The sequence below is a fragment of the Myotis myotis genome, unplaced genomic scaffold (genome assembly GCF_014108235.1).
Source record: "Myotis myotis isolate mMyoMyo1 unplaced genomic scaffold, mMyoMyo1.p scaffold_m19_p_16, whole genome shotgun sequence".
Taxonomy (NCBI): Eukaryota; Metazoa; Chordata; class Mammalia; order Chiroptera; family Vespertilionidae; genus Myotis; species Myotis myotis.
In genome coordinates, this window is record NW_023416320.1 from 7,631,753 (window position 1) to 7,904,861 (window position 273,109).

Here is a 273,109-nt window from a genome sequence, read left to right on the forward strand (position 1 = left end):
TTTTCAAGCTGCTTCACTCAGCCGTTAGTAGTAAATAGCAGTAAATAGCTGACAGAAAGCGCCACAATGCATTTAATTTACATCAAGTCCTTTCTTTAATCCTCACAACCCTGTGAGGCAAGTCTTATCCTTATCATCCCTATTTTATAGATGGAGAAACTGAGGCACAACGAGGCTAAGTAATTTGCCCACTTAACCAAATGGGAAAACTTGGGACCTGAACTCAGTCTCACACCACAATTCACATTTTTAACCACTGCACACACAGCCTCTCGCCTGGGCAAAGGGACGACGGCAGCTATTCGTTTTAACCTCTTTTATCTGTTGGCTTCTACATATGTGTTTTTTATTATTATTTAAAAAGGGGATCTATGGGCTTTAAAGGTTTGAAAACCACTGAAATCAATCTACTTGAGTCACTTTAACACTCTAAAATCTAGTTTAGAAGAGCTTCTCGAAAGAAAAAAATTAACAAAATTGCACCCTGAATCCCCAAAAGATATCCTTGTAGGACTCACCCCCAACTACGGAAAGTGTAAAAGACTCACGACGCCTCAAAGAAAGAATAACTCAAAAATCAATTTTAACTTTTAGCCCATTGCACCTTCCAAAAAAAAATATAAGAAGAAAATTGATTCAAAGGGACCCAGAATCTAATTGGAACTTTTCATTGTTTCACTTGTTGCAAAAGCTTAGAGGATGGGATGGAAAAGTGCACAACGCATGCAGGATTTCAAAGACTGAATCTGACACCGGCGGGACCATGGCGTAGTGCGTAATTTCACTCCAGACTCCAGGGCTGCTGCTCTGGCCCTGAGCTTCTCTTATTTTTTCAGCACGAAGCACATATTTTCCAACACACAGACATCAATAAAGTCTGGCCAAGGATCATCTCTAGGCCATTCATTAAACTCTATGTACAGGCATGCACACGATATCATCATACGTAGCATACGGAGCCATAAACACTACATGGAACCAGCAACGATAAATTATAAGCCTAGAATTCCCTTGAGTTCCATAAACCATAAAAATGAAGCTCAAGTGGTTTGTGTAGTCATTTGAATCCCAGAAGGAAATACAGCACCACGAATTCAAAAGTTGCTTATTGTTTATTTTTATATAATGGATGGATCCTACTTCTCAATTCACACATGCCCTCCTCCCATAGGGGCCATCCATCCTCATGTTGACTCTCCCTGTCAGCCATCCCCTACCAGCCTGGCTCCCTCCCCAAGCTCTCCCCTCTTCACAGAAAAGCACCCCCTCCCCCCATGGCAGCAGCCTGATGGGAGTGTAGGGTTGTATCTCATCTCATTAACAAATTTTAATAATTCACGACAATAGCGTAACTCTGGTGAATAATCAATGGCTTCCCCCCCCCCCCATGGGATGCAGCATATGTAGCACCGCATTCCATGTATGATGACATAGCTATAGATTATGGAAATACACAAGAAAAACAATAGTTACTGAGCCCTAATTTCTTGGTGAAAGTATGGCTTTAGTAAATGATTTCTTCCCATGCCCCTGTCCTCAAACGTCTCAAGTCTCCACTCAAAACTATTGTCTTCTTTCCTTGAGTCCCATACATTCATCTGCATATTGACCTAACAAGATGAAATCAAATATTTATTGATCACTGACGCTGCATGCTTGGAAATAGCCAGTAATTAGAAGGATGCTTTCTTCTCTCCAGGATGTGCAACCTGGTTGCAGCGTGTGTTTAGCTGCACCCTTGTAGCGTTCAGAGTCCCTCTTTATTCGGAGGCTCCCGTGTTCAAGCTTTCTCTATCCCATGAGCTGGGTGCCGAGTGCTTAGTCCGTTATAATACCCAAGAGTGCGATGGCACAGTGTGGACAAACAGCTAGACTTAAACTCCAATTCTTCCAATAAATACCTGGGTTTTTATGCTCGAAGTTACTGAGTCTTGTTAATCCTCTGTTTCCTTGCAAATGCATGTAATGACCTTTGAAGAAGCATTTTTAAATGTTTAAATCGTCAGGGTCTGGGTTCAGACAGCCGTGGGTGTCAACACAGACGCCACCATTTCGTGGCAGTATGACAGTGAGTCAACTAATTGAACTCTATAGTCACCCATTCCCTCCCACCATAAATTGGGATGGTGACTGTAACCACTACATCCTCTTATACGGTTTTTAAAATAATTAAATAAAATACCACTTGAAAGAATTAGAAAGGGTCTCACAAAGATGTAGGTTCAATAAATATTATCTATTATAAATATTTTAAAAAAAGAATGTGCCATCTGGTTAAAAATAAATTAAATTAAAGATGAAATACAATACAATACCCCACAGTGGGAAGAGCATGGAACTTGGCGTCAGGAAAGCTAGGGTTGCGTTTGAACTCTGCTGCTTCGAAACTGGGCAGTATTCAGTGTGTCACTTCATTTATTAGAACAATATTGTTTCCATCGGAATAAAGAAAGATGATGATATCTGCCCTTCTGAGTTGCTGTGAGAGTTCATACATGCCTCTTACTTGCTACATGCCCTTGGGTAAGTTACACAACTGTTCAGTGCCTCTGCTGCCCCACCTATAAACTACATGTAAGTGTTCTTCTCCTGAGGTTATTCTGAGAATTAAATACATCCCTACATGTGAAGCATGCAGAAGAGGCTTGGGACAGTGCTCAGTAAATGCTCACGGCTATGGCTGTTGCTATACATGAAGCACGTACTCTATACCACTTTAGTGGGGACCCAAATTGTTACAAAATAATATCAGCAATAAATGAGACAATAAATTATTTCATATCAAATTGTGTAACATAGAGTAAAGTAATCTTAAAAGAAGCACCATAAAAAAAGTGAACACAGCCCTGGCTGGTTTGGCTCAGTGGATAGAGTGTCCGCCTGCGGACTGAAGGGTCCCAGGTTCTATTCTGGTCAGGGGCACATGCCTGGGTTGCGGACTCGGTCCCCAATCGGGGGCCTGCAGGAGGCAGCTGGTCAATGATTGTCTCTCATCATTGATGTTTCTCTCTCTCTCTCTCCCCTCTCCCTTCCTCTCTGAGGTCAATTAAAAAAAAATTTTTTTTTTAAAAAAGTGAACACAATGGACAGAGTATCAGCCTGCGGATTGAAGGGTCCTGGGTTCAATTCCAGTCAAGGGCACATGCCCAGGTTGCAGGCTTGATCTCCAGTAGGGGGCGTGCAGGAGGCAGCCAATCAATGATTCTCACCATTGATGTGTCTATCTCTCTCCCTCCCTCTCACTTCCTCTCTGAAATCAATGAAAATATATACATATATATATTTTTTTTTAAGTGAACACAAGGACTCAAACAGGTATCTGAATCCATGTTCATAGCAGCATTGTTCACAAGAGCCAAAAGGTGGAAACAACGCAAGTGTCCATTAGTGGATAGATGAGTAAAGAAAAGGTGGTACATACATATAAGGGGATATTGTTCAGCCTTAAAAAGAAATGAAATTCTGACATATGCTACAGCATGGATGAAACTTGAAGACATTACGCTAAGTGAAAAAAAGCCAGTTACAAGGACAAATATTGTATTTCTCCCCTTTTACGAGGTGCCCGGGGTAGTCAAATTCATAGAGAGAGAAAGTAGAATGGTGGCTCCCAGGAGCTGGAGGGGTAGAGGTTTAGTGTGAAGGGGTACAGAGGTTCAGTTGGGGAAGCTAAAGAAAGTTCTGGAGATGGGTGGTGGTGATGTTTGCACAAAAATGTGCAAGTATTTAATACCACAGAATCACACACTTAAAAGCGGCTTAAACCTCCACCCCTCCCGTTCCATCAGACATGGGCTTTTTCTTTTTCTTTTTTTTAAATATATTTTATTGATTTTTTACAGAGAGGAAGGGAGAGAGATAGAGAGCCAGAAACATCGATGAGAGAGAAACATCGATCAGCCGCCTCCTGCACATCTCCCACTGGGGATGTGCCCGCAACCCAGGTACATGCCCCTGACCGGAATCGAACCTGGGACCCTTCAGTCCGCAGGCCGATGCTCCATCCACTGAGCCAAACCAGTTTCAGCGGCTTTTTCTTTTTCTTACACCCACAGGCCTTAGCACCATGCCTGGCGTACTACGGATGCTCGGTAAATGCAAGCGGAGCAGATAAATCTGGAGAAGCTCGAACACTAGAGTTGAGACTGGTGCCCTGGGGACTGGTTAAGGCAGGGAAGAGGAGGTGAATGGGGTTGAGAAAAGGTAAGTGCTAAACCAAGTCCACTCAATGGACAGAAACAGCTAAGGGGCAGTTTGAGGAAGTCAGTTAGGAGGAATGTGTTGGATCCCAGGCAGGAAGTTACAGGGACCTGGTTGAAGTAATTATGATGAGAATGGGAAAGAATATTGGCGGGGGGGTGGGGGTGGGGGGAGGGCCTCCTTCACTTAGCAATAGATTAAATGTGAAAAATCAAAATCATAAGAAAATTAAATGGTGTAAAATGTTTACTGTGGAAGGTGGAAATTATATGGTTTCGTTGATTGAGACCAAGAGCATGGCAGGATGAAGATGTGTAAGGGGCCGAGTTCTGCTTTTGAGTGAAAATGAGCCTTGTGCAGGGAGGAGGAAGCATGATGAGAGTAAAGGCTGGAAGTCCTAACGCAGCGGTTCTCAACTGTGGGTCACGACCCTTTGGCGGTGGAACGACCCTTTCACAGGGGTCGCCTAAGACCATCCTGCATATCAGATATTTACATTACAATTCATAACAGTAGCAACATTACAGTTATGAAATAGCAACAAAAATAATTTTATGGTTGGGTCACAACATGAGGAACTGTATTTAAAGGGCCAGAAGGTTGAGAGCCACTGTCGGAACCAACTCACACACCTTCCAGGCTGCTACCTGTCAGTCTATACAGACCACTTCCCTTTGTTATTCTATCTTTTCTCTATTTTGTTAAATATTTTTACTCACTGGCTTCCACATAAAAATAAGATCATATATGTGTCTTTCTCTGACTGGCTTATTTCACTTAGCATAATAATCTCCAGGTCCATCCATGCTGTTGCAAAAGGTAAAAGATCCTTCTTTTCCTACTTTGTGTGCATATATGCATGGCCCATGGCCACAGACAATGGGGCGGTGAGGGTCTGGAGCGGGGGGCGGGGGCTGGCTGGAGGAGGTCAATGGGGGGGAAATGTAATATGTAATACTTCCAATAATAAAGAATTATTTTTTTTAAAAAAAGAGTTCCTTCTTTTCTTTGGCCGTGTAGTACTCCAGGGTGTAAATGTAACACAGCTATTTTATCCACTCATCTACCGATGAGCACTTGGGCTGTTTCCAGATCTTGGCTGTGGTAAATAACACTGTAATGAACATAGAGGTAGATATGTTCTTCCAAATTCGTGTTTTTAGTTTCTTCTGATACATTCCTAGAAGTGGAATCGGTGGGTCAAAAGGCAGTTCTATTCTTAATTTTTTGAGGAAACTCCAGCACAGTAGCTGCAGCAGTCTGCATTCCTACCAACAGTGCATGAGGGTTCCCTTTTCTCCACATCCTCGTGAACAAACTTGCTGTTTGTTGATTTTTTTATGCTAGCCATTCTGGCAGGCATTAGTTTTACTATTTTTTAAGGGGCCCTGTTTTCATAAAACAAAGAAACTATTTTTAAAGTTACTTCATTACCAGGAATTTTCTTTAAAAAAAAAGAAGAAGAAGAAGAAGATAGTAAGTTTAATTATATACAACATTCAGATGGAAGTGAGCAGAATGAACTCTCCACTCAATGAACTGAACAGCCCCCTTTGAGGGAAAGAGTAACTTGGTATAAACATTTGAGAAACGTCTTTTAAGGTCTCTGTGTGACTTTTAAGAACAGGAGACATATCCCTTAATCGCCCTCTCCCCACTGTGGTGTGCCTTGGGCCAAGACTAGCTTCAGCCCTTTCCCTACCAGAAAAGACTTAAAAGACTCGCATTTGCTAAGAGAAATAGTCCGAGGTGCTTTCTAGTGTCCTCTGAAGGGGTGTTGATGATTCTACCACTATACATACTGCAACTTTGCAACAAGAAATCATGACTTCAGGTTGAAGGAAGCTCACACTCTAAATATGCATTGGTAGTGAGCCCAGTTACATTAGGGAGTCGTGATAGGATAGAGGGATGCTCTTATCTCTGCCTCCAGACGATGACTTTCTGGTTGTTATCATCCTCGCAAACACAAAGAGGAAATTGAATCCCCCGAAAGCAGGCTTTCCCACTCAAGTGTGGATGCCACGGACAGCACTGCTGCACTGCGAGGGAGGGCCCCCAGAACCCAGAGCTCCGCATGGCCGAAAGGCTCAGGGAAAACAAGAATGGTTGAACAATTAAGGCCGTGCTATGTCAATGCTGGACTTCCTTGGGGGAAAATTATTTCTCAGGCAATCAACAAATAATTTGATATTGGTGGACTACCCACCAACTGATCATGGAGATTTTCACAAAATGCAAGTCATAAAACTTCAGGAAATGAAATTTAAAAAATAAAAAACAACAACAACAAAAAAAAAAAACACAAGGCAAATCACCATCAGCATATTTATGTTATTTATACCATTTTAACTGTGGGACTCGAGCTAAAGATGATCATCCCAACAGGGTTATGGCGGTTTCACCTCAGTGCTCCCCACTGTTCCTAAAGGCACATGTGCTCGCACAAGCATCCTCTCCAGACACACAGAGTGGCTCAGCTGCGGTCCCAAGGCGGAGACAAGCAGAGCTGTCCTGCCCCTCCGGTCCCTGCACGACTAGCACCCCTGAACGTTAGGCTCTTGGGATTTTAAACAAACCTAGGAGAGCACGCACCTGACAGTTCCGTCCCAGAAAATACAAACAGGAATTACAGAACAAATTCTGGAAAGGACTCACTGTCTTCTAAATGCCAGTCCTAGACTCACAGGCAGTGTAGACTGGGGAGCGGTGCTGGGGGGCTGGGTGAAAGAGGTGAAAGGATTAAGAATACCAATTCAAAGTTACAAAATGGTCGCGAGAACGTAAAGTATGGCACAGAGCGCAGAGTCAATAATATTGTAATATCGATGGAAGGTATCAGGTGGGTACTTAAAGTATGGGGAGGAACACTTGGTAAAGTATATGATTGTCTAACCACCATGCTATACACCCGAAACTAAAACAAAATAATATTAACAGTTTAAAAAGCACATTAAAATAAATTTAAAAATAAAGAGGTAAGGGCTACAGAAATAAACAAACAAATACCGGTCCTGAAACCTGTAACATACAAGATGACTATTTCACCAGTCCAAGGAAAAGTGAGACAAAATAAGGACAAGGCGACGAGTTTTTCAAAAGATAAATTTGTTCAATTTAAAGAACAATCTTTTTTTCTGATAATATAAGCTCCCTATAGTTCACATATTGGAATGTCATTTTATTTATAAAAATAAAGGTAAGATGCATCCTACCAGACTTCTTATGGTTTTACATTAATGATTTGTCAATTCCCGAACATGGTTTTTGAGATATTATTGCTTGATGCAATTAGATAGATTAGGAACGGCTCAGTTGGTCCAGTTTGGGGGGCCACGGGGGCAGAGCTGGGTTAAGAACACGCCTCAGTTCACGGGGCACTGCTGTCATCAGGGCATCTTCCGTATCATCTTTCTCCTCATTCCTGCTCCACATCCCTGCACTCCTCCACATGAGTACCCACGGCGTAGCGAGGAGTGGAAAAGATAAGCAACGGTCCATGTGCACTAAAAGCTCAGTTACACACAAGCAGCATCACATATTTTATAAGGATCCATACAAACCAAAAGTCCTGTCTCAGCTCTCTCTCTTCACAGCTGGAGTGACTGAGGACCAGAGAAGGGAAGTGACTTGCCCACAGTCGCAAGAAGATATGAGTCGGAGGTGAGCTATGAACCAAGCCATCCTGTAGTCTCTCTGTTTTTCAATAAGGTTTTTAACTATTTTCCGAAGTGAAAACACACATGTATGCACTGTAAAGCAATTGTGAAAGAAATGAGATCATCACACACATTCACAGAAATATTCATTAGATCTCAAAACAAAAACTCTCTATGAGTCTAGAAATTTCTATAAGGTTACTTTACCACTTGAAAGGTCTTGTAGACTTGATCCATCTAGGATGTAACAAATTGGAAGAAGATGTATTAGGGATTTTTCTTATTGTGATATAACTGACATATAACATTGTATTAGTTTTAACTATACAACATAATGACAGATAGATAGATAGATAGATAGGTAGAATCTCAAACAGGTATGTTATATATATGTATATATATATATAACAAAATAGTAGCTACACCAAAAAATGCAAGTTCTATGCTATATTCTCAAAGACTTGGCAACCACGTGGACTAGTTAAGAAGGTAAGATATATACGTAACCGGTAGTATATAGCAACATATAATAACTGTGTACCCATTGTGGGCTCCAGTGGTCAGGGAGGGCCTTCCCAAAGTAGACAGAGCTCAAGGTTAACTTTGAAGGAGGCGGGAAAAGGTGCTGACAGGTGCTTCACAATTGTCTCATTTAATCCTCACGGCAACATCGAGAGGATGGTAGGACGATGCACATTGTGCACGGGAGGGAACTGAGGGGCAGAGACGTACGGCAGCCTGCCTACCGGCCACGAACAAGGGCTGGAGCTGGGGTTCCAAGCTGAGGTTCGCCCCGGCCCACACCTAGGTCCTAGGTGGTCAGCACCTCGGCTGAAGGACACAGTGTCCGAGGCTGGGAATTACGGTTCCCACCTGGGCTCTATTCCCTTCCGAAACGTGTTCTTGTCCTTTGAAAAGTCAGACCGCCATGGGAGCAGTGACTGAAAGTATCAAACGAACACGTGAAGTAAATGTGATGAGACCACAGAGAAAACTTGATTGCCTTGTCCAAAAAATACTAGATAGCTGGGAAACGGTCTGTTAGGATGAATGCCCCCTTTACGTATTCTCCCTAGGACTAGCCACTTTTCTTCACGGAGTCCGAAGGTGGGCGAAATGCTTTCATGAGGGCTGCCCACTGCCCTCTCCAGCCTTTTTCTCTTCCCCCACACCCTGATTAACATCGGTAAGCTCGCCAGTGAAGGGAACCAGAGGCCCAGTGCCCATCCTGTCACCCAGGCCAGAGCAGGAACCTCTTTGCCGCTCTCCCCGCTCCCTCTCCTGCCCCCAGCACACAGTGGGCCCAGCACTCTTTTTCACACACACACTCGTCCATATTTCTCCCCTGCCGAAGCCCTTTGAATGGTTTTGCGTTTCCCTTCAAAGAAAACCCAAGCTCCTGGCCTCACCTTCAAAGATTCTGCAAAGCCTGGCTGGCGCCCACCCATCCTCCCCAGTGTGTGCCCCCCTCTCCCTGACTCACAGGCTCCAGCGGACCAGTATGAGGAGGCAGTGGCTTGCTTTCTCAGTTCCTGTCTTAAAAATAGGAAGCTCCTTCGCACCTCAGGGAACGCAAAGGTCAAGGGCTTTGCCTATGCGGTTCCCTCCGCTTGGAAAGTCCCCCCCCCCTTCTCTGCATGGCTGACTCCACCTTATCTTCACTGTGAGCCTCCACGCCCTCTGCTCAAAGACACTGTCCCTGACCATCATTATCTCAATATTTCTCTCCTCAGCGTTGCTCTCTCTCCTTGTGTCCTGTTCCTTCTTTCACAGCCACCACCACCACATTTATTTCTTCCACAACAGCCACCCCCCGTTCATTTCTTTCTAATCCAGTTATTTATTCAATTTACTGTGTCCCCAACTGGGCTGAATTCCCTGAGCAGCGGACGTTAACACCCACTTACAGGGCCATTGTGGCCTGCACTCCTGCCTTAGTTTACCATTGGCTCCTAGCAAAATTATCATGTGATTTACGTTCGATAGCTAAATGAAGAAAGGAAGGAAGACATGAGGAAATAACAAACAAATCTGCCCACTTGGAATAAATGACAAAAAGGAGAACATATGCAATCGGTAGGCTTAACCAATGCAGTCATAGCATAAGGGCCTGAAATTTAAATTCAAGTGAACTCTGCCTAATTTGAACTGTTTCCTTACATGCCCTTTCCTCCCAGGGCCGAGGCAAGGAGGAAGAGGAAAAGAATTAGAAGTTTTGAACCTGATCCTCCCCACCCAACTGGCCTTGCCTCCGGTAAGGCAAGCATCTGTGTGCTCCCCAGCCTCCTCTCACAGCAGCTTTCCTATTGGCCCATGGTCCTCTGTGTGTGCGGCTCAGGCTGCCAAGTCCACACGTCCTACCCAACTCTGAGAGGCATCCCGAGCACACGGAACATCTGGCAGCATCCCGAAATCACACGTCTGGATGCGGCAAGGTTATCTCCATACATTACCCCCTGCTCTGCGGGGAGAAACATTATCTTTGGTTGAGATCACTTTTTCATTTATCCCAAGTCAAAGGAAGTTCATTCTCCCCATTGCTCAATTTCCCTCTGAGGCAAATTTTGTCTCATTTTAAAATAAGCTCTTTTAGATAGATATAGAAAAAGCAAAGGCATGAGATTGAGTCTAATTTACAAGAATGAGTACAATAATGAAAATTAAGCCTTACTTTAAATTGTAATTCACCATGCAATGTCAATGATTTCTACCCAACCATTAATCACACAATTTATCGATACACCTGCCATTTTTTTCAATTTCAAAAAGACTGTTATTCAAATCTGCCTTCATACTGGGAAGAAGGTCACCTACCAGAAAATTTTAACTCAGTACCAAAAAGAAAGAAGAAATGGATTTACTGTAAAAACCCCAGAAGCCAGTGACTTAACAACTTTCACAAATGATGTTCATTTTAAAGCTAAATGTCTAAGTTCAGAGTTTTCAAACAACATTATAAAGCACTCTGTCACCTCTAATTACTAACAATATTATAAAGCAATGTTCATACCATTTAGAAGAAACCCATGTTTTTCCCATTTCTGTGAATGATGGGAAATTTTATAACAGATTAAAAGATGCATCAAAATCTGGTTAACAGCTTTCCCTCAACAACAGCCACACTATTGAATGAAGTTCTCATACACTTAATATTTTAAAATACTGGTGTGCTGAAGACCAACCAATAAAGACATGACTGAAAATGGATATGTTTCTTTTAGAGGTGATGAAAAACATCCTAAGGTTAGATTGTGGTGGAGGTTACACAACTCTGTAGATATACTACTAAAATCCACTGGTTTGTACACTTAAAACAGCACATGTGATGGTATGTAAATCATCTATATATATAAAAGACTAAGCAACCGTTACGAATGGATGACTGGATGACCGGCCAGTAGCTATGACGTGCACTGACCACCAGGGGGCAGATGCTCAATGCAGGAGCTGCCCCCTGGTGGTCAGTGCGCTTCCAAAGCCAACCTCCTGCAGTCCCTCCCCCTGGACTGGGCGAGCTGGCCCCAATTGGCCCTGATCGCCAGCCAGGCCAAGGGACCCCACCCGTGCACGAATTCATGCACCAAGCCATCTAGTACCTCAATAAAGCTGCTTTTAAAGCCATCGGTAGAGGCTGAGCTTCAAATCACACACCCATTCTCCCCCTTTCTCTCCAAAGAAGGGAGGGACCTACACATGAACAACAACCTTGCGTGAAGATGGCTCAGCGGTGCAGTCACTGGAACTCTGAGTGAGGCAGAAAATGCCGGCAACAATAATAAAACATGGTGGGTGATTTGAAGAAGATCATCAATACCCTCAACCTGGGGAGTTTGAGATACACTTGGCGATGTAGCCATGGTCACAGTACGAACGCGAGGAAAGTCACAGGGTGTACATTCCCCGTCCCAGCAAACACCTCCCAGCAGGGACAGGGCCATGCGGGCGCTCTCTGGAGAAACAAGCAGCATCTGGGAGTTGCTTCGTGACTTTGAATGAAGACGGTGTGGAATCTGAGTCGGTAAAACGAAGCCGGGCAGTGATGGCAGGAACAGAGGGAACGAAGGAGGTATTGTCCCAGAAAGGACGCTGTCACTGTGGGGAGAGTAGTAAGGATCACACCAGCTGGGTCAGATAGTTTAAAAATATAACAGCAGAACAGACCCTGGGGGGTGAGGGCATGTGCTGGGACGAAGGGGGAGGGGTGGCTGGGGGGAGGCCAATGGGGGAAAAAGGATACATATGTACTACTTACTATTTGTAATTCTTTAAACAATAAAAAAAATACTTGAAAGAATTAAATAGTGATATACAAGAAAAAAACAATCTAACAGCAGCCCTGGTTTGGCTCAGTGGCTAGAGAGTCAACCTGCAGACTGAAGGGCCCCAGGTTCGATTCTCGTCAAGGGTACATACCTCGGTTGCTGGCTCAATCCCCAGCCCTGGCCAGGGCACCTGCGGGCGGTGCAGGAGGCAGCCTATCAATCGATGTGTCTCTCTTGCATGGATGTTTCTCTCTCTCTCTCTCTCTCTCTCTCTCTCTCTCTCTCTCTCCCTCTCTCTCTCTGACTTTCTCCCTCCCTTTTATTCTCTCTTAAAAAAAAAAATCAATGGAATATATACTCAAGTGAGAATTAACAGCAACAAAAAATCTAACAGCAAATTCTATATTTGCTCTTACCAGCAACAGAGCTCGGGGTAAGACTGGGGGAAGGGGAGAGAGACATTAAAAAGCAATGTTGTAAAAAGACTCATTTAAACTTTAACCTATCAAGTAGGATGTGAAGGGGAGAGTAAAAACATGTATTTTAATAACCAAAAAAAAGGAATTATTTCAGAGGATGAATCAGTGACCACAAGGGTTTAGGGAAGGGACAAGAGAGAGAGGAGATTCTAAAAGCCACTAGTTTTTAACCTGAAGGAAGAAACATAAATTAGGGGATTCAAAATACTGCAGCTTGGAAGAGAGAAAGGTTGATTTATGCCTGGGATACTGAATTTGAAAACAGAACATCTGAGGGTACTGTTTTGTCAAATCATGCCCGGTCCTGGGAAACACGCAGGGGAAGGGAGGAGGAGGAAAGATTACCTCTTCCCCACCTTTTCTTCTCTCATTCTTACGTTTAAAAAAAAAATGCAGCTGCGTCCCAGTCTTCAGAACATCAGCTCTGAAAGACATTTGGTTTCCTCAAGTACATTTAGTTATGAAATAGCTAAAGTACGAATTAACAAGAATTCCGATGTCTTGAAAATATAATTCACCAACTATATACTATTGCCAGTTAAAGCAATTTTCCAAGGCACGTACTGTATTCGTTTTATAAGCACATCTGCTTCGTGTGTTTTCCTTCTAGAAAATTAATAATTGGGGCAATGGGTCTGTGATGTGCTTCCTCACGTGCATTGTAGAGGATAGTGTTGCAACTGCCGCTGTGTTGACTCTGGCTCTCGAAGATGCTTTCTCACCTCCTACGTTGGAATTTTAAACTGTGGGCCTGGCCGTGGCGGTTGCCAGACAGCAATATCGCAGAGTTAGGATAAAGTTAAGAAATTTTTCTTGTCATTTTGGATTTCTAGTTTTATTCAGAAAAAAAACATACACACACCTACATAATCTCAGAATTGCAGGCATGGGAGGTGTAGACTAATATTTTGTTTCAGGTGAACAGTTTTCGCTAGTTCTGAGAGATCGGTGGGGCATATGCCATTGAAACAGCTCATTCCCAAACCGAGCAATAAATCTAGAATTGACAGCGACACAAACCGGTCAAGGCACAGGGGTTCCGTGTGTAGGCATTCCGGTAACTGACAGTAAAATGACAGGACTCGATGTTGGGAGAGAAATCAGGTGTTTTTTAGATTATAATCTATTCAAAACCATCAGGTTTGAGAGTCTATGGAAGATCTTTAAGTTTTTTGGGTTTTTTAAAATATATTTTTATTGATTTCAGAGAGGAAGGGAGAGGGGGAGAGAGATAGAAACATCAATGATGAGAGAGAATCATTGATCGGCTGCCTCCTGCACGCCTTCCCCCCCAGGGATGGAGCCCAGGGCATGTGCCCTTGACTGGAATCAAACCTGGGACCTTTCAGTCCACAGGCCGATGCTCTATCCACTGAGCCAAACCAACTAGGGCGATCTTTAAGTTTTTTAATGATAAGCACACAGCTTATCAAAGATTTAACTTATCTCCTAAAATATGTTTAGATTACCCTCTCAAACCATGACACCAAGAATTGATTAATTTTTTAATTAAAAAGACGTTTTCCAGAAAACCTAATGTACTCAGGGTTTTGTGAAAAACTATGAGGTTTAGAAACTTTTTCAAGAAAGTTAAAGCCCTCTTATTTTAATTTATACATTTGGATTTTGGGTTTTATATAGCATTGAATTAAATAATAAGAGGGTGAAAAAGAAGAGAGAACTTTTAAAACACATTCAGTGAGATGATGGAATTGTATACGGGGAACATCGGCCACTGGAGATTATAAAATTATAAATTTATTAACGGTAAGAAAAATTCCTTCAGATTCTACATAATTTTGTTTTTCATGAAAATTCTTAACACACTTCCCATAAGCATCTTTGAAATTCTTACAAGGAGGGGAGGGAAGGGGGAGGATGGGAGATATCTGTAATACTAGCAACCGAAGGACTTGTATACATGTATATAAGCCAAACCAATGGACATGGACAACAGGGGGATGGGAGTATAAGTGTGTGTGTAGGGGGGGAGGTTGGGGGTTAATGGGGGGGGGATGAGGACACATTTGTAATACCTTAACTAATAATAAAAGAAAAAAAAGTATACACACACACACACAAAAAAAAATTTTTTTAAGAAATTCTTACAAAAGGTAGGCAGACCTTCCCGATGGCACTGTACTTCTCTCTTGTGGAGATGCATATCTCTTCCTGGATCAGCATTAGGGAGAAAATGGCAAACTGTTCCCAGAAAACTGATTCCCAGTGGCATTCTTTAAGACTAAAGAATTATCTTATGGCTTCAAGAGGGAGGGAGATATACACAGGCATCAAAATCAAATGGGTGACACAATTCGAAAGGTTTCTTCAAAAAATTAGAAATTCAAACATTTAGCTGGGCGATATTGTCGATATATACGAGTTGTTGTTTTTTTAAAAAAATCGTTACCAAAAGGCGCCATCTCCCTACCTCCCGGGTGTGACATGACGTGGTGACGTTCTCTGAGGCAGGGAGCCAGTTTTCCGCACCCGCTGGCATCACCGTGAGAAAATAACTCTCCTACAGAAATGTCTGCAACGGGGAAGCACTGTTTGCGTATTTTACAAAAATGCGTGAAATGACTGCCTACAAGATATGATTGCAAACAAATGAAAATCAGACATTTCTAACGCTAAGGTGGTTCAACACAGAACTTGCTGGGGGAGACCTGGGAACACAGATGACAACCACACACACCTTTTTTAATAGTTGGCCAGCGCCATCTACTGTCTGGAAATTGCAACTGCAGCCATTGCATTCACGCCGTGTGAAGGGCTCTGGGCAGGGGGAGACAAGGCTGTTACAGGTGCAGGAAACCAGGGAGAGTCCTGGCTGGTAAGGGATTGAGTATTCTGCAGAGGAGGAGGAGGAGGAGGAGGAGGAGGAGGGAGAGAGGAAAACAGTAAGAGGCAAATGCCTGGCAAATGTGGTGACCCTGTAGCAACATCTGGCCAGCATGAGCCTCTGTGGGAGGTAAGAAGGAAGGAGTACAGCATCCTGGGCAGTGTCACCAGCATGAATTCCAGTTTCCCTGAGCACTTGGCTCTTTTCGGAGAAACCTCTCCTGTGCTATTTACTTTCTATGCCTTTCTTTCTTTTTCCTTCTTTCCTTCCCTCCTCCCTAATGGCACCTTCTGCAGATCTTTTAGATCTGGAAACCTGTTGACGATCCAAGGTTTTTTTAAAGTGCTTCCTAAATTAAGGAATTTCTGGCTTTGAGACAATACAATAACCTTTTAAAACTAGACAGGTCCTTACAGACCATCTAGTCTGCACTGAATAGATCAGGAGACTGAAGCGAGGAAAATGTAGGTGACCTTGGGGTCACCCAGCCGGTGAGTGACAAAACTCAAACAAGGACACGCGTTTTCCTCGCAGACTGAGCCCGGGAAGAATAAATGTTCCTGCAGCCCTGGCTGGTTTGGCTCAGTGGATAGAGCGTCGGCCTGTGGACTGAAGGGTCCCAGGTTCAATTCCGTTCAAGGGCATGTACTTTGGTTGCGGGCACATCCCCAGTAGGGAGTGTGCAGGAGGCTGCTGATCAATGTTTCTAACTCTCTACCCTTCTCCCTTCCTCTCTGTAAAAAATTAATAACATGTACTTTTAAAAACATATAAAAATAAATAAATAAATGTTCCTGCAATGTGGCCACGCCTACAAAATGTTCCTCAAAAGTTTCACCACCTCCAGCCTGTTTTTATTTGTTTTGCATATCTTTGGAATTTCAGAGGCTAAATAAAAATTATACATTTCTCTCATATGTTTTCTGAGAGCTATTTTGAGGAAAATCAGAATTTAATGTAAATACATAGCTACAAGAGAAAATAAAACTGGCAGTTTTCTCGAAGTTGATGTATCCAATACATTTCTGAAAAGACTACACTGATTTAACTCTGAATTTTGTGATTTTATGGTCTTTTCTAACACAATACAACAAATGAAACACCTAGCTTTTTATCTTTAATTCCTTCTATCTTTATGCAGCTCTCTGCCATAACGATGCCATTTATTATGAAATGAAACTTCCTAGAGTGTCAGGATATAATCTTTATTTTTATTGTAAACCAAGTAGCTTCGGGTGACCTGGGTATTTGCCTTTATGGTGAAGTTTCTAAATATTAAATTTGACTAATCAATCTTTTAAAGATTTATTTTGTCCTATAATTAAATATGCAATGCCTCTGGCAGTCAGTTACCATATAAACCACAAAAGTCACATCTTTTAATATGCACTTTATCTGCCAGAATAAAGCACCAAAGATACCTTTCCTTTCATGAGATGCTTTATATATTCATCTTTTCTTTTTTTTTTTTTTTTTTTTTTTTTTTCAGGAACTCCCTGGAGAGGAAATTTCCAATGTTAAAAAAAAAAAAAAAAAGAATTAGCAACTATTAAGATTGTTTTCATTGTAATCCTTCTATAAAGATGAGTATTTCCCAAATTGATTCTAAGTATAGAAGCTGGCCATGTTGAATTTTACCTGAGAAAACAGTGAAGGTTAATGGAATTTTCTCACCCTTTTGTGTCTGGAAAATGTCTTACTACAAAGAACCACCCTTCTCCTATGACTTAGGTAAAACTCATCAATGCTTATCTTCTTACCTATGACAAAGCTAGCCTTTGCCTCACACAAATGATTAGCTGAACCCAGTGTCCCATTGATCAGAACAAAATGCTTGTTAACCAAACTTTGGTTAACCTATCTCTGTCCTTTAGGTCCCTGAACTTGAGCCTCTGATCTACTGTTCTGTAAGGCATCCTTTCTCTTTTTGTTGTTTTGTTTTGTTTTGTTAATCCTCACCTCAGGATATTTTCCCCCTTGATTTTTTAAGAGAATGGAAGAGAGAGGGAAAGTCGGAGAGAAACATCGAGAAACACTTCAATTAGTTGCCTCCTGCATGCGCCCCAAGCACATCTGGGGCCAGGGAGGAGCCTGCAACCAAGGTATGTGCCCTGGGCTGGAATCGAACTGGGGACCCTTTGGTTCACAGGCCAACACTCTATCCACTGATCCAAACCTCATAGGACTAAGCCATCCTTTCTTTCTTCCCACTTTCCAACACCCAGGTCTTGCTAGCCTTGTTCACTTCCCCTGTAAAAGAAATGCCCTTTCTGCCTAACTCCAGACATACGTGTACATCTCCCTGTCACAGTGTTCTCCCTAATGCAATAGCCCCTTGCAGCATTGCTGCAGTCCCTTCCCGCCTTGCAGTAATCCCTTCAAATAAAGTCTCTCCATACCCAGTCTGGATTTGCTTTTTGTTTGACAAAACCAAAATTCTGATTAAAGCTGAAGCAAATGGACTAAATAAAACATCAGGGTTACAAGATAAAGTCTTCTTGCTCTAGAAGCAAAATCATACAACGCCTGTATACTCTCCACCCAAGATAACATTTCAAAACTGTTCAAGGGCCATGCTTTCTAGAAAAAAACTTGCATTCAAATGAATAGTGATTTATTTATTTATTTATTTATTTATTTATTTACAATTTCTACTAAAAGTCCCAGTATTTTCCAAATGTCTTCCTGGAGTTTCAAGTTCCCCAAATTTGCCCAGATCCAAGCTTTCCTTCAATGAGTGAACAAAACTACTTAGTTACTGTTAGCTCACTAAATAATCTTCTTGCAGCTCACTCTCGTACAGTGGGGTGAGAAATCAAAATACCTTTATTCAAAATGCCCATCAATATGCTCAGTACTCACTTGTTTACCAAAATAGAAATGTTATCTAATTTTTCAATGACAAAACCACACATCATAAGGCCCAGTACTGCCACAAATCTTTAGCACGTTTCTATGGTCAGAACTGACCGGTACCATATGCCATTATCATGTAAACAAACATGTACCAATGGGCTCAACTGTATAAACCACAGGGGGAAACAAATACGATCAGCTGAACAGATGTCTTAGGAGCATAATCATTACTCTGACAATCCATAAGGCAAAGACCTCTGTTTCCCTTTGTCTGTGTAAATAGGTTGGGAATCTTTATATACCCACTCTTTATTAAAAGTATTTATATGTATAGCAAACATTAATGAAACAATTAGTTAGCTTTTCATAAACTTAACAGAACCAGGTAAAAGTGAATTAATGTAGCTGGTGCCCTTTTACACATGTTGGAAAGAACCATTCATTTCCCTTGAATTCGTTCTGGGCTCAGATCCAATGTCTATATACTCTGATTCATTTCTACTATAGTTATTTAATGCTGTTATCTATTTTTTTCCTTTATTTGTTAAATATTTAACTGGACAGCGACTATGTGCTAAGTACTTGAGCTACAGCTCTGAACAAAATAGATAAAAATATCAACTCCTCATGGAACTTGTAATTTAGACCCAAAATGAACCAGATAAATGAATAAAATATATAGAATGCTGTAGAATTTGTAACTCAGACAGAAAAGGAAACAGATAAATAAGTAAAATATGTAGAATGCTGTAGAATTTGTAAATCAGACAGAGAAGGAAACAGGTAAATAAGTAAAATATATAGAATGCTGTAGAATTTATAACTCAGACAAAAAAAAACAGATAAATAAGTAAAATATATAAATGCTGTAGAATTTGTAACTCAAACAGAAAAGGAAACAGATAAATAACTAAAATATATAGAATGCTGTAGAATTTGTAACTCAGACAGAAAATGAACCAGATAAATGAATAAAATATATAGAATGCTGTAGAATTTGTTTTTTTTTAATTTATTGCTTAAAGTATTACAAAGGGTATTACATATGTGTCCATTTTATCCCCCCGCCCTAGACAGTCCCCTAGCCTCCCCTATCCCCCAGTGTCTTATGTCCATTGGTTATGCTTATATGCATGCATACAAGTCCTTTAGTTGATCTCTTACCCCCCTACCTCCTGCCCCCCAACCCTCCCCGGCCTTCCCACTGCAGTTTGACAATCTGTTTGAGGCAGCTCTGCCTCTGTATCTATTATTGTTCAAAAGTTTATAATGGTCTCTATTATCCATGAATGAGTGAGATCATGTGGTATTTTTCCTTCATTGACTGGCTTATTTCACTTAGCATAATGCTCTCCAGTTCCATCCATGACGTTGCAAATGGTAAGAGTTCCTTCCTTTTTAGAGCAGCATAGTATTCCATCGTGTAGATGTACCACAGTTTTCTAATCCATTCATCTACTGATGGGCACTTAGGCTGTTTCCAGATCTTAGCTATGGTGAATTGTTAGAATGCTGTAGAATTGGTAACTCAAACAGAGAAGGAAGCAGGTAAATAAGTAAAATATACAGAACGCTAAGTGCGCTGAGAAGAAAAAGATAAAGCAGCAGAGGAAACTGCAACATGCTGTAGGACAGAAAGATTTCAGGAACCGACAAGTGATTTTTGTTTTAATATCGTTTTTGTCGATTTCACAGAGGAAGGGAGAGAGATATAGAAACATCAATGACGAGAGAGAATCATTGATTGGCTGCCTCCTGCAACCTGGGCATGTGCCCTTGACTGGAATCAAACCTGGGGCCTTTCAGTCCACAAGCCGACACTCTACCCACTGAGCCAAACCAGCTAGGGCCTGACAAGTGGTTTTTGAGTCAAGATCTTAAAGAAGCAAAGGAGGTAGTCATGCAGATATCTGGGGGAAGGACACTGTCAAAGGCAGGGGTCCTCAAACTTTTTAAACAGGGGGCCAGTTCACTGTCCCTCAGACCGTTGGAGGGCCGGACTTTAGTTCAAAAAAAAACTATGAACAAATTCCTATGCACACTGCACATATCTTATTTTGAAGTAAAAAAACAAAACGGGAACAAATACAATATTTGTATTTGCATGTGGCCCGCGGGCCGTAGTTTGAGGATTCCTGGTCAAAGGCAACAGCGCGTGCAAAGGTGCAAGGGAGGAACACTGCTTCGTCAGTGCTGAGCACTGCAGAGCATCCTATATAATAAAAGCCTAACAAGCAAACTGTCCCCTAGACCGGGAGTTCGACCAGGAGTACGACCAGGGGGCGGCGGTGGCGGGCAGCCAGGGGAAGGGAAGCCCCGGCCAGTAGCCACCAGGGACACGAATTTTGTGCACTGGGCCTCTAGTATAAAGATAAATAAGCTTAAAGAGCTTGAAATCTGGTAATAAAGCCTAGAACACAATGTACTAAAACTGATAACAACTAGACTCTTTTAAGAGTTGGATGAGAGATACAAACATGATTCCATAGCAGTTCAGATTCCATAGCAATAACATAGTTGAAAAATGTCAACAGGCAGGGCAAGGTGGGGCTGAATTGTGTGTGTGTGTGTGTGTGTGTGTGTGTGTGTGTGTGTGGCAGGGGATGGGGGATTGGGGGGGGGGGTCCAAGGAGGAGTTCAAATCTGAGAGGGGTCTGTACAAAGCATGTAGGCCCATAAAGCAGCACCCACGGTGCCAACTAGAGTTAGGACCAAAATATAAATATGAAATACCAAAATATAAATGTGAAATGTTATGTATATATATTATGTAAATTTATAAAAATAAGTATCTTACTAATAAAAGCCTAGGTGGTCCTCACACTGTCACGTCATGATGCCCTCATGCCATCACAATATGGCTGCTCACACAGTGGAGGCAGGTTCTGGCGGCCGCTCTGTGAAGCTTCCACCAGGGTCCCCATGGCCCCACGCCAGCCGCAGAGGTGGGACCCCCGGCTCCGTCCTACCTCTTTGGGGCAATCCATCGAGAAGCTCCAGATGGGTGGGTGGGGCCTACCTCTTTGGGGCGATCGATTGCGGGGCTTCTGCACTGTGAGAGGGCACAGGCCAGGCTGGGGGACCTCTCCGAGTGCACAAATTTCGTGCACCAGGCCTCTAGTTGTATAATATTTCCATTATATATACATTATGTTTGCACAGATACTAAATATATCACATTTCCCTGGGCATAGAACTTTCCTCAAATGTATCTATGAAAGGGGCCCTCCTTATATTTGTTATTTGAGAAAGGGAAGTGGAAAGTTCTTTGTCAAATATCAAGTCCTATCAATGGAGATGAGAGGAGGGGTAGGAAATGGCATCCAACTGTTAATTTAGAACCCAGAAGAGTCCAGATAATTACTTTCTCCCACCTTAGCAAAAGACAACCATTTAGCAAATATCATGAAATGTGTATTTTTTTCACGGTCCCCACCCTCCAAATGTAGGCCTTTGACATGACCATATTCACCCCTTCTTACCTCAGGAATTTATGTCTTGGCTCCCTCATCAGGGGTCCTTGCTGTGAACATCTCTCTTCCTCCTTAGCCCCAGCCCTACTTATCATTGGGTGAGGATTGAAAGTAACCCCAAATTGCCCTCGCCGGTTTGGCTCAGTGGATGGAGCATCAGCCCACTGCCTGAAGTGTCCCATGTGCAATTCAAGTCAAGGGCACATACCTCGGTTGCAGGCTCAATCCCAGCCCTGGTAGGGGTGCATGTGGGAGGAACCAATGGATATGTCTCTCTCACATGGATGTTTCTCTCTATGTGTCTCTCCCTCTTCCTTACACTCTCTCTAAAAATCAATGGAAAAATATCCTCAGTTGAGAATTAATTTTTTAAAAAGATGTAACCCCAAATCTTCATGTACAGTAGCTAGCAAATATACTCTTTCACAACTGAGAAAACCTAAATTAATATTTAAGTTGGAGTTGGTGGTCATTTTCCATACCACTTTCTTTCTTTTTAAAACTTTAAAAAATATTTTATATACATATATTTTAAATTTCATTTCTAATTAAGAGTACATAAGCATAAATACCCATTTTATTCCATTCTCTGCTTTTGAAAACAGCAAATAAAACATATGAAAAGAATAAACACATTCTGGCATCTTAAAATATAAAATCAAAGTGGAAAAATATTTGTGATGCTGATATTTCAATCAATTCAGATCAAAATGATGATACTCTTCCTGTAAATTTATGACTTCAAAGTAATATTTTAAATGTTACTTAGAGCATAACAGTAATTAATTTTACTCTAAAAGAATAAAGAAAAGCCCAGAAAAGACTTTCATTTTCTTATTTGAGGGCTTATTAACACAATTAAACAGTTTAAAAAGCAATAGTTTGCTGCCCCCTGGATGTACAGAGATTTCTTATCTTTCAATAAAACTACTGTTTTTAAAAGAATCACTGTATATTGAAAAAGTGGAGAAGTTAGGAAATGCATTACCTTCTATAGATATCAGAGTACTAATTAATACTGATTAGAAACATGAACTTTTAGCCCAGTTGGTGTGGCTCGGTGGTGGAGTGTTGACCTATATGAACCAAGAGGTCACTGGTTCGATTCCCAATCAGGGCACATGCCCAGGTTGCAGGCTTGATCCCCAGTAGGGGGCATGCAGGAGGCAGCCGATTGATGTTTCTATCTCTCCCTCTCTCTTCCTCTCTCTAAAAAAAAAATCAATAAAAATATATTTTTTAAAAAAACAAACAAACATGAACTTTTAGATCAGACTGCCTGGGTTCAAATTCCAGCTCTGCTGTGTACTAGCTGTGTAACCTTAGTCAAGTTCCTGAATCTCTGTTTTCACTTCCTAATTATATTAATAAAGATAACAGAATAATAATGCCTACCTTATGTGGGTAGGATGAGAATTAAATGAGTTCATAAAGTGCTGCAGCTGTTTAGCTCGAATGTTGGTTATCAGTAGATGCCATACTTAGAAACAACAGGGAGGAACTGGAAATTGTCCACCGTGGCACTAGCACAGCTAATCTTTCTGGCCTGCTCTACTTTTTGTCTTTTGTTGTAGCAGTCATTGCCTTCTAACATGCTACAGAATTGGATTATTTACGCCATCTAGTATTCTTTGCCTGCATCGCATCACTAAGTAAACGCAAGGGCAGCAGTTCTCACCTGTGGGTCGCGACCCCTTGGGGGGTCGAACGACCCTTTCACAAGGGTCGCCTAAGACCATCGGAAAACACATCTATAATTACATATTGTTTTTGTGATTCATCACGATGCTGTAATGATGTTCAATGTGTAACCATGAAAATACATCCTGCATATCAGATATTTACATGACGATTCATAACAGCAGCAACATTACAGTTATGAAGTAGCAACGCAAATAATGTTATGGTTGGGGGTCACCACAACACGAGGAACTGGATGAAAGGGTCTCGGCACTAGGAAGGTTGAGAACCACTGCTCAAGGGCACAGGGATCTGTGTTTGTTCTCTGATGCATGCCAAGCACCAGGGCAGAGGCTGGCACATAGTAGGCACACTTAAATAGTTGCTATTCCATGAATTTGCTGCCATTATTTTATCAACATTTATATAATCCTGGACTGTTAAAGTTGCAAAAAAATTTCAAGAGCAGCACATGCATTCTTCAACCTTTTGTGGGCTTACTCTGTGACAGAGGCTATTCAAGGGGCATGGTGTACAAAATGACGACGGCACCATTTGGGATCGAGGAACAAGCAATCACAAAAACAAAGCATGTCAGCACAGCGGTGGAATGAAGAACAAACGCTGAGGATTGGAAACAAGAGAGTGTAAACCTCTGCAGCAGAGGCGACTGAGCTTTAATGTGGGGGGGCGGGGGTGCCCTCTGGGCAGCACACATGTTCCAGTACAGGAACATTTTGAAATAGAACCACCAAAGAGGACACTGTGTCTGAGGGACTACAGGAGCATAGGGTGCTTATGGTGGGAAAAGGAAATGTATTCCTATAATTATTGGCTGTGAAGCTCTCAGGCATACAAGGGCCATATTGGTGATTATGGGTGTTACCAGTTTTAGGGTTGGGTTGGGTTGGGTTGGGTTGGGTTGGGTTGGGTTGGGTTTGAATGAGGCAAGACTACAAACTGAGAGGAAAGGTACCAATGAGAGGCAGGGAACAGGCGAGCAGATACACCAGGTTGTTACAGGTAGATAATCCCAGAACAGATCAAGGAAGAACCAGGAAATACAAAGGGATGAGGGTAAGAGGAAGTCATGGAGAACATGGAGAGGAAATAACTACGGCTCTACTCTGTGTGGAGGTCCGACGTATTATGAACGTGTTTTATTCGATTTTTTAAAATGTTTTATGGATCCGTGTATCAGAACAACCAGCAGGGAGCACCAACCAGAGGTGGACTGGCAAGAACTGGGACAGCAAATAAGAAAAGTCCTCAGCCTTGAGCCAAAATAGAACTAGCTAGTGGCCTCTCGCGAACAACCTGAATGAGGAGAGTTTAACATGAATCCATTATTGGCTGAGATGATCCTATTGTTACACATTTGTTTTATTTGATTTAAATATTTAAATTCCCTGGTTGCCTCAGCACAACCTACTCAAGAAAGCCTTTTGATGTCTCTGAAATCTCAAGTGGAGCCGTCTCTCCTGGTATGAAGGGGAACCTGAACTAAATGCCCCTTAACTACCATTGCAGCCACCACCCTGATGCCCAGCGAAGGCAAGCGAGCCACAGAATGCTGTCCAAACGGACTATCCCTGCCTGGCTGGGCCACCTCTTTGAAGGCCGGGCAACGCACCCAGCAGGCAAGCACGCTGGCATCATATACAAGAAGGCCCGAGCTTCCTGAATAATAGAATGTTAGTCCAGCACTGAGTGTGAACAATCATCATGCCCAGTCTTCCCGCTCTGAGACCTTGTGATGTTAGTCACACTGCCCGCTGGTAACTTACACTGCTCGGCCAAGTTGCCCCTAGGCGAGGAGGCAGTGTTATAGTGGGTTGAGGGAGAGAAAGAAAAAAAAAAACCTTCAAACCAGTTACTCTGTACACAAAATGATGAATTGGTTGATGCATGGATTTTTCCACCTTTTGTATTCTTTTTCTTGGCACAGTACAGAGGGCTACACTCTCATGATTTAAGTACTTCCCAATGGCCCACCTCCTAATACCATTCATTATCTTAGGGGTTAGGATTCTAACATGAATTTAGGGGAGACACAAACATTCAGATCAGTCAGCAGAGGCTTTGAAAGGTTGGCATGATCTGATCTACATTTTTTAAAAAATATATTTTATTGATTTTTTTTACAGAGCGGAAGTTGAGAGAGAGACAGTTAGAAACACCGATGAGAGAGAAACATCGATCAGCTGCCTCCTGCACATCTCCTACTGGGGATGTGCCCGCAACCCAGGTACATGCCCTTGACTGGAATCGAACCCGGGACCTTTCAGTCCACAGACCGATGCTCTATCCACTGAGCCAAACCAGTTACGGCTAATCTACATTTTTTACTTTGCATTGCTGTGTGTAACGTGGACACGGAGAGACCCGTAAGAAGGTTTGTAATAAAGGTGAATGATGGTAGTAGCCTGGATTACAGTGATGGAGAAGAAGAGAAGGAATGACTCAGAATATATGTTTCGGAAGAGCAACTCACAGGAATTGCCAGTGTGCCTGGGGAAAAGAAAAAAATGACTACTGGTTTTTTGGCTGGAACAATCAGCTGGAGGGTGGTACGATTTTCTGATAAGTGTAAATTAGGTAGAGCTAAGAATGGGGCTGGGGGAAGGGCAATTTTCCTACACTGTCCCACTCTTTGACCTGTTTTTCCCTCTTTCTTCAACTAGTTAGCCCCCTCCCAGTCTTGGGATCTCAGCTCAAATGTCACTTTCTCAATGAAGTCCTTTTCCCGACAACACAGTTCAAACCAAACTTTTGTAAAGGGTGTCCCAAAATTCACGCAAGAAGTAATTTTGATAGAAAACACAGATTTATAATTAAAAATTGTAAATTTTTTATTGATTCGTAAAGTATACAGTATAGGGTTATGTATGGAATAGCACATCGGGTAAATGGCCTCCACGGCTTTGCTGGCACATACGCAAAGCCGTGGTCTTCATTGGTCTTCATTGTCCCTGCTCCTGGGCCATAATTGGTACTTGGTAATGCTTATCAAATTGAAGGGATTGAAATCAAAGGGCAACAGATATTAGAATCTGATTCAATAAACCAAGTAAAATTAGGCTTTTATTTTTTGTTGTTGTTGTTAATGCTCACGGAAAATTCAAATCGTGCGTGAATTTTGGGACACCCTTTATTAAGTACATGCTGTCTTGGTGTTGTGTACTTTTTCCTAGTTACTTGTGCTATGTTGCTGCAAACGTGCCCATTAACATGTTGCCTCTGTTGCCTCCGTAAGGCCATCCGAGCTCATCCAGCCACCAGCAGACCTGCCAGCTGACTAAAACGGCCCAGCTGAGCAGACTGACAGAATCCTGAGTTAGCTAAGGGATTGTTGCATGCCACAGGCTTTGTGTTGGTCTGTTAAGCAGCAAAAGTTGATACAGTAACACATATCTCATTTGCAATCTATAATAATAAAAGCATAATATGCTAATTAGACCAGATGTCCTTCTGGGTGACCTTCCAGACGAAGCTGGGGCGGTGAGGGAAGCCCAGGTCCCGGGGCCAGAGGAAAGCCGGTGCCGGCAGCCAGGGGAAAGAAGGCCTGCTCTTGCACAAATTTCGTGCACCGGGCCTCTAGTATTATATATTTGTTTGATAACTGCCTATTCGTGCAGGAGATTGTGGGTTCTATAAAAGCAAAGACTCTTCTAATGTTGGATTACTAGCCATGCTCAGGGCCAGGCATAATATCTGGAATACACCAGGCATTCCATAGGTAACTGGATGAATGAGTAGAAGGGGAGAAAACAGGTATTTATTGTAACATGAGAGAATAAAAGTTCTAGAAGAGAGGTAACAAAGGACTCAGGACATACATTTGTCCAAAACAAACTTTTATCAGTGCATGGTTCTGAGGAATATAAAATTAAAATTGCAAGTTGTCAGGGGAGATTTCTTGAGAGAGATAAAGGTTGAAAAGGTGTTACTTGTAAGAGCAGCACAGATGAGGCCAAGAGAGCCCCAAAGACATGGGTGTTTAAAGGTAAGGAAAAGTCTCTGGTTTGTTATTTACCTCAAAGTACTGTCCCGGTTTAAATATCTGTCTCCTGGGGGGGGGGGGGGGGGAGGTCTTCTTATGATCTTTGAATTATTCTCAGTGTCCAACACATTTTTTTTCCACAAAATAGGAACTCAATAAATACTTACCTAATAAGTGAAAAGTTAAAGATGAGGTGGAAAGCACTGCTCCTTCCAACGGCAAAGGCTCCTTTTCAGAGGGAACGCGGAGCATCGGACAGGTTGAGCAAATGTGTGAAGAGTAAATGCCGCAGAAGCAGACGGGCCCCCACAGGCCTTGTTTCGCGTTTCTGGTGGGCTGGCCTGACATTTTCCTCCTTGGCTCACACTGGCCCAAGGCGCGCCGCCCTTCGGAACCTCAGAGCCCCGGGCTCCCGCCGACTCCAGCCTTGGCTTCCGGGACGCGCGCCGCGTTGCCGTGGAAACGCCGGCAGGACGCGGCGGCGCGCGGGGCGGGCTCTCGGGCTCCCGCTGCCGCAGCTCGCGCCCCGCGCATGCCCGGGCCCTTCGGATCCGGTCGTTGGGCCCCGGTCCAGGGTCTCGGTGGTGTGCGAGGCAAGATGCTGAGGCGCAACTTGGAACACCGGTAACCGCCCGAGCCCCCGCTGCCCAGGGGGGTCCGCCCGCGAAGGCTCGGTGCGGGAAACGGACCCTCTCTCCGTGGGGCCTCCCCGCCGAATTCGAGCCCCGGCCGGCGGCGGGGTCCTGCACGCGGCGCCGTGGGGCCTACCTCCCCCGATCGCGGGAGACCCGGTGGCAGCCGGGCGTCCGGGCTGAGCCGCCCATGCAGCCGCGGGAGCCCGGCCTGTTCGTGCGCCCACTCCGGCGGGGCTTTGAGGCCGGGCCCGAAGGGGGACGGGGGACCTAGAGGAGGGGGATCCGCCTCGGAGAAGCTGCAAAACAGCCCCGGGAATGTTTGCCTGTCAAATTAACGTGGAGATGAAGCCATCTTGTCCCTATTGAGAATGACTTGCTTTGTGTCACCTTTTCCTCTAGGGATGCTCAGACCAGACAACTGCAAAATGCCGTCACCAACGTGGAGAAGCATTTTGGAGAGCTGTGCCAAATATTTGCTGCTTACGTGCGCAAAACTGCCAGACTGCGAGACAAAGCAGACCTCCTGGTGAATGAAGTGAACGTGTACGCCGCCACAGAGACCCCGAATTTAAAGCAGGGCCTGAAAAACTTTGCTGACGAGTTTGCCAAACTTCAGGATTATCGACAAGCAGAGGTATGGAGCGCGGTCACAGCGTCATTGTCAGGAATGAGCCCCGAAGTAGGTGGATGAAGGAACCAGGAGCGCTCACTTGATGACAGACCTACCTTGTCCTGTCTGTGACACTGTGTGAGTCTATTAAAGGGAAGCTTCCTGTTATTTTACCAGTTTCAAACTCAACTTTAGGGTGTCTTGAAATCTAGACTTTCCCCATTTCATTTTCCAACTTTTGGCCAAGGAGGAGGGTCTTAAACATAGTGTCCCTGGGGAAGAAGAGGAGCAGGACATGTGTCTTGTGGTCAAGTAAGTGTAAAGTATGTCTGGAGATGGACGATGTGGGGATGGTCATGTGAGTAAGTAAACGGACCAGAGATCTCCGCTGTTTCTTTGCTCAGGGAAGTTGACCAATGTTCCACTGAGGGGGAGGGAGGGGCACTGCTTTATATCTTGAATGCAAACCAGTAGTGAGACTTTGTGGTAGTGAAATTGTTTTCCTCCCAAAAGCCCATTTTTCCCTTTAATACCTCACAAGCACTTTCACTTATATTTATTTAGGTTTCAAGACACAGGTTAACTTGTCAGAAGTTGTCCAATCAGAGCTGCATTGTTTCTTTGGCCCTTTTCTCCTTAGTGCTTTTGGTCTTTTTTTTCTAAAGCCTAAAACAGAAATTTCAATTATAAAACAAAACAAAAAATGCAAAAACAAAATGAGTATAATGATTTTTGAACCTATAATTGCTATTCATACAGAAATTTGAGTAGTTATGTTTGGGTGTACTTTTTTGGAGAGCTGTTGAGTTTTGTCATATACTTCTGTAGTAAACAAGCAACTCTCACAGTTACACATAACTAACTGGTGACTTACTATTTCAGAAATAATTTATACTGACAGATAACCCAAAAATCCCTTGTTAACCAGTCATTTCCATGTCCTTTTCTAGAAACCCTTTATGCTATTTGTCAAATAGCAAAGTGAATTGATTCACATTTGTTCTCCTTTTTATTTCCCTTGCTTACCAAATGGTGGAGGTGCTAATGAACGAAAGGTAGGCAACAAAAAGGAGAACAGAAAAAAGCCTTGGCTAACCCTTCCACTGAGTAATCAGTGTATGGATTATTCAAAATGGTATAAACCAGTGGTCGGCAAACTCATTAGTCAACAGAGCCAAATAACAACAGTACGATTGAAATTTCTTTTGAGCCAAATTTTTTAAACTTAAACTATATAGGTAGATACATTGTTAAAACTTAATTAGGGTACTCCTAAGGCTTAGGAAGAGCCACACTCAAGGGGCCAAAGAGCCGCATGTGGCTCGCGAGCCGCAGTTTGCCAACCACTGGTATAGAAATTATCCTGAATATTCTTGGTTTTGACTTTAGGATTCCTAACACTGAAATGCTCAATGAGAACTTGATTTCCTTTGTTTTTCCTAAAATCTTTTAAAATAAAACATTCTGATACATTTTATTTATAAAAGCTGAAGAAAAATCAATATGAAATGTACTCACTGATTATCTATCTAAACATGTATTATCAATAAAAGCCCTTTTCCTGCTACAAAAGTAATACTTGTTCTTAAACAGTTAAATACATGTCAGCTGGTATTACCTGTCCTGGAAAAGAAAATTTTAATGTCCAGAAGTTATTTTTCTTATGCTGTATACTTGCTTTTTAAAAAAATCCATTTCTTTAAAAATCTATTAGTAAAAGAATTGCCCAATATGTGATAAAAACTATAATGTTTCATAAGTGTTTACTTCTAAATAAAAGAGATCAACCGTACAGTTGACAGCTCAGGAACACCTGAGACCATTTATCTTATTCCCTAAGCTTTGATGATTGATGAATGGCTTCCCAGAAAAAATTGCAGCTAATACAGTGGTCTCTAAGCTTTCTTGATTTTGAGGTTTGTGTTGCTTTTAAAAGTTTCCAATATGCTGTATCTTTCAGCTTTGCTTTGCTTTTTCTGGAAGATTGGGCTATTACATTTTGGAGAATATATATTTAAAGTACCCAACACTGTGCTAAACACACTCAAACTGCTAACTGTATTAAATTTGAGATGTCTTGCCGTTGGTGTGGCTCAGTAGTTGAGCCTTGACCTATGAACCAGGAGGTCACAGTTCAATTCCGAGTGAGGGCACATGCTCAGTCCCCAGTCCGGGGGCAGATAGGAGGTAGCAATCAATGATTCTCTCTCATCATTGATTGATGTTTCTATCTTTCTCTGCCTCTCCCTTCCTCTCTGAAATCAATAAAAAAACATTTTTAAAAACATTTTTAGATGCCTTAAAACTTACCCAAAAGCTACTTACTGTAAGGTACGAAAGCAATACAGAGATGGTATGGCAAGGATGAGCTCCTTGGAAACCTGAGGGATTTTCTTGTCATATCGTGCACCAAGTGATTTTCGGCTTTAATTGTTACTGTACAGCTTACCAGTTTTTTAATGTGTTTAAGTTTAGATTCTGAGTCTTATCAATTCTGGTGATTACTGAAAATAAGTTAAACTGTGACATTTTAATTTGAAAATTTTTTTAAATTAGTCTGTATAGTAATTATTTTTAGGATAAACAGCACAGCTTTTATTTCAGAATTGAAATTTTGATCTATGTTTCTTTTCAGTTATATTTTATAATTTTAATAGGTTGAGAGACTTGAAGCCAAAGTAGTTGAACCATTGAAAGCTTATGGAACCATTGTAAAATTGAAACGAGTAAGTAAATTCATTCTTTTTCTACTATTATTAGGTATCCTAGCAAAAAGTATAAGATTCCCAATAATTGTTCTTTTAATAAAAAGTACAAAGTAGTGTTTAATCATTTTTTATACACTCTGAAGAGCTATTTCTTAGAACTTTGAGAATAAAAAGATGTTTTTAGTGAGCTTACTAAATATACCACTGTAGCAACATAAAGAAATATTTTGTTTATTGTGGATACTTTTAATAATTATAGTCATGAAGACTATATGAGCAGAGATTATTTTACTAAATACATATGAGTTTATACTTTTGTTTTAGAGCAGGTAATAAAATGTAGACTAAAAATGGGTATAGCAAAATTGTATTTTTTAATTGAGGTATAGTTGACATAACATTAGTTTCACGTACACAACGTAATGATTTGATAATTGTATATATTGTAAAATAATCACCACAGTAAGTGTAGTTAACATCTGTCACCATAATTACAATTTTTGTGTGTGTGTGACTAGGGTTTTAAGGTCTACTCTCTTAGCAATTTTCAAATATGCAATACAGTGCTATTAACTATAGTCACCATGCTGTACATTACATCCTCAGAGTTCTATTTTTTAAATAAACTTTATTGAGGTATAATTTACATGTAATAAAATTCTCCCGTTTTAAGTCTAAGTTGAATTTTGACTAATGTGTATATATAACCACTATCAAAATTATATATATATATGTAAATATATATGTGTATATATATGTATATGTATCTGTGTTTACATGGTTATAATTTTGCATTGAAATTATCTGGTCATTGTAATTTTGAGAGGATATTAAAGAAATACATATGTGTACATTGTCACATACAGAGGTACAAACTAATTCTGCAGCAGTAATTCCTGTGGTAATGATGCCTGGATCAAACAAGACCATTCTCCCATTCTTAAATCAGAGTGTGTGTATTTTATTTCTAAAATCACAGATTATTATTAACAAAAAAAAATGCTTATTTGCAGGATGACCTCAAAGCAACATTAACAGCAAGGAATCGAGAAGCCAAACAGTTAACTCAGTTAGAAAGAACACGCCAGCGAAACCCATCTGACCGACATGTTATTGTATCCTTTGAATTTTGATCTTAAAAAAACATTTTGTAAGGTATGCAGTACAAAAGTAAATGTATATGGAAATTATGCATTTCTACTTTTAAATGTGCAGAGAATCTAAAAAATAAAAGCATAATATGCAAATCAACCAAACGTCCAAACAGCAGAACGACCATCCGAACAAAGCCGCAGCTGCGGGGACCAAGGCTACGAAAGCCTACTCTTGCACGAATTTCGTGCACCAGGCCTCTAGTTTGAATATAATGGTCGAAAAGAAATACGCATTCATGAATTTCCACAATAAAAATTAGATTATTTTAAAGAAAATACACTACCTAATTCAGTCCCCTTATATTGTTTTTCACAATAGGTAGTCAAAAAATAAAACACTCATAAATGTAGATGTTTCTATAAAGAGTACAAGATTCTGAGATTTTTTCAAATGATAATGACTAAGTATTAATTATAAAATTAAAGATCTTTGATTAATTATAATTTAGCAATGCCATCTGCCCTGTTTTTAAAAAAGGAAAGGAAAAATCTTATTTTTTGCCAAATAATACCCTTTACCTTAAAAAACAAAACAAAAACACTGTATGAAACCGTAGTTATGACTGCCAGTCAAAATCCTGAGGAGATTTAAAGAGTATAATTGATGGCCACAGCTGGGCACAAAGTGATCTAGATGGGAGTGTCTACTGTAACAAAGTTCTTCTGTTAGAATGACTGTTTCTTAAACTGGATTGTGCCTTGTTCATGACTAAACAAAAGAATAGAAAATTGCCAGCAACTGGGATAGGTGCAATTGTATAGAAAGTACTAATTTATCCCACTGCCTCTTTTTCCCATTTCTTATGTCTCCTTCCTACTTCCTTAAGGTTTTTACTGCCCAGCTCAGCCAGAAACCACCTGAGGAGTGGCTCTTTGGGGTCACTTGAGGTTCCAGAACACCTCCATTCCTGAGGGGAATCCCTTGAGCAGTGATTTGGGGCTACGCCAATTGCCTGGTCCTCCTTCCTTTGGACCAAAGGTACATATGCCCAACATTGTAATAAACAAAAATGGGCAGCCACAGGACTGGGACTACCCATTGGCGGCTAGGACAGGAACATCTAGACCAGTGATGGCGAACCTTTTGAGCTCGGCGTGTCAGCATTTTGAAAAACCCTAACTTAACTCTGGTGCCGTGTCACATATAGAAATTTTTTGATATTTGCAACCATAGTAAAACAAAGACTTATATTTTTGATATTTACTTTTATATTATTTAAATGCCATTTAACAAAGAAAAATCAACCAAAAAAATGAGTTCGCGTGTCACCTCTGACACGCGTGTCATAGGTTCACCATCACTGATCTAGACAGTACTTGAGGCTTAAGATCAACGAACCAGAGATAATAGAGGCTGTGTTTTAAGTAAGTCAGACAAAGAATGCTAGAAAATTTATCACTGACAACTGTGGACGAAGGCAGAGGCCAGAGGATGTCACTAGTTTTTGAGAAGTCAGAGGTCAAAATTTTGTTGTTTGTAGAAGAGTACATAAAGGCAGAAAAAAATGTCACATCTGAAATCCTGAGTGGTTGGCAAGATTGAGTGAGGGACATTAATATTGACACTAAACACAGAAATGAATCTATTCCTAAAACACAGATGTTACTGATTTAGATGCTGTTCTTTAAACACTGCTGTGGAGGAAATAATCTTGTACCATAGATAAAGCAGGTCTGCAGATTCACATGAGGAGAAAAATGCAACAACTGAATAGCTTATTGCTATACGTGAATTGCTATGCTCACTGGGAAAGATCTGTGAATTCAATAGATTTTGACAACCCCAGACAAGAAAATAAAGGACAATCTACATATAAATGTATTTGATGTAAATATATATGTAAATATATTCAATCATAGCATCATAGAATATTAATCAGAATAGGCCCTTAAAATATATCAGACTATTCTAAAGAAGCACATTAAAGTTCAATATCTATATATATAGAAGCCTAAGCGACCGAACTACCGTTTGACCAGTCGCTATGACGTGCACTGACCACCAGGGGACAGATGCTCAAGGCAGTAGCGGCTCCTCCCTGTGCTCGTGCACTGGGCCTGTAGTGTAAAATAAAACAGCGTAGCTCTGGTACAAGAGGGTAAGGTAAAGAAGAATCCTAGGGCTCTGCCTCCTCACTCCCTAAGACCCAGGTGGCTTCTAAACAAGCTGCCTGGATCACAATTTGAAAAACACCAATCTGACTCACCCTTTTATACGCTGTTTTGCACTCATGAGATATACTGATATTCATAAAGTCATATAGTATTTTAATTAAAACCATTTCCTACTCAAATTAGTATAGGATTTTGAAGAATTTTCAACAAAAAGAAGAAACAGATCTATATCCTCTTTGTTAAAAATAGCTGTGTAACTTTGGGCAAGATGTTACGCTGGAATAAAAGGATTTGAGACTTTAAGAATTGAAAAGTAGTTGTTGGGGGATGGTAGATTAAGATACTGATTCCCAATAGCTTCTGCTTCCCCATTCATTCCTCCTTGTGCCAAATCTACCTACCCTTCCAAAATCTAAAATGAAACTATCAATAAGTGGGAAGGGGAAAGACGGGAGTACTTACAAGTAAAGAATTGCCTAATCACAAATAATACTAAGAAGTTAGTCTGCTTGAAACTCCCATTAGTAAAAGTTTAACATACATCAAATAACTGTAAGAAATTTTTTCATTCTAATGAATCTTCTGGGGAGCTCTATTTTACTTTTGAATTTCCTGTGATGAAGTTATATTTTTTAAAATCCCGAGCCCAGTAACATAGAGAATTGTTTTTGGTTACTAGTTATGATTAAAGTTAAAAGTTTGTGTATTTTTTAAAAATTTTACACTCAACCACATAGGTATAAATGAATATATTTTTAAATGCTTATTATCTTGAAATTGTTTTTAAATTAACCTAATTGTAAGAGTATATAATCAAGAGTTATAATTGTAAGAATATATAATTCTTTAAGAGTATATGATTTTAATTTATTGAAAAAAAACTGTTCTCTTTGAAATGTATTTTTTCCTTTATGACAAATTTCAGTCACAGGTGGGTAATAAAGTGGTGTGTCGAGATGGATCCTTAGAGTAAACCATTTTACTTATTTCAATTTATACATTTTCTGGAAAAAGAAAGCAAGGGCTAAATGTCAATATTATGTGTCAAAAATGGTGGCAGACGCAGATTTTCCCCGTGGATTAACTATTAAATGATTATATGTGACACTTTTGAGTAATTATATTACTAGCATAGGAAATAAAACTTTATTAAAAAGAACTGAATAAGGAAATTGGTCTGTCTTTTAAAATATCTATGTTACTGTTTAACAAAAAACTCAAATATTTTTGGTTAATTGTTGTCTTTGGAAGAGATGCTTTTTTAAAAGAAATACATAAGATTGGAAATGTTCTTCACTTTACAGAACTGCAGCCACAGCTATATATTGCTATTGAGCTCTTGAAATGTGACTAGAGTAACTGAGAAACCAGATTTTAAATTTTCATTTAATTTTAATCAATTTATGTGTAAAGAGCCGCTTGTGGCTAGTGCCACCATTGATTGTACAACACAGATCTAGATAGTATGAATACTTATTAGAAAGCATTAGACTTGTCATCTAATTTATTAGTTATTGGTATATATAGTATTTCATGTAATAAGCATTAACTAATAGTAACAGTGTAATATTGTCAGCTTATAAGAATATACAAATAGAAACTCAATATAGTATATATTTTACTCCACCTGATTAGAATATTACAGAATTAGAAATATAATAAATCATCCAAAGGTGATAAAGGAGGGAAAATGATTTAGTAGCAAGAAAGGGAGTTTTGTTTTCTTTTGTTTAAGATCATGAATCATGTAACTTCATAGATTTAACTTTATTCTGCATGTGCTTTTTATGTAGATCATTTTATTTTATATAGCAAAAAATATTATCATACATTTACACTGTTAGGCCAAAAAGCCAATACTGCAATGGTAGTATTTACAAATTAACTCAAATTAATGGATTCTGACTTGATTTTTTTTTTTTCATATCTTTTGTTCGGCAATATTTTTGTAGGCAGAAACCGAACTGCAGAGAGCTACAATGGATGCTACTCGAACAACTCGTCAGCTGGAGGAAACTATTGACAATTTTGAAAAGCAGAAAATAAAGGATATAAAGGTAATAAAGTAACTGTTAAGGTTCAAAACATGTTTTCTAACTGTTGTTTTATTGAAATTTATGAAAAACTTAAATTACTGATTTATTTTTGAATTACAGTTGCCATTCAGTGGTATTTTATATTAGTTTTGGGTATACAGCATAGTGATTAGACATTTATATAACTTACAAAGTGATTCCCCCCCATAAGTCTTGCAACCCGTCAGATACCATGTATAGTTATTACAGTATTATTGACTACATTCCCTAAGCTGTACTTTAAATCCCCATGACTATTTTGTAACTGCCAATTTGTACTTCTTAAAACCTCCACTTTTTTTACCCAGTCCTCACCTTGTGGGATTGCAAACTGGTGCGGCCACTATGGAAAACATTATAGTGGTTCCTTAAAAAATTAAAAATAAAACTACCTTATGACCCAGCAATTCTACTTTTGGGTATTTATCTGAAGAGATCCAAAACACTAATTCAAAAAGATATATGCACCCCTATGTTCATTGCAGCATTATTTACAATAGCCAAGTATAGAAGCAGCTTAAGTGTCCATTGATAGATGAATGGATAAAGAGGTGGAAAATATATACAGTGCAATAATACAATCCATAAAAAAGAATGAAGTCTTACCATTTGTGACAACTTGGATAGATCTAGAAGGTATTATGCTAAGTGAAATAAGACAGAAAAAAATCAAATATCATATGATTACACTTATATGTGGAATGTAAAGAACAAAATAAACAAAACAGTAACAGACTTATAGAGAATAACTTACTCTGATTTTTTTAGCCGAGTCTGTGTGAAAAAAGATACTTAAGAAATCTTATATCAGATGTTACTTTCTTATGGGGAAAAAAATGGTATAAAGGGGCTACACATCCAACCAGAGACCAGATATTCAATTTTTTATGTTTCAGGCACTGTTCCAGGCACTTTATATAAATTATCTTTTAATCCTTACAGCAACCCCATGAGAATGAGGTGGCATTATCCATATTATATAAAAAATTAGCCGAAGTATAAAGTAACTTATCCAGAGTATAGACAAAATTTGAACTATAAACCAATTACGTATTTTAAAAATCTGTGCTTCCCATTATAATAAAAATACACTATTATTAAAGTCTTCATAGCATAAAGCTTTCTAATAACGACACATTTTCAAATAAATAAATAGGGCAAGGATAACCAACCATGTAAACTTGCATCCATCATGATAAGGTGTCACAAGAATTGCCTTATTTTATTGTAACACATTAGTCAGTTTGAAACCTTGAGGATCATAGAGCCCAGGCATCTTGGAAAGATTTGAGGATTGCTTATGACCATATTATGTCCTTTAATACAAGTCATTTGATTTACTGCAGATTTTCCTGGAACAAGTATTTTTGTCATTTTACAACTATTAACAAAGAAACATCCTGCTCTCAAAAAGTTATGTTCTAATCAATAAGCATTTTTTGCCACTTAATTATATCATTCTTCTCTACAATCTGTGAAACAAAATCCATTTGCACCTTTAATTTCTTTAATTCCCTGCCAGTGTCAAAAGATTTCAGAATTTCAGTTTCACTGATAGCCAGGTTCTGAGGTCGACCGGTTTGGTCCTGAGGACCAAAAATCTTTATTAAGCCTCAATTCAGTCTTCGTTCTGCTGTGTAATGGTAGATTGCTACCCATGACAAACACCTCAGGAAGCTGCCCTGAGACAAATGTCTTTACTGAGATGGGAGAGCAGGAGCAGGATAGAATATTTTGGCTTTAACCTAAAAAGCGAGAACGGAGACTTGTGAGGTGTGCCTGATTCCGCTGCCACTTATGGGCTTCCTCAGTGATGGGAATCTAATTCCTTTCTCTCACCAGTGCTCCTCAGGCCTGCAGACTTTTCCTTCACACATGGCCATCTGTGTCTCTGATCTTTGGGCTCACTTGAGTGTTCCACCTGCATGCTGATGACCTCTGCAGGTGTTTTTAATTCCGTGAGCACCACCAATCATAAACAAGGCAAGAGTGAGTGCAGTATTCCAACTGCAATTTCTAATACCTGGGATTTCCTAAAGAAATAGGACATGAGCGAGGGACTGCACAGTGGAGGGTGCACAGGGAAGAAAAGGGTTTCCAAATTATTTTTTGCCTGTTGTATCATGCCCCTGGAAGAGGGAAGGCTGGTGGTCACACACTCAAAAAAGGACATGAAGAAACCCCTCTTTAAAAAATTCATACACCATGCAATTCACCCATTTATAGTGTTTTATGTTTTCAGATCTGTGCAACCATCACCACTCAATGTTAGACCATTTTCACATTTTCATCATCTTTGAAGTGAAACCTAGTACCCTTTAGCTTCTACCGCCCTGCTCCCCGCATAGTCCTATCTCAGTCCTAAACAACCACCTCTACTCTTATTAAGTCTCTGAATTTGGCGATTCTGGACATTTCATATGAGTGGAATCCTAAAATATATGATTTTTATAACTGGTTTCCTTCACTTAGTATAATGCTTTCAAGGTTCATCCATATTTGTAGCATGTGTCGGTACTTCATTCCTTTTTACAGCTGAATATTCCATTGTATGGATATTGCCACACTTTACTTATCCACTCCTCCGGTATGGACACTTGGGTTGTTCATACCTTTTGGCTATTACGGTTATGAGTCATCCTAGTGAGTGTGGAATAGTATTTCACTGTGGTTTCGATTTACATTTCCCTGCTGATGTTTATTAGCCATTTAGTTTATCTTCCTTGAAGAAATGTCTATTCAAATTCCTCACCCATATTTTAATTGGGTTGTCATTATCCTATATAATAAAAGGGTAATATGCAAATTGGTCGCTATGATGCACACTGACCACCAGGGGGCAGATGCTCAATGCAGAAGCTGCCCCCTGCCCGCAGGGGACCAACCTCTCAGTTCCTTCCCCCTGGCCGGCAGGTTCCGATTGCCCAATGGCGGGTGGGGAGTGGCAGGGGGGCAGGGCTGGCTGCCAGGGAAGATGGCCCTGATCGCAGGCTAGTCCTAGGGATCGTATCCATGAACGAATTTCATGCTCCAGGCCTCTAGTATTGAGTTATAAGAGTACTCTGTATAATCTGATACAAGTCCCTTATCAGATGTTTCAGATGTATGATTTGCATTATTTTCTCCCATTCTGTGGCTTCTTTTCACTATCTTAATGGTGTTCCTTAAAGCATAATTTATTTTTAATTAGTCTGTTTCATTGAAATAGGATTTATATGCTAGTGCTTTAACTTAATGTGAGTTGATAGTAGTATCTCTAAACAGAATTCTACAAGCAAAAGTTAACTCAGAACAGACTTCTCGGAGTGTTTTGAGTTTTACATACATTTGACAGTCCAATGTATGTTTTTCTTTTGTTGCTCATGCTTTTAGTGTCGTACCTAAGAATCCATTGCCAGATCTGAGATCATGAAGATTTATCCCTGTTTTCCTAACCGTTTTTAGTTTTTATTATTTCATATCTTTGATCCATTTGAGTAAATTTTTGTATATGGCATGAGCTAAGGGTTAAAACTTCATTTTCTTGTATGTAACTGTCCAGTTGTCCCGATACCATTTGTTGAAGAGACGATTCTTCCTCCAGTGAATAGTTTTGGCACCCTTGTTGATCTTTTAAATATTTAAATCAGTTGATACGGTTTTGTTTCTGGACTCTTGTTCTCTTTCTTTGATCTATAGGTCTATCCTTATGCCAATACCATACTATCTTGATTAATTAGCATTACTTTGTGTTAAGTTTTAAAATCAGGGTATGTGAATTCTTCCTCTTTGGTATTTTTTTAAATATATTTTATTGATTTTTTTTTTTTACAGAGAGGAAGGGAGAGGGATGGAGTTAGAAACATCAATGAGAAAGAAACATCGATCAGCTGCCTCCTGCACACCCCCTACTGGGGATGTGCCCACAACCAAGGTACATGCTCTTGACTGGAATAGAACCTGGGACCCTTCAGTCCATAGGCCAACGCTCTATCCACTGAGCCAAACCAGTAAGGGCCTGCTTTGGTATTTTTAAAGATAGTTTTGCCTACTCTGGACCTGTTGCAATTCAGTATGAATTTTAGAATCAGTTTGTCAGTTTCTATAGGAAGTCAGCTGGGATCTGATAGGGATTGCATCAAATCTGTAGATCAGTTGGGGGAATACTACCATTTTAATCCATGAACATGAGATGTTTTCCAACTATGTGAATCTTCCTTAATTTAACAATGTTTGTACTTTTCTCTGCCTATGGGTTATCTCACCTCTGTTTAGGTCAACATGTACATCTTCACTCTCTTTGCTTATAATATTCCTTGTCATAAGTTGTCAACATGTTCATAGAGATTACCTGCACAGTTTATTTGTAAAGGAAATATTGTTTCCAGCAAGAACAACATAGTACAATGAGCAAGAACTATATAACTTCTGAAGACTCAGATTCAAACCTCAACATTCCAATTGAGCAACACTGGGCAAGTCATATATTTCTAAGCTAAAAAGCTTTATGCAAATGTATAATGCTATTATCAGTAGTAGAAATATCATTATTACCACATAATTCCTTTGTTGTTAGAGAATGTAAATAACATATAGTAAAAAAATATGGTGGGATGTAATTCCTGTCCAAAAAACATTCTATTGTGTAAACATCAGTTGTAGTTGCTAAAATACCAGCTTCAGAACTGAGCTGCTTTACTTATAGGCATGTGGCAACAGTACATAATGGCATACATTTAACTCAGAATATTTTTTATTACAAATGTCAATTACAAGGCATAAGTAGAACTGACTAAAAAAATAAAAGGTAAGTAAATGGTAAGGTAGGAAATATTTTGCATAATTTGAAGGTTTTGCTGCAAAAGGTCTTGTAACTGTTTTTCTTTAACCTGTAGTAAAAAAAAAGATACCTCTGTATTCCATAAAATGGCAAGACTATCTAGAAAGGAATAACTTCAGAACATTCACAATGCAATTCGTATGATTGTTTAAATTCAAATCTTTGTGTTTTTTTAGACTATATTTTCAGAATTTATCACTATTGAAATGCTGTTTCATGGAAAAGCTTTGGAGGTCTACACTGCTGCCTACCAAAATATACAAAAGATTGACGAAGAAGAAGATTTAGAGGTAGGATTTTGTCTATTAAGCTTAGTACTTCTATTAGTATCGGCATTTTTAAAAGAGAGCATTAGTTTATTTGGGTAAAAACATCTTAAATCAGAATTCTACAATGGTTAATGTGTTAATTTTGTTATTGTACTGAATACATAGCAGTTCCAAATAGCTGAACTCGTATGATTTTTCTCTTTATTTTTAATTTTTCAAATTAACCACAGTAAAGTTCTAAGAGACAACTTATTAATACCAGTAAAATATAATCTAAATAAAGCCATTACATGAAATAATGCATCATTTTAATATGGTAATATAAGTCATTTAAATGTGCTAAAAGCATTCATTTTAACTAACATCTGAGTGTTTATACCATGCACAGTCCCCAAAGCTTTACGTGCATTTTCTCATTCACTCCTTAATCCTGTGAGGTAGGTGCTGTTATTCTCATTTTAGAGCTACAGAAACAGGTTTCAGAAGCTTTAAATAACTTGTCTATGGCCACTTAGCTAGTAAATAGCAGAATCAGGATGCTAACCAGTTTTCTAGGACTTCATCAGTAAGCCATGAAATAAACATAGGTATATATATAATAAATATAGCTTGCTTTGTACCAATAGTTAAATGCAAATAAATCTGATTGGCCAACTAACGTTAGAGCAATTAAATATCAAAGCTTGGCTACAATAAGCATATCTGAAGAATTTATGTATGTCCTAACTTCTTACCTTACAAGGGGGGTGGGAGGGGAGGCACAAAAGTATTTTTGCTAAAATAAAATATTTGAGACATACTTTGTACATATTATATCTACAGTAGAAGTAAAAAAGGCCATGCATTCTCAAGATATAACTAGAATTCTATATTAAGTGGTGAAATTTGGGTCTGCCATTTGACAATTTTGAAGATTCCCCCAATTTCTTTTTTACTAACTTAAACTTTTACAGGCTTTAGACTACTCCACTGGTTCCAGGAAATTTAATAAAGCCAGAGTATATGAAAAAATGTACATGGGGTTTAGTTCATGTAGTTTTCTAATGCCAAAATCTGTTTTGTTATACATGACCATATTTATATTTACTGTTTGTCAACAGATGGCTTCCTAAGTGTCCATTTCTTCCAAATACTAAAGCTGTTTCTTAATTTCACTTCTTTTCATGTCCTATGTTTTTAAAACTAGGTTATCAAGCTTTTACCTGTCATTTGTGGAATAAAACAGCAAGTGTTTACTCTGGACCAGCTACTGATCTGTGCACTTTATTTTAATCCTTACATCAACTTTGATAAACTTTGTCCTTTCTATGGATGAGAAAACCAAGGCACAGTGAGGTTAAGAAACTTCCCAGAGGTTCCCATAGCTAGGATCCAAATCCAGTACCCTCATAATAGACACTTCTTATCCTCTCTACATTATAATGCCAGAAGCATGGTTCTTCCTGAGTGACATGAACCATTTCCTGCAGGAACAATTAGAAAGTGGGAAATTAGAAAGTAGGAAAGTGATATTAAAATGCTGCATTGAGTAGCAGGTTCAGAATAGATCCCCCACTCTTCCTGTAAGACTGGAGCCCCCTTTACAAATATTTTCATTCTCCTTTTTCCAATACCTTTAACATGCCATTTAACTGGCACTGAAGTTCTTTAAAGACCTTTGGACCCCAGGATTTTCCTCATTCCAGAGGTCCTAAGATACATTTTTGTCCCACCACTTCCTTTGCAACTTCTCTTACCACTATTTTTAATCAACTAGATAGGTAGCTTGTGGGAGGAAGAGAATCATAAAAAAACTAAAGTTCTCAGGGCTGTGTGGTAGATGCATCATGGTAGGTGCATTTTTTAATGTCATTTTCCCACTTTCTAATGGGAAAATGTTGAGCAAGTTAATTTTTCCACACTTCAGCATCCTCATCTCTAAAACAGATTCTTATGGCACTTACCTCATAAAATGCTTATTCAACAGCTGTTTACTGAGCACCTATTATAAGCCAGGCTCCATTCTAATTGCTGAGGATTTAGCCTTGTAAGTTGGAAATGGTCTGACTAGAAACTTAAAAATCTACCATGGAGTTCAGACAATAAAAAAAAATATACTGTGTAACTAAATTTTATAATGTGGTCAGTCTCATAGAGAAAATATAGTGTGCTGTGAGTGAAATGTGATGGAGGATTCTAAACAGTCTGAAGCATCAAAAGAATGATTTAATTAGAAGCTTGAGGATGAGTAGAACGACTGGCAGCAACTTCTAGGCACAGGGAGGATATACAAAGGTTCTGAGGCATGAATTATAAACTATTACTATTATGCTATACAGAAATTGTGGAGAAGAGGGGACAGTAGCCTGGGAGAGTTATAGGACCAGAGGAAGTAAAATTATATCAAACGGATACTGAGAAGAGGAAGTATCCTTTAAATGCAAGGTTTCTTGGAAACAAGTAGAGAAAATATGCAGAGAGGAACAGAGAAATTACTTGATCTTCTTAGGTAGTCCATGCTTTATGAGAACCACCACAACTTATTCTGGCAGCACCTAATTTTTCGCAGTTAGGCATCTATCTATATCAAACCATCTTACCTTATTTGTACTTCACATAAAAAGTACTAACAGGCCCATTTTCTCTGTGCAGTCACTTCAGAGCATATTCAGATCTTGAGACTCATTCCAAGAAGAGTTCTTGGACCATATTGGAAAATGCATTATTGCCAGTAAATCTGTTGGTTTGCAGTAAGATTAATAGTTAACTGGCTTAAAATTTTATCCCAGGGGTGTATATTGTCTTCTAGTTTCTACATTTTACTTCATTTTGCTAGAAAAGTTTAAAAAATAATGTTCTAACAAAAATATATCCCTTCCAAATATTAGTTGGTAAGTCATCCAGTTTTTATATCACACCGGGATGCCAGTGTTCCATGTCTGGCACCAAAATACAATTGGGTCCTTGGTAACCTGCTAAATAACCTAATTAGCATGCCTGGATTTCCCTAAAACACAAGTCTTGCCTCTTAAGTTTCATTCCTTGATTCCTTTTGTGTTCTGTATTTCTGGTTAAAGAAATGAATATATATCCTCTAGTTGGGTTCTCCTTTTCCCAAAAAAGTTCAGAATTAAGTTTATGTTAACATCATTAATTTACCAGGTCGCTGTCTTCCGCTAGGAAAATTCGCAGATAAAACAGGGCTCCTTCAGGGGTGGGAACCCTTTTTTCTGCCAAGGACCATTTGGATATTGATAACATCATTCACAGGCCATTTAAAATTATCAACTTAAAAACTAGCCTGCTATATTTGGTCAGGCATTTCATTAACTCACCCCTAATGCCTTGGCAGGACCAGACCAAATGATCTCGGGGGCCTTATATAGCCCGTAGACCAGACGGTCCCCACCCCTGATTTAGAGGAACTTAAAACTAGTTGTGGAGACATACATAATTACAAAACGGTGTGATGAAAGCTGTACTGAGTATATGAACAGTGGGAGCTACTGGCTAGAGAATAGGGGAAAGCAGAGATGGAATTTGACTTGGCTTTTGAAAGATGAGTAAGTTTTCTGGAATTCCAGGATGAGAAACCAGACTTGGCTTTTGAAAGATGAGTAAGTTTTCTGGAATTCCAGGATGAGAAACCAGCATTGCAAAGTCAGAGTACAGCATGTTCTGCATGCAGGTATATAGGCTAGAGTGAAAAGTGATGGGTAGGTTTGGGTGATCTGAAGCCTTGGATGTCACCTAAGACATTTGGACTCTGGGTAGTCAGGAGCCACAAAATTTTTTATATAAGAATCATATTTTGGTCTTTAATAAGATAATTCTAAGTAAACCATAAAGAAAAATGTATAGTTAAAAATTAAAACAGAAATAGCTCAGGTGACAAATTTAGGTAGAATGATGCCCAGCTTCTAGCTCAGTCTACTAAATTTGTGGTACTGTCTTTCATTATAAAGATAAATCTAGAGATATACTGTCCAGTAGATTAGGCATGTGTGGCTATTTAAGCTTAAATTAAAATTAAAGGCTCAGAGCCACATGCAGCCTTTTTGGACATTCTGAAACAGTAAGTTATTTCCATCATTGCAGGAAGTTCTAGTCGACAGTGCTGGTCTAGGAGAACAGAAGGCATTGAGTGTACAGATACAACTGTCAGAAGAGAGTCCATAGAGAATGGTGGAAGGGGAGCCATTAAACACTGCAAATAAGATCTTTCAGAGAAAGGTGTCAAAAAAGGACAAGTCGCCCTGACTAGATTGGCTCAGTGGATAGAGCGTCAGCCTGCAGACTGAAGGGTCCTGGGTTCAATTCCGGTCAAGGGCACATGCCTGGGTTGCAGGCTCAATCCCCAGTTGGGGGCGTGCAGGAGGCAGCCAAGCAATGATTCTCTCTCATTGTTGATGTTTCTCTCTCTCCCTCTCCCCTCCTCTCTGAAGTCAATAAAAGTATATTTCAAAAAAAAGGAAAAATGGCCTAAGGGAAACTCTTTAAAAATATTTACAGTGTGAGATGTGAAGGAATAGGGTAGCTGGCACATGAGGAGTGTAGCAATGGTATGCATGGAAGGTAAGTTTCAGTACAAGGTCAAAAAGATAAGTAGTGATTTTGTTGGCAAGAGCAATTTCAGCGGAAGGTGAAAGCTTAATTGTAGTTTATTGACAAAAGAATGGAGAAGTAGAATATTTGAGAAGTTTCTTAAGCAGTAAAGTTATATCTTGAAGTGACTTAAAGCAGGAGAGGGGAGAAGATTGATCTTGAACTTGTTTGCTGGGGAGGGAATCTGTGGAGAAATAAAGCTTTTTGTTGGTTTGGTTTGAAATTTTGGACAAAGGAAAAATGTACCTTTGAAAGAATCAGAATATTTACTTTTAAAAAAAGATGGGGTGAAGTTAAGGAAGAAGGGAGGGAAGTTGAAAAAATACACATCTGCTAACCTTACCCATCAGTCTGCATGTTAGAGAAATGGGGGAAGAGAAAAGATGCCGGTAAGGAGGCTTAATGAAGTGGTAAGATTTGGAACCACAGAAGTTAAGGAAAAAGGACTGAAAGTAATGGCAATCCAGATCCTAGTGAGACTGGAATCCATAAATTATAGTGATTCCAGTTTACTCTGATGTGCTGTACTACAGTGAAGTTAAATTGATAAGAGTTGAGTTGAGGACCAGCAGAACAGAGAGAATCAAAGGGGGGACTAGCCTTCCTACTGGATTGCATATTCTTTGAGGGTAGGAACTTGCACATTTTCCCAGGAAAATCACTCGATTGTTTCAGGGCTCATCATCACATATGGTTCAAATAGATTTTTTTAGCCTTCATCTTTACAACTTAAAATATTTTTGGTATTTTCGTTTTAAATGTACAATAAGTAATAGAAATTTTGTACCAGGGAATTGGGGTGGGTGCTTTTAAAAAATAACATGTAAGAAGAATTTAACATGGCTTTCTAGATTTCTGTTGTTTCATATCTCCTTTCATTGCAACAGGTTTTCCGAAATTCTCTGTATCCACCAGATTATTCATCTCGTTTAGATATTGTAAGAGCAAATTCAAAGTCACCACTTCAGAGATCACTGTCAACTAAGTGTGTATCTGGAACAGGACAGGTAAGCTAGAAACCATAATTTAAAAAGAATTTGAGCCGCTGCCTTTGGGATTGTTCAGTACTAAAAATACTTCCCTTAAGTCATATGACCTCCTATAACTACCCTTTCTTGTCTCTTAGGTAAAATGATGTCAGATTGCACTAAGTGCAGCTCTGTTATTTCTTATATTATTGTGTATATTATAACACATAATATTCTCTAAAGCAGAACACTTCAGAGCAAAGGTGGAAAGGACAGGAGAATGCTAATCTAAATTTGTTCTCTGGTATAGTAAGAAGAGCAAATTCTGAAGTCAAACTGCTTAAGGTTTAAGCCCACTGTCACTATTAGTAATTATACTTAAAAAGGGCTTTTCCTGAACATTATCATAGATCCAGCACCGATCTTTAGAGAGCCAATTTTCCCATTTCTTCCATATCCAGAAAGTCTAAATTACCTGGTATATAGAACATGAAGAGGTCAACCACCTTTCTCTCTAAAGGACCACAGAAAATAATAACAGATTTTGTGGGCTACATGGTCTATGTTCCTCTATCCCAACTAAGAGCAGCCATAAAGAATACATTTTTAAAAATCAAGCCCTAACTGGTTTGGCTCAGTGGATAGAGCGTCGGCCTGCGGACTAAAGGGTCCCAGGTTCAATTCCGGTCAAGGGCATGTACCTTGGTTGCAGGCGCATCCCCAGTGGGGAGTGTGCAGGAGGCAGCTGATTGATGTTTCTAACTCTGTATCCCTCTCCCTTCCTCTCTGAAAAAAATCAATAAAATATATATTTTTTTAAAAAAATCAAAATGGTCCTGACCAGTTTTGCTCAGTGGGTAGAGCATTAGCCAGCAGACTGAAGGGTTCCAGGTTCAATTCCAGTCAAGGGCACATCATTGATGTTTCTCTCTCTCCCTTCCTCTGAAATCAATAAAGATATTTTTTAAAATAATTTGAAAAATAAAAATGGCTGTGCTGTAATAAAACTTTATTTTTTAAAGAACAGGCAAACTGGGCCATAGCTTGCCAATTCCTAATTGAGAGAGCTGTGTTTTCATATCTGCCTTCAGAATTTAAAATTGAGCAAAATATTTTCAAAATACAACTTTTAGGTAAATTCGACCCAGTACTTTTGTTTTCATCTGACTCTCCTCTAAGCATTTGCTTACTACTTTATATTCATGCATCTCTCCCCTTAAACAACTTACATTTTTATGATTCCAGCATTTAGTGCTATAAACAAACTAAATAAATTTAGTATTACAGTACATATAAAGTTTTGTGTGACGTACAGTTAATGATGCTACCCAAGTTAGCTAACATCTGTGTAGCACTTTAGATATCCCAGGGTTTCTCAACCTGAACACTATACAGAGTTGGAGCCAGACAACTTGGTGGTGGAGGGGGTAGTAGTGGCCTGTGCTTGTAAAGATGTTGAGCAGCATCACTAGTCATTACTAACAAGAGACTAGTAACACACACACACACCCAGTTCTGACAGTTAACAGTGTCACCAGACATTGCCGAATGTCCCCTAGGAGGTATAATCACTCTCAGAAAGGTTTGAAACAAGATGACCCAAGTGATAATAGTAAGGACTTGATGCTAAGTGATGAATTTTGTTTATCAACTCATTCCATTTAAAACACACTATTTTTAAAGTTTAATATTTCAGTTGCCTTGTTGAAATATCCTTGTTTTTGCTATCCCTTTGATCATTCTCATTCAAATACCTGTTTTGAAACCCAAGAATTGTTTAACCTAAACTTATTTTGACATTCATAATATACTGAGACTATACTTTTTACTGAAAGTATTTTATGTTATTGAAGTACTGGTATCCTACTGGAATGATTAATTTCACATTTTTATTCAAAAAAATAACAAGCAAAAAATCTTTTGACTGTTCTTTACCTTAAAATACAGTAATTCATAGGGAATTTTCATTACTAAAAATTATTACTTAGATTTTTCTGAAATACTTGTCCTATGTACCATTCTCTGTAAGGGCACATTTAAGATACCAAGCATGTAAAAATATTTTTAAGTTAGAATTCTTTAAAATGTGCTTTTTAACAGGTACCCACTTGTCGACTACGAAAGGATCAACAAGCAGACGATGATGAGGAAGAGGATGAAGACTTAGATGTAACAGAAGAAGAAAATTAATTTTCTTAAACTTCACATTTCCATTTTTATCGTAAATGCCTTGGAATCCAGAATTACTAAATTGTAAAACTTTATACTGGCTTGATACAATCAAACTTCAAAATGAAATCCTTCTAGTAATGTAAAATAAATTTATGTTGACAAAAAATGGAGGCTTTAAAAAACATTACACACCAGTCATTTCAACATCCTGTCAAGTGGTATGTGATCATTTTGTATAGGTTCCTTTTTTTTTTTAAGACTATGTATTTTAAAAGTATTTCATATTAATGCACTATATATTACCTAGTTGAGGTTGCAATAGTAAATAGGTGACAAAAAAGAAAAATATTTAACAATTCCACTGGCTTCTCTTAGGTTAAGACACAAATTCCATTCCATTAAGCCTTAATCAAAAAGACATCTTCTTTTTTTCACTTTTACTAAAACCTGAAATTCCTTCATTTAATACATAAATTTACTTTTCAACAAGAGTATAGTCACTCTTGATTAAAAGTAATGGAAGTCTAGGGTATCAGTGTTTTACAACTATACACACAGTATATATTTCAGCTTTTTTATAAAGTAAGCCACATTCAGCCTGATTCTGGTTTTACAGCAAAACTATCATACTAAAGTTGTGGTACTACAACTTCCAGGAACCTGTAATTTGGTGAAATGTTGCCTATGAAAGCATGGAAAACCATAAGTCATTAAACATTCTATGAAAAATGCTACCAAATTACCATCTAATAAAATTGTTTTAATATTTCACTTATTCCTGAAAAATTAAAACAGTTTAATCAGAGCCTTTCAGTAATGCTGCTGCTTTTGTTTCTTTGGATAGGACATTGTACTTTATTTCATGGGTCCCAGTCCAACATATAAAAACTATGAAATTTATAGTCATTTGGGAAAACTACAGAAAAATAAAGACTTTCTAGAAAGCTTTTTTGACTGTTATTCATGGTTCTGTTCTTAACAAAGCACTGCTTCCTGAGAATAGTCCTATGTGGTAAAGTTACTTAAGAACTGTAAAATATTCAACACATTTTAAAATCCTAAATTGATATTAAGAAATTGAGGATATTATTGCATTTTTATGTCCCAGTATTTAATCTTGGTGTTGCACTTGAGGAAAAAAACAGTGTTGTAGTATTTATCTTGCTGCTTACAATAGCAAGTCACTTTCTCTTGAGCATCAGTTGCCCTTTCTGTAAAGTCAAAACAGTGTCTGATATATAAAGCAATTAGCAAATGATTCTGATATAAAATGTATGCTTTGCTTACCTCAAAGAAATATTCTGAGGACAAAAGGATACTATAGATGATAATACCTTTCATCAATGTAAAATTAAGTTTCTTTTAGACCAAATAGAGATTGGCAAACTTTTTCTTTAAAGGCTAGATGGTAAATTTTTTATATTCATGGGCCAAGAGACAAAAATCAACCATTTAAAATGTAACAATCTTTAAAAATGTTAAAACCTCTTTTAGCCTTCTTGTAAAAAAGGAAACAACCACCTCAACAAGTTACATAGCCTACTTCTTATCTCCAAAACAGGTTTTAGGTTCTTAGGTTACTGGGATTAAATGATATAGTTAACACATATATAACTACAGATCATACATATATATTACCTAATGCAGCTCAATAAATGATAGCTAACATTTAATACAAACATGGAGGTGACAGAGTCACTCCTTAATAGATGATATACAGACTAAGAACCACTGCTCTTGACCATGTTCTCAGTAATTGATAAAAGTCGACTCCTAAAAAGATTACCCAACTACTGGTTATGGGATTGGTTACTTCCTATATGTAACTGGTATTTTTCACATTAAGAGAAAGTAAACAAAACTGGCTATGAGATGATAATTACTGAAGCTGGATGATGGGGATATGAGGATTTAGCATATTATTCTTTTATGTGTTTGAAATTTGGTGGTTTGCTGGTAAGCTGGCTCTCTAGAATAGAAAGCACCCCGATTTGTTTCATTTGCCAATTTCCATGTTGTAAAACTCCATGGCTAATTTCAATCATTAACATATCACTGGAGGCAGAGCTGGGAAAGATGGGAAAAAATGGCTCCCAACCAATAGAAGACAGCTTTGTATAATAAACTTTTTAAAAAATTTTTTAAATATATTAAACTGATAGATTATGGAATAAAATTATTCATATCAATTCATTAATCTTACATTTGTAATCTAAATACAAAGCTTATGTTTACATCTCGCCAGGTGACTCCGTTGTTTGGAGCATCCTGAACACCAAAATGGTTATGGGTTTGATCCCGGGTAGGCACACTTATGGGAGGCAACTGATCTCTCTCACACTGATGTTTCTCCCTCTCTCCCCCCACTAAAATTAATAAACATACCCTCCGGTAAGGATTTTTTTTTAAAGCTTATGTTTACTATTGTTGGCCTCAGCTACCACTATCACACCACCCCAGCCTACTTTCAGCAGTTCCACATTGTGATATTTCACTTTTTAAGCTTCATTTTAGCTTTTGGTATGTATTTAGTATGTTTTTGTCTCCCATACATTCCTTAGGAATGCTGGTCAAATGAACCATCTATATAATCTTTTAGCACTTAAAAATATCTATTTTGTTCATTGTGCTTGGTTTGGGTATTAGTTTATCATTTTCCTAGCTACTTAAAAGCTTACTAATTTAAGGAGTCATACTGATGTGCTTTTTTTTTTAAAACAAATTTACCAGTTTACTCATTCTAGCAGCAAGCAGGATATTCACTATTAAAAAAACAAAACACAAAGTTGGCTTCCTTTGACTTTAAATCACTGAAGATGAATCCAAAATACTTAGAGTACTAACTGACGAAATATATTCTACTTCTGCAATACCCTATTACTAAATAACTACAGTATATAAACTCAAATTTTATACTTATTTGCTCAATGTGGATAATCTCTGGATCACAGAATTAAAAAAATTAACTTCCTTTTATGTAACTATAAAAGCCCACAATCAAATTTAGTTTGGTAAAATGAACAATTTAAATAAGCCAATATGTAATGTTAGTATACAAGAGAAACCCTCGATATATAAAAACTTTTAAAGTTACTTTGTTTATTAACAATGTTTGAGAATACTAATTTTTATTTTTAACGCTATTTTTAAAACAATGGAAGTAAGAAAATAGGGCTCATGCTTGAAAATATTTTTAGCATCGTCTTACTAAAATTTAAAGTACCATTTAACAAAGTTAGCAGGCAAAAGTGTTAAGAACATGAACTGAAGTCAGCAGTGAGTCTGTTCTAACTGGCTCCATGATTTACTAGCTATGATTTAAAGTATTATTTAACCTCTCCAAACTTCATTATCTCATTTGTGAAGCAGGGGTAAATAATACTCATGATTCTTATCATACCGAGATCGTGCATGTAAAGCACTTATATTTCCTAGCACACAGTAAGTGCCCAGTATTTTTTAGCCATTATTATTATGGGTATAGAAAAATCAAATCCAGTATTTGCAAAAATGTCTACACTAAATATTGAATATCAAAGTCAAAATTCAATCTCATAAGTCTCATTATATTTAGTAAGTCTTTTGATACAAAGTTTTGAATTTTAAAAAATGAGAACCTAAGAGTAAATAGAAGTTATATGGATCATCAGAAAATTCTTCCTAGAAACACAAACTATATCCATTTATCCGTTGTTCCCAGCAGAAGCCTGAAAGTCTCCTTGAATCTACAATTACTTTTTGTCTTTTAAGTATTTTGAGTTAAATTATCAGTTTGTTTGATGAGATGTTGAAGAAATCATAGAACTATACATAACACTCTGAACTAACATAAATATTTAATGTAGCTGCTGAAAAACTTCACAAAAGAAGCTGTAATTCTTTTCACCTTTTATACAAATACAAGTTAATTAGTTGGTCTCTCCAGTTTTAATTTTTTTTATTTTTATAAAACTTTTCAAGTTATGAACATAGAAACTAAGAATCTCCTAACTTTTTTACATAAGTAAATTTCAAGTTCACAGTATGTTCATTTTGAAGTATTGATAATGGGAAGCTTAACAGTAATATCTCAGACAAGAAAGAGGGCATTAATTCTGCAGGCAGTCCCCATGAAAATGTTAAACCTGAACAACCAGTTACTGACCATTTCCTTATACATTTTTAGTAAAAGATGCAGACTACAGAATGCAAACAAAAGTGAATATAAAATGTATCTTATTCAAATACAGCTCTACTTCATACAGGTCTTGAGGTTTACCCAGGATAGCAACAAAAAAACTAATGCATTCAAGGAATTAGTCCTCTTCCCTACTGCCAATCAACAACCAAAAAAACAAAAGAAAACCATATAATTTTAATTAGAAAAAAAACGACAATTTGCAAGCAAAAGAAAACCAGACTTACATTCTACTACTTACATTTGTTCTAGTCACAGGTCAATTTTAAAAGGTTTCATTAGATAATTAAAATAAACACTTTTAAAAAACATGAAAGCATTTTACTGCATCAATACTGGGAAGAGGTAACTCCGACTTCGAAAGTGCTCGCTAGAGCAAAATTAACCGAACCTTGCGCGGGCCAACTGGCCTATCATTTAAATCTTTAATAGCAGCCATGGCTTCATTATAGTTTATCATAGCAACAATGGCTTCCCCTGTAGGTAATCCTTGCTCAGTATACTGTATCCTAACTGAATCAGGTATAATTCTGTAACCATGGAAAAAGTCTAGAATTTCATTAACATTAGCTTTAAATGGAAGATTCATTATCTTAATAGGTGTTATTCTACCTGAACTACAATTTAACTTTGGATCAGGCATAAATCTCCCCTCAGGAAAACTTCCCACGTTACGCTTTCCAAAATCAAATTTGCCACCTTCTGGGCGACCAAAATTCACAAAAGGGCGATGACTTCTAAAATCATCGGGTGGGCTCCGGAACTCATCCCCCGGCGGCCTGAAATGGTCCAGAAGTCTCAAGTCCTCCTCCGGAGCCTCCCCGCGCTCTTCCTCCGGGAGCCGCCTGAAGTCCTCATCAGCAGGGCGTCTGAAATCTTCCTCCTGGGGGCTCCGGAAGTGCTCCTCACGGGAGTGCCTAAGGTCTTCATCCGGAAGGCGCCGGAAGTCTTCATCCCGGGGGCGCCGGAAGTCTTCATCCCGGGGGCGCCGGAAGTCTTCATCCCGCGGGCGCCTGAAATCCTCCTCCATGGGGTGCCTGAAGTGATCCGGGGGCGGCCTCCGGAAAGGCTCCTGCCGTCGGAAGTGCTCCTGGGGCGGCCTCCGGAAGTGCTCCTGGGGCCGCCGGTGTTCCAGGGGCGGCAGCCGCCGCAAGTCCTCCTCAGGAGAACACCGGAAATCCTCCTCGGGAGTCCGCCTGAAGTCTTCCTCCCTGAGCCGCCTGAAATCCTCCTCCGGGGGCCGCCTGAGGTCCTCCCTGGGTCGGCGCCTCCACTCCCCCTGGGGAAGCCGCCTGAAGTCAGCCTCGGGGGGTCGTCTCCAATCCTCCTCCGGGGGGCCCCTCCAATCCTTCTCCAGTGGCCGCCTGAACTCGCCCTGGGGAGGTCGCCTCCGGTCTTCCTCCGAGGGCCACCTCCAGTCCTCGGGGGATCGTCTCAAGTCCCTCCTGGGAGGACTGAAATCGTCCTCTGGTGGCCGCCTCCAGTCCTCCTCCCTGGGGTGACGTAAGCCCTCTTCCCGATGGTACCTGAAATCCTCCCAGCGGCGTCTCAAGTCCTCCTCGGGAGGCCTCCGGAAATGTCCCTCTCGCCGGTGCCTGAGGTCCTCTGGGGAGCGCCTGAGGTCTTCTGGAGGGCACCGCTCAGGGCGCTGGAAATCCCCCTGGGCATGCTTGAAATTGTCCGGCTGCCTCACGTCTTCCTGCTGATGCCTAAAGTTTACAGAATGGCCCCTTGTGTATCCTGGTGGGTCATTTGAGTCAAATGAATGGGCAGGGTCTTCTCTATCACGTGACTGTGAATGGTCTTGCCTTCTCTTACTGGAAAAATTTACACCAAACTCCTGCATTTGTGCTTCAGATATGAGTCTTAACAATACCTCCGTCCCCAAGAATCTTCGACGATTTAGACGTTCGGCTTTCATGGCCTGTTCTTCTGATTTGAATTTCACCAATGCTTCTCCCAGACCAACTCCTTTGTCATCATAAAGCAAGTAAATGTCATCCTCAGCAAGAGAGAAGTCTGCAAAGAACTTCTGCACTTCAGCTTTTGTAACATCAAATGGAAAATTTCTTATATATATGCACAGTTTCTGGCCAGAGTAGCCTTCTTGAGAGTATTTTTGTGAAACACGTCCAAGCTTCTCTTTCTCTATTGATGCTGGTCTTTTCTTTTCATAACATTCAATGAACTTCAACATTTGTTTTCTAGAAATTGGATCAACAAGAACTGGACGATATTGTAAAACAGTCTTATGTAAACCCAGAGCACTGTTATAGTCTTTCAGAGTCTTGAACATCACAAAGGCATATCTTGTTCTTCTTTCATCTTTATATAAAAACCTAATCTGTTCATTAGTCAGATCAGTATCTCTAAAGAAATTCCTTAAATCTCTTTTGTTAATACTTAGGGACAGGTTTTTTAAGTGAACGTAAAACCCGAGAGGGGAACGAGAACGTGTTCTTCTGGGAGATTTTGAATGAGATCGTTTTCGAAAATGTCTATCAGTGATTTCTCTTGGTGGAGAATGTTCTTCAGTTCTCACAGGAATGTCACCCTCCTTAACTGAACTACCACCAAAATCAATCCACTGTTGTTCTGAGCCTTGCATTACTTCTATAAATCTGGAACCCATATAACTTCTATGACATTTAAGACCTCCTGAAGCATCAATACATGAAGCAAATTTTACCATGGCATGACCATTATTTCGGCCATCATCATGTTTTAAGAAAATTACTCCATCCACACACAAACCAGAAAAAAAGACACGTACATCATCTTCATTTACTACGTAAGGCAAACCTCGTAGAAACAAGTAAGGATTCACAGCCTTCAATGGCCGTGTCTTTCTTGGCCTTAAATCACCATGTCCTGTACCATTAGCATGAAACCCAGCATCTTGATTCATCGGAGAGCCATATCCAGAATTACTTGCTTCTTCTTTAACATCTTCAACAAAATTACTTAAGCAGCCAACCCTTGATGCCCCAGATCCTGGCCGCTCTCTTCCTGTGTGATCAGTTCTTTTCATTTCTAGAATCTTCTGCATTTCTGCCTTACTGCTAAGAAAGAGCTCTACAGATGAATCCTTGATAAACCCTCCAGAACGACTTACGGCACGTCTTGCATCTTCATCTGTTGCAAAAATAATAAAAGCCTCCCCCTTTTCCCCTCCAATTATATGCACTCCTCCATCAGGAATAGTCAATCCCGTGAAAAAGTGACGAACATCCACAGGCCCAGCAATAAAAGGAAGCCCCAGTAAACGGATGACTACAGCCATGCTGAGCTCAAATCACAGCAATAATGACCTGCAGACAAAAAGGTACACATAATAGCAAGTCTTATTTTTGAAGTACCTTATCCCACACTAAGCTTAATAATTACTTGGTTCCTACCTTCTTCAGCATATATAAATGAAAACAAAATACAAGTTAACAAAAATATTGACTGCATCCAATTTTTAAAAAAGGAATAAACTTCCTCCTATCTAAACATCTAAATAAACCAACTACTTCAAAGATACATTTTCATATCACCTATCCTATATAGTATGAACAATAAAAGTATCAAATCTTCTTGTAAGTCTGCCAAGTGCTGCTCCACACCAAGACCAAACTATTTTCAAACTCACTAAGAAACATATCTTCTATTGACACATAAGAAAGAACTTTGTGGTTTAAAGAATTTTACCACAAGGAATTTTACATATTTACAAAGCCATCTATGGTCAGTATATAATTTTTGCTCATAAGTTGCTTACCACTAGTGCATCACTGGCCAGACATAAAGTACAGAAGGCATGGATACCTAAGATGTATTATTTTACTTTTACTTTTTTTTGTCAAGCCTCTGTAAAAAGCCTTAAGCTCTGAATATCTTACCTTTTTATTATTTCTTGGAGACCTGTTAATTCTGTAAAAGCAACTTAACTGTGGAAAGAAAATGAAATATAATTAATCCCAGGACCCTGTAACTGATCTTAAACAACGCCAGATTAGGATAGTCACTTCAGAATGACCTACTTAAAAAGTGAAGGAACCACAACTATGGACATTACAAGATGACCTTTTTTATTCCAAGAGGAAATGAATCATCCTTTAGCAAAAAGGAGGTACACGTTCAGAATAGACATCTGCAAGTTACTTAAAAACAAAAGACTTTCATAAACTAAACTTGAGATGGTACAAGGAAAGGCATGATGAAAATGTTATATATTTTAATTGGAGTGTAGGTTACATGGGTGTATAAATTTATTAAGACTAAATGAATTCTATCATTAAAGTCTGTGCATTTCACTGTATATAAATTTTACATTCACTTAAAAAAAAAAAAACTGCTCCACAAGTAAAATGACAATTTAAAAACACCAGAAAATTCCCAAAAACTTTCAGTCTCTTCCAACCATGAAAAGACCCAACACCTAACTTATGTCTGACTCTCTTGCAATTCTCCTCCCTTTCAAAACATAAGACCAAATCAAATTTTTAAAAAACCATTCAAAATGACAAAATAAATTAATAAAACACTAACATTTCAAATTCAAACACTAATTTTTAAAGCAAAATCCAAACAATGGCTATCATTTGGATACAATGCTAAGTTCTACATACACAGCTCACACTTCCAAACATGGAACAAAATATAATTAAGGCAAATAGTAAAATATCCCTAAAATCAAAAATCTCAACTACTACCACTCCCTATCTTAAACTCAACTACTACTCCTTAAACTCCTAAAAGAATTACTATTAATTCACTTCAAGCCATAACCCAGCGGTTCTCAACTTGTGGGTCGAGACCCCTTTGGGGGTCGAACAACCCTTTCACAGGGGTCGCCTAAGACCATCGGAAAACACATATATAATTACAAATTGTTTTTGTGATTAATCATATGCTTTAATTATGTTCAATTTTTAACAATGAAATTGGGGGTCACCACAACATGAGGAACTGTATTAACATTGTTTGCGGGTAGTTTTTATCGCGCGCTAACAGGTGGCGCGGGCCATTTTTGCTAATTTTTTGCGCAAATGGCAACGTTCAGTAAAATTATGATAACTTTAGTTTACGTATTTATACGTTACCTGCATTCTACCACTAATCTATAAAAAACGTATCCCGCGTCTATAAAATACGTGTCCTGCGCTCTACTACCAGTCAACGTAAAACGTATGAATACGTTTCCCGCATACAATGTGTTAAAGGGTTGCGGCATTAGTAAGGTTGAGAACTACTGCCCTAACAGGTTTGGCTCAGTGGATAGAGCGTCAGCCTGCAGACTAAAGGGTTCTGAGTTTGATTCCAGTCAAGGGCTTGTACCTTGGTTGTGGGCACATCCCCAGTGGGGAGTGTGCAGGAGGCAGCTGATCAATGTTTCTCTCTCATCAATGTTTCTAACTCTCTATCCCTCTCCCTTCCTCTCTGTAAAAAATCAATAAAATATATTTAAAAAAATAAAATTCACCTCAAGCCAAACAGAAAAATGTTCAGATAATCTCCTTAAGCTATGTCCTGAGTACTAAGAAGAAACACAAATGACAATGTAGGAAAGTAAAAATATAATAAAAATACATTAATTTGGAATGTTTGGGAACTATCAGTATTAACTACTGAAAAATCCCAACTTAGTGTTTCTTTAAGGAAATTCACATCTAATACTTTGAGATACCCAAAGTAGTCTTTCCAAATAAGTTTTTATGACCTGCTAATAATTATAAATTTGTTCTTAATGGGCAAATAAATGTTGTTTTAATTCGGTACTTACAGTTAAGTACTACTCTTCCACAAAGTAGGATCTGAAGATGACTTTAAGGTCTACAAAGTTTATTTTCTTTTGAAAAGGGTCCATTGGTTAAAAAAACTATTAGCTAAACTAAAAAAGTTATCAAGAAATTATTTGGCACAGTCTACATCTTAATGATATTATCAATGTCAAATTGGTATTAAAAATATTGTGATTTACTATTAGAATATTTGCATGGTAGGTATATGGAAATCTCTGTACCTTCTATTCAATACTGCTGTGAACTTAAAAAAACACTGCTCTAAAAAAATATGTATTTAAAAGAAAAATCTGCACAGTATCAAAAAAAATCAAGTACAGCCTAATTTATTCAATATACCAACATCCACACCAGCAATTTAACAAAAACTATAAATGGCTTCTGGAATAGTTGTTTCCATTCAAGTTCTGAGACTCCTTCTTATGCAAACTGAGTTAGCTCCTTTTTTACTTTTAAAATATTTTAGAAAGCAGTGTAAGTACACATCATTTGTCCTTGCCAAATTTTTATTATTTTATTTTTTAAAAGATTTATCCTGAGAACATAAATAAATCTACAAGAAAAGTTGGGGATGTTTTAATGAGTAATTATATGTCAAATTCAAAAGATTTCTAGTAATATATCCCAATTTAAAAACAATTATTTTAACTAAGTAGTTAAAATGAGTGCAAATTTTATAAATTCAATTTAAGCAGACTATATAAAAATTGTTTCAATTTGTCACAATTAAATATAACAAATGCTTAAACTTTTTTGCCTTGAGATACTTGGGCAGTGGCCGGCAAACTCACTGGTCAACAGAGCCAAATACCAACAGTACAACGAGTGAAATTTCTTTTGAGAGCCAAATTTCTTAAACTTAAACTATATGGGTAGGTACATTGTTATTAACTTAATTAGGGTGCTCCTAAGCTGGCCTTTGCTAAAAACGTCCTCAATCCGATTGAGGTACATTCGCTGAGGTCGACCCCTTCCAACTCTCCCATCCACACTCGTCTTGTATGCTTGTTTCACCTGTCTCCTTTCGTTCATCCTCTCTATATGTCCGAACCATCTCAACATACCTTTCTCAATCCTCGACACTACATCTTCTTTCACTCCACAACGTTCCCTAAAATTAACTTCATAAACTTTACTTAAAGTTTTAAGTCTTAGTTAAACTATAGGTACGTTGAATAAAACTTGATATCATACTTAATAACTATATTATTTATTGATAAAATTAAATTCCTTACAATTTACCTTACCATATCCATAAAATTGCATCATGACAATGACTGGCCCAGGACGAAGCCCACTTCTGCGCATGGGCCACTAAGTTTCAATTGTACTCTACGTGCGGGCGCGCCGCACGTGGTGTTTTGTGGAAGAGCCACACTCAAGGGGCCACAGAGCAGCATGTGGCTCCGGAGCAGCGGTTTGCCGACCACTGTACTAGGGTAATGTACCATTTCTCTCTCTATAATAACGTAAGAGACCACCAACTACCTAGTCAAGAGATCAGTTCTCAAAATAAGCACTTTTCCTGTAGTTGCCATGTAATTTCCCTAAGTAAATTTTGCAGAACTTCTATTCTTAGAACATCACACAAAAAAACAGAACACAAATACTCTAAAGCACATAAAGTTTTACTACTTCTGAATGCAATACAAGTACTTTTTGTAACTGCTGATCTAAAGACGGAGATAGGTTAGAACTTCTAACCTATGAAAAGAAGGAAATGGGTCCTTAAGAGCTCATTTAAGGGCAAGTCAGTGAAATTAATAAACTTATTATGCTGCTATTTTTAGCCAAAATTCATCCCCCTAATACCATTATCACTAAACAACAAGAAATGAGTATATTCTAATCAAGCCGGGGGGGCGGGGGGGGGTGGAGGGAGGGCTGGAGGAGGGCTACATTTAAAAAGGCACGATTTCAGATCCATTTGATTTTAACTAGTGAATAACGAGTCATTTTCCAAACGTGGTCAAGGAGAGAAAAATGCGACAGCTTCTTAAAGCCCAGAGTTACGATAAAGCACCTTCAAACTCTAAAGGCGTGAGTTTCCCCTGCAGAAAAGAACCTACCCCTTGTCCCCAATTATTCGTTATGATGACCTGCCTTTTATCCTTTAATAATGTAGATGGTTAAAACGGAAACCAAAGGCATGAAGGTACAGAGCCGGGGTCCCCAACAGGCACTGAAAATGAAGACGACTCCACGTGGCACGGGTTTTTCCCAAACACATCCATCCATCCCCAACCGGGGAGCAGCCGGGGGCGCAGCTTCCAGGGCCCCACGGCCTTTGTCCGGCTCCCGGGGGTCGGGGCTTCCTGCTTTCGCGCCAGGCCGGCGTCGCTCTGCACGATCCGATGCCGTCGGCGGAACCTTCGGACAAAACCAGCTTTCACGTTAACCTGGACCGCCCCACCTCCGTGCCTTTCCGTTACCGGGAGCCAAGGGCACACATTCCACCGGAACGCGCCGCGGGGCGCACCGCTCGCTCCCACGTCTAACGCTCCGGCCCCTTCTCCTGCGCCTAACGAGCCGGGCCTTCTTTCCGGCCAACACTGACTACGATGACAGAGCAAAGGGAGGGAAAAAAAAAAAATACCTAGGAAATCCGACGAAATCTTCACTTTAAAAGAAACCTGGGAAGCGCACACACAACAGCACGTGGAGGCTGACGGGAGAGCCGGTGTGGAGCAAGGGAAGAGGGTGCCCTAAGGGCAGAGCGGTGCCCGGCGCGGGCGGGCGCGGCGGCCGGCCCCGCCTTTCGCGGTTCTTCCGTCTCCGTGGCCGACCCCTCCCCACCCCCGACGCGCCCCCACGGTAACTGCCTTCGCGCTGGCAACAAGCACACACCGCTGCCGCCGAGCCGGACACACGGGCGGGGGGGTTGGGGGGGGGACGGGGAGGAGGAGGAGGGGGGACACTCCTCGTCGCGGCAGCCTTCCCAGAAGGGCCCCTCAGTGAACCTAGAAGAAGATGGCGCCCACTCACCCCTCCACTCCGGACAAACGGACGTACAGTTTGCCCATGCGCTCTCCCGGCGTCACCCACCGGCCCGGCGCCCCGACCAGGTTTGCGCACGCGCCGGGACGCTCACCCACTTCCTGTTGTCAAGGGGTGGGGGCGGCGCCAGCCCGAGCCCGCGCTTCGCGGAGCTTCTGCGCATGCGCAGATTCCAGCCAATCACGGGAAGGAGAGATTCCGAGCCAAAACTGGGAGGTTAATTTGTGGCTCTTCAGAAGCTTCGATAAAGAACTGCCTGAGTACAGCGCCCAAACGTTCCCGATTTCGAGGAGTTAAGGGGTGTAAAGGCAGAGAAAAGTTGGCGGTTTCTTTTTTTTTTTTCTTTACAGCGCTGCACAGTTATTTGTGTGGTGTAAACAACTTCCAAAAGGATCGTTGTAAACTCTTCAAAGGCCACAAAATGTTAGTGTTACTGCCTTTACATATTTCCCCAAGTGCAGTGCCAACACCCAGGTAGGCTTAATAAATGCATACTACATTCAACTTTATAGCCATTAATAACTTTATGCCTGCATTTGTTGATCGTGTTTTATGGTGTTTTGAAACCTGAGAACAAAGGCCAACCATGAAAAATGGGAAGTAAAAAGCACAGTTACGGGCATGTTCTGCAATGCCTGTTCTGTGATAGCTGGTGAACCACCTCGCATGTGATATTATTTTGTTATTTAAAAATCACAAAGCAGCCCACCATGTTCATAACTATATATGCATTTATCTGTTGATTCAAAAGGCTCACTAAGAAAGCAAACATCATATGTTTAAAGTTTACAGATGAGAAAGAAAAATTGAGTTTTCAATCCCTAGCTCACTGCAAAATACCCATTCTTTAATTTAGTGATATGATTGTGAGAAAGAAGAGGCAGTTTAACAAATGGACAATAGGTGGTTCCTGGAGTGAGAGTCACCATTTACTGACTTGGGCAAATTACTTATAGAAGTAAATACGTATCTGAGACTACATAAGTATAAGTGACTTTTTTCAAATGTCAAGGTGATCCAGGGACAAGCCCTTGGGAAGCTAGGCTCATTGAGTAGGTGGCATTGACATTGATTATTCCCCACAGTCCAGGGTTGGGTCCTGGCCTGGCAAGCTCAGGAACCTGAACTTAAAAGCTAACATTGTTTGAGGGTTTATTGTATGCCAGGCCCTGTGCAGTATTATCTCATTCTGTTCTTTCTTCCTTTCTTTCTTCCTTCCTTTCTATCTTTCCGTTTTTTTTGTGTTTTTTTTTAGCATAGTTAGGACCAAAAAGATAAAGTGGACCCTGCCAGTGCTTATCTTCAGCCCTTGCCTTTAAACAGGCTAATGAACACATGTGAAACACAAGCAAGTCTTGCTGTTCTAAGAGACAGTAAAAGGGATTTCCTCAGTATTTAAACATATTAATATAACCAGTTATATAAAGCTAAATATGAAACCAATCTCTGCCGCAACCTTCGCGACGGGGTTCAGGATCTGAAGGAGGGGCCGATGCACAAATTAAAATGCTATACAAGAAATATGAATCTAGAAGGCATTGGGAGCCAGGTGGAGCCTCTTTCTCAAAGAGACATACCAACTTCTAGCCTGGTCCACTTTTTATTTACTTGAATACACATTTGCCCTTCAGCAATGCATACAGGCAGATCAAAGGTAAAGTTTGGTAAACAGTAAAAGGATTATCAGGTTAGGAAATTGCCTTGAGCCATTGAACCCACAGCAGGGCAGTATTATGCTAATTTTCAGCCCTGCTGAATATCAAACTCCATTGGTCTTCCAATCTTTTCTTTTTGCATTAATATGCTAACTGCTATTGGCTTTAGCCTCCAGCAAATCTCCTACAGGTTTTGAGATGACATACTGTCTCTGTGAAAAGTTGAACTTTACTAATCAAGTCCAATCATTTTTAGAAGGGGTAAACAATGATAGCACTTGTTGAACCAAAATTACCATCAGAGTTCAAAAAGCTGATCATATTCATTTAACCCCAAAACTAATCTTATTTAAATCAGGACTGCCCAAAAGAAATGTCCTATCAGCTAGTTGTGGTCTAAATTCTGGTGCATGAGGTCAATTTAAATTTGTACACAAAGAAGAAGTCATGAGACATTTCTGTTTTGTAATAAATAAGGCAGAGGCCAACTATTACTCACTAGTAACTTTTTTTTGAGGTGTGAAAGAAAGGGGCCACATGCTGACCTGACAAGCTCAGGAGAGGCCTGCATGGCAGTTTTGCAGACCTAAAGTAGCCACACAGGATGGTCTGAAATTAAACCTTAACTAAAAGCAGTTATGGTGGGCAGTTACGTCCTAAGCCGATATCTTCACTGATAAGGTCAACCTTTACCGTAACTGAGCCGATCTGTCTTTTTGCATCTATGATAACATGTCCCTGGGATGTCTGGGTAACTTGTGACTTCCCTTTTTATGGAGCCCCTGGGGCACAACCAGGTGTGCTGGGTCCCAGGACAGATACCACAGATTCCTTCATCATCATGTTAATTGTTCCTGCACCCACCTAAGTATGTGTCCATCATTTTACTTTTTATCCTATCACAGAGGTTTCCCCTGCTTCGCTTAATCCCACCTCCTTAAATCTGTCACCAATGAATTTCATGTATAAATACAGATGTAACCCTGCCATTCTCCGGAGCACTATCTCGATTCCTTGAGGTTCTGCTTCCTGGCATATGTCGACAGTTTGGCTCAAATAAACTCACAAAAATTCTTTACAGGTTTCAATGGTTTTTTACGTTAACAGAGGTAAGCTATCAAGTCTGCCCTTTCTGCACTATTCCTGATGCCAGCAAAGATCATTTTTATTCCAGGGATGCAAGTCTTGGAATTCTCCAAATACTCCATCAGTGTATCCCCTCCCCAGGTGATGCCTTTGTTCTTGTTGACATCCATGTAAGAAAATCCAGGAGCCTGACCTGTCTTTCACTCAAATAGACCTTGGAGATTTGGCCCAGTCTTGTGCTTGCCTCCTCTTTCCACAGCATGGCACTGGGCACACTGCTGAACAAAAAACTTCTGGCCCTTCTCAACATCACCCTTTTTTAAATCACACTTCCATCTTGAAATACAGTTCCTGTTCGCGAGTCGGATGTCCCATTCTCTCTTCATTCTTACAACTGCTTGTGGGGATAGATTTTCTATTTTACAAATAAGGGAAACTGAGGCATAAAGGAGTGTATAGCTTGCCCGAGGTTACATAAATAGTACCAGCCCAGAAATGAATCCTGGTGATTTGCTTCCAGAGGACACTCCACTCACACCTCGAAAATATTGTGAGTTCTGTTCCAGACTACTGCAATAAAGGTAACACCTCAATAAAAAAGTCCCATGAATCTTTTGGTTTCCCAATGTATACAAAAGTTATATATAGTTTATACTATAGTTTATTAGGTGTGCAATAGCATTATGTTTAAGAAATAGTACACACCTTTATTAAAAATATTGTATTGCTAAAAATACTAACCATTAGCTGAGCCTTCAGGGAGTCGTAATCTTTTTGCTAGTGGAAGGTATGGATGAATTTTAAAAAGGCCACCTGCTAACCTGACTAGCTCAGGGAAGGCCTGCATGGCAGTTTTGCAAACTCAAAGACCTAAAGTAACCACAAAGGATGGTCTGAAATTTAAAATTTAACTAAAAGCGGTTTATAGTAGGTAGTCGTTTCCTAGGCCAGTATTTTCCCGGACAAAGATCAACTTCCATCTTTACTGAGCCTATTGTCTTTCTGCATCTAAGATAATATACCTGTGAAATGTCTGGGTAACTTACAACTTTCCTTTTTCAGGACGCAACAAATGGCACCAGGACAGAGACCACAAATTCCCTCATTGTTATTGTTATCATGTTAATCGTTGACAGTCAACTATCTTGTATCTATCTATGTAAAAGAAACATGTGTCCATCATCGCACTTCCTATCCAATCCCAGAGGTTTCCCCACTTTGCTTCTCCCAGTCCCTAATCCAGTGGTTCTCAGCCTTCTGGCCCTTTAAATACAGTTCCTCATGTTGTGACCCAACCATAAAATTATTTTTGTTGCTACTTCATAACTGTAATGTTGCTACTGTTATGAATCGTAATGTAAATACCTGATATGCAGGATGGTCTTAGGCGACCCCTGTGAAAGGGTCCGACCGCCAAAGGGGTTGCGACCCACAGGTTGAGAACCACTGCCCTAATCTATCACCAATGGATTTCATGTAACCCCACTTACGGCCCCTCCTTTGATGGTAATTTATAAAAACAAGGTAAAAACCCGCCATTCTCCAGAGCACTCTCCGTGGTCGGCAAACTGCGGCTCCAGAGCCACATGGGGCTCTTTGACCCCTTGCGTGTGGCTCTTCCACAAAATACCACGTGCGGGCGCGCACATACAATGCGATTGAAACTTCGTGGCCCATGCACAGAAGTTGGTATTTTGTGGAAGAGCCACACTCAAGGGGCCAAAGAACCACATGTGGCTCGAGAGCCACGGTTTGCCGAGCCGCAGTTTGCTGACCACTGCTACCAATACGTTGAGATTTTTGCTTCCCAGCAATTGTCGACAGTTTGGCTCAAATAAACTCACAAAAATTCTTTACAGGTTTGAATGTGGATTTTTGTTTGTTTGTTTGTTTGTTTGTTTGAAATATGTTTTTATTGATTTCAGAGAGGAAGGGAGAGGGAGAGAGAGACAGAAACATCAATGATGAGAAAGAACCACCTCCTCCGGCACGCCCCCCACTGGGGACTGAGCCCGCAACCCTGGCATGTGCCCCCAATCGAAATCGAACTCAGGACCTTTCAATCCGCAGGCTGATGCTCTATTCCTGAGCCAAACGGGCTAGGGTGAATGTGTGTTTTTAGTTTGTTTTATGTTAACAAAGGTCTTGCCTCTATGTTGATAGCTGCTGATGGGTCAGGGTGGTGGTTGCTGAAGGATGGGGTGTCGGTGGCAATTTCTTAAAACAACAATGAAGTTGGCCACATCAATTGGCTCCTCCTTTCATGTGTGATTTGTCTGTAGCATGGGATGCTGTTTTATAACATTTTACGCACCCTCTTTCCAAATTGGAGTCAGTCCTCTCAAAACTTAATGCTGCTTTATGAAATAAGCGTATGTCATATTCTAAGTCCTTTGTTGTCATTTCAACAATCTTCGCAGCATCTTCACCAGGAGTAGATCCCATCACAGGAAACCCCTTTCTTTGCTCTTCCATAAGCAGCATCTCCTTATGCATTAAAGTTTTTTCATGAGATGCAGCAATTCAGTCACACCTTCAGGCTCCACTTCTAATTCCAGTTTTCTTCCTGTTTCCATCACATCTGCAGGTACTTCCTCCACTAAACTCTTGAACCCCTCAAAGTCATCCATGAGGGTTGGGATCAATCTCTCCCAAACTTCTTTTTTTTTTAAAATATATTTTATCGATTTTTTACAGAGAGGAAGGGAGAGAGATAGAGAGTTAGAAACATCAATCAGCTGCCTCCTGCACATCCCCCTCTGGGGAAGTGCCCACAACCCAGGCACACGCCCTTGACCAGAATCGAACCCGGGACCTTTCAGTCCGCAGGCCGACGCTCCATCCACTGAGCCAAACCGGTTTCAGCCTCTCCCAAACTTCTTATAATGTTGATATTTTGACCTCTTCCCATGAATCATAAATGTTCTTAATAGCATCTAGAATGGTAAATCTTTCCAGAAGGTTTTCAATTTACTTTGCCCGGATCCATTAGAGGAATCACTACCTATGGCAGCTATATATAGCCTTGCAAAATGTATTTCTTAAATAAATAATACCTGCTAAGCACAAAAAGCAAAGTGCAATAAAATGAGGTATGCCTGTCCTCTGTTACAAAGGGAGGGGATTCTGTCCTCTGAGGCAGACTCCCTTTAAAAAGTATACAAAGGAGCTCTCTTGGGTCCTCACTTCTAAGATAACCAAGAAAAGGAGGAACAATGGTTGTGCCAAAAAAGGCGGTGGCCATGTGCAGCTTATTCACTGCACCAGCTGCGCCCAGGGACGAGGTCATTAAGAAGTTTGTCATTTGAACCCTGGTGGGTGTGGCTCAGTTGGTTGGGCATCATCCTGTGCACAGAAAGGTTACCGGTTCCATTCCCAGTCAGGGCACATGCCCAGGTGTCAGGCTCGATTTCCACCAATGGGGAGCGTGCAGGAGACAGCCTATCAATGTTTTATCTCACATTGATATTTCTCTCTGTCTTTCCCTCTCCCACTCTTTCTAAAATGAATGGCCGAGACCGGTTTGGCTCAGTGGATAGAGCATCGGCCTGCGGACTGAAAGGTCCCAGGTTCGATTCCGGTCAAGGGCATGTACCTTGGTTGCGGGCACATCCCCAGTGGGGAGTGTGCAGGAGGCAGCTGGTCGATGTTTCTCTCTCATCGATGTTTCTAACTCTCTATCTCTCTCCTTTCCTCTCTGTAAAAACTCAATAAAATATATTTTAAAAAATAAAAATAAAATAAAATGAATGGAAAAATACCTTCGGGTGAGGATTAACAAGAAAAGACAGGGCATAAAAGTCCCCCCCCGCCCCCCTCAGCTGGCGGGGCCCTGATTGGGCCGGTTGGCTGCTGCAGTGCATGTCATAGTGACCAGTTGTTCTGGTTGCTTGGCTTTTATATATATACTAGAGGCCCAGTGCACAAAATTTGTGCACTGGGGGGGGGGGGTGTCACTCAGCCCAGCCTGCACCGCCTCCAATCTGGGACCCCTTGAGGAATGTCTGACTGCCTGTTTAGGCCCAATCCCATGCCCAATCCCTGTGGGATCGGGCCTAAACAGGCAGTCGGACATCCCTCTCACAATCCAGGACTGCTGGCTCCCAACTGCTTACTGCCTGCCTGATTACCCCTAACCACTTCTGCCGGCCATCCTGATCACCTCCTAACCACTCCCCTGCCAGCCTGAACAATGCCTAACTGTTCCCCTGCTGGCCCAATCGCCCCCAAGTGCCCTCCCCTGCTGGCCCGGTTGCCCCTAACTGCCCTCCTCTGCTGGCCCAGTCGCCTCTAACTGCCCTCCCCTGCTGGCCTGATCGCCCACAACTGCCCTCCCCCGCAGGCCATCTTGTGGCCACATGGGGGCAGCCATCTTGTGTGTTGGAGCAACAGTCAATTTGCATACTGGTCGTGACTAATTAGCATATCTGGTCGTGACCAATTTGCATATTACCCTTTATTAGTATAGATAGACTATTTGGCAATTCTGATACCAAAATACAATGGAAATAAGTGTTTGATAAGAATGAAGCTAATAGGGTGGGAGGGAATAGCAAAAAAAACTTTGCAAGCAGGAGGCAGATGAGAAGGTGATCATTTCTTTCATGAATCCCAAAAGGTTGAATCCGAAATTGACAGTAGGGAAACTAAAAGGCAACTTGATATGCACCAAATAAGTTGTTAAAGATGTGGGAGTCCTCAATAGCTTCTCCTGGGGAAAGAGATGAAAACAGAGTTCATTGAACATCAATTTATAAAGCACTAAAGACATGCATTTAAGACTTCCTTCCCACCAAGAAACCAGCTAGAGTAGAAAATTGAAAGCTTATTCTCCAGAGGAAGTATGACTAGGGGACAACTGATACAGATGAGATCAGTGGGTCTATATATAAAAGAAGGACATTATGTGAATGATAAAACTGAATGATGAAACTCACACCCTATTTCCCCACTAAACCTGGCAGCAGCCAGGCTTACATCCTCCAGGGAGAGGATTCTTTCTGGGGAATTTGATGAGCACAACAGTGGGGTGAGGAGGAGGAAAAAATACTGACATGGGAAATGCCCTGTGACCAGCCCAGGCAAATCACAGCACACACTGTAGTCCAGTCAAGAAACCCCCAACTATTCTTGTAGAGACCAACATAGTGGTTAAGAACATAAATGCCTGAGGCAACAGAAGCAAAAATAAACAAGTGGGACTACATCCAACTAAAAAGCTGCACAGCAAAGGAAACCATCAACAAAAATAAAAAGGCAACCTATGGAATGGGAGAAAATCTTTTCAAATCATGTATCTGACTGATCAGGGGTTAATATCCAAAATATCTACACAAGCCAGACAACTGAATAGCAAAAACACAATCTGATTTAAAAATGGGCAAACAATGTAAATAGTCATTTCTCAAGAACAAAAACATACACATGGCCAACAGGTACCTGAAAAGGTGCTCGATATCACTAATCATCAGGGAAATGCAAATCAAAACCAGAGTGAGATATTATGTCACACCCGATAGCATGGTTATTATAGAAAAGATGAGAAATGACAAGTGTTAGAGAAGATGTAAAGAAAAGGGAATCTTTGTGCACTGTTGGTGGCAATGTAAATTGGTGCAGCCACTATGGAATATATTACAGAGATTTCTCAGTGGACTAATGGACTGCAAGTAGCCTGATGGTATATCAGACCCAACTCCAACATGGAACAGAAACTCTGGACTCTATGTTTCTAGCCTTATTGAAGAGATGTAATTCCATGGGAATAATGCTTTCTACCATATCATATCTTCCCATGGAGGCCTCCAGAAATGCTTATTCCAGCAGCACTCCAAGAATCCCACTCCCACTAGCAATGGAGAAAGACCACCCACGCTTTTCTCCAATAACATAACTACCACATGGTCCAGCAATTCCAGTTCTGAGTATTTATCGAAGAAAATGAAACACTAACTTAAAAAGAAATACGCACTCCCATGTTTTCTGTAGCATTATTTACAATAGACAAGATATGGAAACAACTTAAGTGCCCATCAATGAATAGTGGACAAAGATGTAATATATATATATATAATTTAGCCATTAAAAAAATGAAATCTTGCCATTTGCAACAACCTGGATGGACCTTGAGGGCATAAACTAAGTGAAATAAATCAGCCAGAGAAACACCAATACCAGACAATCTCACTTATATGTAGAATCTTTAAAAAAAAAGAAAAAGAAATGAACCAACCAACCAAACAAACAAAAATCCAGGCTCATTGATAAAACAGATTAGTGGTTGCAAAAGGCAGGGGGTGGAAGGTAGGCAAAATGGGTGAAGGGTGTCAAAAGGTACAAACTTCCAGTCATAAAATAAATAAGTCATGGGGCTGTAATGTATAGCATAGTGACTATCCTAAATAATAAAAGGCTAATATGCCAATTGCCCAAACAGTGGAACAATCGGTTGCTATGACACGCACTGACCACCAGGGGGAAGATGCTGAACGCTGGAGCTGCCCCCTGGTGGTCAGTGCGCTCCCACAGTCAGAAGCTGGGCTCACAGCTGGCGAGCACAGCAGCGGTGGTGGGAGCCTCTCCCACCTCTGTGGCAGCACTAAGGATGTCCGACTGAGGACTTAGGCCCGCTCCCCCGAGGGCTCCCCTAAGGGCTCCTGGACTGTGAGAGGGCGCAGGCTGGGCTGAGGGACTCTCCCCTCCCCCAGTGCATGAATTTCATGCACCGGGCCTCTAGTAGTTAATAATACTGTCCTGAATATTTGAAGGCTGCTAAGACAATAGATTCTAAAAATGCTCTTCACAAGTGTTAATGTAAAAACATTCAAATCTGTAAAGAAATTTTTTATGGTTTATTTGAGCCAAACTGTTGACAATTGCCAGGAAGCAGAATCTCAACGGATTGGGATAATGCTCTGGAGAATGGCAGTTTTTTATCTTGTTTTATACATTACAATCTAAGGAGGAGATTGGTGATAGATTAGGGAGGTGGAGAAAGAAAGGGGGTGGGGGAGAACCTCTGGGATTGGATAAAAAGTAAAATGATGGACACATACTTCTATTTTTCTAACATACTTCTTTTACTAAGGTGGGTGCAGGATAGTTAACAGTCAACAATTAACATGATAACAATAACAATGAAGGAATTTATGGTCTCTGTCCTGGTGGGGAGACAATAAGCTCAATTAAGGTAAAGATTGACCTTTATCAGGGAAGATACTGGTCTAGGACATGACTATCCACTGTAAACTGCTTTTAGTTAAAGTTTTAATTTCAGACCATTGTTTGTGTTTACTTTAGGTCTTTGAGATTGCAAAACAGCCATGCAGGCTTCCCTGAACTAGTCAGGTTATCATGTGGCCTTCCCCTCCCTCCCCGCCCCGCGCCCTCCGCACCCCCCCCCTCCGCCCCATCCACATAAGAAAAAGAAATTTTGTAATTATGTATGGTTGTATGGTTATGGATATTAAACTTATTATGATAATTTCATAGAATATACAAATATCAATTCATTATATTGTACACTTGAAATTAATATAATGCTAAGTCAATTGTAACTCAATAAAAATAATTAAATAAAGTATTTTCCTAAAAAAAAATATATAGATTCTTGGATCCTAATACAAGTTTTTATTGATTTTCTGTGTGTATAAATTCCTCATTTATAAATTCGGGATAATAGTACCTGCTTTAAAGGGCTATGATGAGGACTACAGGTACTTAGAGGAGAACCTGGCATATACTAAATGTGTTAAACACATTGAAAGAAGAGTAACCGTTCTGAGGAAAAATTAGGAATTAATGATAGCACATGACAAGTAAAGAAGCAAAGATACCTACATTAGAGAAAGTAAAAAGTGTGGCATGGTACATGACTCAGTTGTAAATAGCACTTAAGTAGTCACAATAATGGAAAAGGACTTACTACTCTATCTCTAAATTTTAAAATAAATATGTTAGAAATATGAAGGGATTCAGAAAATGTGGTAGAAAGCAAATCTTCATCTTTCACAGTGTGCAGTCTGTTGTTAATGCTGAAAACTAAAACACTAAGTTTTAAAATAGGTCATTGCAGTAATGAATATGGGAAAAAATAGCATTTTTAGGGTGGTAGTGATGGTTAGAGGTTAAAAGAATTTAAGGGATTTTGTGCAGTAAATGCAAGAGATATTTAGAAGATAAAAGTCAAGAGGTCTTGGTAATGGACTGAAATGAGTAGATGAAGGGAAGGAAAGCGTCAAAAGTGACTTCTAGATTTTTGACCTATATTATAGATTGCACAATGTGACCATTCCCCCAGATATGACATGGGAAAAAGACAAAATTGGGGGTTGGATAAAAAATGGAGATCATGAGTTGTTCCGGACACCTTGAATTAAAAACCCTTCATGCCCTAGCTGGTTTGGCTCAGTGGATAGAGTGTCGGCCTGCAGACTAAAAGGTCCCGGGTTCGATTCTGGTCAAGGGCACATGCCAGGGTTGCAGGCTCAGTTCCCAGTGGGCAGCCGATCAATAAATCTCTTTCATCATTGATGTTTCTACCTCTCTCTCTCTCCCTCTCCCTTCCTCTCTGAAATCAGTAAACATATATTAAAAAAATATAAAGTAAAATAAAATATAAACACTTCATCCCACCCAATTGGAGTTTTAAAGCAAGCAGTGGAAATACTGGTTCGGGGCTCAGAAAAGATACTTGACCTAGAGATATATAATTACGTGAGTCATCTGCAAAAAGTGGTCATTGAAGTCATGGACATGACTGACATCACCTACGAGGGAAACTAACTGTATCTATTTTTAATCCTTCTCCTACAAATAAGCTCTCTAGCTCTTTGGGAGCAGTTTTGCTAGGTGCAGTGTCCAAAGGTCTTACACAATCATAGTTCCACTGTTAAGTAACAACAATAGGTTTGTACTATTGTAGAATATGCCAAAACATTCCACAAAAATGCTTAATAGATTGAAAAGATAACAGGTTTCAGAGATAACAAATGGAGGTAAATTCGAGTTTCACCACTTCTTAAATAATGTAACTTTTTTTTCTTTTTGGTTAATCCTCAAGGATACTCTTCTGTTGCTTTTAGATATAGTGGAAGGGTGGGAAGGAGGAAGGGAGAGGGAGAGAGAGGAGAAAAAGAGAGAGAAACATCCATGTGGGGGGGATCGGGATAGAAGCTGCAGCCCAGGTACGTGCCTTTGACTGAGAACTGAACCCTCGGCCCGTCAGTGTGCAAGCTGGTGCTCTAACCATTGAGCAACAATTGCCAGGGTGATAAACTTAAAAAAATATATGTGTATTTGTTGATTTCAGAGAGAGGGAGGGAGAGAGAGATAGAAACAATGATGGGAATCATACTAGTACATGGGCTGCTCTCTCACGCCCTCTACTGGGGATCCAGCCAGCAACGCAGGCACATGCTTGATGGGAAATCAAACCATAACTTCCTGGTCCATGGATCGATATTCAACCACTGAGCCACACCAGCCAGGCTAATGTAACTTTTTTTGATCCTCAGTTTCCTTTTTTGTAAAAGAATTCAAAGAAATAGTATTGCCTCAAAGAGTTCTTTTTTTTTTTTTTTAATATATTTTATTGATTTTTTACAGAGAGGAAGGGAGAGGGATAGAGAGTTAGAAACATTGATGAGAGAAACACACCGATCAGCTGCCTCCTGCACACTCCCCACTGGGGAGGTGCCCGCAACCAAGGTACATGCCCTTGACCGGAATCGAACCTGGGACCCTTGAGTCCGCAGGCCAACGCTCTATGCACTGAGCCAAACTGGTCAGGGCGCCTCAAAGAGTTCTTATGAAGAGTTAAGGTTCATGCTGTCAAGTGCCTAGCACAGTGCACTGTGGGGGGACACAAAGAAGACCATCATGACTGGGAGGTCTTTCAGTACTTTAATTATATAGTAGGCAAGGCATACATTTTATTATCCTGATCTTTTTTATAAAGCATATAACAACAGTATGCATTTCATTAAGGAAGACGACAGTTATTCACCCATAGGAAGCTTCTACATATGAATCTCAACTATTCTCACCAGACCCTTTCTGAGTCCCCATTAACATTTATACAGTCATATGGTTTTACCAAATTGTATTCTGTAAGTGATTTCCACTTCAAATTAGACACTTCACCAACACAGTAATTATTCAAACATTTTTTAGAATTCCTCTTTAAGGAAGGGTTTTCAGAACATACACCTCCTGTGTCATAGACATTAGTGACTGAGCGAATGCTGGTCTTTTGGGGATGATCACGTGCGAATTACTAGGCCTAACTGTGCCAATAAAGTTATCTAACATCCTTAGATGCATTTTTCATGGGCATTGAAAATATTATGTGTTATTTTCCTTATGAGTGACAAATAATCATTTTTATTACAAAATGAGTGGGTTTTTTGTTTGTTTTTGAGAAAGCCAAAAGTCGTTTTATGCGGTTGCTGCTGAATAAGGTGGTTTAAAATAATGCCAGGCCATTGGGGGTGGGGGACAAAAATACAAAATACAATAACAACAAGTGAGATTTAAATATTAAGAAATAAAATGTTCTTTTATGACCTATAAACGGGCTCTGAAGGTCATTTTTGAATTGGTTGGGGCTAATAGCCTCCAAGGGTGTCTACTTTGCCTTAAGAAACAATTTTTTAAAAGTTTTTTTTTAAAGGGTGTCTACTTTGAAAGACAACATTCATGTACATATAAATTTGATTTTAAAATACGAGTTTCCTTCTTTATTCACAGGTGGGATACATATGATTGCATTTTACATACATGATTTCCTATGCTCAAAACAAGGAAAGTAGAAACGCAAAGAAAGGTCTGGCAGCAAATACCTTTCTTTGGTTCTTAAGCCAGTCTTCCAGCATTAAATATCAGTATTTTGCCTACTTTTCTGACAAATGAATTTTGCCAAATACTTTTTTGGACTGTCTCCTTTAACATGAAATGACCTAGTCTGGATAAATTCTGATGTAAATATCATATAACAATTTAATGAAACAATACTTTTACACACATATATATTTCAGAGAGGAAGGGAGAGGGAGAGTGAGATAGAAACATCAATGATGAGAGAGAATCATTGATCAGCTGCCTCCTTTATGCCCCCTACTGAGGATCAAACCCGCAACCTGGGCATGTGCCCTTGACCAGAATCGGACCGGGACCCTTCAGTCCGCAGGCCAGTGCTCTATCCACTGAGCCAAACCGGCTAGGGCTGAAACAATACTTGTAATTTGTGCGATGCAATCTGCTGTTTTCTTTCCGGTGGTATTTTATTTCCCGACCTCCACATTGACTTCACGTCCCGCCTATGGGTCGCGCCCCAGAGTTTGAAACAAACCTGTTAAAGACAGCGTCTCCCTGCCTGGCTTCAGGGTTAGCGCACCGCCAACCCATCCATTTTTAGAAACAGCCAGCGACCCGCGTGCCGCTTTGGTAACCTAGCAACCAAGCAGCATTTGCAGACACTTCCGGAACCTCAGGCGGGAGTTGTCCAATCGGCTCTGCAGAGTCGCCGCAAAGGCTGACGGGGCGCTGGAGCTGGGCGCCGGCGGCGTCGGCTCCATGGTGACGGGCCGCAGCGGGCTGGGGTGGCGATGGCTCTCCGGTCCAGCTGGGCGGTCGCGGCCGTGACCGTGTTCCTCCAGTGGGTCCTCCCTGGCGTCTCACAGGCCCAGACCTTCTCCTTCCCTTTCCGGCAGCCGGAGACCTGCGGCCGCAGCCAGTACTTCGACATCTCCGCGCTCTCCTGCGCCCCGTGCGGAGCCCACCAGCGGCAGGACGCCCGAGGTGAGACGGCGGGCCTGGCCCCGCGGACACCCCGGCTGGCTGCCGTGCCCGTCCCCGACGTCGCTGGAACACCTTTCCGTCGGCGGGAAGAGCCTTTCTGGACAATTAACTGTCCAGATTTCCTTGGAGGGTTGCAGTCTGGGGGACCCCGAGTCCGCTACTCGGCGCCAGTGCCCCCCCCCCCCCCCCCCCGCGTTCCTCCGCCGAAGGGTCTTTAGGGAGCGCCCAGAAAGCTGCCTAGCGCAGGGAGAAAACATGGAGAAGCCATCTGAGGTACAGAGGAGCAGGCGACAGGACAGGTGGGGAGGGGATGCAAATGAGCCCTTGGGGCTGGGACCACCGTTTATCTTACTCTTCCAAAGCCAGAACCTTAGAGCTGGAGGGGACCTGACACTCCCGCAGGTCCCGTCTCCTCACTGTACAGATAAGGACATGGATCCCCAGGTGAGGTTGTAATGTCCCTCTTTGCCACCGAAATTGAGGACTGGAAGAGCGTGTGTCTCTCTGCCCTGAGCCTGGACCTAGACTAGAGCATGTGTCTATAATATTATAGGTTTCCTTAGGACTTATTCCTTTTATTATTGAATATTACTAATTGACCTTAAGGTCTCTTTCAATGAAGCCTAATTTTTATCTTTTTATTTTTTTTTGCTTGAAATATCCATCATTTGGTCCTTGTTCTCTTCATGGAAACTGCTTAGAATAAGACTTTTCCTATGTTCTAAAGTCTAAGATGTTTTTTGTTGTTTGTTTTTTAGTTTATCTTTATTGTTGAGAATATTACAGATATCTCCCCCTTTTATCACCCCCTCCACACCACACCTGCCCCTCCCAGTGTGTCCATGGCCTATGGATATATACATTATAAGTTCCCCTATTAATCTCTCCCCACCCACCCACCCCCACCTTCCCTCTGAAATTTGTCAGTCTGTTCCATGCTCCTGTTTATCTGGATTTATTTTGGGTGACCAAATCAAGATCGAAAAGTCTCAGATGTTTTCAATCTCGATTTCGTCACCCATGGTATTAAATTTCTGCCATCTTCAAAGTTGACATATCCCCGTTTAAGTCATTAAATAGGACAGGTCAGGCCCCTCCGGTGAGAGTATATGAATGAGAAAGAATTTCACAGACTCTAGAATGCCTGGTGTTAGTTTCATAATTATGAACCCGGATATATGCATTCTAGTACAAAGATTCCTATAGGTGCCGTTTCCACTTCAGGCTTCCTTAGAGAATGATGCCCTTACCAGCAAATTGAATAGTGATTATCCCATAATGTTTACTATCTGTGCAAACAGAAGAATATCGTAATTTATTGAAATGAGTGTAACTTTTCTAATAAGGTTTTGTTTTGACAAAGTAAATTTAAATTTATTGGATATGTGTGTATGTTTGGGTGAAATAGAAATGTGAAATTTCCATATCAGTCAATATTATTAGTTTAATAGTTCAATAATTTATTATGCTTGCACTAAAAATGGTAGCGAACACCATAGCTACTGTATGCCCCACACATTCTAAGACCTTTACATATAACAACTAATTTAATATTCATATTAACCCTATGAGGGAATTATTGTTCTTTTTCCACTTTATCAAAGTGGAAGCCAGAGCACAGAAAAGTTCAGTAACTTGCTCAAGATTAGAACCCCAGGAGTGTGTTTCTGGATTTGAACCTAGACAGTACTGGCGCCTGAGTTTTGCTCTAAACTACTATACTACTTCTCTAGATCTTAAGAATTACTAAAAGTTTCCCTGTCTTGGAGTTACATTTTTATTTACCAAGGTCACCATTGGTTCTCTTCTTTTTAGGAACTTCATGTGTGTGTCTACCAGGATTTCAGATGATCTCTAATAACGGAGGAGCTGATATTATTTGTAAAAAGTGCCCAGAAGACAAGGTATAGAGTATTTATCTTTAAATAATTTTACTGTGCAAGTAGTAAATTAAATGCATTTTTTAAACTACCATTTGATACTGTACACTACTATTTCCCCACAACCTTTAACATTATAAAGCTAACTTTTTTTTTTTTTTACTAGAGTAAATTTTGGGAGATTGGTAAAATTTTATGCAAATTTGGAGTACATGGGAATCTATTGCTTTACTTTTTTAAAATTTGAAATAAAAAACTCTCACAAAAATGGTGTGTTTTTACTTTTCCTCATAGAGTAATTCAGTTATAGAGAAAAATAAATGAATGATACATATATGCAGCAATTTGGAGTATGTGTATCCTTTGGTACAAATTGAGTTTGGTGTCTTAGATCTATATTTCAATGTTTTATGTAATAAGTTGTGTTTGTAATGATATTACATTGGTAAGTTCATGAAATGCCAATTTGCATCATTAAATAGGTTAAATAATATCTGTGCTATTCTCTTAGTCATTTCATTATATCATAACTAGAGGCTCAGTGCACGAAATTCGTGCACTGGTAGGGTCCCTAGCAGCTGGAGGTGGCTGGCTGAAGCCTCCCTTTCTTCCCCTGGCCACCTGCTGCTGGCTGGCCCCACCCCCTGGTCAAACTCCCGGTCAAGGGGACAATTTGCATACTATGCTTTTATTATGTAGGGTTTGGGGAAAATTAGGAAGCTAATAGTTATTATATATGATGATTCTTAACAGGAATATATTTTCAATCATTTAGGACAGGCGTCCTCAAACTTTTTAAACAGGGGGCCAGTTCACTGTCCTTCAGACATTCCACACATGTGCACTGTGGGCCTGGGACGAGTCGGCTGCTAAGCAGGACAGGCAGCGGCGGCAAAAACACCCGGCGGGCCAGATAAATGTTTTCGGCGGGCGGGCCGTAGTTTGAGGACCTCTGATTTAGGATAATTAAGAGTTTCTGTGTGCCAGTTCTGACTTTTCTAATAATATATCTTCTCATTATCTGTGATAAAAAAAAACAAAACCCTTGAATTTGGGAATATAATACAGTTACCAGCTGTCCTACTTTATGGCTAGTACTTATAGATTTGATGATCATTTTGATATTTATTTTTTACTTTTGGAAATATTGACCTTATGATAAATAGCCACTATTAGGAAATGATGCCAAAGGATATTTGTTTTTCAATGACATTACTAAGAAGTCATAATATTTAAGTAGTCTTATATAAATGTGCTGCCAAATATAGGAGCACTTATTGATATATCCAGTTTTTCAACCCAAATTTAAAATAATTTGTGGCATTGTTTTTTTATTGCCATTGTTCTCTATTAATTTCGGCTACATTCATGTTTGTAATGTAATTACTGTACTTTGGTCTCATATTTTTTTGTAAATCATGTAATAAGCCCAATTTTGAATGATGTCATATTTTACTGATACCAACTATTAATGGATGGAAGGAAATAGCCTCATAATTTAATTTTAACAACTTTGTTTACATATCACTTATATACCATAACATTAGCCTATTTTGAATCATAACTTAATTTTTAAAAGCTAATGTATTTGGATTATTAGAGATTAGAATAATTATTTTAGGACAAGTAAGACAACTTAATTGGCTACTTATTAAATTCTGTTGAATGTTGTTTTATCTTTGTAAATGAAAAAACTGAATGACAGTATTAATTATAAAAGCAAGGACTCATTTGAACTGAAAATCATGAAGAAGAAAGAACTATTGCCCAGAGTTAATAGTAGCCAATACATGGTTATAAATGTATATCTTAATTTTTTTAAAAATATATTTTATTGATTTTTTACAGAGAGGATGGGAGAGGGATAGAGAGTTAGAAACACCGATGAGAGAGAAACATCGGTCAGCTGCCTCCTGCCCACTCCCTACTGGGTATGTGCCCGCAACCAAGGCATATGCCCTTGACCGGAATCGAACCTGGGACCCTTGAGTCCGCATGCCGATGCTCTATCCACTGAGCCAAACCGGTTAGGGCTATCTTAATTTTGGAATATAAACACAAATTGGCTACACAGGAAAACTTTTAGGAGGCCTATATGTATATTATGTATGTGAATAAAAACTACAAATTATACAGTATTGTGGCTTTTGGACTTATATGTTCAAAGGGAGGAAGAAGTTAAGAAGGAGAAAAAAAATTTTTTTTTTTTTTAATTTAGAAAGGTGTTACCAAAGATGGCTGGAACTGCATTTCTTGCCCTGGTGGTTTGACTGCAGAAGGAAAATGCCACTGCCCTCCTGGCCATATTTTAGGTAAGAAGTAGACTTCTTATGAAATAGTAACACATCTTTATTTGTGTTTGATAAGGGCATTAATTGAAATAGCATGGTGGTTTCTTAACAATTTCTTTATTACTCTTTTTCAAAATTTAATGATGTTTGAAACAGCAGCAGGCATTAGGAAGAAGATAAAAAGCCCTATCTGATTTTTAATAATTCTTAATAATGTAGGATTAGATGGATACTTCCTTAATATAATATGATAAAATATAAGTTCCAACTCAAAAGCCAACATGATGCTTAATAAGGAAAAATAACAAGCATTCCTCTTAATGTCAGGACCCAGCAAATGGAAAAGAAAAAAAAAAAAAAGCTGGGGTAGCAATACTCATCTCTGACAAACTAGACTTCAAAATGACGGCCATCACAAGAGACAACAAAGATCACCACATAATACCAAAAGGATCAATGATACAAGAGGATATAACGCTGGTAAACATATATGTACCCAATATAGGAGCACCTAAATATATAAAAAAGACTTCTAGAGGATTTTAAGGGAGAGATCGACAACAATAATCATACTAGGGGACTTTAACACCCACTAATTTCACTGGATAGATCTTCCAGACAAAAAAATTAACAAGGAAACAGTGACTCTAAAGGACACACTGGATCAGATGGACTTAATTGACATTTATAGAACATTTCACCCCAAAGCTGCAGAATATACATTCTTCTCAAGTGTACATGGTTCTTTCATAAAGATAGACCACATGTTAGATTGTTTTCTAACAAATACAATGCTTCGATGAATACCCTTATATGCATGTATATACGTTTCAGTAGGTTAGGTCTCTAAAACTGAAATTGTAGTGTTGTAGGGTATGTGAATTTAAAATTTTAGTCGATACTATCAAGAGCCCTCTAAGTGGCAGAAACTTAGCAGCCGTCTGAAAAAATGCTTGTTTCCCCATTCTCAGTGTAGCAGGAACATACAGGTAAAGAGGTAAGGAAATTTTTCAAGAAAAAATATTAATTTATTGTTATGAGGATTTGGAGAATTCATTTTTGTATTTTTTTTTATCTGACTGGGGAGGATTTCACTTTTCTATATAATTGAGGTGCTTAACATGCCTTTAATGCAAATAATGTTTTGAGAATTATTAGAATTGCAAGTGAGATGTAGTAAGTACGTACAAGCTTAGATATTGGCTATGAGTTACATCTGAATTTTGCTCTTATATTTTAGTGGAAAGAGATGTAAATGGAGCGTTGTTGTCTCAAGCAACTTGTAAGCTCTGTGATGGAACGGAAAACTCTTTTACAGTAGCAAATGCCTTAGGAAACAGGTAAGCAGCGTGCTGCGTGCTGACTGCATTAACTGCGTCATTTTATATTTATGCAGATTCTGTACCTTTTTAAAGTACTTTCCCATATCATTTGCTCCTCACAATAACCCAAGGAAGGATAGCAGTAGACATTAACAGCTAAAGAAGCTGAGGCCTCGAGAATGAGACAGAATAGGGTTTATATGTTGTCTCTTGTCAGTTGTTTGACCCTGGAGAGCTCAATAGGTCAGTCTCCTTGCTTTAGAGTGGTACCTCCCCCCACTTCATAGGCTGTTATCACAGCTTAGAAATAAATATGTTAAGTTCTTTGCATGGTGCTCCAGAGTAAGTGCACATTAGCTACTTTTGTTTGTTATTATGTAATTTGTATGTATCTGTAATAAAGGGTGTCCCAAAATTCACGCACGATTTGAATTTTCCATGAGCATTAACAACAACAACAAAAAATAAAAGCCTAATTTTACTTGGTTTATTGAATCAGATTCTAATATCTGTTGCCCTTTGATTTCAATCCCTTCAATTTGATAAGCATTACCAAGTACCAATTATGGCCCAGGAGCAGAGACAATGAAGACTAATGAAGACCATGGCTTTGCGTATGTGCCAGCAAAGCCGTGGAGGCCATTTACCCGATGTGCTATTCCATACATAACCCTATACTGTATACTTTATGAATCAATAAAAAATTTACAATTTTTAATTATAAATCTGTGTTTTCTATCAAAATTACTTCTTGCGTGAATTTTGGGACACCCTTTACAATATATAATAGTAACTTATATTTACATCGTACTTACTATAAACCAGGTACTGTGCTTCATATATTATGTTACATAAGAAAACATGAATAAATGTAATGATAAATATAATTTAGTTACACTCTTGTAGCCCTCTTCTCTATCACTTCCTGTTCCCCATTTGTGCATGCATATGTACACACCAAACATGCATGCACACACACCACTCCCTCTCTCTAACTCAAACACATTATTCCTATTTCAGTTTCTTCAGTTTTAGAGGTTACTGCCCTTTAAGTACAGTTTTCAGTTCGATTGTCAAGTTCAAGATGGAAAATACTTGAGCAGCTTCTTCTGGGGATACTTAGTGTTGGATCATCTTTTCTTTCAGGCTGCCCTGCATTGTAGCTCCCAAATACGGACTACGGGGCGGGTCCTCAGACCCTCCCCTCCAAAACGTCTCTAAGCCTAGTCAGAGCTCTGTACCTCCCCCGAACCCCTCCTCCTACCTGCTCTATCTTGCAAGTAATAAATACCATCTAAAACCATCAGTGTCCCCACTAGTTTAATGTCCTCTGTCCCTTTATATTGTTCATTAATGAAAAATATACTTTCCTAAAATAAACAATGATGAATAGACTTTAAAATTGTTGGTTGTAAGTTTGATAAGTGGTAGATACAAGTTTCTTTTCAGCATGTTACTTTTTTGCTTTGTGGCAGATAAAATAGGGAAAGTATATTTGATATAAGTACTTATAAAAATGGATTGGGTTTCATTTATACGAGTTTTTGAGCTCATTTGTTAATTGAGTGATTTATCCATCTTTGCTATTCAGTATTATTTATTCCTTACATCCCATATGGTTTCAAAAGAAACCATACTGGTTAATTTTATTTATTTATACCTTGCCTTGCATTACTAAGAGTGGGATAAGCCGAAACCGGTTTGGCTCAGTGGATAGAGCCTCAGCCTGCGGACTGAAAGGTCCCAGGTTCGATTCCGGTCAAGGGCATGTACCTGGGTTGCGGGCACAACCCCAGTAGGAGATGTGCAGGAGGCAGCTGATCGATGTTTCTCTCTCATCGATGTTTCTAGCTCGCTCTCTCTCTCCCTTCCTCTCTGTAAAAAATCAATAAAATAGATTTAAAAAAAAAAAAAGAGTGGGATAAAACTATTCAAGTCAGTGTTAATATTTTTTTTTTTTTAAATATATTTTATTGATTTTCCACAGAGAGGAAGGGAAAGAGATAGAGAGTTAGAAACACCGATGAGAGAGAAACATCGATCAGCCGCCTCCTGCACATCCCCCACTGGGGATGTGCCCGCAACCCAGGTACATGCCCTTGACCGGAATCGAACCCGGGACCCTTCAGTCCGCAGGCCGACGCTCTATCCACTGAGCCAAACCGGTTTTGGCCAGTGTTAATATTTTTAATTTATTTTCTTATTACAAGTAATTGCTTAGCTGAATGAATCTAATCTAGTGTTTAGGAAGACAAGTTCTTGATTAAATTCAGGTTTAGCATAACTCATTGACATTTAAAATATTATTTTTGTTATATTGACAGGTGTGTCCGATGTGAGCCAACATTCATTAATACCAGCAGGTCCTGTGCGTGTTTAGAACCTAACACTTTAGTAAGGCTAATCAAATTGATAAAGTATATAATATTTTAAAATTAAATTGCTTATACTGTTCCAAAATCTGTTTTATTTATTTATTCATTTGTTCATTCATTTTTTAGACAGGGGGCTTGTGTTTCAGCAGCACAGGGAATTTTCTTCCACCTATGATTTCACCTGCACGTTATGGAGAGCTTGTGAGTATGTTTAAATTTTTTGTTTCATTAAGAATATTTCTGCATTTCTTTGGTAATTAATTTGGGATTAAAATAAGGAACATATATGTGTAAATCACTTTATTTTTTAAAAAATATCTTTTATTGATTTCAGAGAGGAAAGGAGAGGGTGAGAGAGATAGAAACATCAATGATGAGAGAGAATCATTGATCGGCTGCCTTTTGCACGCTCCCCACTGGGGATCGAGCCTGCAACCCGAGCATGTGCCCTTGACCAGAACTGAACCTGGGACCCTTCGGTCCGCAGGCCGACTCTCTATGCCCTGAGCTAAACCAGCGAGGACTGTAAATCACTTTAAAACAGAAACTATCAGTCTAAGAAACAGACTAACAACTCAGCATTATACTTTATAAGTTCAGTTCCTGTCTTCTCTACTTTGGCTCCTTCCTTTTTCAGTGAACCTCAGAATGTTTAGGCTGAAAGGTCCATTATAGGTCATGTAAAGAATGCAGTATAATTTAATTAGGAGCACCAGAGACTAGATTTCAACTCTGGATTTACCAGTCATCTGCTTTGTATCTTTGGATTTAGTTAACATTTCTAAACTTCAGTTTCATTGTCTGGAAATTGGGCATAATAATAACACCTACCTCACAGTGCCTGTACATGGTAGTCACTGGAGAAATGAGGATTATTCATATCCAGCCAGGTTCTTTATTTATAGATGAGGGCATGGTGGCATAGAGTTAGAGCTTTTGCAACAGATCCTAGTGATGCCAGCATCTGGGATGGAAAATGGGAAGTATGAATGAATTGGAACTGAAGAGATCACAAATCCAAGAGAACAGGAGTTGGATGACTGACTGGGAGTTAGTTATAAGCATGGAGGATACCCAGTATGCCAGCAGAAGCGGACAGCGCTAGGCCGGCCAAGGCGGGTGCCAGCAGGGGCTCCCGATCGTACCATCCCCCCCACACCCCCCGTCACCCCACAGATGGGCCCTGATTGCTGGCCAGGCCTAGGGACACTACCCATGCATGAATTTCACACATCAGGCCTCTAGTATTAAATAGGAGTTTAATTCCAAGGTGATACCTTGGAGTTCTTTTTAATCTCTCATTTTGAAGGTAGTGAAACCTTATTTAAAAAAAATACATTTTATTGATATATATACATATATGTGTGTGTGTGTGTGTGTATATATATATATATATATATATATAGAAAGAGAGAGAGAGAGAGAGAAAAACAGCCTTGAGAAACATCGATTGTCTGCCTCTGGTACACCCCCTGCTGGGGATGGAGTTGGCAACCTATGCATGTTCCCTGACCAGTGCATAGGACAACGCTCTAACCAACTGATCCACACCGACCAGGGCTAGAATTAATTCTTATATTCCCATTAGAATCTGTGTTTTTAATCACATTGAGGAAGTCATGTTAGTCTTTTTGCATTCAACAATATGCATATTAACATCTTCCTAACATTGTAGTATTAAGGAATTTTTATTTGAATTTAAAACTAAAATTCATGTTTTTGTTTGCAGGGCATGTCCATCACTTCAGAATGGTTTGCAAGGTATTTGCATTCATCAGCAGCTGCTTGTTGGGTAAGTTTGAATTTTTAAAACATAATCTATATAATAAAAGCCTAAGATGCCATTACAACAGAACGACCGGTCGCTATGATGCGCACTGACCACCAGGGGGAGCAGCCTCTCAGCCAGAAGCCAGGCTCATGGCTGGCAAGCACAACGGCAGTGGCAGGAGGCTCTCCCACCTCCGATGCAGGGCTAAGGAGCGGTGAGCTGAGTGGTAAGTAGCCTGCCACTAAGGAGCAGCAAGCTGAGCATAAGGAGTGAGAGATCCCAGATTGCGAGAGGGCGCAGGCCAGGCTGAGGGACCCCCCCCCCCCCACCCAAGTGCACGAATTTCGTGCACCGGGCCTCTAGTTGTATATTTGTATATAATTTTGAAGAATTACACTTTTTTCCCCCTCAGATCACAAAAGTTTTCTAAGTAGATTTATCTCTTTGACTATTAGAAGAATAAACCCTTTCTAGTGGATTGAATAAGAATATATAAAGAAAATGTTATTAATTTTGTATCTTGTTATATAAGATTGAATGAATGTCTCTAAGCTTATTCATCTGAAACTGATTCATACAGTCATTTAGTAAATGTTTATTGATGACCTACTCTGTTCCCAGCCCTGTTCTGAAATCAGGTTATGTATTTCAGAAAAAGACATTTTAAAATGTCAGGTGATGCTAAGTGCTATGAAGACAAATAAATCAGGATAAAGCATGTTGAGAATGGAAGAGGGTGCTATTTTATATAGGGTGACCAGGACAGGCATCTTTGAAAAGGTGATATTTGAGTGGAAATCTGAAGGAAGTGAGAGTGAATCACATAAAGTGAAGAATGTTCTAAGCAAAGATCACGCAGATACCGAGGTCCCAAAGCAGGAGTTACCTGGCTTGTTCATGCTTAAGATACAGGAAAGAGGCTGGGGTGGCAGGAGCAGAGAGAGCAGGGCAAGTGGAGATGTGGGTTCAGGGATGATAGGAGTGGCTGTGGCAAGGATCTGGGGTTTACTGTAAGGGAGGTAAGGATTTCCTGCAAAGGAAGACATGATTGAACGTCAGGTTTTAAAAGGACCACTGTAGCATGGAGAGCAGATTTTGTTGGGACAACGACAGAAGCTGGGAGACCAGTTAGGAGAGTATTAGGATAATCTGAGTGAGGGACAAGGATGGTACTGTGGAAATGATATACTTCTGCTTATATTTTGGAGATTGAGCTGGCATGATTTACTAATGAGTTGGATATGGGAAGGGAGAAAAGATCACTCTAGTGTTTTGACTTGAATAACTGTAAAAATGGGGTTTCCTTTTTCTGATGTGGAAAACTGAGTAAGGAGTTTGAGGGGCTCAACAAATGATCTTATTTTATTATTTATAAAACAAGTTACTTAACTCAATGGATATATATATATATATATATATATAGATAGATAGATAGATAGATAGATAGATACTAGAGGCCCGGTGCATGAAATTCGTGCACAGGTAGGGTCCCTAGGCCTGGCTGCCAGCCAGGGCCTCCCTTCCCCAGCTGCCGGCTGCTGGCTGGGGCCTTCCTTCATTCTGCACGCCCCCTCCCCTGTGGTCAGTGTTGGATGTAGCAAGCAATTGAACTCCCGGTCCCCTGGTTGAACTCCCGAGGGGACACTTTGCATATTAGCCTTTTATATATATAAATAAGATTTAATATGCAAACAAATTATTCTTTCAAATATAATTATTCTACTTAACAGTTTTTTTAAACGTCATGCTATAAGGTTTTAGTTCTTTCAATTGCTTGTCTTTAATTTCAGCCTAACTTTACAATTAAAATGTACCCATTATTCTTCTGCCATATATAAAATTCTTTTGTATGTAAACAGAGGAAAGGTATCAAAAAGTAAAAGAATACCCAAAAGAATAATTTGTAGAATAGGTAAAATTAAAACCGAGCATAATCTATTATACCAACTTTTTTTAGGATATTAAAATCCATGTTACAATTCTTTGTCATTGTTCTCTTGTAGGTATATGCCAATCTAACATCTTGCCAAGCTCTTGGAAATATGTGTGTGATGAACATGAATTCTTATAACTCTGCCACTTTTGATGCATGTCGACTATTTCAGTTTGTCTTTGAAAATACTGCTGGACTGCGCACTGTTCATTCTGTTTCGTTTTGGTGAGGATAATCTGATGGATGAACTGTCATTTTGCCACATTCAGTGCAGTTACTTTCACAAATATTAATATAAATATTGCTTCCCCATTATTAAAACAATTGTAATTGTTCATAGGAGACAGAATCTCCCATGGCTGTTCTATGGAGATCAGCTTGGATTAGCACCTCAAATCCTCACTACTACACCTCTTCCTTCAAATTTCAGTTTTAAAGGGCAAAACCAGGTACAAGCATAACAACATTTTTATTTTCAATTTGAAAAGGGAATAAGAATGTTACTAGTCATAAGTATTGCTTCTTTAGGTTGTTTTTCGATTTTAATTACTAAATCTAAGTATCAACTATTCATAGTAACTAAACAAAATAGAGTTTAGCTGTCTTATTTGAGTACATATATGTATATGTCTGGATTATGTGATTATGGCAGAAAGTAGTACTTGTGGGGTTGGGAAAGATAGTTCTCATCACCAAATGCAAAACAGTCTCTGTCCCTTTATATCTCTACATATTTACGAAGTACTTCCAAACACAGACCAGGGCTCTCTGCCACTTCCCCAGCACTTCACCAGTCCCAGTTCTCACCTCCAGCTTTTTGACTCTGTGGAATGAAGTAACAGATTATTCCCTCCCCTATCCCTACACTCTATTTAACAGGCTTGAAAGGAGGTTGTCACTAGCACTACCCCTCAATTCTGAAACAATAGTTTTTGTGCCAAAAAAACCACAAAATCTGGTCAATTTATTTTAGGTGTGTTCAGTCATAGAGACACTTGGATTAATTTTGCTTCAAAGTTAAGATAACTGAATTTAATATTTGATCTCTGGAAAAAGAAAAGATCAGTCAGTCATCAATAACAATTTATTTATAGAATACTAGTGGCCCAGTGCACGGATTTGTGCACATTGAAAGGAAACCAATTAGAAGAAATAACACCAAAAACATGACATAAAAACAGTGACTGATAAAGTGATTAAACTTATTCTAATATCTCCCTGTATACCACAGTAAGAGGAAAAACACTTTCAGAGTGCTTGACTAATTTCCCTTGTGATGAAGTATTTACAACTTTAACATAATGCCACATGCTCTTCAAACTCGAGAGAAAGCAACATGTAACTGACCATGTCCAAAAATGGGTTCAGGTAGGAATATTCCTACTCTGCCTAGCTTGGCGCAAGAGCTTTATATGTATCGCGCATGTGCGAGTCAGCGTTTATTTTTAAATTGCCAGTGTGCGTCATATGTACCGGCTGGCCGGTCAGATGGTTGGATGGACGTATGGCTGGTCACTTGGCCTTTTATATATAGAGAAGACTATTGCTTTTAGAGTATGTGACATTATTTTATTCTTGTTTTTCTTTAATCAGAATACACAAATGAAGTTTGTTGCTGCTTCCTATGATGTAAGAGGAAATTTTCTCAAGTGGCAAACTTTAGAAGGTGGTGTTTTACAGGTTAGCATGATTCTAGCTAAAGAATTACTTAAGTGCCTTATTTTTGCCTGAGGAAAAGATTAGTTTATTGCTTGAATAATGGAGTATCAGTTGCATGCTATAGTTGATTTTTTCTTGTGCTTTAAATTGGAATTTCTCAAAAGCACCTTGTTAGGACTTTCATTTAACTTTTTTCCTTCTTAACTTTCATACCTTTAATACATTGGGTAAGTATTATATAAAGTATAATACTTTATATGGAGATCAGCTTGGATTTGAGAATTCTTGACTACAATCCAAGAAAACATTTGTGAGAGATACTTATCAGTTGTATTCTTGTGCTGTAGCTTTGTCCAGACACAGAAACAAGATTAAATGCAGCGTATTCTTTTGGAACAACCTATCGACAAGACGTAAGTTTAAGTTTGAACTGCATTAAACAGTCTGTATTTTATTTTATTCATTTATTTACTTATTTTTTTAAACAGTCTGTATTTTAGTTTCATTTTCACATTAGCATAATTGGAATAATCTTTGAATGTTTGAAATTGGAAATGTTTTTAATAGTAATGAAGAACTTCACTGATTGACATTTTTTTATTACCTGAGTACAAAAAATCTTAATTAGCTTTAAGAGAGTACCTTGTCCTCCACAGAGTTTTATACATCATATAATGTTAGATTTTAATAATCAGTTGTTGATTTGCTTCTAGGCATATAGGTCTTCAAAACAAAATGTACTTCTGAGAGTTTGGGAATAAATATTGTTACTTTGTTTTTAGTGACTAATAAAAATGTTACTCACTCCTCCCTCTCACCCTCCTGCTTTTTTTAATCTTTTCCTTCTCCTTCCTTCCCTGATCTTTCTTCTTTTCATAATCCATTTTGAAATTACAGTATTGTACAAAGGAATATTATGAACCATTAAACATTTAGTAGTTTACAAAAATACTTCTTGATTAAATGCATATACACACACCATAGAATAAAACTGTGATTCCTGCCCTGGTTGGTTTGGCTCAGTGGATGGAGCGTCGGCCTGCGGACTCGGGGGTCCCAGGTTCGATTCCGGTCAAGGGCACATCCCCAGTGGGGGGTGTACAGGGGGCAGCTGATTGATGTTTCTCTCTCATTGATGTTTCTAGCTCTCTGTCCCTCTCCCTTCCTCTCTGTGAAAAATCAATAAAATATATTTTAAAAAAACTGATTCCAATTTTGGTAAAGCCATGATGAGAAATCTATCATAGAAAACACTGGAAGAAAATAAACATTTTTAATGTGGTTATGTCTGTATGATAGGATTACACGTGCCTTTTCTTTTTTATATTTTGCAAATTTTCTATCATGTATATGAATTCACTTTTATTATCAGAAATGTCATATATTATTTCCCCCCCAAAAGAAAAATAAATGTGTCTACCACGGCCAGAAGAATCAATACTTGTTAAATGCCTGCTGCTGTGTGTTCAGCATTTTATCATTGTTATCTGAGCCATGAAATACCTATGTGAGATAATTATCTGTGCTTCACAGAGAGGAAATGGTACTCTGTGAGGTTAGGTAATTTACTTAAGGTCTTGCATCAAGTAAATTGTGTAGCTAATGTTCTGTTAAGTTAAACAGTTGTGGTTTTTCCATTGAACTTGACTGCCTCTCAAGTACTTCACAGAGTAGTAGAGAAAACAGCTGTATAGACAGAAACTTGCAAAGAATATGGTAAGTGTTGATAGGTATGGACAAGGTACATCATTGGCAGTTCCTGAGGAAGTAGAGAAGGGCTTCCTACGTGGGTTCGTAGAATGAGTATGAGTTGTCTAGGAGAACATAGTGGGGGAGGGACTGTCAGGCAGCAGCAACATTTGCAACGATAGAGACATAGAGTAGCCTAGCATATTCAGGAACAGCAAGTTGATTAGTATGAATGGACTATAAACTGGTAGGGAGCAGTGAGAAATGAGCCTGGCTTTGTTAAGGGAGCCAAATCACAGACAGCATTGCACATCAGGAAAAAGAATCAGGACCCCATCCCTTTTCACTGCTGTACCTTTAATGTTGAGAATGAAGGCATATCCTCTATAGCCGGGTTGTAGGACAAGAGCCAGGCAGTTCTTTACTGTTAGTTTTGTGGGGTTTTTTGGCCCTTATTTTTAAAAAATCATATTTATATCTTCATATTTTGGAAGGCACAAGGAAATGCATATAGACAAGGTAATTTAAAGATACTTTATTTTATAAAATTTTTTTTAAAAACCAGTCTTTTAAAGATAATAAATATGCTTTGTAATATTCAGTCGGGATGCTTTTATTTTTATTTTCCAGTGTGTGATTCCTGTCTCTAAGATCTTAACTGACTTCCCCACTCCTATATTTTTTGATTTATACCTTGAATATACCGATGAAAATCAACACCAATATATTTGGGCTCTGCCTGTGTTAAACCTAAATCTTCAACACAATAAAATATTTGTGAACCAAGGTAAGACATCCATTTATACCATTCTTTCTCTGAGCTGAACTCAATAAATAGGTCAACCAACCTGATAACTTAATATACCATGGATTATAAGAGAGGTCATAGGTTCTCTCTCTCTCTCTCTTTTTTTTTTTTATTTCTTTTTTTTTAAAATTAAATCTTTATTGTTCAGATTATTACATTTGTTCCTCTTTTTTCCCCCCCCATAACTCCCCTCCTCCCAGTTCCTGCCCCACCCTCCGCCCTCACTCCCCACCCACTGTCCTCATCCATAGGTGCACGATTTTTGTCCAGTCATAGGTTCTCTCTTACTTTTTGGTTTTATATAGCATGCTAAAAAGTGAAACAATTAGATTGCTGGTATATTTAGAAATTTTTACAAAATGTGTCAGGCTTATTGTTAAGAAATTATATTATTGCTAAAAGTGTGTCCTGAGAAAAAGGTAATAGAACTGGGCTTCTTCGAGGTGTCCTGAAGCTGTTTTTGGGACAAATTCATTTCTTTCATTGTTTCCCATATTATAAAATTCTGCTTATTCAGGTAATTTGCAGGGACAGTTCTTCCAAACTGATGAAAAGTGCAAACCATCAGAAAACATTCAAATGAGGTAGAAAAATCTAGTAGGAATTTCTTACAATAGGTGTGTTTTGTGTGTGTGTTTGCAACAATTTTATCTAAAACAAAATGTACTAACTTTGTGTGTTAAATTTATTCAGTAAGCTTCTCCTTGAGAGCCATCTTGAACAATTTTTTAAAAACATTTTGTATTGATTTCAGAGAGAAGGGAGAGAGAGAGAGAAACATCAACGATGAGAGAGAATCATTGATCGGCTGCCTCCTGCACGCCCCCCAGTGGGGATTGAGCTCGCGTGTGCCCTGACCGGGAATCAAACCAGCAACCTCTTGGTTCCTGGGTCAAAGCTCAACCGTTGCGCTTCACCAGCGGGGCAGATCTGGAACCATTTGAAGGTACTTTTTTTTTTTTTTTTTATATATATATTTTATTGATTTTTTACAGAGAGGAAGGGTGAGGGATAGAGAGCTAGAAACATCGATGAGAGAGAAACCGATCAGCTGCTTCCTGCACACCCCCCACTGGGGATGTGCCCGCAACCCAGGTACATGCCCTTGACCGGAATCGAACCCGGGACCCTTCAGTCCGCAGGCCGACGCTCTATCCACTGAGCCAAACCGGTTTCGGCCGAAGGTACTTTTTTAATGCCATTTTTTCTCTCTTTATAATAAAAGACAGTAACTCTGGCAAGTGGCTTCTGACTCGGCGCATTTTCTTAGTGGATGCACTGAGTGGACGAGAAAATGACTTAGGAAATCAGCCAAGATTAATTCGAATTGCTACACGGATATCACTGAGGTAAACAAATGTCTAATGCACTAAATTAGGCTTGAAGTATAAAGCAAAATGTCCTAAAAGAACATGTTTACCAATAGTTATCAAATGAAAACAATAAGGACAACTGAACTGAAACAAGACCTAAGGTTATTTTAGATATCTGTGCCGTGGATTGGTCCGTGGTCGGCAAACTGCGGCTCGCGAGCCACATGCGGCTCTTTTGCCCCTTGAGTGTGGCTCTTCCTAAGCCTTAGGAGTACCCTAATTAAGTTAATAACAATGTGTCTACTTATATAGTTTAAGTTTAAAAAAGTTGGCTCTCAAAAGAAATTTCCATCGTTGCACTGTTGATACTTGGCTCTGTTGACTAATGAGTTTGCCGACCACTGGTTTAGGCCAACAGAGGTGAGGAGCCAAGAGGAGAATGACAACAGGAGCTTGTGGAGCTTTATCAGAATTCACGTTCTGTGAGGCCTCCCTCTAGACCTGCTGAATGAGAGTGGGTGGAGAGGTGGCGGGTAGGATGGGTATTAGTGCGCTGAAATGGGTATGTTAGAAAGAGCCTGCCAGGTGATGGCAGTAGGCATATCTTCATCCCCCTTTTTTGGCTACTTTAAGGATGACCCAATTACTTCACCATGCAGCCCTCATTTCTCTCTTTTCCAGTGTGAGATTACTGTCTCTAAGATCTTAAACACCTTTTCCATTCCAATATTTTATGATGCGTTCCTAAATACGCTGATGAAAATCAGCACTATCATCTTACATTAGTCTGCACTTCAGTATATATTATTTCTTTCACTGCTATTTTATTTTGATTTTCATAGCAATCTTATGAGGTAGGCAGTACAGAAACTTTGTCTTGTATTTCGCTGAAATCTAAATGTACTGTGTTTTTAGCATCCCCTCAACCTGCTAATGTATCCCTAGTAAAAATGAAGTCAAAGCTAGTCAGGCTTGACTTGATTTTAGTAAAACCATGCTGGCCCCTGGAGCTTGGCAGTTTCCTTTTTGGGTTTACAAGCTGTGTATTACTAATGCATTGAATTCAGCAAAATGTACCCTATTATGTGCCGTAAACAGTACTAGAGCTGATATGTTGTTTTATTAAGAATTCATTGACCATTAGGATTTATCCACCTTTCTCTAGGGCTTATGTACCACTTATTTGAATATTTCTCAAAAATGGTTCACAATATTTCAGTGATTTGTAAATTTCATAGGACCTATATCAAAAAGAGCTTCTAATTTGTCTCAGAGGGTTTATTTATTTTCTTAATTTTAGAGAGGGAACAAGAGAGGGAGTGAGAGAGAAACATCGATGTGAGAGAGATACATCAATCAGTTGCCTCCTGTAATGCTCTGACCGGGGATAGAACCTGCAGCCTAGGTATGTGCCCTGATCAGGAATCAAATGCGCGACCTTCTGGTATACCAGTCAAGGACAACGCTACAACCAACTTAGCCACACTGCCCAGGGACAGAGGTTTTATTTTCATATTGAAGTTTTAACTACTTAAGATAGCTTGTGTTATTACTACTAGTTTATGTTTAATTTTCCCTACTCTTTATTAACTGGTTGGTTCTGAGATTACCAAAATTGCCCATGTTAAGTTCAAAAGAAACAGTAAATGATAAGTTAAATATATGTTTAAGGGCCTAGATGTACTTATAACGAGAAATGTATTTTCTTTTAAACAGCATCCACCTTGTACCCAACACAAAAAAAGGAAACATCTACCCTCCCTTAATAACCATTGGCTACAGTGACATTGATGTCAAAGATCCCAACAGCCAGTTTGTGAAGGTGAATTCTTTACTAATCAGTGCCTCTATATGCGTTCATATGGGATACAGTTTACATTACGGTCAGAGGACAATTAGTCCTTTTTCAGGTTTTACATAAACACTGCTTTTTATATAGTCAAGCGTTAATTGGTTTTTACTAACGATGGGTAGAGGTGAGTTCTTATGGGTCCTGAGTATTAAAAAGGCAAGACTAAGGTTTTTGTAGACATTGTCGCCACCTATTCATGATGCTGAGATGCAGAGTCTGCTGCTCGTTCTCTTTGGCCGCCTTGCTGCTGTTAAGATTTTGTCTTCTCTTTGCCCGGCCTACAAAAACCAGCCAATGGAGGCATAAATAAGTGGAACAACAAATTGATGTTTCTCTCAAAATCAAAAAATTAATAAAATAAAAGATTTTGTCTTCTTTTCCAATTAAGCCAGGAGCTCAGACTTTACGGTGGGTGGTCTTGCCCACTTGAAGACACACTTCAACAGGCAGGAAGAGATGCCAGTGATCAACTTTATCCCTCGTGCTAAAATGAACTAGAGAATGCAGTTTGGACCTGCAGCCAAGTTGGCTTCCTACTACTTCCCCACTCAATTAATTAAATTTTGCCGCAGAACTAAGGGCCTCCCCTGCTTGGCAGGGTCTGTAGATGGGAGAGAGACCGTGTACACCCTGACAACAGGCTACACCAAAGAGCATGAGCCTGGAAAAGGCGGGGCCATACATGCGCAGTGCCTCCTCTCCAGTAGATAAGGCATTTCTGCCTTTTTTTTTTCTTTTTTTTTTAAATTAAATCTTTATTGTTCAGATTATTACATTTGTTCCTCTTTTTTCCCCCCCATAACTCCCCTCCTCCCAGTTCCCGCCCCACCCTCCGCCCTCACTCCCCACCCACTGTCCTCATCCATAGGTGCACGATTTTTGTCCAGTCTCTTCCCGCATCTCCCACACCCCTTTCCCCCCCAAGAATAGTCAGTCCATTCCCTTTCTATGTCCCTGATTCTATTATAATCACCAGTTCATTCTGCTCATCAGATTATTTATTCACTTGATTCTTAGATTCACTTGTTGATAGATGCATATTTGTTGTTCATAATTTGTATCTTTACCTTTTTCTTCCTCTTCCTCTTCTTAAAGGATACCTTTCAGCATTTCATATAATCCTGGTTTGGTGGTGATGAACTCCTTTAGCTTTTCCTTATCTGTGAAGCTCTTTATCTGACCTTCAATTCTGAATGATAGCTTTGCTGGATAAAGTAATCTTGGTTGTAGGTTCTTGGTATTCATCACTTTGAATATTTCTTGCCACTCCCTTCTGGCCTGCAAAGTTTCTGTTGAGAAATCAGCTGACAGTCGTATGGGTATTCCCTTGTAGGTAACTGAGTTTCTTTCTCTTGCTGCTTTGAAGATTCTCTCTTTGTCTTTTGCTCTTGGCATTTTAATGATGATGTGTCTTGGTGTGGTCCTCTTTGGATTCCTTTTGTTTGGGGTTCTCCGCGCTTCTTGGACCTGTAAGTCCATTTCTTTCACCAGGTGGGGGAAGTTTTCTGTCATTATTTCTTCAAATAGGTTTTCAATATCTTGCTCTCTCTCATCTTCTGGCACCCCCTATAATTCTGATGTTGGTACGCTTGAAGTTGTCCCAGAGGCTCCTTACACTATCCTCGCATTTTTGGATTCTTTTTTCATTTTGCTTTTCCGGTTGGGTGTTTTTTGCTTCCTCGCATTTCAAATCATTGACTTGATTCTTGCACTCCTCTGGTCTGCTGTCGGGAGTCTGTATAATATTCGTTATTTCAGTCCGTGTATGTTTAATTTCTAGTTGGTTCCCCAACATAACATCGAGGGTCTCATTAGTTTTCTTGTAGATCTCATTAAGTTTATCGGCGGCTTCTAAACAGTTCTTGAGAGACCTTAAAAGTGTGGTTCTGAACTCTATATCTTCCACTGACAATTTTGTCCTGTTTCTTTGTCTCCGCATTTTGTTATGCTTTCTTGGTGCACCCCCTAGTGGTCTTTGTGTGCAGTCTTGTAGTTAAGCCTTGATTGTTGTAGCTAATACCAGGGAGGGTTTGACCTCCAGGCCAAGTGGCTGTGAGAATCAGCTGTGTCTGCAGCGAGAGAACTTCTGTCCTCTAGGGAGGTGCTAATCTGGCGTTTGCCTGAGGCTATCCGGCAAATGCCTCTGTGCAGGGCTTGGGTGGGGCGGGTCACACAGGATCAACAGGGTGGGCCGGAGAGAGCAGTTATGGCGGCTCTCAGTCCTGTCCCCAGGGGCTCTGCCTCTCTGAGTCCCAGCGACTGCTGCAAACCTCGGAGAGAAAGCTGCCCTCGCTCTGACCGAAGCCAGACAGTCCCGCTTCTCCCGTTTGAGTCTGGGTCCCTAAAGACTCGCCCGGATCTGGAGGTCAGATTCTGCGACTCCCTCCTGATTGAAAACGCCAACCACGCCCTCCGCCGCCAGCCCGCTCCGCGAACTCCGCACCTCAGAATTTGACTTCAGCACTGCGCCTCCTCTGAGTGTCCGTATGCGTTTCTCTTTCCTCCGAGTTGTAGGACTTCCATTCAGCCAGCGTTCCTGTGGCTCTGGGTGATGTCCGTTCCGTCTTTTAGTTTCACTTTTGAAGTAGTTGTTCAAGGCAGCAAACTCCGGCGTTAACCTATGCCGCCATCTTGGTTCTCTCAAGGCATTTCTGCTTTGAAGAGGGGTAGATGCGAGAGGATGGAGACTCAAGCCAAAGGTGATCCCTCTCTGCTTTTTCCTCGGAGAGGTTAAGTGGTCATCCCCTTGCCTCTCTAAAAACATGAAAAATGGGGGGATAAGCATCTCTTACCTCCAAGACTCACGAGTAGCTTGTAATTTCCACTGTTTTACTTTTCTGAATTGTAATGTTCTAGTTTCTTCAGCCAGGGCTTTTGGCCTCCCTGTTGTGCTGGTACTTGTACTCAGGTACTATTGGATTTAGGCTTTCATTAAGCAAAAGGAAGGCACATAACATAGCTTTTCTCTAAAACATTTACTTCCTCATTTGTATTACCTAATCCAACGTTAAAATCCGTTCTCATTGTCTTGGCTTACATACACTGTAATAAGAGAAGAAGAAAATCCAGAACCATGCTTAGTAACAAAAGACTGCTCGGTTTAAAATTTCCTGGAGTGATAATTCTTGGGTAACCAAGAGTATGAGTATATTTATTCTAACATAAAACATTTCTGGATCTTTTCTTCACATACTTTTCTTGTCCAAAATATTCCAAACTAAGTCTTGACAAATTGGGAAATAAGAGAGTTGAGAGAATCATAAAACTGTACTGAAAAAGTCCACCTCAAATTCATTCTAATTGTAGAATATACAGTTCTTTCATCATTTCTTAATTTCTTATGACATTAGTTTTAAGCTGTTAAAAAATTCTACATTAGTTTTAAGCATTCAGCTACATCTCTGCTCTCACCAATAGCAAATAACCTTCCCTCATATTTTATGAGGATCGGGACTATTCAGTATGAATTTCCTCTGTAATACTCCTGTGTTTCATTGTCCTTCCTGTCTCTTCTTCCTATTTCTAAGGGAAAAAGAAAAGATCCTTCCTCCTTTCTTCAGCTGATGTACTTGCATTTGTTTTCAGACTTTCTCCAGTGTTCCGTTTCACCCCAACCCCTTATTCAGTCAGCTTCTGTTAGTCCCTTTCTTTTGCTTATAACACCTTTCAGGTTGCCCCATCTTAAAAGCGAACTAAAATACACAAAACAATAAAATGCTTCCTTAATTCTGTTAGCTTTTCAGCTTGCTATTGTATATCTTTCCTTGATTTTTCCAACCATTTACTCTTTCATCATTTGCAAGCCACTATAATAAAAACAACATAAGAACAGGCATGTAGATCAGAGAACCGAGAAATCAACCCAAACCTTTATGCTCAATTAATACTTGACAATAGAGGCAAGAGCATACAAGAGAGACAGTCTCTTCAATACACTGGACAGATACATGCAAAAAATGAAACTAGACCACCAACTTACACCATACACAAGAATAAACTCAAAATGGATTAAAGACTTTAATGTAAGTCCAGCAACCATAAAAATTCTAGAAGAAAATATAGGCAGAAAAATATCAGACATCTCACATAGCAGAATTTTCACCTGATACATTGCCTATGGCAAGAGAAACAAAGGAAAAAATAAACAAATGGGCCATTTTGATCCTTTGAAAAAACTCTTTCCATGAAGGTCTGCAATGAATTTCACATACAATGGCTTCATTTCTTTAACTTGACACTTACACATTTGACACTGAATTCTTGTTCCTGAAACTCCCTGACCATGGTAAGATTTATGTATCTTGCCTCTCCTATCTCTCACAATACTGTTTCTCTTATATTTTACCGGTTCTTCTTTCTCTTCCTGTCCCTTAATGTGGAGGTATCCCTAAGATTCTTGTTCAACCCTTTGTTTCATCTGCCTTCTTAGGATGTGATTGTTTAGCCAGTTGCTAAATTCTTGATACTATAAGTTCTGTCACATTCCTCAGTGACAGAAACCTATCAGAAAATGAAATATTAGTTTGGATTGACTGCTGTTAATGAACTAACCTAGCTTCTAATGAAACCCCCTTTCCTGAATGTGTGTCCAAAAGGAATATTTAAGCAGCATGAATAATTCCCCAAAGCATATCCATTTATGTATAAGTTAGGGTCAACTCTAGTAGTATTGATAGTTCAAAAATATGGCATTTATGGTAAAAATCCAGCTATAAATGTATTTTTATAGTAAAAGTAGATTTGTGTTACATAATTTCAGTATGGCTAATTTGCTTTATTTTAAATATCAGGTTTCTTTCTCTGTCGAATATGAAATGAATCAAGAAGAAGCACGTATCCAGACAGATGTGAGTTTATTTTAACCTGTTGAAATATTTACAGTATATTTTTTAAATAAAAAAATTTAGATGGATAGGAAAGTTGTCAAAATAGATTAGAATTATATCCTTCAGCCAGCCTCCCCTTAATATTAACATCTTACATAACTCTAGTATAGCGATCATAACCAGGAAATTAATATTGATATGAGCCTATTAACTAATCTTTGAATTTCACATGTTTTTTTACTATTCTTTTTTTGTTTAGGATGCAGGCCAGGGTTGCACATTGTTTTATCCGTCTTCTCCCTTGATCTGTGACAGTTCTTTAGTTGTTCTTTGTCTTTAATGCCTGACCCTACCATTTTTGAATTATTATGGCTCTTAATTGGGCTTATCTGATATCTTCCCATGATTAAATGTAGTTTTAGAACAGATATAACAGAAATGATGCAATGCCCTTCTCAGTGAATCATGTTAGAAAATATTTGATGTCCATATGTCTTATTGATATTGACTTTGATCGTATGACTAAGGTGATTATCTGCAGAGTTCTCTACTGTATTTTACCATTTGTAAATAATAAATATCTTAGGGAGAGATACTTTGAGATTATGCAGATATCACAGTTATTCTTTTGACCTCTAATTTTAGCATCTATTGACAATTCTTGCCTATAAAAAGTATTACTGTGATACTTGTGTGATGGTGATTTTCTGTTTCCGTCATTTCTTCTATATTTGTCAATTGAAATCCTATAAAGACGAGCTGTTTTTTGCCCACATTTATTTGTTTACTTACTTACTTAAACCAGTAAGGACTACTGGATACCTATTTATTCTTGTGACTATAGTCCATTACTATTTTCTTGCTCAAATTGTTCCAGATGTGGCCACGACCATTTTTTTAGTACTTTTAGACTTTATAGTGTTCTTTTTGAACACTGATGAGGGAAATTACATAAATCCCTAAACTGTCTTTTCTGTCCTTAGATTGCTTTGGGTGTGTTGGGTGGGCTCGCTGTTTTAACATCTCTTTTGAAGACGGCGGGGTGGAAGAGGCGCATTGGGAGTCCTATGATTGACCTACAGGTATGGTCTCAGGAGGTCTTAGGTACTTTTTTATCTTTGACCATTGCATGTTCTTCCGATAAGACACAGCTAGTGGGTGAGTAAAAAGTCTGCCTGGAGTTTCCCTGGGTAGAAACATACCTCCTTCCCCTCCCACGTTGCTGCCCTCCAGTCTGCCTCCCCCTCATTGCTGCTGTTGCCTCCTCACATCCTCGCCAGCACTTGGTATTTTTCCAGCCTTTCCATTCCTTGCCAACCTGGGGGTGTAAGGAGTATGTTATTGTTGATTCAATTTTTATTTGTCTGATTGCTCTTCACATGCTTCATGCATCATTTGGGTTTTCCCTTTTGTTTATATCTGTTGCCGGTTTATTGTTCTTATTTATTTAAAGGTGGTTGTTTGTTTTTTGTATTTTCTAAATATGAATCCCCCTTTTTTTTTAAGTTGAAATTTCTTCTCCAAGTGTGACCCATCTGTTATTTATCTGTGTGTTCCTGTGTTTAACAGAAACTCTTTTTTTTTTTTTTAATACATTTTATTGATTTTTTACAGAGAGGAAGGGAGAAGGATAGAGAGTCAGAAACATCGATGAGAGAGAAGCATCGATCAGCTGCCTCCTGCACACCCACCACTGGGGATGTGCCCGCAGCCAAGGTACATGCCCTTGACCGGAATCGAACCTGCGACCCTTGAGTCCACAGGCTGACGCTGTATGCACTGAGCCAAACCGGCCAGGGCTAACAGAAACTCTTAATTTTGATACTGTCACATCTGAATAGTTTTTCATATTACAATATATTTTGCTTTTAAGATCTTGCTTAAGAAAGCCTTTCCCATCTCAAGTTCAAAAATATTTTTCTCCCATGTTTTATTCTTTTAACTTTGCAGTTTTGCTTCTTTTTTAAAATAGATTTTGTTTTAATTTTTATCTATCATTTATTGAATATTTACCATGTGCCAGGCACTTTTTTAAACTTTACTTGTATAATTCATTTAATCCTCACAATAGCTGTATGAAGTTGGGTATGATTTTTTTTTTTTTAATATATATTTTATTGAGTTTTTACAGAGAGGAAGGGAGAGAGATAGAGAGTCAGAAACATCGATGAGAGAGAAACATCGATCAGCTGCCTCCTGCACATCTCCTACCGGGGATGTGCCTGCAACCCAGGTACATGCCCTTGACCGGAATCGAACCTGGGACCTTTCAGTCCACAGGCCGACGCTCTATCCACTGAGCCAAACCGGTTTAGGCAAGTTGGGTATGATTATTCCCATTTTCCACAGAGGAAACTTTGGCAGACATTAAATAAATTTTATACTCCTTTAATTTTATAGCAACTCAGTGATAGGTGGTACTTCCATCTAGCTGATTAAGAACATGAAAAAGCAACGCAGTAACTTGTTTGCGACTCCAAAGCGAACAGGCCAAGGGAGTCAGGGGAGGGGGCTTTGACTTACATTTGGGATGGACAGGAAAGGCTTCCCAGAGAGGGGGCGTGTAAGCTGGTGTATTTTCATCTGTGATTTCCACAAGCCGTCGCCGGGGCCACTGCTGGTGCCTGGCCCTCCACCAGGTGCGAGGGCAAGTGGCAGTGAGCAAAGATAGACGTGGCCTCCGCCCTCAGAGCTCACAGAGTTTACCAGAGAGAATAAGGGAAGAATTTGTGATGAAACAGTACCCATTTCATTCCACAAAATATTTGAGATGAAAGTGTGGGGTGGCCAATCATTAAACGGCCAGCACTGGCAGATGAAGCTAAAAAAAAGTTCGTTTTGGTCTAGGTTGTGAAGGACCTTGTAGGTTAGGAATTTATATTTCAGTGAAGAGTCACTGGTGAAGAGTGACAATCCGTCCAATTTACACTTGAGGAAGCTGACTCTGGCGGTCGTGTGGAGGATAGACGAGGAGAAGGGCTCCAAACTGGGAGAAAATTAGGAAGCGTTTCTGCCTCAGGTGGTGAAAGAGGAGGAGGGTGGAATAAAACAGGCTGTCGGGAATGGGACCAACGGTAAGGACCCGAGGGTGTCTAGGAGTGGCCGCAGCTGGTCTTGCTAACTGATCCGTGCATACATGCAGCAAGGCTGCAAGCTTGAGAAACTGGTACAGAATATGTTGCTCAAAGTGGTAGTATAACTGCACTGAGTCTATAACAGCTGCCATTCTTTTTAAATTGCAGACAGTTATGAAGTTCATGGTGTACTATGCTGGTGATCTGACCAATGTATTTGTTATCATCACCGTGGCAACGGGTCTTTATTGGCTTATTTTCTTCAAAGTAAGTGAGTTGCTGAATTTAACCTGAATGCCAATGACTATCTGGAAAGTGCTCGTTCTAAAGGAGCTATTTTTATTTGGGAGGGTTTCTGATGACAAGCACTGAGTATGCTGTGTTTATTGCGAGCATTACCGCCTTCCTCCTTACGCTTTCTCTGGAAGTGTGCTGAGTAAAAGCCGTCCGTGCTTATATTTACTGGTGTAATTTTTGTCACAGGCGCAGAAGTCTGTCTCTGTGTTTCTGCCAACGCCGACGCAGGAAGAACGGTTTGTTACTTTTGTGGGATGTGCTTTTGCTCTGAAGGTATGTTTCAAAGGACAGGGTGAAAAAAGGTAAAAGGCCTGCCAGTACACTTGTAAGTCTTTAAAATTAAAGTAAGTGGAGCTGTGGTTCTCAAGCTTAATTCTTTTCAGAAGGCTGTTCAAGGAGCGATTTGATTGAAAACGGGATCATTTTTTTCCCATTAGAAAGAATGTAGATTAAATTAATCCGTTCCAGTTTCCCAAATAATTCCACGTTTTAACCTTTTTCAATTGCCTGTGATCTTTGTTTTGTGAGCACTTTCACACCCTTAGAGACATCAGCATTCTTAATGGCCTCTTTATGTTTTAAAATTGTGCTAATCATCAATTTCACCATGCCAGTCGGCAGCCAGATCAGACATGCAAACAGTTCTATCATACTTTGCAATTATTTCCTTTTTAAGCTCTATCATTATTCTCACAGCTTTTCTTTTCACTTTGCTGCTGTCACTAACCTTCTTAGGACCCATGATGACTTACTGTATGTATTTAATAATAATAAGCAGCAACAAAAGCAAAAAAAAAAAACACCCAGAAACACCCCACTGAAATATTCACAGCACAATTTCCTGAGATGTTAACAAGGAAAGGTTTAGTGGTAAACGGACTCATATCGCACATTCTCGCCTTTGTCACCTGGGAGACATGTGACTGATCATACAGGTATCAACATGCAAGGATTGTCGGGTAGAGAACAGAAGTTTTGTTCAACAACTGAGACTTTTTTTGTGAAACAACTTGGTCGAGAACCAATTGTTCAAGATGAATATTTACTCCGAGAACCGAGGTTTGACTGTACTTTCAAAATCTTTGGAATTTAGTTTGATTTTGAAAGAAAGTATGAGTTACTGTTTTACACAGGAAGTCTACTTTTTTAAAAAAAAATGTATTTTTATTGATTTCAGAGAGGAAGGGAGAGGGAGAGAGATAGGAACATCAATGATGAGAGAGAATCATTGATTGGCTGCCTCCTGCACGCCCTCTGCTGGGGAATGAGCTCGCAACCCAGGCATGTGCCCTTGACCAGAATAGAGCCTGGGACCCTTTAGTCTGTAGGCCGACACTCTATCCACTCAGCCAAACTGGCTAGGGCTATACTACTTTTATGGATAATAGCTCATTTTGAAAATCTGGTTTAAATAACTTTCTAGGGAGCCATAAATATGTTTGAATTAAATGCTAATTTGATAAAAATAATATTTCATTTTATGACTTTCTTCTTTAAAGTCTGATGATGCACTCACAACAGGGACAAAATGCCTTCAGGCATGAATTTTGTTTCTGTAAATTGAAAGTAAAAGGTACTGAAATCTTAGAATTTGTTTTCTGTCTCCATAGTCCTTTCCTCCTCTTCCCATAGCATCCCTTCTCCTCAGGTCATTGTTTGTCAATGTATGTGAAGCTCTTTGCATGCCTCTGTGGTAGATCTCATCTCTTTGTTTGGTAATTACTAACTGCTTTTCCCACTTACTGTGACCTCCCTGAGGAGAGGAATCATCCCGTACTTAGATTTTTATCCTTTAATTAATAATGCATCAACTAGGAAGAATGCCTCACTTTAAACATACTACTTTCTATAAATTAAAAATATGTGTCTCAGCCACACTTTTTTTTAAATCAGAAATCTCAATACCAGAAATAGAAAAAAAAGGACTATGAAAATATCTTAACACTTTAATTAGAACAAGCAAATTACAGTGGAAAAATATCTTCACTTATAAAGAAGTCAGATTATCTAGAAAACAAAGTCTATTTCTGGAAACCTTGGAAAAGAGCCAATTATGCAAGGCCCATGTATAGGAGAGGCAGTATATCTCCTTTTTTCATATTCTTATTGCAAACAAAGATGGAAGAAGGGAAGGCGAAATAATATGTGTATAAAATTTCTGTGAATTAGGTGGTTCCATATTACTTTATGAACTTCTAGTGACTTCTGATGGTATTACAACTTTGTCACTTGTGAAAATTATATGTTCTTATGATTGCAGTATATTTGCTTCTAATGAATTAGTATTGGTGCCCTGACTGGTGTTGTTAAGTGGTTAGAGTGTCAACCCGTGTACGGAAGGGTCGTGGGTTTGATTCCTGGACAAGGGCACGTACCTGGGTTGCAGGTTGGATCCCCGGCCCGGTTGCGTGTATGGGAAGCAAATGATTGATGTGTCTCTCTTACATTCATCTCTCTATCTCCCTCTCCCTCTAAAAAAAATCAATGGAAAAAATATCCTCGGGTGAGGATTAACAAAAAAACAAACACACAGAAAATAATTAGTATTACTGGTTTTATAAGTATGTTTAATGTGGATGCTTTTAGGTGTTTTGTTTGTCATTCTCAGGCTCTGCAATTTTTGCATAAGCTCGTATCCCAGGTTACCATTGATATATTCTTTATCGATTGGGAGCGACCTAAAGGGAAGGTTCTTAAAGCTGTCGAAGGTAACAAGTAACCATTTGTGCCAAAATTCTCTTGCTATCCTTGCAGAACAAAGATGAAGTAACCCTTTCACTCATTTTATCTCCCTGACCAGGTGAGGGTGGTGTGAGGAGTGCTGCCGTTCCCGTAAGCATATGGAGAACATATTTTGTAGCAAATGAATGGAATGAAATTCAGACTGTGAGAAAAATTAATCCACTTTTTCAAGTACTTACTGTCCTCTTCTTTTTGGAGGTATAAACTATTTGACATAATTGTATGCAACTTGTGGGTACCACATAAATGTTCATTTAATTTAATTCCAGCTAAGTTTTCATGTGAGCAGAAGAGTTTTCTAAAGATTGAAATATTGCCCTGACTGGTCTGGCTCAGTGGATAGAGCATCGGCCTGCGGACTGAAGGGTCCCAGGTTCGATTCCGGTCAAGGGCATGCACCTTGGTTGTGGGCACATCCCCAGTAGAGGGTGTGCAGGAGGCAGCCGATCGATGTTTCTAGCTCTCTATCCCTCTCCCTTCCTCTCTGTAAAAAATCAATAAAATATATTTTTTTAAAAAAGATTGAAATATTGTTCAAACGATTAAAAAAAGGAGTGGCTTTGCCCTGGCCGGTTTGGCTCAGTGTTTAGAGTGTCGGCCCTGGACAGAGGGGTTGTGGTGCAGGGCACATGCCTCGGCTGCAGGTTTAAACCCCATCTCCAGTCGGGCCACGAGTGGAGTCGGGCCACGAGTGGGAGGCAACCAGTTGATGTATCTTCCTCACCTCAGTGTTTTTCTGTCTGTCCCCTTTCCCCTTCCTTCCACTCCCTAAAAATAGATGGAAAAAGTATCCTCACTCTTTGGGTGAGAATTAAATTAAAAAACAAACAAAACAAAAAAAGCAAAACATACAGGAGTGGCTTTTTACAAATCATGGTAAAATATACATAATGTGAAATTTATCATCAACCATTTTTAAGTATACAGTTCAATAATAAGTACATTCACATTGCTGAGCAAACAATTTCTAGAACTCTTTTCATATTGCAGAACTGAAACTGTGCCCATTTAACTAGTAACTCCCCATTCGCCCTCTCCAGCCCCTGAAAACCACCACTCTGTTTTCTGTCTCTCTGAATTTTTTTAAAAATATATTTCATTGATTTTTTACAGAGAGGAAGGGAGAGAGAGAGTTAGAAACATCAATCAGCTGCCTCCTGCACACCTCCTACTGGGGATGTGCCTGCAACCAAGGTAAATGCCCTTGACCGGAATCGAACCTGGGACTCTTCAGTCCGCAGGCCGACACTCTATCCACTGAGCCAAACCGGTTACGGCTGTCTCTCTGAATTTGATTGCTCTGGGTAAGGAGTGGCTTTTAAACCATTGGCTTAGAGCAGAATCCCCTGGGAAAGCTTTTACTAACCAAATACCTACGCCTTGCCTCGTCCCCTAGAGACTATATTTGATTCAATAGCTCTGAGGTAGGCCCAGGTATCTGTACTTTGAAAAAGTCCCTTCGCTCCATGATTCATACTCTTACTCCTGTATTAGAACCACTATTATAAGATTGAAATTTTCCAACAAGTTATTGAACTCCTGCTATGAAGTGTGTTCTGTGTTAAGAGCTGAATAAGGACACAATGAATGGGTCAGTGTCCTTTATAGCTATTTCATGGGTCTGGTTGGAATTATTAAAGGAAGTATTCAATACTGAATATGGGACTGAAATATGGAAACTACTTATACAGGTAACAGATTTCCTCAGGAATCATTAATCGTATGTCTGTCTGCCTTCCTTCCCTTTACCTTCTTTCCCTCCTCTCTTCTTTCTTTCCTTTTCTAAAGCTGGGAGAATATGTGTGTCCCCAGGACATATGAACACTATCTCAATTACTTATAGTAGTGTTTTTCAAAGCTTTAAAGGGCATTACATGAGAAAGAAGTTTCTATCCAAGTAAGTTGAGAAAACACTGGATTCAATAGTCATGTAGATTTCTTTACCATGAAAAGAATTTTGCATGGTGTCTGGCATATGTTAAAATCTCATGAAATGTTGGTTTTTCATTGGTAGTTTACTGAAGAAAGTTTTATTCTTCTGACAAATTTTTGAGCTTTTTCAGTGTAAATGATAATAGAGTTATATTTGGCCTTTATTTGTATTGAAGAAAATACCAGATGAACTATTTTATGTTAAGTGTTTTGTAATTAAAAATACCAGGTAATTGTTTTTATCTAGATTTTCTACTGTTTGTATGAACTTGAATATTTTCATTTTTTAAGGTAAGTAGGGAGGATTATTTAATTTTTAAACTAGAGAAGTTTCCTTCATTCTTGTCTGTTTAAATTACTATTTTTCCTTTTCACTACAGGTTGTGGGATTTAAGAACTTAGCATTAATGGATTCATCCTCTAGTCTTTCCAGAGACCCATCCAGCTACATAGCTCCTTATAGTCGCATTTTGAGATATGCAGTGTCTTCCGCTCTCTGGCTAGTGATTGGAATGATACAGGTAACAAGAGATTATACTTTTTTTATTATTATTTTTACAGAGAGGAAGGGAGAGGGATAGACAGTTAGAAACATCGATGAGAGAGAAACATGGATCAGCTGCCCTCTGCACACCCCCAACTGGGGATGTGCCCGCAACCAAGGTCCATGCCCTTGACCGTAATCGAACCTGGGACCCTTCAGTCCGCAGGCCGACGCTCTATCCACTGAGCCAAACCGGTCAGGACAAGAGATTATACTTTTAAGCAACACTGCCTCTCTATATTTATAACTGTTTACATACTGATTATCCTTCAATATTGACCACATTCTGATAACTGACAATAAGACCAATAATAGCTAATAACTAATTCTTTTTTTTTTTTTTTTTTAAATATATATTTTATTGATTTTTTACAGAGAGGAAGGGAGAGGGATAGAGAGTCAGAAACATCGATGAGAGAGAAACATCGATCAGCTGCCTCCTGCATACCTCCCACTGGGGGTGTGCCCGCAACCAAGGTACATGCCCTTGACCAGAACCGAACCTGGGACCTTTCAGTCCGCAGGCCGATGCTCTATCCACTGAGCCAAACCGGTTAGGGCAACTAATTCTTATATAAGGTTATAATCCAGGCACTGTGTTAATTGCATTGTGCATGTTAACTTTTTAATTTTTTTTTTTTAAATATATTTTATTGATTTTTTACAGAGAGTAAGGGAGAGAGACAGAGGGTCAGAAACATTGATGAGAGAGAAACATCGATCAGCTGCCTTCTGCACATCTCCTACTGAGGATGTGCCCGCAACCGAGGTACATGCCCTTGACCGGAATCGAACCCGGGACCCTTCAGTCCGCAGGCCGATGCTCTATCTACTGAGCCAAACCGGTTTTGGCAACTTTTTAAATTTTTATAGCAGCCCTCAGAGACAGGTCTATGAGTAACCTCATTTTACAGATGAGGCCCCTGAAGCCCAGAAAGGAAGAGTTGCCTGAAGCGATCCAGTCAGAGCTTGGCAGAGCTGCAGCTGGAGCCCAGGCATTCCGAGTGCAGAGACACATTCTTATCAATAGGGGGCTCTGAAGTCTTCCGAAGTCGGCAGCTTTCTAGTCAGATGATGGACTCCTTGTTTAGCTTATGCATAACGACAGGATGGCTCATTTACCTTTAATATTCTTTTTTCCTCTGAAATATAACTTCTTATTAACAATTACTTAAATATTAAAACTCACTCAAATTGCCAATACTCCTGGTGAATTTTCCTTTAAAATATTTATTGAAATACCTGAAGCTAAAAATAAATCATCTCAGCCTCAGGTCCCATCTGACAGAAGAAATCAGAAATGAGGAGGATTTTATCCCCTAAGAACCATTAGGGCCACTGTGTTCTTGGTTGGAACTTCTTTTGTCTTAAGATACTACACTGTGACTATAAAAGAAAATTAAATCCTGAAAGCTAATAAGCCTGAACTTGGCTTAATGTTTCAGATCGTGTTCTCTGCCGTCTTTTATGAGAGATTTATGGAAGATAAAATCCGGCAGTTTGTGGACTTATGCTCGATGAGCAATGTAAGTACTCTCCGACTTTATCTTGCAACTGTTATTTTCCCCTTTTAAAGGTCATGAATACATTAAGAGAGGCTTTAAAAGTGATTTGGTATAATTGGATTTTTAGTCTAATTTCCACTGGTTGTTAATTCCAGAGATAGTTGTAATGAGCTACAAGTTAATATTTTCTGTCTTCATTTTTTCATTTTTATTTGCAGTTTCTTAATTATGAATTCCTTATGCCACCAAATAGTTCACCCAGCTGAGAAGAGTTTTCCTGTATCAACCCTCTTCCTTCCGTTCTTAGAAACTATCTTCACTCTCTTCTCCATCTACTTTTTTAAAGTAACCTCACTATCCTTTATTACCTTCTTACCTTCTTTACATATTTTCCAAGAATTCCGCCCTCATTATTTTGAAAGGAAGCAATTTTAAGAAAAGTTACTTTCACTGCTTTGCAGATGAGTTGCTAATTGCTCCTTATTCTTTTCTTTTTATAGATATCAGTGTTTCTGTTATCCCACAAATGTTTTGGATATTACATTCATGGTAGATCAGTACACGGGCATGCAGATACTAACATGGAAGAAATGAATCTGAATCTGAAAAGAGAAGCGGTAGGAATGTACTTTACATCTTTTTAAGTTGAAGGACAGGTTCACTTTTCTTAATCTAGGATTTGTAATAATATACTTTTTTAATCCTCATTGGTTACTTTGAAAGTTGCTAGGATACAAACTCATTACCCTGAACATTGACAAAAGTAGCAACGAAAATAATTTTATGGTTGGGTCACCACATGAGTTTTGTAATATGTGATACCAACTAAAAGAAAAAAGTTGTGTGTTTTTTTAAAACAGGAGAAATTTTCATAATCTTGATCTTGATTTAAATCCTTTAACTTTTCAGGAAAACTTGTGTAGCCAGAGAGGTTTGGTGCCCAACACAGAGGGTCAGACCTTCCAGATTGCAATTTCTAGCCAGATGAGACAGCACTATGACAGAATTCATGAGACGCTAACAAGGGTTTGTATACAATATATTTAAGATACATTTTGCCAGTATTTTATGTTTAAATACCAAGAATGTAAGACATTTGCATTTATTCTTGTCTCTTTCCACATTAGAAAAATGGCCCTGCTAGACTACTGAGCTCATCAGCAAGTGCTTTCGAGCAGAGTATCCAGGCCTATAACACCATGAACAGATTCCTTGGCTCTTTCATCGATCATGTATGTGTGTCAGCATTTATAGTTAAGCTAAATCAAAATGCAGTTTAAAAAGTTAACCAGGAATACCAGGTGGTGGATTTAAGCAAGGTGGTGGATTTAGGACAGTCCCCTCCCCCGCCCGTTTTTTTGCTATTAAAATTAATAATGTGGCTTAAGGATATAGATTTAGATTATGTAAAAGTAAAATGAAATTTTACATGTCTGTTAGCATATTGTCTATATGTCAGTACTGGAATTTTGTTAGCCAGCTACCAAAATCTTCTATATTATTCATTATAGAAATATGTTATGCTATGGTTGTATTCCTGAAAAACTTCTTAAAAATTGTCAGTATATCTAGCCCTAATTACTACTAAGGGCATTTAAAAATTATTCCTAAAAGGAATTTTGTTATAAAGCCTAATGGAGTAAATTAAGTCTTTTTGAAGAACAGATTTTCTGTATGTACTATTCATTGTTTTCTTTTGATAAAAAAAATTGGGAAACATTTATTTCAATGCTATTTTTTTAAATGACTGTGGCTTTTTTGTATTAGGTTCATAAGGACATGGACTACTTTATAAAAGATAAATTGCTTCTTGAAAAAATTCTTGGAATAGAATTCATGGAACCAATGGAAAAAAGCATCTTTTATAATGGTATTGTTCAACTGCCTTTGCAGAACTTGATTACTATTTTCAAAGTTTGAAAGAAAAAGTTGTCGTAGTTATTAATTTTTCTTTTGATTTTATAAATTTATATAAAGAAGAAACGGTTTCAGTTAACTTCATGGAATTATAGTAGTTTCTCATTTCTATTTTATCATGTCATGTAGCTAGAAACAAATACATAAAACATAATTATTCTATAAGAAAGTAAAAAAGCTGAATTTCAAAAGCAGTGGTGCACATAGAAGAGATAGTAAAACAAATAAAATTCAGATTTTATTGGAATGTTCATTCAGTAGCAAACTTATGAAAGACTTGAAGAATAACATTTGTGACTGGTTTTAAACATTTAATTTTCATTTTATCCAAATTCTTAAAGATTGCAGATAATCTGTGATGGGAATAGTGACTAAACATATTTCTTAACATTAAAAAAATTACTGTCTGTGCCCCTTATGTGACTGGTGAACTCCTGTCTGGCTTGGTAAGAAGGGCTGTGAATAAGCAGTGTCTTGGCCCAGCTACACTCACCCGTGCCTCACTGAGTGTCACATGTCCCAGTCCCGGACCACGCAGAACAGTGGTCTCTCCCTGGAGCAGCCTCTTAGTAGACTAGGAAAGGTCAGCCTGTGAATGGGGAAGTGGAGAGATGCTGGAATAGACGTCCGCAGGCACAGCTTACACTGGATACAGCAGGGAAAGCAGAAAATCCAACTGGACACAGGGTGAAGCCAGGGAAGTTGGAGCTGGGTCTTAAAAATAAGTTGCTATTGTCAAGCAGGAGGGTCAAGGGAAGAGAGGCAAAGACATTTGTGCAGAGGGAGAAGGGCATTATGCACTGAAGAGCTTTATGAGTGAAGCTTCGTATGAAGTGGACACAGTGAGAGAGTTCTTGAGGGAGAGAGAGGCAGAGACCCAACCCCAAGGCTTTGTCTGAAACCCTTACTCTAGCCTGCAGTTTCCAAAATAGTTTTTTTAAAATTTTTGTCCCATAGGAGGTGTGCAGATTGCTCCTTGGAGGTTTGAGAAGAAAATAATAAAATGTCTATTTGTATATTTGCAATTCCATTTTTAATTTATATATTTTAAAATGTATAATATATAATAGTGATTAATAAAATATGCCTACGGTGGGCTGCATGCTCAGCACTGTATTCTGATAGAGATATATTTTGAGAACAATTTGGAAACTACTGTGAAGAAAATGAACATGGATGTCATCAAAAAGTCCTAAGCAGATCTGATTTGTAAATTGTGTACACACACACACACACACACACACACACACACACACACACACTTTGTAGGGATATAACATAAAGGCCAGGGAACTTTCACAAACTGAATAGAGCCCTGTAACTAGCACCTGAACAAAGAACATTGCCTGCACGCCAGGTGTCCCTGGTGTAAGAGCTCCTAACTGGGTGCCACGTGCAGTTCAGTGGTCTCTGAACCTCCCTGATGTTGTGTGCGGGATTCGCATGTGTGTACTTAACGGTTTCTCCTTTTGGTGAAAGGTCTGTAGCTTCCATCAGAATCTTAAAAGGGCGTTTACATCTCCAAAGGGAAAAACGTTTCCTTGTGAAGTGAGAAGAGGTTTCAGAGCACAGCCTGAGAGGACTATTTGAGACACAAATTATAGTCCTTGTTGGTTTTGTTTTGCTTTTTTAACTCTACGATTCTTTAGCCTTTGTTAGAAAGGGATATTCATTACTTGGTCTTTGAAAGGTATTGATGATAAACTTACACTGCTTGCAATTACCAACCCTTGATGAAGATGTTAAAACTGAATTTTTTTTTAAAATATATTTTATTGATTTTTTACAGAGAGGAAGGGAGAGGGATAGAGAGTTAGAAACATCGATCAGCTGCCCCCTGCACACTCCCCACTGGGGATGTGCCCGCAACCAAGGTACATGCCCTTGACCGGAATCGAACCTGGGACCCTTGAGTCTGCAGGCCGATGCTCTATCCACTGAGCCAAACCGGCCAGGGCTGAATTTTTTTTTTAAAATATATTTTATTGATTTTTTACAGAGAGGAAGGGAGAGAGATAGAGAGTTAGAAACATCGATGAGAGAGAAACATCGATCAGCTGCCTCCTGCACATCTCCTACTGAAGATGTGTTCGCAACCAAGGTACATGCCCTTGACCGGAATTGAACCTGGGACCTTTCAGTCCGCAGGCCGACACTCTATCCACTGAGCCAAACCGGTTTCGGCTAAAACTGAATTTTATGAGCAGAGTTCCTTGACTGATCTTTTTTGATTTCTAATTTATATCTTACAAATTGTTTTTTTTAAACAGATGATGGTTATTCATTCAGCAGTGTTCTGTATTATGGAAATGAAGCCACTCTTCTTATTTATGATCTGCTGTTCTTCTGTGTTGTGGACTTGGCTTGCCAAAACTTTATTTTAGCAGCCTTCCTTACATATCTACAACAAGAGGTAAAGTTTTATGTTTTTTCTGGGTTTCTTTTTAAAAAGAAAGTGTTGGAAGTAGATGTGTTTATTTTCATAGCAGAAAATGATTTCAATCGGAATTTATAAAGGTTTAGAATATGATTAACCCTACCCCAAAATGAATAACATTTCAACCACTGTCATTCTATACTCTGTCGAGTCAATGAAATACTGGGGTCTTATGGAGGGCATAAGTTACTTGAGCAGACGTGAAAGGAATCCAATAGGAAGACACATTTTCCATATCCTAGGTGCCAGATGTGAGCAGTAATTAGAGTCCCATACACCCTCTGTACCAGATGCTAACATAATAAAAAGGCAAACACTAAAGATCTAGCCCAGGGCCAGTTTAATTTAGATATTATAATTGATTTGCATATTTAGTTTTCTTTATATATACATTTTTATAATTCTGAATTGTTTTATTTTTCCCCCCAGGTTTTTAAATTTATTCGTAATATAGTAGGACAGAAGAATTTGGCATCCAAAACATTGGTGGATCAAAGGTTTTTGATTTAATTTATTGAATAGATAACTTAAAAACTCAATATAATCATAGCCAAAAAAAGGTCATGATTATCAGGTTAGTTTGCCATATTTTTTAATACAAATTGTTATATTTTTATTTGTTTTTAAACTACAGAAAGATTTATTTTTATAATTTGTGGATACATAATTTGCTCTGAAAGTATATAATATGATATAATGGAAAATACTGTGTTACCATTATATGTAGTATTTAATCCACCAACTCATAGATTAGACAGCATTGTCATTGGGGCCAAAAAAATCCAAATGTTGCTTTCAGCGTCACACTTTTAATGATTTCAAAACAGTGCCCATCATTTGTCTCTGGATTATTTTTAAGCTTGGATTTGCCTGCATTTTCTCACATTGAAAAAATTATTTGATTTCAAGTTCAAGCCTAGTTTTTAGTTTAGTATTTTCTTGTTTTACATATTTTATGATTAAATAAATGTTGAGAAACATTTTTAAGTTTACTTGGAAATTTAAATTGTATATTGCTGACTCAGTTTGCCTCATCTTAATTGCTCACCCTGCTTGGCAGTGGACTAATTGACTATTTGACTGATAGGCATCTCAAGACATGGTACATTACATATTCATTCCATTGTGTACCTGTATTATTAGGTCAATATACTCTTTTCATGAAATGTCATTTATCTTAATTAAGATAGAATGTGTGATATTCCCCAATATAGTTTTTTAATACGTTTTAAATTACTTAACATTTTAAAAGCACTACCAAAGTTTTGCTTTTCTAATATGTTTAACGATTGTAAATAATAAATAAACTGTATATTTATCATGTTATGTTGACAAGGTGGTTTATTGAAAGCAAACTTAGTCTTCACAAGACAGTAGGCTTGTGGGGTTATATTTTTAAATATGGAAACACTATTAGGATCCAAAATATACTTAATGTAAACTCTGAGTTATGTAGCTAATAATTTTTTATTATGTGATTTTTTTCATTAAACTTTTTAACAGTCTTTTTCATTGATACTATGTACTTGAAAGGTACCTTATATTTCAGGGATAATGATCATTAATCGCCAGACCAACATTTCTTACTGCCTTCTATGTTAATGCTATGTAAATACTTACATGTAATGCTATGCAAATATTTTTTATATTTTTGAATTAAAAGTATAGAATAAAACATTTGGTGTTTCTATTTCCTGTTTAATTAATGTGTCTTTCATGAAATAGCATTTAGGGACAAAAACAGCATATAGGGGCAGAGATCCCCAGCCGTTGCCAAAGTTGAATCTTACACATTTCCCTGAATCTTGAGAATTGTTGAAGAGAAAGAGGGGGGGTTAGTAAGTCAAGTATCTGAAACTCCAGTATCTGAAGGGAGACATTACCAGAATCCCTTTATAAAAGCTGCAGAGATAGACAAATATACGAGCACAGAATTTTAAAAACCACCTACACAGAAGCATATGAAAGAAATTTAACTCTTATTCCACATATACAAAGTTAATATTAGTGTGAATGTTTTTAAATGGAAATTTCAAAAAAATAGGGTTCGTTGATAAATTAAAAGAGAAAAGACACTTAAAAAAATGATTCTGCACTAGTTTTGAACAGAATTAACTTTTCACTTTGGTTAGAATCAGAAAATGTGTCCAGATTTTCATACACTGGTGACTCCTTTGTTCACATTGCCATAATTTAAATTTTATAGTCACATGACCACTTTCCACTAGATTTGTAATCTTTTGCCTACCTATTTCTGTAGCACCAACTCACTGTACTTTGCATCTGTATCTCTAATTTTACTGATTACTAGAACCATTGATAAGTCTCTCTATCCTAATTAATAAAGAGCTAATATGCTAGTTAGACCGAACAGCAGAATGACCGTCCAGGTGACCATCCAGATGAAGCCACGGCTGCAGGGGCTGTGAGGGGCGGCTGAGGCAGCCAGGGCTGCAAGGGCCAAGCCCCCTGCACAAATTCCAGGCATCGGGCCTCGAGTCATCCCATGATAAAACAAACTCTAGATTCACCTAGAGCAGTGGTCAGCAAACTGCGGCTCGCGAGCCACATGCGGCTCTTTGGCCCCTTGAGTGTGGCTCTTCCACAAAATACCACGTGCGGACGCGCACATACAGTGCGATTGAAACTTCGTGGCCCATGCACAGAAGTCGGTTTTCGGCCTGGGCGAGTCTATTTTGAAGAAGTGGCGTTAGAAGAAGTGGGGGGTGTCGCAGGCGGGCTGCGGGATACGGGATACGCAGCATGGGGGGAGGCGTGTGATTCAGGCACGAGTTGAGTGAGCCAGTCAGTCAGCAGTCTCGTGCAGTGGTTAGTGCTAGTCGCGTCCGCAAATCTCGCGCGGGTGACAAAAGAGACGAAACAAGTATACAAGACGAGTGTGGATGGAAGAGTTGGAAGGGGTCGACCTCAGCGAATGTACCTCAATCAGATTAAGGACGTTTTTAGCAAAGGCCAGCTTAGGAGTACCCTAATTAAGTTAATAATAATGTACCTACCTATATAGTTTAAGTTTAAAAAATTTGGCTCTCAAAAGAAATTTCAATTGTACTGTTGATATTTGGCTCTGTTGACTAATGAGTTTGCCGACCACTGACCTAGAGCAGTGGTTCTCAACCTTCCTGATGCCGTGACCCTTTAATACAGTTCCTCATGTTGTGGTGACCCCCAATTTCATTGTTACAAATTGACCATAATTAAAGCATAGTGATTAATCACAAAAATATGTAATTATATATGTGTTTTCCAATGGTCTTAGGCAGGGGTGGGCAAACTTTTTGACTCGAGGGCCACAATGGGTTCTTAAACTGGACCGGAGGGCCGGAACAAAAGCATGGATGGAGTGTTTGTGTGAACTAATATAAATTCAAAGTAAACATCATTACATAAAAGGGTACGGTCTTTTTTTTTTTAGTTTTATTCATTTCAAACGGGCTGGATCCGGCCCGCGGGCCGTAGTTTGCCCACGGCTGTCTTAGGCGACCCCTGTGAAAGGGTCATTTGACCTCCAAAGGGGTTGCGACCCACAGGTTGAGAACCGCTGACCTAGAGGTTCTTTACAAGCTGCTGTGCACTTTGTATCACCCCTAGAAATGCATAGGCCCCTAGAATAATTCTGCAGCTCAAGGATAAACAGATGACACTGGAATTGAGTCAAAATGATCCACAGGTACATAGTCTGACAAGGGTGACATGCAGTACAGTGAGGAAAGGATGGTTTTTCAATGGACATTTGAATATCACAATGGAAAAATCTCTACCCCACTGTCACACACAAAAGTCAACTTCAGGTATATCGTAGATATAAAATGTGAAAGGTTAAATAAATGTTAAAGAAGATAACATAGAATATATTTATGATGTTGTATAGGACAAGATTTCTTAAGACCCCCAAAAGACCAGCTTTTTAAAAATATATCTTCATTGATTTCAGAGAGGAAGGGAGAGGGAGAGAGAGAAAGAAATATCAATGATGAGAATCATTGATCGGCTGCCTCCTGCACGCCCCCTACTGGGGATCGAGCCTACAACCCGGGCATGTGCCCTTGACTGGAATCAAACCTGGGACCCGTCAGTCCGCAGGCTGACACTCTATCCACTGAGCCAAACCAGGTAGGGCCAAAAGACCAATCTTAATGGAAAACATTAGTAAGTTGAAGTTTACATCCTAAATTAAATTTACACTTATGTGTATTTCACATTAAATATAACTTTTCTATTTACATTGAATTTAGGAACTTTGATCATCAAAATATACCATTATTAGAATAAAAAGATTAACCTTAATATAAGAAATATTTAAAAACATAGCTGACAAAGCTCTTCCATTCAGAATAAATAATTCATAAATCAGGAAAAGATGACAAACTAAGAGAAAAATAGGCAAGAGACTGAAGATACATCTCTCAATACAGGGTTCCAAGTGACAAACAAGTACATATAAGTACTCAGTATGAGAACACAGCTTTTATATGAAAATACAAAATAAAATAGATACCACTCTCTACAAAACTACCAAAACAGATGCAATTTTAAAACGTAGAATACCAAGTATTGATAGGATGTAGATGGAGCAAATGAACTTTCCTGGTACATTTGTTATGTAAAGTGAGGTGTTCAGTCTTAGTCTGTAAACTTTCAACAGGGCTAGTTTGTAAATTCAAGACATGAAGCTCGTGCTGTGATGGAAGCCACGGTGACAGCAGAGGGCAGTAGAGGGCGCCCTAAGCTCTTCGGCAGGTTTTCCTGAGGGCGGCGAGCTCGCAGGACCACAAAGCCCAGAGAACACCCTGCTCCCTCTCTCACTCCACTGCCTGTCACCGTCCTCACACTGTCCCTCCCCCGCTCACCAGAGCATGGGGCCGCTCAGATGATGAACCGGACTGCTCCATATGTACAGGTACGGTGGAGATTTGGGAACTGAATGCTAAAAGTAAAGATGTACTTTCACCTATCTCCCAGGGACAGGGTCACAGAATAAGTCACGTCTCAGGGAAAAACAAAAAGAGCTGATTAATGATTATGGAATGCCCTTCCCTCATTTGAATGCAATATACATTTACATGAAAACTTTTAAAAAGCGAACCATTACCCAGAGTACGTGATGCCTCTTTTGCAAATACAATCTCCCCAAATGGAACTCTTTGTGACAGTTTTCTTATATCAGGTGATACACATTACATCATATATGACCTATTATGTTATATATTTATTTATTTTTAAATATATTCTATTTTTTACAGAGAGGAAGGGAGAGGGACAGAGAGTTAGAAACATCGATGAGAGAGAAACATCGATCAGCTGCCTCCTGCACATCTCCTACTGGGGATGTGCCCACAACCAAGGTACCTGCCCTTGACCGGAATTGAACCTGGGACCTCTTGGTCCGCAGGCCGACGCTCTATCCACTGAGCCAAACCGGTTAGGGCTGGTATATATTTATTTTAATGTGGCCACGTTAACCTCGCCAAAGGCAGCATGGTTTCAAAGACCAGGAAGCGCACTTTCTTCTCTTCGGTTCTCTGTTTGTTTTGTTCTAAATGAGGCTACCATATTAAGCAAGGCTACCAGATGTTTTCCACATGTATAAGTTTGTATTAATATGTGTTTTTTTACTCCTATTTTTGTTTATATAATATTCGTATACTTCTAAATGCTATTATGCTATTACTTTCCTAATCTACATCTCTTACATTTATTTTTTTACTTGATGGAAGCAGAAAACGAGAAAAACAATCATACAAAGTCTTGACCTGAGAGAGCTCTGGACAAGCCTGTTACTGGGTCTGGTCTCTGTCAGTTACCCTTACCTTGTACCTGTTTCTTTTCCTTCGGGAGAGAATGGTGGGGGGCACATCTAGCGGGCCAAGTTGTTTGGCATCGAAGCTTACACAGACAACTTTCTAGTAGCCATTTGAGCTTACAGTCAACTTTTCTAATACACACCTTCCCATTATAAATCTACTGTTTTGTTTTGACCAATGACAGCAAAGATAAACACGGTTTTTCACCAAAGAATTACTTCATCCCCTTCATCCCCGTCGGATTACTTTGGACACTTAGGCACAACCATGTCACAGAAAAGAAAGCCCCTGGTAGCTGGTGGCGCCGCTTATAAATTCTCATCATTAAGGGGGAAACCAGGTGTGTTTCGCGCACTCTTCTATCCCAGTTACAACAGGAACATAACAGTAAATGAAGGAATTAATGAACCGGCGTTCTGGCTGGGCTTATTGACTATTATAACGAGGCGGCCCTGGGTGAGATCTCATAATGCCATTACCGCTTGCTTCGATGGAGCAGAATCAATTTACAAATATTTACCCGGTGCTTACAAATGCTGGGCACTAGATGCCAGGGATACAGAAGCCCCTAATTGGATGGAGCTTATGGTTGGACAGAACACATACCGTAAGTACTGTACTAGTTTCTTACGGCTTCTGTGAAAAATTACCACAACTTAGTGGCTTAAAACAACACAAATGCATCCGCTTACAGTTCCGGAGATCAGAAGTCTGGGTCTCACTGGGCTGAAACAACGCTGTCAGCAGGGCTGTGTCCATCCAGCGGCTCCAAGGGAGACCTTTCTGGCCTTCTCTGGCTTCTAGAAGCCAACCGCTTTCCTGGGCGCGGGGCCTCTGCCTGCTTTTCAAGGCCAGCAGCACAGCACCTTCAGATTTCTTTCTGCCTCTGCCTCTCCTGTCTCCCTCTTTCGCTTATAAAGACGCCTGTGCTTGCACTGGGCCCACCAGGCAATCTTCATCTCAAGATCCTTAACTTGATCACACCTGCAAAGTCTCTTTTAACAGGTAATATATTCACAGGTTCTGGGGATTCGGATATAGATATGACTGGGGTGGGGGTGGGGGTTAGGGGTGGAGGGAGGGCATTATTCTAACCACCACAAGCACCAATAAGCAAATCTGCATGCAGGGCACAGAGCATAACACCTAAAACAGTTTGGTAGCCTGGAATGGTCTACGGAAGAGGAATTTTAGCCAGCTGGGAGGGACAGGTGGGAATGAGGGTGAAAATGCTCTGATGGCAGGAACAGGTGTGCCAAGTTGTCAGGGCCAGCCTGACAGGGTTGAGCCGGGCTGAGGCAGGGAGGTGGGAATTGAGAAAAGAAAGAAAGACAGGAAAGCGGGGTCGGGAGGACCCCAGTTCTCTTGATGAACTGAAGCGAGTTTATTAGCTATACAATCCTATTTATACACAACACACTGAATAGGAAGTCTGTCAAGAGGAATGTATTCTTTGTTCTTCTTAATCTCTAAGGGAGAGACACAGCAGAAGGACAAGTTGTCAGTACAGCATATCTCAGTAAATAGTTACAGACTTCTTGGTAAGCTATGAAAGGCTGTTCTCATTCTACAAAGGTTGCTCTCATTCTACTGATAATCGCCATCCAAACAAGTCTGGGAAAACTGTGTGGGTAAGGGTCCCAGCCTTGCTAGCCCCTTCAGGTGCAAGGACCTTGCCAGCTTACATCTGGCCCCCAACACCAAGTCCCTGAGGTGGGAGCAATTTTGTTTACAGAGGCTCTACATTGGCCATGGGACAGAACTGACCAACAGGAGAGAAAGGCTTTCCTTAAAGTAAAGGATATCGTGTCAAAGCAAGAAAAAACTAAGTGCTTGATTCCATTGACTTCGTCTTTTTTATCTTCCCCATTGCAGCAACCAAAGAAGATTGTGTTTTGCTTTAGCTAAATGTGCTTCTTCCACTGAACGTTTCTCATTTCCCGGAGCCTTTCTCAACGCCGTCGTCACACAGAGTTTCAAAGGGTCATTACCCAGAAAGGGAGAGACCAAGCTCAGGACACAACGCCGGAGCCAGTGCCCTCGTCCCGCTGGGAGAAGCCTGCTGCCTGCTGGGGGTCAGCTGCTATTCTGATCAGGGTTTCCTGTTGGCGGTTTCTTTTGCATCCACTCTAGTTGCGAGGAGCTGAGGGACAGAACCGACGCAGCAGGAAAAAGCAGTTGTTAGCAGACCGGGGTATTTTAAGAAATAGTTTTAAAACAACTGAAATTTTCGCAAGCCAGCTCTGATTGGAAATAATCATCGCCAGAGTTTATGTGGCACTTTGATTCCCAATATTTTAATTATTATTTGAGTGTCGCTACAATGGATGCTTTTCAGCTGCCTTGTTTTCGAAGAGCACAGCGATGCCAGCTGCCAGGGAGACGTTTTCAATGATACTTACTAGGCCACTGAAGCTCTAAACCCAGAGGGTAAAGAGTTGTAAGATAGATTTTAGGCACCAGAGTATCTAACCTGCCAAACCAGACGCCGAGCCCATTTCATTTATTCTGTCCACTTTCCTTGGTTCTTCTAAAGCTGCAAGAAGAGCCCCCATTTAGTCCTTTTTGCTTGTTTGCTTTTTGTTTGTTTTCTGTATGCGTAGGATACAGAGGCAGAGTAGAATTGTAGCTAAGAGCAAAAGCTTTGAATTCTGAGAGACTTGGATCTGAACTCCCCACTTGTCTGTCCTTTGTGTGTGATCATAAGCAGACTCTTCCACCTCGATAGGCCTGTTCTTCGTCTGTAAAACTGAATAAACATCTGCCTCAAGAGGGTCATTGTAAGAATTGAAGGAGAGAATAGAGTTGTGAGCATGGTGCCTAAAATAGGAAGTGCACAATAAATATAGTACATCATTGTAACTGAATTATTATTTTGACAACCACAAAGCCAGTTAACGGGACATGCTTGCATGTGAAGGCTTCAGTGGTACCCGAGGTAAGTGTAGATATGGCAAACCAGAGGAGATCTGGCCCAACAGCAATGCTCCAGGAAAGAGTAAAAGCTTCAGCTGACAAACAAGCTCAATATGGAACAACACAGGATGAGGCTGTTAATGAAATGTAAGGCCCATTCATTGAGTGTCCAAAATAAAGGAGAAAATGGCTCTACTATGTGTTGTTCACATCTTATGCATCTTTTATAATAAAAGCATAATATGCTAATTAGACTGGACAGCCAAACAACCTTCCAGACGTCATTCTAGACGTCCTTCCTGAGGAAGCCATGGCAGCAGGGGCCGAGGCAGAGGCGGTTAAGGGCGATCAGGCAGGCAGGCAGTGCTGGGCTCCAACCCCAGCAGGTCCAGGGGTCCCCAAAGGTATGGACGGAGTCAGCGAAGAAGGAATGACACAGAGACAATGTTCAGTTGATCAGCAGCCTAGCCAGGATCTCTAGCCAAGTTCTGGTCAGGATCTCCAGAAAAGTTCTGGTTAGGATCTCCAGCCAGGTTCTGTGTCCATGTTCTCTTGTTAGGTTCTCCAGCCAGGTTCTGTCCAGGTTCTCCAGCCAGGTTCAGTCACCAGGTTCTAGTCAGGTTCTCTTGCCAATTTCTGTAGTCAGGTTCAGTCCAGGATCTTTTACCATGTTCTCTCGCTAGGTTCTGTCTCTAGGTTCTGTCTCTAGGTTCTGAGTCCTGTTGTCTTGTTACATCTGTATTTATACCAGTTGATTCCAATCCTATCAATCTGTATTCCAAAGGTTAGGGCGTTTCTTATCTCCATTCCAGGGAGTAAAGATTATGTAGCTTAAGCATGATTGTTTGTAGTGATTAACTACCCGCCTGGCACTTAGTTAAGGAGTTTCATCCCCTCCCTGACTTCAGGGAAAAATTCCTACCTGGGGAAACAACCTTTCTAGGAGAGGCATCCCCTCCCTGACTTCAGGGAAAAATTCCTACCTGGGGAAACAACCTTTCTTGGAGAGGTGACCTTGGTTAAAACACACAGCGCTAAGGGGAGCAAACATATTAAGAACAGTATGCTATATACGCCAGGTCCCTTGAAACATATGCTGTGCAGATGTTTCTTTCCTGCAGCGACTGTGTCAAGCAGCAAGGATGGACCGGCTTCCGGCAAGGCAGAGTGGTTAGGGGCGATCAGGTAGGCAGGCAAGTGGTTAGGGGTGATCAGACAGGCAGGCAAGCAATTGGGGGTGATTAGGCAGGCAGGGGGGTTAGGGCAGGGGTGGGCAAACTTTTTGACTCGAGGGCCACAATGGGTTCTTAAACTGGACCGGAGGGCCGGAACAAAAGCATGGATGGAGTGTTTGTGTGAACTAATACATGTTAACACTGCTGCTGGTGAAGGAGCAGAGGGGAGAGCAAGAGAACCCTCCGCTCTTTCGGCTCCGCGGGCCGGATAGAACAGCCGAACGGGCCGGATCCGGCCCTCGGGCCGTAGTTTGCCCACGGCTGGGTTAGGGGCAATTGGGCAGGCAGGCAGGTGAGCGGTTAGGATCCAGCAGTCCCGAATTGCGAGAGGGTGCAAGCCGGGCCGAGGGACATCCTCCCCTCTCCCCACCCTTGCACAAATTTCATGCACTGGGCCTCTAGTGGTATAATGTCTAGTTCTGAATGTACTGATTCTACGGGGCCTTCCTAAATCGGGTTTTATTTGGAGAGTAGTGATTAGGGTGGGAAGGATCTAGAGAAGCCCCGGGAGGAATAATAGAAGGAACTGAAAAAAAAAAAGAAAAGATTAACCAGAACCATGATGGCTTCCTTCACATACTTGTCCCATGAAAGATGGGAGTTAACATTCATATAGCTCATGGGGCGAGGGTTGGAGGGTCAGCTTTTCTGGTCAGATCTGGAATGAGTTGCCTGGAGCCCTCCTCTTGAGACAGCCCCTGAATGGGAGTCGCCGAGCCCAGCTGGAGCGCCGCCAACTTGGAGCACGAAGAGAAGGGGGAGGGCTCATTGCCACACTCCGTCGACAAGAGAGCAGCTTCCACACAATCAGACGGGCATTTTCACGGGGGACTTTTTTAAAGCCGTTTTGAAACTCTAATCCTTTTGGAAGCCTCACCCAGTCCTATGCAGCACCAATATCTTTCCCGGCCTGCTCTGACCTCTGCCTGACACTTACAGTGTCTGCGCTTGCACACTGGCAGCCACGGTGCCATTCGCGTGAAGATCGCTGGCCGGGAGCTGAGGCTGATCTCCCTTTCCCAGCCCATGCACATTGGTTCGCATCCCCTGAGGGTGGGTGCGTGCACATCTGCTGGACCCCTAGCACTGAGGTAACTGCATTTACCACAATTACCATGAGACTCTCATGTGATCTTTAAACTACAGCTGTTTAATAAAAATTGCCCTAGATATGTAACACGTATGCTTTTAAAAAAAAAATTGAATCAATTGAACTTTTTCTCCTAATTAAATCCATTGAGTCTGCTTATTTATATCAACACTGTCCAGGCCTTAATCCCAAATCCAATAAAAGCAGTTTGGTCTGGTTATTATATTAGAAAGACCTGCCCGGTCCACGTGGTTCAGTGGCTGAGCGTTGACCTATGAACCAGGAGGTCCAAGGTTTGATTCCTGGTCAAGGTACATGCTGGGGTTGTGGGCTCGATCCCCGCTGCGGGGGGAAGGGGGGTAGTGGAGGGCATGCAGGAAGCAGCCAGTCAATGATTCTCTCTCATCATTGATGTTTCTATCTCTCTCTCCCTCCCTCTCTGAAATCAATAAAATTTTTTAAAAAGAAAAATAAAAGAGAAGGAAAGACCTACTCACATGATAAAGAAAGACAATAGGATCAAGGAAATGAGAGCAGGAGAAAGGACAATCGGTGACATACTAGTGGCTACTGTTAAAAACAAAAATAAAAATCTCAGTGGTTTAACACAATATAAGTTTATTTCTCACTCCAAGTTCAATGCTGTGGATGTTTATGACTGGTGTGTGGGCATTCCTCTCATGACTTGGCCTCAGGGTCCTCTTGATTCTTAAGCAGAAGTGAATTACCATGTTTTCAAGTGCACCAAAAAAAATGTTTATCACTTTAATCATAAGGCTCGATTCAAAACATTATTTTTAAAACACTGTATTGCAAATAATGAAATAAAAGGTACTTGAGGCAGCTCAGCATCTATAATAATAAAAGTGTAATATGCAAATTAGACCAGATAGCCAAATGACTTTCCGAACATCATTCCAGACGAAGCTGTGGTGGTGGGGCTGAGGCAGAGGCGGTTAGGGGTGATCAGGCAGGCAGGTGAGCAGTTGGGGCAATCAGGCAGGCAGAGTGGTTAGGGGCAATCAGGGACTGCCCCCACCCCTGCACAAATTTCATGCACCGGGCCTCTAGTTATTATATAAATGTTTCCATTACAGGCTTTTCAAAAAAAATCTTTTTCACATTCTTACCCCAAAAAAGAATTTTAAACCAGCTAGACACATTCCCACTGAACCACAGAATAATTGGAATTCTGACAGGAAGATAACCATAAAGCAAATCTTTAAAAAAAGAGCACCATTCTGCTTTATTTAAACTCCACAAAGCAGGTGAGCATTTTATGGGTCAAGAGCTTCTATAGAGAGTTATGCAATGGCTCAGCTTAGAATAGGCCTCTCCTTTGTTCTGCTTGCACACCATGCACATGGCATTTGGTGACATCTGCAAAGGAAAGGTTATTCTACATCATGTATCAGAGAAAGCTTTGATGATTCATAAAGTTAAGGCCTTGGGTTCCTCGCAGGAGAGACTTTGCAGCGGTCGTGTTGAAAGGCGAGTGGCTGTGTTATAACTTGCTCCTGGTAGAACCTTCCACCCCAGCTGGCTTTTTGCAGGAAGGACCAAGCACCAAGCCAACTTTGATTAGAGAGCTTTTAAACAGCACAAAGAAGACAAAGACATGTTCAACCCACAGAAAAGAGTATGGCCTTACTGACGAGTGCCAGTAAGTTCACATGCTCTAGGAAGTATGAGGATTGTTCCAGCAAACGTTTCCTGGTGAGGAAATCTACCTCAGGCTTGTGTCCCTCATGAGCTGTCGTATACCAATGAGTGGTCCATGCCACTGAGGTATGTCTGCTAAGATAAATTTTGCCTCAGGAAATAAAAATTGCCTGGCTGGCGTAACTCAGTGGTTGAGCAGCGACCTATGAACCGGGGGCCACGATTCGATTCCCGGTCAGGGTACATGCCCGGGTTGTGGGCTTGACCCCCGGTGTGGGTTGTGTAGGAGGCAGCCAATCAATGGTTCTCTTTCATCACTGATGTTTCTATCTCTCCCTCTCTCTTCCTCTCTGAAATCAATAAAAATATATTTTAAAAAAAGAAAAAATATTTGCATTAGAAAATGTGGTGTATACCTGACTTCAAATTGTACTACAGAGCCATGATAATCACAATGCTCTGACAAGATCCATGAAAAGATCCTCCATGATCTTTTCAGTCGGTTCCTGAAGGTGTATACGTTTGTCCCAGGCCTGGCAAATAGTAAGTTGCTGTCATCACCATCATGATTGTCCTCATCAGTGCATTCAACAAGAGGGGAGCACGGGGGTGTCTAGACACAGGAGGGGCTGAGCAGAGGTGCTCTTTTAGGAAGATCTGTCCAGGTACAGAATGCAGTCTGGGATGCTGAGGGCAATACTGCCAAACAGGGGCATAAAAAAGGATGCTTTGGAATGGATGGGTGCTCTTTTTGTTTGTTCGATAATTTCTTTCTTTTATTCCTTCCTTATTCAACTTATTGGGGTGACAACAGAGGAGGAGGTAGGCAAAGTCAGGAAAGGCTTTCTGAAACATGGCCTAAAGTATGGCCTAAAATGAGTCTTGACGATGAATTAGGAGTTAGCCAGGGCAGTGGGAAGGGAAAGGAATGCAAGGCTAAAAGTATCCCGGGGAAGGCGAGTGCAGACTCCGGAAGGAAGCTGGGTAGTGTGGCGGGGCTGTAGGGTGAGGGAGAGATGGGCCTGTGGAGACTGGCCAGGAGGCCCCTCCCCAGCAAGGGCCTGCCCCTGCTGGAAAGCTCACCTCGTACCATGCAGGTGGCAGGAGACGCCAAGCAGGCCGGTGGCAGACCCAGTCTGGCTTGAGGGGAAGATCACTCTGGAAACTGACAGGGGGCAAGGCTGTGGAGAGACCCGAAAATCAGTGACTAGGGGTGTTGGTGGTTAACTTAATGTGCCAACCTGTCTGCCCAGATATGCGGTTAAACATTATCTTGGGTGTGTGTCTGTGAGGGTGTTTCTGAATGAGATGAGCATTGGAGTCAGTAGGCTGAGTAAAGCAGCCTTCAATCCACGGAAGGCCTGGCTGGAATAAAAGGCTGGAAGACTTCCCTCTCTGCCCATCTTTGAGCTGGAACATGGGTCTTCTCTTGCCTTTGGACTGGGACTTGGACAGGAACTTACCTCATTGACTCTCCTGGTGCTTACGCCTTTGGACTTGAACTGAACCTAAACCCCCAACTCTCCTGGGTCTTGACTTCTCAGTCTATACAAGCACGTGAGCCAATTCCTCGTAATAAATATGTTCATACATATGCACACACCCTCTTGGTTCTGATTTCCTGGAGAACCCTGACTAATAAACTGGGATAACCTATAACCCTGTAGTCCTCACTGGTCTGCTTCCAGGCTTCCCTCCTTTCCACTTACCCTTGATATTTCTAGCCAAGTTCTCTTTCTAATATACACTGAGTTGCCAGATTATTATGACCGGCCATATTATTATGACCACCCCATCAGTACTTCATTGACACTTCCAAAAATACTGAATATTGAAAACTTCCTAAGCAAATATTCTCAAGGTTTTATTATTATTACTATTTGCATAACTAATTCACTTCATTGTACTGATGGGGTGGTCATAATAATCTGGCCACTCAGTGTATATCTAGCAGGCCAGGTCCTCCCTTGATACTCTCCTCCAGTTCCCAGTTACCTATAATTCCTAATTCGTGGCCTGGAATAAGACAACTCTTCCCCCTCCCCATGCCCCTCTCCTGGGAGGTGAGTGGGATTGAGACAGAGGCCAGCAGATGTGCTGAGAATAGGACCGAGCCGAATGGCCAGAGGTTTTGCTCTGGTTGACGGCCTGGCTGGCTGCTGGGTGATGTGGAGACCATCCTTCAGAATCTGCCCCCAGAATCTGCCTACTGGTTCAGCCTCCCTGCCTCTTCCCCACCACCACCCTAAACTCACCGTGGTTTTTCATGCATCGGTGGCATCATTGGGAGTGTCCCTCCCCCTTTCTCTCCCTGGCTGGCTAACCGCTAGTTAGCATTTGAGCTTCAGCTCAAGTGTCACCTCCTTGGTAAATCCATTCCTGATTCCCCAAAGGTTCGCAACCTGAGCCTCATTCCATTTCGTACCTGTCTCCATTGTGGCAGGTATTACAGCTCGTCATAGTGACTCATGTGGTGTCTATTTTCACCAATTCACAGTGTTTCTCAAGGGTACAGACCATGGAAGTTTCAGTTTTGGATTCCATGAGCTTAGAGTTTAGTAGGGACTCAAGTCCCTAAGTGTTGAAATGCTAGGCATGGACAAATATGTGAACACATGATACATGAATGGAAGAGACAGAGTGGGCAGGACCGAGGATGTTGACCCCACTTATGACAGCTCATTCTGCTCTTTAAAAAAATGTTTTGTTGTTGTTGATTTAAAGAGGATAGAAGTGGGAGAGAAAGAGAGAAACATCAGTGATGAGAGAGAATCATTGATCAACTGCCTCCTGCACACCTGCCACTGGAGATCAAGCCTGCAACCGCACCGTGACCTCCTGGTTCATAGGTCGATGCTCAACCACTGAGCCACACACCGGCCTTTAAATGTCCTGTTAAATGACCTTCATGATTTTCTTTCCCAGGAACATTATATACTGCATTCCAAAAACAGTCAATAATCAACCATGAGATTGTTTCTATATTTTTAAATTCTTGTCAAATTTTACCCAGTGTCTATTTGGGCTTGAGGAACCTGGGCTGATTTCTGGGATGGCTCTTCTCCCTCCCTTATTATGCTTTTATTTTGCACTGGAGAAATTTCAGGAATTTATTCTGATGCTTTTCAGACTTTCATTCATAGTATTGGTTAATGTAAAGCTAGCATTTTAGAAAGGACAGAATTTCTGGAAAAATGAGTTATCATTAAATCCTTTTCAGAGTTTTAAAACTCAAGCTCTCTAACTTGTGCCAGAGTGTGGAGAGGCTTTGGAGAGGAATTATACTTGTTAAGAAAAGTTGGAAACTGATGAGGTCAAGGAGGGGGCAAACTTATTGTGGCAACTGACTACTGTAGGCCTGGCGAGCCTCAGGTCATCGGCCCCATAAGACGAGAGGAGAAAAAGCCCAAGGATAGGATCTTCAGAATGAAAGCCCAGCAGGCGCAGCAGAGGTTGGTTTAACTGTTCTGAAAGCAACATTGAGACTGAGAAATGCTTTCAACCTTCCTAGCGCATAAAGTAGTTGCCTCACTGTCTTGCTGCTGAGCAATTAGGGAAATGAGTCTATTCACTGTGGCCAAAGGCCTGCCATTTACATTCTGACTCACCTTGCGTCTGAGCCCTAGAAGCTTGGCATGCGGAAGGACATGGGAACTCCACTCCCTCGCTTCTAGGTAAGCCCTGTCCGTACAAAGTCGGGCTGCTTCGGGGTGAGTTTTGTGTGACGGTTCAATTCCAAGTATATTTTCTAGGGCCCTTGATATTTGGGGTAAGGAATGATTTTTCATCTTTAACGTTTTGTGGGTTTTTTAAAAAAATTTTTACTTTCTGTTAATCCTCACCTGAGGATATTTTTCCATTGACTTTAAGGACGAGTGAGAGAGAGAGGGAAGACAGGAAACATCGATTGGTTGTCTCCTGCACGAGCCCAGACCAGGGCCTGGGCCGAGGAGGAGCCTGCAACTGAGGTACTTGCCCTTGACCGGAATCAAACCTGGGACCCTTTGGTCTGCAGGCCGATGCTCTATCCACTGAGCCAAACTGGCTGGGGCTCATTTTTAACTTTTTAAGAGATGTAGACACAATGTTATACATTAACAACAGCAACAACCACGGACATATTCCCCTTCTTTCTCTGCACTGTGAGCCAATGTACATACATAGCAGCACCGAGACGCTGGACAAGTAATTAATATTTCTGAGCTTCATTGTCCTCATCTGTAAAATAGGAGCAATATCGGCCACACTGGGTTCTGCAGGAGACAAATGAGTGAATATATGAATAAATTTATAGTTTAGTGCAACGTCTAATACATACTCATTGTTCAGTAAACAGTAGCTGTTGTGGTGGTGGTCGAAGTTGACCATATTATTAATGATGTGATGGGAAGATCATTGGCCTGGAAATCAGAAAATTGAATTTTTAAAAAAGTAACAACTTAACCTGCCAGCATACCTATGTTACTTCCTTAATACATTTTGAGCTATCTTAAAATGAGGAGTCTGGTGCAGATCACTTTCCAACTTTAGGATTTACGGCTCTGACTAAACTGAGCAGTAGAGGGAAGTGCTCCCAGCCCCAAACCTGAAGTCCTCAAACACGAGCGAGTCTCTCTTCCCCTCCCCTCCCCTCCCCTCCCCTCCCCTCCCCTCCCCTCCCCTCCCCTCCCCTCCCCTCCCCTCCCCTCCCCTCCCCTCCCCTCCCCTCCCTCCCCTCCCCTCCCCTCCCCTCCCCTCCCCTCCCCTCCCCTCCCCTCCCCTCCCCTCCTCCTCTCCTCTCCTCTCCTCTCCTCTTCTCTCTCTCTCTCTCTCTCTCTCTCTCTCTCTCTCTCTCTCTCTCTCGTGGCCGGCTCTGTGTGGGCCCAGAACAGCTCTGCAGAACTGAAGAGGAAAAGACTTTTGTGGGTAATGATTTTCAAATCCAGGGACATAATGTCTCCAAACCTATTTTTAGTGCTAGAGGGTACAAAGGTAACATTTAGACTGATCTCCGAGAGATAGTGTTCCATTGTGAGTGAGAACGGGGAGATCAATGCCCAGTCCCATCTGGAGGGGAAGTTAACCATTTTAACTTGGAAACAAAGACGTTTTTACCTGGGGAAATAAAATTTTCCAGACTAATGCCAGTTAATCACAGGCCGCCGTAACAGCACAATAATTATCCCTTGCATGTGTATGGCTTGCTGCCTCTACAACGCCCTTTGTTGTACCTTGTGCCATGTCACCCCTACCACCATGTATAGGCATGCAGGGCAGCCGTGAACATTCCTATTGCCGAAATAAGGAAGCTGATATCCACGGAGGTGGTGTGACTTGCCTCAGACGACACGGCTCATGAGGGCATGTGCCAGGCCAGAGAGCACTGCGCCTGACTGGCATGGTGGGGCACCTAGAAACCTCCTTACATCTGAGCAGGTAACTCTGTCTTTCCCTACTGCTTTCTTTGGAAAACATTTCAGGATCTCCATCAGATAATTAAATGGAGAGAAGTTCTCAAAGAAGGATGTACCAGGTCAGCTTCTAAGCATGCCTGCCAGGTAAGGGTAAGGGTAAGGGTAAGGGGAGGAGAGGCTCTACGCTCATTCTCTATCAGGAGATCCTATTCATTGATCATTCTTGTCAATAAACACGTCGAAAAGGGCTGTAACACTATATAAATTCCAATATGCATAAAAATTGCCCAGGAGGGTCACACTTAACTCAAAAGTACAGTCATTTGGGACACTTTTATAGGGAAATTTCTCTACTTGGTATAAAGGAAAACCAAAGCATTTTATTAGCTGAATCAATTAAACACAGCAAGAACGAAATCGGGTTCATAAATCAGGAGGAAGCTCATTCTTGGCCTGTTCATAGTTTTGCTTAGTCAGTTCTTCTGATGGCAGATAACGGCAAAGGACGTGCCTTTCTCAGATTTTCCTTGTTTGGGCTTGAATGAGAAAGGAGCTCCTGGTGGCTTCTCGCTTGCACATTCCTGCACATGTCCTCTTCATCCAGGACCGTGAGGCGGAGAATGTGAGCTAAGAGGTCCTGGGGGTGTTGGGTGGGCTTGCCCATCACACACAGATTTGTCAACCGGTGGTCTTTGGTCCCAGTTCAATGTCAGCAGGAGTGCCCAGTTTGGGGTGCGGTGAAGAGGGAACCTTTATTCAGTGCAAACAGTTTCAACTGTGATCCAGTGTGGCTGTGGAACAGCTCAGGGATGACAGCTCCATTATGAAGCTGCACAGCTTGGCTGTGAGGCAGCCCTGGGGCCAGGTGGCCAGCGGCCAGGTCACTCTGGTTTGACAGCTCTGCTCTGGTATCTGGTGTGGAGGCTCCAGCAAAGGGGGGGGGGGGGGGGTGGAGGGGGGACACTCAGTCTCTGAGCCAGAAGGGAAGTGACATACTGACAGAAGTCCCCGCCCCTCGTCTCTGATTGGTTCATCCTCATGCAAATGAGGACTCCAGATCCTTGACGTTTGATTGGTCCAAAAAGCATTGTCCTGGTTGGTCAGTGAAGATGCTGATGGACGGGATATAGCTATGCAGCTCCAACTGAGCGGAAAGCCTTAGTCCTACTGATTGAAATACTGTTCCAGGAACTCCTTTGTAAGGTTTGGTTCAGACGGAAGGAACACGGGGGAGGCAGGCAGTTCAGTGCAGGCTTCTCCCTGAAGTGCAGTTTGCAGGAGACGCCCCTGTTTAGACATGGCCGCTAGGCTCTGCTTTTAAATTTGGGCCCAGTTGGCCCAGCTGGCCTGGCTCAATGGTTGAGCATGGTCAACCATGGTTGACAATGGTTGAGGAGGTCATGGTCAGGGCACATATCCGGGCTATGGCTCAAATCCCAGTGGGGGACGTGCAGGAGGCAGCCTATCAGTGACTCTCATCATTGATGTTTCTTTCTCTCTCTCTCTCTCTCTCTCTCTCTCTCTCTCTCTCTCTCTCTCTCTCCCCTCTCCGCTCTGAAATCAATACAAATATTTACAAAAATGAAAATAAAATTTGAGCCCAGTTAGCCACTAGGAGCCCTTTTCTGTAGGTATCTTCTTTCTCAAGGTCCAGAGATTGCAGAGAAGTAAAGCTGGATGTCGAGCCTTTGCGAGGCTGGACTAGATGACTCTAAAGGGCCTTCTAGCTGGAAGGTTGGAGACCACCCCTTCCCCTGTTGGAATCAGCCATCTGAGAGTGTCCGTCCTGCCCTTGGGCTTTCAGCAGGCACTGTACTAGTCCCCCAGATAGAGGAATAGAAGAAGGAACCCTCAGGGACCACACCCTACTTCCTCCTCACTTGCCATGAGCAGGTCCACAGCCTTGGTCGCCTGCTGGGAGAGAGAGCTATGTCAGTTTGAGTACCACTTCCAAGCTGTAGGAGGCATCGCAGGCAGCAAGGTTTGGGGATGGCAGAATCCCGCCAAGCCTGGCCTGCCAAGGTGGCCACATGTGAGGACCCCTTGCCGGGCCAGGTGCAGAAGTGTCCCAGAGGTGCCCAGAGATAAGGCTCTATCAACCCATTTCACCAGCTTCCCGAAGGTTGGGGTCATTTTATTAAAGCCCTGGCACTAGCTTTTTTTTTTCCAATCTGTCAATTTTTTGCAAAGCCTGGCTCATCAAAATCCAAAAGCAACCAAATAAAAAGCCTCCAGACAAGTTGTGAATGCACCACCATTGACCCCTGGCAGCTTTAGAGAGAATAATGATGTCCACTTAGCCACGGAACAGCTTCACACAGAAGCAGCCCTTGTCTGTTTAACGCTCTCCTCAGCCTCGCGAGGTAGGTGCTATTACTATTCCCCCCTCACAGTGGAGGAAACAGATTCAGTATCACGGGGTAATTAATTTCACTAAAAGGTTGTGACAAATGTAAACCCAGGCTCCTACCTTTACCCACTAAGTGACATTTCTTCTGGATGGACTAACACGGGTGATTTTTCAACCCTTTTCACCTCGTGGCATGCATGCACTAATTACTAACATTCTTGCAGCATGCCAGTTGAACATCGCTGGACTAGAAGGCCCAGAGCTTCTAGCTAAAGAACTGGCTCATCAGGGGGACTACTTTATTCAATTCCTCTCTGATCTGACCTGCACCCCACTGTCTAGAAACACAGCTGCTCTCAGAGGCCTTAGGAAATACAGAGACAAAACTTGGAGAAGAAAGTTAGATGGGGCTCAGTATCAAAGTGTGTGTGTGTGTGTGCGCGCGCACACACAGGCACGCATGTAAGCGGCCCTGTGTCATGGACTCGCCTCTGTGAACACGAAGGAGAGAGAGGGACCTCTGTGTGCTCCAGGGAGTGCTGCCCAGCATAGCCTGGGCCTGGCAGCGCCTCGTCACCTTACACACAGCATCTCCGGTTAGTCCGGCGGCCCACGCCCTGCTCTCTGCCTCCCAGCTCGCCTTCCTCCCTCCTGCCCTCTGCCCTCACTGAGGGTCGGTGCCCGGTGGCCAGCTGGGCTTGTACTTCCGCAAGCCGAATCGCACTTCCCCTCTCCTCCTCTGGTCTTTGTAGCACCTGCTGTGCCTGCTCTCTGCCAGCTTCTTCAGGGCAAGTGTGACCCGAGGACAGCCAGGACCAGGGCTGCTGCCTGACGCCGCTGTGGAGCCTGCGGCCAGCTGGCCCCTGAGATGGTACCCAAATAGCAGTGCTTAGCCTCTAAGGCACGCTGTGAACCCCAGCTCTGCCAGTTGGCTGGTACATCACTTCCTCGGACTCAGCTGTGTTACCTGTATGATGGGTACAACAATCCCTTCCTCAAAGAGTTGGGAGTGTTTAATGATATAATGGTCTGAAACACTTAGTATGTGACAGCAATTGAAAAATTGTAGCTTTTACTAATATTATCATTATTGTGGGTCTTGTTCCTCATGTAACATGGGTCTCCCCTCATATTCACTCCCCAACCCAGCATTTACATGAAAAGGAACATTATCTTACTGAGCTTTACAAACAGGTGTTACTAACCCAATTTACAAGGAAGCAAAGTTATAGACGGGTTATATAACTTTCCCAAGGTCACACCGTTTGGATAAAGAACAAATGGGATTAATTAGTTCCGTCTCTGACTCCTTCAGGAAACATTTACTGGGTGCTTCAAATGCCATGAACTTAGCTAAGGGCTGAAAAGACCACGGTGATCCGACGCAGGATTGGGGGTGGGGGGGTTTACAGTCAAATGTGGAAAGAGGCAGGTGAATGGGTAATTATGGAATACTGTGATAAAGGAATTCAAATAGACAGCCAGGTGGCAGGACTCCTGTGTTGTGTGGCGACTCCTGTGTTGTGTGGCGACTCCTTCACCACAGAGCTAAACCCAATGGGGCTAGAGACTGTGTCCTGCTGTCCGGCACTATCGGGGCCCCTGGAGGAGAGAGGGGCCAGTATAGGAGACCAGCAGCCAGCTGTCAGAGACAGCTTTCAGGGGAAGGGACGTAGGGAGAGAAGGGAGGAGAGGTCTCTAGGTGGTAGGACAAATGTCTGCAGGAGGCTGAAGGCCAGAGGATTCTGGTGGGAGGGATGCTGATGATGAGGGTGGGGCCAGGTCAGGAAGAGCCTGCAGTGCCAGGCTGAGGAGCTCGTTTTTTTTGTTTTTTAATATATCTTGATTGATTTCTGAGAAGAAGGGGAAGGGAGAGAGAGATAGAAACAAAAATGATGAGAGAGAATCATTGATCGACTGCCTCCTGCACGCCCCACACTGGGGATCGAGCCTGCAACCCGGGCATGTGCCCTGACCGGGAAGTGAACCATGACCTCTTGGTTCATAGGTTACTATGACCGAGCCGGTGCTGGTGGCATAAGACCCCCAGGACTTAGATAAGACCCAAGAAGGGCAGGGAAGGGAGGACAGAGTGTGGTCGATCAGAGTGCTGCTGCTTTGACTAGTCAAACATTTCTAAGAAGAAGAAAACACCAACACAGAGAGGCAGAAGTTGGCAGTATCCAGAAGGGGTTCCATGACTCCCTAAATTCAACAGCTTTGTCACAGCAGTGGGTATATTTTTGCAGTACTGTGTGTCTTGATGCCATTAGCCTTTCCGTATATGTCACCGTCTCTCATGCTCTGACTTTATCTCCTAACAGAGCAAGTCTCTCCTTGCTCTTTATAAGTTATCTCCTAGTGATAATTCTGCTTTGCATGTAGCTCCTTCTGAAGAGGAACAGAAACCACTGAGTCACCAACACAAACATGCAGTACATTTGGCAAGAGGCAATGGAGAGCAGTGGTTAAGAGCATGGTTACCGAGTTTGAAACTTTCTAGCTGTGGGTGGCGGGAGGTAGAGGAGGCTGTAAGGGGGATAAATGGTGATGGATGGAGACTTGAATTGTGTGCTGTTTGTAAATGTTTACTTCACATGATTCACACTGTAATCCTGAGTAAGAGTTGAGACTTAGGTATGAATTACTGTTTTTAAACAAAAAGAGAATGAAATCACTTGCAAAGTCACAGACAGCCGTGAAAGAATGCAGCTGCTATAACACTAAAGGAAATTACCTCTAGGCTTCCATCCAGTACAATGCAATTTTCAGCAACTAAGGTGGAGGCCTTGAAAATAAGATGGATTAATGGAAATGTTGACAAACCCATCATTCCCAATGCTGGGTGACTGGCAGAGAAAGACCAGCATAATAATGACATCGTGTGAATTTCCAGTGTTTTTATCTAGCGTGGGCAGCAAGTGACTGAGCAGGCTTTCCTAATGACAACATAATTAAATGACCAAGTGGCTATCTAAATAGTTTCTGAAAGCCAGGGAAAACACAGCATTATTTAACTTTGGAGGGGATTTCATTTCGGGGAGGTTTTTACTTTCTGCCCGTAAGTCCGAGATTTCCCAGATAGGCCACCACCTGTCCTGGTTTACAGGCCCGGTGTCCACCTCGGGTCGCACGGAGGGAGACGCGGAAGAAGGCAGATGCATCTCTGTGTACCTGTCCCGCTGAGACCTGTGGGCCCGGGGGCCTGGGAACAAGTCCTCTTTCAACTCGCTGATCAGTGCTTTTCCCTTCCGGGGCTTTGACACGGTTTTCTCTTTGAAGCACAGGGACATCAGGAAAGAATGTGGACGGTTCTCATCTCCATTGATGCTGCCCCCTGCTTGCAAAGCCCCCCCCCCCCCCCCCGCCCCACTGCACCGCCCAGGCCTCAAAGGGTCTCCTCCTCCAGATGGCCAGAGCTGGCCCAGCAGGAGGGGCCGGCTGGTTTGAAGGTGCGGCTGCCCTCATTCATTACAGAACATCCTCTCTTCTTATCTTGCCTTTTTTTTTTTTTTAATAAGCCTGAAGGACAGAGAGTTTTTGCTTTTCCTCATTAATCTGCTCCAGTTGGTGGCCTATCCAAATTATGAAATCATCCGTCATATGACAATTGTTTTTTTTTAATGCATCTTATTTTATGTAAATTACATAAAATTAAAAACTTTTGACCATCAATTATTCAGACAAATAAAAACGAGGACAAAGAGGATAACTGTGACAAGCAAACAAAACAGCCCGTTATGCCAAGAATGGACACATGAGTCATGATCCAAGATGAAGTCTGAGGAACCCTATTTTCCAAAGGCCGAATTTCTCGGTCTGTCATGACCTGGGACTTCCTCCTCGCCAAGTCTCTCTTGAGTTCCTCAGCCGTCCAACGCTGACTCATGTCTGGACTGAAAATGGTGGACACACAGAGCCTCAGACTCTCGGGGCAGAAGGGACCTCAGACTTCACCTTGCACATCAGCTCCCCAATCTTGTTTGGGGGTTGGAGAAATAGGATGGAGCATGTTATAGGTTAAATTGACCCCTGAAAAGATATGTCAGAGCCTTAACCCCTACCACTTATAAGGGCAACCTTATTTTAATAGGGTCTTTGCTGATGTACTAGTAAGCAAGCTTGAAATGAGGTGGTTGGGTAAGTCCTGACCCAACATAACGGCTGACTTCCCTAGAGGAGAAGAGATAAGGGGGCAGACAAGGCAGAGCGAACACTGTGACCACAGAGGACATTGAGCTGCTGCAGCTGCGAACCGGGATTGCCAAGGATCTGGCAAACCACCAGAAACAAGGAAGAAGCGAGGAAGATTCTTTCCCCCTATAGCAGTGGTTCTCAACCTTCCTAGTGCCGCGACCCTTTCATACAGTTCCTCATGGTGTGGTGACCCCCAACCATAAAATTATTTTCGTTGCTACTTCATCACTGTAATGTTGCTGCTATTATGAATCGTCATGTAAATATCTGATATGCAGGATGTATTTTCATTGTTACACACTGAACATAATTAAAGCATAGTGATTAATCACAAAAACAATATGTAATTATATGTGTTTTCCGATGGTCTTAGGCGACCCCTGTGAAAGGGTTGTTCGACCCCCAGGTTGGCGACCCACAGGTTGAGAACCGCTGCTCTATAGGTTTCAGGAGGAGCATGGCCAGCCCATGACACCCCGATTTCGACTTCTGGCATCCAGAACTGTGAGACGATACATGTCTGTTTTCTAAGCCACATCGTTTGTTACGGGAGCCCTCGGAAATGCATACAGAGAGTTTAGGCAGATTGCCCACAATCACAGGGCTGTGATGACAGAGGACACACCACAATGAAACACTTGTGAGTCCCACTGCAAAGTGTCATCCGTAGTCCCGGATTTACTCATAATCAATGGAGCCACTTAACAATGGAAATGCCAGAGGAAATGCCTTTCACATCGGATGCCTCAAAGCCTTGGAATGTCTGAAACAGGGCAAGAGAACCCAGGCAACACTGTGTCCCAAAGAGGTTTGCAAAAATAGCAAGAAAGCAGATATGATGATTACCATACTGATGCCTACCAGACTGAACATGCTTTAGAACGAGCATCGCCATGCTATCTATGCCTTCCTTCTGATAGAATTGTCCCCCTTCCCTTTCTCATAAACACCCATCGCCTTTGCCTCCTAACCGGAACATTTTTTGGGTTTCTGCCTGAATCACTGCATTTTGAACAGCTATTCTTGGATCTCAGATAGATGTTCGCTGCTTCTCAGTTTGAAAGGCCTTTTATCTTTAGGTTCACATTTTCATTGTAGATTTCCGTAATAATTACCTTGAAATAGACTTTCCCTGTCTCCGCCCTTTTTATTTTTACAAAGTTGAAACCTACAGGTAAGTTGAAAGAACAATACAATCGACACACACATTCCCTTCACCTAGATTCAACAATTAAGATTCTGCCATGTTTGTTTCTCTCTCTTCATATGTTTACTTTTGTTTGGAACCATTTGAAAGTTGCAGACCTCAGGACATTTCGCACCTAAAAATGTCAGCATGTGTCTCCTATAAATAAAGACATTCTCCTTCATAATCACCAGATTCAAGGAGCTTAATACCAGCACAAAAAGATTATCTAATAAAAAGATTATATTCCAATTTCCACCCAAATATCCTTTATAGAGACTTTCTTCCTTGCTCCTCTCCTATTCTTCATTTTTGGATGGTCATTCAGCTGCCCATCTCCATAATTCACACGGGTTTTTTTTGTTTGATTTTTGTCATTCACAGCATGAATATTTTTGAAGAGTCAAAGCCAACTGCCTGACAGAATGTCCCACCGTCTGGGTTCCTCTGCTGTTTTCTTTTTTTTTTTTTTTTAATATATTTTATTGATTTTTTACAGAGAGGAAGGGAGAGGGATAGAGAGTTAGAAACATCGATCGGCTGCCTCCTGCACGCCCCCTACTGGGGATGTGCCTGCAACCAAGGTACATGCCCTTGGCTGGAATCGAACCTGGGACCATTCAGTCTGCAGGCCGACGCTCTATCCACTGAGCCAAACCGGTTAGGGCTCCTCTGCTGTTTTCCGAAGGACTCGATTCTGGTGAGACATTCTTTGGTAAGAATATGACTGAGGTGATGCTGTGTACTTCCCATTGCATCTCATCAGATAGGACATGTCAGTCACTAATCAATATCATTGATAATGTCATGAAATCAACATAATTGGAAGTTACCACTTTAACGAGTATAAGAACATGAAATCACCATCATTGGTGATGGTGCTATCTGCAGATATCTCCATTGTAAAGATATTACTTTTCTGGTTGTAATGAATGAATACTCTTTGTGGGATATTTGCGAGAAAATGTGTTCTTAACTGCTTAATACAGCGCATCCAGAGTTAAACACAAATGTTGACTTGGTATTAGATATCGCTCCGTAGCTGAAATGCAACACCTCATGTGCCCTGCTTAACGTACTGCCTGTTTTTTCAAGGGTGCGGGGGAGGGTGTGTGTGTTAAGCTTCAAGCTAATCCTCCTCCTTTACAAGCCACCAGCCTACAGAAGAAATCTGAAGGTCATTCTCATGACTTTCCCAGCACATAAATGTTACCCAGGTTTTGGCCCAGCCACGATTTTCTGGCCCATTAAAATTTACATCGAAACATAAGAAGCCATACCCAAACAAGCTAAATATACCAAAGAGTAAAACCCTAGGGAGGTAAGGCCAACGCTTAAAGCACATCATTACATTAGCTAAATCAAAGGTTTGCTTCTCAGCATGTCAGTATCACAGAGAGCTCAAGTATCGTGGATAACAGAGCTTGTACTATAGCACCGTGACAGGGTGCCATATTCCTTGTTGGCTACCACAAAGGACATAAAATTGAGAAAGCAAGACAAAAATAGATCTCTAAAGCCATGTCAATCGTCTTTCAGAAGTCAAAAACACGCAGAGCTTTAACTGGAAGTTACTGCTTCTAATTAGCATAACAACATGAAAACACAGCCCTAAGTCTCTGAATATCAAGCACGGCATAAAGGGGCATAAGCCGCTAAGCCCACCCTGAGGATGTTCCTATGGCTCAACTATGAATGCCTGTGGGTGTCTTCTGTACTGTTTTCCCCACTAGTTTATACATTCCATGAGAACAGGGACTTGGTCCTGTTTGATCTTCAGTATTCAGAACAGCGTCTGACACCCAGAGTGTCAAAAAATTATTGGTTGACTGAATTAATGACTCAAGATAGTGTTCTTCAAGGTTAGGTCATTTCAACATTTCTAAAGAAGAGATACAACCTTGTGACCTCTCGACCCCCTTTTAATTTAATTACAAAATGTGTTGCTCTAGACTGTGTGAATAAAGGGGCCTTCACAGCTTCTCAATCTCAATCTCCAACAATTTAGCAAGTCATTTCAGGACAGACAGGTGTCAAGGCACACCTCTGTGTGCCAGATCATGTCATGATCCTACCCCTCGAGGTCACGTGTCGAGGTCTTGTATCTGTTTTTGTTTTGTTTTTTTGCAAAGCAGGAAGCAGAAAGGATGTGTAGTATTCCACTGTCCCATCAATACTAGTGTTATCTCCTTCCAGTAGTTCCATTGCTGAGTTGCTAAAGGTCACGGGGAGAAGAAAGTATGTGGATTATAAATAGAATATATAATTTGCTTAAATACTTAACATTTTTCTCTACATGATTTTTGTCCAGAGATATTTTTATTAACTTGCTTAAATATGTGAGTTAACCAAAGTAAGTGATCTGCCCATAAATGCTAAAGTATTTCTTTTGTTGATGTACAGTTGCTTTAGTGTCACGGGAGCTGAAAGAATCAACTCGTACACATTTTCTCTTTGAATCAGTACCCTCCAGACTCAAAGATGGTAGACAGCGCACAGGACAGAAGGAGAGAAGGGGCCGGAGAGAGGCTCTCCTCCCAGAAGGAAACAGCAATAATAAAAATTAAGATATAAGAATAGTAGTGGGTTGTGCTTATTGCATATGTATTGCTTTGTTTACAACAGCCCTACAGAATAAGGACTATTATTCCCATTGCCAAGAGGAGAAAACTGGGGATGAGCAAAGATAGACTCAACAGCAAGGTGTCAAGCAAGGATTTGAAGGGAGCACAGCTGACCTCAGAGCCCTCTTGCTTTCCTAGACGTAGGGAGAGCTTCCACATGCACAGTAGATTGAGAACCTGTTGTTTACAAGTGTTGTCTGGCAAGTTTTCAAGGAAATCTTTGATCATTTCTTAAAATACTTATGCTAGGAAACACTCAGGACAGATACACTGTAAGGTCACTGCCCCAGGGGTCAGACAGAGGAATCCCTATGCTCCCATTAAACACCTGCTGGTTTTATCCAGTTCCTTTATCACCTGTCATTCTCCTTGATTCTCTCTTCAAGGGTGACACATCCCTCAATTTTTGGAAATAACTCAATTCTTGAGGGACATCCCTTTGCAAATAGATAAAAAGCTTTGCTAACGTCAGTGAAATGAAGCCCAGACGCTGGGCCCAGCCAGCTTTTAGCCTGGCCACCTTCAAGATTTTCTTCTCGCTGCCCTGCTCAGGCTCACAGACATGAAGGCTCAGTGCTCCTTCCATCCCCTTGCAAAAAATTAGGGGGAAAAGGAACCATACATACAAAGGTTCTTATGTTTTAACCTAACTCTTAGAAAGAAGTAGAAGGTTTATATTCATCAAGCCTAATTACATCTAAACTTTGTAAGATTTTATGGGGGAATTCCTTCTAAAACCAGTATTCATGTTGTTAGCAGCAGCAGCTTCCCGAAGCTCCAGTTCAAATCCTGTACCACTGAGGGCACCCGTTTTCTCTCTAAAATCCACCTTCCCAAGTCCATACTACCCCAAACACATACAAGGAAGATATTCCAAACAGGTTGCAATTTCCTTTAAAGTCAATGTGGTTAAACTGCGGGCAGGCAAACAGCAGGAACTCCTTTACACAGGAGTATTTCTCTCCCAACCCCAGCTCAAATGTAACTATAACAGCGATGTCCAACCTTTGTCATCTCACGGCACACATAAATTACTAAAATTCTGCAGCATACCAGAGATTGTATTTTTTGCAGACCTGACCCCCCCCCCCCCGAAATAGGCATAATTTTGATTCATTCACACTGGACGGCTATTGTTGTGTTGGCTATTGCCATTTTTTATTTGAAAATCTAAGAGGAAACAGGTCAGTGCCCCTGACTAAATAGTCAGGTACTACATGTTTTAAAAATGCTTGTAGCACTCCGGTTGAAAAATGCTGATCTAGAACAAGGGCTCCTAACCTTTTAGATTTTAAGGATCCATAAATGAATGAATACAAGAAAATGCAGACCACTCTGAGGTTGACAAGTTTTTTATTTTGCAAATAAAGAAAACAAATACTAATACATATTGTCATGATGACTATAAAGTAAAGGACAGTGTAACAGAAAAAGACACATCTATATATATAAAAGGCTAATATGTGAAGTGTCCGACTGTCTGACAGGTTGCTATGATGCACATTGACCACCAGGGGGCAGACACTCAATGCAGGAGCTGCCAGGCTGCAGTGACTTGGCAGCGGCAGTTCTCTGGTGACATACCCTGAAACCAGAGAGGAAGCCCGATTCCTCGCAGGCCACATGATTCCACCTTTGGCCATGGGTTATGTTGTTGCTGGGGCACTGTGGGCCCGAATCTGGTTTACTGCACACGTGTTTTGTGTAACACACCCTGTACGACAGCAACTTTGCAGAGTGCCATCTCGCACTCCAGGACCCCTCGGGGGATGTTGGACAGCCAGCTTCAGCCCCATCCCCACAGGCTAGACTGAGGAACCCCACCTGCCGGAGGGACCGCACTCACTCCTCAGATGCTGGGGAGGGACCTTGGGAGGTTGGCTCCAGGGCGTGTCTGGCCCATCTCGCCCAGTCCTGCCCCACCGGCCACCTTCTAATTAATTTCCTTTTAATGTGCACAAATCCGTGCACTGGCTCACTATTAAGTACTTAATTTCAGGCCAGAGAATTGTTTAAAATTATAAAGGTAGCTTATGGAATTCAGTTTATTCACAGAAAAAGAAAAAACACCATGAGAATCTCTCTCCACTGTCCACCACCAGGAAAAACTAAATCCCTTCTCCTTTCTCTTCAAGTATTTTGTGAATATTTCTGTTATATCACATGGCTTCATTATGATTCCTGTTAATGTTTACCTAGCAGCTAGACCACAGTTCTTAAAGGCACAAAAATGGTCTTACCCTTTTACCCACTGACAGAATGTAGCATAAAGCCTAGAACACAGTAAGCATTTTGAGAGTATTCATTCAGCCCTAACTGGTTTGGCTCAGTGGATAGAGCATCGGCCTGTGGACTGAAGGGTCCCAGGTTTGATTCTGGTCAAGGGCATGTACCTTGGTTGTGGGCACATCCCCAGTAGGGGGTGTGCAGGAGGCAGCTGATGGATGTTTCTCTCTCATCGATGTTTCTAACTCTCTATCCCTCTCCCTTCCTCTCTGTAAAAAAAAATCTATCTATCTATCTATCTATCTATCTATCTATCTATCTATGTATTTATTCATTTGTACATAAGGAAGTCAAATGGAAAGAGAAAGTTCTTTCTCTAGACAAAATTGATTATCTTATTTGCAAACTGGCATAACACATTAAACCCTGAAGAGAGATCCCAGAGATGTAAATAAAGTTATAAAAACATTCTAATACCACTGGCACACAGCAATGACTTGCAAATTTAAACTTAAGTTGGAAGAATTAGTCAACACCATTGTTCTGGAAAATAATCTCAGCTAAGAAGTTATTTTTTAGCCGGGCTGTGTTTAAATATTGATAGTGACATTGATTTATGCATACTTTAAATGAAAATGAGAATCATCAAAAGGTAGGGTAATAGCCAGTGGCAAATGAGATCTTCTGTGTTCATTTATCCAGGTTGTTTATTGGTGAGTCATGGATCTGTGATTTGAAGTTTGAAAACTGAGCCAGCAGCTCCCTGAATCCAGGAAAACAACATGTCCCAATTTATTTCCCTGACAAAATTTGGCTACAGTTCGGCAATGCAGTAAAAATATGTCCCATAGAAATATCTTTATGGGTTTTTCTCATTACATTGACAAATGATGAATGAAATCATTATGAGGGGCAGAATTACAAAAAACTTTTATCCTTTCTAAACATACATCTCCCATAAAGCAAAGGACATAAAAAGTGAAAGGAATTAAAATTATAATCGTTTCTTGCACTGCATTACCAAATTCAGGGAATATAAGCATATATAGTGTTATGTTAGCTATTATTTTAACTCCTTGGTGGTATCCAAAAGTTATCCGAAAGTTAAATTTATTAAATAATCCAACGATAATTTTTTATCTTAAGGATAAAATTTTATTTACCTTTAGTAGTGATTAGTGTTATGAAGCTAGACAAAGCTTTGCGGATGAAATTGTGACAGCATTGGCAATTATAAAGCAGGATCAGCCTGGCCAGTATGGCTCAGTGGATTGAGCATCGTCCCATGCATCATGAGGTCACTGGTTCGATTCCTGGCCAGGGCACATGCCCAAGTTTCAGGCTTGATCCCCAGTACCTGGGGCCTGCAGGAGGCAGCCAATCGATGTTTCTCTCTCATCAATGTTTCTATCTCTCTCCCTTCCTCTATCTCTAAAAATCAATACAAACATATTTTTTATTTTTTAAAAAAAGGCAGAATCGAGGAAGAAACTGGAAGCCCAGAGTGACACTGCTTGCTGGTGTTCATTTTCCTAGTCTTCAAGATGAAAGAAATAGAAACAGTCTGGGGTCCAAATTTGAGCATGTTTTATAACTGCATCATCATTCAGGCCCATCTACATTATTTTTTAAAATTATTATTATTATTTTTGTTAATCCTCACTCGAGGATATTTTTCCTTGATTTTGAGAGAGAGGGTGAAAGCGAGGGGGAGACACACACAGAGAGAAACATCAATATGAGAAGAGACACATCGATTGGTTGCTTCCTGCACGCGCCCCAACCAGGGCAGGGGATCAAACCTGCAACCGAGGTAAGTACCCTCGACAGGAATTGAACCAGGGACCCTTCAGTCCACTGCCTGACACTCTGGCTCATCTACATTATTTACTCGCCGTGGTTGGCAGCCTCCAAGATGCCCCTCAACGACCCCTACCCCTGGAATTCATACCCTGGTGGAATTCCCTCCCAAATTTCAGGGTTGGTTTGTGTGACCAACAGAATAATCCAGAAGTGATTGTTGTCACTTCTGAGAAAAAGGTATAAAAGGCATTGCAGCTCCTGCCTCAGTGTCTGTCTGTCACCTGGCTTTGAGGAAACCAGCTCCTGTGCTGTGAGAAGCCCTACAGAGAGGCTCGCCGGACAAGGAACTGAAGGGTCTGCCAGCTGCTCCCAGGTTCCTGAGCCTCAGAACCTGAGTGAGAATGTAAATGTTTGCTGTTTTACGTGCTAATTTGGGGGACGATTTGTTACCCAGCAATAGGCAACTAACACACCCACTGCGCTCCTGGCTAAGTTGAGAAACTGAGCCTCTGCCTCCGCTATAAAGGAGGGACTAATGTATTTACGCTATTCTCCTTTGTTCCAGAAGGAGTTTATGACTACTTTCAGGGATGGATTAAACACAGGCTGCATACATTAAAAGAGGATAGAAAAGCAAGGGTGGGGAGTATAAAAAAGAAATGGGAAAAAGGCTAAAAAATAATATATATTACACAATCTTATAACTGGGTCACAATTCTGGCTCTAAAACTTTTAGTAAATACTCCAATCTCGTCCCTCCTGGCCTCCACACAGACAGGGTCAGGTATTTATTCAGTTGAGAGTCCAAAATTTAAAAAAAGAAAATCCAACTACTTAAAAGACACAGCATTATCCTGAGGACTGACATGGGTGAGCATTCCCTTGGGCACTGCCCTAACACACACACACACACACACACACACACACACACACGAGGAGTACACGGTGAGGCCTTCACATAGAGATACACAGACAGTGTCTCCCATCACGCAGGCCTGTAACAGGCTCTCACAACAGGGCCTGCTGTTTCTACGCCCATTCAGGGCAAGTTTTACTAGTGCTACAGCTCGCCTCTGAAAACTTGCCCTTCACAGGCTACTCTTGACTTTTCATCATCACAAGTATTAAAAGCAGCCAATTTTCAGCCACAAATGGAATGGAAACAGTTTGGAAAATCCTGGATATTCCAATTATTTTCCTATATTCCTTCCATCTCAATAAGAACCAACATTGGTGGACATTCTCATGGTCACCCATACACAAAGCTTTGAGCCTCTTTTGTTGTTGTTGTTTTTAATCCTCACTGGAAGATATTTTTTCCCATTGATTTTTAGAGAGAGTGGAAGGGAGGGAGGGAGGAGAGAAACAGGGGAAAACATCAATGTAAGAGAGACACATCGATTGGTTGCCTCGCGCATGCATCCTAATGGGAGGATCAAACCTCTGCCAACAGCCAGAACCCTGCCCACTGAGACCATGCCAGACTGCTGACCTCTGGAATGATAAGGTATGCATGCTGTTTGAAGACACTAAATTTGTGTTATTGTTACAGCAGCCATAGGAGACTCATTTAAGTGCTAACGCTTGGTACTATTTGCCAGCCATCAGTTGGCATTTTCACTTAATTATCATTAATCCTTACAACTGTTAAAAAGTTGAAGCTATTGGGTAATTCAGGAAAGATTGCCTGAACTCAGGTCTCTCTGACTCCAATTTATACTCATTTCACAAAACCATGCCTTAAGAAGGGATAAAATCACAACCCAGAAATTGTGCCTGAGTAATACTCTAAATATTCTGATTAGACTTCCAGTTCCCACTGTTCCTAGCAGTAACTGGATACATAATAGCTATTAAAGTCCTTTTATCTCCCTGTCTTCTCTCTCCTTGAACTTTTCTCTCTCCTACTGATACTGCTTAAAAATAAGACATTTTAAACTGAATATAACTCTTAGCTTTAAGCCGATTAAATTGTTTCACATATAATCAACTAGAGTTTATTACTAGATATAAACTGACTACATTAGGTATTCATCTACGGACACTCATAATATCTGGCTTTTAAGGAAAATAACCTGTTATAGCCACAATTGGTTTTCCTGAAAAAACATAACCAACCAAACCATGCAGCACTCTAATAAGAGTAGTCATTCAATGGCGATACACTGAGATGTGCAAAATTTATTGCTGGTCACAGACACAATAAACATCGGTAGAAATTCTGTATTTATAAGGGTATAGTTTCAAATCCATGATGAAAACGTGAAACTTTCTTTCTTTAGTTCTTTATTCAAAGCATTCACTTGTTGCAACCTGCCCGTTTTCATTTGAAGTAAGTTTGTTCATTCATGCTTGGGCACCTAATGCATGACAGGTGGAATGTTACAGGTAGAGATAGCAGTCACTATAACAGTACCTTAGGGTGCTGGGATAACTGGTTCTTCTACTTCCTACTTATGTGACCGAGGCAAATTACCCTAATGGAGACTCAGTTTTCTCTCCTGTGAAATGGATAGAAGAGTAACACCTACCTCAGGAGTATTATGAGGATACTAGAGGTCCAGCGCCCGGAATCGTGCACTGGTGGGGGTGTGGCCTGCAGGGATCGGCTTGGTGTGGGAGAATTGCTCATCCTGGTCAGCTGAGCGGCTGTGGACCCACCCTCTGAGCAGCTGCTCCCTGGTCCAGCATCTTATGTGGAGCTGGAGCACTTGCCTCTCCAGGGACCCAGTCAGGGCCAGGCCCGGGGACAATAGCACTGAGAGGCGGCGGAGTAGGCCTCAGTCCAGTGGCAGCCACAAACTCGCCTCCCAGCCTCTGGGGTCAGCTCTATGAACCCAGCGGCAGCAGCCTGCGGGCGTCTGGAAGAGGCAGCAGGGAGTGAGGAAGAGGAGCCCAGTATGAGGAGGCGACGATTGCAGCCCGGGTTCCTGCGCGTTGGCCCGGGTTCGCAGTGGGAGCAGCCGCTCATCCCAGTCAGCAGCCTATGCTCATCCCAGTCAGCCTATCGGTGCTCCCACTGTGGTAGTGCACCGACCACCAAAGGGCAGCTCCTGTGTTGAACGTCCGCCCCCTGGTGGTCAGTGCACGTCATAGCAACTGGTGGACAGGTCGTTCTGCCGTTTGGTTGCTGGGCTTTTATGATATAGGATACTATGGCAATGCATTTAGAACAGGGGTGGTATAGAGTAAGCTCTCACTGTTAGTTTTCATTATATGCCAGGTGTTGGGGGAAAGCCCCAAAAATCTAACTTCAGGATCGATTCTGAAGGACAGACACAGAGCCTTATTCAAATTCATAAGAGCTTTCATAGGAGAAACTTACATACCAGACAAAAGCAGCTCTCGCAGTGGTGGCCGGCCAGGAAGAGCCAACACCCCTCCCAGGAAAGGACCCCTTTTTACAGGGGGTTAATAGTACCACCGTATGGAGGGGAGCCACGTAGACCACCGGAAAGAGCAATACATTCCTAAGTTAACAGATAACGCCAGGCTTTCATCACCCTCTACACATTCACTAACCTCCTTCCTGGGAGCATGACGCTGATTTTTGGGTGGCATTCTGGTTTTCTGGGTAGTCAACTAAGCCTGAGGCTACACAGAACTACACAGAGTCCAACATTTCCCTGAGGCCTTTGCTGCGGGAGCCATATTGCATCTGAAGTGAGTTCCCCTACACCAGTTGTCCGCAAACCGCAGCTCGCGAACCACATGCGGCTCTTTGGCCCCTTGAGTGTGGCTCTTCCACAAAATACCACATGTGGGCGTGCACGTACAGTGTGATTGAAACTTCATGACCCATGCGCAGAAGTCGGTTTTCGGCCCGAGCGAGTCTATTTTGAAGAAGTGGCGTTAGAAGAAGTGGAGGGGTGTCGGTTGGTCGGGCGACGGGAGATGCAGCGCAGGGGAGGTACATTGTTTTGAGGTACATTTACTGAGGTCGACCCCTTCCAACTCTCCCATCCACACTGGTCTATCTGAAACAAGTATACAAGACGAGGGTGGATGGGAGAGTTGGAAGGGGTCGATCTCAGGGAACGTACCTCAATCAGATTGAGGACGTTTTTAGCAAAGGCCAGTTTAGGAGTACCCTAATTAAGGTAATAACAATGTACCTACCTAGATAGCTTAAGTTTAAAAAATTTGGCTCTCAAAAGAAATTTCAATCGTACTGTTGACATTTGGCTCTGTTGACTAATGAGTTTGCCGACCGCTGCCCTACACCAGTCCATGGGTTTCTATCAGTGCATAAGAAGCAAGGTCCCTGCTCTTGAGAAACCTATGCTCTAGCAGTTAAAGTGTGCAGGGGAGCAAAGCATTTCGTTTTTTTTTTTTTTTTTTTTAATATATTTTATTGATTTTTTACAGAGAGGAAAGGAGAGAGATAGAGAGTTAGAAACATCGATGAGAGAGAAACATCGACCAGCTGCCTCCTGCACATCTCCTACTGGGGATGTGCCCGCAACCCTGGTACATGCCCTTGACCGGAATCGAACCTGGGACCTTTCAGTCCGCAGGCCGACGCTCTATCCACTGAGCCAAACCGGTTTCGGCAGCATTTCGGTTTTTAAGGCTTGTTCAAAGCAGCAGCTATTTTTGAATCAGAGCATCGGGGTTCTTGCTGAAGACTGCAGAATGGCATAACCTGATTTAGAGGCGCCTGTGACCTGGCACTTACGCGCATGGGCCACGAAGTTTCAATCGCACTGTACGTGCGCGCCCACACGTGGTATTTTGTGGAAGAGCCACACTCAAGGGGCCAAAGAGCCGCATGTGGCTCGCGAGCCGCAGTTTGCTGACCACTGGTCTAGTAAATAGCAGAATCCTATCTTCCCTAACCAGGGACACTTCAGAGTAAATGGTTTGCACTTCTTCCCAATCAGAGGGTAAACAGTTTAAATCTCCCTACTCTGGGAGACAGATACAGAAATCCAACTAGTGCCATTTGCCAACCACACCCAAGGACAGAGGAAGTTAAGAGAATAAACCTCATTTTGGTCCATCAGCATAAAGGTGATGAATATTCTACTGAGATCCTCCCTTAAGACCTCTCTGTCCAGCCTTTAAAATCCCTCAAAACAAACATCCCAGCCAGTGCTCTCCCTACCAGGAGTACACCTGTGCAAGGCTTGCAGCCAGGACAGCAATGGGCAATGGCAGGTCATCCCAGGCAACCCGCCCTGAGCCTGGCCCCAAGGCCCCCTTTTCTCCGACTTCTTCGTGAGCCAAGGCAGCCCAGCCCAGGCTCATTTCCCCAGCCCTTGTTTGTTTCACTGTTCCCAGCTTTAACAAACGTCCTCTAAAACAGCGGTCGCCAACCTTTCGGACCTCGCGGACCACCGGCTGGCGACCGCTGGTCTAAAATTCTCCTGGACTCGTGTTGTGAAATTTTTCCTGCACAAAGTCAAGGACCCACACACTACCCTAGGCAGACCCGGTCAGGTCCAGGTCCCCTTTCCAGTAACAAGGTCCAGAGACCTGGCGCAGTCCTTAACATACTGTTGTTGTCTTACGAGTTCTGATGAGAACAGATTACTTTTAAAATATGAAATAAGATAAACGTGAAAGCACTTATAGCAGCCTCTGGCCCACAAGAGGTGAGCCAGAATACCTGCTGTTTCTTTCTTACAGATGATTTGCCATTCTCGGTGCATAGCTCTACATAACTTAGTTTCAAATAAGCAACTCGCAACCCTGGGACGGTAATCAAACAGGTACCTATTGCTTATGTGCTTCATAATTACGTGCTGATTTCCTATCCCAAGACCTGGCGGGCAGGAGCGCTAAAGAGGAGTGTGCAGGCCAGCCTCTCTTCCCTTGCTGATTTCGGCAAAGGCCACAGTAAGTCACTAACCAGCAGACCGACAGCACCTCAAACCCTCATGCCGGTCTCTTTAAGCCTCCTGGCTGGTGCCACTGAGATTCTGCTGGGCCACTCCAGGCTGTGGCAGCTAGCCTCCAACACCCCCAAGGGTGTCGTCACTCCCCCACAAGAACACGGGGCCTAACTGGTTGAGCACTTGCTCATTTCCAGGTTTACTCTAGGGCAGGACAATGACTGTTAAGGTCATTCTGGAACTGTCTTTGCATCTTTGTCACCACAGAAAGCATGTGTGCAGACAAAACAGGCACTTTTCCTAGTGCACAGAGCTTTCTTTGGACCGTGCTATTTTTAAAGCCCCTTCCCCTCCCCTTGCCTGCCCTTCTCTACAGAACTCCTGGGTTGTTTCAGGGCTACTTTCCTGCACCTTCCAATGCTGAAGTGTCAACAGGTGTTCTAGTGGCTAAAACAGTCTGGGGTCAGAGCACCAAACCCAAGGACCTGCCACAGCCCTGGCCAGATGGCCATGTGATGATGACAAACAGCACTTTTAAAGCAAGCCTATTGGGTGGCCAAACAGAGCTCCATCTAGAGACAGGAAGAAAGCCAGGCCAGAGAGGAGAGACCAGGTCGAGACGCCTAAGAATCACATCCCCACACCCCAGTGGTACAAGCAGTTACCGCCTCTGCAGAAGGACTGGGACTTTTTTTTTATAATATACAGATTACAAAATCATACCACTCTGCAGCTAAAGAACAAAACTTACACCTCTCAATGAGTATTTCAAAGCTATTACTTTGGTGAACCTTTCTTCTGATTCCAGAAATATCTTGGCCTTGCCTTCAATACACATGACAAGTTCCTTTGACTATATTTAGCGGTGGCAAATACCAATTATTTGCAAGTGGGTGTCATTTTTAAGAAACAGCTAGGTCATTCGGAACTAAGACTCATAAGATGAGGGAATCAATACTATTTTGGTGTAAAAACCAAGGTGCTGGTTAGAGTAAAACAAGTTGGCGTTTCCTGGGCAGATCCAAAAAACAATTTGAAAGGTAATTTTAAAAGTGCTTGGAATAAAGGCAATGTTGGTGTCAAATAAGGTATATGCTACCAAGGTGACAACTCTGAAAGGATCACTGATGTGGATACACAGTAGGCCCTGCATATCCACGCGTTTCATATTCGCGGTCAACCACTGATTGAAAACAGTATTTTCTGCCTGTGGTTGGGAATCTGTGGGTGCAGGGGGCCGACTGTATACATCATTCTATGCCATTTTACATAAGGGACCTGAGCATCCGTGGGTCTTGGTATCAGTGGGGAGAGGGTTTCTGGAACCAATCTGACAATACCGAGGGATGACATTCTGGAGTCTCATTACTCTATTTTCACAATCGTTAGGAAAAAGGTTATAGAAAACAGACACACCTACTATAAAACTCATTTGAGTCCCAGGCAGAAACTTTTAAAATAAAAATGAATTCTTAACTTCAGTTAACTGGTCTCCATGTCTTCAGAGTAGGGGCTAAGAAGCAGTGACACTCCTTACATAAGACCCTCTAACCCAGGAATCCTCAAACTACAGCCCGCAGGCCACTTGCAAATACAAATATTGTATTTGTTCCTGTTTTGTTTTTTTACTTCAAAATAAGATATGTGCAGTGTGCATAGGAATTTCTTCATAGTTTTTTTTTAAAAAAAACTATAGTCCGGCCCTCCAACCATCTGAGGGACAGTGAACTGGCCCCCTGTTTAAAAAGTTTGAGGACCCCTGCTCTAATCTATTAATAATGTCTACTAATACATAATCTAACTGTATTATTATTGTCTACTAATACGTAATATAACTTTTAAAGCAAGCCTATTGGGTGGCCATATTGCCCTTGGGAGTCTGGGTCTCCGAACCTCTAATAATAGCCCTACTTACATAGCCCTTACTATTACCTGCTTTGAACTTTCTTAGCATGATACACTAAGCTTTATATTAACTCAATATTTTGACTATTTTTACTTTACTTATATTACTTTTTTATTCCTATCTTCCATATGAAAGAACTGAACTAGAAAGATGTTGCCTAAGACCAAAGCTGGGATTGGAACCGGGGCAGTCTGGCTTCATCTATGCTCTGACAATATGCTACACCACCTAACGTGTCTCTATGAGACAAGGGAAAACCTGGTACAAATCAAATAAATAGGATAAAAGACAACGGGGAGCTCATTTAAGAAGCAGAAAGATGGGAGGAAGTGAGGTAGGCAGATGGACCCGTGTAAACCAGGATGAAAGCCACGTAGAGCAGCCACAGAGTTCCGTGGCACCCTGGGGACTGGCAAAATGGCTTTGCCCTTATTTATTTAGAGAAAAGAGGAGGCAGCTGGAAAGACCTGGGGGTTATGAAGAACCAGTTTCTGGCACTGTTCTCTGTATATAAAGTTCTTCCTTTATTACATAAAAATCAGATAATGCAAGATTCACAAAAATAAAACTCCAGCCTGGCGGCTGTGGCTCGGTGGCTGCGCCCGGATCCATGTACCATGAGGTCACCGGTTGGATTCCCACTCCGGGCACCGCGTGTTAGATCGCCCGGCAGGGGGCGGGCAGGAGGCAGCCGATGGATGTTGAAGTTTCATGTTTCGCTCTCACCTATGTTTCTCTCTCCTTCTCCCTTCTCTCTCTCTGAAAACACACACACACAATAACAATTAAAATAAATAAAACTCCATGACTGTTAATATGGCAGCTTCTATCCAGCGTACATCACTTTGCGAGCTTTACTGGCTACCAAACAGAGGAAGGCTCAGTGGTTCTCAACCTTCTGGCCCTTTAAATACAGTTCCTCATGTTGTGACCCAACCATAACATTATTTTCGTTGTTACTTCATAACTGTAATGTTGCTACTGTTATGAGTCATAAGGTAAATATCTGATGTGCAGGATGGTCGCCAGTGGTCGGCAAACTGCGGCTCTCTAGCCACATGCGGCTCTTTGGCCCCTTGAGTGTGGCTCTTCCTAAGCCTTAGGAGTACCCTAATGAAGTTAATAACAATGTGCCTACCTATATAGTTTAAGTTCAAAAAATCTGGCTTTCAAAAGAAATGTCAATGTTGTCCTGTTGATAGTTGGCTCTGTTGACTAATGAGTTTGCCGACCACTAGTCTAGGCGACCCCTGTGAAAGGGTCGTTCGGCCGCCAAAGGGGTCGCGACCCACAGGTTGAGAACCGCTGGTCAGTCGCCGTTTATGCGCTAACACGAGGCAGGGTGAGTGCGATGATCTCCCCGCCGCCCCCAAGGGGCTTTCAGAACCCACCGCCACGGCCCCGGTCCCCGGAGGAGCGGGTGCGTGTGGACGGAGGCAAGTGCAGGAGCCCTGGAGGTCTCTTCCCCTGAATCCCCGGACGCCAATGCCGCCCCAGGCCTCACCTCGCCTCCCACGGCGGGAATGACCTGGATGAAGTCCTCGGACTCCACGTCGGGGGCGGGAGGGGGGGTCTCCCCCCTGCAGCGCCGGACCCGCCCTCCCCCTGGTAACCGTGCAGGACCAGCCACACGACACTCATTCCAAAGCCCTGGGCCTTCAGGAAACGCGAGCACACGACGGCCCGCAACTTCCTCCCCCTTCATTTACACGCGCGGCTCTCCCTGGGACCCGACACGTGTCCATAAGGCATCACCAGTGTTAACGCTCCTCAAATCTGCAAAGTAACAAATGAGCGCGGCGACCGAGAGGATGCGGGACGGGAGCTGTTTCCGGTTAGGCAGGGAGCCGCCCCCAGCCGTCAATTCATCCATCTCTCCAGGCCTCAGCCCACCCGGGAGGCGAGGCGAGGCGGCCACACCCCCGGCCGGTCCCCCGCCGAGGTGCCAGCGATTCGCGGAAGCGCGCCCGGCGGGGAGCAGCAGCGCCCGGGCTCCACGCGCATCGGGGTGCTGGGGCCGCGCCAAGTCCTCCCTCCTTCCCGGTCCCACCGCCCACCTGGTCGCCGCCAACCGCCGGGTCCCCGTCGCCCAGCCCTGCAGGTCGCCGGTGCCCCCGGCGGCGCCGCCCTGGGCGCGGTCACGTGAGGCGGCCCGCGGAGCCAATGGGCAACGGTGCCAAATGGAAGAGATTGTCTGACCCCCGTGACGTCACCAAGCCGGCGGGCGCGCGCCGTTCCCCCGCCCCCCCGCCCCGCCCCCCTCGGCCGCGCTCCTCCTCCCGCCGCGGCGCAGCCAATCACGAGGCGGGAGGAGCCCCCGAGCGCGCGGGCTGGGCGGGGCGGGGCGCGGCGGGTGGCGGCCGGCAGGGCGGGGGCGCGGAGTGGGCGAGGACCCGCGCGCCCGGAGCTGCTCGGGGCTTTGTGGAGGGAGCGTCGGACGGTCCGCGCGGCCGCCGCCTCCTCATCGGGAAGGAGCGGCTCCTGCCTGCCGTGCCCGGTTCGTATTCCCCGCTCCAGCCCCGCACCGCCTCGATGGAGTCCTCCACCCGCGCGGAGCGGTGAAGGGGGAGCCGGCGCGTGGGGCGCGGCGATCGAGAGCATGGGAGGACGGGCGGCGGGAGCGGGGGCGGGGGTGGGGGACGGGCCCCGAGCGCCAGGTGTGCGCGGCCGTGGGGGCGGCGCGGGGGGCGCGCGAGCTCGGGGTGCGGGCGGCCCGCGGAAGGGCGAACTGCTGGGAGGTGCGGCGCCTGCGCCTGCGGGCCCCCCCCCTTACACACCCAGGGGTCCGGGTGGCTCCACGAGAAGCCCGCCGCTGGCCGCCCCGGGTCTGAGCTGAAGCCGTGGCCGGGTGGGCCCGGGCGGGCCGCGGGCGGAGGCCACTGCGTGCCGCGCCCGTGGGCTCCGCGCCCGGGCTGGATGGAGGGGCCGGTCCTAGGGCGCGCCCCGGCTGGCGTCTTGGCCCCCAGCGGCTGGGGCCGTGGCTCTGCCTTTCCCGCGGGCTAGGTTGGTTGGTCTGGTTCCCTCCTCCCCACCCCTTTCTCCTTCCGTCCTCTTCCCCCCTTTCCGAGCCCGGCCCCATTCACCCGGCCCGATCGAGACCTCGCCCCTCCCCCTACCACCCCCCCCCCCCCCCCGCGCTCCCGCCTCCCCGCCGCCGCCTCCTCTAATGAGCATCTCTGCCTTGCTTCCAATGGGCCGCCGCTGCTGCCGCTGCTGCTCTCCGCGCGGGTTGTGGATGTTGTCGGCTCCGTGTTGTGATGACAGGAGAATGTGTGTGTGCCCCGGGCCCAGGCGGATTGGTAGGTATTCGCGGGGAGACCTGCGCTGGGTGGCCTGGCAGGATGGTGCCCGGTTCTGTGTGTGGACGGACGGCTGCAGGAGGGCCCGCTTGGAGCTAAGGGGGTGAGAGAGCAAAGGGGACACAGGCTCCTGGGACCGGGGTTGCTCTGATGCCCGGGGGAGTGCAGGTCTCAGGCAGGGACAAAGGGAACTCATCAAACAAGTGCTGGCTCGGAGCTTGGCGTCTTGAAGACGAAAGGTTACTTCTTCATTCGTGTCATGATAACAGGAGCTGCGAAATGGCCAGGCATTTTGAGAAAATGCTGGAAAGTCGCTTCGTCGTTATGCAGGGTGTCCAGTGCCGTGGGATTACGTAAACTGAGGTCCCGACACATTGAATAACGAGTCTAGCATCTTTCCCTCCTTTGACAACAAAGCTTTGCCAAGCCGAGGAGCTCCGGAGTCGGTGCAGTGACGGCATTTTCTAATTAATTTGTTCTGTGGGTTTCTTGATGAAGCGGAATCATTTCTTTGGCACAGACTCCTCCGAGCACATCAGTAAGATGGGTCTCTTTCCAGTTTCGGGTTGCAGCGCATCTTTCCTTATTAGTCATTGGCAGAATCCACGTAGGACGAAGATGCTGCATATAACACAACAGGGCTCGGTCTGGATCGAGGATAGGAACTTTCAGTACAGACATGGTCAAGAATCATTTGAAAATTTGACATGGCTCCAGTTTCCCTACTATTGGAGCGTGTGTTGCTGTTCTTTGCCTATCGAGAGCTTTCTACTTCATTTATTTAGCTAGTTCTTCAACGAACGTTGTTTTCATGGGCTTTTTGTTGTTGGGTCAACTAATACAGTATTTAGAAAGATGCTCAGTGTTTGCTCACTTAAGGTTTCTGAAAACATTTGAAAGTAGTACTTTGACTTCTAAGGGACTCTCATCTGCTGGGGAGACTATATCACTTGTACTGGTGATGGCAGGACACTAATTAATCGCAGAGCAGGTTTGCATGAATTTACTAAGAATGTGTCTTTTGAAGGCATCCTGGGAGTTGAGGGATTGAGATACAATTTCAGTTAATATGCTAAACTGGATAAGTGAAAAATGCAGTTGATAAAATTCGCTCTGCTTTTTTGTTTTCAATCTCAAGAACCTTTGATTTGAAGGAAAAATGTAGTATATTATTTGGACATTTCAGTGCTTGCTGTTTGAATGTACTGTATTAGTCCAAGCATTTCCTGCATGACTCATTAGTTCTTGTGCCACAATATTTCATTCATTTTGCAATCAACTACAGAAGCATAAAATTTTTCAAAACAAAGACAGTGCAGGTTTCCTGGACTTATTTTCTTGATTAGACATACAGGGTGGGAGTAAAAGTAGGTTTACAGTTGTGAATATGTGAAAGAGTTTATTCTTGTATTATTATTTACTAATTATTGTATTTCCCATACAAACTATTATAGACCTACTTTTGTCCCACCCTGTATAATAAAAATCCTGTTATGTATCTATCAAACCCCTTTTTCCAAACACACACACACTACTTTGATTCAATCTACATTTCATCAGAAACATACTAGTATTTTCTTCTCTGTAGGATTAAGTTTTAAAGTAAGCACAAATACAAACATATAAAGTTATGGAGAAACTTTCTTTTCATTAAAATTGCCATCTGTTTACACTTTTATATATAAAAGTGTGTATATATATATGTATGTATGTATATATATATATATATATATATATATATATATATTTCAGAAAGGGAGGGAGAGAGAGAGCAATATTAATATCAATAGTGAGAGATAATTATTGATGGGCTGCCTCCTGCATGTCCCACACTGGGAAGCCCATAACCCGGGCTTGTGCCCTGACTGGGAATTGAACCGTGACCTTCTGGTTCATAGGCCGACGCTTAACCGCTGAGCCATGTTTACATTTTTAATACTAGAAAATCTTTATACAGAGCATGAAATTAATTTATGTGCTTTCTGAGTGCAAATAACAAGAGATTTGGTTTATGTTTGGAAACCAGTGTCATGTGGCCTTCAGATGTTCAGTTTGAAGTACTATTATTTAAGTCAGGGGTCCTCAAACTTTTTAAACAGGGGGCCAGTTCACTGTCCCTCAGACCGTTGGAGGGCCGGACTATAGTTTAAAAAAAACTATGAACAAATTCCTATGCACACTGCACATATCTTATTTTGAGGTAAAAAAACAAAACGGGAACAAATACAATATTTGTATTTGCATGTGGCCCGCGGGCTGTAGTTTGAGGACCCCTGATTTAAGTGGTTAGTCTTGATAGATTGCTCCTCTTCTGGAATTTCTATTTTTTATTACTGCATTTCAGAATGTTTTTTAGTTATTGATCTTATTTTAAAAATTCTAATCATTACCTTTTATTGCTTAATCTTGCCTTCAGTTTTGTAAACAAATCCCTTCTTACATAAGTGCAGTTAAAATAATGGTACTTCCTATCACTTGCAAAGGGGGTTCTGTACGCCTGGCTGATGCCATGTTTATTACAGAAGCAAACAAAGATCAGCTATTCAATGTTTGGTTTTCTCTGCTCCCCAACTTATCACTTTTTCTCTAATTACTCTTCAAAAGAAGGTACTCAAAAATAATGTAATATATAGCTAACACTCTGATATCTGTAAATTTTTTGTTCCTTAATCGGTTTAACTTTCAGAAGAAGTAGTTGATAAAAAATTCAGTTGATTTTATTTTCCTTATTTCTTTTTGTTTACTGTATTTATTTCCTTATATAAAGTATTTGTAAAGCCTATTTCTTTATAGGCCAAATGAATACTTTGAGGCAATACCTTAAGAATCTAGGGGAAATATTATCGAAGAAGAATAAAGATTTTTTTCTTGCATAAGTTATCTGGGTTACTGGTGAACATTCATTAAATTTTCTAGATAAATGCCCAACAAAATCTTTCCAGTGTCATATACTGAGTGATATAATTTTGATTATAATTCTGTACCTTTTTTTTAATCTAAACCTTAGACTATTTGGGTATTATTCTACTATTCTTTATTGCTTCCCAAAGACAAATACATACGTTTATCTTTTAACATAAGAGAAAATATTTTTCTAGTGGTGAATTCTACTTGGGATCTGTAATTGATGAAAATAAAATTTCTATAGCTTTCCCTTATGGCTGATAAACAGAAGAAAGTGCTACCAAGTATATTAAATTCCAGAACTGAGACTGTTTATGTTACTAACAGTTTTGGAGCTACTAAAATACTTGAACTTTTTTTTATGAAGGACAGAGTAAAATTAATGAATGAATGAAACCTGCATTTGCTTTCAAAGCCTCACTTCAGCGAACAGTTATAAAGACATAGATTCCTAGAAGAGGCCTTAGGTAATCTCTGTTCCGATGTGTTCAATTACATCTTAGGAAAGTGAGGCCCAAAGAGGTGAGGTAGCTTTTACAAGATTAATTTTGCAAGTTGGTGGAAGTCCTGTATCCCTAAACTCACCAAATTGGTGCAGTGGTCTAGAAAGCATCGTTTGCAAGACCACTCACGGGTGTAGGAAGGGAATATTGGCATTTCTCTTTATTCGTTATGTAAATGTTTTTGTATATGTTATAACGAACATTATATTAATACAGTAGTATATATGTGTAACTTAAAAGTAGTGTATGAATACACTTATTTTGGTGATGCATCCTAATACTTTTTTGGTGATAGCCACGTGTAATCAAATGCTGACAACCACAGCTCTAGAAATAGGATGTTCATAAATGGGATAAGTCCCTAGCAATATGGAAGATCCAAAGCCTTTTTTAGAGGTAGAGAGGGAGAAGGGTGATTGGCCAGATAGACGTCCACTGCATAATGTTATATAACACTCATCTCCTCAGCTCTGCCCAGCTAAAGCTATTATACATTGTGTACAGTTTGTGCTACACAAAGAAATACGATGAAAAGAGAAAAGTAAAGCTGGACGTTCAATCCTGGCTCCATAAATGATTGGGAATTATGCTCAGCAGAATATGCCCTGTAGAAATAGTACATGATGTGGGTATAGAATACAGTGTCTCCTAGCAAAGATAGACTAAGTAATCTGAAGTATAACTTTTTCTTTGTGTGTACCTGTGTAATTTGTGTTGTAGGAATCCCAGTCAGAAGTTCCAGCCTGCCACTGTTCTCTGATGCCATGCCAGCACCAACTCAACTGTTTTTCCCTCTGATTCGTAACTGTGAACTGAGCAGACTCTATGGGACTGCATGTTACTGCCACCACAGACATCTCTGCTGCTCATCTTCTTACATTCCTCAGAGTCACCTGAGGTATACACCCCACCCGGCGTATGCTACCTTTTGCAGGTCAAAGGAGAACTGGTGGCAGTACACCCAAGGAAGGAGATACGCTTCCACACCACAGAAATTTTACCTCACACCTCCACAAGTCAACAGCATCCTGAAGGCTAATGAATACAGTTTCAAAGTGCCAGAATTTGATGGCAAAAATGTCAGTTCTGTCCTTGGATTTGACAGCAATCAGCTACCTGCCAATGCACCCATTGAGGACCGGAGAAGTGCAGCAACCTGCTTGCAGACCAGAGGGATGCTTTTGGGGGTTTTTGATGGCCATGCAGGCTGTGCTTGTTCCCAAGCAGTCAGTGAAAGACTCTTTTATTACATTGCTGTCTCTTTGTTACCCCACGAGACTTTGCTAGAGATTGAAAATGCAGTGGAGAGTGGCCGGGCACTGCTACCCATTCTCCAGTGGCACAAGCATCCCAACGATTACTTCAGTAAGGAGGCATCCAAATTGTACTTCAACAGCTTGAGGACTTACTGGCAAGAACTTATAGACCTCAACACTGGGGAGTCAGATGATATTGATGTTAAGGAGGCTTTAATTAATGCTTTCAAGAGACTTGATAATGACATCTCCTTGGAGGCCCAAGTTGGGGACCCCAATTCCTTCCTCAACTACCTGGTGCTTCGAGTGGCATTTTCTGGGGCTACTGCTTGTGTGGCCCATGTAGATGGTGTCAACCTTCATGTGGCCAATACTGGTGATAGCAGAGCCATGCTGGGCGTGCAGGAAGAGGACGGCTCTTGGTCAGCAGTCACTCTCTCTAATGACCACAATGCTCAGAATGAAAGTGAACTGGAGAGGCTAAAATTGGAACATCCAAAGAATGAGGCCAAGAGTGTGGTGAAACAGGATCGGCTCCTTGGCTTGCTGATGCCCTTCAGGGCTTTTGGAGATGTAAAGTTCAAATGGAGCATTGACCTTCAGAAGAGAGTGATAGAATCTGGCCCAGACCAGTTGAATGACAACGAATATACCAAGTTCATCCCTCCTAATTATTACACACCTCCTTATCTCACTGCTGAGCCAGAGGTAATCTACCACCGATTAAGGCCACAGGATAAGTTTCTGATACTGGCTACTGACGGGTTGTGGGAGACCATGCATAGGCAGGATGTGGTTAGGATTGTGGGCGAGTACCTAACTGGCATGCACCACCAACAGCCCATAGCTGTTGGTGGCTACAAGGTGACTCTGGGACAGATGCATGGCCTGTTAACAGAAAGGAGAGCCAAGATGTCCTCGGTATTTGAGGATCAGAATGCAGCAACCCACCTTATTCGCCATGCGGTGGGCAACAACGAGTTCGGGACGGTGGATCATGAGCGGCTCTCCAAAATGCTGAGTCTTCCTGAAGAGCTCGCTCGGATGTACAGAGATGACATTACAATCATTGTAGTTCAGTTCAATTCTCATGTGGTGGGGGCATATCAAAACCAGGAATAGTGAGACCTCACCCTGGCAATTTTCAAATAAAATAGATGTAAAGGACAAATAGATTTTAAAAAGATACTAAAGTAATAAACATTTCTAGAGGGTTATTCTAAGCATTTACCCATTTGATCCTCTAGCTAGTCAAGAACTCCAATGGCCTTGGCAGTAGGGTGGCAGGATAATATGAGTGTCGTTCTGCCTGGCTCAGACCTCACAGTTCCTGCGCTTGAGGCAAGTCAGTTTCTTATTGCAGATTTCTTGTGACATTGGCTTCTTGTATCAGTCAGAAAATTAGGATGACCTAGCAAGTAGGATCTTGAATAGGTCAAAAGCCAGGATCTTGCTGGGCGTATTTTCTTGGTAAAAGAAACCGCACTGTTCACATCTGCAGGCTCCTTTTGTCACATATTACGGTGTACATGAGAACATGTATTTATTGCATGATTTCCTAGATATACAATCTATGCATTATTCGTATAAACTTACTTTATCCTGAGGTGGTTTCCAAATGCAGTATTTTAAGCCATAAATGACCGAGAACCGAGCAATCTGAAATTGTGTTTGTGATTATTTGGAATGCTTTTGAAATGGGAAAACAAACTAGTCACTTCCCTACCTAATTACCTAATCTTATTGAAACATTCTATTTTGCCACGCACTTGAAGACAATAAAGGTTTTTAGTTTTATCTACTCTTATATTGATGGTAAATAAAGAAAAAATAATTGTTTTAGTTTGTATGAATGAAAAGCTTTACTTAGTTGGAAATAAAAGATCCAGGAAAAAAAGAAGAGACTAATATGTATGTCACTTATACGTGTAATTCCCAAGGCTTGGCGTGCTGTGAGTGTCTGGGTGATAGAGTGCCGCTGGCAAATCACACTTCTAATTTCATAGTGGTAAGGCTTTTCATCACTTGGAATTTTAAGGATGACATAAAATAAGTTTAAATACCAATTTGGGGAGTAAGTTGAGACAGGAGGAAAGTTTTTGTCTTTCCCCACTTAGGCATAGGTCATTAAATACTTGGTTTAAAAATTACTAAATGCTTTAAACATATTGTAGCTTACAAGTAGGAGCGTTGCGATATATAAATGAGAAATTTTAAAAGGTAATTATTTTGCATGCCTGATGCTTAATAGAACACTTAGCATCAAGTGTTACTTGCAGCAGTCCTTGTACTTATATGCAGTCCCCTCTAATGCTGTATCAAAGTAAATGAAAATAAACATTGCAAATTAGCTTCTGGGGAGCTTATTTGATACACAGCAAATGGCATTTTGTTCCTGTGTTTCCTGGTGATCTGTGTACAGCTGTACATATATTTTCTTATTCTAGCAGCACTGTTCAGAGTGGCTGTGACTGTGTTTGGTATTCATATAGACTTTAATACAAAACATGATCAGCTTTCCCTTGTGTCGTTAGCTGAGGGGTGTTTAGGAGTCCCTTCAGCTTTCTGTAAACTGTGAACTAGATGTTCAAGGACTCCGCATGGACTGTGGACACTCAAGCAACGTAGAACTGACTGCAAAACTTGTTCCAGTCGAAAATAGATTCAGGAAGATCGCAGCCCAGACATCATATAGTGTTTGTTTTCTGAAGTCTTTTTCCCCTTGTTTTTTGTTTGTAGTTTTTTTTTTTTTCCTTCCTCAGCTTGGAACTTTTCTCCAGGCAGCATTTTTGAAGAGGAAAAGGCTGTACTATATATTTATTTCTAAATGTTTTGACAGAGACTTATTCTTTTAACGAAATACATGTAGACTGCAGTAGCAATTAAAACCCATTCTCAGTCTACTATTTGAATTTCTCTTGAAGAGTTCCATATTATTATATACTTTAAATAAAGTCACATTTCTATATAGTATAGTATATATAAATTTAGTTTACTGTGGTCATGATCAACATAGTAATTTTTTTTAAAATCCTTACCCAAGGATATGTTTATTGATTTTAGAGAACGAGGAAGGGAGAGAGAAACATCGACATCGATCAGTTGCCTCCTGTACGTGCCCCAACCAGGGATCCAATCCGCAACCCTAGGTATATGCCCTGACTGGGAATCCAGCCCACAACCTTTCGGTGCTTGGGACAACGCTCCAACCAACTGAGCCACCTGGCCAGGCAACATAATAAATATTATTACATACGAATCTTGTCTGCAGTCCAAAAGCCAGTCTACTCCAGCATAAAAGTGCGGTGTGGAATTCAGATGGTTGAAGTGAAAATCATTGGATGTCAGAAATCTGAATGTACTATCATCTGAAAGCAGTTGTGATTTATTGTAATTGGTTGTCATGTGCTGTTATATGTAGAGTATAGAAGATGTAACCTTTCCTTGTATTTAGCCTTTCCTAAGCTTTTTTTTTTTATTATTTAAACTTTCTAACATGTATCGACTTCTGTATTTATATTTAATCAATGGCTCATAATATTTATAATACACTCTTAACTAGTTAAATGGAATAGTGATGGTACACAGTATTTGGTAGAAAAACTGTCTTATAAAAGATGTATCTTGTGAAGACATAAGAAAAATATATAATATAGAGAATGGCTAAAGAAATGCCCACAGTGAATTAAAGTTTCATATCTGCTTTCTGAATTGCCTCTGTTGGTTTTTTGTTTTTAATTTATTGGGATAACCTTGGTTAATAACATTATATAATTTCCAGGTGTACAAGAGTATAATTTGGCATCTGTGTACTATTGCGTGCTCACCATCGGAAGTCTAATTTCCTTCTGTTACCATATATTTGACCTCCTTTAACCACTTTGCCCTCATCCCACCTCCATTCCCCTCTGGCAACCATTTTTTTGTCTGTGTTGGTTTTTAATAATAGTAAGATTCATTAGATTCTTTCTAAGGTAGTACATTATACTTAACTTCAGGATCTAGTTAGATAAATAGTACTTTTTAAAAACTGAGTTATAATTTTCATTCAATAGAATGCACAGATTTTAGATGTATCATTTGAGGTTTGGTGACCACAATCCCAATAAAGATACAAAACTCCCAGTACTCCAGAAAATTATCTCATGCCCTCTCTAGTTAATCCCTCCCCACATAACTATTGTTCTGATTTGTATCACTACAGATAGTGTTGCTTGTTCTATAAGTTCACATAAATAAAATCATGTATGTACTCTTTTGTGACTGACTTATTCAATTTTTTGATACTTGTTGAGTATATGCATAGCCTCTTATTAAGGAGCCTTTCATAGTATGAATATAGGATTTATCCACTGCTGATAGGCATTATTACTCCTTTCCTCCCCCTTTAAAGTTATCTTTTAGATTAGCAATTCTCAGGAACATTATTTGGTTGAACTATAGCTTTAACTTTGCAAATGCAATTACAGTTGAGTTTTTATCTTCTGTACCTTAAAAGGAGGACTTTTTTTTTTTAATGCCCTTCAAACAAGTGATGAAAATTTTTCATGGTGAGATGTTAGGTCCTGCACTAGAGATTGAGAAATGTAGAGGATCTACCTAATAGATACTTACACACCCAAACAGGAAGCCAAAATGAGGAGACAGACAACGCCCAAATGAAAGAAGAATTGAAGAATTCTGGAAATGAAGAATTCTCCAGAAGAACAGATAAATGAAGCAGAGACAAGAAATTTATCTGATGAGAACCAACATGGCAGCATAAGGTACAGACCTGTGCGTGCAGCCTCCCACAACAACATTGAGACTACCAACTATAAAACAAACAGTTATCATTCAGAACCATGGGAAAGCTGGCCCAGTGGAAGCTCTACAACTGGAAGGAAAGAAAGAAGAGCATTGAGACTGAGTAGGTTGTGCAGAGGCTCCAAGAATGGAGGTACAGCGTCGCGCGCCAGGTGGGCTGCAACTGGATGCGTGGTTTTATTCAATCAGAAAGGGATACGGACTATCAAATCCACGGAGCGTGGTTGGGGCGGGATATTGAGGTCCCAGACCCCTACGGGGAGAGGCAGGATGGCCTTGCAACTGGCCGGAGAGCGAGAGTGGCTGTCTCGCGGAGCTGCTTGCCAGCACTAGGGGACGCGAGACGCTGAGTCGCAGAGAGGCAAGGAGTCGCAGAGACGCCATTGCCCTTGGCCCTGCCCTGGTGATTCGCCAAGAACAGAGGTGCGGAGTTGCGCGCCAGGCTGGCTGCAACTGGATGCGCGGTTTTTCTCAATCAGAAGGGGATGCAGACTCTCAAATCCACTGAGCATGGTTGGGGCGGGATACTGAGGTCCCAGACCCCTGCGGGGAGAGGCGGGACAACTTTGCAACGGGCCAGAGAGTGAGAGTGCCTGTCACACAGAGCTACTCGCCAGCACTCGGGGACGTGAGACACAGAGTAGGGGAGAGGCGAGGAGTCGCAGAGACGCCATTGCCCCTTGCTCCACCATGGTGATTCCCAGGGGCCCCGCCCTACTCAATTTATATCCCCACCCAAGCTGTGTTAGTGGCACAAAGAGAACCACCGGCGCTTTTGTAGCCCATCCCAGCAGAATGAGATTTCAACTCCTTGCATACATAAGGGGCACGCTCAAGAAGCAAAATCACGTTCGGAGGAAGCCGGAGCCAGAGCCGGCTGGGCCGGTGATGTGGAACCGCTGTACCAGCAAATGCACAGGCAGGTCCACCAGATCCAGTCTCACATGGGACACTGGGAGACAGCAGACAGGCAGTCTGTGCACTTGGTAGAAAACGAAATCCAAGCAAGCATACCAGATATTCAGCCACCAGGAACGCCTGGAGATTTTGTCCAGCAAGGAGCCGCCCAACAAAGGACAGAATGCCAAACTTCATGTTGCTTAGACAGGCCCCGTGAGGCCGAGGCGGTCCCCAAAGGGCTGAGACGGCCCCTGGGGGCTAGGATGGCCCCTGTGGGGCTGGGATGGCCCCCATGAGGCTGAGACGGCCCTGGTGAGGCTGGGGGGCCCCGGTGAGGCTGAAACGGGCCCGGTGAGGCTGAGACAGCCCCAGTGAGGTTGAGACGGCCCCGGTTAGGTTGAGACGGCACCGGTGAAGTCGAGATGGCACCGGTGAGGTCAAGACGGCCCCGGTGAGGTTGAGACAGCCCCGGTGACAGTGCGACAGCCCCGGAGATGTTGAAACAGCTCCTGTGAGGTTGAGACGGCCCCTGTGAGGCTGGGATGGCCCCGGTGAGGCTGAGAAGGCCCCGGTGAGGTTGAATCGGCCCCGGTGTGGTTGAATCGGCCCCGGTGAAGTTGAGACGGCACCGGTGAGGTTGAGGCGGCCCCTGTGAGACTGAGACAGCCCCTGTGAGGCTGAGACGGCCCCTGTACGGCTGGGACAGCCCCTGTGAGGCTGAGATGGACCCTGTGAGACTGAGACGGCCCCTGGGAAGCTGAGAAAAATAGCACATGAACTCACTCATTTATGCATAAGGACCATTATAGACTGTTGAACAAAAATGGATACAGAGGCAGAGCAGCATTGAGCAGACTGTCAAACTACAGTGGGAACCCTGGGGATGGTTGGGGGGGGGGGGTAGGAGATCAACTGAAGGACTTATATGCACGCATATGAGAATAACTAATTGACACAAGACACTGGGGGGTGGGGGAAGCCGGGGGAATGTCAAGGGGGGGGGAGGAGACATGTGTAATACTCTGTAATACTTTAAGAAATAAAAATAAATAAAAAATAAAAAATAAATTAAAAAAAATTTATCTGAAAATAAAAAAAAAAGAAGTTAGAGAGTGGAAGGGTTACAGAGTGGTCCTTTGATATGGACCTCTACTTTTCCCACTGAGAATTTTGTTGAGTTAATTAAATTCATCAAATGATTGCGCTAATGACTTCCTATAAGAACAAGGCAAATTACACCTTGTTTTTTTGATGGTCTTGGTTTAGTACTCCATTAGCCATAGCTCTGATTAGGGATGAGGAAGGAAGTGGCTTGATGCTGACTGTTAAATGAGAACTGGAATGGCATGACTTGACTCGAGTAATTCTGCTTTAATTAAATAAGATTCACACTACCAAGAATGAGCTTCCGTTTTCTAGCCAAACATGCCTAAATATAGGTTATTGTTAGCTTTGTTCTTCGTATAGTAAGAGGGTTTAGGTAACTGTACCCTTCGTCTGTAGGTTAACATACCTTAATTCTGACCATTTTCATAAATAATAAGACAATTGCTGTTTCTTACAGAATGTTTCAGATCTTTAAAAGCTTAGTCCTGGACAAGCTGGGTAAATGAAGATATCTTGATGGTATATGAATTGACTCGTTACAGTATGAAGGTCATTACCTTTGTTCTTTTCCAAATTTTGAAAGTCAAGCTTGATTCTGTTAAGCCCCGTCTGCCCAATCCTCATGAAAAAAATACATACCTTGGATCAAATCCTAACAGTTGTTTTCTAAATAGCTCTCAAATTGTAAGCCTTCAAGGTGAATATCGTACAAAGGAGGCAAGAGAATAAAAGGGAGTAAAGATAGTCTCTTCAACAAATGGTGTTGGGAAAATTGGACAGGTACATAAAAAAAATGAAGCTAGGTCGCCAACTTACACGATGCGCAAAAATAAACTCCAAATGGATAAAAGAATTAAATGTAAGTTGCAAGCCATAAAAATCCTAGAAGAAAACTTAGGCAGTGAAATCTCAGACATTTCACGTAGCAGAATTTTCAGCTGTACGTCTCCGAGGGCGAGAGAAACGAAAACTAAACAAACAGTTACATCAAACTGACACGCTTCGGCACAGCAAACGAAACTATCAAAATGCAGAGAGAACCCACCACAGTATGGGAGAGCATATATGCCAATGACATTTGAAAAGGGGTTAATATCCAAAATAGATAAAGAATTCATACAGTTCAACAAAAGGGAGATATATAACCCAATTAAAAAACACACACAGGACCTAAATTGGTATGTCTCCAAAGAGGACATACAGTTGGCCAATAGACATGAAAAAAATGTTCAACATCACTAATCATCAATGAGGTGCAAATTAAAACTGCACAGCTGCCAGAATGGCTACCATCAATAAGTCAACAAGTGCTGGTGAGGATGTGGAGAAAAGGGAACATTAGTACACTGCTGATGGGAATGCACATTGGTACAGCCATTATGGAAAACAGTATGGAATATACTCAATGAAAAACGAAACTACTGTTTCACCCAGCGATCTCACTTCTAGGAATATATCCTAAGAATCCCGAAACACCAATCAGAAATAATTTATGCACCCCTACGTTCATGGCAGCAGTATTTACAATAGCTATGATCTGGAAACAGCCCAAGTGCCCATCAGTAGATGAGTGGATAAAAAAGTGGTACATTACACAATGGAATACTATGCAGCTATAAAAAAAGAAGGATGTTTTACTCTTTGCAACAGCATGGATGGACCTGGAGAATACCATGCTGAGTGAAATAAGCCAGCCAGAGAAAGACAAATATCAGATGATCTCACTTAGAGGTGGAATCTAATGAACATAATAAACTGATGAACAAAATAGATCCAGAGGTATGGAGGCATGGAATAGCCTGACATAGCTCAGAGGGGAGAAGGGTGGGATGGGAAGAGATTAACCAAAGTATTTATATGCATACTAGAGGCCCAATGCACGAAATCTGTGCAAGGGACTCAGCCCTGGCAGCCACAGTGACTGCCTAGGCCCGTGGTTGGCAAACTGCGGCTTGCGAGCCACATGCGGCTCTTTGGCCCCTTGAGTGCGGCTCTTCCTAAGCCTTAGGAGTACCCTAATTAAGTTAATAACAATGTACCTACCTATATAGTTTAAGTTTAAAAAATTTGGCTCTCAAAAGAAATTTCAATTGTTGTACTGTTGATATTTGGCTCTGTTGACCACTGGCCTAGGCCCTCGCAGCCCCCGCTTCGTCCAGAAGGTCATCCAGACTATCGTTCTGCTGTTCAGCCATCCTGTCTAATTAGCGTATTACGCTTTTATTATTATAGATATGCATAGCCTATGTACACAGAATTTACATACATATATGCATAACCAATGGTGCAGGCCTGGGGTATGGCAGGACCTGGAGGAGGAGGGTAAAAGGTGGGGGGGGGGTAGGTTAGGAGACATCTGTAATACTGTCAATAATAAAGAAAAATTTTAAATTGATTTTTAGAGAGAAAGCAAGGGAGAAAGAGAGAAAGAGGAACATCTACCAGGGATGGAGCCTGCAACCGAGGCATGTGTCTTGACCAGGAAGCTTTTGGTGCACAGGACCACACCCAACCACACAGGCCATGGCTACCAAGAAATTTTTAAAGCCAGCATTAGGTTTTAAGCATTACTAAATGCCATTTTCATGTATATTGAACTGCTCTTTTTTTTTTCCTTTTTGAAAAGTATTATAGTATAGGTTTATAAAAAAATAGCTTTTTAAAATATGTGGTTGAGTTTGATTAGTTAGTATTTTATTTGGAATTTTTGTACATTTATTCGTGTATAAATTGGCATAAATATATAAATAATTATTTTTGGTTGTTCTCTTGGTCACACCTTGATATTAGGGTAATGCTGACTTTACAAAATGGCTTGGGAAGTGTTTACCCTTTTATGTTTTTTGATATAATTCACATAGCATGGAATTGGTAATATCTGATTATGAACCCTTCCTTTTTTGAAGATAATTCTTTGAAAAGTATCCAATTTTTAAAGCGACAGTGTGTTCAACTTTCAACATCTTGGATAAATATTGATAATTTACATTTTCCAAGAAAACATTCTATCAAAGTTTTTACATTTATCTGTTCTTATATTCCTTCCTTTTAATGCTTTGTTTATTTTCCTTTCCTTTCTCTCAACAATTATATTTATTAGAGGTTTTTGTTGTAACTGTTGTCTTTGCTATTTGTCTCCAGCAAAAAAACAGGCCTTGAACCATTTACAGTTTTTCTGACTAGAAATTAATTAACCTTTGTTTGGATTTGTTTAGGTCAAATAACTAATTTCTTAAATTGAATAACTTAATTTGAGTTTATTATGTTGTTTAATAATAAAAGTATTTAAGGCTATTTACTTGCCTCTGAGCATAGCTTTGGTGATATTTTATTTATTTACTATTTTTTGTGAATCGTTACCAGAGGATATTTTTTTTCCATTGCTTTTCAGAGAGAGTGGAAGTGGGGAGAGGGGCTGAAGAGGAGGGTAGAAAGAGAGAGAGAGAAACATCAATGTGAGAGAGACACACCAACTTGTTGCCTTAGTTTGGGGAGATAAGGTCTTGCAATTCACTAGCTGGCTACAAGTTGTTCAAATTGTTTGGCCTTTAATTTTCTTGTTTCAGTTTCCCCATTCCACTGCCTAGGAATTTTCCTAGCTTCTTACTGTCCTGCCATACTTACACCTTGTATTCTCTGTAAATTTTTGTAAATGATTTTATTTTTTTAAAATTTATTTTATTTATCTTTTACAGAGAGGAAGGGAGAGGGATAGAGAGCTAGAAACATCGATGAGAGAGAAACATCCATCAGCTGCCTCCTGAACACCCGCCACTGGTGATGTGCGCGCAACCCAGGTCCATGCCCTTGACCGGAACCGAACCTGGGACCCTTCAGTCCACAGGCCGATGCTCCACCCACTGAGCCAAACCGGTCAGGGCTGTAAATGTTTTTATAAATTCTAAACATGTTTCATTGTTTATGTTTACAAAGCAATCCATCTTAATTATAGAAATATTTAAAAGGTCAAAGGATAAAGGAGAAATTACTCTTTTACAGCGCCTACAAATATGTATGTGTGTATATTTGATTGATCTCAATGTTGGACATTTTGGTTTTTAACATGTTCCTCTTGTAATTAATATTGAGATGAACTGCACATTTATTTAGGATAAATCCTTGAAGTGGAATTACTGAGTCAAAGTTTATATTCATTTTTAAACCCCCGTTACATATTCCCCAATTACTTTCCAAAAAATTGCATCAATTAACTATCTCAAAAGCAGCATTAGAGAATACTTGTTTCCTGTACCATTATCAACATTAGGTTTTGTGATTTCTTTAAAAAAAAAATGTTTGTATTGATTCTAGAGAGAGAGTAACAGGGAGGCAGAGAGAGATAGGAACATCGATGAAAGAGAAGCATTGATTGCCTCGGCACACCCCCTACCGGGGATTGAGTCCACAACCTGGGTATGTGCCCTGACCAGGAACTGAGTCAGCCACCTCTTGGTGCATGGGGCACCACTCAACCAACTGAGCCTGGTGGTATTATGATTTCTTAAATGCCATGAAAAGAAATAGCAAGTCATCCTTACCTAAGCAGGTCACCTTTCGCTCTGTCCTCAACTATCACTATCCCCATTCCAATCAATTCTCTGTATTTTACCCAGTGTTTCTTCTAACATGTAAATCTAAGCATATCACTTCCCTGCTTAAAAACACACAAACCCCTTCATAGTCCAGAGAATAAGCCCTCAACATTCTATGACTCATAAGGTTCTTCATGCACCGGTTTCACCCATCCCTTCTCTATCATCTCGTCATCCGCCACTATGCCCCAGACGTATTGAACTCATTTCTGGTTTCAGGAGTTATTCTCATTCTCTCTCACTCTCATTCTCTGTCTCTTCCCCTGTCTCTGCCTTCTAGTCTCTACAAATGCAGCTTCCTCAGGTTGGAACACTTTTCCTCTTAGTCTAGCTAACTGCCTCCTCTTAGATCACGTGTGCTTTTTCAGATCTGAGATGTTCAGACTGGTGTTTGGCATTAGGCAACACCGCCCCCTAGAGGACCAACTAGGCCAACCAGGTGGTTAATTCCAGGAGTGCTTTGGGAACTTGGCTCTGATAGAGTATTCAGGGATCCTGATTCCTGCCATATATCCCACCTCATCTCTAGTTTTGCCCCCTTCATTTTCTCTGTTTCAGCCATAGTTTAGCTTATTAAAATTAAAAGTCATAATGACCTAAAACGTATCTTATTCTCTTTGGACGTAATGGTCTCTGCCTGGAAAACTACTCCTGCCTCCCAAACCCCCACCCATTGACCCACATGCCAGACTCCTCTTTGCCTGACTAATTCCATCTTATTATGCAGATTTCAGCTCAGGTACTTGCCCTTTAGGAAGACTGCCCTAACTGCTGGGTGCTATGATCCCAAGAGAGCCTGGTACCTCTGTGATAGGCTCCTTATCATACTGTATTGCAAATGTTTCTTAACTTTTTTGCCAGCCACGTTAGACTAAGACATTGCCCAGGTGCCTGGCACTTAAAAGAAATTCTGTCAATATTTATAGAATGAATGGTTGAATAAATGTCTGAAGTAGGTTTGGCTAACCCCATTTGCAGAGCATTTCTGTGACTTGTCCAAAGTCAGCCACAAAACAGGGAACAGAATTGAGATTCAAATCCAGGCTTGCCAAGTCCTAGTCCAATGCTTTTTCCAGTATCTTCTTTTTTTTAATTTAAAACTTACAATACCTTGTCCGGCTGGCGTGGCTCAGTGGTTGAGCTCGACCTATGAACCAGGAGGTCATGGTTCGATTCCCAGCCAGGGCACATGCCCCGGTTGTGGGCTCGGTCCCCAGTGTGGGGTGTGCAGGAGACAGCTGATCAATGATTCTCATCATTAATGTTTCCATCTCTTACTCCCTCTCCCTTCCTCTCTGAAATCAACAAAAATATATATTTTTAAAAGCCTTATAATATCTTTTTTCCCAAAATTAAATTTATTGGGATGACAGTGGCTAATAAATCTTCCTAGTATTTCATAAGCCTTGACTTAAGCCTGGCTTTTCAGAAAGGTGTAAGGGAAACATGCCCATCAGATGGAGTATCATCACCTGCATAAATAATTAGAGAAAAGTCTGGAAGAAAACACATGAATAGGAAAACATAATTATCTCTGGGCAGGTGGAAGGTAGTGAGTGGGGTCTTGAACCATCCTTGTAATTTCTTTATCTTTTTTTTTAAACTGGGTTAAAAATTAAATTTATAAAAGGAGTACTACCAAATGATTTTCTGGACCATGGTCTCTGGTTGATTAATTTTTCCACTCAAAGATTTGGAATTTGCATTGATGCTTCCTTTGCTTATCCAAAAAAGAAGAAAAAGGAAAAGAAAACAATAGAAAGACGGACGTTGGCTAACATAAATTTAAGTTTTTTAAAATGTTCCCCATTACACTCAGTACTAAAACTAATTGAATGGAGAAGACGGACGGTGGCCCGTGAAGTGCGACAGTGACTAGACGACTTAATTTGTTTGTTTCTTTCCATTTATGACTCTCCTTTCGTCACAGGCAATTTGTCTTGAATGCTTTTTTCTTTTTTGTGTGTTTATTTCTAGTCATAAAGCATCTGGTCTGTATAATTAAGGGATGCTGAGAAGATATTAGCTGGACATGCAGGAAGTCAGTGGCAGGTCTTTATGACAGAAATGTAGCCCCAGACCATATTGGATGGAGACCTCAGTCATGGACTCACATGGGATTGCTAATGCGGAGAATCTCTCCATTCCCAGAAGGCATATCCCATAGAGCGCCTCCTGGCGGTTGATCTGTTTAAAACCCGCCGCACAAGCTGCTTCTTTGCCCCTTCAACCCCATTCCTGGTTCTGGGTGCATGTATAAAACTCTACACTTGGCTTAGGAGTGCCCACAGGGAATGCATATAAACATGGGTTAAGGTCTAGTTCAAAAGTAAATGCCATTTGGACCGAAAAGAAGAATGCCAGAGGAAGACATCAAAGCAACAAAAGCAGCAACTTCTGGATAACCACAGAATCCCAACAGGTGTACACCATACCATCTTTTGATTGGAGCATTAAGCCATCTACATTTAAAGCGATTATTGATAGCTATGTATTTATTGCCAGTTTATGCTTTTAACTGAGTTCCTCTGTTTTTGTTGTTCTTCTTAAAGAAGGCCCTTTAACATTTCAAGACTATCGTTTAATCTACTGAAAAAGAAAAGTTTTATACAAGCACACTTATGTGCGCACACACACACACTATATATATGTATATATATATATGCACATGAACGTGTATGCATTTAATAAAAATTTGAAACAACTTGAGTTTTTATTCACTAAGCTGTTTTGTAAAAATCACCATGAATAATTATTTTCAACAGGCATTCATTTACTCTTTTTAAAAAAATATATTTTATTGATTTTTTACAGAGAGGAAGGGAGAGGGATGGAGAGCTAGAAACGTCGATGAGAAAGAAACATCGATCAGCTGCCTCCTGCACACCCCCTACCGGGGATGTGCCCGCAACCAAGGTACATGCCCTTGACCAGAATCGAACCTGGGACCCTTTAGTCTGCAGGCCGACGCTCTATCCACTGAGCCAAACCGGTTAGGGCCATTCATTTACTCTTAGAAATGCTTGCAAATACTCTTGGCACCTAAGCATAATTAATAGGGGGAAGAGCATGGGAGACACAATGAGGGGTGGCTGACAATCCAATGTCTGCTTGTCATCACCTGGCCCAGCCCAGCTGCTCATGCCGATGAAGGCCAAGGACACGGCAGTGACCAGCGAGGCTTCAGATTTGGCATCTGTGCATCAAATGACTCATCGGTCGAAACCAGATTTTCCAAGCCCTACTCTGCTGAAAGTCCCCATTTCCCTGTGCGTCACATCGTGTTCTGTTTGTGTGGAAAAGAACATCCAAAGAGATGCACGTTGATTGATTTCCTTGTCTGACTCGTTTTTTCTTTCTGGTTCTAAGGAGTTTCTCTTTCACTCTCATAAATCTGCAGTTAATTTAGCATTTGAAATAGGAGTTTCTAAAACAAACTCTCATGAATTCTGCATAGCCATGTTTGGTTTTGCTGTTCTCTTAAAAATCTCCTCCTGGTTTTTGTTAATATTCAGAACCAAAAATGAGAAGTGGGGGTAGAGGGAAGGGATTTTTCCAATGTGTTTCCAAAACAGCCACTTTTAGACAGACATCAGAAAGGCAAGATATTATTATTATTATTATTATTATTATTATTTTATTACTAGAGGCCTGGTGCATGGATTCGTGCACCGGTGGGGCCCCTCAGCCTGGCCTGTGCCCTCTCACAATCCAGGACCCCTCGGGGGGATGTAGTAGTGCTGGAAGCAGCAGGTGGCCGGGGAGGAGCCTGAGCCCCGGCTTGGTGTCTGCCGCCACCGCTAGGTAACGCTGCCGCGGAGAGGCTCATGCTGCCACAGCAGTGCTTGCTAGCTGTGAGCCCAGCGTCTGGCACTCAACCGTCAGCTGAGCGAGCGGTACTCCCACTGTGGACACGCACTGACCACCAGGGAGCAGCTCCTGCGTTGAGCATCTGCCCCCTGGTGGTCAGTGCGCATCATAGCAAGCGGTCAATCAGCTGTTCAGTCATTCGGTTGCTTAGGCTTTTATGTATAGAGATTTTTGTTAATCCTTATCTGAGGATATTTTTCCATTGATTTTTAAAGAGAGTGGAAGGGAAGGGAGAGAGACAGAGAGAGGAACATCAGTTGGATGCCTCCTGCACATGCCCCAACCAGGGCTGGGGCTTGAGCCTGAAACCGAGGTATGTGCCCTTAACTGGAATCAAATCCAGGACCCATCAGTCCACAGGCTGACGTTCTGAGCCAAACCAGCTAGGACATGGCAAGATGTTCTAATGCTGAAGCTTTCTAGGCACCAAAAATCAAGTAATGTTAGAGTAACTTCAACAAAAGTTGCTAACAACTTGATCATTGCCTTTTTCTCCTGGAGAAGTCACAACTGTCAGGCACTCTTAAAGACTAAACTTTTCTGTGCTCTTAGAGATTGCCAAATTCCAATCTTCATGAGATGCATGTCAATATTTCCAGAGCAGACAAAATGCCATGCTTCTGATCATCAAGAAAGGAAAACTATACTTATTACAGGTGTGATAACTGCTTTGTACTGAATGCCTGGACTAGTATGCTCACCTATTCATTCATTCATTCATTCACTCCATATTTATAACTAGAGGCCTGGTGCATGAAATTCGTGCATGGGGGAGGGGGTGTCCCTCAGCCCAGGCTGCACCCTCTCACAGTCCAGGACTGCTGGCTCCTAACCGCTTGCCTGCCTGCCTGATCGCCCTTAACCGCCTTTGCCTACCTGCCTAATGCCCCTAACTCTCCCCTGCCTGCCTGATCGTCCCTAACCCCTCTGCCTGCCTGCCTGATCACCTCTAACTGCTCTTCCCTGCTGGCCTGATTGCCCCTAACTTCTCTCCCCTGCTGGCCTGATTGCTCCTAACTTCTCTCCCTTGCCAGCCTGATTGCCCCTAAATGCCTCTGCCTTGGCCCCTGCCACTGTGGCTTTGTCAGAAGGATGTCTGGAAGACGTCTGGTCTAATTAGCATATTACCCTTTTATTAGTATAGATTAGCAATGAACATGACAAACAGGTTCCTGTTCTAATAGATATTACAGGCTGCTGTGGGAGGTGATTGGAGAATGTAGACAGACATTGAATAAGTACTTCCAAGTGCACTTCATTTTATAGAGAAGGTGGGCGATGCTTTATATAATAGAATTAACCTACTCTGAAGAGTGTGGAAGATTGATGCAATGAAGGCCACTGGCTTTTCCTTTCAACTCCCTAAGCACTTGCCACTCTAAGAGACAGAGTCTGTTTTCCCTTTTAGTCTGGGCTGGCCTCGTGATTTGCTTGGATGAGTAGGAGGCAGCAGAAGGGACTTCCCAGTACAGTGCTTACGGCGCCTTGCAGCTTCCGCTTTCACCCTCTTGGGAGCCAACCACCTTGTAAGGAAGTCCAGTGGAGAAACCTCATGGAGGGAGAACGGGACCCTTTCTCGATCCAGGTCGGGGCGCAGGCCGCTCAGGGAAAGTGGATTATTTCTTGGGAGAAGTTGCACAATGGGTCAGTATAGTCAGCTTCCTGGAGACTGTGCTAAGAAAAGCCCAGTTAGAGTCTTACAGCGATGACCATCATCTTGTCTATTTTTAAATTTACTGATCTATTTAAAGCCTCTCAAATTGCCTCTCCCTTCCTCTCTAAAATCAATAAAAACAAAACAAAAAATCACCTATGAGTCAATAGAGATTATCGCTAAGGGCCATTTTAACTCCACGTTCTGTTATCACAGAGATTCTGCCAGATGGGATTTCTTTGGAAAGGTAGAAATGTCTTTGAGCAGAGCTCTGATTTCTCCAATCCTGGGTCCAGACTCACAGGTATCTAAGAATGGAGACTCTCTAAGATGGTCCAGGCTGAATGACTTCTTTCAAGGAAGGAAGGGAAAAAATGTATTAAATTTTGTTTTGTGCCAGGAAATCGGCTAGAAAATTTCCCTTATGTTATCAAGCCTAAATCTGGCAACCCAATCCATCAAGGCTCAATTTGGCCTGAAAGCAGTTAAATACATATATCCTTTTTATCACTGGCACCTGTTTGTTGTGGAATAGCAGAGGTGTGTCAATTGTGTCTTAATTTTTAAATAAATAAAATTTTAAATGATCATTAAAAAATGCTTGGATAGTAGGAGTTCAGTAAATCCATTCATCCATGCACCAAAATACTTGATTAACTTGAGATATAATATGCACATCAAAAACTGGGAGAATTAAAGAAAAGAGCTTGGTAAGCAAGTAGAACATTCCAGGGCTGTGGTAGGACACCCCAGACAAATTCTAGACAAACAAGGAATATCCAGCCAACCCTGGGGGTTGAGGGTGGTATGACTGGGCTTCGTTGGGAACCCAGAAAAGTGGATAAAGTCTGAAGAAAGGACAACAACAACAGACACTACAAGAAGCATCCAGAAGAGATGACAAAAGCCAATAGGCAAGATAATGACTGCCGTTTTCCTACCAGGAGCCTGACCACACAAACATCTGGCTACCTCTTTGCTATGAATAGGAAATGATGGCACCAGCAGTTTCCTTCCTGCCTCCTAAGGACAAATATGAAATTACCCTGTCTCAATGCAAGAGTTAGTCACACGTAATTTAATCCTAAAATTAATCCTGGAGTCAAAAGGCGAAAGGAAAGTGGGATACAGAGAAGCAGAGCCTCTGGGGCACTACAGAACGCTCTTGGAGAGGAGATGACAGCTGTCTGACGTAGTAAACAGATGGAGCTGGGGGGCTGGTCACCCCTTTGATGTCAGCAGGGAGCAGGACTTTTGAGCAGAGAACTCGGCTTCCTGCCAGCAGCAGGAATCGGTGCCGTCAGTGGCACGCTAATCCAATTGACACACGCACATGCTACACACAATCCTGGTAACTTGGTCAGAAAAATATACTTGCAGCCTGAGTAACGTGTGGGCCGCTGATGGCACCGTGACGCGTGTGGATCCTGCAGAGGCTCTGACGTAGCCCAGGACGGAGCCAGCCCTTTTTCCTCCTTTAGTCCTTGAGGAAGATCTGTGTCATGGGGGACCAGAGGCTTTGGGAAGCACAGGAAATCTGTCCCTTTAATTGAATTGACTTACTTCTATTAGTCTCCTTATAAATCATCTCATCTATCCAGAATTGACATCTTCTCTAACGGAGAAAATATTTTTGCCCATAAATGAAAAGAAAAATCAGCTAGAAATGTCCCCGTGGTAGGGCCTTGGAGAGCCAGCCTAGGGCATCGCTCTTGGGGGAGCTATATTCTTAGTACCTGAAAAGTAATAGGTGCGCAATAAGTATTTTTGTATAAATGAGACTGTATGCCTCAGTTTACTTATCTGCAAAGGAGTTACCATTATATCTACCTAGTAGGTTTAACTGTTACGAAGATTACTAGTAAACGAGATGATGTAAAGTTCCTGGAACACAAGAATTGTTGAATAAATAAATATATGCTAACTATTATTATTATTTTTAGAGAGAGTGGAAGAGAGAGGGAAAGACAGAGAGAAACATCAATGTGAGAGGAACACATCGATTGGTTACCGCCTGCATGAGCCAGGGCCTGGGCCAAAGAGGAGCCTGCAACCAAGGTACACGCCTTTGACTGGAATGAACCGGGGATCCTTAGGTCCACAGGCCAACGCTCTATCCACTGAGCCAAACTGGCTAGGGCTGGTAACTATTATTTTTGTTGGCGAACATTGCCACTGTCCTCTGTCACTGTACTCCTCCTATGTGAACCCGGGACCTAACTCTATGGACTTCTCCAAGGATGTCACAGTGGCTGTTTGTGGTCTGCCTGCCTTCTCTACTCACCATCAAAGTGTCTCTATTTGCACTCAGAGCCCTTCAAGGGGTGTCCTGATTGGGGAAGCCCCCATCAGAGATCATTATCACATCAGCGTCAGGTTGGAGACCTGGCTTCTAGCAGCAGGAGAGACAGCAGCCTCAGTGTTCAGCCAGTAAAAAGGCAACTGGCTGCCCGGCTGGTGTGGCTCAGTGGTTGAGACTCAACCTATGAACCAGGAGATCACAGTTCGATTCCCAGTCAGGGCACATGCCCGTGTTGTGGGCTTGATTCCCAGTGTGGGGCGTGCAGGAGGCAGCCAATCAATGATTGTCTCTCATCGCTGATGTTGCTCACTCCCTCTCCCTTCCTCTCTGAAATCAATAAAAATATATTTTTTTAAAAAGGCAACTGGGCCCTAACCGGTTTGGCTCAGTGGATAGAGCATCGGCCTGCGGACTGAAAGGTCCCAGGTTCGATTCCGGTCAAGGGCATGTACCTGGGTTGCGGGCACATCCCCAGTAGGGGGTGTGCAGGAGGCAGCTGATGGATGTTTCTCTCTCATCGATGTTTCTAACTCTCTATCCCTCTCCCTTCCTCTCTGTAAAAAATCAATAAAATATATTTTTTTTAAAAAAGGCAACTGGCTTGCTGGGAGCTAGACCTATTTCCAGCCATCTCCTTCACCCCCTTCACCCAGGGTGGGGCACAGTGGGAAACCACGTCTAAGCTCAACCCTCTGAAAGGAGCCATCAACCAAACTCCAGATTTCAGAAGACTTCCGGTTGGAAAGATACTCCCAAAACGAATCCTGGCACTGGTTTCCTTGAATTTTATTTTAGGAAACATACCAATGGAGGTTTCCAGCTCAGGACTGAGGAAATCTACACGAAAATCTACACGTAAATCTACAGGAGATAACCGATTCTAGACGCTTAATGGGGGTTCAAAGCCTCAGGAACTTCTAGAAGCTCCCGGGAGGCAGACGCCTGAAACTTTAGAGCTCTGTAAGATGAGTGGAGACAATTTTCCCTCCAGGATGCTTAAGGACAGCCTTGCCTGGGAAATTCTTCAAGAGCCACTCAGCTCTGTGTTTCCGTAAGATGATGGCACAGAGAAAACCCAACAGCAACATGACTACCTGAAGACGGTTCTTCTGTTTGGATGGGGATGGATTAGAAGCATCTTTTAGGAAAGAGACAATGATGAGGACACTGCTTGCGAAGTGCTTTGACATTTCCTATCAATTTTATATCTACATTCCCTGCTTTTATCTTTAAACAACTATGTAAATTAGGGACACCAGCCGCCTTTAATCCCATTTTACAGACGGAAAAACTGATCTTTAGATGGTCTAATTGATTATCCAGGTTTGCATTTAATTAGAGGTAGACCTGAAATCTTTTCCCATCTACAATGCTTCCTAATGCTCCGTCCGGCCTCCCAGCTGAGTCTGGACGAAGGGAAAGGACTTGGAAGTTCGTATGATGCTGGCTCCGGTGACAGAAACAAACACATGGCTGTGGCTCAAGCCTTCCTTCTGAGGGAGTACCTTTTCCAGATGTTTTCACTAAAAGGAGCCAAAATTCCTATCCCATGGAAGTTGAATTGGAGTCTCTTTCCTTTCAAATTCTATTAGTTAATGTCAATTAGGTGACCACTATTTCCTGAACGTGACTTCTGAAATACATATGAAGGAATGTCACCTTAGGAAAAGAATTTTCTCTAAAAATTATATAAAAAGTTGTTTCATATAATTTGAACCAGTTTGGCCCCTAATTGATTCTTGGGATTCTTCCTAAAATAAATAAAATATATATATATATATATATATATATATATATATATATATATATATATATTGTTATTGATTTTAGAGAGGAAGGGAGAAGGATAAAGAGATAGAAACATCAATGATGAGAGAGAATCATAGACTGGCTGCCTCCTGCATGCCCCCCACTGGGGATCGAGCCCAAAACCTGGGCATGTGCCCTGACCAGGGACTCTAATCATGACCTCTTGGTTCATAGGTCGACGCTCAACCACTGAGCAACACTGGCCAGGCTGAAATATGTTTCTTCAATTTCATACATACTACTATTTACTTGCTTGTTCGTTTTGACAAACACGTAATCTAGAAAGCAAAACTTCCTTAAGATGAATTTAGCTGTGATTGACTTGATTGTTTGATTGAACAGCCTGGTAATTTGCAACGTGAAGTTATAATCACATACTTTTAGTCAGAAATAACATGTCACAAACAAAGTTTATTTCTTCACTCTTGTATCCGAAGAGATTTTTGAAAAAATTAGCAATAGGACAATCCCTTCTATTAGAATAAATGTGAGTCAGCAGTGTATTATCTGGAAGGCTTATGGGCCTCGGAATTCATTTGAATGCCAAACTTCATTTGTTCATTCACTTATTTATCAAAAAAAAAAAAATCATCATATAGCCCAAGCATTGCCATGTAGGCATAGATGATGGCGAATAAAACTCATGAATCCTGCCCTGTGGCTTCCCTCACTGTGTCCTTAGGACAAGTTACAGTACTTCCCTGAGGGTTTTTTAAAATATATTTTATTGATTTTTTACAGAGTGGAAGGGAGAGAGATAGTTAGAAACATCGATGAGAGAGAAACATCAATTCAGCTGCCTCCTGCACACCCCCTACTGGGGATGTGCCCGCAACCAAGGTACATGCCCTTGACCGGAATCTAACCTGGGACCTTTCAGTCCGCAGGCCGATGCTCTATCCACTGAGCCAAACCGGTTAGGGCGAGTTTTGTTTTTAATTGTAAATGATATAATGATGGACACTAAAATACCAAAATGAGGGAAGATACCTTCTTCCCCAGACTGCAGTGAAATGATGAAAACAGCACACAGCATCCAATTCCTGGCAGGTGGTCAGTAACTATTGCCAGTTAGCCCAAGTTAATTAAACGAAGTTCAGCAGCAGAGGGCAGTAGAAGCCCTGATGACCTCTGCAGTCTGAATAAAATTCCCACAGCTTGGCTTTTACTCTCAAAACGCTGCTCACTGAACCGGCTCTCTCCGACCTCTGGTAACTGGAGGTGGAGGTTTCATTTGGCGTTTCCCTGGCCTCACCCTCTTCTGGGCAGGGCGCTTCTTGCATCGCTGATCTCAGCCTCCCACTTGTACTCTCCCCTCCTTGGCTTCCCTAATTCCACGCTCTCTCTCCGGAAGCTCTTTCACTTTCCAGCTCCTTTTCCTCCTCCCCCTCCTCCCCTCCCCTTATATGTGAGTGTCTCAGGGCACACAGTACCCGTACTTCTTCGCCGGCCATGACGTTTCTCCTGCACTCCAGTCCTATATGTTCAACCCCGAGTGAGACCTCCAGCTGAACAATTCCAGAACTGACTCCATCATCTTATCCTCAAGGGGACCGCCTCCTCATACCTTCTTATTTCTATTCATTTAGCCACTTAAACTCTGACACCCTCCTTGGAAAACCTGGAATCTTTCTGGACTCGCCCTGTCCCTCGGTTCCCACATCCAAACAAAGATCACATGTGGATTTGGCCAAGTCTCCTGACTCCGTCTTCTCCTTCCCATTACTCTTGTGCAACCTCTCATACTTCCTTCTTAAACTCCAGCAACAGCCTCCTGCAGGGCCCTGTCTGCCTTTCTCCAGCCCACCTTGCTGATTGCTACTAGACTCAACCCCTAAAGTACACCTCTGATCCCCTTGCTTTGTTGCCCAAAAGCCATTAATGACTCCCCAGAGCATACAAAACCATTCCAACGTCCTCAGCCTGGCGCCTCAGCAGCTCTTCACAATCTGACTTCAGCTGACATTTCTCTGTCTTATCTCTTTGGGGACCTGTAGCCCCTTCCCCACACTCCTGCAATTTTTAGTTCAGTGGGGGAGAAAAACACGAATCAATCGTCACATGCCTAAGAATTATGACAAGCGTTCTGGATGGTAAAAGAGGATGGTTTCAGATTACAAAACTGAGAGCCTGGCTTGGCACATGCAAGGAGCAGACAGAAGGTTGGAGAGACGTGAACAGAGGGGATAGTGTATTGATTTCAGAGAGAGGAAGGGAGAGGGAGAGAGAGAGAGAAACATCAATGATGGGAGCTAATCATTGATCAGCTGCCTCCTACACACCCCCTATTGGGGATCGAATCTGAATCCTGGGCTTGCGCCCTTGGCCAGGAATCAAACCGTGACCTCCTGATTCATGGTTGACATCCACTGAGCCACATTGGCAGGGTGAGGCCAGACCCTCTACGCCAGCAGTAGCCAACCGGTGGTCCGTGAGGTCCGAAAGGTTGGCCACCGCTGCTCTATACCTCTCTCTCTCTTCTACAGGACAACGTTAAAGGCTATTTTGACTAATGAGATCAGCAAAGACTCAAAGCGTCCAGAGCAATGATGGCGAACCTATGACACGCGTGTCAGAGGTGACACGCGAACTCATTTTTTTGGTTGATTTTTCTTTGTGAAATGGCATTTAAATATATAAAATAAATATCAAAAATATACATCTTTACTATGGTTGCAAATATCAAAAAATTTCTGTATGTGACATGGCACCAGAGTTAAGTTAGGTTTTTCAAAATGCTGACACGCTGAGCTCAAAAGGTTCGCCATCACTGCTCCAGAGACTGCCTCTGCGGACTGATAGATTCCAACTTGATTGCCCCCCAGGCAATCGTCCTCAGGTGTGGCAAGAGTTTTTTTCAACAGGTTGGGGCAGTTGCTTCTGCCTGGAGCCTAATTGTTATTTTTAATCTCTTAAATGGCTTCAAGGCAAAGCGTTTTCCAATAGGGTGTGTCAACTGTCTTCCCCCCCAGGCAAGGCCAATGACTATGTGGGAAAGATGTCTATGAGGAAATGACTCAGCCCAGGAAACTTGGGGTGTCTGCCTTCTGAGCTCTATCCCCTGAGTCCCCAGATCTGGCTTCTGCTCTCAGAGCTCCAGTCCACTTCACCCTCCCTCTGTCCAGAGCACAGGGAATTTTGTGCGTTGGCCCTTTAAGAGGGTGCCTGAATTTTCAGCTGTCCCTCCCTGGCAGACAGCACCCAGTTTTTTACAGCCAGATGTTATGTGGGTACCCTTCTCAGTTTTGGTGCTCTCTGCTGGGGAGCCCAGCTTGGGGATTAGATCTCAGAGTTCTCAGTGGCAACACCCCACAGCTGAGATCTCTCGGAGATTTCAGTTGCTGTCTGTGGGCCCCGGCCAAACTTTTCACGCTCCGCCCCTCCTACCAGTCTCTGTGGTCTCCACTTTCGGTCCTCTCCTCCGGTATCAGGGTTCTCTCCTGCGAGTTTTCCGTTGATTTTTCAAGAAGTTTTTCTGTATTTTAGCTGTAATTCCAGCTTGTTCGGGGGAGCATGTCTGTGCGGCATCATCCGGGTCCCAGACCTTAATGCCAGTTCCCAGAAGGCCATTCTGGGGCCCAGACCTCGAACCAAGAATGCAGGCCAGTATTGGGGGACAGACCTATATCCTTAGTTCAGACTACCATTCCATGACCGAGAGGTCCAGCCCCTGGCCCAGACCTACGCCCGGGCCCAGACTGTCCTCCAGTGCCCAGACCTCCGTTCACGACCCATACCTCCATCTGGGCTTCAGAGCAACATCCGGTTCCCAGATATGCAAACCAGGGCCAGGAAGGCCATCCCAGGGCCCAGACTTCTAACAAAGCATCCAGTGCAGTACTGGGGGCCCACACCTCCATCCGTAATTCAGACCTCCATTCCTTGATCCAGAGGTCCAAGCACAAGCCAGGCCTCCCCCCAAGACCCGTATCTCCATCCCTGGCTCAGACCTACATCCGGGTCCCAGACTTTCATGCCAGGGCCCAGAGGCCATCCTGGGGCTCAGACTTCAAACACAGTGTCCAGTCCTATATCAGGGTCCAGACATGCACAGTAGTCCAGAACACCTTTTCATGACCCAGAGGTCCAGTCCCAGACCCAAACCTCCGCCCGGGGCCTAGAGAGCCCTTCCCGGGCTTCCCTCTGGCCACTGGCAGACACCCAGGACCCAGGCTTCCCTTGCAGCCCTGGCTTCGTCCGGAAGGTCGTCAGGTCTAATTAGCATATTACACTTTTATTATTATAGATTTTATTATATAGGATGCCTTTTGTCACCATTGAGCTACCACTTTCTGAGAGCTTATTATGTGCCCGATCTTTTGCAGATACCATTCTGTAAGGCCTCTCTACTCTATCCACTAGGCAAATATCAGTGGACTCTCCCCTTAGTAATACTTGAAGGACATGTTTTACTTGAGGTCATTATAAGCTTAACAAAAGGATTTGCTGAAAATAACTGAACTTGCATTTTAGAATTAATATATGCAGCATAATCGTCTTGATACGCCGAAGTTGTGGGTTTGATCCCCGGTCAGAGCACATAAAAGAAGCAACTAGTGAATGCATGAACGGATGGAGCAAGAGGCTGATGTTTCTCTTTCACGCTCCCTCTCTAAAATCAATAAATAAAATGTAAAAAATATATATGCAGCATAATAGCATACTTATTTACAAATAGTACATATTGTGATTCTAACAGTAACATCCACTCATTTCACGGTGGAATGTAAGGGAAACCCATATTCCAGTGTCACTGGAACCATTTGCCATAATATTTGAATTCAGATCATTTTTTTTTTTTTTTGTCTTAGTCTACCTCTGGTCCTATTTCCCTGATCCATGCTGCTCCACTAGATCTATTTCAGGATGATAATTTTAACATCAGAATGTATCTGATTTGCAGAAGGCATTTCGTTTTTCTCATTGCAATTGCTCAAAATTTAGGTACTAGAGTATGTTAAATGACGTGTCAATTTTCACACTTAAGATTCCTCTCCGTGGATGTGGAGAAAAAGGAACACTTGTGCACTGCTGGTGGGAATGCAGACTGGTGCAGCCACTATGGAAGACAGTATGGAGTTTCCTTAAAAAACTGAAAATGGAACTCCCATTTGACCCTGTGATCCCACTTCTAGGAATATATCCCAAGAAACCAGAAACACTAATCAGAAAGGATATATGCACCCCTATGTTCATAGCAGCACAATTCACCATAGCTAAGATCTGGAAACAGCCTAAGTGCCCATCAGTAGATGAATGGATCAGAAAACTGTGGTACATCTACACGATGGAATACTATGCTGCTCTAAAAAAGAAGGAACTCTTACCATTTGCAACGTCATGGATGGAACTGGAGAGCATTATGCTAAGTGAAATAAGCCAGTCAATGAAGGAAAAATACCACATGATCTCACTCATTCATGGATAATAGAGACCATTATAAACTTTTGAACAATAATAGATACAGAGGCAGAGCTGCCTCAAACAGATTGTCAAACTGCAGCAGGAAGGCCGGGGAGGGTTGCGGGGCAGGAGGTAGGGGGGTAAGAGATCAACTAAAGGACTTGTATGCATGCATATAAGCATAACCAGTGGACATAAGACATTGGGGGATAGGGGAGGCTAGGGGACTGTCTAGGGCGGGGGGATAAAATGGACACATATGTAATACCCTTTGTAATACTTTAAGCAATAAAAAAAAAAAAAGAAGAGGAAGAGGAAGAAAAAGGTAAAGATACAAATTATGAACAACAAATATGCATCTATCAACAAGTGAATCTAAGAATCAAGTGAATAAATAATCTGATGAACAGAATGAACTGGTGACTATAATAGATTCAGGGACATAGAAAGGGAATGGACTGACTATTCTTGGGGGGGAAAGGGGTGTGGGAGATGCGGGAAGAGACTGGACAAAAATCGTGCACCTATGGATGAGGACAGTGGGTGGGGAGTGAGGGCGGAGGGTGGGGCGGGAACTGGGAGGAGGGGAGTTATGGGGGGGGGGGAAGAGGAACAAATGTAATAATCTGAACAATAAAGATTTAATTTAAAAAAATAAATAAATAAATAAATAAAATAAAAAAAAAAAAGATTCCTCTCCGTGATCCTTGCCTTTGTATGTGGAACTCCTCTGTCTGAAATCCCACCTTAACTTTGCTGTTCGACACACTCCTGTATGCCTTTCCAGACCCCCTTCAAATGCGATGCCCACCCTTCGCTTCCCAGCTAATCCACGCTTCCCTGAGCTCCCAACGTCCCTTCTGCATAGTAGTGACTGGATCGCAATGATTTGCACGTGTTTATTTCTCCCATGAAGTGTGAGCCTTCTTGAAGAAGGGAGTGTGTTTATCATTTCTATACCGTTAGCCAGCGAGAGTTTCTGGCATATAACAGGTGATCGAGAAATGACTGGGGAGTTCCTGGGGCAGCTTTTTACCTAATCACCTGCATTTCTGTTCTCTAGTTACTTCCACCCTCTTTGCTGTTAACCACGCATGTGTAATGCAGGAAATGCTAAGGATGTGTTTATGGAACCATGCCAATGCTGACGACTTTTACCACATGTCCCCGAATGCCTTCTACAAAGCTATCTTCTGAAACTATAGTGGAGAGAGTTTTACAGGGTTTATCAATCTGGATGAAAAGCCCAATTTGGCTGCTTAACAGTCGCATGTTCATGACTCACGGGAAGGCTCATAAAAACCCATGTGATCCCAGACGAAGGCAGGAGCAGCAGAAATCCACAACACGCCTTATTCAGAGCCTCGGGGCTATTCCTGGAAGCATGCACAGTCGGCTGGTCAATACCTCATCACTTTGAAAATGTTTACGGCTCCATGACCAACTGTCAAAATAGCAGAATGAGGGCCTGGAACTCTGCCACCCAGCGGTCTGGATCATGCAGACAGACTCACAGAAGTAGAAGCGTGGAAGAAAGGCTTGCTTTTGACTTTTGCTTTATAAGCTCAGGAAATGGGGCAAAGCCGCCGAAGTCAGGTTCTCTCTGGTTCACTCTCGGCACACCGGGGTTTTGTGGTTCTGCGCGGCCTCACATGATTCCATTGCTTCTCCAAGCTGATGTCATCCTGGAGACGGCTCTCACCCTGACTTGGCAGCACACTTCTTGCCTGTAAGAAGATCACTCGGGGCTCTACCCTCTTCTCACATTTATCTTTGTTTTGGATTATTGAATGCTGAATCCCCATGCCTTGGCCACTTTATCCCCCCACTGTTCTATCTTTTCTTGATAAGGAAAGTAGATGGGTCCTCGTCTGGAGGAGGTCTGCAAATGGAAATAATATAAATCTAGAACTATAATTATACGTACAGATCTATAAATGTTTATAGACAAGGGACAGTAGTGGCACAAAGGAGGAATCGCTCCTCTTAGGCAGACTGCCCTTCTATACTAATAACGATAATAGCAATGTTCATGTCTCTCCAACCTTCTGTCTGCTCCTTACATGTGCCAAGCCAGGCTCTCAGTTTTGTAATCTGAAACCATCCTCTTTTACCATCCAGAAGGTAAATACTAATTGCAGATTAGTCAAAGCTTATAATAACCTCAAGCATTATCTAATGAAAAGTAGATGGGTTATGAGTTATGTTGTTAATAATATAGACCTCTCTCTCACTCTCTCTCTCTCTTTCTCTCTCTCTCTCATTCCCTTCCTCCCTCCCCAGTTTGATCATATATTCCCAGTCATTAGGCAGAATTATAAACTGGTAGTTTCAAGAGGCTTACCCACCTTTCCTCTCAGACTGTCCTCTCACCTCTGATGGAATGCTTCCTGGACAGGGGACTAACTGTTGGAAAGGCAGCACCGCCAATGAGATGCTGCTGGTTTTGGAGGCAGAAGGTCTGGATTTGAGTCTTCGTGCTGTGATTTGCTGTGACATGTTTCTGGCCTCTCTCAACTGATCTCATCTGTGAAATGGGCTAATAAAGCATTCAGTATCTGGAGGGCTCAGGGGAGGATCTCAGTAGAATATTCACCAGTTTTCCAGGGGTGTCCTTTCGGGGTCACAGTCGCTACTGATTGGTCGGCATAGGATAGGGGGTCATCAGTCATTACATCCGGTCCTGAGGCAGCCATGGCACGGCTTTGTTTGATTTTGCTGCTTTTCTGGGCCTGGAACGGAAACACGGCTGGGGCCTAGATGTCATCTCTATTTGACCAAAAGTTTGTCTCTGTGGTCAACAGATCGAGTCGTTGTTCCTAAGATTATTGAATGTGGGTCAGAACCTCACTGTCCAGAGGATTTTAATGCTAAGGAGTGGTCATGCAAGGGCTTTTATGGGAGTCCTATGAGGCTACCCCCCACCCTTGTTCCTTCTCTAAGGGGTCTACCACATGACTACCAACATGCCACGGGAGGGAAGGTCATGGGAGGGTCCAGACCACACCACCAATGATATGAGAGGGGAAGAAAGGTCACTCTGGGGATGCGTTCTCACGCTATAATAATTGTCCTCCCGTTTTGCCAATTGTTGGGCCTATTGTTCCTGCTCTGCTCATGTCTGCCTAACTGCCTACTATGTCATATATTAATTATATTTTCTATAATAATAAATATGTAATATGCTAAGTAGACCAGACAGCCAAACGACCTTCCAGACAACCTTCCGGACAAAGCCGGGGCTGCCAGGGCCAAGCCCCTTGCACAAATTTTGTGCATCAGGCCTCTAGTGTGTATATATATATGTATATATATATATATATATATATATATATATATATATATATATATATATATATATATATACATTGGGACATTTGGGTTGTTTCCACCTTTCGGCTATAGTGAATAGGGCTGCTATGATCACTTGTGTACAAGTATGTGTTTGAGTCCCTGTGTTCAAATCTTTGGGTATGTCCCTAGGAGTGGAATTGCTGCTACCCGCCCATTGTTATGTGTGCACCTTTTACCAATGCTGCAATTTGAGCCTCAGTGACTCTATCTGCCAATGTGGCTTCCAGAGAAAAATCAATAACCGCTTTAAATTAAAGATCTGTGAAAGGATTTGAGATGATCACCTAAATACATCTCAGCCAAAGCTAAAGAAGTTGGCTCCTGGGAAGAGTAAGGAAACTGGCCTGCGTCTTCCCTTGCCTCCCTTTTCTTCACAGTAAGGATCTCGGCCAGGTTGTGAACTTCCTCAGATGGGCTGGGTGAACTTGGCTGTGGTGAGCCCATGGATGTGGATAAATATGATCACAAGTGCTGGATTTAGGGACATCTATGAAACCGTTTCCAAAGGGCAAGCCCGCAGGGTGTCTCTGTACCCTTGTGTTTGTATTCTCTTGTTGGAAGTCGTTCAGCTGGCTGACTTGTTGTTTATATTGGCTGCCATATAAGCATTATCTAGAACAAATTTTGAAAATTAGAACAGCAGAGGGGAAAATAGAAAGGATTTGATACTAGCCAAGGTTAAGGTCAGTTCTCTGAATGACAACATGCTACCTGTACTGTGACGATCTGGGTTGCAGTAGAAGGTTTTCTGTCTTCCACCATGTGAATGCCCTGTCTACTAAATTTGGAAACACTTCACTGTGGCAGTTTTAAGGCCTTAAGTCACCCTTGGCTTTGATTAGGACTAATTCTAAGAAATGGGTGCTGTTTTAAACAACACATGTCCCAGAGTTCTCCTTTGGCAAGCTGTTCAATCTTGAAAAGTTAAGCATGTGCTTTATGTTAGTCAAAGGGATGAGCACAGGGACATACAAGGTATTAAAAATAGTTGTGGGCAGTCAGGAGTCCTTCCCTTACACCTTGGCCTTTTAGTTCAAGAGCGGTTACTTCTGATGCGTGCAAAAGGTGGCCAACTGCCTCTGCAAGAGTGAGGTTTCTCACTCTCTGGGCTGTGGTGCCCCAGGTGCTGTGAACCCTCAGAGCTCCCCCCACCCCTGAGACTCAGATTTTCTGCTGTGACAATGGAGCGATTAAACAGAGATGAGGTCGCTAAGGTAGTTAAGTTTCTGTCCATAAATCTTGGTGAGAAACTTGCACAGGCCCTGCTTAAATTCTTTTTTTTTTTTTCAGAATCCCAAGGTCAACAGGAAAAACCCTTTGGTAGCCAGCTTGCTATTTTGATTCTTAACTATCCTCTTCATCAACCTGACAAAGTGTTTTAACTGGTGATGATTTTCATAAGAAAGCTGAATTCGCACCTGGGGATTTCATGCAGATTTTAGTAAAGTATGCAGACGGAAAACTGCAAGGAGGCATCTAGAAGTACAGCATTTAGATCTAGAAAAATAACTAGCAAACAATCCAAGGAAAACTTCAAGTTTTAAATTCTGTGGTTCCAAAGGAAGCTTCCCTTGCCATCTCTCCACAAAAAAAGCACGAATTTCGTGCGTCAGGCCTCTAGTCTCAAGGTATGAGGGGGGAAGAGCAGATTTTTGTGTGGATGACCTGCGGCTCTCCCATGTTGCTGGCAATATTGGAAAATACAGCACTCATATATACGATTCAACCCTGTCTTTGCTTAATTGACTCAAGTAGTGGCAGGTAGCCTGGACCCATTCGTTGTCCAGTTTCACCTTTAATCAATATACTATTTACTGTCTATTATTATTTTTACTATCACTTAACCTTTAAAATCTATACTAATTTCCTTACCATTCTACATTTCTCAAGGAAGGGAAAAAAACGATCTGTCCTTATTTTGCATAAGAAAAATTTACAAGAATAATTATTCTTAAACCATATCCATTTATTTTCTATTTTCAGACTTGACCATTGACTTAATTGCGCCACGTGCACTGCAATTCATGTACGAGAGGACCACGCATTCTGGAACGACATCTCCAATGCAGCACTACTTACGGTGTGGCCTGGGCAAGTCACTTGGCCTTTTTGTGCCTCGGTTTCTTCAGCTGTTAAACAAGAGGATCAAACTAACGTGTCTTTTAGCACTAAGATAACATGTTGAAAATCTTGCCACGTGTGTAGATACAGATGAGTATTATCTCAGTGGTTCTCAGCCTTGGCTGCACATTAGAATCACCTGGGAATCTTTTTAAAATCCTGATTTCTGGGCCTCATCCTCCGGAAATTCTGTTTCTTTGTTACTAATGTTGTGGCCCCACCCCAGAACAAAGAAACAGAATTGCCGGAGGATGAGGCCCAGAAATCAGGATTTTACAAGATTCCCAGGTGATTCCAATGTGCAGCCAAGGCTGAGAACCACTGTTCTAGACAAAGGAGCCACTCTCTCTTGGCTTCAGGGTGCCTGGCTCTTGGGACTCCAGATTTAGAACCAGATTTCCTTACAAAGCTGTGACGTTCCCTCAACACATTGGGAACCCTCTTTTTTTTTTTCTTTTTTTTTTTAAATATATATTTTATTGATTTTTTACAGAGAGGAAGGGAGAGAGATAGAGAGTTAGAAATATCGATGAGAGAGAAACATTGATCAGCTGCCTCCTGCACACCCCCTATTGGGGATGTTCCCGAAACCCAGGTACATGTCCTTGACCGGAATCGAACCTGGGACCCTTCAGTCCGCAGGCTGACGCTCCATCCACTGAGCCAAACCGGTTTCGGCTGGGAACCCTCTTAATTACACCTTTTCCTTGGAGATTTCCCCCGTTCTTTTAAATATATCTTATTGATTTTTTTTTTTTTTACAGAGAGAAAGGGAGAGGGATAGAGAGCTAGAAACATTGATCAGCTGCCTCCTGCACACCCCCCACTGGGGATGTGCCCACAACCAAGGTACATGCCCTTGACCGGAATCGAACCTGGGACCCTTCAGTCCGCAGGCCAACGCTCTATCCACTGAGCCAAACCGGTTAGGGCTTCCCCTGTTCTTTTGCTCCATCTCCTCTGGTTTCTTTCTAGGCCTCTGGGTAATTCTTGGAACTTACTTCCAACATCGTCCTGGTTATTCTCTTAGTTGCTTTTTTGTTCCCTACTCCTTGGATTCTATGACTTGGGTGTTTTCAAGTCTGGTGATTCTTGGCTGCCTGTTCACAGTTGAGTGTGGAAGCTGTGTGTTTACAAAAACATTGACAGTCAACAGACTGATCACGTGTTATATTCCAGGCACTACTGAGTCCTTGGGACTTGAAAGAGAACGTGCAAATGGAAATAATATAAATCTAGAACTATAATTATACGTACAGATCTATAAATGTTTATAGACAAGGGACAGCAGTGGCACAAAGGAGGAATCCGCTCCTCTTAGGCAGACTGCCCTTCTATACTAATAACGATAATAGCGTCAACAGCAGTATCTGTGTTTGGTAAGCTCCTACTCTGTGCAAGTACCATTAAATCTCTGTTTAAGCCCAGCCGGCGTGGCTCAGTGGCTGAGCATCGACCTATGAAACAGGCGGTCACAGTGATCACAAGCTGAGCTAGGAGGTTTGAGGAGAAGAAATGCAACTTGTGCCCGGCCGGTGTGGCTCAGTAGGTTGAGTGTCATCCCATGCATCAAGAGGTCGCCAATCATAATTCCTGGTCAGGGCACGTGCCTGGGTTGTGGCCTTGATCCCCAGTAGGGGCGGGGGGCGGGGGGGACAGGCTGCAGGAGGCAGCTGATCCATGTTTCTATCTCTCTCTTCCTCTCCCTTCCTCTCTCTCTCAAATCAATAAAACATTTTTTAAAAACGAAATGCAACTTATAACTAGGACACTTGACATACAGTGCAGGCTTAGGTCAGGTTTTCCCATTAAAGGAAAACTTGAACTGAGACCTCGATATTGAGCTAATTAGATGAAAGGCTAAAGAGAGGGGAGTCAGGAGCAGAGAGCTCCCAATAAAGGAAACAGCATGTGCAAAGGTCCTGTGGGGAAGAGATGAAAGAATGCTGAGTTTGAGGAAAGCCAACAGCAAATGCTGACAGGTCTTGGGGCAGCATGAGGCAGTGCCAGAGCCTCTGGGAGGGTGTGGAGATGGATTACGATTTGCCAGTGGCCTTCACACTTAGGTCTCGTGGTAGAGAAATGCTCTGGCATGAAGGACTCCGGCTTCCTGCGGGAATTTAATGTGCTCATGTGTTTCAGCATCTCGTGCTATGCTTGCCCAGGCACCGGTATCTGCTAGTTTGGGTCTTCATCTCCCGGGCCCCCATCCTTCCCTTCTGCTACACCCTGGCTCTGTGGCTTAGACAGAAGGGAGCAAGAACGCCCCGTTTGCACTAAGAACTGGGAGGTGGTGGCCCCAGTTTCTCTGCACTGCCCCCCCTCCCCCCCGCCTCCCCATAGAATGACTCATCATAATGGAGAGGCAGACAGCTGAAGTACATTTGGCCAAAGCCAGTAGCACATTGTGGTGCAGAGTTGGTTGGCTTCCCTACGCCGGGCTTTCAAAAGCAATTCAAATAAGAGATGGACCAGGTGCCAGGGCCCATCGATCTGCGTCTGCTAGGATTGAGGTGGATGTCAGCCATGTCCCCATTTGGCACTTCCCTCCCCGGCCTTGCCAGGAAAGCACTGCAGATCGCCTGCTGATGGAAAACGGGCTGCCTGGCTTGCATTCACTTCGTTTATCTGGGTCTCTGCACAGTGGCATGGCCTCCCTCCACCACAGAAGTGCCATGTTCGGATCGTTTGACTTTGGCATTTTAACTGGTTTTTATTTCTATAAGTAAACGTGATGGATAATAATCAGAGGCCTATTGGTTATTTGAGAACATCCTACAAGAATGACGGGGATCAGTCAGCCCTTGACCCGTGGAAAGAAAGGAAACACATTCAGAGAATGAGAAGATCCAGCTGAGGAGCTGCAGTGAAAGGGGGCGAATGTTAGCAGGATTTTGGGGTCCTTCCAAACCTTCCTCCCAACTGGACTGGCTCTCTCTCTCTCTCTCTCCTGGCCCACTCCTCATTTGGAATGTACCTTCAATAAATCCCATTTTGCTCTACTTAAAAAACAACGCTGGACTGGCTTTGTAGAGCTCAGGGCTCTTACAGCAGGGCTATTTCTTTACCCGTGTGGGGTCCTAAACGCTGAACAATATATAAAACAACACACTCATCACCTAACACGAGCCCAGCCCTTTCGGGGTCCTGGATCCCAGAAGGAGGGCTCCCAATGGAGTGGGACAAGCATTGATCATCGGCCTCGGCGGGACCTCCAACTACCCTAACACAGGTTTGAACAAGACATGACTTCAGAGCGAAAGCCAGCCACGTTTGCATGGGGAGCTCCGAGGAAGCCTCAGAAGGCTCTCTGGTCCTTACACCCTTTTGGAGAAGGGGCCTGGGTACGCCTCTCACTTCACAAAGAACTTGTTGACAATGCATTACGGCTCAGGGTCCCCTAACTCTGCTTCTCTGGCTGTCATCACTGCCGTGGGTCCTCACCAGAGAAAGGCTGCTGATGGGACTCCTGGCTTAGTGGTAATAATGAACATTTAGTGAGTTCTTCTCAGGAGCCAGCCACTGCCCTAAGCAAACCCTGTCTCATTCCATCTTAGAACAATCCCATGCGGCAGCCTGGCGTAAAGATAAGACATCTAAGAATTGGAGGGATTCAGTTGATTGTCCAAAGTCCCCAGTTCAAGGCAGAGGCTGTAAGATGGGCAGTCTGATGGCCGGGACTTTGCTCTAAACGGGAGCTAGCACACTCTGCCTGGTGGGCCATGTCTGACCCACTGCTTGTTTTTGTAAATAAAGTTTTATTGGAACCGAAGACATTGGTTTAGTATTGTCTCTGGCTGTTGTCATGCTGCAAAGGCAGAGCTGAGTAGCCGTGACAGAGAGCCTGTGGCCCACAGAGCCTAAAATATCTGACTCTTTTCAGAAAACGTTTGCCAACCCCTGCTCTTGAGCACGACGCTAAAAAACCTCCCTGCGGATTAAATCCAAGTCCCAGACTGCGCACTCATCCCCGCCAGCCCCTCAGTCTCCAACCTGGGAGATTCCATGATTGACCTTACACTTCCGCGGACCTTAAAATGCTTGCTCAGCTACCTGGATTTAATCCGCATTTAAACAACCCCAAACTTCCTTCTAAAACTGTAAACATTTAGGCAAGAAATTATATTTGCGGCAGCCTTCAGTGGGTGAGACATATCCTGGAGGTCAAGACTAATGGCTCTGACTGTGCGACAAGGACAGCGTTAAAGAGCAGCGTACATCTGTAGCAATTTCTTGTAAAATGTGTTATTCTGTGCGTAGCTCTGCCATAAGCTGACCAGAAAGAAAAAAAAAAGACAATTTATCACTCAGCACTTGGGAAAACAGAATATGTAAGCAAAACCTCAAGGAGACAAGAATAAATAACAGCCTACACTAGTCCCTGCCATCTTGCAGGCATCTCAGGAAGGACAGGCAAAGAATGAGGGAGGAAGTGGGTGTCTTTTCCCAGCGGTGGGGAGGGGATGTGCGCAGTGGGCACTCAGGCAGGCCTGAAAAGGGTTGTCCATTTTGGGGTGGTGCCTCGGAACCAGATGAGACCATATACCCCAACCCCATTCAGTCTTTCCCATGGGGTTTGCCCACATTCAGGGTCACCAGTGCTGCCGCGGTGTGGGAGGAAGATTGGGATGGGAGGCCTGGGGTCAAGTCCCAGCTGTGATCGCCGTGTCACCTGAGGAAGTCAATGAAGGTGTGTCTGACAGAGTGAGATGAATACACGTACTGGAGCCTAATAGTTCTGTGTGTAAATCTCAGCTCTACCTTTACTTCCAATGTCTTATGCAAGTGGCCCCTCTGAAGGCAAGGACTACTGTATGCCTTATTCATCCCCGTGTTCCCAGCACCCAGGAAACAACAGGTACTCAATGTTGAATGAATGAATCTCTTTAAATCTCAACTGTGAAAATTATATGAGTAAGTAAGTGTCAAGCCTAAGCATTTAGCAAGTGCTCAATAAGTATTACAAAGAGGACAATGGGCCCTGACCGGTTTGGTTCAGTGGATAGAGCATCAGCCTGAGGACTGAAGGGTCCCAGGTTTGATTCCGGTCAAGGGCATGTACCTTGGTTGCGGGCACATTGCTAGTAGGGGGTGTGCAGGAAGCGGCTGATCGATGTTTCTCTCTCATCAATGTTTCTAACTCTCTATCCCTCTCCCTTCCTCTCTGTAAAAAATCAATAAAATATATTTTAAAAAAAACAAAAACAAACAAAAAAACAACAAAGAGGACAATGGGCCCGGCTGGCGTGGGTGAAGAAGAGGACCCTCCCCAAGGAGCTATTATGTGATGCCGTTTTCCTTACCCCCCAACTGAGAGGCATGACGAATGTGTCTTCTGAAGAGCAGGCGTTGGAGCCAGATGGCCTTGTGAAAAATGAGCCAATCTATGCTTTGGAATGTTCTAATGTGGAAACCCATAGCCAAGCATGGGCTACGAAAAATATTATCTTTGCTATGTTTAGAAGCAACCACCATCTTTCTCTGAGTAATAAGCCTAATGTTCAGACTTATGACTCAAGCACTGTAAGCGAATGAAATCTTTATCAGATTAATATTTTCAAAATATTATCCCTATTGCACTTGCAGTCTCGCTCAGGATAACTCTGCCAAGAAGGAGTCATTTGCTGGAGAGAGTTGCACATGAAGAGGGGAGAGGGCCTTGGGGGTGGCGGTGAAGGCAGAGAGCTTGCCGGCCACTGGGCCAAGCTCTTACAGCTATAGAACAACCTCTGAGGACTTAAAGCACCCCAGATGGCCAGACTCTTTGATCCCCAAACACAGCAACCTAGTGAGAGGCCCACAGGGATGCTTTAAGACCACCTGTGACTGGCCGCATGGCTCAGTGGTTGAATGTTGACCTATGAACCAGGAGATCATGGTTTGATTCCCGGCCAGGGCACATTTCAGACTTGATCCCCAGTGAGGGGGTGTGCAGGAGGCAGCTGATCAGTGATTCTCTCTCATCATTGATGTTTCTATCTCTCTCTCTCTCACTCTCTGAAATCAATAAAATATATATATATATACAAAAAGCCTGTGACCAATGTTGTCCAAAGAAGAATTCTGTATAGTTGTGATTTAAAGGATTTTTTTTGGTGTGTGTGGGGGGAGGTCCCCTCTGCTTAAAAGTCTTGTCCTCATGGTTCTGTTTAATACCAGAAACATCTACATTTTGGAATGCCCTATGATCACACATCTGGGTCTTAAGGCAGCTAGATCCAGGCCTTGATGTGAGAAGGAAAAAACAAAAGAGAGAACAATAATGCTATTGAATATCATTTATCATACACTCCCTATCTGTGATACTGCGGTCAAAGAAATATATATTTGGTCTTTGTCCCATTCTGGGCACATCTAGCAGTTCTTCTTTATCCACAGGGGATATGCTCCAAGACCCCAGCGGATGCCTGCAAACACAGGTAGTACCCCTAAATATACTACCCTGCACAGACACACTACCTTTTCACTTTAAAGATGCACTTTGTAGCTTCTCTTTGGCATATGCAAATGGCCAGCATCACTTTTCTTGTACTTTGGGGCTTTATTATTTTTCCATCTTGCTTTTGGAACATGTGATGTAGTTTAAAAAGCTGCTCATGTCGGCCCCAAAGTTGCTCATCTGAAAGTAATTCCAGTTGAGTAATGTAATGATTGAAACATTTCAGAGCTTTTTCCAGGGCGTCCAAACTCTTCACGTGGCTTAGAAATTCTGCATCGCTCTCTGACTGTCCCCAGCTCTTGGGAAGCCTTGACCAAGTCTCTCCGTAGCTCCAAAGGGGTTTTCATACCTTTAACGTCTTTAAAATATTTTTCAGTTGATCTTATAATCAGGCTCTGATGGCAGCACAATACCAGAGACAAGAACAGTCCAAGGAGGGTAAATATTATTGCAAACATTCATGGAATCATCTGGTGGGAGAATTTTTGAACCTGGAGTCTGGGAACATCTAAAATTCTTTCTGAAGACCTGACAGGATTCTGCTGAGAAGATTAATGGGAAGAAAACTGCATGGGAAAAGGCTGTAGTGGTTGTTACCATGACTTCCTGTCTGCTTATTAGGAATAAAAAAAAAAGTAATTAATAGTAATTGTGAATTAAATACATAATTCATGAATCCAGAAAAGTTGGTCCTTAGCTAAATTGACAGTGTCCTAATTCAGGGAGCAAATACCCTGTCACCCACCAAGATGACTCCATGGCTAAGCTTCTCATAGCAGAGCAGGCTCCACCGTGTACCATCAGGGCGAAGGCGTGCTCACCCTCAACAAATGCTTTTTTCCTTAATTTTCTCTCCTTTCCCTCCCTCTCAGAATTTGTCTATGCTTCTTCTATGTTCTAAACATGATTTTATAAAAGGGCCATGGGCATTACTGATGTTAAGCTCTATTAAAGAGCTGGACATAAGAAGAAAACTATTCAGGGCAGAATTCCAGAAAACACAGACCCAAATGACTTCATTCCTAGCCAAATTCTCATATGGCTCCTCAGCCCAGGAATTAGGGTGTTTGGGGGAAACCATTATGGATGCTGACCTCGCTTTTACTGTGCATCACTAAGCAACTCCCAGTGTTCAGAAAGCACCTCAGACGGCCGTATTTTAGAATCCCTTCAAGGATTTTAGAAGTAGAGATAGATCTCACCAATTATAGTCTCTTCAGTCAACTGTTCTTCCCCCCCACACCCCGCCACCACCGCCCCCAGGTATAATAAAGCACATGATTTGATTCACTTACTTTTTTAAGTACTTGCACAACTTAGAATTTCATGGATTTCCAGACCATATATTTTGAAGGTCAAGACTTGTTACTGTTTTACACATGTTCTGCCTGCTGTTCAATAGGCATTTATTTATCTTACTTGTCTGGAAGAATGTTTATTATTCTGGTATCTCCATAGAGTATCAAGTCTTGCTTCATTATTTGTACATGTGTCCACTGGTTTTGGTTTATATGGTTAACAGGCAAAATGTTCAACTCAATTGAATTGAGGCAACTTGTTCTGCCAAAAAGAGCAAATAACTGAACTTCTAGAGCAGTGGTTCTCAACCTTCCTAATACAGTTCCTCATGTTGTGGTGACCCCCAATTTCATTGTTACAGGTTGAACATAATTAAAGCATAGTGATTAATCACAAAAACAAAATGTAATTACATATGTGTTTTCCGATGGTCTTAGGCAACCCCTGTGAAAGGATCGTTTGACACCAAAAGGGGTCGCGACCCACAGGTTGAGAACCACTGTTCTAGAAGGTTTTAGAACTCTTCAATTTAATTCTGCATTTACCAAGAAGCTGTTTTATTGAAGGTTCTTTGTTGGCAACAAAGTTACAATGATAATAAGACTTGGTCTCCTGCCCTCAAGGAGTTCAAAGTGTGTACTTCATGAGGGTCAGTGGGAAATGGAAGTGCTCCTACCACAAGAGGGAATGAATCCTAGCCTGACACTTTTCCTCACCACAGTGTGAAAGTTCAGATGAGGCAGCAGCCTGGTCTCCTGTAGGAAATCGGAGAAGCCTTCCTAAAGGGACCGTATTTAAAGTGGTCTTTACGACATTAAAAACGGGTGGGACCTGGTCATGAAGGAAGAGAAGGTTGGGAGGAAGGACCCACCCACGAAAGAAACAGCACAAGAAGTTGAATATTAATCAAAGATTTTAGATAAAAAGGTTCTATGTGTTCAGCCTATTATTAGGTGATACAAATTGGTCCAGAGAAGATAACATTAAATTGAGGCAGGAGAGATCTCCTGAGCCCATCTTAGCAGACTTAGACCCAAAACCAAAACCAAAGGCCTTGGGAATGCTTTGGTTTTTCAGTAATCCTATATAATAAAAGCCTAATATGCAAATCAACCAATGACGGAACAACTGGTGGAACAACTGGTTGCTATGACACGTACTGACCACCAGAAGGCAGACACTCAGTGCAGGAGCTGCCTCCAGCCCACAGACCCCAGGCCACTTAAGGCAGGGGCCAGCAGGGGGCCCCCCCAATCACCCCATTGATAGTCCCAAAGATCGGCCCTGATCGCCAGCCAGGCCTAGGGACCTTACCCATGCACGAATTTCGTGCATTGGGCCTCTAGTGACAATATTTCTTGAAAATAAGCAGGACAAGCAATAATGCAGTTTTTGTAAGTGACCTAAATGTCAGGTCACAGTCACTCTTGGCCAATAACACACAAGCAAAAATATCCATAGAAGCTGCTGAGGATGTTAGACTATCCCTTAGGTGGGGGAATCACTTGTGAAGTAAATATGCTTTTGGTGTTTCTGGATTTTGTTCTCTTTGGTTTGTCTTTTAATGTGTGGTGATACAGGAGAGAACCTCACCCATCATGAGCCTCCCAATGGCCTCATGTGGAAAACAACAATGAAATGAAACACAGGTAAAGAGTTTGAAGCACAGGATACAAGAAAGCAATACTGAAGTCTTAGAAACAGTTTGGATATTTTCTTTGGTTTTCACTTTTTTTACTTTAAGAATAGAAACCCACAAACAGGATTATTTATGAAAACTATAACTCTATGGTCTGCTTCAGCCATGATGTAAGAGCACCTTTCTTAGATCTGAGTTCTTTTCAGAAAATTCTGAGAGGTTGTGTAACGTTGAATGCTTTCAAGGCTCAAATCAAGAGTCAGAAAACAAATAGCTCTGGGACTAGAAATGCTTCCAAATCTCTAAGGTTCTCATTTAAATTTAAAAATTCTAGCATATTTGCCTTAAACCCATTCCATGGTCATGAGAGCAGTGAAATTTTATTTCACCGTAGACTCCTCCTCTTGGTCTAACTCTACGTGGAAGGCAATTTTGATGAACAATAGGTAACCGTTGTTACCCAGCCCTTTCCTCAACAAATGCAAAGAACGAGGAAGCAGAACCAAAGAGATTCGGGCAACAAAACCAACCACAGCCAACATTTATTCTTGATTTTTGTCACGACTTCTTTCATGCTTCCTTATTTTCCTCCACACATTAAATATACAATAACCAAAAACTTTATTAATATACACATAAAGAAAACATGGGCAGCATGCAAGTGTAGTAGGTAGTATGTGAACCCAGCCAGTGGTTGTTTCTGCCGTGGGCCTCTCTGTGGTCTGTGGAGGGCTTGTGGCGCTCCCAAGTAGAAGAACCGCAAATGAAGAGCAACACAAGCCACAGTGAACTAAAGAAGACTAACAACACCCAAGAGTTTCTGTTCAAACTAAGGAAAAAAGTTCATCTTTTAATTTTAAATAAAACTTCACTTTGTTTTTTTTCTCCAACAAATGTTTTTAAATTAGTGAAATACTAAAGGAGAAAGGAAGGAGACAAATGATGGATAAGAAGCGTAAACTGAATCCAGGAAGTTCTGTGGTGGATGACTGATAAATCTCCTTGATGAAGAGAAAAAAAAAAACCCCAGACTATTTCATCATCCCATCTTTCCCTAAAGGGGAAAAACACATATATTTTGTTTTGGGATAAATAGCTAAGGCTTTTGCAGAGGGGAAAGTGTCATGAGAAAATAGAAAATATCTCTGATGTCTATAGCACACAAAATACCTAAAAGTAATAAAATATTAAAGGGCAAGAAGGCATATCTGTAAAAAATTATAGTGCATATGTTGGATGAAAAGCAAAAATTATGGGATTAAATGGTGGTGTTATCCAAATGGCACTTGGTACAAATATTTCTTTTCAAATTCAATTTCTCAGAGGTGTGGCTTCAGATCCCTGAGCACTTTCAACATTATCTTTGCCTTTGTTCTTCTTCAGTCGTATAAACACAACTGTTAAAATTACACCTGAAAGAGAAAACTCAGGGTCAAATAGATGGAATCTTAAAATGTACTGTCCCATTTATTTATAAAGCAGTAAGTTCCCTGGTAGGAAAAAGTGACTCATACAACTTCATTTATGCCTGTGGTTCAACAAAATTGTTTTGTCCTGGTGAAAAGGGGATTGTAGGCCTTGACCTTCTTGGATAAGTAAGCTTATCACTTTTGTTATTGTCAGTAAGTATGCACCAAGTCCTAAATCATATCTAAACTGGTAGCTATTGCTTGGTCTCTATCAAAGAATATAGAGTCTAATGCCTGCACTACTCTGAAAATTACGTGTGTAAGCATCAGACAGAGTTCCTGAACTTTCTATATAGTCAATAAATGTTGATTCCAGTCTTTCATCCCTTTCCACAGGAGAAATAGTCCAATCAGAACAACCAGAAAGTTGTTCTCAGACGTGTTCACCTGCCTAAAGCCTACTTTCACTGTGTCCACATCAAATAGCACATTTTCGTTGTCACCTTCCTCATGGCTCCAGATTGAGACTATCTAACCTCTGAGATTTTTCCCATTTCTGAACTCCTTTAAAATTACATTGTGCCTTTGAGCACTAAATGTGTACTATAAATCAGAGACTGATACAGAAAAGGGAGTAGTTGTTTCTTAATTAATGTGGCAGCTAAGTTCACAGGAGGAATCCTGGCAGAAAAGACTGGATGCTCAGAGACCCATTTAGAAACTTAAACAAGGACCCTGGCAGGTGGCTTCTGGTAGCTCTGGAGCTCCTCCAAAGAAGTGCCCCAATCTGGGGGGGGGGGGGCTACCCCCACACACCTCTGCCACCCACACCAGAGGCCTACATGCTACATCAGTGCATCAGCAGCAGTCGCAACTGAACACCACATCCAGCTGAGCCAGGGGTCTGTCCCACATACCAGTGTAATCATGACAATTGTGCCACTGGGCCCCATAGAACACCTCTACATAAGGGCACTCTCAATGCTGTAAGACATGGCTGATCTACCTGATATGTACAGTAAACACAGAGACTTAGGCAAAAGAGGAGACCGAGGAATATGTTCCATACAAAAGTACAAGATAAAACCCCAGAAAAAGGACCCAATTGGAGCTCATGTTATCTCCAATGAATGGAGATAAGCAATCTACCAGATAGAGTTCCAAGTAATGACCATAGGATGCTCACTGAGCTCAGAAGTATGGATATACACAGAAATAACAAAAAGACGGAAAATGTAAAAGAGAACCAATAAGAACTGAAGAATACAAGAAACTGAGATGAAAAAATGCACAGAGGGAATCAATAGCAGATTAGCTGATGAAAAACAAACAGATAAGTGATATGGAAGACAAAGTAATGGAAATCACCCAACTAAAACATCAAAAAGAATAAAATAAATTACCAGGAGAGTATAAGAGACCTCTAGGACATCAAGTTTACTAACATTTGTATTAAAGAGGCTCCGTAAGTAAAAGAAAAAGGACAGAAAACCTATGTGAAGAAATATCGGCTGGAAAACCTCCCTAGCCTGGCAATGGAAACAGATATCCAAGCAGGGGTGGGGAACCTTTTTTCTCCCAACGGCCATTTGGATATTTATAACATCAGTTGTGGGCCATTTAAAATGATCAACTTATAAATTAGCCTGCTATAGTTTGTCAAACATTTAATTAACTCACTCCTAATGCCTTAGCAGGGCCAGACCAAATGATTTCGAGGGCCTTATATGACCTGTGGGCCAGACATTCCCCACCCCTGAACAGGAAGCACAGACAGTCCCAAACATGATGAACCCAAAGAGACCCACATGAATAATTTAAATGTCAAAAGTTAAAAACAAAGAGAAAAATCTTAAAAGTAGCAAGAGAAAAAAAATTACATACAAAGAAATCCCCATAAAACAATCAGCTGATTTTTCATCAGAAACTTTGCAGACCGGAAGGGGGTGGCACAATATATTTAAAGTGAGGAAAGGAAAAACCTATAACCAAGAAATACTCCACCAGATAATCTTACTCTTCAGAACTGTAGGAGAGAAAATGAGTTTCTCAAACAAGCAAAAGCTAAAAGAGTTAATCACCACTGCACTGGCATTGCAAGAAATATTAAAGAAACTTCTGAGAGCTGAAAAGAAAAGGCCAAAACTAGATATAAGAAAATATATAAAAGGAAAAAATCTCACTAGCAGAGGCAAACATGTAGCAAAACTAGTGGATCAACCACTTATAAAGCAAATATAAACGTTAAAAAAACAAAAGCTGTAAAATCATTTATATCAACAATAATTAAGAGATACAAACATACACACACAAAGAAAGATATATAACGTCAAAAACATAACGTGGGTGAGGGATAGAGATGCAGTACTTTTAGAAAGCATTTGAACTTAAGCAATCAACAACTTAAAATAGACTATTACATTCTATTATATAATCTCATGGTAACCACAAACCAAAACCTTTAATAGATACACACAAAAATAGAGAAAGAAATCTAAATATAACACTAAAGAAATTCATCAAATCACAAGGGATGAAAGCAAGAGAAAAAGAAAGGAACAGAGAAGAACTACAAATATAATCAGAAAACAACAAACAAAATGGCAAAAAACACATACCTATCAATAATTACTTTAAATATAGACTAAATGCTCCAATCAAATGACAGAGTGGGGCTGAAAGGAAAACATATCAAGACCTATACATAATGTTGTCTACAAAAGACCCACTTCAGATATTTAGATATTCACAGACAGAGTGAAGGGATGGAAAAAGACATATGCAAATGGAAATTAAAAGAAAGCTGGGGTAGCAACACTTAGACAATATAGACTTTAAAACAAAGATTGTGAGGTGAGACAAAGAAGGGCATCACATAATGATAAAGTGATTAATCCAACAAGAGGATGTAACACTTGTAGACATCTATGCACCTAATGTAAGAGCACCCAAATATGTAAATAAATAAAATACTAACTGACATAAAAAGAGAGATGGACAGTTACACAATTATAGTAGGGACTTTAATACCCCACTTTCATCAATGAATAGATCATCCAGAGAGAAAATCAACAAGGAAAATTTGACCTTAAAGGACATAATTGATAAAACTTTACCCATACTCAAAGATAAAAAGAGAAGTGGCCCAAAGAAATAAAATCAGAAATAAAAGAGAAGGTGCAACTGAAACCACAGAAATACAGAGGATCACAATAGATTACTATGAATTATAATTATACACCAACGTTTATGCTTTAAAGCCTCATATTTCCCAAAGTAACCAATCAGGCAATGAGAGGAAGAGGGTGATACTAAAACAGTACCTCCAACCAGGAAGGTTTGATATGGTTTACTGGTGACCTATATTCTTGGCTATATCCCAGGTTGCCATTTGAGCAGCCACCAGAGCAACCCATTAAGACAGACCCGTAGGTGAGCTAATGTTTCTAAGGACCAGAACAGAAATCCTTGAATCTGAGAGATGACACTCACCAATGACCAAAAATGTAGTCAGGAGTACGCCAACTGTCGCGCCCACAGTAGGTATCCCAGGCATATGACCTACTGGCCTGAAACACCTCCCTTCCACACACGAGCAGAAAGTGACTGAAAAGCAGAACAGGATTTGGTAGTTTAGGTTTTTAAGTAAACAATTGCAGAGTCTCATATCAAAGGTGACAAGTCTTTCAAACTACGCTTGGAAACAGACACTATACCAGGTTGTCTACAGCAAAATGCCTACCTGGTAAAGAGACAGTCCCCTCCAAAGGTGGCCGACCTCCATCGTTGATGCGGATCGGGACGTTATAAACTCTCTCCTCGAAGCGGGTGTGTTTGGTGGAGAGTCTGGCATGAGTGCCTGTCAGAATAAGGGTAAAATGAATGGCAACTTCAGTACCCAGATCAGCAGGAATCAAGCTCATATTTGTATCACATACTGAGGGTGACTGGGAAACGGTTAGATATGAGTTAAACTACCCAAAGTATCTCCACTCCACATGTACCTTCCATAATGTCAAAAGGAGTTAATGCATTTCAAGTCCTCAGTTTATGATTTAGAAACAAATACTAAATACAGTCAGTTATCATAATCCCCAGCAGTTACGTTCATAAAGTTGCCATGAACACTGAATTATAAAGAAAAAATATTTGAAGAAATTATTGCTGACTTCCCCACCCCCCAAATTTAATAAGAACTAAATTCCCAATCCAAGAAAATCAGCAAATCTTAGGGGAAAGGAAAAAAAACCCCACAACTATGAAAAGGCACATAATAATCAAATTGCTTAAAGTTAGTAATAAAGAGAAAATCTTAAAAGCATCCAGAGTAAAAAGACACATTACATTCAAGGGAACAAAAAAGAAAAAAAAATGCAATGCAGAATACAGTGGAGAAATCTTTAAAGTACTGGGAAAAAAGCTCAATAAATTGAAATGTATTCCAGTCAAATGTTCTCTGGTCACTATGGAATTAAATTAGAAATCACTAACCAGAAAGATATAGAAAATACCCGAATATTGGGGAACTAAATAACACACTTCTAAATAACTCATGGGTCACAGATGAAATCTAAAAAAAAAAAATTAGAAAGTATTTTAAACTGAATGAAAATGAAAACACAATACATAACTTTGTGGAATGCAGTTAAAGTGACACTAAAAGCTAAGTTTATGGCACCAAATGCCTATATTCACAAAGAAAGAAGTTCTCCAGTTAATTACCTCAACTTCCCCCATAATGAAAATAATACAAGAACAAGTTAAATATAGCATAAGAAGAAGAAAGAAAATAATATATATCTACAAGCAATGAAATACAAAACAAAAACACAATAGAGAAAATCAATGAAATCAAAAGCTGGTTCTCTGAGAATATCAATAAAATGAATAGCCTTTAGTCAGATTGATCAGCGAAAAAAAAAGAGACATTATTTTCCAATATCAAAGTGAGGTCATACCACCACAAAGCCTAAAGATATGAAGAGAATAATAAAATAATATTACAAGTAACTTGTGCCAATAAATTAAATAAATCAAATGAAATAGACAAATTATTTGAAAGATATAAACTACAAACTCAACCAAGAAGAAGTCTATAACTTGAATAGCCCTGTATCTATTAAAGAAGTTGTATTCGTAGATAAAACTTTCTACAGACAAAACTCCAGACAAATACCTTGGCTTGTTTCTGATCTTAGAGAGGAAGCTTTCCTATTTCACCATCACGTCTAAAGTTAGCTGTGGGTTTTCACAGATGCCTTTTGTCAGGTCGAGGACTTTCTCTTCTATTCCTAACTTGCTGAGAGGGTTGTTTGCTTTTTAAAAATTAGGAATGGGTGTTAAAGTTTTCAAGTGCTTTTTTTTGCATCTATTGAGATGACTGTATGGTTGATTTGTGTGTGTGTGTGTGTGTGTGTTTAATTTGTTAGAAATTAAAATGCACTGTTGAAAATGAAAACGCAAGCCACAGCCTGGGAGAAAATGTTTGTAAACAGGTACCTGACAGATCATGTGTATCTTTACTAGACAAAGAATGCTGATGACTCAACAATAGATGCCAAACAGCCAATTTTTTAAAAATGGGCACAGCATTTGTCCAGACACTTCACCAATGAAGATATATGAATGATATATAAGTACATGAAAAAATGCTCACCATCATTAGTCACTAGGGAAATATTAATTAAAACCATCATGAAATACCATTACACTCCCACTAGAATGGCTAAAATTAAAGAGACTGAGCATAGCAAGTATTAAGGAGAATGTTGAGGACTCTCACACAATGGTGGGACTATAAAATGTTATAGACTACTTGGAAAGCAATGTGACGGTTTCTTAAAAATTTAACCATACAGCTACCATAGTACCGAGCATTGCACTTCTAGATATTTAATCAAGAAAATGGAAGTATATGCTCCAACAAAATACTTCTTCACAAATGTTCATAGCAGCTTTATTTGTAATAGCAAAAATTGGAAGTCGCCTAAATGACAATCAATTAGTGAGTGAATAACAGATTGTGATAGATTCATACCATGGAATACTACTCTGCAATTAAAAAAAAAATGTATTGATACACACAACAACATGGCTAAAACCCAAAATAAAGATACTCAGTGAAATTAGCCAGGTGAAAAAAGATTACATATTGTATTACTTTATTTTGATAAAATTCTTGAAAATGCAAACTAATCTATAGTAGATAGAAAGAAGATCAGTAGTTACCTGGTGATGGGGGAAAGGCTGAAAGAGTGGGCTGAAACTGGGGACTCTAAGAGCGTGTAAAACTTTTTTTGGGGGGAGGGGGGTTGAAATAGAATTATCCTGATTGTGCTGACTGCATTCAATGGTGTTGACATATGTCAATTTTTATTTATTTTTTTATTTTATTTTTCAATATTTTTTTTATTTCAGAGAGGAAAGGGTTAGAGAGATAGAAGCATCAATGATGAGAGAGAATCATTGATCAGCTGCCTCCTGCACACCCCCTACTGGGGATCGAGCCTGTAACCTAGACATGTGCCCTTAGCCGGAACTGAACCTGGGACCCTTCAGTCTGCAGGCCGATGCTCTATCCACTGAGCCAAACTGGCAAGGGCATATGTCAATTTTTATAAAATTGTATGCTTTAAATGTGTGCTGCTTATTGTATGTCAATTATCTATAATAATAAAAGTGTAATATGCTAATTAGACCAGATGACCTTCCGGATGAAACAAGGGCTGCGAGGGAAGCCGGGTCCTGGGTGCCAGAGGGAAGCCGGTGCCAGCAGCCAGGGGAAGGAAGGCCTACTCTTACACGAATTTCGTGCATCGGGCCTCTACTATTTCAATAAAGCTGTTTTTAAGCATCATTATGAAATCTGTTTCTCAGCTGCCATTGGAAATTTTGCAAATGCTGCTCAGATTATCCAACTATCCATCTCCATACACTCCAGGGGTGGCGGTGTGTGAGCCATCTTTCCTCCCTCCAAAGCCTGGGGCTCTCTCCCCTCTGGGGAGCTCCCCTCTGCAAGTTCCCAAAGCAGGCGGCTCCTCCCTGGAGCCTGGGGAGCGCCCCGTGCTGAGTGCTGCAGGCCCATCGAGGCACATAAAAGCCCATGTCATCATCCACCAGTGTTTTCCTCCATGTGCTTTTGATAACTCACCATTGATTTTGGAAATTTCCCAGTCGTTTTGTAAGCTTTCGCTGCCAAGGGCAAATGTAAACTGTGGGCCCCGAAATGACTGCAGATCATCGTCCGTCGCCTGGATGATGTGGCTCCCGGGCGCGCTGAGGGGGTGGCAGAAGAACAAGCCTGTGTACTCCTTCGCTAGCCGCGGCGGGTTGTCGTTCACGTCGGTCAGAGCCAGGTGGAACCCCGCTGCGGTGCTCAAGGACGACCCACCTAGGGAATTGAGTGATTAAAACGGAATATCAGCTCTCTCCTTTCCTCTTAGTAAGACAGAATATTTCTTTCTTTCTTTTTTTAAAATTACAATTCAAGTTAGTTGATTATATTGAGGTAGCGGAAAGATAACAAACGTTTAGAATCAGACCTGGTTAAAAAGCCTTCATGATAATAATAAGACTGATGTGCTAATGTCTTATAGACATTACTTCAAAACGGCTCTGATTTGCATTTATAGGTAGAAGACTGAGGCCCAAAGAAGGTGTGTGACTTGCCCAAGGTCACACGGCAAGGAAAGCTTCCAGCCCAGGAGGTCTGAGGTCAGAGCCCACACCGTCCATTGCTCCTCAGCACTGACTTGGCAGGCCCGTTATGTTTTCTCAGCCTCGGTTATTCGGCTGTCATGCATGTGGCTCCGGGAGGATCCCACGCGCCGCGTTCTTAGGAAAGTGTGAAGGGCTGCACAGTGGTTACTCACTCTGGTAGGGGGTGAGAAACTTGGACGCGGTAGCCTAGAGGGTTGGCAGCTAGGTGATCGTGAGCAAGCTGTGTAGCTGCTCAGTGCCTTGGTTTCCTCATTCCTAAAATATGGTTGTTAACAGAACCTACCCCACAGTGTTGCAGGAGGAAGTCATCACACCGAGTGCTTCAAACACGGCTGTCAGTGCAACGTAAAGACTGTGTTCTCGTTCTCCCTGACTTCAACACAGACACTGTTTCTACAATTTCTAGCTCCAACCCGCTTCAATTACAGTTATCCCTGCCTTCTTGCTTTCCTTGTCAAATGTTTTCTCTGTCCCTGACTACACTTGAAAAGCTACTGTGCTCTTGGGTCATTTCATCGATTATTTCAGGGATGCCAACTGCAAGTTGGAGCAGGGTTGTGAACCTGGTTTTGATTCATCAATCTGCTCAATGCCCAAGGCCTTTAGGACACATGCAGAGTGAAGTGAAACATCGAGATGAGAGAGAGAAACATCTCAGAGAGAGAGAAACATCAATGATGAGGGAGAGTCATCGATTGGCTGCCTCCTGTACAACCCCCACGGGGGGTCAAGCCCACAACCCAGGCATGTGCCCTTGACCGGAATTGAACCTGGGACCCTTCAGTCCTGAGGCTGACGCTCTATCCACTGAGCCAAACCAGCCAGGGCTCCCTTCACTTCTGTATCCTTCTTGTTCTTCCAGTCTAAGCTATTCTGACAATCTGACCCACTCACTTTCCCTCCCTCTTATTTCTACTGGTGTGTCCCCTATTAATTTGTTACTTTTTTTTCTTTTGCTCACCTACTTCAGTGGCCACCACTTGTACGCGATACAGACTTTCAGCTTCCCTGTCCAGTGGAGCCGCACTGAAGATCTCGCCAGTGGCAGGGTCAATTCTCAGCCAGCCTCTCGTGTCGCCTCTCAGGGAATAACTTCACAAAGTGAAAAGAGCAACAGAAAGCCCATGTTACTTTATGTGGAAACGGGAGGGTAGTTTATGCATCACTGTGCTGTTATGTCAACATTAGCCCTTGCATATTATTTACGGCATATTTTAAAGATCATTATGTAATACTATTAATGCTTTATTTGCGTATCTTCTCTCTTCAAAACGGGGATTTGCTCATCTTTACAAAGTGGTAGTTGTACTTGTTTCATTAGAAAATGTGTAGCCACAAACTCAGGGGGAAAAACAGGTAAACTTTTCTGGCAATCAACGAATTCTAATGAAAACAACCTGGAAACATCTTTTAAAAAGGATTAGTAAACCACCCTTCTAAGGAAACGTGAGCACCCAGTGGTGGAGATGTTGTGTGAATGGGTGGATACTCAGAGGCCACCGGTGGCCCTGTGAGCTCTCCCATTCAACAAACATCTACTGAGTGTTTAGCAAACATCAGGCAGACGGGAGATTACAAAAAGGGGCTCCGGGCCAGTGGAGGAGACAGACACAGAGATAAATAACTCCCATGGGAAGTGGGAAAGAGTGAAAGGGGCCCTCTGGAGCCCCAGAGAAGTTCATGGGAATCAGAGCAGCCTTTCTGAAGGAGTAGATGCTAGCTGAGGCAAGAAAAGGAGCTGCAAGAAGGGACTGCACGTGCTGCCGCCTGGAGGCCAAGGAATAGCTTGCCGTGTGGGAGAGTCAGACGCTCCACAGTGTCGGGGTAAAGATGGGAAGCCGTGGATGGAAACGACGAAGCCAGAGAGCCTGGAACGAGCCAGACCGTGGGAAGCAGGGGGCAGCCTTGGAATGGTGTTCAGCAGGAAGGCAACCTAGTCATATCGGTGCTACCAGTGGCACTCACTGGTGGGTGTGTCAGATGAATTTGAGAGAGACAAGACTAGAAGCACAGGAAAAACAATTGGTACAGCCCTCTGTGGAGCAACACAACATAGCCACAGGCTGTTCATTTCTTTAGACCAAAGCATTTCACCTCTGGAAAATTTCCCTCAACAAAAACAATTTAATAGAAGGTATAAAAGAATTACGTGCATACAAACATGCAAAACATTTTATATAATGAAAAAATACTGAACACAACCTACATGCTCAAGAAAAGGTAATGATTAAAAAGTTATGATGTGTTAGTTCAGCAAATTATTTTTTTCAGTTATAGTATATTCTATATGCCAAGCACTGTGTTGGGCTGTGTATGCCGGTGATGTACAAGAAACCCTATGTAACTAGGATTTCATCCCTGAGTGAGATGGGAACCCTTTGGAGGGCTCTCAGAGGAGTCATGTGATCTGATTTCCGTTTTTAAAGGAGTATTCTGATTGCAGTAAATAGACTCAGTGTGGGGCAAGGATGAATCCAGAAAAGAGCGATGGTGGCCTGAACCATGGCAAAAGTGATGAGAAGCACTTGCATTCTGGATATATTTCAATGAAAAAAATCTCTAATCTTTACTCGTGGATTGGTTTAGGATCCATGGGGTGTTGATGGTTTATAAGTTTATGGAGCTGAGAGAAAGAGAAGAATTAACTTATTCAGGCCAAAATCTTCAGAGTCATCTTAATTCTTAACTGACTTATCACTAGCCTCTGAACTGTTCATTGTTCTTTATTCTTAAAACACTTTTCTCATTTGTCCTCCAAGACTGTTTCTTACAGGACGCTGTCCTCAGTCTTCTTCTTCATCTTTCTAATCTCATTTAATAGTATATACATTCTATCTTCTCCTTGAGCTATCTGAGAGTTTTTTTAAATGGCTTTGTTTTCCCCACTCATAAACTCAAATTTTTTTCTCTTGTCTTTGACTCTTCCCCAAACCCTGGCCGCGGGGACTGGTTCAGACACAGGATCTGGCTTTGGGTAGCCCCGTCGCTGGACCCCATCTCCTGAACTTACCAGCTCTCAGTGGGACCTGCAGTGAGTGGGCCGGATGCAACCTCCCATGCTTCCCACTTGTCTGAGCCTGGATTTCCCCCACTCCCCACGCAGGGTACTGACCCCTGCAGGAACCAAGGTCAAGTTCACCATATGCACTGGAGATGGCTTCAAATCGCTGGCTGCTCCCTTAGGAGAGAGCCTTGGAACCAGGCCAGGTCCTCTGTGCCCCCCATCCGCACCTCCACCCCCAGCCCTTCTTCCCTCCCACTGGCCTTGGTCTCAGCACAGCTAGGCTTGCCCAGCCTGCTCTCTACCTTATGTCCAGACCTTCCGGATCCTTGGCAGTCATGTTGCCCACTTTGGTGCCTATGGCCACGTCTTCACTGACTTTTGCTTGGACTATGTGCTGGGGAAATTGAGGGGCTTCGTTCACATTTGTCACAAAAAGGGTGAACGTGGCGAACGAGCTGGCATTGTACTGAACACCATGCACCAGAGGCTCCGGGTTTTCCGCTTGGAACACAATGTTGTGAATGGCTGTTGTTTCAAAATCAAGAGGCTGTGTGGGGGGAAAACAGAGAAAATTAACTTGGGGAGGACTCGTTCCCTATAAGATTCATTCCCTGTTCTCCTTTAAACACCCTCACTGAGCAGCGGCTCACTGAGTCAGTGCCAGCAAGCACCTACTTCTCACAATGATAATGGAGCCATGAAAAAGTCTGTGCTGCAGGATTTATCAGAGCTTTCAAGGTGCTAATATGCATGCAGACGCTCCTAGAAGAGCCAGTCAATGCAGCACTCCTCCAGTTTATCTAACCCTGGGACAGTTCATTCACTCATTCAGCAGAAACCTATCGATTCTCTCAAGCGTGGAAAATGCTTAGAGATGTCCCCATTATATGGAGAACGATTTTAGAGGCACCTCGGGATCCAAATCCCCAAGTAAAAGTCCTTAAACTCATGGTGAGTGGGAGAGGTTAGAGAAATGATCGAAAGACAGATGACCTGCTCTTGTTCCAGATCATTCCAGACAGAGCCAGAAATGAAAAATCAAAAATCCAATTTTGGTTTAGTGTGAGGAAGAATTTTAATAGGGCTACATAGAAAGACAGTCAGAGTTGCTTCAGAAATAGTTCTCAACTCTGGAAGGTTTCAAGAATGGGCTTAAACAACATGCGACAACCTAGCACAGAAAGGACTGAAATATCATTTTTAAGCAATTGGTTCTATGGGACTTTGAAGGTCTCCCTAAAGGCACAGAGTCCACAATTCTATGGGAAAAACTGCCAATCCTAAAGAGTAGAACCACCCCTAAAGTTGGACTTCTTAACTGGGATTAAAGGGCTTCTGGCGATCTGTGAACCCCTAGAAGCCAAAATCTAAATATTATACGTATGTGCAGATGTGAATTTTTTTCTAATGATAGTTATGTAGTTTCATGAGAGTCTCAGTGGTATCCAGGACCTCAAAAAGATGAAGGAACTGAAGCAAAGCCCCAAAGGTACATTCTAGATTATGGGAACTGCACTATTTTGTTCATTCTTCCATGCCTACAGCACCCAGGACTTCTTGGTGAGCTGTCAGTCCTTTAACTGTTTATATCTATTCATATCATTGATTAAACAAAAATGTTAATATCCATTTGTGAAGAGAAAAACTCATGGAGGTTTGACACATGATTGCATTAGCTCAGCCTGCCCTTCCTTAATATCTGAAAAAAACTCACCCTGAGTCAGAAGTTGGCTCAGTGCTGTCCTCTCCAGGTTGGCTTCCCTCATCCCCACCCTCCATCCCCAAATGGATGAACTCCACATCCTCTGCAATCTCAGTACCCGAACAGGATTCTAATTATGTTATTATCTATTTCAGATTCTACTGTCCATAAGTTCTCTGAGAGGAGAAATTGTGTTATGTTCATCATTGCTTCCTGTCTCTTCCTTAACACGCAATACCCATGGTGTATCAGTCAAGAAACATGAAGATGAGAAGGCCTTGGTCCTTCTTGAGCCCTAGAGCGCCCCAGTAGAAAAGAGTTCAGAGAAGACTTACACTTTCCAGAAAACCCTCCCTTCCATGCACACACAGACACACACAACATCACAACCTGATTTTTAGCTCAATAGAAAGTACGATAGAAAGATTGCTCATATGGAAGAGACTGCATTGTATGTGAAGATAACAAGTCATCTGAGACAGAAAATAAGAAGCAACTGACAGAATACAAATATACAGGATAGAAAATGTGATAAGCCAGCTGAGATGTAAAGAGAGAGAGGTTGCTCACAGAGATAAGCACTCACTGTCTGCACAATTACCTCTTTTTTATTTTTTAACATATTTATTGATTTCAGAGAAATAGGGAGAGAGAGATAGAAACATCAATGATGAGAGACAATCATTGATCAGCCGCCTCCTGCAGACCCCCTACTGGGGATGGAGCCTGCAACCCAGGCATGTGCCCTTGACCGGAATTGAACCGGGGTCTCTTCAGTCTGCAGGCTGATGCTCTATCCATTGAGCCAAGCCAGCTAGGGCCCCACAATGACCTCTTGATCACTACCACAGGGTCTTGATCACTACCATCTGGGGAGCAGGGGTGAGGGAGAGGAAGCTGGGGCTTCTGACACCCAGAGACCCAATCCCCATCTCAGGGGATGAAAGCAGAGGCATCAAATTGGCAGAAATCTTGGCAGGTGAAGCAGAAAGGCAGCAGCCCCCAGAGCAACCCATGATAAGGACAAAGGACATGTTTTCTGTTCCTTGCCGGTGCAGCCATGCCCAGGTCCAGGCAGGCAGTGTAGCCATCTGTGGGCTCAGGCAGAGGAGGCACCTCCCATCCTCACCACCAAACAGGTCTCAAGTCTCCTCCCTGAGCTTCTATCCCAACACTGTGGCCCCCAGAGGTGAGGGGTAAAGAAATGAGACGGTATGTCTTCAAATGAGAAGTAGCCTGTTACCAGGACAGAACATGCGAGGCTGAGAGTTAGAAAGAGGTGGTGGAAAAGACGGTGTACATCAAGCTGAAGAGCTGGGACTTCATCCTTGAGGAGCAGAGAGAGGTGGTAAGCCCCAGACGGACAAGGTCAGATTCGTGTTTTAGAAAGATACCTCTGGGAGCAGCCCTGTGAGGGATGGATTTGAGGTGATCCAGACCCAGGCAGAGAGGCCAGTTAGAGAGATGGCAATGCCCCTTAAACCTTATCGAATGGAAGAACAAAGGAAATACGGAGCAGCCTGTCATCGATCAGCCTGGTTAACTTTCACACCAGGAAAAACACTGAGCCAAATCCTCCAGAGAAAACATTAGCAATGAAAGATACCAAACTAGCTAATGATAATCAGCAGAGCTTAATCAAGGGCAAGTCTGTCGAACCATGTGTATCATCTTGCATAATGCAGGGATATGCTGCAAAGCCAAGTCCAGAGACCCATCACGGCCTCTTGGGGTGGCCTCACATCCATCTAGGAGACACAGTCATCAAAGAAGCTGAAAGAATATGCTTAGGCCCTCAGTTCCTCTTCTGCACAAGGGGTAGGAAGGCCAAACCTTGAGACTTAGACTCAAACTGAAGACAGAGATAAAAGCGCTGAGGGAGCGGAGTTGCAACGGGGAATATTTAACATGAGAAAAAAACTGTGCATTCGTTTTCCAGATGACACTTGGGCTGGCTGAAAAATAGGTCCTGTACCCAGGATTCCAAATGACCAGCTATCATGGAGAAGTGACAAAATTTGCATTTAAAAAAAATTAAAGCTAAAACGAAACCCTGAATTTCAAGAAATGGAGTCCCAAGAGAGATGTTGATGAGCTGGCAGGCCTCAAAGAAATAGCCTTCCTGCTCCTGACACCCCCTTGGCCTTGAGAGTATCACGATCTACCACACGACAGGCCGGAGCTTTGGGTGGCAGTCAAACTGAGTAGGACAGCATTTCTACAAAACTTGTTTAATCCTAAGCCTCACTTGGGGCAAACAAAACAGAAAATACATATATTGGTCTTTGCCCCCAGTTCCTGGCACAGAAGCGTCTAAAATCCTTGTAATTTCCTAGGTGATAAGAGCACAAAGAGCATCTTTTGTTCTGATAGTTGGCCTTTGACCCCAGTTCCTGAGACTGAGCACCTAAATCACTTGGAATTTCCCGAGCAATAGAACTGTCTTTCGTGCCAATGAGGCAACTCTTGGTGAACTCCTGGGTGGGGGCTGGTCACCAGAAAGACCAAGGCATGATTAGAAGCTTGGAACGTTCCGCCCCACCCTACCATCCCCTCCAGGGAAGGGAAGCTAGAGATTGAGTTCAGAATCACTCCTGTCTACATGAGGAAGCCTCCATAAAAATCCCACAAGTATGAGGATTGGAGCGCTTCTGGGTTGGTGAACACATCCATGTGTGGGGAGAGCGGTGCACCCCGAATCCACAGGGACCGAAGCTCCTGCACTCAGGACCATTGCAGTCTGGTCCTTTGTAGCTCTTCATCTCGCTGTTTGCCTGTATCCTTTACCATATCCTTAACACATAATAAACTAGCAAATGTTAGTGTTTCTCTGAGTTCTCTGAGCTGTTCTAGCAAATGATGGAACCCGAAAGGAAGGGGTGGGTGGAGAAGGGGTAAAAAGGATAAACATGTCTATTCAACCTTAAAAGGCTATCTACCAATTTCCAATCTTTTCTTTTTTTTTTTAAAGAGGAGTCTATGGCTGGCACTTTAGAAGAAAAGGTCTATAGTCTTAAGTGCTCACAGGATTCATCCAGTCTGACCCCCCACATTTGCGAAGGGAGAAGTAAAGCCCTAAGCACACACCCTACCCAGACTCAGCAAATAAAAATCTAGAACACCTTGTTAAATCTGAACTTCAGATGAACAACCAAATATTTTAGTATTTTGTCCCAAATATTACCTGGGACACACATATGCTAAAAATTGTTTATCATGTGTTTTATGTATTTTATATGACAATCCTCCCTCCCCCCACAAAGCTCACTTTGTCAGCTAATGACAGAATGACAGACCCAGAACTAGGTTTCTGGCCTTTGCCCTCTGGGAGGACAGGAATGACTGAGATTACTCCAGGATCCTTGGTCTGCCTGAGAGGTCTCTGCTGATACACCACCTCTGCTTATAGGTCCTTGCATAGTCATAGGGAAATTAACCAAAGAAAAAAGGCAAATTCCATTAAAGAGTCATGTACCTTTTTAATTATGACATATCCAGTGTTGTTTTGGGGATCGGTGTCAATCCCCAGTCGCCCCTCATCATCTCCCTGTGTAATTCGATACAGGATTTTAGAACTCCCAGTAAACGGCTCATCAGCATCTGTGGCCTGGATGGTCAAGATGGTGGACCCAACGGCTGTGTCTTCGGCAAGAGTTAGGTTTCCGTACTAAGAAGGAAACATTAAGAATGTGCATCGTCATCAAGAATAATTAGCTGTCAAAGGGCTATTGTCTCTTTAGCTTCAGAATGGACACAAGTCATAATTTGCATCAATATTCACCACGCATGTTTTTCCTATGGCTAAATATGTTGTAGTTGATTTTGACATCAATCATACTCATAGACTGATATTCATTGTACCAAGAAACGCAACATCTCAGAGAGCTACTGGTAGGATTCTCAAACAGATTCCCACTCCCACATCCAATACATTTACTAACCTTACTTATTATATTAGTGAGGACAAAAATAAATACTATATGTTGAGTACTTATCATGCAGCAGGTACTTCTACATACATTATTTTAATTAGTCCACAATCAACCAAGGAGTAGTGGTTAAGAGTCTGAACTTCAGAGTCAAATAGTATAAATCCTAGGCTTGCCACTTACTAGCAGGGTGACTTGAAGCAAGTTATCTAACATATTTAAGTCTCGGTTTCATCATCTGTCTAATGGAAATAATAATAATAGAACTACTTCATGTTTGCTGTGAAGATGAAGCAATAATGCATGGAAAGTCCGTGGCGCCTGGCACATAGTCAGTACTCAATAAAGATAAGCAGCAAGCCCTACTGAGTAGCTATATCATCATCTCCATTCGACAGAAGAGCAAAGGATTGGAGAGGTAAAACTCACCTAAGACCACAGAGAATTGGGATTCATACCCATGTTGTCTAACTTAAAGCTTGTGCTCATAATCACTGGCCTAGACCAGTGGTTGGCAAACTGCGGCTTGCGAGCCACATGCGGCTCTTTGGCCCCTTGAGTGTGGCTCTTCCACAAAATACCGACTTCTGCGCATGGGCCACAAAGTTTCAATCGCACTGTACGTGCGCGCCCGCACGTGGTATTTTGTGAAAGAGCCACACTCAAGGGGCCAAAGAGCCGCATGTCGCTCGCGAGCTGCAGTTTACCGACCACGGGCTTAGACCATCTCCCGCTCCTCTGCTGAAAATCCCCCAGATCATTTCTGGGGGGATTGCAATCTTAAAGAGCGAACTAGCCAGGGCCCAGGAGAAGCCCAGAGCAGTGACAGCAGCAGACTCATTCTCTAGAGCCCAGTTGTCCCTTCCAAGCCCTGACACTCCCAAAGCTGGATCTCACCTTCAATTTGAAACCACTGTCTAGATGTAACGCCAGGATGGGAACATGGAGGCTGAGAAGCAGGTGGTTCCAGCTCCTGCTTGCTTTGCCTCAGTGCCTGTTAACAGGTTATGTTCACTCACACCTCTTACTGCCCTGAACCCTCCCATAAATCGACTCCCCTTCTTTGCCACAGCCTTGTCCCTGTTTTGATGTATGAACATTTTGATATATGAACAGGGTTCTGGGCTATCTCATTACTGACTTCAAACAAACTAGTAAAATGGGCTTCTCTCTGCTCCAGAAGAAGTAGACAGAGACCTCCCCTCTAAGGGAACAGTGATAGGACTACCCTCAAGTGTAAAGCCCACACTGACGACAAGTAAACATTTTTCTTGATGTCCTCAACTGAACCTTTTTACTCCTGCTTTTTCTGCCCAATGTTCCTAATTCTTGCAAATATCTTGAGCGCATTTTTCCTTGGCTTACACCAGAAATTAGTATTTTTTCTTCTCCTTTTCTCTTATCCAAATACTGCAAAATGAGTTTAAGTTGCCAATATTCTAAATACTAAACTTTTTACGAAAAATGCTTGTTTGAAACCTCGCAGGAATCCATTTATCATTCTACTACACACAAAATATATAATGACAAACCGCACATAGCCGTTCGACTCCTTTCAATTTGACAAAGATGGTGGTTGCAGCTTTTAAGCAGCCCTCGGAGTAAATGAGCCATTGGCAGAAGTTTATAAACAGATGTTCCCAGATACACCAGTGAATGTCCCCCCAAGAATTTCACTGGAGAAGGTGTCTGGGTTGTTACCAGTGCACTGACTAAGGCTCCCTGTGAATTCTGGCATTTTTCCTGCATACTGTCTGTGTCTTGATTCCAGAAGTAGGGATCAAGTGATACGAACAAAGTAAAGAAGAAAACAACAGGTGACAACTACTCACATCTGATTTTTCAAAGATGGGGATCTGATCGTTGATATCAATAACGTTGATTTTCACTTGACAGAGGGTCTGGAAATCTGAAAATCAAAGTCATATCACAAACATTTTTTTCACTGAAAAATCATGCATTAACATCAGAAACCTGCAAGAAAAGCATTGGCAAGTGAAGTGGCAGCCGTGGCCACAATTTCGCTGTTGACGTGCAATTTGTGTGGAAACAGGATTCTCTGCTCCCCACCTGCACCCACAAGCTGGTCACAGGGAGGCTGAAGAAAGTCCTGCAAGAGGTTCGCCTGGGCTTCCCATGTCCCTCCACCTGCCCCCTCCAGGTAAGGGTTGTTCTCAAGCCACCCTGTTGCTTTTCTGTGAAGCAGCCTCTTTTTCCGAACTACTGACAGTGACGCAGCCCTCAAAGCCCAGTGCAAACCTCTCCTTCCAGAAAACCTTCCCTGAGCACCCCAGCCAGCTCCTTCCCTCTCTGACTATCCCAGCACTTACTGCCCTACCTCTCCTCTGCTCCCATGGTGGGAAGGAAGGGTCAGGTGCCTGCTCTCTGCCCTCCAAGTAAGGGAGGAAGTGGTACAATTAGTCCCCTTCAAATGGCTGACCGCCCAGCTTGCTGGAGGCAAGACAGGGACAGAGGCGGCTCATGGAACCCTGGGGAAATGACACAGGCTTTGAGGAAGAGGTTTGACGATTCAAAGTCCTAGTCAGAGACAGCAGCTTCAAGCTAGGTCTATGATGAGCACAGCGTGTGGGTGGGAATGGGGTGCCCAGGGAAATCCTATATAATAAAAGGCTAATATGCAAGTCAACTGAACAGCAGAATGCCCAGTCGCTATGATGCACACTGACCACTGGGGGCAGACGTTCAATTCAGGGAGCTGCCCCCTGGTGGTCAGTGCACTCATACAGGGGGAGCACTGCTCAGCCAGAAGCCAGGCTCACAACTGGTGAGCGCAGCGGCAGTGGAGGGAAGCTCTTCTGACTCCTCTGGGGAGCGGGCCTAAGCTGTCAGTTGGACATCCCCCAAGGGCTCCCGGACTGCGAGGGGGCACAGGCCGAGCTGAAGGACCCCTCCATAAGTTCACGAATTTTGTTCACCGGGCCTCTAGTATTGAGAATAAGAAAAAACATGACAGGTTCTTTGTTGGAATCACTGTTATTCTAACAATCATGATGTCCTGTATGATAGAAATATTAAGAACCTGGACTCTGGAATCCCACTGCTCAAATTCTGGCTCTGCCACTTGTCAGATGTGTGAGAGCTTGATTGTGTCACTCAAGGTCTCTGGGCCTCAGTCATTTTTTGTATAAAATCTAGATAACAAAAGAACTGAGGTCTTGACATCATACAAAATCGTTAGCACTCTCTAGGTACCAGGCATTGTATAAGTGCTTCACCTGCATGGCTTCTTTTATCTTCATATTCACTTCATGATGTAGGTACTGTTGTCATTCATTTGACTCACAAATGAGGAAGCCAAGGGATAGGGAAGTTAGGGAACCTGACTAAGGTCACACAGCGAACTAGGGGTCCAGCCAGAATTTATAAACCTACGTGCTCCCTTGTCCACTACACCTACTCCCCACCCTTCTCCCTGCTCTGTGTCTGGGAGGCCCACCTTATCAACTGCATCAGTGGGCATTCTGGCCCTTTGGGTACCAGTTGGGTTCTGCCAATAAGAATTCTGGCAGGAAGTGGGAGGAAGGGCAGGAGGCGAAAGGTTTGGTGGGGTTCCCAGGGCCAGCGGCCTTGTGGATAGCCACAGGCCCGGGGCTTGCCACTTCCGGGAATGCTCCCTTCCCTCAACCCTTCAGGCCCTAGGGTAGGAGAGGCTGGCCGCTGTGCATCACACTGCCTGCTGGTTTCCTTTACCTTGCCCACAACCTTTCTTTAAACTCTCTTTGGTTCCTCCTTTTGAGGGGGCCCCTCTATTTCCTGCTTGGGATCCTAACGAATAGACTCAGGCGGTCTGACTCCAGAGCTCCTGCTCAGTGCCCCGGGCATGTCATCTAATCGTAACTGAAGTCTAAATAAGTGGATGTTGATTAAAGCTGGGGCTGGTCCCCAGGACATTTGTGGACAAAAATGGCTAAAGACTGGGGGTGCCCGGGACCTGCACTCACACACCTCATTAGGGCCAGCAGGGGGCCGCCAAAGTACTAAGCCAGTGGTTCTCAACCTTCTGGCCCTTTAAATACAGTTCCTCATGTTGTGACCCAACCATAATATGATTTTCGTTGCTACTTCATAACTGTCATGTTGCTACTGTTATGAATCGTCATGTAAATATCTGATATGCAGGATGGTCTTAGGCGACCCCTGTGAAAGGGTCGTTCGACCGCCAAAGGGGTCGCGACCCACAGGTTGAGAACCGCTGTTAACTAAGCCCTCCCTGATTTTATGTAAAACTATGCTAATTTACAGCCTGGTGTCTAATTTTCTGTAGCATATACTAGAATGTTTTATTTCATCAACACACATACATATTTATGTATACATATATTTTATCATATATTTTCCATAGGCGTGTTCAGGTACAGAGACAACATGTAATCTGATTTCCACTTTGTGCTCGTCCAGCCTTAAACTGCTTCGGGTGCCCCTGCACTTTCACCTCTTCCAAAAAGCCTTACCCTCCTTCTCCCTCCGCTGAGTCCCTCCTTTCCTTCACAGGCAACCTTGCACATGTTTCTCACAGTTTATTTATTCACACCTTCAGGACAGACAAGGGGTCTTATCTACGCATGCATCCTCAGTACCTTCAGGTGCTGCAAAGAAGGTAAATGTTCACAGAATGGATGTCTGTCCGTGTGAGATTGTTCATTCATCGTGGTTTTTTGTACTCATTATCACTTTTGTTGTACCTTTTAACATAATGCTAGACAAATGTTAGGCCCCCGTTATTTGCCAAATTACTAAGTTTCAAACATTCTGCACTGGGGGCTGTTACACCCCAGTCCTCTTCTGTGTATCAACTTCTGTGTAAAGAGGGGGGAAAATGTGAAGCACAGTGTGAAATGTCGCCCTTTTTTCCTCCATGCCTTTATAATCTATGCCTCCTAGCACACCTAGCATAACACTTAACTGAACTATTTGCTAATCTAAGATTCAGCTGTAACTCCAAGAAAGATTCTTACCTTGCAGTGAGCATGCCCCTAACAAAAGTATGTCTCGGAATACATGTATTTTCTGTGTCTGCACATTTGTCTGAGAATGAGTGCATTGGTTTGAGGATGCATCATTTTCTTCAGATTCTCAAAAGGTCTTGTGACCCAACAAAATCAAGAACCACTTGCTTTGAAACTGTGTAAGGAATATGGAAGAATGTTTCCTGATATTGTCAAGTGGCTAACTAGAAGCTAATAGAACAGCGGTTCTCAACCTGTGGGTCGTGACCCCTGGGGGGGGTCGAACGACCCTTTCACAGGGGTCGCCTAAATACATCCTGCATATCAGATATTTACATGACGATTCATAGCAGTAGCAACATTACAGTTATAAAGTAGCAACAAAAATAATTTTATGGTTGGGGGTCACCACAACATGAGGAACTGTATGAAAGGGTCATGGCATGAGGAAGATCCACTGTAATAGAAGATCAAGCTTCCCAAAAGATGCATTTTCCCTCCACTTTCACACGGTAGGATACTTGGAGTCCGAAAGGAAGAATTGGGAAATACAAGTCATTTTTTTGTTTATGATTATGGTGGCCATGACAACGTGCCTGGCCAACCTCCAACAACAGGGACATTAAAGGATGATGGCCCCACTGCTACACTCCGTAATCCGTCACCACACTTGCACTGAGGCCTTGCTCCCCACAGCTGCCCCCAGCCAGCGACTGAAGAAGGCAGGCATGCTCAGGGAGGCCCATGCTTAAAGATCATGGACTCCATCAGCGTCCAATTTCAGACTCCCCGATGACCGTGCTCAGTGGTCTATGACACTCCCACCAGCCCTCCTTCCCTATCGCCTTCACTCGGGGTCAGGCTTATATTACAGTCTGATGGTTCTCCCAGCCTCCTCTGTATCTCGCCCCACTTTTTTCTCAGAGGCATCTCTCCTCATAGAATTCTCCTACATTTAATCTCTCGGCATCTGCTTCTTGGAGGACCGGGACCAACACAACAATGTTGCCTGACCTGCCATTGGACCAGCTGCCTCCGTGTTGCACGTGTTTCGCATAGGAAGCAGGGACTCTTAAGAAGCATCCTTCTTTAATGCTCCCAGGCATTGGAACAGCCTAACACATCACAAGAAAAGGGAAGCAAGTGTTTTTCACTCTGGACAGTGAATGTGACACTAACCTTTGTCGGACACCTCCACGGTCAAGAGGTACTGGGCAGCGTCTTGCTTCTTCAAGGACTGCTTGGCTAACTGGAACACCCCCGTGTAGGTCTGGACGAGGAAGAGTCCATCTTTGGGAAACTTAGGGAACTGATCCACAATTTTGTAATGTAGAACGCTGTTGACAGTGTTTTCTTCATCCATGTCGTGGGCAACCAGCGTCCCAATACTGCTCACTGGGAAGAAGGGAAGAAGAAAATTCACCCATCACAGACTCTATTCCATCTATTTTCAATGGTTCTGCTGGATCAGCAGGTCCCTGGAACGCTCTGTACATAACTCTGAACCGCTGACTAAAGTTCTTAGATTTCTTTTGGTTCTTCTAACCCTCCCCATCGTGTAGTGTGTTGAGTCGTGTATTAGTCTGATAACGTCGCCAACGTAAAGTGCCACCGACTGGGCAGCTTTAACAACATAACGCTATTTTCTCACAATTTCTGGATCTCACAGAGGTCTGAGATCAGGGTGTCAGAAAGGCTGGTTTCTTCCGAGTCCTCACTCCTTGGCTTGTACGTAGCTGTCATCTCCATGTGTCCTCACATGGTCATGCCTCTGTACATGTCTGTGTCCAGATTTCCCTCTTCTTGGAAGAACAGCACATCAGTGATGGATTCAGAATGTTGTACTGAGTCTATTCTACACTCTTAGGGTAAAAGAGGTACAAAACAATGCCCCTGCCCTTTGGGGGGCTATGGTCTAGCTCAATAATATACTAACTTATTCCTTAGTATATCTATATTCTCCTGTTTGGTGTCTTATATTAGCAGAATCTTGTGGGACTCATGTCCCCAAGCATTAGCAATGCCAACAAGAATTCATATTGGATTAAGACCCACACTAATGACATTGTTTTCACTTTATGTCTTAAAAGACCCTTTCTCTAAATAATAGTCAGCTTTTGAGGTAGTGGGCATTAGGACTTTACCTTATAAATTGGGGCCAGGGGGGGAGGGAGGTAATCACAATTCAGCCCATAACAAATAGTGTCCCACAAAAATTCGGGTTCACTCCAAACCTCGTTGTGACCTTATTTGGAAACAGGGGCCTTTGCAGATGTAACTAGTTAAGGATCTTGTGATGAAATTACCCTGGATTTAGCGTGGGTCCCAAATCTAGTGACTAGTGTTCCCATAAGAAGAGAAAACACAAAGTCACACACACAGAGGTGGAGGCCATGTGAAGCAGGAGGCAGAGACCAGGGCTGTGCTACCACAAGCAGCCAGGGCGTGCCAACAGCCCCCCGAGCAGGCGCCTTGATGTGAGACTTCCAGCTTCCAGACTGTGACAGAATACACTCCTGGCGTGCTAAGCTCCCACCTTTGTGGCACTTTGTCACAACACCCTCGGACACTAATATGCAAGGCAAATGGTCTCACTAAAGGGCAGGCCAACAGTGGACTCCACCCCAGAGATAACACGGGGCAAAGAGCAGGCACGCATGCTCCCTGCCTCGCTGCCGTTCCTGGCCCTGAGGATTTATTTCTGTGAGTGTGTCAGTCCAAGGCGTTCCCTAAGTCAGAGGTGATGACTCAGGACTTCACCCAGCTCTGGGGGAGGTATGATCGGTTCTGGACCATCTTGCTCCGTGAAATAGGAATCGTGGGTTTCTCTACACACAGCCACAACCCCAAGGTGGGCCTGAGACTGGATTATGTGCCACTTGTGGAGCTAGGTGTGTCCCCACCTCCCATGTCAGTTGGCATCTGCTGACATATGGAAACGTGAAGGGATTTTGTTGGGGGGGGAGGGGACTTCCTATGTCCGTCTGTAATGGAGCTGGGCCCATGGAGCTGTGCCTCAGGGGCTGAGGAAGGAGCCATCGTGAGCAACAGAGCGGAGAGGAGGATGTATTTAGTACAGTAGCCACTGCTATTTCTTTTTTTTTATATATATATTTTTTTTATTGATTTTTTACAGAGAGGAAGGGAGAGAGACAGAGAGCCAGAAACATCGATAAGAGAGAAACATCGATCAGCTGCCTCCTGCACATCTCCCACTGGGGATGGGCCCGCAACCCAGGTACATGCCCCCTAACCGGAATCGAACCCGGGACCCCTGAGTCCGCAAGCCGACGCTCTATCCACTGAGCCAGACCGGTTTCGGCAGCTGCTATTTCTGAATCCATCACAACCAAGTCACCTCTGTGGCACATGTCTGCCCTTGCTTTAAAAAAAAAAAAGATCTGCGTGCTGGAACAAAGAGTGTCTTGCTGAACTCTGGGACCCTTTGATGTCTGAGCAGCCCTGCTCTGGGCCATTCCCCCAAACAAGTGAGCACAACACCAAGGACGCTGCTCTCTCTCCACAGGAAACCCCGGCTGCCAGAGGCCCCGGAGCTTTCGACATGAAGTGACCGGGGGAATTCCAGGAGGGGTGGCACTCAGGGTGAGTATAGTATTTGTGGACGAGAGGAGAAAGGAGTGCCACGTCTCTGAGACAAAGGCCAGGACCAAGTGGCATCTCAAACTGATCCTTGGGGCCCTCGGAAATACTTTAGAGAAGTGGTGCTTTATGAAAGGCCAATTCCTATATGAGCACATAGGACTTGGTAGCAAGTGGGATTCCGGAATTCCTGTTGGCGTTGCTAATACTTGAGCCTCATAAGATTCTGGCCAATAGAAGACACCAAATAGGAGAATATAGACGTACAAAGAAATAATTTAGTATTTTTTGAGCTAAACAGTAAGGTCCCCCCTCCCCCCTTACCGGGCAGGGGCATTGTTTTACATCTCTTTTAGCCTACATATATAGAATCAATTCAATCTGTGCTGATTTATTAGAATTCCTGGCCCATTCCTGACTCACAGAAACTGTAAAATAATAAATGTTTGTTGTTTTATGCTGCAATCTGTTATGCAGCAATAGACAACTAATAAACTAAAGGTTAGACCTTATGCAAAGAGACTTGAGGCATCATCTGGAAGGGTCCTCAGGGGTCTTCTGCCTTCACTCAGCATCACAGATCATCCCAGATTTCCAAAAAGTGATTCTCAGCTACTGACACATATTCCATTGCTACGCAATTGTCACTGTTAGAGGATTCTCCCTTATAATTAATTAAAATCCTTTAAGTTGTCATTTAACAGTTCCTGTTGCAGCAAGGATTGGCATAAATGAAAAAGAGAGGACCTAAGCAACTCACACTGACAATACATAGCCTGCATATGATTTCTGACAGTGAGGAGGAAAATGCAAGCATTGAGCAAGCAAGCCATGCAAGCAGTGCCTACCAAGCCACCAGGACTGCAGCCACTATGTCAAGAGTGTGTGGCAAGAAGAGAGAGATAAGAAGAAAATGATGAGAAGGTCCACAGACATGTGAGGATCTGCCCAGAAGGGCAGCAGAGCCCCAAGCATCAGTCATAAGATACTGCTAACCCTCTGAAACGTACAGGAAACAACAGACAAAAACATTTCAAGAAAAGCCAGCCTGCTCAGCCAATTGACTCAACACCAAGGAGTAATAGACTAGAGTTTACCTAAATCCAGGGAAGTAATAAAACTTCCAGAGAGCATAATGTTCTCCTAGTAGTTGTCCCTGTGCAAAACTAAAGCTACCATGAGACACAGTAAAAGAACACAAAGCAAGTCAAGAACAAAAAGACCAAAATGGATAGGACTTGAACTTCATCTACCAGCCAGCCTCCTGAACTATTATTATCAGCCTCCTAGAGAGGGAGCAACAAGGGTCAAAAGTCAATTTCCATTTGTTGTGCTTATTTGTTATAGAGTATCTGACCTTGGGTGTAGATGCTGATTAAAATTATTTATCAAATTCGGTGGTTTTATCTGTTACTGAGTTTGTTAGAGGGCAAATAAGGATCTATGTAAAAAATATTGCAAATGAGATAATCTTATATATGTACATAGGATAGTGGTGTAAGCGGTTATGGTGTTAGTGCTAGTGGTAAGGAGGGTGTAGTAGTATTAATAGTGGTAACAGTACTAGTAGGGGTAGTAATAGTGGTAGTGGTGGTGTTAGTAGCCATAAATGCTCCAATTTAAGAACACGACCCAGATAGTAACTGAGCCAGAAAACTATACTTGTGTGAGTCTCAAGGTGTATTCAACCTCTACACTGTGCTAGTGGATAACTGATCATCAATCAGGTTTACCTGTCCACCTTCTCCAAGACAGAGAGGATAAAGGGAGTATAGAGTTAACACAAGAAAGACAGTTACACAGCTTTGAACAGCTCTCATTCCTTACCTATTTGCTCATTCTCCTGGACCTCAAATACCGGCATTGTAGGTGGACACGTAGGTGGGTTATCATTAATGTCTTTAACTTTCACATGAATGTGCAGTGGGATTGAAAGTGGTTTTCCAAGCTCATCCTTTGCAACCGCGTAGAAAACGTACTACAACAGGAAGATCAGCGTTAAGACATGACCCCATCATTGCCTTTAAAAGGCAGAGAAAATGACTGTTTCAATTCTATTTCGTTTAATTCCCTTATTTCCAGTTTACTTAGAATTGGGAAATGAGAAAAAAATGGATCAGATTTGTGGGGATATTATTATGTCTTGAGATCAATAATGTACGGTTTAGGGTTGTTGTTACTGGTGTTAAGTAAAATCTTTTCTGCTCTCAGCTCTCTGTGAGCGCAGCACTCGGTCTTGTCCCTTGGGAAACTCCTCCCAGTTTTACTCACTGAATCCTTTTCTTCTCTGTCCAAGGGCTGAGTCACATAAATATCTCCTTCCTGGTCAATTGAAAACGGGAATCTTGGCAGCTTCTCCTTTTCGAGTAAGGAATAGTGAGCACCTGGCTCATTCCACCGCACCTATGGGGTCAAAGTGCATTGTGAGGAAAGATACCAAATTGTGAGGAGGGGCAGTGGGTGTGGCACACCAGACTTTTTTTCCTTCGACAGCCCCGAGAGCAAACAAGCATATGCATTCTTTTTAGCATTTACAGATCCTTATGGGGATAGCCTAAGTAATAGATAGGAAGACTTTAGTAAAGGCTCCAAATCTGCAACTGTCATGGAGTTGAGTCCTGACATACTTTCTTCATTGGTAAAGCAGAATAACTCAGGCTTTTGATCTTTCTTCCTCCTCCTGGTGAGGTTCGTTAATTCAACATTCAATAAATAAAAATCCTTTTAAGTTTCACAATGTATATGGGGTGGACCATCCCAGGGCTTCCTAACAACAGTGTCATTTTAAAACAGCCTTAGGGGGACCACAGCCTGGGGCTCACTCCTAACATGAATCCCTGTTACCCACGTTCACAGACACGACCTCTTATTTAATCTCCACGAAAACCCAGACAGGTGTTATTATCCCCATTTTACTGTTGAGAGGTTGGAGCTCAGGACAGTTAAATGACTTCTTCTATGATCAATCATTAACGTAACAGAGCAAGGACATGGTTTCGGTTATCTGCTTCCAAACCCGGTGCTCTCTCACTAACCCACAGCTTTCAAGTCAAGGAAACTCCTGATTTTCCAGAAAAGATCAGATCTGAGTGGAGCCAGCACGTATGTACAGGAGCTAAGGGAAGAGGGGTCTCAGGGTGAGAGCATTAGTCACAGAGGTGGGAAGGGGGAGCACGTGAATGAAGAGGGGAGGCGGAGTTGGGGGAGGGTGGTCTCCAAAGGTAAAGAGGCTGCCTACTCAACTCTCGGTCAATCCTGTCCATGTCCCTCCATCTGTGGTGGGATGAGTCTACTGGATAGAGACTTTCCTCACAAGAGTAAGAAGCAGCTTTTCAAAATTCAAATCATATACATGTACATGATGCGTGTGTCATATACAACCCACTCTAGTGCAGCCATATCCCAGACTACTGACAGGGAACAACAAACATCAATGGTATCTTGGGACTCTTAGATGAAGTTCTCTTTTAAAGATGTATAGATAGATACAGATACAGATGATGGGAGATGGAGATAGATAGATAGATAGATAGATAGATAGATAGATAGATAGATGATAGAGTGAGAGCTAGAGATATGAATCCAGTTTGGTCAGAGTTTACCCATGATAGTAAACTCCAGAGACTTGGGGCCAGGAACTTTATCTATTTAGTTTGCTTTATAATTATGCTATGGAAAAAATGTACATAATAAATGTACCAGTGAAGACCATGAAAGTGGGCTTGTACAAAGGGAGAACATTTATCCAATGGGCTCTAGGCATTTCTTAGGCCCTACCTGAGTGATTTTCATGGGGTGAGGATCAGTTGAGTTTTCTACAATCTCCACAGGTTCGGGTGCTTTCCAAATATTCTCTTTCACCGTGATATCCACAGATGTGCTGTCACTGAAGGAATTCTCAGTCTGGCCTCCCATGTCCTTCACTGAGACCACCAGATTATAGGAAGGGTTCTTACTGGGATCCAATTCCTTCGATCCTATCGAAAGTAGGGAAGAACAGAAAGGGAAATGTGTCTGAAGCTAACACAGATGTCGGTCCCTTCTTTTGAATCAGTCCTATGAAGGCATCCGTGGACTTACCTGCAAGGGTAAGTGATATTTCCCCTGTTTTGTTGTTGATCTGAAAGTACATGACATCGTTGACCTTGGGAAGCTGCATGACAATCTGATAAAAAAGCTGGCCATTGGGAGTGTCTGGATCATCCAGGTCTGTAGCATTGACATACATGAAAGGCTTTCCTATTTAACAAAACATACCCAGAAAGAGAAAAAGATATTAATTGAAACCCAAACCAACCAGAGCCACTTTGGCCTTCTGGGGGGGGGGGGGGGATGCCATAATTCATATCAGTGGGAAAATAAACCTTTATTCTGCTTCCTTTCCCTGGGATGAGGTTTCTCAAAGTATGATCCAGGGACCCCTAGGGGTCTCTAAGACTGTTTTTAGGGTCAGTGGAGTCTAAATTTATGCACATGTAAAAAAAGATCCACTCAAAGCACAAGTTAATTTCATGGAGTTTAGTGTAAAGAAGTACCCAAAGAAAAGGCATTAATATGGTTTCAGATTCCACATGGTAACCAGCTTTTAAGAAACCACTACTTGTTGAGTTTAGGTATAGTATCAAAGAATATCCATAGTTATCTCAAAATGCTTTTATGATATTCCTCCCTTTTCCAAGTACATATCTATGTGAGGCAAGTTTTTCTTCATATGCTTCAACCAGAACAGCATGTTGCAAAAGAATGAGTACAGAAACAGGCATGAGAATACAATTGTTTTCAATTAATTCAGGCACTAAAGAGATTTGCAAAGAATAAAACAATGCCACTCTTCTTGATAAGTCTTTTTGTTTTTTGAAAATATAGTTTTTATTAAAATGTTTATGATTTTAAAAGAATTAATAAATTTTGAAGTTTCTCCGTTTTAATTTCTAACATGATAAATATCGGTAGATATAACTAGTGATGTACTGGAGCCAGCTCGAGAGAGCTAATAGTTGAATTTCCAGAAGTTTTCTGAGCAAATTATTAACACCATTGAAAATTTAAGTAGGCCATGGCAGGAATATTTTTCCCACAGAAATTGGTAAATACTATAAGCAGGGCTTCCCACCCCCACTCCCACCCCCTGCCCAGAGAGACAGCTATTCAACATTTACCAGCACCCCTCTGGGTGTAATCCACATATAACACCACTGAATGTATCCAAAAGTTCATTGGAGTCCTTAACAATTTTTAGAGGAATGCAAGAGCCCTGAGGCCAAAAAGTTTGAGAACCACTAATCTAGAACACCCTATCGATGCGGAGAGGAAGGGGAAGATGTGGAAGATGCTTATGTGGCTGAGCTTATTAGAGAGTCTTCGGTATGAAATTTCAGGGGCAAAGACAGTGAACTTGCTCCACATAATAAAGTGGACAGAACACTTTTCCTGAGTTATTGGAAGAGGCCATTCAAGAATGAGAGGTGAGATTAACTAGCGTAGAGAGAAACTTGACAGTGAGCTGATGGACATGGCCAAGAATCTTTCTGAGAACACAGAAGTCTAATACTCATGCTTATTTGTGCACTGTTCTGATGTAATGCTCTCTCATCTCCCCAGATCTTCAGTAAAGTCTGTGGCACACCTGTGCCTTTTTGTTTTTTGTTTTCTTTTTTGTGTGGAAATGAAGGGTAGGAGCATAGTGAATGGATAAGTCTAGGGTTGGAAGTAAGAGAAGAAAAAGAAATGGGAGCCAAACACTGACCATGAGAATGTCAGATTCCTGAGAGGATAGGGGAGAGTGAGCTCACCTTTCCAGAGTATTCTAAAGTGGTACAGAGCTCTAAGGTCTCCTAAAGCTCACTGTAAAATAGGGTTCTCAACTGGGGAACCTCAGGGAACCTTTGACAATGTCTGAAGACATCTTTGTCGTCACAACTTAGTGGTAGGTGTTGCTACTGGCGTCTGGGGAGTAGATGTCAGGGATGCTGTTAAACATCCTACAATGTATATAACAGCACCTGACCCAAGAAAAGAGAGGATTATCAGGCCCAAGATATCCATGGTGCCAAGGCCGAGGAATCAAGCCCTAGAGCAATAGGGATAATAAAACAACTCCCAGAGGATTGCTGTGAAATTTCAGTAAGACAGGAAGTGCTTAATGAGTGACTGCTGCAGCTGTTAGCCACATAAATCGGCCCCTTCTGCCGGATACCCTTCCTGCTTTCTGTAAATACCTCCAGACTCCCATTACCTGGGCGAGAATTCTGCCTTACTGAGCCTTCGTATTTTGACTGGAGAAACGTGGGTCTGTTGTCATTGATGTCCTTCACTTCCACTGTGATGGGGACCGGGCCCTCCACTGTGTTTCCGTGAGCATCCAAGGCCGAGACCTGGTGGAGAACGGGAAGGAAACCACCGTGGTGAACCTGGACTTCATGTCACTCAACAAAAGTCACTTGAGAGAAATGAAGAGTTCAAAGAACCAGCGGAGGAAGACACCCATAAAAGCCCAAATCGGGAGCGGCTAGGACAGGGGCCCTCTCAGGTAAGCCTGGGTGGTCATGACTGTTTTCCAGGGCTGGGGGATGCTGGACGCTAGACATGCTTCTTTGCTAAGTAGCTGGAGTCAGGGAAATCAGAGCACCTTGTCCCTGAGGCTGTGGAAGTGGCACGATGGCCTCTTACAGAGGCATTTTGATGGTCAACCTGTCGATCCAATAGCAGAAGTTACTACACAGAAAGCTTTCGGCTTGCTCTTCCCCCCACAATTAGCTCTCTATCATGCCTGAATATTCAGATACCACACACAAAAACTGACCATGGGTTATTTCTGCTTCTTGCAAGCTGCAAAGAAGCTCCATCCCCGCACTGATGCTGCCTTCTTTGTGGATCCAGAGCCCACACAGCAGACACAGGCAGGCGCCAGTGAAACTCACTGACGTGTTGGCTTGGTTTTGCTCCAGGTGGCGGAGCATGCCATCCTTGAATGAGTGATGCCATCTGAGGGCCTTGGCAATGTAAATTGGGTTGCTGTGGTCAAAAAGCCTAAGGAAGAGGGGACCTGCTCCATACCCCTCTGTAGCTGGTAAAAAAGAAACGGACAAATGAGGTTTACCAAGTATACCATTAACACCAGGAGAGCCCCAAGAGGATTCTAGGCAAGGGGTGAAGGTGTCAGAGACAAAGGATGCTCAGAAAGGTTGGAGTGTGGTGACTTTTCCTGGTCTCAACTCACCTGGAGTTTGTGAACAGCCCTTGTTTCCCTGTCCAGAGCTCTGTTGTGATATAGAAGCCCATCTGGTTGTATCTCAAATATTCCATCTGTCTCCCCAGTGAGTTTGAAAGTCACAGCAGGAGGACTGGCCTTAAACTGGGAAAAAGCAAAAGTCAGATGAGGTTGTAAGTAAAACAGTGTTGTAGATTTTGTAGAAAATCACCAATTCCAGGTAATGCTTTCATTTGTACAATCGCTAATTAAGAAGTTCTGAGTTTTTAAACTGCTACATTCTAAAAGTTTGCTTGAACATTAACTAATATTCAAAATACATTTCCTTCAAGAAACAGTATACGACATACTTTAATATATGGACAAAAGTCAACTGATGCTTTGAATGGTAACTGGAGTTAGATATTTCTGGAAATATCTAAAAACTATGACCTTGCCAACTTCTAAAAAAGATTTAAAAGAGTAGCTTTATTGCTAAGATTTAAAAAAAAAAAAAGATGTCATTTAGTACTTCTGAACACTGTGACAACAATTAGGAGGCATTTCAATATTACGGAAAACAATTCAAAAGTGGCTTTAATTCGATAAGATTCTATATGACAATCTCTTAATTATCATTAACAGAATTCTAGATACAATGGAACACCATCAAGCAAACACATGCATAATCAGAGTCATGGAAAGAAAGGAGTGAAAAGGGCAGAAAGATTATTTGAAAAAAAGAATAACCAAAGTTTCCCAAATTTGAGAGAAAACATTAATCTATATGTCCAAGAAGTTGAATAAACTCCAAATACAATAAACTCAAAGAAACCCAAATTTAGACACATCATAGTCAAACATGTGAAATACAGAGACTCTTGAAAGTGCAAAGATTCATCATGTACAAAGGATGCGCAATAATAAGAACAGCAGATTTCTCATGGAGGCTGGAAGACAGTGGAATGACAGATCCAAAGTGTTGAAGGAAAATGACTGCCAATTGTATATTCAAAACATTATCCTTCAAAATGAGGGTGAAATTAATCTATACTATGAAGGAGAAAACAGACTTTAAAATAATACCAATTTAAAACAAAAATTCTTATTAGAAAAAGAAAAGACATTCTGTAAGGGTCACTTCATCAAGAAACTATAATAATTATAAACCTAATAGAGGCTCGATGCACAAAATTCATACAGGGGTAGGCCCTCACAGCCGCCCCAGCTGCTGCCTTGGCCCTCGCAGCCCTGGCTTTGTCCAGAAGGTCGTCCAGATGGTCGTTCTGCTGTTCAGCCATTCAATCAATTTGCATAGTATGCTTTTATTATTATAGATATGTACCTACCAAGAGAACTGTTATCTGGACTTACTCACAGGCTTTCTTCCTTCCTTCCTTCCTTTCTCTCTCTCTCTCTCTCTCTCTCTCTCTCTCTCTCTCTCTTCCTTCCTCCCCCCCCCCCTTTTTTTTTGACCTAAGTCAGAACTTACTCACTGCAAACAATTTTGGGGAATTTTCCAAAAGTAATCAACAGTAAAAATACATCAAAGGCCTAAATGTAAATCCTAAAACTATAAAACCTGAGAAGAATACACAAACACAATGTTCAGGACTCTGGATGAGAGAAAGCAATAGGGAAAGTTTCTTAGATATGACATCAAAAGCACAAACAACAGCCCTGGCCAGTGTGGCTCAGTGGGTTGGGGGTCAATTCCTGGTCAGGGCACATGTCCAGGTTGGGGATTCAATCCCCAGTTGGGATGTGTGTGGGAGGCAACCAATCAATGTTTCTCTCTCACATCCATGTTTCTCTCTCTCTCTCTCCCTCTCCCTTCTTTTCTCTCTAAAATCAAACATGTCCTTGGATGAGGATTTTTTTTAAAAGCACAAACAACAAAAGAAAAAATTGAGCTTGAAGCAAAATTAAAAGCTTTTGTGTTTCAAATTACACTATAAAGAAAGTGAAAAGATAATCTATGGACTGTAAGAAAATATTTGCAAATCAGACATGTGATAAGGATTTTGTATGCAGAATATATAAAGAGCTCTTACATCAGTAAAAAGACAAAAAAACTCAATTAAAAAAATAGGAAAGCCCCTAGCCAGTTTGGATCAATGGATAGAGCGTTGGCCTGCGGACTGAAGGGTCCCAGGTTTGATTCCGGCCAAGGGCACATGCCTCGGTTGTGGGCTCATCCCCAGTAGGGGGTGTGCAGGAGGCAGCCAATCAATGATTCTCTCTCATCATTGATGTTTCTATCCCTCTCTCCCTCTCCCTTCCTCTCTGAATCAATAAAAATATATTTAAAAAGAAAAGAAAAAGAAAAATGGTCACCCTTCCCTTACCTGCCCTTCGTCCCCTCTGCATCCCACCAGACTTTAATCAGAACACTTCCTGGCATGTGCTTGCATGCTTGTCAGGTTTCTTCTCCTACCCCATGAGTTCCCTGGGGGCAGGATGGTTTGGGGGTCATCTTGTACCCCATACCCAGCCTAGTTTCTCTACACCAGCGGTTCTCAACCTGTGGGTCACGACCCATTTGCGGGTCGAACGACCCTTTCACAGGGGTCGCCTAAGACCATCGGAAAACACATATATAATTACATATTGTTTTTGTGATTAATCACTATGCTTTAATTATGTTCCATTTGTAACAATGAAATTGGGGGTCACCACAACATGAGGAACTGTATTAAAGGGCCGCGGCATTCGGAAGGTTGAGAACCACTGCTCTACCCAGAAGGCACTTCGTACATGGTTCATAACAGAAAATGATTGTGTGCCTCGCCCACTGACCTGCCTATGATGAAGCATAAATACCTAAATGAAAGGAATGAAAAATGTGAGAGAGTCTACAACCCAGGGCCCCAGGCAAGGCAGAGAAAGTCAGTAAACGAGGTGATCTCGTGTGTGAGCCCCGATGGTTGCCCCAGAGCCTCATTTCCTCCCTCCGGTTTGTACAGAGCAGCCTTTCCTGAATGGAAACTTGATTCAGGCTGATTGCTTTTGGGAGAAAATCTAAGAGCCTTAGAGTCAGGGCCCTGGCTGTCTCTGCAGCCCCCTCTCCCACTTCCTTCTCCTTGCCCTCTGTTCCCATCGCTCTGGCCTTCTGCCCTCTCCCAGCACACGGCCGGTGTCCATGCTGGGCCTTTGCTAGGACACCCCCCACCCCGCTTCCTCTCCAAGTGAATTCCTAGCAGCCGGGTAGCTCCCAAAGCATCTGCTCCTCCCTCCCTGCCTGACTTCCCCAACTGGAGAGGTCAAGACCTCTACAACACCCTGCACGCCAGGCGGGCAGAGACACATGGGCACCCTGCCAGCCATGCCCTGGGCCCTCTGCACGAATCTGCACTGATACCAAATGGAGGGGACAGGCAGCAACTCCCAGCCTCTCCTCTGTGGGCACAACTGTCCAACAAACCAGGGAATGCACCTGCCTTAGGAGGCAGCTTAGCAACCTCCCAGATATGGGGGTGGGGGGTGGGGGGGGTCATGGGCACCCACAGAGGCTAATCAAAGCATCTCAACCACGCTGAGGCCAAGCAGGCTTCCCAGGGGATTTCCGGTAAATGCAGTAGCGTGTTTTTCTCCTCCATTACCCTTTCAGGATTATTTCAGAGCCCTTTATAGCTGAAGCCTCTCCCTCCCACCTGCAGGCCACCCTTTAATCCACTGCTTTTCTCGGTTACCTGCCTAAAGGACAGGACTGCCTCCCAGGGGGCCTTGGTCAACCACAGGCAAAGGCCCTGGAAGGGGAAGGGGCACAGGATGGGGGAGGGGGGCGGCTCAGAGGCGGTGGTGAGGAGGAGCAGGCCTTTGGCCAGACGCATACTCCAGAGAACCCACACTTTCAAACGCTTCAAGTAGCAAGCGCACTGAACAGCCAGCCTGATGGTTGGTCATCCCACTCCCGAAACTCTTCCCACCTTTGGGGGGAAGGGTAGCAGGGGGAGGGGGGGAAGAGCCTACAGGCACCACGATCCCTGCTCCCAGATGGTAGAACTCGCCCCAGACACAATCGAGGAAGCCCAAATGAGGATGTCAGGTACAAGGCCTCCCAACACCGAGGCCACCATCCCTCTGTTTAACTCCGCTTCTGAAATCCCTCGTGATAAGGAGAGCTGCTGAGCCTCTATTTTATTTCCCGCTGCACAGAATACACATCTACTGAGAGAGCACGAGACGTCAAGACGACAGCGAGCGAAAGTGGTCCTTACCTGGAATATGATCTGACTCGGTTCTTGGCCTTCGAAAATGGAGAACGTCATGGGCTTCAGGGGCCCACTGAACTTCCCCTCCAGGCCATGCCCGGCTGTCTGTTAAAGAAAGAAAAGTTAGCCTCACCATCTATTACCAACAGATCACTTGCTAATTCCAGGACTGACATCAAGACCATGTGAAAGCCCGTCACAATGGGCAGAGAGAGGTCTAAAATGGATTGAGGGTTTACCATGCCGAGATGGATCGCTGAGCCTTGCCTTGCTTTTCTCCTCTAACCCCTCTCGCGTGGCCCTCCAGGGAGACTGGTCACGCCCAGTTTGCACATGAAGCTGAGAGGAGGGAAGCTACTTCCTCAGAGTGAGGGCTGACACAGCACACACACGCGGATCTGCGTGAACAAAAGCTCGGGACCTTCCCACAGTGCCACCCTGCCTTCTACCTGCTAGACGGTTTTGCACCAGCTTCTTCAAACCCCTCCCTTCACTTCCATTAGCTTATAAGGAAATTCGTGCAAGAGTCGCCGCCGCCACCCCCCGCCCCCCCAAGAGTCCACAGTCTCCCCAGGGACAATTGGATGTATAAGGGGAAAAAGAATATGCAGGTATGTTTAATACAATGCTTGCTTGGCACATAGTAACTTTTAGTCCAATTTGGTCTGAATTTGAACTGTAACTTTAAGTAAAACGTACTGTTTCCTGTGTGGCAGCCGTGGGACTGGACCCTCCACACACATCATTCCTTCTGGTCCTCAACCATATCAGTCAGGAAACTATCTCCAGAGAATTCCCCCAGCAGAGATGCTGATACTGCTACGTGGGCTAGAGCCAGCCATTTTGGGCCCCCAAGCCCCATCTCTGATCCACGTTGCTACACGGCCTTCCAGGCCATCACAGGACGCGTGCAACGGGCAGATCTGCCTGCCTGGTAGCCACCCCCCTTGCACCTTCCAGCAAGAGTTCTCTGCATTGGTTATACAGTATCGATGCCAAACTATTCTTCCTTCTGGGAGAAACATGGTCCCAAGCAAAACTCTAACAGAGGTGGGTTCTGCTTCATTTCCCTGCCTCCTCCCTCTCCCGAACCCTGGATTCCTTACGGACTCTCTCTTCAGTGCCCTTGCAACATGTCATGCAGTGGTTCTACCCTCCTTATGAAAACCAGTTCTCAGAAAATAACAAGAGAGCCGTTGGCAGCACAGAATATATGGCTGGCAACCATTTTAAACTACTCTCTCGGCTGAAGAAGCCTTATGCTAAAGGCAAGACGCTTCGCCTGAACTATCGTTCCTCGTTGCAAAGGGCCTGGGAGTAAAGGTGAGTGGAGGCAGGAGAGAGCCGGGGCTCCACCCCAGCGGCCCTGAGATCCCACCGCACGGGCAGCAACCCCCTCCATCCTCCAGAGACAGCTGAGCTGCGGCTGCCTCCTGAGCAAGGCCCCTGCCATCAGCCGTGCGCAGGCAGTCTTTCTCACTACAGGTAGAAATCCCACTGGGGTGAAAGTCGAGAGAAGAAACTGTTATTTTCAACCTTTATCCAGGAAGAAAAATGTATGTCTCCTTCTTAGACAAAAAGCAGAGGAGCCTGCGAACACCCAATTATTGTGATAGATTCTTCTCTCTCTCTTCGATCTAGTGTTGCTTCCTAATATAAGCCCATAATTGTGAATTTTTACCTGGTTCCTGGCACTGTGCTATGTGCCGTGGCTGCAAAGATGACTAAAACACAGTCTCTTCCTCATGGAGGTCAGCGTCCATATGAGTGCGGGCACTGAGTATTTAAAATGCTGCAGTCATGATCATAGCTAATATTTATTGAGTACTTCGACTGTGCCAGCCACTGATCTGCGGGCTTTAAAAAGGCATTATCGCATTGAATTGCCACAGCTTTCTATAAGGCAAGTACTCTCATCAGACCCATTTCACAGGGCAGAAAACTGAGGTTCAACACAAGTAACTCACTCATGTTCCTATCACCGGTAAGCCACAGTGCCGAGTTTGAACCTGGGTCCGACTTCACCACAGCCCTCTGATAATCTAGGTAGCGAAGGACATTTCTGAGGGTGGGAAGAGGGCGGAAGTCACGTGGGGGTGTTTGACCCAGTCTTTAAGCAGCCCCGGCAACAAGCTCTGAGCTCCTGGTCTTTGAGGATGAACTGCAGGTTATCTGCCCCTCCACCCTCCCACACTGGGAGGAAGGCTATGGCAGTTTCAACAGGTTCGTTCTGTTTCACTCTGTGACTATGTTGAACTGTGTGGGCTCCAGGAAACTCTCTAGGTCTTGAAATTTGACCTGTTATTTTTGAGTCACAGAAGAAAGGAACCAAGACTTGAGGTGTGACCATCGAACCTTCCATCTAAAGAGAGAGCAAAGGCTTCCTGGTAATCTAGCTTCATGATACAAAATATTGGCAGGTGTAAGACATTGGTGAGTCTGATGAGTGAAATCAGGTCAAGGGTTGTATTTCTTCAGGTTTCATCCAGCTCCAACCTCTAGCCTGTCAGTCAATAGATTTAGCTCAACATATAAAGACAAATTTAACTAGAAAACTTCAAAATAGATATGGGAAGAAAAATACTGAGCAGAGCAGGGTTGAAAGTAAACAAAATGCTTTTCTGTGTGTTTTAGTGGTTATTTTTCATGGTCAAAGTAAAAAAAAAAAGTCATGGTTAAGGGACTTACACCAAGACCTGTATCAATGTGCTTTTAGCTATCCATGGCGGTCTAAAGCTGAGTAGGTAGATTTGTTTTAAACCTTACCCAAGTGCTACTGGCTTTTAAGAGCTGAAGAGAGAGTACAGACACACGACTTGTAGCCATTTCATCAAAAATATCACCTTGGGGGAAACTGTGTCCTTTATATGAGATTTAATTTTGATAGACTTTTTTTTTTTTTTTTAAGTGGTAACCATTGTTCCTCTGGTATGCAACGGAAGGATGCCAGGAAATATTTTAGTAAATAAAGGAAGAGCATGCTTTTTTCTTACCAAATAAAGTGTGAGGAGACACAAGCTGTGCAGCTGGGCTTGGGCCATCATGGTTTCCTTTTATTCAATCTCCTGTGAATAAACCAGACATCAGAGTGATTAGCTACCCGTCTGTTGAAATCAATTTTTTTTTAAATGCACTCATTTTACTAATATTTCAATCACTTGTTATCTTTAGGTATTATAGATTTTCTTGGTTCGCTTAATCTTTTCTGTATATTTTTAAGTTTTTATACATTGAACATTCCACTAATATACTCAGCATAGAAAAATGGTTATTAAAATTCCAAACCACTTTAAAAATGTAGGCCCTGAAATTTTTCAATGCCTTACATTTAGATAGCTTATCATTGAGCTTTTGAAAGGTAAAAGTACTGCCCCATTTTAGCCTCCCAAATGCCCTGAGAGTTTAAGAAAGCATGTGTTAAGCTCATCTATGTGGTAGATTTTTTTTTGCTGGGTCACGAGGCAGCATTTTTAATTTTTTTTTTTTTTTAATGTGCCCTGGCCAGAATGGCTCGATGGTTAGGGTATGGGCCTGCACACCAGAGGGTCACAGGTTCAATTTCGGATCAAGGGCAGGTACCTGGGTTGCAGGTCCAGTCCCCGCCTCCAGTCAGGCCATGTGTGGGAGGCAACCAATCTGTGTGTCTCTGTCACATCATATCTACGTTTCTCTTCTATCTCTCTCTCTCCCCCTCTCCCTCCCTTCCACTCTCTTAAAAAAAAAAAAAAAAAAAAAGAAAAAAATATCCTCACTCCCCCAGTGAGTTTTAAAAAATTTTTTTTAATGTTGACATTATTGCAGACTTCCCCCACTTCCCCCTCTTTCTCATCTCTACCTAACCCTGCTTCCCCCTCTTTTGGCTTTCACCATACAGTTGTCCACGTCCATGGTGTATGCATATATGTTCTTTAGCTAATCCCTTCAACTTCTTCATCCAGTCAGCCCCATGTCCCACCCCTCTGGCTCCCACCAGTCTGTTCCATGTGTCCATGCTACTGGTCCCATTTTGTTCATCAGTTTATTTTGTTCATTGGATCCCACATATTAGTGAGATCATATGGTACTTGTCTTTCTCTGACTGGCTTATTTCGCTTACCATAATACTCTCCAGTTCCATCCATGTTGTCACAAAGGGTAAGAGTTTCTTTTTTTTTTTTTTTTTTTACAGCTGCATAGTATTTCACTGTGTAAATGTACCACAGTCTTTTTTATCTACTCATCTACCGATGGGCTATTTCCAGACCATGGTTATCCTATATAGTAAAGAGCTAATATGCTAATTAGACTGGATGGTGGAACAACCTTCTGGAACAACCAGTGGGCGGGTCCAAGGGGCTGCGAGGCAGCCGGGGTCCTGAGGGCCTAGGGAGCCGGGCTGCGGGGGGCCAAACCCCTTGCACGAATTTCATGCATCAGGCCTCTTGTTGTCAATAATGTTGCTATGAACATAGCGGTGCATATATTCTTTCTGATCCATGTTTCAGGATTCTTAGGATTGATATTTCAGGATTCCCAGAAGTGGAATTCCTAGGTCAAAGGCTATTCTATTTTAAATTTTTGAGAAAACTAGAGGGTCGTTTACAAACAGAATAACAGTGATGCAGAAGATGGACTCAATCAGCCAGCCTGAACTGGAACCCAGCTCTCCCTGTTGTTAGTTGTGTGGCCGTGGATATTCCACTTAATAGCCCTGTGCCTCAGTTTCCTCAAATGGAAAATGCATAGCAATTACTCAATAATAAATGTGTGCTCTAGGAGTTTCTCATAGGCAAAATTAGGTAGGAATTGTATATATATATATATATATATATATATATATAAATAAATTGAGGTTCAAAGTTAAGCAATTCACCTAATGACACATAACTAGGAAGTGACCCTGCCAGGCTTACAACCAGATCTCTCAGATTTCAAAGTCCAAAATCTCTTTGATTCTTTCTACTGTACTCTATTGCGTGATAGCTGCAGGGAAGTAGATATAGTCAGAGAGGTAGAGATATAAAATGTATACATGCTATATAAATTAAGAAGCTTGCCCCAAGAGTCTACAGCTATTTTAAGAAAAAGCCTGGACTAAAACCCTTCTGAACAAAATCTTTGAATGTTGCAAAATTAGCTTTTGCCTCAGAATTAATTTGGTTGATGTGTAGAATTGGCTCATTTTGTTAAACAAAAGAACTATATCTCTACTGCTTTAGACTGCTTTTGTGGTTTGAAAACACATAGAAACAAATAATGATCCCAGGTTCCAGCATATTGGATTATAAAATAGATGTAAAATAATAAGCTGCTATTCTTAAGTCTAACTAGGTGCGGGTTTTTAATATCAGCAAAATGAACATGATCATCGGTCACCAATATTTGCTTAAGAAAGTGAAAATATAGCCCAGCTGGCGTGGCTCAGTGGTTGAGCGTCAACTTATGAACCAGGACGTCACAGTTCAATTCCGGGTCAGGGCACATGCCCGGGTTGCAGACTTGATCCCCAGTGTGGGGTGTGCAGGAGGCCGCCGATCAATGATTCTCTCTCATCATTGATGTTTGTATCTCTCTCTCCCTCTCCCTTCCTCTCTGAAATCAATAAAAAAAATATATATTAAAAAGGAAAGTAAAAATATAGACAATAATAACACATTTGGAGATCTTTCTCTTCAAATTCCTCAGTATAAGATTTTCCCAATGCTGGGCTTGACTTGCTCCATCCAGCCTTATCTCCCACTCCCTGCCCACACCCAGGGAGCCATACACCCAGCTGGACTTTGCCCCCTGAGCTTTCCGCTCCCCCTGCTTTGGCACTCGCTGTTCTCCCCACCCAGCACGAGGCCCCGCCCGGAGTCAGCGGACAATTAATATTTGCTTCATGAAGTTCGATGGAGAGTACGCGTCCTCACCTCTACTTCTACTTCTCATATCGTATCATCTAGCTCCAAAGTATCCGTGTATTTGAAAAGCATAGGATTGTTGCAGCAAGCTCCTATCATGCTCCAGACCCTGTGCTAAGAAGTAGGGTCCCAAACAAGAGCACGGTGTCTCTCTTGGTGGCGCTGGAACCGAAATCTCACTTCCTTCGTGAACTCATCCCTGATTTCCAGCCAGAAGTATCTTCTCAAAGCCCCTCCTGCCCACATCTTGTTTTTCATCTTATGTACACGTCTGTGTTATTGCCTGGACGAGGAAATAAAACCCGCCAAGGCAAAGGCCTGATTTCAAAAATTATTTCTTAACCTCTTACAGCTCTTCACACTATACCTGTGGTCGGCAAACTGCGGCTCTCGAGCCACATGCGGCTCTTTGGCCCCTTGAGTGTGGCTCTTCCACAAAATACCACGTGCGGGCGCACATACGGTGCGATTGAAACTTCGTGGCCCATGCGCAGAAGTCGGTTTTCGGCCTGGTTGAGTCTATTTTGAAGAAGTGCTGTTGATGTTTGGCTCTGTTGACTAATGAGTTTGCCGACCACTGCCTATACCTTGCATATAGTAAGGCCTCAGCAGATGCTTGTTAGATTCTAAAACATCAGTGGTTGTTTAACACCGATATCCTATTGATGTGTCCCATTTATAAGAGAATCGACTTCAGACTAAACATAAAGTGTTAAAGGAAACTAAGTGTTAAAGGAAACTAACTTGAGATTTAAAGATTTATTTTGATACAAAGTAATGAATTTTTAATTGTTGACAAAAGGATTGTTTTATTTTGTTTTTTAATCCTCCCCTGAGGATATGTTTTTATTGATTTTTCAGAGAGAGAGAGACAGAGAGACATCCATGTCAGAATCGTACATACACTAACAAATACCTGGTTGGTAAATAAGTTAAGAACTGGTTTATATATATCATCTCTCCTTAAACTGATTTTCCTTTTAGAATTTTTAAGCTTCCAAATGCATGTCATCTGAATGATAGAAAAGCAAATAAAAATTTTTTAAAAATGCCTTCTTTTAGTCAGATGCTCAGGCAGGCCACCTGTTGGGGTGTCTTGATTGAATCTAAAAAGGAAAAGCAGCAATGCCCTTGTCCTTTATTTTGTCCTTTACATTTAGTCTTATCCCTCCCAGAAGGGTTTCCAATGAAAAATGGAAGTCATTGCTCTCCAGTCTGGTGCTAGGGTTCCATGCTTTATTTGCAGTCCAAGCTCCTGCACAATGATGTGATTGTTGGGAGCAGCAACCCCGGCTTTAGACTTCCTGGTGTGGATCCTGGCTCCTCCACAGACTCATGTCTGTTTATCCATAAAGCAGGGATAATAATAGTATCTACTTTTGAGAGTTATGGGATTCCGTGAATTAATATTTCTAACTGTGTTTGCCAAATGAAAATTCATTCTGCCACCCAAGTTTGCTTAGACACAACCTTAGACATCGCCTGCAGGTGTCTCCTTTCTCAATGCCCAGCTTTCTGTGGCTCCAATAATGAGATTGCTCAAGAAGCACCCTTTTTTTGTTTAATTTTTTGAGGAAACACCATACTGTTCTCCACAGTGGTTGCACCAGTCTGCATTCCCACCAGCAGTGCAGGAGGGTTCCTTTTGCTCCACATCCTCTCCAGCACTTGTTGTTTGTTGGTTTGTTGATGACAGTCATTCTGGCAGACGTGAGGTGGTACCTCACTGTTGTTTTGATTTGCATCTCTCGGATGATTAGTGACTTTGAGCATGTTTTTATGTCTCTTGGCCTTCTGTGTGTCCTCTTTCGAAAAGTGTCTATTTAGGTCCTTTGCCCATTTTTTGATTGGGTTATTTACCTTCCTTTTGTTAAGTTATATGAGTTCACTGTGAATTTTGGAGATTAAACCCTTATCGGAAATAACACTGGCAAATATGTTCTCCCATGCAGTGGGCTTTCTTGTTGTTTTGTTGATGGTTTCTTTTGCTGTGCAGAAGCTTTTTATTTTGATGTAGTCAATTTGTTTATTTTCTCCTTAGTTTCCATTGCCGTAGGAGCTGTATGGGTAAAGATATTGCTATGACAAATGTCTGCTATCTTGCTGCCTATGGCTTCTTCTAAGATTTTTTATGGTTTCCCATCTTACACTTAAGTCCTTTATCCATTTTGAGTTTATTTTTGTGTATGGTGTAAGTTGGTGATCTAGTTTCATTTTTTTGCAAGTATCTGTCCAGTTTTCCCAACATCATTTGTTGAAGAGACTGTCTTGACTCCATTGTATGCTCTTGCCTCCTTTGTCAAATATTAATTGTGCATAATGGCTGTGTCAATTTCTGGATTCTCTGTTCTGTTCCACTGGTCTATATGTCTGTTCCTGTGCCAGTACCAGGCAGTTTTGAGAACAGTGGCTTTGTAGTATAGCTTGATATCTGGTATTGTGATCCCTCCAACATTGTTCTTCTTTCTCAAGATTGCTGCAGCTATTCAGGGTCTTTTTTTTTTATTCCAGATGAATTTTTGGAGAATTTTTTCTAGGTCTTTGAAATGTCATTGGTATTTTAATGGGGATTGTGTTGAATTTATAGATTGCTTTGAGTAGTATGGACACTTTAATGATGTTGATTCTACCAATCCATGAACATAGTATATTCTTCCATTTGTTCATGTCTTCCTCTACCTCTTTTTTCAGCATCAAAAAATTAAAAATGGAACTGCCATTAATACCACTATTAGGAATATATCCCAAGAAAACAGAAACACCAATCAGAAAGGATATATGCACCCCTATGTTCACAGCAGCACAATAGCTAAGACTTGGAAACAGCCTAAATGCCCATCAGCAGATGAATGGATTAGAAAACTGTGGTACATCTACACAGTGGAATACTATGCTGCTGTAAAAAAGAGGAAATTCTTACCATTTGCAACAGCATGGATGGACCTGGAGAGCATTTTGCTAAATGAAATACACCAGTCAGTAAAAGATAAATACAACATGATCTCACTCATTTATGGATAATAAAGAACATTATAAACTGTTGAACAAAAATAGATACAGAGGCAAAGAAGCATTGAACATACTGTCAAACTACAGTGGGAAGGCAGGGGAAGGTTGGGGAGCTAAGAGATCAACTGAAGGACTTGTATGCATGCATATAAGCATAACCAATGGACGTAAGACACTGGGGGTCTGGGGGTGAGGGCAAGTGCTGGGAGGTAGGGGAGGCTGGGGGGAGGTCAATGGGGGGGGGGGGGAAGAGACATATGTACTACTATTTGTAATACCTTAAACAATAAAATAAAATTTTTAAAAAAAGAAGAAGCACCCTTCACAGCCAACCACATCAATGCTAGGATTATGCCAGAAGAGGACTTTGGCCTCTCCAACAAGTTTTGCCTGTTTCCTCTTTGCCTGGACATAATTCCACGAGTGAATATCACATCCTGGATCCTAAGGCTGCTGGGAGGAAACCATCGTTTGTAACTAAAATTGCCTAAACCACCCAACCATAGATACTTGATAGAGTCCCTCATGGACACTACTTGGAAAAGGACTGGAGTAGCTTTTACCATAATTCAGTGACATTTTTATCTCAACTACCTGAAATAATTGATCCAATCATCTGCTTGGAATTTTTGCTATTTGTCAGGGTTTCCCCCAGATTCAAAGACTAAATTCAGACAGTTTCTACAGCAACTATCTGAGAGGCCAAGTACATCCTTAGCAACACAGGTCAAAGGTTTGGGGGGAAAAGGCGTTGGGGGGGGTGGCGTTTGAAAAGCCGCCACCACTTGTTTTGACCATGGGCCACTGACAAATAGGGGATCAGGGCTGGTAGTCTTGCTGTTTACAGCTGATGCTTTCGTTTAATTCACCACAGCCCACAAAACACTGACATTCCTCCGCGTCCTCAATCTGTGTTCAGGCAGAATAACAACACAAGGGCGACTAACATTGATTGAAAACAATTTGCCACATACATGCTGAGACTTCGATATGAATTATCTTATTGATTTCTCATAAGAACCCTATGAAGCAGGTACTACTAAAATTTAGCTCTTAAAGGTCAAAAATCAAAATGTGAGGGTCAAAAGAAGTTAGACTTGCCCAAGATCACCCTGCCTGCCTAATTCCACACCTATGCTTTCATTCATATAGTATTCTCCCTCTGAAGGCACGAATATCATATCACCACCTGACGCCACTTTACTTGTCACATATCTTCCCAAAAATTCAATAAAGTTATCATTTTTCATTCAATGGCTGCTCTTCCTCTACAGATGCTGACATGACTCCCTTTCACAGAGGAGCAACACCCAGGAGGTTTAGCTCCCACAGCACATATATTTCTCCTCATTTCCCTTCTGACCTTCATCTCAGCAGTCTCCCCATTTTTTAAAAAAAAATTTATTGATTTTAGAGAGGGAGAGAGAGAGAGAAACATCAATGATAAGAGAGAATCATCAATCGGCTGCCTCCTACACGCCCCTGACCGGGGAATCGAACCTTGACCTCCTGTTCATAGGTCAACGCTCAACCACTGAGCCACCCCAGCCGGGACTATTTTTTAATCAAGCCAACTGCTTTGGGTTGAATAGTGTCCTCCTCCAAAAAAGGAACTCCTCATACGTTGGAGTTCTAACTTCCAAGTACCACAGACTATGATCTTATTTGGAGATGGGGTCTTTACAAAGGTGATGAAGTTAAAATTAGGTCATTAGGGTGGGCCCTGATCCAATGTGACTGCAGTGCTCATAAAAAAAAAAAAAAAAAAAAAGGAAATGTGGGTCCAGAAATGGGCCTAGAGTGAAGACGATGTGCAGAGACATGGGGGGAAGATAGCCATCCAAAAGCCTAGGGGAGAAGCCTGCAAAGATCCCCAGGGCCCCAGAAGGAACCAACTCTGCTGACACCTGGATTTTGACCTCCAGCCTCCAGATGGGTGAGACAATACATTCCTGTTGGTTAAGCCACTTCATCTGTTAGAACAGCCCTTGAAAACTAATACACAAAGAAACTCGTTTTCACCGAGAAAGATGCTGCCATCCCAGGATAGAGGTCATCTGGGTGGAGCTTTATTCAGCTACTAGAGGCCCGATGCACGAAATTTGTGCAAGAGCCTTGGCCCTGGCCCTCACCCGCCACCGCCACGGCCGGGGGCCTCTGCTGCCTCTGCCAGGGCCTCCACCCGCTGTGGCTTTGTCTGGAAGGAAGGGTGTCTGGAAGGACGTCCGGTCTAATTAGTATATCATACTTGTATTATTATAGATTATACCTGCAGTGCCCACAGCACCAGGGGGTCCGCTTGAAGGTTGGTTGATTTTCCTGTTGGGCTGCAACCTCCCAAGAGGCATTTTCAGACAGTCCTGCCACTTCCCCATTGTCTGAGTGAGGACAGGGAATTCTTCTGTCCCACGTCTCAAAACTTACAAGTAACTTGATATACACGCATCGATCTTTTTTCCCTCATAAAAAGCTAAGCTATAGACAAGCTTTAAATAGAGTCAGTTATTTCTCATCATTTTTTAAAATATATTTTATTGATTTTTTACAGAGAGGAAATGAGAGAGATAGAGAGTCAGAAACATCAATGAGAGAGAAACATCGATCAGCTGCCTCTTGCACACTCCCCACTGGGGATGTGCCTGCAACCAAGGTACATGCCCTTGACCGGAATCAAACCTGGGACCCTTCAGTCCGCAGGCCGACACTCTATCCACTGAGCCAAACTGGTTAGGGCCATTTTTTGTTTTGTTTTGAAATATATTTTTATTGCTTTCAGAGAGGGAGAGAGAGATAGAAACATCAATGATGAGAGAGAATCATTGATTGGCTGCCTCCTGCACGCCCCCCACTGGGGATCGAGCCTGTAACCCGGCATGTGCCCTTGCCCGGAATCAAACCCGGGACCCTTCAGTCTGCAGGCCAACACTCTATCCACTGAGCCAAACCAGGTAGGGCTCATCCTTTTTGCTTTTTTTTTTTTTTTTTTAATCCATTAAGGGCTTGGAATTAAATTAATTCATCCTTTTCTAAAATTGAGCCATTCATTTCTAAAGAACAATGAAGGTGCAGAAAGAGAGGACTGCAAAATTTGTTTTCAAATATCACAGGCGATGTGGGTGGGAAAGGATGGGACTGGAATTCATAACACCACCAGCACCAAGCAGCACCAAATAGCCTGTGTGCCATTTTTTCACCTCTGCATTGCATATTAGAAATTATAAAGCAAGACCAGATATGAATAAAAAGCAGATCGAAAGCTCACGCACAACATTGCTCACCAAGTGAGGTTCAGACCATCATGCCCCTTTGGGCCTCACTCACAAATCTCTGGCACCATTGCTGTCATTTAAGGTTTAGACAAATCGCACAGGATCAGACCACTGGCACCTTTGACAAATTAGAGGCCCAATTAAAGTGGCCATTAATAAGCTAGAAGCAGGCCGACATAAAGTCAGGGCGCTGCTCACCCTTCAGGCTGATGAGGACGGAAGGAAGACGGAAAGGAGGGGTGGATGTCCCCCCTCAAACTCACACCAGACACCCCTACCGTGATGTCAAACACACGAGACACCTCAACCCCGAATGGAAGGGTCGTCCAGACTAGGTCAAAGGGAAGGGAAGACCCACATGGGTACAACAGATGGCTAGTCTGCCATGGTGCTTCCCTGACCCTCTACACCGGTTGGCAATGAATTCCCTGGGGTGTGCAGGCTTATAGCGCAGAAACCCTGGGAGGGAGCAGGCAAAGGACTCTTTCCTCCCTATCAAGCAGAACATCACGAGGGCTTCTCGGGACTAAAGAGGAGGGTAGGAATCACTGTTCCTCATAACAGGCGCCTTAGTTATTTTTGACAGTGTTTCTTCATGTGTTATACAGCATCTCTTTGTATGAAAAAGTGAAGAGATGAGCATTTTGTCACATTCAGGCCTTAGAAATTCAGTATGAGGCAAATCCAAATTAGATCCCATCCTACTGGGTTTAGATACTGAGATTTCAAGAAAAGGGGGGGAAAAACCCAATTTCTATAATGCTAGTTTCTTTACAAGGTGAACATGAGGTAATGACAAAAATGTGCAATCAGGTTCAAGTGTGGCAGGTTAACGTTCTGATTAATTTAATCAAAACCAACAACTGGGATGGGCAAGAGAGTAAGGGGGAAATAAGTTACGTCTAATTTATTGACGGATCGCATACCATATGACATCTCACTCATGAGCTAGTTTTTATCATTAAAACTTCAAAAATAGCTAGTATTCTGTGAGCATTTAAGTTAAGCACTTCGGACAACGTATTTCGTTTAAATATCCCAATTCTATAAAGTAGGTCCTGTCGACATCCTATAGCGCAGGAACCAAAGGCAGGGAGGTGAGGAAGGTCGACCTGCCAAGGCCAAGCACAGGGCCCTCCATGTGAGGAAGGTGTGTCCATCTTCTGTTTAAAGGTTCTTCTTGTTGTTGTTGCTGTTAATCCTCAACCCGAAGATAATTTCCCATTGATTTTTAAAGAATGGAAGGGAGGGCGAGAGACACAGAGAGAGAAACATCGATGTGAGAGAGAGACACATCGATTGGTCGCCTCCTGCGTGGGCCCTGACGAGGGCCGGAGATTGGGCCTGCAACCAAGGTACGTGCCCTTGACCGGAATCGAACCCGAGACTCTTCAGTCTGTGGGCTGATATTCTATCCACTGAGCAAAACTGGCTAGGGCTAAACATTAAGAGCAAAAATCTACCATCCTGACTTCTCTTTGTTTCTTAATCAAGAACTACAGGTCCCGCCAAACCGGTTTGGCTCAGTGGATAGAGCGTCGGCCTGCGGTCTGAAGGGTCCCGGGTTCAATTCTGGTCAAGGGCATGTACCTTGGTTGCGGGCACATCCCCAGTGTGGGGCGTGCAGGAGGCAGCTGATCGATGTTTCTCTCTCATCGATGTTTCTAACTCTCTGTCCCTCTCCCTTCCTCTCTGTAAAAAAATCAATTAAAAAAAAAAATATATATATATATAAAGAACTACAGGTCCTAATGTTTTAAAATAATTAAATTACGGAAAGAAAAGATTGATTCCGAATATCAAGAATAAGAAAATTCAAGATGTCAGTTTTACAGAATATTTTCAGAGAAATTACGTTTTCTTGGTGCCATTTATAGCTTGTATAGCCTGCTTTCTTACATATGCTTAAGTGAAAAATCAACGTCAGTATAATTAATACCTTAGCTGCTGAATGGCTAACTGCTTTTAGTAACAGCTCTTGTGCCTAAGGAAACATTCCTGCTTGCTCTCACGGGAAGCACAGGTAGAGAGGTAGTCCTCTAACTTCAGGGGATGCCACACCCACACCTCAACAAAAGACCTACATATGCAGCCGCAGAGGGGCTTTAAAAGCCTCATAAAGAAGCAAACCCCAACTGTTTGATCATTCTCTCCTATTGTGGGACCCCACTTCCTTAACGTCGAATTAGTTGCTCCCTTATATGATAAAGATATAATTGCTATAGCGTGATAGGGGTTCGTCCTTCTTCCCGAGAGAACAAAACAGCACTTCTCAACTTGACCTGAGGCACCTACCTTGAACTTCCTCCTGGAAAGGGGAGCTCACAGCACTGAGTCCCTTACTTGCTTCTCTGATTTATTCTCACGACCCCGTGCGTCAGCAGTGTCTCCATTTTATAGATGAGAAAGCCAAGGTTCGGAGGGTTCAAGCACTGTGCTCAGTGCCTGGCTGCTGGTAAATCATAAAACCGGCCCAACCCACTGCCCAGCCCAGAAGACTCATGAACTATACGCCCTGTAAACCATGATAAACTCTCATTCAGTGAAAGACTCATTCTGTTTCCTGAGGGAAGCCAAATGCATTCATTTGCCTTGTCATCTAAATAGGTACTCTCTTCTTTCCAGTTATTTCTCACTTGCTGTCTACTTTTTTGAAGAAGAATAAAGAGAAGCCAATATCAGAGAATGCATTGTCCTCCCAATCTCCTGCTCCCCACCCCCTATCACAGTGGGCATCTGTCTCCAGAAAGTCACCAGAAGAAAGAAAAAACGGAAACAGAGGTAGGGACTGGATCTCCGGAGGCACTGAGAGGCTGTTTGTGACTTGACATCTCCAAAGAATCACCCATTACCAGATGCTGCCCCACCAGGGAGGCGGCAAGGGAGTGCCAGAAGCCGGCAGACACACACATCAAGCCCAGCTTTCCCGAAGGGGAAAGCAGGTCTGTCGCTCTGTTTTCAATTCTTATTCCAGTACTTTCATTTATTATTTATTTTTAAAGACCAAGTTCTTTGTTTTCATGACTTTTAAAAAATTATAGTTGACAAGCAATTTGATATTAGCTTCAGGTATACACCATAGTGATTCAACATTTATGCACCTTACAAAACGATCATCGCCGTAAGTCTAGTATCCACTTGTCAGCACAGTAGTTATTGGGATATTCCTGACTATACTCCCCAAGCTACACATTGCATCCCCATGACTTATTTTTACAACTGGAAGAAAGGCTTCTTTTCTCTCATACATTTCTCCTCCCCTGCGGTGTCCCAGACAGTCGTAAGGATTCCAAATGGAGCCTCATTCTCTGAGGAACAGTCAGAACGCTCAGGTGTTGAAGAGCACGTCTGAGAGAAGACGCCTTGTGAGAGTGAGATCCCAACCCCAGTTTCTAGGAGACGAGAAGCAGCGCGTCGTAGGGCTAGGCACGTCCGTATTTCAATCACAAAGAGTGGCTGTAAGACTTATTTAAACATCCCAGACCTCAACCTTGCCTTGATTCCACTATCAAGTTTGACTCAACCGAAGCCACTTCATCAAATGAATTTATGGGAGGTAGGCGAATGGAAAGAAAGTACTTAAGAAATTGTGCTCAGAAAGCAAAACCTGTCCAACCAGGAATAAGCTTCCCTTCCCAGCAATACTCCAGAGCACCCTTCAAGGGATAAACTTGTTCAGAGACGTCTTAAGTGCCCTGCTCCACCACGTATTTTGCCATTCTTAAAGAAATACGTTAGCAACATAGTTCAGACGCGTCCTCTCTTACCTTTCTGTGAGTAAATAACCATTCGGCTGTGGAGACTCTTGCTGGAACTTACGGTTCTCCCCGGAGGAGCACGCCGTCTGCCCTGCTCTGCTCCCCCAGCAGCCTCTCCCTTCCCCTTCAGTCAAACATTAACCATTGACTGCTTTCTGGATTTCAGGAACCATCAGATGTCATAAACCGGATTACTACATTCACTCCAGGAAATTAACTTGCACCGAAAGAAGTTAATTCACAACGAATCCATCTCAAGACACGTTTCTGAATTTTCTGAATGTAGCTAATAAATTAGAAGACAGTCTAAGGAGAAGGTCAAGTATAAAAACTCTCTGTGTACTCCACTATCTCTAGAGTATGAGCTCCACGACATCAAAGACGGCGTTTCCCCCCTATTCTGCACCACCACCCCAACAGGCAACAGGGGTTGGCACAGAAAACTCAGTGGGCAAATATTTGAGTAGATTCTATTTCAAAGAGCGCAGGATGCCATGTCTGAGCAATGAGGCCGTTCATCGATAAGCAGCCGCAGGACACATAGGAAATGACTCAGAAAGCACCACAAAGACACGATCTGGCTGCACCTGTTTCTGAGGTCCTAGGGGTCCTTCAACGTCTGAAAGAAACAGCCAGGAGTCACCTTCGCTAAAAACACAAGCCCAGCCCTTTGTGGAGGGGAACCTGTTTCAGGACTGCCTGCTGTCTGTCCTGCCAGCTGGACTCAGGCCAGAACAGAGGTTGCTTTCAGCAACGCCTCCCCGTAGACACTGATTGTAATTGACGTTCACCCTGACATGAATCAGCTCTCCTCCCGCACCTCCTGTTAGGAGCTGGTTCCTGGAACAGGTTTTGTCCTGAACTGGCCAGTCAGCTACAGTAATGAACCGTACCCGGCAGCATTCGCGAACGAGTACCATGACTTTCCCCACTTTACCCTCCATAATGCTTTGGCACCTGCCACGCTGTGTAAGGATCCATTTCTTCTCGCCTTATATATAAATTTCCCTTCATCAACTCTATTAATTATCAAACCAGACAGCCTCTTTCTTCAGTCTTTCCCTGTCTCCTGCTTACAGAGCTAGACTGTGAGTCTGAGGACTTTTCCCTGTGTCCGGGCGTAGGAATATCCTTTTCCTCACGACTCTGAGAATGGATTCACCTAACAAGAAGTTACTTTTTTTCCACTCAAAATGAGATTTCTGATTAAACAATAAAAGCCAGCCTGACCCGGTTTGGCTCGGTGGATAGAGCATTGGCCTGTGGACTGGAGGGTCCCAGGTTTGATTCAGGTCAAGGGCATGTACCTTGGTTGTGGGCACATCCCCAGTAGGGGATGTGCAGGAGGCAGCTGATCGATGCTTCTCTCCCAACGGTGTTTCTAACTATCCCTCTCCCTTCCTCTCTGTAAAAAATCAATAAAATATATATATATTTTTAAAAGCCAATAGCTCCAGATTTCTTAAGTCAAGGCCTCTTTTAGACAGATTTCTGATTCCCCACCCGTCAGTCACTCTGGGAATCCACACTGAAGAGAAGAATCAATGTTATTGTTTTGTCCAAGGCGTTACCTGTTACCATGTTTTTGTTGACTCTCTGATATTCATTTCTGGGCTTCTCCTGAGCTGTGCTGTGTTTTCCACAAGAGCAAAGCCCCCTGTATAGATGGGCTTCCTCCTTTCCAGATCCCTTGAGAAGACCTCACGATTGCTCTCAGCCTCATTCACCTTGAGGATCCTCAAAGTGAAACCATCTCATTGCGTGCAGTGGTCAACACACCGGGTGGGCCAGCAGGTCCGGGAAGGGTCCTTCCTCCCTTTGTCTCACTGCCAACATAACTATATACCACGCCCACACGTGGCATTTTGTGGAAGAGCCACACTCAAGGGGTCAAAGAGCTGCATGTGGCTCATTAGCCGCGGCTTGCTGACCACTGGTTTAGGGAGATGGGGTCAGCAAGGCTAAGCAATTCTCAAATTCTTAACACCTGGGTCTTCCCATTTGCTGCATAAAATGACCTTGTTCTATAAATCAAATAGCTCCCACCTTTGGGTTTCACATCCTGGTGAGAGGAGATAGCTTGACACTCAGGCAGGCAGGGCAGGGTCCCTGGAAAACAAGGGCAGGTGGGACACAGGCAGGGCAGGGGCCACTGGAAAACAAGGGCAGATGGGACACAGGCAGGGCAGGGTCCACTGGAAAACAAGGGCAGGTGGGACACAGGCAGGGCAGGGTCCCTGGAAAACAAGGGCAGGTGGGACACAGGCAGGGCAGGGGCCACTGGAAAACAAGGGCAGGTGGGACACAGGCAGGGCAGACATGGCAGTGGGAGCCAGCCTCATCCCAGGAACCAACCAGGCAGAAATAATAGAATATTTTTAGACTCAGAACAGAGGGATGTGAAACTAGGCAGGGTCTGCAGCAGTAAGGTGAACTGACCCATAGGAACAGAGGAAGTTCAGGTCTGTTGCTGGGCAAGAACAATTGAGGGAATCAATCAGGTGGCCACACAGGTAAAGGTAGAACAGGCTTGTAGCAAATATAAGCCCCTAGAGCAGTGATGGCGAACCTATGACACGCGAACTCATGTTTTTGGTTGATTTTTCTTTGTTAAATGGCATTTAAATATATAAAATAAATATCAAAAATATAAGTCTTTGTTTTACTATGGTTGCAAATATCAAAACATTTCTATATGTGACACGGCACCAGAGTTAAGTTAGGGTTTTTCAAAATGCTGACAGGCCGAGCTCAAAAGGTTCTCCATCACTGCCCTAAAAGGCTTCAGTGGCAACCCATCATTGGGCCCCTTCCCCGGGCGAGGAGTCTGGATCTGCTTATAATAAATTTCCCACGCTTTTGCTTAAATCTTCTGGTCTGAGATCTCTTTCTTTGGCTTCGAGAGACATAGTTCTGGTTATCACTGGAATTACTGACAAGCATCTCATGGGATTGCTTTAAAAGGAGTTTGCTTCTTGTTTGGAAACGTTTTAATAATGTATGTAGCCCTAACTGGTTTGGCTCAGAGGGTAGAGCGTCGGCGGGCGGACTGAAGGGTCCCAGGTTCGATTCCGGTCAAGGGCATGTACCTGGGTTGCGGGCACATCCCCAGTAGGGGGTGTGCAGGAGGCAGCTGATCGATGTTTCTCTCTCATCGATGTTTCTAGCTCTCTATCCCTCTCCCTTCCTCTCTGTAAAAAGCTCAAAAAATATTTTTAAAAAAATAATAATGTATGTAAAAAGTGTTTAAATCAACATTTTAAGTGTATATATGTACCACTTTGAGGCATCGTTTTTCAGCCCTATTATACAACTATGTTAGTGGCATATTGGTTTAAAAATGTGTTTTCTCATTTCACCTTTCCAACACGTTCAGGAAGTAGAGTCCATGTTACAGATAGGAAACAGAGGCACAACGATGTTTGAACTCTTGCCCAAGTCACACAACCTGTGATTACAGAATCACGTCTCCAACCCTGGTCTGTCTGATTCAAAGCTCAACTTCCTATTCACAACTACAGAATCTGCCTGATTATTATTCTCCTTCCAGCTCCGTGTAATTAAAACCCCATAGCAAGAAATCTGGGTGAGCCCCTTCCTGATGGGAGATGGCCACGGTCCTAAGCTGGGCTTCCTTGTACACTTCTTGCTACTTCTGGCCTCTAGCCTCCAAGTCGGAAAGTCAAACTGATTAACTCCAGAAAGGCCAAAACCACCCACCGGAGAAACAAACAGATGACCGCATCTCTGAATTATAAAGGCTTTTCTGGGCTCTCCAGGAGAACAGGGTGGCTGTTTCTGAGAGCTGTGTTTCACTGTTTATATATCCTTCCAGATTAAATTCAAAGATCAAGAGCATGCATGTTCTGCCCCGTGTTTCAGGGTGAACACCACTGCATTTTAGGAACCCATTTTAATGGTAGTTCAGTCGTTTAACACATACTCAGTCATAATAGGAATAATAAGGAAATCTTGAGGTAAAAATTACTGGTTCTTTTGACCAGAGCAAAAGAGATGTAAATAATTTATATGACAGAAAGAAGTGAACAATTGAAAGGATTTGGGCAAATACTTCTGACTAACAGCTTCATGGTGTTAAGTACATTTTAGCACTTTTGTCTGTGGTAATGCTTTAACCATTCCTCCAACATTAGCCCTAGAAAAATCTGTAAGTAATGTTTAATTTATGGGCAATGCTAGTTAGCAAGAAACAAAATTTGGATCATCTCCCAGAGAGAAACCCTATGAAAATTTGGAATTATTCTTAAAATTCAAGTTACATTTCTAATACTTGTATTCTTTAAAACTCAAAGTAAATAGGGTCTACGAATAGTAAACTTTTCCAATTTTTATGTGTTTACACACTAGTATGTACTTTATTTGTGTGCTACATATCATGTATTTTGAGAACATTTGGCATGAGTCTATCCACACTCAAGCCTCACCAAACAGAAGTATGTAATAATATTTTCAATAACATTTAATATCTGTCTTGATCTTATTGACTTAATAATAGCAGAAACTATGTCTTCTATTGGCATTCAGTAAATAATTTTTAGAATTGAACTCCTTTCAGTTATTTAATTCCTTAATTCCAAATAGTCAGAATTACACGCAGGCTCAGCCAAGGCTGATGGGAAACCCAACAAGGGAGTAATCTTGCGCCTCCTCAAACCTATATTTTACACCTGTTGTTTCATATTTATTTAGCGGAATGAAGTGAACCTGATTTTGTGCTAGTGAACCCTTTGGGCTGAAGCAGAATTTTCCCTGATTGCTTTCAATGTCCAGGACCATGTCCATTTTCTGATAAATGTAAGCAAAACAGCTCTCATTTCTGTGTAGCTTATACTAGGCTCTGGGTTTGTCTGAGTTTTCATATTTGTGTTGTTTGGGAGGAATGTGGAGGTAATTTTCCAAACCAGAACTCTTGAAAAGATCATGAAATGAGTTAAGACTTAGGTAACACTTAAATATTATCAGTTAAAAGATAAAAAGTTTTGGCCAGCGTGGCTCAGTTGGTTGAGCATCACCAAAAGGTCAGAGCACCAAAAGGTTGCCAATTTGATTCCTGGTCAGGGCACATGCCTGGGTTGTGGGCTCAAGTCATCCAATCAATGTTTTTTTCTCTCTCTCCCTCCTCCCTTTCTGTCTCTCTAAAATCAATTAAAAAGCATATTTAAAAAAAAAAAAAAGACTTAGGTAACAAAATAAATCACTAGAACCATACGTGACAGGTAGCTATACCTTCTCTAAATTACCGCTACATAAGAGAAAACCAGTAGCAGTTAACAACACAGACTTGACTGAAAGCTCACTGAAGGCCACCACTTTTTTCTATCCCCCAAAAGTTGTCTGAATACAAACAATACATTTTTAGTAGCCAGACTCTCAACCGTGGCTGTACAGAATCATAGGGATGGTGATCTGATTGGTCTTTGGTGAAACCTGACAACAATCATTTGTGAAGTTCTCCTCACGCCAACAGCTGAGGTTGAGAACCTCCAGGTTAATTGGAACCTTTGCCAGGCACTTTCTGTAGAATCTCATTTAATCTTCACAACAAGCCTGTGAGGTCGTTGTTGTTATTATTACCTTACAAATGAGGAAACTGAGGCAAAAAGAAGATGACAATAGATTCTCCAAGGTTTGAATCTAGGTCTTAGTTTTTTAAAACAACAAAGCACTTTAACAGCTACCCTCAGCTGAGCTCCAGTAACAGCCTGCTGACTACGTCTCCCCCGCACCGCACCCCTCCCTCCCCCCTCGTTACCTACAAGGAACAGCAATCAGGGTGGCTCAAGTCCCCTAAGCAGATCGATCCGCTCACAGATCCACAGCCAAAATATCGGTACCTCCAACGGCAATAACAGTCCCACCAGCTGTCCCTCCTGTCCCCCCTTTTCTGAGAGACTTCCATCTCTGGGACTCTTGCCCCAATTGATCAACCTACCCCGATAGCATTTCCATGAACGGAAAACACCAACCACTTTGTCCCAGGGACGAATCTTCCCTCCAGCTGATATCCTCTTAGATTTCCTCCAGACCGCCTCTCTCATGGAGCATCAGTATCACTCCGCCGGCGAATATCCACTTGTTGGAGTAGGCAGCTAGGTAGACATGAGCTGCGAGAGTAGTTAGGGGATACGTGGGAGACATGACAAACCAAAAATAGCAAAAAATAGCAGAGCCAAATATGAAGAAAGCGGAGAGGAAAAAACACACAAAAACCCTTCAGGATGTGGTCTAACTGATAGCACAGCATCTGGATAAGGCAGCCTTGAAGCTTCAGGAGATGTATTTTTCTGAGACATGAGGGAGGGGGGTGACTTGCTCCTTGTCTGGGGCATTCCAACCTAGGTATATACATCCTCTGAACCCCCAAATAAGTGGGGCACTTGGTTTGATTTCAGCCGGCTGAGTTGCACACTCAGACTATATCTGAGTGTATTCCTTTTCTGCAAATAAATTCTCACCTGCTTTGGCTGCTATCGGTCGCTTGTTTGAATTGGTTCCTACAAGAAGACAAGAACTGAAGATGCAGAGTACGGTCTACCGCTGAGCCAATCTCTCTTTCAGCTGGTCTGGAGGAAGGTCGCCCTCTCCCAGAGCTAAGGAGGAAGTGGTCAGCTTTAGTGTAGCTCAGTTCAGACGAGCCAGGTCTAGCAACCAATATTGTTCAAAGTGTTGCACCTAACGGGAGGTACGCATTGACCCCAGCGATAACCGGATAGTTCCTGATTCAGTGGGAATGTACCCCCCCACCCCATGACGGAACATTTTGTCTATGGCTGGGGTATCCTGTGGTCCCCACTACAACGATGCTGAACTGTAGACTTTTGTTTTGGAATTTAACATTGGTCTACAGCAGAGATTTTCAACTGGTGTGCCACAGAATTTTTAAAGCATTCAATACCTGGCTATTTCGTCAGGGGTACTGACCTCTTTCCCCTTAGACTGTAAAACAGAAAACTGACAACAGCCAACTCAATAGCCATCCGGTCTGAACGAATCAAAATTATAGCTATTTTTTTGTCAGATCAGCAAAAAGTATATTTTTTGGTTAGCCGTAGAATTTTAGTAATTAGTTTCTGTGTGCCATGAGATGAAAATGGTTGAAAAGTGCTGGTCTACTGGGACCTTGAACTTTAATTTTCTACCTTTGGAATACAGAGCTCTTTGGTCCTTTTCTTTTTTGGTCATGAAACAAAGGAAAGCAGGTGGAATTACCAGGGGGTCTCGGTGTCAGTGGCATATTTCCTAGGCCTGACAATGAGAGCTCACTTCCCCCATCTTTATTCAGATCGCTAATAAATTAGCTGACTGTTCTTTAAGGGAGGGTGTTTAAGACCACAGACTTTGGAGATTGGCAAATAGGGATCTGAATCCCAATTCTCATGCATTTCTTTGACTTCCAAATGTCTCACCCACCTGGATTTGGGAGTCTTAGACTAGATCTTCAGTATCTCACCCCCAACTCTGTCCGTGCTCAGAACTGCGTGGCCTAATCAAGGGGTAAAAAACAGGTGGATTAAGGATCTTTGTTAGAGGGGGGAATCTTTGAACGCCATTGAAAACTGATATCAAGATATTTAAGTATATTGATGGTGGAAAGAGGAGATCCAAATATTTTCCTAAAGAGCCTTTCAACTTTATTCCACCTGCCTTAAGAATATTTTCCCAGCCCTAGCTGGTTTGGCTCAGTCAATAGAGCGTCGGCCTGCGGACTGAAGGGTCCCAGGTTCGATTCCAGTCAAGGGCTGGAGGGCTCAGGAACACACCCACAGCAGACCCTGGAGCGTGCTGGCATTATTCCATGTGAGGACATGGGCCCTCCCAGGAAGATATTAGCCTCATATTAAAAATGAGAAACCATTTCTAATCTAAAGGTTCAATCACCACCCAAGATGACTCAACAAGGAAGAGGTGGACCCGGGTCTGTCGGACTCCAGTTCTGAGTAAATCTAATTAGGCGCTCAGAGCTCTGAACACTTATTACTGATATTCCAAACTCCCAGGCCTCCTGGGCCGTGGTGTTTCATTGTACCTTGTCCTTTTTTGAGGGCTGGAGAAATGGACTCCAAGTCCCGCGATCCAAATCCTCCCATCTCATCCAAATGCCACCCCAACCATCCACCTGGGACTTTTCACCCCAGTGACCAGCCCCCTGGGCTTCCCTCATCCTGTACACCCTTTTTCAACAAAAGCCAGTGCCCAGGGCTCCTGTGGCACCTGCCCTTCCCCACCTGGTGGGACTGGGCCCTCCGATCAGGAGCTGGGACCAGCCCCGGAGCACTCCCGTGATCAAATTCTGCCCCAAGAACTGGTGCTTCTCCCCGAGCAAGCCTCACATGCTCCCGCGTGTTCCTCTGCTTGTACAGGAGGGGGAATCCAAGACAAGGTTTGTTCAAGCCGGAGATCACAGGGCTATCAGGGGCTCAGAAGAGCAAAGTCCACAGCTTGTGTTCCTGCCTCTCTGTGCCAATTGCGGATTCGAGTCAGCTGTGTCCACTGGAAATTTTCCCCTTGAAAATCATGCTCCTGCCGTAACCGGTTTGTCTCAGTGGATAGAGAGTGGGACCCCGGACTGAAGGGTATGGGGTTCGATTCCGGTCAATGGCACGTACCTTGGTTGCGGGTTTGATCCCCAGTAGGGGTTACGCAGGAGACAGCTGATCGATGTTTCTCTCTCATCGATGTTTCTAACTCTCTATCCCTCTCCCTTCCCCTCTGTAAAAAAAAAATCAATAATATATATATATTTTTAAATTATGCTTCCTTGAGAGAGGGGGGAAAAAGTGTGCCACCTGATTTCTCTTTCAAATGCCAAACGAACAGGCTTGGTTTTACCTTCCCAGGTCTCCGGGGGATGGAAAGGGAGACAGCTAAGCTCACCTGTTGGCTTGCAAGTCTCATACACGCACTTTCCGTTCTGGAAGGAGCCTGAGCTGCAGTTCCCTCCCGCTTAGCAGAGGACATAAGCCTTAAGCATGAGAGAGCCTTGCCTCGGGGGGCGGGGGGGGGGGGGGGGGACGGGACCAGGCCGGCCAGATAACAATCAACTGAATGTGAATCACCTCCTCTTCACACTCATTGCAAACCCAGCCCGGAGCCTCACATTTGTAAGGAACTTTTATCATAATTAATCATTTTATGGGAGGGCGGCCATGGAGACTGCGTGGCTCAGGTCCCAGGGCTGGGGCCTGCCTGCAAGTCGCTCCCACGGTGACTCACAGATGTAGCCTCACGCCCATCTCCATGGGGGCTGGGACCTTCCGCCATTAGCACCTGTCACCTATGGGCGACCTCTCCCGCTTAAAGCTTCCTCTTCTGCGGCCCCACAGCCTGTGGGTTCCTCTCTGGGCCCTCTGCTCACTCCAGGGTCACTGTTCCTGAGTTACCTTAAAAGGTCCCTCCAGCCTCCACACCTCCCACATGCCTCCTGTTAACAAATGAGCTTTTCATGGTTGCTTGCAGGGTCATTAAAATTCAGGGCCTGGAGGGTCAGCTTTCTGAAGGCAATGAGCGCCCCAGTTACCAGCCACTCACCATAAAGAACCATCACTCACATCCGGTGAACTGTCAACCTTACTTGGAACTTTATAAGACTAGAAAATCACAGGGTGTGAGTGGGAGCAGAGGGGAGAGTGGACACGCCGGAGGGACCCAGAAGGCTCCCCGCCTCGGGCTAGTTATCGTTTGTATAAGGCACACCCTGTTGCCTGCCTCCTGGGGGTTTGGAGATGCGATGAAGTGCCTAAAAGCAAATTTCAGGTGTGAGCAGTGGCTGCCCGGGCTGCTGGGTCAGCTCTGTACCCTGCCCTCAGGAGCTAAGGTCGGGCTTCAGGCCCAACTCCCTCCATCAGTGGTTCCTCAGGTGAGCCAGTTCCATCACCTTTAAACCTCCACTCCCCTCTGCACCCACTCTGTTTCAGCCTCCCCACGGTGACACGAGGCCAAGCAGAAACCCCGAGGAGGAGGCACTGCCTGGCCAAGGGGTTAAGTCTTCTCGAAGCCTCCAAGCGCTGGGTAAAGGGAGCAGCACCCACTCCTCTTGGGCCGCTGGGCCTAAGGGGCCTGGGAAGTCTGTCATGTTCTCCCATGAAGGCCCCAACCTGCCCAAGGCCTCTTCACAACCTGCTCCCCAGAGTCCTTTGGCTCTCCTTCCTCCAGGAGTAGCCCCGCAAGGACCCTGCCAAAGGCACAACCTTCAGCTCCCCGAGAGGGAACAGAGTCCATTGTCCCCCCAGTGATTCCTGCAGGCGGGGCAGCGGAGCGGGATCAAATGCCACGGACACGCTGTGTGACTCTCTGCAAGGCACTCAGCGTCTCTGGGCCACGGTTCCCTCCCCTGTAAAACGGCAATGCTAGCGGTACCTCGTGAGGTTGCTGTGAGACTCCACAGGTCACGTGTGCAGCAGGACACAACATGCTAGCGGTACCTCGTGAGGTTGCTGTGAGACTCCACAGGTCACGTGTGCAGCAGGACACAACGACAGCCACGCTCCCTGGGTGGGAGAGTCTGGGAGGAGGGAGCGGAGACATAGGCAGCAAGCGACAGAGCCAAGAGCCTACAGCCCGGGACTGAGAATCAGAAAAATCTGGGTTGAAATCCAGTTCTGCTTCTTCATAGCCGAGTGTCCTTAGACAAGTCACTTGACCTCCACGCCGTGGGAAGGATAACATCTCTCACAGAGCAGCAGTAATAACTCACGGGAAAGCACAGTGTTCAAAGGCTGCCATGAGCCAGGCATCATTTCATAGACTCACAGAACGTCGGAGTCGCCAGCAACCTTGGAAATCATGTCTACAAGGTCCTGTACACGCTTTGCGTAAGTTCACATCCTGCTAGCATAGAGCCTGCTGCATAATCAAAGCTCACTAAATGTTTTTTGTTTTTTTTAATTAATAGAATTAGCCCAACCCTCTTCACTTTGTAGAGGAAGCCATCCTGAAGCAGAGTGGGCACAAGACATGGTGGAAGTGCTGAGGCTGGTCCCAGGTCTCCAGTTTCTTGCCCCCTGGTTCACTCTGTAAGCACCGTCTTCAGGCCCAGAGGCATCACCACAGCGCATTCTCTGTGTCCCAGCTCGTTGCATTCAGCCTGTGGGACATTCGTCCCCAAGCCGGACGCTCTGGGAAGCAAGGCTAGCCAGAGCCTTAAGAGGCTCCTACCAAACTCCCAACGGCTCCCTCCTGAAACCAGTCTTCGGAGAGCCCCAAATCCCTAAGTCTTGGAATTTAAAAATTGTCATTCCCTTGCCCTGGACAGCATGCCCAATGGTTAGAGCAGCCGTGGGCAAACTACGGCCCGTGGGCCGGATCCGGCCCGTTTGAAATGAATAAAACTAAAAAAAAAAAAAAGACCGTACCCTTTTATGTAATGATGTTTAGTTTGAATTTATATTAGTTCACACAAACACTCCATCCATGCTTTTGTTCCGGCCCTCCGGTCCAGTTTAAGAACCCATTGTGGCCCTTGAGTCAAAAAGTTTGCCCACCCCTGGGCTAGAGTGTGGCCTGTGCACCGAAGAGTCATGGGTCAAGGGCACGTTTCTGGGATGCTGGCTCGATCCCCAGGCCCTGGTTGGGGAGAGTATGGGAGACAACCAATCGATGTATCTTTCCCACATCAATGTTTCTCTCCCCCCCCCCGCCCTTTTTCCTATTCTCACTCTCTCCCTGCTCCTTTCCACTGTCTCTGAAAAGTAATGAAAAAAATAGTCTTGGGTGAGGATTAAAAAAAATTGTCGTTCCCACCTTACCCGGAGTTGATGTGGTTGCTGTGGTCCTGGTGGGCAGCCATTCATTTCTCAGACACCGGCATTTGTGAAACGATAGAAATATAGTTGCCTACATGGAATTTGGAGAAGCAGGAAGAGGGGGCATAGAGGGGATAGATGGTAATGGAAAACATAAAATAATAAAATTAAATCAATAATAAAATTAAAAAATTTGAAAAAAATATAGTCCATGAGTTCCTATTACTAAGATATTCAAGACTTGGTGACATTGCTAGTATGTAGTCCCAGAGATTTTACTATTTAGATGGTCTCTTCATTCCTGTGAACTATCTAAAATTATTCCAGTAATTAACCTATCTCAGTTTCTGTTGCTTGCAACCAATGAACTCTAGATTATGCAAGAAACCTATTTCCCTCATGGAAAAAGAAAATAAATAAAGTTAGGCCCTTAGTTTACACCATATACAATAATTAATTCAAAATAGATCAAAGACCTAAACATAAAAGTTAAAACTATAAAACTCTTAGAAGAAAACACAGAATCTTCATAACATTGGATTCGGTAATGATTTCTTGGATATGTCATATCCAAGCATAGGCAACAACAAAAAATAGATAAATTAGATTTCATCAAAATTTAAAATGTTTGTGCATCAAAGGACACTATAAGCAAAGTGAAAAGGCAACCCACAGAACGAGTAAAAATGTTTCCAAATCTTATGTCTAATAAGAGATTAATACCCAAAATATTATATAGCTACAACCCAAGAGCAAAAAATCAAATGATTAGGTTATTAAAATGGGCAAAGAATTTGAAAGACATTCCTCCAAAAATAGTATATGAAAATCCAGAAGCACATGAAAAGACCCTCAACATTCACTGCTCATTAGGGAAAGCAAATCAAAATCAAAACGAGATACCTCGTCACACCCAGCAGGATGGCTATGTTTAAAAATCAGAAAATAGGAAATGTTTTCAAGGATGTGAAGAAATTGAAACCCCTGTACATTTCCTAGTCGGAATGTAAAATGGTGTAGCTAGCTATTCTACCTAACAGAAATAGTTAGAACGGTAAGTTTTGTTAAGCATATGTTATACATAGCAAAAGGGTCCCTCAAGAACACACTTTGGGAAAGGTTGGCATGTGACATTGTGTCTGGACGTTCAAGGATAAAACCCCGTGGCCAAGCAAGAGGAGGGCTTCACCTCATGGGAGGAGAAACCTATTGGGCCCGGCTCTAAGGGAGGAAGATGCCAGTGTCCCACTCAGTAAAAACTAGGACTCAGAGGGAAGCCAATAAACGCAGAGCAGAACTGGCATCTGCTTCTCTGAGTCTTGACGTCCAGACATCCGTGAGGTAGTTCCTGAGGAGGGGGACTTAGGGAAAGCTTTTATTGGAGGCAAGCTTTGGAAGCTTGGAAACCAGGAATCCAGGCCAAAGGCCTGAGACAGTATGCACCCAACGTACACCCCCCCCCCCCCCCCCCAGGGACTAGGGCTAATTACCGCAGCCATTATAGACTCTACTGTTGACATTCAGATTTCAGGTTGCTTAGCAACCTCGGGATTTAATAAAGGCCTTTTCCAATTTTTAACCTGTTTTCGGTTGCTAAGGGGAACTCCTTTGGCAGGGAGTTTGGCCCACCCTTTGGCCAGGACATGAAACTGAATTACCCACCCCAATGGTACTAAGATTGCCCTAGGGAAAGATGACAATTGAGAACAACAAAGAAAGACAGGATCTTGTTAGGCAGTCCCTCACTACTTCCTCCTAGCAACTAATTTCAGGAGGCTCTGGTTTTCATTTGAATAAAGAAAATAATACAACATAGCTACAAGTTGTTGAGCTTTCATCGTGTGCTAGTGTCCGAACTTTGTATGCATGTTTCTATTTCCCCATAAAAAACCCAGAAGTAAATACCCTTTTTATTCATTTACTCAATTTTTTTATTTAGATGAAAACAAAAAAAACAAGCTTTAAAAAGTTTTACTTGCCCACATTAGCCAGCTGGGAACAGGTGGAGCTGGGATACAGACCCGGGCAACTAGACTCCGAGTCCCCCTCCTCATGGCCATGTCATCTTGTCTTTCAGCCACCCTTGCACATGGCTGCACGGTCTGCATCTCCCTTCTCGGTCACAAGAGGTGGATTCTTTGCGTGCACTTCTGTCTTCTTTCCCTCACTCACAGTTAGAGCCGGAGGCACCCGGGAAACCCTAGGTCTATCTGTTGAGTGTTGTTCTGCATAAAAGCAGGGGAATGGAAAAAATCAAACTGACTTTTTATGAGAAAAACGCCCTCATCTTCAACACCTAAAATAGCATTTCTCGTTGCCCAATCTGTACTCTCAAAGGCACAATAAAGGAAATAAAATTAAAAGTTCCTTCTGTTGCTGCCAAGAGTGTTGGCATTTTCCCAACTGCTAATGTTTTTTAACTGGCTTCATACATTCCAAGGGACAATGATCAAGGCCAGTCCAATGTGTCAGCAAGTAGGTGAGTGTCTCCATGCTGGAATCCAAAGGGTGAGGTGGGGGTGGGCACCGAGAGATCCTCCTACTCCAAAAGATACACACCTGTAAGTTCTCCCTCAAACAATTTCAAGCCATTGATATGCAAAAAGCCCCTAATACCCTCTTATATGTGCATGGCCCTTTAACAACCTGTAGAGAGTTGAATGCTCTTGAGAGATTACCCAGCACTTTTACTTGTCTCATCCTGTCATTTAAAAAAACCTTTGGTGTTGGTCTTACTTTTCTTATTTTATATGTGAGGGTTTTAAAGCTCACTGGTGATTAGGAAAGCTGGGACTAGTATCTAAGGCTTTTCACTCCAAGCCCAGGGTCCTCTGGATGTAAGGTATCTGCAGTTATGAACACTCTTTACACAGTTCCTTCTCCTGGCAGAAGCCTGAGCCCCTGGCAAGGAAGTTTTGATAGATGTCCTGAGAGGGCCACGTCCAGAGGATGGCACAAG

At 42.3% G+C, this 273,109-nt stretch overlaps 5 protein-coding genes and 1 long non-coding RNA gene across 24 annotated transcripts; 3 read left to right on the plus strand and 3 right to left on the minus strand.

The window, feature by feature from the left end:
* Window positions 1-27,926: 27,926 nt before the first annotated feature.
* Window positions 27,927-50,510, plus strand: CIBAR1 (CBY1 interacting BAR domain containing 1). The gene is made up of 9 exons (XM_036337702.1): window positions 27,927-28,081; window positions 28,492-28,726; window positions 31,360-31,428; window positions 32,424-32,525; window positions 35,605-35,610; window positions 36,632-36,736; window positions 41,750-41,863; window positions 47,314-47,433; window positions 49,495-50,510. Exons 1-9 carry the CDS (start codon window positions 27,990-27,992, stop codon window positions 49,582-49,584), a joined length of 933 nt encoding a protein of 310 aa, XP_036193595.1. The 5' UTR covers window positions 27,927-27,989; the 3' UTR covers window positions 49,585-50,510.
* RBM12B (RNA binding motif protein 12B) lies at window positions 29,244-62,632 on the minus strand. Of its 13 annotated transcripts, none has more exons than XR_004972405.1 (4): window positions 62,515-62,632; window positions 57,628-57,675; window positions 37,361-37,398; window positions 29,244-29,368 (listed from the first exon to the last, which is right to left on the minus strand). XR_004972405.1 is itself a non-coding variant. In XM_036337691.1 (4 exons), exon 4 carries the CDS (start codon window positions 57,024-57,026, stop codon window positions 54,114-54,116), a length of 2,913 nt encoding a protein of 970 aa, XP_036193584.1. In that variant the 5' UTR covers window positions 57,027-57,054; window positions 57,628-57,675; window positions 61,633-61,899; window positions 62,515-62,632; the 3' UTR covers window positions 49,811-54,113. The 13 variants fall into 13 exon arrangements, 11 of the variants coding, with proteins under 11 accessions (XP_036193584.1, XP_036193591.1, XP_036193589.1 ...); XM_036337691.1 differs by lacking the exons at window positions 29,244-29,368; window positions 37,361-37,398 and adding exons at window positions 49,811-57,054; window positions 61,633-61,899; XM_036337698.1 differs by lacking the exons at window positions 29,244-29,368; window positions 37,361-37,398 and adding exons at window positions 49,811-57,054; window positions 61,633-61,899 and having other exon boundaries at window positions 62,542-62,608.
* Window positions 62,633-76,815: 14,183 nt separating this feature from the next.
* Window positions 76,816-116,891, plus strand: TMEM67 (transmembrane protein 67). Of its 4 annotated transcripts, XM_036337704.1 has the most exons (28): window positions 76,816-77,066; window positions 78,882-78,970; window positions 81,165-81,258; window positions 82,478-82,577; window positions 84,884-84,953; window positions 85,061-85,135; window positions 86,664-86,726; window positions 88,709-88,863; window positions 88,979-89,087; window positions 90,232-90,318; window positions 90,645-90,710; window positions 92,617-92,773; window positions 94,020-94,143; window positions 95,824-95,929; window positions 100,750-100,806; window positions 101,769-101,867; window positions 104,028-104,126; window positions 104,343-104,429; window positions 106,765-106,864; window positions 106,957-107,096; window positions 109,211-109,351; window positions 110,820-110,900; window positions 111,380-111,496; window positions 111,789-111,905; window positions 112,007-112,111; window positions 112,647-112,749; window positions 115,067-115,209; window positions 115,663-116,890. In XM_036337704.1, the coding sequence occupies exons 1-28, from the start codon at window positions 76,874-76,876 to the stop codon at window positions 115,741-115,743; spliced, it is 2,958 nt and encodes a 985-aa protein (XP_036193597.1). In that variant the 5' UTR covers window positions 76,816-76,873; the 3' UTR covers window positions 115,744-116,890. The 4 variants fall into 4 exon arrangements, with proteins under 4 accessions (XP_036193597.1, XP_036193598.1, XP_036193599.1 ...); XM_036337705.1 differs by lacking the exon at window positions 101,769-101,867 and having other exon boundaries at window positions 115,663-116,891; XM_036337706.1 differs by lacking the exons at window positions 106,765-106,864; window positions 106,957-107,096.
* A 12,149-nt stretch (window positions 116,892-129,040) lies between these two features.
* LOC118670616 lies at window positions 129,041-157,664 on the minus strand. The gene is made up of 3 exons (XR_004972407.1): window positions 157,538-157,664; window positions 132,119-132,211; window positions 129,041-129,139 (listed from the first exon to the last, which is right to left on the minus strand). It is a non-coding gene; the product is annotated as an uncharacterized LOC118670616 (long non-coding RNA).
* Window positions 157,665-157,833: 169 nt separating this feature from the next.
* Window positions 157,834-167,700, plus strand: PDP1 (pyruvate dehyrogenase phosphatase catalytic subunit 1). 3 transcript variants are annotated; one of them, XM_036337708.1, is made up of 3 exons: window positions 157,853-157,977; window positions 158,745-158,779; window positions 162,907-167,700. In XM_036337708.1, the coding sequence occupies exons 2-3, from the start codon at window positions 158,749-158,751 to the stop codon at window positions 164,562-164,564; spliced, it is 1,689 nt and encodes a 562-aa protein (XP_036193601.1). In that variant the 5' UTR covers window positions 157,853-157,977; window positions 158,745-158,748; the 3' UTR covers window positions 164,565-167,700. The 3 variants fall into 3 exon arrangements, with proteins under 3 accessions (XP_036193603.1, XP_036193601.1, XP_036193602.1); XM_036337709.1 differs by lacking the exon at window positions 157,853-157,977 and adding an exon at window positions 158,175-158,483; XM_036337710.1 differs by lacking the exon at window positions 158,745-158,779 and having other exon boundaries at window positions 157,834-157,977.
* A 37,548-nt stretch (window positions 167,701-205,248) lies between these two features.
* On the minus strand, window positions 205,249-264,523 carry CDH17 (cadherin 17). Of its 2 annotated transcripts, none has more exons than XM_036338601.1 (18): window positions 264,342-264,523; window positions 245,464-245,535; window positions 242,477-242,575; window positions 238,287-238,421; window positions 237,303-237,441; window positions 235,148-235,306; window positions 234,845-235,044; window positions 233,339-233,470; window positions 232,895-233,045; window positions 228,647-228,862; window positions 224,333-224,409; window positions 222,047-222,238; window positions 217,172-217,416; window positions 214,827-214,957; window positions 213,297-213,536; window positions 209,889-210,005; window positions 209,639-209,752; window positions 205,249-206,149 (listed from the first exon to the last, which is right to left on the minus strand). In XM_036338601.1, the coding sequence occupies exons 2-18, from the start codon at window positions 245,512-245,514 to the stop codon at window positions 206,049-206,051; spliced, it is 2,499 nt and encodes an 832-aa protein (XP_036194494.1). In that variant the 5' UTR covers window positions 245,515-245,535; window positions 264,342-264,523; the 3' UTR covers window positions 205,249-206,048. The 2 variants fall into 2 exon arrangements, with proteins under 2 accessions (XP_036194494.1, XP_036194492.1); XM_036338599.1 differs by lacking the exon at window positions 264,342-264,523 and adding an exon at window positions 258,398-258,507.
* Between the last annotated feature and the right edge of the window lie 8,586 nt (window positions 264,524-273,109).

Bases quoted from the DNA above. Each gene is read 5' to 3' on its own strand.
- CIBAR1 (XM_036337702.1), top strand. From the start codon at position 27,990: ATGCCCGGGCCCTTCGGATCCGGTCGTTGGGCCCCGGTCCAGGGTCTC. The intron at 41,864-47,313 runs GTAGGATTTTGT...TCATTGCAACAG, and splicing joins ACGAAGAAGAAGATTTAGAG to GTTTTCCGAAATTCTCTGTA. The intron at 47,434-49,494 runs GTAAGCTAGAAA...GCTTTTTAACAG, and splicing joins GTGTATCTGGAACAGGACAG to GTACCCACTTGTCGACTACG.
- RBM12B (XM_036337691.1), bottom strand. From the start codon at position 57,026: ATGGCTGTAGTCATCCGTTTACTGGGGCTTCCTTTTATTGCTGGGCCT.
- TMEM67 (XM_036337704.1), top strand. From the start codon at position 76,874: ATGGCTCTCCGGTCCAGCTGGGCGGTCGCGGCCGTGACCGTGTTCCTC. The intron at 94,144-95,823 runs GTAAACAAATGT...TCTTTTAAACAG, and splicing joins GCTACACGGATATCACTGAG to CATCCACCTTGTACCCAACA. The intron at 111,497-111,788 runs GTAGGAATGTAC...TTAACTTTTCAG, and splicing joins TGAATCTGAAAAGAGAAGCG to GAAAACTTGTGTAGCCAGAG.
- PDP1 (XM_036337708.1), top strand. From the start codon at position 158,749: ATGTGTGTGTGCCCCGGGCCCAGGCGGATTG. The intron at 158,780-162,906 runs GTAGGTATTCGC...TTTGTGTTGTAG, and splicing joins CCCCGGGCCCAGGCGGATTG to GAATCCCAGTCAGAAGTTCC.
- CDH17 (XM_036338601.1), bottom strand. From the start codon at position 245,514: ATGATGGCCCAAGCCCAGCTGCACAGCTTGTGTCTCCTCACACTTTAT. The intron at 233,046-233,338 runs GTGAGTAAAACT...TTCCTGTTGTAG, and splicing joins ACAGAGAAGAAAAGGATTCA to TACGTTTTCTACGCGGTTGC. The intron at 214,958-217,171 runs GTAGAGAGCAGG...CACTTTGTGAAG, and splicing joins CCGGAAGGTCTGGACATAAG to TTATTCCCTGAGAGGCGACA.